General features: G+C 44.8%; 1 protein-coding gene across 2 annotated transcripts; it reads left to right on the top strand.

The window, feature by feature from the left end:
- Positions 1-84,435: 84,435 nt before the first annotated feature.
- LOC146859225 (uncharacterized) lies at positions 84,436-215,974 on the top strand. Of its 2 annotated transcripts, none has more exons than XM_085649915.1 (8): positions 84,436-84,549; positions 135,458-135,478; positions 161,364-161,402; positions 177,831-177,869; positions 181,024-181,062; positions 198,985-199,005; positions 205,770-205,808; positions 215,632-215,974. In XM_085649915.1, exons 1-8 carry the CDS (start codon positions 84,501-84,503, stop codon positions 215,781-215,783), a joined length of 399 nt encoding a protein of 132 aa, XP_085506041.1. In that variant the 5' UTR covers positions 84,436-84,500; the 3' UTR covers positions 215,784-215,974. The 2 variants fall into 2 exon arrangements, with proteins under 2 accessions (XP_085506041.1, XP_085506040.1); XM_085649914.1 differs by lacking the exon at positions 84,436-84,549 and adding an exon at positions 129,323-129,461.
- The last annotated feature ends 72,384 nt before the right edge of the window (positions 215,975-288,358 follow it).

Raw genomic sequence — 288,358 nt, 5'->3', positions numbered from 1 at the left:
GCTGTCAGTTGAACTGGGAGGTGACTGATTGTCAGGGCCAGTTGGAGGACTGGACCTGGGAGACAGAGGACCAGCTGAGGTAGAGGCATCAGTGGCTTTGGGAGCCTGAGGGCTGCTTGGACAGAGTGGCTTGGTGGCACGGGGAGGCGGAGACATGCTGCCACGAGACACAGTGTGTGAGGGTGAATGTTGAGGGCTGGTTCTCAACTTCTTGGGGATTCAATAGCCAACAATTGTCTTGGAAGGAGTGGGAAGTGGAGTGGGCACAGCAGTCTTACTCTCTACCAAAGGTGTATCAGGTGCAGGTGGCTCTCCCTGTGGGGATTTGCTGGATCTAGTGGTACACTTGGGGTGGCTTTGCCTTTTCACGTCCACCCCCTGTTGTCCAGGTAAACCCCCCACTTTGCTCTCCTGTCCCTGATTCACAGTGGTGTGGGTGGGAGTTGATGTTGTGGGTGAATCTGCCTTAGAGAGATGTTTGTGCTGAGTCTTTGCATGCACCAGGTTTACAGCAGACAGGGCAACTGTTTGTTTGTCTTTGGGAGCAGGTGTGGGCATGGGAGTGCCCTTGGATGGGGATGATTTGGATGAATGTGAGGTTGAGGCCTGCTTCTTGGCCTGAAGCCCTTGAGTGTCAAATGAAGGGCTTTAGCCTTTGCACTCCTGTTTGCCTGTTTTGTGTTTTGGGGATGGTGCCTGTGCTCTGGGCCACTTGGAGTGCTGTTGTTGTGTGCTGCGTGTGGAGGACTTGGCGCCCGAGGGCTGTGGCGTGTGGCACTCTCGTCAGGTGGTGCCACTGGCAGCGTGGTTGCTGAAGAGACTAGAGTTAGACTGGGAGACTGTGACAGCTGAATGGCTGCCATCACTGTGGAGGACAAAGACTGGGCAGTTCTGTGTAGCCCACCCATGTCAGAATAAATGCCCTCCATGAAGACAACTACCTGTGCCAACTTCTTGTCATTCAGGAGAGCAGCCTGACCCACACACAGCTGGCGTAAGAGGTCCACTGCCTCCACACTAAAGGCAACAGGGGAAGCGGGGCAGTGGCAGCAGTGCCTGGGGGAAGGACACTCTACCCTTCCTAGGGCTGTGGGCACGGACAGCACTAGTGGTAGCAGCCGGGAGGGTGGGCACTGGACAATGTGTGGTGGAAGATGAGGCAGATTTTGAAATCCCTGTGCCAGCCAACATCAAGGAGTCACCGCTTGAGTCAGATGAAGTTGAGGTTGATGTTTCCATGCGTGATTCATCCAGGCCACTCCTGTCCCCCTCTGAGGCGTTGGTCACATCAGTGTCAGTGAGCTCATGTGCAGCAGTCGTGCCAGAAGCTTCACCACTGGTGTCTGTCCTCTGTCCTCCCGTGCCCTCGGTAGATGCTGCAATAGACATAGGTTCAGTATAGTGCCATCCTCACAAACAACATATGCAAGCCAATCACAAAACTAGACAATGATACCCCCATGTTGCCCACCACCATGTGCAGTTTGCATGTGCAACCTTTATGAAATCCTCAGAAGATGCATGGAAACACGCATAGTTTACATGAATGACCCATGTGAAGTTGAGACAGCCAAATAGCTGGCCCATGCCTCCTTGTAACCTAACATACTAATCTCTGTAATCATACCTACGTGCCTGTGGGTGAGATAGATATCAATTTCAACATGTTGTCTCTGTCACATATGGAGTCACTTTAACCCCTTGGGTGCACATGACAAGCTGCACTCGTCATGGCACACAGTGGGCGTGTGCTCATGACGAATTCGTCATGACACCCAGCACCGGAAATCCCTCTGGTGTGATTCCCTTTTCTCCCCTAAAGCCTCAGGAGCTGGGGAAGAGCTTCCCCAGTACCCGAGGCCCCCCCCTCCCCCCCCTGGTTTGCCTGAAATGACGATCGGCGCGGACGTCGCGCTGATGTAATTTCAGTGAAACCGAAACTGAAATGAGCCAAGAGGCTCATTTCAGTTTCAGTTTCTACGTGCTCAGGGGGCTATCTCAGCCCCCTGAGCACGTAGAAACTCAGGAGAGGTATTGTTGAAAAGGGGAGAATCTCCCCTTTCTAATGGTACCCCTCCCTAGTGGATTCCTGCTTAGGGATCACCCAAGGAGGGCGATCCCCAAGTAGGGATCCTCCCACTAGGCACCAAGGAGGGGGGGAGGCCCTTGGGCAAGGGCCTTTGCTCCCCCATCAAAATGTTGGCATGATTAGTCTTTCTGCCCCCCCCGGGGGGTTGATGGGGGCAGTAGCCCCCAATCTTGTCCCCTGGGGGGTAAAAAGCCCACTAGACACCAAGGATTTTTTATGGGCTATTTATTAGAGGTGGGGCTGCCCAAAGCGGGCATGCCGAGGCCCCCACCCCCGGCCACAAAATGACAGTCTTTCTGTCCCCCTCTGGGGGGCAGATGGGGCAGTAGCCCAGATGGGACAGTAGCCCCAATCTGCCCCCCGGGGGGGCAGAAAAGCCACTAAATGCCAGGGATTTATTTTACACCATGTTTTTTAGGGTGGGGGCTGCCCGAAATGGGCATGCCAATGCCCCACCCCTATGCCAGCATTACAGCCTTTCTGCCCCCCTGGGGGCAGATGGGGCAGTAGCCCCCAATCTGCCCCCTGGGGGGATAGAAAGCCCACTAGACACCAGGGATGTTTTATGGGGTCTGTCCAAACTGGCATGTTGCTGCCCCCACCCCAGCCACAAAATTACTGTCTTTCTGCCCCCCCCAAGGGGCAGCTGGGGCAGTAGCTCCCAATCTGCCCCACCGAGGGGGCAGAAAGCCCACTAAACACCAGGGATTTTTTTTGCCCATTTTTTTTAGGGTGGGGCTGCCCGAAACAGGCACTCCAATGCCCCCACCATCCACCACCATTACAGCCTTTGTGCCCCCCCTGGGGGGCAGATGGGGGCAGTAGCCCCCAATCTGCCCCCGGGGGGGCAAAAAGCCCACTAGATGCCAGGAATATTTTGGGGCAAATCTGAATTAGGGTGGGAGCTGCCCAAAATGGGCATGCACATGCCCCCACCCCGCAAAAATTACAGCCTTCCTGCCCCCCTGGGGGGCAGATAGGGCAGTAGCTCCCAATCTGCCCCTCGGGGGGGGGCAAAAAGCCCACTAGACGCCAGGGAATTTTTTGGGGCTAATTTTTATTAGAGTGGGGCATTGGCATGCCTGTTTTTGGCAACCCACACCCTAATTAAAATTTGCTCAAAAAAATCCCTGCCATCTAGTAGGCTTTCTGCCCCCCGGGGGGGGGGGGCAGATGGTGGCATTAGCCTCCAATCTGCATCCCCAGGGGGGCAAAAACCCCACTAGTCGCCAGGGATATTTTTCAGGCAAATTTGAATTAGGGTGGGGGCTGCCCAAAACAGGCATGCCCATGCCCTCCCCCGCAAAAATTACAGCCTTCCTGCCCCCTCGGGGGGGCAAAAAGCCCAGTAAACGCCAGGGATTTTTTGGGCAAATTTTAATTAGGGTTGGGCATTGGCATGCCCGTTTTTGGCAACCCCCACCCTAATGAAAATTTGCCCCAAAAAAATCCCTGGTGTCTAGTAGGCTTTCTGCCTCCCCCCCAGGGTGCAGATGGGGGCATTAGCCCCAATCTGCACCCCCAGGGGGGCAAAAAGCCCACCAGTCACCAAGGATTTTTTGGGGGCAAATTTCAATTAAGGTGGGGCTGCCAAAAACAGGCATGCCCATACTCCCACCCCCTCCCCCGCAAAAATTGCAGCCTTCCTGCTCCCCCTGGGGAGCAGATGGGGCAGTAGCCCCCAATCTGCCCCCCGGGGGGGGGGGGCAAAAAGCCCACTAGACGCCAGGGATTTTTTGGGGAAAATGTTATTAGGGTGGGGGCATTGGCATGCCTGTTTTGGGAAGCTCTCACCCTAATTAAAATTTGCCCAAAAAACTCCCTGGCATCTAGTGGACTTTCATCCCCCCTGGGGGGCAGATGGGGCATTAGCCCCCAATCTGCCCCGACGGGGGGGCAAAAAGTCCTCTAGACAGCAGGGTTTTTTTGGGGCAAATTTGAATTAGAGTGGGGCAGTCCAAAACAGGCTTGCCCATGCCCCCCGCATTAATTACAGCCTTCCTGCCCCCCAGGGGGCAGATGGGGCAGTAGCCCCCAATCTGCCCCCTGGGGGGCAAAAGGCCCACTAGACGCCAGAGATTTTTTTGGGCAAATTTGTATTAAGGTGGGGGCATGGGCATGCCCGTTTTTGGCAACACCACCCTAATTAAAATGTGCTCCAAAAAATCCCTGGTGTCTAGTAGGCTTTCTGCCCCCCTGGGGGGCATTAGTACCCATCTGCACTCCCGGGGGGGGCAAAAAGCCCACTAGTCTCCAGGGATTTTTTTTAGGCAAATTTGAATTAGGGTGGGGGCTGCCCAAAACGGGCATGCCAATGCCCCTGAGGGAGCAGGTAGTGCAAAATGTTGTATAACTCCTCTATTCTTGCATGAAAATGCTAATTATATAATCTATTAACTATAATAATATTAAACGAGTATTGCATGTATACTAGTCAACATTATTAAAACTTAAACTACACATGGGATTTGCTATTTGCATGGCCAAATAACTCTTCTAACTAAAATCTGTACGCATATTAATGAATAGTATATGTGGTAATAGAATATTGTATTATATATGTTGTTTTTGTGATGTTGCATCATCGAGGAGGATCGAAATAGGTGAATATAATTGCTTTAAATGTTGCTATAGGCTAGATAAATGCAAGCACATAAAGGGATTAGCAAGGGGTTAACATTAGAATCACCATTTCTATGTATTAATTATTCTTTTGTCTTTGTTTCGCTTAAGTTAACATCTTGGCCTAATCCAAAATGGCCGCTGACACCGCGTGCCACTGTCTCGTGAGGCGCGGAATCAACTGCACATGTGCAAACAAGTATCCTGGACCTCATGGCGACCTTTGCTCATCGTGTCCCTGGTCAAGGATGGCAAATTGGATATTCGCCAAGAAAGGGGAACAATCAACCTTACAGTAAACCGGAGCAAGCAGACACTTTGGCTAACAAATGACATCACCCCTCGAACTGTACTGAAAATCTGGGAATAAGAATCGGACGATCCCAACCAGCCAATCACCACCGTTCTTTGCCTAATATTTGTATCATGTTAAACTGGCTTTTATTATAAAAATGAGGGGTGGGTTAGAAGAAATAGTGAGCTATGCACAGAAGCTACGGAAGTGCGAAGGAGAGGTGTGGGTGAAGTTCGTGACAATTTCCTTGATGGTCCAGATGCTGACCGATCGTTTGATGACTGCAAACTTTTTCCAAATCTACGGGCTATGATAGATGCTTGCATGATTTCTGGTCCTTTGAAATCTGGGACTGTAGCGTGCTGAGCAGAGAACTTTGGACTTTGAGTCTTGGCCTGCTTATTCGGACAATTTACGACAAAATTCGGCTATGCAGAGATAGCTAAATTAGTTAAATATGATGTTCTATGACTTATCCAAATTGATCTAAAATTCTAAAACTTTGACGAGACAAATGCATATTTAAATCATTATGAAAATATAGATAAACAAAATTGATTACCAAGAAATATGAATGTTGTGGTTTTTCATTTAAAGAGTAAGGATTCTGATTCTTTAATGTGTTTTATCTGGTTCTAAATCACCATCAACCAATCCAGCTAAATTGGTCCGTTGACCAAGTGGGTGAAGTGCATTGAATGTTTAGGATTAGGGATCTATAGGCGAAGGATGTTAATGTATATTTTGTAAAATAACTTTTCTCTATCTACAGGTTATAAGGTGTTCCCCCCACATGTCCAGCACTTGAATTACTCATGCTTCCTATGTATGCAGACTCGTGAGAGAGACGTATGAGTGTTGGTGTTATGGGCCCCACCAATGACTGCCTGTGTGAATGAGCTAGTGTGACGTCGGGTCTGCGACGCAGGGAGGGTATCGGTAAATGTTGTTCTCCATTTCTCAGTCTTGCGCTGGATCACCCCCACCCCCACCCACAACAATTACAGCCTTTCTGCCCCCCTGGGGGGAAGATGGGGGCAATAGACCCCAACCTGCCCCCCCAGGGGGCAAAAAGCCCACTAGATGCCAACGATTACGCTGGTTTTTTTATGTGTAGGGGTGGGGGCTGCCCAGAATGAGAATACCAATGCCCCCACTCACCAAACAAATAGCCACAGTGTTTCTGCCCCCCTTGGGGGAATATCTGGGCAACCCCACCCCCCGGATATCCTCCCCAGGGCGGCAGAAAGCACACTAGGCATGGATTTGTTTTTAGTAATATGCCTACCTGCCAATTTTGGGCCCTAGCGCAGCCGGCACATAGGGAAACCTAGCAAACCTGTACATTGTTAAAAATTAGATACCCAGGGGAATCCAGGACGGGGTAAATTGACTGGCTCTCACCAGGTTCTCTTACCCAAAATCCCTTGCAAACCTAAAAATGTGTCAAAAAAACACATTTTCCACATATTTCTGAGGTAGAAAGTTCTGGAATCTGTGTGGATCTACAAAATTCCACCCACCCTGCATTCTCCAAAGTTTTCCAAGAAAAATGGTACCTCAATTGCATGGGTAGGCCTAGTGCCCGCCACAGGAAATGGCCCAAAACGCAACGTGGACACACCACATTTTCACAGTGAAAACTGACCCTTTTTTTGAAAAGGGCCTAGCTGTAGCAAACCTATACATTTTTTAAAACTAGACACCCAGGGGAATCTAGGATGGGGTGACTTGACTGGCTCTAACCAGGATCTGTTACCCATAATCCCTTGCAAACCTAAACTTTTGTAAAAAAAAAACAAATTTTCCTCACATTTCTGTTGTGGAAATTTCTGGAATCTGCGTGTATCCACAAAATTCCACCCACCCCACATTCCCCAAAGCTTTCTCATAATAACGGTGCCTCACTCATGTGGGAGGCCCAAGTACACGCGACAGGCAGGGGTCCAAAACGTATTGAGGCGACATCAAAATTGCCTATCACCAAACAACCTGGTTTTGCAAGTGGGATCACCTGGGTTTTTGTCCCCGTGCTCGGCGGCCATCTAGGGAAACCTACCTAAACAACACATTTCTGAAAACTAGACACCCGGGGAATTCCAGGGAGGTATGGCTTGCATGGATCTCCCAACATTTCCTTAACCAGAATCCCCTGCAAACCTCAATTTTAGCTGAAACAATCACCTTTTTCACAGGTTTTTGTGAGGGAAAGTTGTGGCATCACTGGACTGACATAAATTTCCTACCACCCAGCATTCCCCCGGGTCTCTCGATAAAAATGGTGCCTCACTCATGTGGGAGGCCCAAGTACCCGTGACAGGCAGGGGCCCAAAACGTATTGAGGCAACATTAAAATTGCCTATCAACAAACATCCTGGTTTTGCAAGGGGAGTCAGCCGGGTATTTTGGCCTTGTGCTCAGCAGCCATCCAGGGAAACCTACTACACCCACACATTCCTGAAAACTAGACACCTGGGGGATTCCAGGGAGGTATGGCTTGCATGGATCCCCCAACGTTTCTTTACCCAGAATCCCCTGCAAACCTCAATTTTAGCTGCAAAAAACACTTTTTTCAAACATTTCTGTGGGGGAAAGTTGTGGAATCCCTGGGCTGATACAAATTTCCTACCACCCAGCGTTCACCAGGGTCTCCCAATACAAATGGTGCCTCACTCGTGTGGGAAACCCAAGTGCCTGCGACAGGCAAGGGCCCAAAACATTTTGTGATATGCAATTTTGATGTTGTCTCAATACGTTTTGGGTCCTTGCCTGTCGCGGGGACTTGGGCCTCCCACACGAGTGAGGCAACATTTTTTGGGAGAGACCCGGGGGAATGCTGGGTGGTAGGAACTTTACCAAAAAAGGGTCATTTTTCACTGCGAAATTGAGGTGTGTCCACGTTGTGTATTCCGCCGTTTCCTGTTGCGGGCACTAAGCCGACCCACACAAGTGAGGTACCATTTTTCTTGGAAGACTTTGGGGAACGCAGGGTGGGTGGAAATTTGTGGATCCACGCGTATTCCAGAATTTTCCACCACAGAATTGTGGGCATAATGTGTTTTTATTGACAATTATTTAGGTTTGCAAGGGATTCTGGGTAACAGAATCTGGTGGGAGGCAGTCAAGTCACCCCATCCTGGATTCCCCTGGATGTGCAGTTTTAAAAAATGTAAATGAGAAATTGAGGTGTGTCCACGCTGAGTTTTGCGCCATTTCCTGTCGCGGGCACTAAACCGATCCACACAAGTGGGGTACCATTTTTCTCGGAAGACTTTGGGGAAAGCGGGGTGGGTGGAAATTTGTGGATTCAAGTGGATTCTAGAACTTTCCACAACAGAAATGTGGGCAAAATGTGATTTTTTGGACGATTTTTTAGGTTTGCAAGGGATTCTGGGTAACAGAACCTGGTGGGAGGCAGTCAAGTCACTCCATCCTAGATTCCCCTGGGTGTCTAGTTTCCAAAAATGTATAGGCTTGCTAGGCTTCCCAAGGTGCCGGCAGAGCTATGGTTAAAAAACTACACCTATTCACTTTGCCAAAAAAGGGTCATTTTTCACTGCGAAATTGAGGTGTGTCCACGTTGCTTTTTGTGCCGTTTCCTGTCGCGGCCACTAGGCCGACCCACACAAGTGAGGTACCATTTTTCTTGGAAGACTTTGGGGAACGCGGAGTGGTTGGAAATTTGTGGATCTGCGCAGATTCCAGAACTATCCACCACAGAATTGTGGGGAATATGTGGGGTTTTTTGTCAATTGTTTAGGTTTGCAAGGGATTCTGGGTAACAGAACCTGGTGGGAGGCAGTCAAGTCACCCCATCCTGGATTTCCCTGGGTGTGTAGTTTTAAAAAATGTCTAGGTTTGCTAGGTTTTCCTAGGTGCCGGCAGAGCTATGGTTCAAAAACTACACCTAGCAGTTTGCCAAAAAAAGGGTCATTTTTCACTGCGAAATTGAGGTGTGTCCATGTTGCTTTTTGCGCTGTTTCCTGTCGCGGGCACTAGGCCGACCCACACAAGTGAGGTACCATTTTTCTTGGAAGACTTTGGGGAACGTGGGCTTGGTGGAAATTTGTGGATGCACGTGGATTCCAGAACTTTCCAACACAGAAATGTGGGCAAAATGTGTCTTTTTTTGACAATTTTTTAGGTTTGCAGGAGCTTCTGGGTAACAGAACCTGGTGGGAGGCAGTCAAGTCACCCCATCCTAGAATCTCCTGGGTGTCTAGTTTTCAAAAATGTATAGGTTTGCTAGGTTTTACCAGGTGCCTGCAGAGCTATGGTTAAAAAACTACACCTAAGCACTTTGCCAAAAAAAGGGTTATTTTTCACTGCGAAATTGAGGTGTGTCCACGTTGCCTTTTGCGCCGTTTCCTGTAGCGGGCACTAGGCCGATCCACACAAGTGAGGTACCATTTTTCTTGGAAGACTTTGGGGAACGCTGAGTGGTTGGAAATTTATGGATCCATGCAGATTCCAGACCTATCCACCACAGAAATGTGGGGAAAATGTGGGGTTTTTTGTCAGTTTTTTAGGTTTGCAAGGGATTCTGGGTAACAGAACCTGGTGGGAGGCAGTCAGGTCACCCCATCTTGGATTTCCCTGGGTGTCTAGTTTTAAAAAATGTATAGGTTTTCTATGTTTTCCTAGGTGCTGGCAGAGCTATGGTTCAAAAACTACACGTAGGCACTTTGCCAAAAAAAGGGTCATTTTTCACTGCGAAATTGAGGTTGTCTCCACGTTGCCTTTTGCACTGTTTCCTGTCACGGGCACTAGGCCAACCCACACAAGTGAGGTACCATTTTTCTTGGAAGACTTAGGGGAACGCGGGGTGGGTGGAAATTTGTGAATCCACGTGTATTCCAGAACTATCCACCACAGAATTGTGGGTAAAATGTGTTTTTTTTGTCAATTGTTTAGGTTTGCAAGGGATTCTGGGTAACAGAACCTGGTGGGAGGCAGTCAAGTCACCCCATCCTGGATTCCCATGGATGTATAGTTTTCAAAAATGTATAGATTTGCTAGGTTTCCCTAGGTGCCGTCAGAGCTATGGTTCAAAAACTACAGCTAGGCATAGTGCCAAAAAAGGGTCGTTTTTCACTGCGAAATTGAGGTGTGTCCACGCTGAGTTTTGCGCCATTTCCTGTCGCGGGCACTAAACCGATCCACACAGGTGAGGTACCATTTTTCTCGGAAGACTTTGGGGAAAGTGGGGTGGGTGGAAATTTGTGGATTCACGTTGATTCCAGAACTTTCCACAACAGAAATGTGGGCAAAATGTGATTTTTTGGACAATTTTTTAGGTTTGCAAGTGATTCTGGGTAACAGAACCTGGTGGGAGGCAGTCAAGTCACCCCATCCTAGATTCCCCTGGGTGTCTAGTTTTAAAAAATGTATAGGTTTGCTAGGCTTCCCAAGGTGCCGGTACAGCTATGGTTAAAAAACTATACCTATGCACTTTGCCAAAAAAGGGTCATTTTCACTGCGAAATTGAGGTGTGTCCACGTTGCCTTTTGTGCCGTTTCCTGTCACGGGCACTTGGCCGACCCACACAAGTGAGGTACCATTTTTCTTGGAAGACTTTGGGGAACACGGAGTAGTTGGAAATTTGTGGATCCACGCAGATTCCAGAACTATCCACCACAGAATTGTGGGGAAAATTTGGGTTTTTTTGTCAATTGTTTAGGTTTGCAAGGGATTCTGGGTAACAGAACCTGGTGGGAGGCAGTCAAGTCACCCCATCCTAGATTTCCCTGGGTGTTTAGTTTTAAAAAATGTATAGGTTTGCTAGGTTTTCCTAGGTGCTGGCAGAGCTATGGTTCAAAAACTACACCTAGCAGTTTGCCAAAAAAAGGGTCATTTTTCACTGCGAAATTGAGGTGTGTCCATGTTGCATTTTGCGCTGTTTCCTGTCGCGGGCACTAGGACGACCCACACAAGTGAGGTACCATTTTTCTTGGAAGACTTTGGGGAACGTGGGGTGGGTGGAAATTTGTGGATCCACGTTGATTCCAGAACTTTCCACCACAGAAATGTGGGCAAAATGTGTCTTTTTTTGACAATTTTTTAGGTTTGCAGGGGATTCTGGGTAACAGAACCTGGTGGGAGGCAGTCAAGTCACCCCATCCTAGAATCTCCTGGGTGTCTAGTTTTCAAAAATGTATAGGTGGCTAGGTTTTCTTAGGTGCCTGCAGAGCTATGGTTAAAAAACTACACCTAAGCACTTTGCCAAAAAAAGGGTTATTTTTCACTGCGAAATTGAGGTGTGTCCACGTTGCCATTGCGCCGTTTCCTGTAGCGGGCACTAGGCCGATCCACACAAGTGAGGTACCATTTTTCTTGGAAGACTTTGGGGAACGGGGAGTGGTTGGAAATTTATGGATCCAAGCAGATTCCAGAACTATCCACCACAGAATTGTGGGGAAAATTTGGGGATTTTTGTCAATTGTTTAGGTTTGCAAGGGATTCTGGGTAACAGAACCTGGTGGGAGGCAGTCAAGTCACCCCATCCTAGATTTCCCTGGGTGTCTAGTTTTAAAAAATGTATAGGTTTGCTAGGTTTTCCTAGGTGCCGGCAGAGCTATGGTTCAAAAACTACACCTAGCAGTTTGCCAAAAAAAGGGTCATTTTTCACTGCGAAATTGAGGTGTGTCCATGTTGCCTTTTGCGCTGTTTCCTGTTGCGGGCACTAGGACGACCCACACAAGTGAGGTACCATTTTTCTTGGAAGACTTTGGGGAACGTGGGGTGGGTGGAAATTTGTGGATCCACGTTGATTCCAGAACTTTCCACCACAGAAATGTGGGCAAAATGTGTCTTTTTTTGACAATTTTTTAGGTTTGCAGGGGATTCTGGGTAACAGAACCTGGTGGGAGGCAGTCAAGTCACCCCATCCTAGAATCTCCTGGGTGTCTAGTTTTCAAAAATGTATAGGTGGCTAGGTTTTCCTAGGTACCTGCAGAGCTATGGTTAAAAAACTACACCTAAGCACTTTGCCAAAAAAAGGGTTATTTTTCACTGCGAAATTGAGGTGTGTCCACGTTGCCTTTTGCGCAGTTTCCTGGAGCGGGCACTAGGCCGATCCACACAAGTGAGGTACCATTTTTCTTGGAAGACTTTGGGGAACGCGGAGTGGTTGGAAATTAATGGATCCACGCAGATTCCAGAACTATCCACCACAGAAATGTGGGGAAAATGTGGGTTTTTTTGTCAATTTTTTAGGTTTGCAAGGTATTCTGGGTAACAGAACCTGGTGGGAGGCAGTCAAGTCACCCCATCCTAGATTTCCCTGGGTGTCTAGTTTTAAAAAATGTATAGGATTGGTAGGCTTTCCAAGGTGCCGGTAGAGCTATGGTTCAAAACTACACCTATGCACTTTGCCAAAAATGGGTCATTTTTCACTGCGAAATTGAGGTGTGTCCACGTTGCCTTTTGTGCCATTTCTTGTCGCGGGCACTAGGCCGACCCACACAAGTGCGGTACCATTTTTCTTGGAAGACTTAGGGGAACGCGGAGTGGTTGGAAATTTGTGGATCCACACAGATTCCAGAACTATCCACCACAGAATTGTGGGTAAAATGTGTTTTTTTTGTCAATTGTTTAGGTTTGCAAGGGATTCTGGGTAACAGAACCTGGTGGGAGGCAGTCAAGTCACCCCATCCTGGATTCCCCTGGATGTGTAGTTTTCAAAAATGTATAGGTTTGGTAGGTTTCCCTAGGTGCCGGCAGAGCTATGGTTCAAAAACTACAGCTAGGCATAGTGCCAAAAAAGGGTTGTTTTTCACTGCGAAATTGAGGTGTGTCCACGCTGAGTTTTGCTCCATTTCCTGTCACGGGCACTAAACCGATCCACACAAGTGAGGTACCATTTTTCTCGGAAGACTTTGGGGAAAGCGGGGTGGGTGGAAATTTGTGGATTCACGTGAATTCCAGAACTTTCCACAACAGACAATTTTTTAGGTTTGCAAGGGATTCTGGGTAACAGAACCTGGTGGGAGGCAGTCAAGTCACCCCATCCTAGATTCCCCTGGGTGTCTAGTTTTCAAAAATGTATAGGTTTGCTAGGCTTCCCAAGGTGCCGGCAGAGCTATGGTTCAAAAACTACACCTATGCACTTTGCCAAAAAAGGGTCATTTTTAACTGCAAAATTGAGGTGTGTCCATGTTGCCTTTAGTGCTGTTTCCTGTTGCGGGCACTAGGCCGACCCACACAAGTGAGGTACCATTTTTCTTGGAAGACTTTGGGGAACGTGGGGTGGGTGGAAATTTGTGGATCCACATGGGTTCCAGAACTTTCTACCACAGAAATGTGGGCAAAATGTGTCTTTTTTTGACAATTTTTTAGGTTTCCAGGGGATTCTGGGTAACAGAATCTGGTGGGAGGCAGTCAAGTCACCCCATCCTAGAATCTCCTGGGTGTTTAGTTTTCAAAAGTTTATAGGTTTGCTAGGTTTTCCTAGGTGCCTGCAGAGCTATGGTTAAAAAACGACACCTAAGCACTTTCCCAAAAAAAGGGTTTTTTTTCACTGCGAAATTGAGGTGTGTCCATGTTGCCTTTTGCGCCGTTTCCTGTAGCGGGAACCAGGCCGATCCACACAAGTGAAGTACCATTTTTCTTGGAAGACTTTGGGGAACACGGAATGGTTGGAAATTTATGGATCCACGCAGATTCCAGAACTATCCACCACAGAAATGTGGGGATAACGAGTTTTGTCAATTTTTTAGGTTTGCAAGGGATTATGGGTAACAGAACCTGGTGGAAGGCAGTCAACTCACCCCATCCTGTATTCCCCTGGGTGTCTAGTTTAAAAAAATGTATAGGTTTGCTAGGTTTACCTAGGTGCTGGCAGAGCTATGGTTCAAAAACGACACCTAGGCACTTTGCCAAAAAAGTGTTAATTTTTCACAGCGAAATTGAGGTGTGTCCACGTTGCCTTTTGTGCTGTTTCCTGTCGCGGGCACTAGGCCGACCCACACAAGTGAGGTACCATTTTTCTTGCAAGACTTTGGGGAAAGTGGGGTGGGTGAAAATTTTAGGATCCACGCAGATTCCAGAACTTTCCACCACAGAAATGTAGGGACATTTTTTTTTTGTGACAATTTTTTAGGATTGCAAGGGATTCTGGGTAAAAGAACCTGGTGGGAGGTAGTTAAGTCACCCCATACTAGATTCCCCTGGGTGTCTAGTTTTAAAAAATGTATAGGTTTTCTAGGCTTCCATAGATACCGGCAGCGCTATGGTTCAAAAACTACAGCTGGGCATTATGCGAAAAAGGGTAATTTTTCACTGTGAAATTGAGGTGTGTCCACGTTGCCTTTTGCGCCGTTTCCTGTCGCGGGCACTAGGCCGACTCACACAAGTGAGGTACCATTTTTCTCACAAGACTTTGGGGAACGCGTAGTGCGTGGAAATTTGTGGATCCATGTGCATTCTAAAACTTTCCACCACAGAAATGTGGGAAAAATGTCTTTTTTTTTACAATTTTTTAGGTTTGCAAGGGATTCTGGGTAACAGAACCTGGTGGGAGGCAGTCAAGTCACCCCATCCTAAATTCCCCTGGGTGTCTAGTTCTCAAAAATGTATAGGTTTGCTAGGTTTTCATAGGTGCTGGCAGAGCTATGGATAAAAAACTATACCTAGACACTTTGCCAAAAAAAGGGTCATTTTTCACTGCGAAATTGAGGTGAGTCCACGTTGCCTTTTGTGCCGTTTCCTGTCGTGGGCACTAGGCCGACTAACACAAGTGAGGTACCATTTTTCTTGGAAGACTTTGGGGAACGTGGGGTGAGTGGAAGTTTGTGGATCCACGCAGATTCCAGTACTTTCCACCACAGAAATGTATGCAAAATGTGTCTTTTTTTGACAATTTTTTAGGTTTGCAAGGGATTCTGGGTAACAGAACCTGGTGGGAGGCAGTCAAGTCACCCCATCCTGGATTTCCATGGAATCCAGGATGGAAAAATGTATTAGTTTGCTAGGTTTTCATAGGTGCCTGCAGTGCTATGGTTCAAAAACTACACCTAAGCACTTTGCCAAAAAAAGGGATGTTTTTCACTGCGAAATTGAGGTGTGTCCACGTTGCTTTTTGCACCGTTTCCTGTCACGGGCACTAAGCCGACCCACACAAATGAGGTACCAATTTTCTTGGAAGACTTTGGGAAACGCAGGGTGGGTGGAAATTTGTGGATCCACGCAGATTCCAGAACTTTCCACCACAGAAATGTGGGCAAATGTGTTTTTTTGGACAATTTGTTTAGGTTTGCAAGGGATTCTGTGTAACAGAGCCTGGTGTGAGGCAGTCAAGTCACCCCATCCTAGATTCCCCTGGGTGTCTAGTTTTAAAAAATGTATAGGTTTGCTAGGCTTCCCAAGGTACCGACTGAGCTATGGTTCAAAAACTACACCTAGGCATTTTGCCAAAAAAGGGTAATTTTTCACTGCGAAATTGAGGTGTGTCCACGTTGCCTTTTGCACCGTTTCGTGTCACGGGCACTAGGTCGACCCACCAGTGAGGTACCTTTTTTCTTGGAAGATTTTGGGGAACACTGAGTGGTTGGAAATTTGTGGATGCATGCAGATTCCAGAACTTTCCACCACAGAAATATGGTGAAAATGTGTTTTTTTGGACAATTTTTTAGGTTTGCAAGGGATTCTGGGTAACAGAACCTTGTGGGAGGCAATCAAGTCACCCCATCCTGGATTTCCCAGGGTGTCTAGTTTTCAAAAATGTATAGTTGTGCTAGGTTTTCCTAGGTGCCGGCAGAGCTATGGTTCAAAAACTACACCTAGGCACTTTGCCAAAAAAAGGGTCATTTTTCACTGCGAAATTGAGGTGTGTCCACGTAGCCTTTTGTGCCTTTCCTGTCGCGGGCACTAGGCCGACCCACACAAGTGAAGTACCATTTTTTAGGTCTCGCCTGAGCTAGCGCTTGTGCTGCTCTGTGCGAGACATTTTGTAAGTGGGATTTTCAAAGTGCTACCCACACTCTTTTGGCTGGCCTAAAGCTTGAGTGCACGATCACATGCACGTGCATAGCTGGCATCTAATGTCTCCTCGGCTCCCACTCCCCCCTCCCTTCTCACCCTCCCTTCTCTCCCTGCTCTTTTCGCACTCCCCCTCCCTTCTAATAAGTTTCCTTTCTCCTCGGATTGCACTTCCCCCTCCCTTCTCTCCCATCGCAGAGACGGAGGCTAATCAGTTTCCTTGCTCCTCGGATTGCACTTCCCACTCCCTTCTCTCCCCGCCTCATCGCAGAGACGGAGGAAGCCGACGGAAAAGGAAGAAAGAGCCATCCTGCATGGTTAATGCTTTTGCAGGCTATGTAGGACCCACCTCACCAGTGCTTAATTTCTCTTGGCAAACTTAATTAAAGTAATTGTTTGGAAAATATACACAGGCATACATGAGTGCTCACACACACACACACGCACACAAACACATTCACACAGACACACACACGCATTATTTTCTTGGCAAACTTAATTAAAGTAATTGTTTGGAAAATATACACAGGCATACATGAGTGCTCGCACACACACACACACGCACACAAACACATTCACACAGACACACACACGCATTATTTTCAATGTGCAAGATTTTAATGAACCCCTCATTCAAGGTTTAAAACCCTTATTTTGCAAAGTTTCCTTGCTCCTCGGATTGCACTTCCCCCTTCCTTCTCTCCCCGCCTCATCGCGGCGACAGAGGAAGCCGACCGAAAAGGAAGAAAGAGCCATCCTGCATGGTTAATGCTTTTGCAGGCTATGTAGGACCCACCTCTCCAGTGCCTAATTACTCTTGGTAAACTTAATTAAAGTAATTGTTAGGAAAATATACACAGGCATACATGAGTGCTCACACACACACACACAAGCACGCACACACACACATTCACACAGACACACACACGCATTATTTTCTTGGCAAACTTAATTAAAGTAATTGTTTGGGAAATATACACGGGCATACATGAGTGCTCGCACACACACGTATGCACACAAACACATTCACACAGACACACACACGCATTATTTTCGATGTGCAAGGTTTCAATGAACCCCTCATTCAAGGTTTAAAACCATTATTTTGCAAAGTAAAAAAAAGGTTGCGTCACTACAGGTTGGACAGGAGTTTAATAACCGTCATTTAGGACCCCTCCAAATGCCACGCAGTGCTTCTAATATAAGGCTACATCAATAGTGACCATCGGGTTGCAAGCAACGCTCGTGCAGACGGACCCTCCCAAACGAACTCAGGGCAATATTACATCAAGTCAGCACGTTCGTAAACCTCGTCTCACGCACCTCAAGGGAGATACTACTGCCACTGTGTACCGGGTGGGCAAACGTAAGGGGGTAATTTACAAGGCGGCTGCGCCGCCTGTCTGTCACTTTACCTCAATTAAAAAGAGACGTACAGGCGGAGGAAAGGGCTTGTGAATCAGACCCGTAGCACAGCTTTCCCAACTGCATTAGCAAAAAACACTCAAACACGGTCGCTGCTGCACCCTGGAGATGCCAGCAATAGAAGGGGTGACAAACCAACAAAGCACCATTCACAAGCGATTGGTCTTTAAAAGACCTGTGAAGTACTCGGGGGCACTGTGTGTGTGCCCGGAAAACTGTATCAGGACAGGCTGCCACACATGGGGGGGTTGGTGTTTACACTGCCAGCTGGTTTTTGGGCCACCCTCTCTCTGCCTGCCATTGCGCTCCATGAAGAAACAAACGTGCATTTGCGTTTCAAATGTCCGATCCGGCAGCAGCACACTTTCATAGCCCATACATGACAGTAAGCCGATTCAAGGCACCATTCTACGGGGGGGCAGCCACGCACATTGAAGGGAAAATGGGATTGGCTATCCCGGTTCAAGGTTCTCTACTCACGCAACCCCCCAAAAAAATAAATCGGGGAAAAGGCTTCACTTCCTCCCAAAAATACAGGTAGACTTACCTTACATTGAACTCACAACACTCGAACCTCTCCTTCGCAACTGCTCAAAATTACATAATCACACACACACAACCACAAACACACACATCCACACTAACACACATATAAGTATTTAGTTATGCAGCTGCTGCATGGCTAACCACTTATAAGGTCCCGAAAGCGAGACCTATTGGCTATGCCAATGCTTGTCTTGGAAGACTTTGGGGAACGTGGGTGGGTGGAAATTTCTGGATCCACGCAGATTCCAGAACTTTCCACCACAGAAATGTAGGGACAATGGGGCACATGCATCAACAATGCCATTTGCGATTCCTTATTAGCGAAAAATAAGGAATCGCTAATAAGGAATAGCAAAAGGCTATGCATGTAGGAATCGCTATTCAAATAGCGATTCCATAACTTTCCTTGATTGCGAGTAGCAAATTGCGAGTAGCAATTAAGGAATGCCGTCCCAATCATTCCTATGGGCCTCCAGGCCCATAGGAATGAACTGGAGATTGCATGAGCAATTTGCAAGTACCAGTAGGTTCTCGCAAATTGCTCATGCAATTTCAAGGGTGCAAGGGTGTCAAAATGACACCCTATTGCACCCCTGAAATTGATATGTGCACATATGTTGCACACACACATGCTCTAAGGGCATGTGTGTGCGCAACATGAAACTTTGAAAAATGCACAAAAGTGCATTTTTCAAACTTTTAGCAAATTACCATGCCGTTCATCTTCATGGTAATTTGCTCCCCCTATTAGCGAATTCGCTAATTTTTTAACTTTCATGCATTGCATTTAAGGAATCTCAATTTGGGATTCCTTAAATGCAATCGCAATTTAAGGAATCGCTATTTAAGGATTCCTTAAATAGCGATTTTTGTATTTGGGTTGATGCATTGGGATTAGGTTTTATTTACTCGCTAACGGGTGTTATTAGCGATTCGGTATTTTACCGACTGGATTTTGGCTTGATGCATGAGGCTGAATGTGTTTTTTTGACAATTTTTTAGGTTTGCAAGGGATTTTGGGTAACAGAACCTGGTGGGAGGCAGTCAAGTCACCCCATCCTAGATTCCCCTAGGTGCCTAGTTTTAAAAAATGGATAGGTTTGCTAGGCTTCCCTAGGTGCCGGCAGAGCTATGGTTCAAAAACTACAGCTAGAAGCTAGGCACTTTGCCAAAAAAGGGTCATTTTTCACTGTGAAATTGAGGTGTGTCCACATTGCCTTTTGCACCGTTTCCTGTTGCGGGCACTAGGCTGACCCACAGAAGTGAGGCACCATTGTTCTTTGAAGACTTTAGGGAACGCGGAGTGGGTGTAAATTTATGGATCCACACAGATTCCAGAACTTTCCACCACAGAAATGTGAGGAAAATTTGTTTTTTTGGACAATTTTTTAGGTTTGCAAGGGATTCTGGGTAACAGAACATGGTGGGAGACAGTCAAGTCACCCCATCCTAGATTCCCCTGGGTGTCTAGTTTTAAAAAATGTATAGGTTTGCTAGGTTTCCCTAGGTACCGGCAGAGCAAGGGTTAAAAAACTACAGCTAGGCACTTTGTCAAAAAAGGGTAATTATTCATTGTGAAAATGTGGTGTGTTCACCTTGGGTTTTGAGCCATTTACTGTCGTGGGCACTATGCCTACCCACACAAGTGAGGTACCATTTCTATCGGGAGGCTTAGGGTAATTCAGATTTGTAAAGCAACCGTTATTACCTATTGACTTTCGATGCATTTCTGCCTTCCAAATGAAAGACATTGTGTAAAAAAGAAGTCATTTTGAAAAATGACCGATAATTCTCAAGCTAGTATGAGTATTCCCAATTTCGAAAATGTGCAAATATCTACTGTTTCTAAACTCTATAATTAAAGACACCTATGTATTTCTATAATTTGTTCCCATTTCAGAAATACATAGGTGTCTTTCATACCGATTTCTCCATGTATACATTTTCTCACACTAATTGCTATATACCCCGTACATAATAAAAAGCCATTGCAAACTGCTGCTCAGTTTTTGACTCTGTGTTTGGCGGGTTCTTGGTGAACCTACAAGTCCTATATATCCCCACAACCAGAAAGGTCCAGTGGATGTAACAGTATATTACTTTCAAAGAGCTGTCATAATTAGAAGAAGTTACAGGTGAAAACGTTGACACAAAAGGCTGTTTTGTTCAACTAATATTCAATTTTTCCTATATTTATCTGTTAGTTTCTATAAAGAAACCTTGAAGGATCTACACAAATGACCCCTTGCTGAATTCAGAATTTTGTCTACTTTTCTAAAATGTATAGCTTTTCAGGATCCATTATTGCTTTCATACTCATTTCTACCATTAACTGGAAAGAGGTTGAAAGTACAAAAAGTAGCAGAAATAGGCTATGTCCCAGAAAAATGCCAAAACTGTGCAAAAAATGTTGGTTTTCTGACAAAAGACTGTCATTCCCTAAAAGCTGGGAAAATTGTGATTTCAGACCCACAAACCCTTTTTAATACCATTTGGAGGGAAAAACTCAGGCGCTTTCATTTGCAGCCCTTTTTTCCAATTATTCCCCCCCCAAAAAAATGTAGCTGTATTTTGCCTAATTTCTGGCACCCCTCCAGGGGAATCCACAAACCCTGCTACCTTTAGAATCCCCGTGATGTTGGAGGAAAAGGACGGAAATTTGGCGTGGATACCTTATGTGGTGAAAAAGTTACAGGGGCCTAAGCGCACTACCCCAAATAGCCAAAAAAAGGCTTAGCACGGGGGTAGGGGGGGAGGCCTAGCAGTGAAGGGGTTAAGGGAACAACAAAGATACTGATTCCCAAATGTCCTTTTGCCATGGCCATAAGCTACTGATGTCCACCATGTTGTGCTTTGAAGCACAACGACAGTTGCACATTGGTGTCAGATGTGTAGTGCTCACAATTTCTAAGTTGTGCACATCTACAAAAGCACACTAAGATGATGCACACTGCTGTTCACTGCCAGGTATCTCTATGACACCCATAATGCAGCAGATGTCAGAAGGCCATATCTCATCTTGCAATGTCAAGGGTCATTGTATTAAACACATGAGAAACTAGATGTAGCGAACATGCATGCTAGCCACACTCAACACAGAGGCCACTTACAAGCCATTGCATCACACTAGAACCATCACAGAGCTCCTTACTGGCTCAGGGCTGGGATACATGCAGTCACTCACACCCAAAGTCACCCTTCGCAGAATACTCACCCCAACTTGCTGCTGATGGGTCCTCAAATGTCCATCCAGCTCTGGCTGTGTCACTGCCACGATGCTGGCCATCAGTGGTATCATGCTCCTGCGCACCAACCTGCCAGTCCGAGAGAGTACCCCCAGCGTCATCTCTGCCACGTTTTTGCTCAGCCGTCAGATGTCATCCTACCTCTTGTGACAGTATGTGTGATGTCTCTTGGAGACACCCAGAGCCCGCACCTTGTGTGCAATGGCCCTCCATATGGTCTTACGCTGGTGGATTTTAAGCTGCAGGCATGGGAGACAGGAAGAGGAAGTTTCAGTGACACTGTTTCATGTACCACTGTGTGTCAGTACAGGAGCATGAAAAAACAGGGTACACCAAGCCATAAATGTTAAGGAGAGGCCATACAGCATGACACGTAGTATACTTGCATCAAATACTATCATAGAAATTTATACATGTATGAGGATGAACACAGTACATGGGCATCTCATACACATGTGGAGTGCAAGCACAGACACCAATGTGAAGAAGACCCTCATCTGTGCTACAGTGTGTGAGTGAGCAAGTCATACAATACATTTGTAATGACGTTTAAGGGCCAACTCACTGTGTCCAACAATACACACCCCTCCATGTCCTTGGCCAGTGAATGGCTACCTGTGTCATGGAGGTCACATTTAGGGCTATGATCCTACATTCTGACTCTCTTCTCACAAGGTGTAGTCCTGTCTTGTGCAATTCTCAGGCATAAGATAGCTCATTGAGAAATAGGGTGCCAGACAACACATATTTTTCACTCTGTCCATTTACTGATGGTTCCTCGTCAAATTGGGCAATTTCTGTGCAGGACAGGGGGACTCACACTGAGGTTAAGTGTGGGCCATCAGAACATTCATATGCATGTACAATATGAGAGGGCAAACAGTGCCTACACATGTGAATCAGTACACATAATGAAAACAATGGAAGGCTGATTTATGATGGTTTGTGTACCTTGATAAATAGTGTTGTGTACTAGCTGTGATGCCATCACCTGACAAGTAAATGTCATTCTCTTGTGTCTTTCTAGGTCCCTTCATGCTCTCAATGCCTCATCACAATCAGAGCTTCTGGTACATTGAAATCTGAGTTGACATGGTAAATACTGTGATAAACATGGAGCTGACACAACAACATAGGTGTGAAAAGAGTGTTTGTTTACAATGATTTTTTGTGGCAGAAAAGTGATGTTTTACAAAATGGTGCTAAGTGAATTAATGAGTTATCATTGATGGCAAAGGAGACAATGGAGTAGTCACCACATTGATGTAGTTACAGTCCAACAGACACCTGCCATCAACATGGCACTGTGGGTAAGGATAGTCAACAAAGTCAGAGGTGCCATCATGGCTGGCTCAGCGACTGGCATTTGGATGGTGCTTTGCCACATGATCCTCCCTTGGTGTTTCTCAGACGGCCTCTTTTGCGTTTTCCAGGGGGGGCCACTGCTGCGGGCTCAGTGGTATCTGAGGAGTCATCCTATTCCAGCTCACCCCTCTCTGTGGCCACAGCTGAGGTGGTGGGACTATCATCCTGCGGGCCGCTGGAGGGAGGTTGGAGGGGCGTTGAGCTGTCCTTTGGGCCGCATGACTGTCCCTCAGAACACCCACGAACTGGCCCATGAGGTCCACAATTTGGCCCATATGCGTGTCCATGGACCTCAGCAGCAGGCGGAGCTCACACACTTCTTCCATAACCTGGCCCATGTGTCCCTGGGTTCGCTCGCATGCCCCAAGGATTCATGCGATGTGAGCCAGGGCTTTGGTCCCAGTGTCCTCTCGAATTTGTCCCCCAGTTGCCCTCCCACCTGCCCTGCTGTCCTGGACCTGTGTCGTTGGCACTCGACGCACCCGCAGACTTTCCCTACCCTCATCTGATTGTGTGGTGGTGTTTGTAACCACTGAGGATTGGAAAGTGTTGCAGGTGGTGGTGGTGGTTGATGCCGCACAGGTAGTTGCAGCAGGGGTCAGCGCTGTTGTTGTTGCTGAGGTGGTGGTGGTGGGGACAATGGGTGCCTGGGACGTAGTGCGCCGTGGCAGTCCGGATGGGCCAGGTTCTTGCTCCTTATCCGAGAAACGTAAGGAGTCTGCATTCGAGAGTCCATGTTCCGAGGGGGGAGACTGGCTCTGCAGGTCGGTGTTGTCTTCTGCAGCAGTTGCTTATGGCTCTCCTGTTGATCAGAGATGAAGTGGTCATTGAAGTGCACTCCACAAGCTTGGTGTTAGATGTTTGGATGTAACATGTGATACACCACACAGTTTACATTGATATCACTTTGTATGGCTGCAAGGCACTGAGCATCATGACATTATGTGGAGGTACATACATTACTTGTCCATGATGTGACAAGTAAATAGATACCATGTTCCACATACAGATTGTGTGATTACAAGGACATGTCATCATCTAAAGATTTGCAACACATCAACTTTATGTAATGCGTCATTTTGGTTTGCTCTTCATGGAAGAAGTTTCATCTGAGTAAGAACTAGCCATTGTAATCATATGCATACATTTTTCATTTCATGTACTTTACTTTCTTTTACCAACTGACACTGCATGTTTTGTGTTCATATGGGCCTTCATGCTCTGACACCATGGCACTTACACATAGCATTCAGTGCTCTGCATGATTGGGCCCTGAATTTCTTCAACATGTGACCTGGTGAGTCAAAGTTTGTTTTCAGTGACGGTTATGTATGCTTAGCTGTCTGCACACTGTATGTGGCTTTTGGATCTATGCAAAGTTGGGTGACATGTGAGGGCTGGTGTGGTCATATGGCTCCTTGCTTTTTGAGAGGAATGGCAGGGTGCCTGCACTGTCTACCTACCTGTTTTGTGACACAGTTGAGGGAAATTGCTGCCACATGATTCTGTGTGGGGGTGTTCCATAATGCTGAGCTGTGGGGCAAGGGTGCCTGTTGGGAGTTGTAGTGCTGGCTTCCCACCCACAAACACCCCTCCCTGTTAGTATGGCTGCCTCCCTGTGAAGTGGAGCAGAGGAAGGGAATAGGTTACACATGGCTCTTGGATGGGGGAGTGTTCCTTCCTGCTCAGGGGTAGGACAAAAGAGCATTAGATGGCTATCTACCTGTAAGTTTGATGAGAGCAATGCAATGTCTGCCAAATGGTTCTGGGAGTGCTCCATCCTGCTGCGCTGTGGTGCAAGGGTGCCTGTTGGGAGTTGTAGTGCTGGCTTCCTACCCACAAACACCCCTCCCTGTTAGTATGGCTGCCTCCCTGTGAAGTGGAGCAGAGGAAGGGAATAGGTTACACATGGCTCTTGGATGGGGGAGTGTTCCATCCTGCTCAGGGGTAGGACAAAAGAGCATAAGATGGCTACCTACCTGTAAGTTTGAAGAGAGCAATGCAATGTCTGCCACATGGTTCTGGGTTGTGGAAGTGCTCCATCCTGCTGAGCTGTGGGACAAGGGTGCCTGGTGGGAGTTGTAGTGCTGGCTTCCCACCCACAAACACCCCTCCCTGTTGAGATGGCTACCTACCATAAGTTTGAAGACAGCAATGCAATTCTGCCACATGGTTCTGAGTGGGGGGGAGTGCTCCATCCTGCTTAGCTGTGGGACAAGGGGGCCTGGTGGGAGCTGTAGTGCTGCCTTCCCAACCACAAACACCTCTCTCTGTTAAGGTGGCTATCTACCTGTAAGTTTGAAGAGAGCAATGCAATGTCTGCCACATGGTTCTGGGTCGGGGGTGTGCTCCATCCTGCTCAGCTGTGGGACAAGGGTGCCTGGTGGAAGTTGTAGTGCTGGCTTCCCACCGACAAACACCCCTCCCTGTTGAGATGGCTACCTACCTGTAGGTTTGAAGAGAGCAATGCAATGTCTGTCACATGGTTCTGGGTGGGGGGAGTGCTCCATCCTGCTTAGCTGTTGGACAAGGGGGCCTGGTGGGAGTTGTAGTGCTGCCTTCCCAACCACAAACCCCTCTCTCTGTTAAGATGGCTACCTACCTGTAAGTTTGAAGAGAGCAATGCAATGTCTGAAACATGGTTCTGGGTGGGGGAGTGTTCCAATCTGCTCTGCTGTGGGACAAGAGGGCCTATTGGTAGTTGTAGTACTGGCTGCCTGTACACGTGCCCCCCTGGAAATTTTTCTAGCTACCTTTGGGTTGATTCAGAGGGAGAAAATGTTAGAGCTGTGAGATATGTGTTGGGAAGAGTGTGTTGCACGAGTGCATTTGGGTGTAGGAAGTGTAGCTTTGTAGTTGTGCAAGACAGTACATAGCACTGCAATGGGAGACATTTGTTGGTGCTTACCAGCCTCCACTCCCCTGGGTAATCCTGTGAGACTCTCTAGATGCAGTATGGCAAGCACCTTCTCCTCCCATTAGGTGAATGTTCGTGCTGGAATGGGAGGGCCACCACCACTCCTCTGAGCCAGCTCATGGTTCTTGTTGGCACGCTCTTTCACCCTGGTCTTGAGGTCGTTCCACCTCTTCCTGATCTCCTTCTGGGTCTGTGGAGTGGTGCCTATTGCATTGACTTTGTTGACTATCCTTGCCCACATTTGATTTTTTGTGGCTAGAGGTATCTGTTGGACCATGCTTCCAAACAAATGTGGTTCTACTCTGATGACCTCATCTACCATCACTGACAACTCATTGTCAGTGAATTTGGGCATCTTCTTCTGTGACATGGGGCATGATGTGCAAATGTGTGATAAGAGCAGTTGTGAAGGTGGTGGTAGTGATGTATGTGGTGTGTGTGTGGTTGTGAGGGTGTGATGTGTGCAGATTTGCCTGTGCTTTGTGCTCTGGGGCTGGGCCCTTCAGTTGTGGAGTTGTGAAAAGGATTCTGGTCAGGGAAGGTGCTGGTTTTCTCCTCTGCTATGTGGGTGGGTCAAAATGGAGTATTCATGTCAAGTGTGTTGTGTGGGTTGACCTGGGAGTTGTATTTTTTACTTGACATGGGGATGTGTAATTAGGGTGTATTAGGTGTTTTTTGAGGCTGAGCCAGATTAATGGCCACACTTGGTAGCCTTGTTGTGTGGTTGCTTTCGACTGCCATTACTGTTCCGGAGCAACCGCGGTGGTCGGAATACAACAGCCCCTCGGTCATTCATTCATCAATTGTTGCAATCCCGGCTGTCGGAAACAACTGATCGTTCCGATGTCACCGCAATCGTATCCTAATTTCATGCGCGGTCAATCCGCTGGTCATGCTTTACACAGCAAATTTTACCGCCGCAGACAGGTTTTCAGCTGTCCGGATGGTCCCGGTGGAGTTTCGTGGAATCTGTCCGCCGCGGTCAGATTTTTCTGGCTGTTTATCCTAATCTGACCGCCGGTTTTCCCGCAGTAAATGCGGGTGGTTATTTTCCGCTACCACGGCGGTCGGAATGGTTTTCCGACTGCCATCCTAATCGACCCCATAATTTACAATCAAAATAATTATTTAATAAATAAAATAAAAAATTTAAATTAACTAAAACTGAAAGAAGATTGACAATTGACATACATTTCTATAACAAGCATTACAAAAACATTATTTGAAATTGAAATGCATGTCAATTAGAAAAATAAGGTAAATGAGTAAACAATATCTAAAATATAACAAACAATTATTATTTGTGAAACAACAGAAATTAATTAAAAAAATAAACATTTTTAGAAACAAAATGATTTAATATCTTACAAAACTAGCTTACACTTTTTTTTAAAAAACAACTAACCATTAGCTAGTCTTAAGTAATAACAATAAACTTTAAAATGTACCTCCTACTCTATTCGGAAGGAAGAGGTGTGGCGCAGCGGCCAGGGCAACTGACGCTGGAACCCGGGGGCTCACAGTTTGATCCCCGGTGCCAGCGCCAGATTAGCTCAGCACCATTTGACTCTGGGCAATAGCTCGCTTAATCTTCCCGAGGGCCCCCAGCGCCTTGACACCTTCAGGTAATTTTTCGCGCTTTACAAATACTGGGCATCAGGGCATTTCCACTATAAAATGCACATCCAGCTGATAAAATTGTATTAGAAAAAAATAACGTGCATTTTGAAAACTTTCAAATATATTTAAACAATAAAAAAATACAATTACAAAATGACATATTAATACAATATCAACACAATGTTTTTTTACAATATTGAAAAATAGTAATGAGACAATACACTTACCTTCCTTATTCACTCACATAATATTCTTACCATCATAATATTTCAAGCACAATATTTGCATCTCAAATATTTTAAATAATTTCATGTTAGAACACCGTACCATGGATGGTAAAGTAGCTGACCCCGGGACAGAGAAAGCTAGCAATGTAAAGTATGACAGCAATGTCCTTGTGTGCATATTGTGTAAAGTAATTCTATGGTGCAGTCTATAACATTTGGACTCCCAACCCACGGGTGCAGGAACACTGGACCTAGTGCACTAACAATTAGTAGTGGCACCAGGTTATTGAAGCCTCATACAACCCAATGAAAATACTTGCCCATGTGGGTCCGTGCTTTCTCCTTTATACAGAGTTTTATATAGTGCAAACTTGACCCGAGGTATCAGATATCAGAGCGCTTTACATGAACACCAGTTGTGTTACATGAGGACACATTCATTTTTTAATTTTTTTTGCTAGGCACAGGGAGATTAATTGATTTGCCCAGAATCACAGGATGTTGGCGTCCTTGCCGAGACTCGAACCCGGTTCCCCAGATTAGAGGTCGACCGCCCTAGCTATTAGGCCACATCCTCTCCTTTTTTTAACAGAGAAAAGTGGTAATCCAAAACATTGTTCATTAATGAGATACACGCTCAAGGATCACAATAAATCGCACATGCATTTCAACATATTTATGTAAAACTAGTTATTTTAAAACTCCTGAGCTGGTGCTGACAATATTGTTTGGTAAAATCACTGAATATAAGAAATAAAAGAAGCTAAGCTTTTTCTTCAACAGTGAAAAGAAAGAGAGAAAATGTGTAATATCACAATTTGCTGCCCCTAACTCCATCACTATGGTATATCTAGGCGATATGGTAGTTGTAGCAGGTGAATAAATAATCATCCTATTTCTTGAGTTTCAGAGTTGGTGCACATGCTTGGAGCAACAGGATTTATTGTCTGTTTAGAAAAGCTTGCCAACAGTTTTAAGCACAAGGCCAGGGCATGGACGTTGTGTCTGTCTGGAAACACAACCCTGGCACCAGTCAGAGAATGCAAATACTTTGCAGGGCGTCAGAGAGTCTAGCTGGTGACATCTTCAGTTAAGATGGAATCTGGTGCTGTTCCCATGTGGATCAGCCTACATATCTTCGAACTGGTGGAAGTTTCCACTCAATTCCAGACGTAACCGGTATGAACCAGCATGAGAAAAGCAAGTCAATTCTGTAAAGAGCCCTAATCATTTGTGTCATCTTTAGCTAATATTTATTTTAAGCATTCACTGTCTGTCTTTGAGATGTAGATGCCAGAGATACGTGTCTCAGACTTATGTCGCCTTAGTTTTTTATACAAGTCATTTTCTGGATGGCTTGACACTTTCACATATTCTCTGAAAGATCAGAACAGAAGACATTCAATTAAAAGGTAGACATGCCAATGACGGAGTAGAAAATTGAGTCTTGGCCTGCACAAAATGTAGTCTGGCCTTTAAGTGTTAGATAACCTAAAGCTCAAATAAAGAAGTAGAAAAGTGAGTGCTTAAAAATGAATTAAATAATAGAATTATGAAGTGGAACAGTTAGAATGTTGATGACATGCTTGCAAAACATTTCCGGACCACTCTCTAAACAATCGCTGACTGTTTTTGCATGGTCTTGCTTATCATAACTTCATGATACATTTAGAGAACAGAAGCTCATGCCAGATTCATGCATTTTGATGGGATTACAGTTAATCGCGTGTTGAAAGTTTAAAAAATACGTTTACAAACTGAATTAAAAGGGGTTTCTACACTAAAATTGATGATCCTTGCAAAATGCAGAGTGCAAAAACAGCAATAAAATCCATAGAGAAAAGGGGGCGACGGTGCAAAAAAGCTGCATTTGCGTGCAGAAGCTTTTACTGGGTACAAGACGAGGAGCCTCAGCCATTCCCTTGGCAGTTTTTCTTGCTTTTCAGGGTAGCGGATGTGGAAAAGACTTCTACCTTAACAAGGAAATTCTAGCCTCATATACTCCTGCCAAGTCCACTCCCAGTGGGGAGTTGGGCCACCTCAACTTTGTTAGGCCTACCCTCAAGTGCTGCCTTTGACAATAGTACTACTCTGGCAAGCTCAGCCGCAGCCACTCTACTGGACCATGGGGCACTCTATGTGTCTGCAGACCCTACCTGGAATAGAGCTGAACCTAGCCTTCTCACAGAGTATTACTGCAGAGTATGTAAGGGCACCAAGATGTTTGTACTGTAGTGGTCTCTAAACATATCTGCAAGAGTTAGCTGTTAAAAACTACTGCAGATTACATTTTATCTGCAGTGATTTTTTAACATAGAGGGACTGCTTCCTTTTCCAGCCTCCTTTAGAGACACATATATTGCAGATTTGTTCTGTAAACGGAGCAGCAGAATTAATAAGTAATACCGTGTCACAAGAGTAACACGGAGTTAACAAATTCCACCAATTCTGTTGGTGGAATAAATAATTCTGCCCTTGCCTAGTCCCCTGTCTGATGTTGCTGTGATAGTGCAGGCAGTGCCTCTAGGTGAGCAGGGGCCTCACCAGTGCTAGTCTTGGACTCCTCTCCTATCAGAGCAGGTATACAGCATTTGGACAACTGACACTCTCTGGTTCTTCCATTATTTTTGGCCTCCTCCTCTTATCCTCTTGTCTTCTTGGTGGCCTCTAGACACTTCACTTCAGGACAATACTCCCAGAAAATCTGGGATTTTGGGGTACCCTGGGCAGCCGCCCCAACTAGATGTTTTGTCACTATGCAGTCTAGAGTAGGTAAGGGTTGACAACTACTCTTCTGTGGGCAAGTAACCCCTTCCATTCTAGAGATACCAAAAGCCAAAGGCTGACAGATCCCTGTTGATGGGAATGCCTTACCCTGCCAACCTCTTCAGGCTGACATTATTCTGGGGAAACCAGCCTTTCTAATGGATGGCACCAGTGTTCCTCAGAGCAGGGACAGGGACCCCATTTAGTGTGATCCTGGGAAAGTGATTCCTACCACTTCCAGTGATCATCTGCTTACCTTCTGGCTCTACTTACTAACTGAAGGCTATTAACGCATCCTCTAGGAAATCCTCCCCCAAGGCTATAATAGTCATTCCTCCCTAGGACAAGCAACTGTGTTCTCATCACCTCGGAACACAGAGCCCATTGACCAATTGCACACTCTCTCATTCTGAACTCTCACAGTAGACTTCATTACTTCAGCTATACTATTGGGTTCAGACCAAACAGTACATCCTTTCACAATGAATACTGGGTTCTTTATCCTCACCCACTAGACCACAGTCTCCACTGAGATAAAAGCTTGACTATTCCTGCATGTGCATTTGATGTTTCATCCTCTCCTGGTATTTCTTCACTTTTGTCAACCATTTCTTCATGCTTGACAAGATTGTGTCTTCTTTCCTGACAACAAATCAACCATAAGGGTATAAACCTAGTCTTTGAATTGTTGAGGGTCCATAAAAGTAACAGTGACCAGTTGGTCACCATGTTTCCGGTCACACTTAACAACAACAATGGTGCATGTAAAGTTTTCCTCCCACATAATCCTGATTTTACAGCAACTGCAATTGACACCATATGTAATTCGAATTTTAAGTTACTATTCTAAAAACACTATTTTCAGAAAGTTTGGTATTTCCCTGCCTAAACTAAATATGCCTTTCAGCCACTGTCCAGAATGACATTGCTGCAATGGCTCACCTGTGGTGTGATGTGTATTTCTTCCTGGTACTAAAATATTCCGCTCCTGACCAGAATTCCTGGGGGGATGTACTCAGCCTTCAAAGGAAGTCTGAGGTCTGTGCCTACATCCTTCCTGACATCTGTAACTGCCTGCCCTGTCACTGGCAAATGAATATGACATCTGGTCCTGCCTGCCTTTGTAACCATAGACAGTTTGGACCCAGTGGAAGGGGCAGTACTAACCAGAACCAGTTTGGAGATACTCTCCCACACATAGGCTGGCACAAGGTATAAAAGTGGCTCCATCTTAAACTTTCAATAGAACACTCCTAGACCTGTAGAAGATTCAGAAGGACTGGCCTGGTCTGGAGAAGAAATACTCAGAAGTGACACCAAGGGACAATTAGCTGACCTGCAGACACAACAACCTTCCATCAACTGCAAAGACTAAGCTACAGATGAAAATACAGAGGTTTTGGGCTTTCTGCGACCACAAGCAGACACTTTGCTTCGCCAGCAACTGTTGCGTCTCAGACCAATGCAAAGGTCCAACAGTGACCTACTCTTCACATCAACAAACAAAGCCCACATCTCCCGCCAATGCAAAGCTCCAGCGTTGACATGCTCTATGCACCAACAACGATGTCGTCTTGACTCACACTAATGCAAAGCTCCGGGTGAGGCTCTTCATTTGAAAATGGTCTGTGAGAAAGTAAACTCTTCACGGGGACAAACCAAGTTCCTGTATCTGACCTATGTTCTATAGGAGTCAGCCTGAACTTGTGACTTTGCCCCTGTCCAGAGCAACAAGATAACCACAAGGGCCACTTTATGATTTTTGGCAATGTTATCACCTAAACTACTGTTCTGCTTTTTGGATTTTTGTTGTTTTGGTGTCCTTTCATTTATTAGAATTTACTCTACTTTTCCAAACTGGTGTGGGATTATCTGTGTGTTGTGTTTTCACTTTTTGCTGCATAAATTCTTTACAGATTGCCTCAAGCTACCAGAGAGTTAAGGACAGGTTTATTTAGTAACTTTTGTGATTCATCTTGACTACTTGAGTGGGGTTCTCACCCACATCCAATTACTTTTACAATTTCTTACACTCATGCTTCACTAGAACTGCACATTCTTCATCAACCTGCACACCAGATTATCCCTTTCACTCAACAGAGTCCTGGATAATCCGTTGACTTAGAAATTCAATTTCCCAGCCACATATTCAATTGAATATTTATGTGCCTTTAGTTTTGACACCAGCCGTGTTAAATGTGGTCCCACCAACCTACCACCAGCAGGGGATAAGAGGTTCACCAGCGAAGTGTGAGCTGTCTTCAATAACAACTTAGTTACTCACTAATATGTTATCTTAAATAACAATTTAGTTCCCGACTAATATGACCACCAACTATTCTTATTAAAATACAAAATAAAATATTTTCACCAGTGGATAATGTCCGGCACCCATATAACACAAGCCACTTACTGACACCATCCTTCTGGACCAACACAGGCTCCACACCATACCCTCTTACATCTATCCCCACACTTCTTATACAAAATGAACAGCTATAAACATGGTGGTTTCACAATTGCAATTTTGATCATCCTAAAATACTCACTTTGTTCTTTCCCCAGCACATATTTAAAAAATATCAATAATCTGCACATTGGATCCACAGTACACAAATAATTATCTATGAAATATGCATAACATTTGGTGAGGCCAAAGAATGATAATAACTGCTCTTTATTTACCTATGTTGGCACTTCAACAATGGATTTCATATGATCAGCCTTGGGCATTGGTCCATACTTATTTTCTGCCCCAAATATTCCTCTTTATCAGGCCCAGAATAAATGTTTTCCAATTAATAATGATACTATATTCTTGTAATATGGATAACTCTTTCTATCATCAGCCTCCGAGACCTCTGGCCAAAAAACTAAATGCCATTTTTGATCCCTGTTTCACCCTTCACCCCTTCAATGTATTGGACATATGTCTTTGGAACAAGGCTGAGGCACTGGCCAGCCCAAATGGTGTCCTATTACTGCAATGCTGCTCGAGTTCCTTGAATGCAGTAAAGTGTCTTGATTCCTCAATGAATTCCACCTAATGATATGCACTTGTCTGTCAACATTGAAATTCTTTTGCTTATCTTCTCAACTCAACGTATCAACTAGCTGAAGGCACAAAAAGATTGGCTTGCATAATTAGCACCATCATGCAATTTAGCACCATATTAAATATTTTAATGGTGGGCAATTTCTTTTCTTTGACAAGCATGTACATTGTTTTCCTACAACAAAAAATCACTAGCAATAGAGCCCACTTTCATGATGTGGCCTAACAAATACAGCGGTCGACCTCGAAGCTGGGAAACCGAGTTCGAGTCTCAGCAGGGACGCTCGGCATCCTGTGATTCTGGTCAAACCACTCAATCTCCCAGTGCCTAACAAAATTAATGTTTCCATCTGTAATGCAACTGGTGGTCATGTAAAGTGCTCTGATACCTTTGGGTCACGTTTGCGCTATATAAAACAAAAACATCAAAAAATTATATATATATATATATATTACCTACTGGCAGTTGCCAGTAGGTAGTTATCGTTAGGACCTATTTTCCATAGGAAATCCGCAACATTCTATTTGGCATAACGTTGGTGCCGATTGACCAATCTTCGCGAAATTTTCCAAACTTTTGGCCAGTTCTGGTCCGCTCCTATCCTGAAAATTTCACAGTGATTCGTTAAGCGGGGGCTGAGAAAAAAGGGGGTCCCAAAACACATTTTCCCCATGCATTTTCCCATAGGACCTGTTGACGCAGCTACAGCCCGAACTGCTGAACGGAATTACACCAAATTTGGCAAAGATGTAGTCCTCAGTTCAGGCTTGTGCCTTTTGCTTAAACGGTGTAAATCCGTTCAGTAGTTCCTGAGAAAATTAGAGTTAAATAGATAGATATATCTGGGCGGAGCCTAACTACACATCTCATCGTGAGATCTGATTGGCTGTCAGTACTTCATACAAGAAGTGTTGGCAGCCATCTTGGGACCAATATACATGATAGCACCTCATTAAAAAGCATTGCAGTTAATAGAAGGTTTTAAGACTTTAGTTACATTATAAATCATTTGTTGATGGTACCATACTCATTTTAGGAATTGTGGTGTGTTCTAAGGTGATTTTACAATGTGAAAAAGCCTTCTGCTGTGATATCATGAATCATGTTTGAGAGAAAACTATTTTCTCATGCTTTTCCCACAGAGGTTTGGAAGGTGATCTATAAGCTAAACTGAGAGCATATTTTCTGTAAATTCACATTATCTTTCTCAGTCATGTGAGAATGAAGTCTGACATTCTCAGTAAAACATGTACATCCACCAAGGGCAGAGACTGTCAGTTGATTCCTTTGTGTTCTACTGCAGTTTCCCAGAGTGTTCTAAAGAACAACTAGAGCGCTAACAGTCCTACTTATGACAAACGTATTGCACACCTGAAGCCATCTTGATTGGAATAAAGTGGTAACTCTTAAAACATTTAATTTAAAAAGGAAAAAAATGAGGGGACTCATTTTGCCATAGAAAGTATGATTAGTGCTGATGAATGAAAAATTAGGGCACATTTTGAGTGACTTTTCAAATCCTCTTCTATTTCATTAAACAATTCTGACATGCAGACTGAAACATGTACTTTTAATACCAGCAACAGACTTTCGTGGTGAGCAGTAGCTTTACTACAGTGATCTAATGAGCAACTAGAGTGCTAACATTCAGAATTTATGGCAAATGTGTGACATATCTGAATACCTTCTTGATGGAATCAAAGTAAAAAACTGAAAGCATTTCCTACTGAGGAGACTGCAGTAAATGAGGAAATTAGGAAACTTCATTACAAATTAATCTCCCAAGATGGCCACCAGAGACAAAAGAGCCCAAATGCAGCACAAATATCACCCAGATGTAGCCCACATGTAGCCCAATGACAGAAGTGTGCAAAACACTTATTTATTGTGTATTTGCAGTTTTATATAGTGCAGACTTGTTAGGTATTGGAGTGCTTTACATGAGCATTGGTTACATCACACAAGATCAAATTCATTTTGGTTGTAGACATGGGGAGATTAAGTGATTTGACCAGAATCACAGAATGTTAAGCTGAAGCAGAAACTCCAACCTGGTTCTCCGGTTGCAAAGTCTGCAGCTCTGGAAGTAACACCACATCCTTTCCCCATAAGTGGCCTGAGGAGGGGGGCAATGCAGCCCCCTCCTAAAGAATTAAAAAAAAAAAAGGCCATGACCCGGGGATTAAGGCCTTGGGAGGGCCAAATTAATTTTTTTAAACAAAAAAAATTAGGGTGCAGGCCCTGGGGGATGGGGTCCCCAGGGCCAATAAATTAGAAAAAGAAGGGGTGCCACAAAGCCCTCCTTCTTAAAAAAATAAAATAAATAAAAGACCGGCATCGCGCCGAAGGCCACGCCCCCTCCTTGCAGCACTCTGCAAACGCGCCCCCTGGCCAGTTGTAAGTTGGGAAATTAGTTCCCCTTCAATACTGAGGGTCCCTGAGGGCCAACTAGCTCCCTGGCACTAGTATGTGCCAGGGAGCTGCATTGCAGACAGGTGTTCTGAGGCCATGCCCCTTTTTACACCTCTATGCAACGCAGCTCTGTGGCGCTTATTGGAGGTACCTGGTGGGCTAGTTTGACCCTAGGGACCCTTAGGATTCAAGGGGACTTAATCTCTCAACTTAGAACGGCCACAGGGCGCGTTTACACAGTGAGGAAGGGAGGGGACGGGGCCTGAGGTGACGTGTGCAAACATGCCCTGTGGCGCGTTTTAAGTTGGGGAAATAATTCCCTTTAAATCCTGAGGGACCCTGGGGGCCAACTAGCCCACCAGGTGCTTCCAGTAAGCGCCACTGAGCTGCGTTGCAGAGAGGTTGTCCAGGCCCTGCCACTTTTCACACCTTTCTGCAACGCAGCTCTGTGGCACTTACTGGAGGTACCTAGTATGCTAGATAGACCCTAGGGACCCTCAGGATTCAAATGAACTTAATCTCCCAACTAAAAACGGCCACAGGGCGTGTTTACACAGTGGTGAAGGGAGGGGACGGGGCCTGAGTTAACGTGTGCAAACACGCCCTGTGGTGCGTTTTAAGACGTAGTTTTAATCCCCTGCCCTATTATATACTAGGGGCTTACAGAGGAGGTCATGCAAATCACAGGGGGACCCCAACGCATAGTGTTCCCTAGTGTATGTAGGTGTTTTCACTGTATTCTGAATGTCTTTTAACATAGCACTGGCTCTAGGACTGGCTAGTCAGACTCAGTTACCACCAGTATCCGTCTGAGAAAGTTGAGGGTACAGGATGATTTTGCAACAAGGCTTCTTTCTGCTCTTCTGTTTGTTCTTTCTGCACGTTATCCTTCTTCCTGAACTTTTCTTCGTCTTTGAGGACTTCTGTTGCTTCATTTTTTTCTTTCTGTGCATTTTTTATTCTTTCTTCGCATGTCCTATCTCTGTAGGCATAGTTAGAAATTAGCATTTAAAAAACCTTTGAAATTCACTGAAAAAACCATAGGTTTCAGGCACGTTATAGTTAGGAATTAGCATTTAAAAAACCTTAGAAATTCACTGAAAAAAACATAGGTTTCAGGGGCGTTATAGTTACCTGGACTTTTCACTCGTACAAAACCATTGAAACTCCCCCGTTATAGTTAGTTCAGCTACCTATAACTCACGCGCCCGCAATGCACTGCTGATGACGCCACATATTACATCACTCATGACATGGTCAGTGACATCACTCATGACATTACTCATGACATCTCAAATGACATCACTCATGACATCACTGATGACATCATCCTTGTAATAGAGTGGCAGACCTCCTCTCCCCCTAATATAACCTTTGATACACACATTCAAAAATGGAAACTCAAATTTTCAAAACAATTGACATACCAATACCAGTTACAACAACCTATTTAGTAATTCTAACATCCACATACACATCCACTCATTCACTGACAGTCCTATACAGTCACTCATACATATACTCACTCATCATATGTACTCATACACCTATACATCCTGTTACACAATGCCACTCATCCATAGAGTTACTCACAAAAATAGTCACTCATGCTAATAAAGAATCAAACATCCATTTACTTGCATATACAGTTATACACACACCACCACACTTACTTCTACAGAAACTTACACATACTTAGTCTTTTAAACAATCACTTATAGAAACACATACTTATTCATACAGGAACTCTTAAAATCTCTCACTCTCACATATACTCACCAATAGTCACATATACTAGTTTAAAACATATATAGTTACTCATAAAGACACTATTGAGACAGTCATTCACTCACTAACACACCCATGCACACACTCATCCACCCATACAGTCCTGCACACATGCTGTCTTCAACACATACAAACAGTGAGTCACTCATTCATGCACCTATGCACTACATAATAACCCCCACTGAACCATACAGACACTCATACTGATACTCAAAAAACCAACTAATAACCTATATAGACACTCATGTAGCTACTCACCAACCCATGCAGCCACTTATACACAAAGTGAGAGACTGATACAGATATTTACATATTTAAACATTACTCACTAAGCCATGTATTCACTAAGATACACTTAATCAGTCAGTTATACAATCAATTTTTCAAAAACAAATCATCCATTTAGACACGTATACACCCATTTATTCTTCCATCGACCTTGAGATATACATATAGAAAACATATGTAATTTTCAGAAAAACACATATTCACTGTATGATATCATCAGTGATGTCATTCGAGATGTCATCAGTGATGTCATGAGTGATGTCACTGACTATGTCATGAGTGATGTAATATGGGACGTCATCAGCAGTGCATTGCGGGCGCGCGAGTTATAGTTAGCTGAACTAACTATAACGGGGGAATTTCAATGGTTTTGTATGAGTGAAAAGTCCAGCTAACTATAAAGCCCCTGAAACCTATGGTATTTTCAGTGAATGTCTAAGGTTTTTTAAAAGCCAACTCCTAACTATAATGTGCCTGAAACCTATGGTTTTTTCAGTGAATATATATATCATCAAAACAATTTGCTTTCAGGAATAGAGTGACACAGAAATTATGCAAAAAAGAAGCGGAGAACTCTGGGTAGTTCTCAAGTTTAGGTGGAAAGCAGCTCCTGTATAGAGCACCCTCAACACCAGCGACACTCTAGATCTGCTCACATCAAAGTCTGTGTATATATATATATATATATTATCTACTGGCGGTCGTTATAGTTAGGACCGTGTTTCCATAGGAAATCTGAAAATTCTATTTTGAATAACTTTGGCGCCGTTTGATAAATCCTCGCGAAATTTTCAAAACTAATGGGGCGCTCCGCCCAGCTCCTACCCTGAAAGTCTCGGGGTGATTCGTCAAGCGGGGGCCGAGAAAAAAGGGGGGTCCCAAAACACGTTTTCCCCATGTCATTTTCCATAGGACCTTTAGTCGAAGGTACAGCCCGAACGGCTGAACAGAATTACTTGAAATTTGGCAGAGAGGTAGTCCTCAGGTCAGGCATGTGCCTTTTGCATATATGGAGTCAATCTGTACAGTAGTTCTTGACAAAATTGCAGTTAAAAGTACATCAATATCTATACGCGCACCGTGCGTGCACCGTGCGCGCACGGTGCCGTGTGCGAGCGTAATTCTGATTGGTGGTTACATGTCAGTCAACTTCAAATCAGTCGAAATCAGGAAGTGTTGTCCGCCATTTTGTTTGTTTTGGGTGCGACACTGAAAAAGAGAGGTGGCGAACGTGAAAAGGGGGCAGGGTAGAGAGTTCCTGACCCCCTAGCCTTTGTCAGGGGTCCCTGAAAAAAACATTTTATATTTTTTTTAAATCGCGGGGTGCGCGCACGGTGCGCGCACGGTGAAAAACCTTAAAAAAAATATATAATAATACATACATAACTTAGCATTTAAAATGCCGTACAAATTCACTTAAAAAACCATAGGATTCACACACGTTATAGTTAGGAATTAGCATTTAAAAAACCTTGCAAATTCACTTTAAAAACCATAGGTTTCACACATGTTATAGTTAGGTGGACATTTCACTCATAAAAAACCAATGAAATTCCCCCGTTATAGTTAGTTCAGATAACTATAACTCGCGTGACCGCCACTCTATCACAAGGATGATGTCATCAGTGATGTCATGAGTGATGCCACTGACCATGTCATGAGTGATGTAATATGTGACGTCATGAGTAGTGGATTGCGGGCGCGCGAGTTATAGTTAACTGAACTAACTATATTTCATTGGTTTTTCACGAGTGAAATGTCCACCTAACTATAACATGTGTGAAACCTATGGTTTTTTAAGTGAATATATATATATATATATATATATATATATATATATATATATATATATATATATTTATATTCCACATGAATAGCCGTGGCTAATACACATTTGACATCACAAGATGGCGGCACTCAACAATGAATTTTTAACATAGTACTGGCAGTCCGTCAACTCTGTCCATGACCTCATGAAAAAGTATGTAATGCTTTAATGTTTTGACAAACGCTGTGTGAACAAGCCCGTTTTACGGGTGAAATGCGTCACGGCGGGTTTATGGAGTTAATAAACCCCCTCATGGTTACTTTACTCTGATAATCTTGGTGTGTTTTTGGTCTACGAGCGCGAATGGAACTCAGTTTTGTGGAATATTGGATTACCGGTTTTCTCCACCGGCTTCGCGCCACCCCTCAAAGGGCTTGAACTTCGGTAGGAGGCTGTTTGGAATTATATATATATATATATATACATATATATATAGTGTTAAACAGCAACTTTATGCAAAGGGGGGCATTACATATATCCAGCCCCTCAATATCCATGTTACATATTGTATATATAGTATATATTGGGTCATAATTATAAGAGAGTGACACTGTGGTGCAGCAATGGACGAGATGGATACGAAAAGCACCATATTTTCAAATAAATTAAGCAGTTCTGCTCTCTGCTAGTACTGGAGCACTTACAGCTGTCATGCGCCTTTGCTGGCACCCTTGAACCATAGTGCAATAGTAGCTGCATTGAAGTCAACATAGGCGTCACTTCCTGCACACATGCAAAGAGGAAAAGTGAGGAGAAGTGAAAAACTTTTGTCTCATTATGCCTGCCTCAGGAAGGTGCAAAAATTTCGTACAAGTCACTGTCTACAATTCTTTGTAGATGGGGATTTGCATCAAAACCTGTAGGCGTATGGAAACCTTCATTCACCATCAAGGGGAAGCCCCTTGATACATAGTGTGTCAAGGCAGTACATTGTACTGCATTGTGTTACTTACAAACGCAAACCTTGATTTGTGTTGGTTTGTAAATCTAAGCAGATGACATTGCGAACCCATTCAACAGCAGCCTTAGAGCAGCGTTTGGGCTCTCAGAGAGTGAGAAAGACTACTAAAATGGTTTGCTCAAGGTGAGGCCAACCTGCCACTTAAATTGACGTGTGTTAGTTGATTCCCATTTACCTTTCTGTGCTCTAATTTGTTTATGAGTGAGTACAGTTTAATAACCACCTGTTTGTACAAGACGGCCAGTGTGCTTCAAGGAAAGCATAAATATCTGGAAATCTGCCAGCATTGAAAGAGTGCATGCAGTTAACTCTCCTAAACCCTTTTTTTCCGCATCAGAGTAGGAGTAGCAGTGGCAGTTGGTGACCCACTTAAATTCTGAGTGGACATATGTCAAATTAAACATACAAATAAACATTTACATTTCAAAATGAAAAAAAAAAACCTTCACTTACCTTCTTTGCCTACAGCACGTCCTCTGTGTTTTCCGGCCAGCTCCAGACTCTTCCAGTGCGAGGTCTCACAGCTCCTTTACCAATCCAAACACTCATGCTGCTTGAGAGAAGTGTCTGGATTTGCTGGAGCAGGCTGCTTCAGCACTTGGACGAGCACTGAATACCTGTGCTGGTTCCAACTCGACTGTCTATGACAGCCGGGTTGGAGAGGTTGAACTGCGCATGTCTGTTTGGCCGTAGTAATGTAGCCCGCCATACCTACCTGCACAATTCACACTGAAAGGGTCACTCGCAATTGCTGTCAATCAGCAGAATTGATGCACTGGCCCCACCCTGCCCTCTCAATTTGGCAGAAAGACAGAAAAATAAAAGGGTAATAAAATCTTTTTATTACCATTTTATTTTTCCTGCTTTCTTCAGCTGTGTGGGTAGGGGGAAAGTGGCTCCTCCACTCCCATGAAGGAACTGCCGCTGATTTGAAGAGGTCGCTGTGGTGTTGTGCGCAGGCCACCAACGTGCATCAAAAGGAATGACACAGACTCACTCTTGCAGTGGTGGTCATGTGAACTGCCACGCCTGTGCTCTTTATTGCTCTTCCCTGGCATATGCCAGGCGTTTCCATTAATATTATGCACACGGGGTCTCCGGGCACTCTCCACTGTGCAGACCTTAACAATGGTGTTGCTCATGACCCGGCAACACTACATTCCTCCTTCACCAGCTGATACAAAACATACCAAACTGTTAGAACTAGAAAACATCAAGGGGCATATTATCAACGGCCAGCGATAATTATCGCTGGCTGTACATAGCGATAGAAATATTATCGCCGGCTATTGCTGAATATTATCGCCATGATACTGCTATATTCACAACGCATAGCGCTATGGCGATAATATTTCAGCGATAGCGGTGTTTTCAATGGAACATCGCTGGTTTTCCAGCGATGTTCCATTGAAAACAGCGATAACATTGCCGATAGGACCCTGTGGTCCTATCAGCATAATCCATCTCCCATTAAAAGTATGCCTTAGTCAAGAATTTAACAGACGTTAAATTCCTAAGTTAAGGCTGAGGTAGCGCGATTTGTTTTATCGCTGCACCTCCTTGTTAATATCGCGAAGCTGCCTTCACGATATTAACATGTGTTGTTTTCACAGCCACGCCGTCTTTGCATCTCATTAGCAATGCGAGGCGAGGTTGTGAAAAAACGGGCTCTACATCAAGGAAACACGCGCTAGCATGTCCTTGATGATATAGCGATATACTTATCGCCGCTTTTTGCCCAAAAAAACGATAATTATATCGCCAGCCCTTGCTAATATGCCCCCAAATGAACATAAGGTTTGGCTAGAGTCCAAACCCAGACATATCTCTCACAACATACCCTTGCTTTATTTCATGGCATAAAAACACCTGCTCACGAATGTCTGCACCTCGACCACCTCCCAGTCAGCTGGACACACAGTCTTTGTACTACTGAGAAGGCTTAGGGTGAGTCTCCAGCCAATAGCGTCCTTGGTCGCACCTTGTCAATGGTTCTGTTACGTAATCTCCCCGCTACTAGTTGTCTGTTGTGCTTGGACTCCTGCAGAGGGAAGCTGAAGGTGTTCTCTCTGTGCCATTGGGATGGCTGGACAGTGGCGTTACAAACAGTTCCTCTGAGAATGCACCTGGATCGTGCTCTTGTTCACCTTCACTGTTGGTTTCTTGAGAGCTGCTTGTCACAGCATCTTCTGGTGAACCAGCTACCAAGAACCCATCGGAGGTTTCTCTCTGGACTTTTTTTAATTGTGATACATTCCATGTCACGCACTCTTGGCCTCTTCCGGCTGTCACTCTTGTGCCTTTGATTTCGACAACTACCCACAGATCCAGCTCAAATGGGAGTCTTAATTTTCCTCCTGGATTGTGGTCTTGTGCAAGTACTTGGTCACCCACTTCGATGGGACTCTTTCTAGCTCGTTGTCTCTGGGAGGTGTCTTCATTGGTGCAAGCCCTCCAGGCATCTGACTGATTTGGAGGATTTGGCATTTCTTCCCATGCTGGGTGATGAGGGATGAGTCTATATTCCCTTAGGAACTGGTACAAGGCGTGCTCAGTGTTGCAGTTCTCTGCCACTGCAATTTGGATCACTTTGATGAGGGTTTTCATTAGGTGCTCCACCTCCCTCATTAGCTTGAGGTGCTCGGGGGGTTATACGGCGGTGTTCGATATTGTGGGAGGCCAGATAGTTTGTCTAGCCGTTGAATAGAGGCCCGTTGACTGTGCGGATCTCTCCAAACAGGCCACAGATGGCTATGAGCTTCTCCAACTTTGGGACGACTTCTGCTGCCAATGTTGTTGGCCATTATTTCTACTTCAGGGTCGTCTACAATGACCAGCATGTTTTGTCCTCCGGGGAGGCTGCCAAAATCCATGTTCACTCTCTGCCATGTGGCACTGGGGCCTGCTTCAGTGATGACCGGTGCCGGGTGGTCTGGCGGGCTCGTGGCAAGGCAGACTGGACAGCTCCACATGACAGCTTCTACTTTCTGATCCAAACCCAGGAACCAGACCTTACTCCTGAGCCGGTTCTTGAATTTCACGATGCCTTGGTGTGTTTCGTATGCTAAGAGTGCAGCCTTCTGTGTGAGACCTTCTGGTAGTCGAGTCCTGGGCCTCTGAGCAGAAAACCATCGCTGGTTATGGACAGTTCCTGGCAGACATGATATTGCGCCTTCAGGGTTGACTGGGCTGCTTCTGTGCAGAAGGATGTTGGGTTTTGCAGCGGCCATCAGTCTCCCATTGTGACAGCCTTGATGGCGATCTGCAGGCAGTCATTGTGCTGGGTGGCATCGACTACTGCCCCCAGGGACATCAGGAGAGGTGTGGATCCGTCCACAATCATTCTGACATACTCGCCATATTCCACCGCTTCCGGAAGCATGGCCAGTTGGACATGCCTGAATAGGAAGTTGGCAGGGTTCCTGGTGCCAGGTCGATATTAAATGGTGAATTGAAATTCTTGCAGTTGCAGGATCCACTTCTCAATTCTTGGGGAATTTCTTGATGAGTCCCCTTGAAAGAGCAGAATCAGTGGCTGGGGTCCATGACAACTGAAAAGGGGTGGACGTATAGGTAGATGTAGAAAATGTCTGCTACCCCATAGAATGGCAATCGCCTTGCACTCTATTTGTGAGTATCGCTGCTCTGTGGGTGTGAGGGTATGGCTAGCATAGGCTACTGGCCTCCATTTTCTGCATTCTTGTTATTGAGCCAGGACTGCCCCCAGGCCGGTGGGACTGACATCCACCACGAGCTGTGATTCTCTCTGGGGGATGAGGTACAGCAGAAAGGTGTCAGCGGAGAGAGTGGGTTTGGTCTTCCTGCTCCAAGCCCCACACACATGGGCTGGATGGCTTGGTAAGGACCCTGAGTGGGTTTGTGATGTCTTTAGGTTCTTTATGAAACATCCACAGCATGTTACCATGCAGAAGAAGAAGAGTATTCCAATCATGGACAACGGGGCTGGAGCCACTTGTATGTCCTTCTCTTTGTCTGAGTTAGGGCCGATGCCTTTGTCTGACAAGCCACATCTAAAAAAATTATGTCTTTCCTTAGAAAGTGACACTTTACTCAATGCAGTGTGAGTCCACGTTCCTTGAGTAAGAAAATACAGCTACGAGATGTGTTATATGCTCTTCCAGTATGGGGGCATGAACAAGGATGTCGTTGCTCACGTTGAGTACTCCAGGGAAACAGTGGAGGACATTCTTTATGATGTTCTGAAAGACTTCAGCAGCGCTGTAGATGTCAAAGTTGAGCCTTGTGTATCTCCAGAGTCCTACGTGGGTCAAGAAGGAGGTGATGGAATGGGAGTCTGGGTGTAGCAGTATCTGATGGTAGCCGTGTGGAAATGTGCTTTTAATGAGCACACCGGTGCAGGGGTCACCCTTCTCTGTCCACGGGTCCGTAGACCAAAAAAATAGAGATAGGCACTGAAGGTGGAGTTCAAAGAACAAGTTTATTAATCACTCATGAGTGGGACTATGTCCATACAGCACTCTCAAGAGCTGCCTGAGGTAGTACATGGAATTCACAGACCATGGTGCTTATATACAGAGTGTGTTGCAGAGTAAGCATGTAGTTACAAATAGAAGGTACAAGCATACACAGGAATAGTTACAGCCAGCCATGGGCAGATGGGTAATCACTTAGTCAGAAAAGTGGGAGGGGAAACAGAACTGCTTACAGTTGCAAAATCCAGTTGACAGTTATATCTTTAGCCAGGTGCATTCTAGCAGCAACAGCCCTTTTCTCAGCACATACATTGCTTTGGCTCAGTGTAGGATAGTAGGATCTGCTTCTTATAGTTACCCCCACTTTTTGCTGATGTTTCACTGTTTTTCGACTTTAGTCTTGCTGGGCCCCTGCTATCCAGGGCCCCAGCCTAGATGCTTCCTCTCTAAAATGATTGAATGTACTTTAGGTACACTCCAGATTGAATTCTGGGGTACACTTATAGGTCCCTAGTATAAGGTATACTATGTACCCAGGGCATAGGTACCCCAGAGGCCTACCAGGGCCTGCAGCATGTATTGTGCCACCCTTGGGAAGCCATTTTAAATTACACAACAGGTCTGCTACAGCAGCCTGTGTAAGGTGGAGTATGCACCTCTTACTGAGATCTAGGTTCCCTGTATCTCTCCATATCACTGCACATATAAACCAATCCTGAAGGCAGGGTGCTGGATTTTATGTAAGAGGGTGCTCATGCATAAGCAGAGCCCCTCTGCAGCCTTCAGAACCTTTATTCCTGGGTTGTTTGTGATGCAGCCAGACCATATACTCTTAAGTGCATTTTAACCTCACGGTAAATGCTAACTTTGAAATGACTGCACGGAAACATGTCGTGTTTGGTGTCAAACACCTTGGAATCATACCTCTACACCATTAACTGGTGTGAGAGGTATGATTCCACCCTACTAGAGGGAGAAATATGACAGCACCGGTATACCCGGTACCAGCTGTGCAGGCCCTTGCATCACAAAATGGATGCTGCCAGCCACAGACACGAGTTTGCCCTCCTGCTGCTGGATGAAACTCCGGCAGGGTAGGCCTGGACAATAGATTTCCTGTCACAGAGAGGTGTGACCACCTCCCAGACAGGCTTTAGTGTATTGGGGCTGGGTGGGTGCAGTCCAAAAATGCTTTGAAGTCTGCACTGGTGGCACATTTGGTGTCCCTGTGCATAGACCAGCTCAAACCAGTTGCAGGGGTTACCAGCCCCTACTCTGGTGCGAAACTGGACAAAGAATATGGGTGCAGCCACCCTTTGTCCAGACCCTCCCATAGGTGGGTACCCAGAGTTTGTCCCACCCCTTCCTTGGGTATAAATTAGGAACCCCAGACTACAGGACTCTAGATTTACCTGCACGAAACTCTGCTACAGAATCCCAGAACTTCTACTATCTACACGACGTTGGATGACCGAAGAATCTCCCTTGGAGTAAAGGAGTTACTCCCCTGCAAGGCAGGCACCAAAGACGCAACTGTTCGGTTCGCAACTATGCTGCTCCTGAAGGATTCCGAAGTTTTTGCAAGTTCAGCAACACTAAAGTTGAAAAGCAGTGAAACATCAGCAAAAAGTGGGGGTAACTATAAGAAGCAGATCCTACTCTCCTACACAACCCCCCCCCCCAAATGCAGGGAAATTAAACTAACCTTGACCAGTTACGTCTTTATGTTCTAAATGGAAATATCTGGAGAGTCCATCTGCATTTGCATGGTTACTCCCAGGTCTATGTTCCACTGTATAGTCCATCCCCTGTAGGGAAATGGACCACCTCAAAAGTTTGGGGTTTTCACTCTTGTTAAAAATGGGGGTCTCTTGTTTGCAAGGGCTTGCACCTTTGTCTAAGTAGGGACCCTACTTCCTAGTCAGGATAAGGGAGTTACACTCCTAAAATAACCCCTGCTCACCCCCTTGGTAGCTTGGCCCAAGCAGTCAGGCTTATCTTAGAGGCAGTGTGCATTTGCACATAACCAACGGTAATACAGTGGAAGCACTACAAACGGACACCAAACCAGTTTAGAAAAATATCCAATATTTTTATATACTTAAGACAAGACCAAAACGATAAAAATCCACAGTACCGTACATTAAGAATCTTCAGTTATCACAGTATCCTTGAAAAACAGTTCCTTGATGTCGATAGCTCCATCCAGGACTATCACGGTGTCGTGAACAATCAAATCCAAACAGTTCTGGCTTCGCGGGTCAGCTATGGTGTCGGGAAGACACGCAAACAGTACCTTCCAGAAATGCAGGTCATCGTTGAGCTCTCGTTGTCCCACGCATTGCAGGTTGATCTCCTCTCTGATGGAATCAGGAGCGCTGGCGTCATCAGGCTTCGGGTGCTGTGGTGCGAAGTGCAGCGGTGCAGCGTGTGGTGCCCTCAGGTCACAATGCGAGCAGCGGCTCAGTGGCGGCGTAAGATGGGGTCGTCGGTGAGACCAGGGTTGCAGTGTGAGATGAAGGTGGTGCTCATCACGGTGCTGGCAGGTCACGGTGCAGCAGCGGCGTTGTTGTTGCTGAAGTGCTGTCGTCAGCTGACGAACTGGTGTCAATGGCACCGGCGTCGGTAGGCCAAGGCTGTGGTGCAGGATGAGGGCGGTGCGTCATTAAACTTTATGAGTGGTGCCCTCAAACCACAGTGCAAGCAGCGGCATCGAGTCCGGCATGGAGCGTCGTCGTCAGGGATACCAAGGTGTCATCGTGAAGCGAGGCGGTATGGAGTGTGGTACCCACAGGTCGCAATGCGAGCAGCGGCTCGGTGGTGGCGTCAGCAGGTGTCATCTGTGAGACCAGGGTCGCGGTGCGGTGTTGCTCTCTGCGGTGCCAAAGCCTCGGCGTGAAGTGAGGCGGTGAGGAGTGTGGTGTCAACTGGTCACGTAGCAAGCAGCGGCTCGGTGGTGGCGTCAACAGGTGTCTTCGGTGAGACCAGGTTGCGGGGAGGCATTGCGGCGGTGCCGTCTGCGGTGCCTTCTGGACACGGAGTCGGCAGAGGCATCGTAGATGGCGTCGGGCTTGAAGTCTTTGCTGTTCCTGAGACTTCTTGAACAGGGGGCAAGCTCTACCTCAAGCCCTTGGAGAAAATCACAAAAGTAGATTGCAGAAAGTTCAGACCAATCCTTTCACTGCCCAAGACAGAAGCAGCCACTGCAGACCAGCACAGCAAAGCACACAGCAAATTGGTAGTTCCTCCTCACAGCTTCTCCAGCACTTCTTCTTGGCAGTCTTCTTGATCCCAAAAGAGTTCTAAAGTTCTGGGGTCTGGGTTCCCCTTTTTATCCTCAATGTATCTTTGTTCTCTGAAGGCAGAGAGGGCTTTGCCTAGTTCAAACCAGTTCTGGGTGCATTCTGACAGTGTGCACCTTCTTCCTTTGTCAGTGTGGGCCAGGGTCATCAGACGCACCACAGGAGGTGGAGCCAGCATTGTGGAAGGCAGGCACAGCCCTATTCAGACTTCTCCCACCCATCTACATGCAGATAGGTATATTGAGCCCTGTGCTGACTCACCCTGTCTCCTGGAGTCTCCCCAAGCCCCTGTCACTCACAAACCAGACAGACAATACATAAGCTAGCAGAGGCAGGCTGGAACGTTAGGTTAGAATATACCTACTTTCTAAAAGTGGTATTTTCAAACACAGAATGTTAAAACCAACTTCACTAAAATATGTATTTTATCATTCTGAGTTCAGGCATGCTAAACTCGAATTTCTACCATGTTCCCTGAGTCAGTTAGGATTATAAGATGTAATAATCACACTGCCCATTCTGGCCTATGGGGAGTAGGTAGACTTGCAAGAGTGAAACACGAAAATGACTATAATTCACTATTAGGACATGTCCTACCTTATACTTACAATGCACCCTGCCCTTGAGCCTACCAAAGGGGTGTCTGATATGAAGAAAAGGGAAGGTTTAGGGACCGGCAAGTGGGTGCACTTGCCCAGTCAGCATGTCAGTACCAGAATGCACACAGGCTCTGTAATGACAAGCCTTAGACATGCTTTAACACGATGATTCTGTGAGTGGCAGCCCTGGGAATCACTAATCCATACATCAATTTGCAATAGAGAGAGCATATGCACTTTAGCACTGATCAGCATTGGTAAAGTGCCCACAGTCATAAAACAGCCAACAACAGGTCAGAAAAAATAGAGGAGGAATACAAAAAGGTCAGGGATGACCCTGCAAAAAGGGCCAAGTCCAACAGGTACTCTAACTTTCAGTGGGCTTTCCTGGTTGCTCCAGATGTGCCCTGACTCTCCATCACTTGGGGAGTCCACAGGACCTTGCTGGTCCACACCAAAGCTATTTTCTCTCACCACGTGGGTTGTCGTTGCCAATGCTTGTTGGTCTCCAATCCGGACACCGACCACCCAGGACTCGACATCCTTTGTGGGACAGCTCGCCTGCAGACTGTGGTTTTCATCGATGCCTCCTGGTCCCCGTGGCAGTGGAGTAAAGCTTCACCTCTTTGCACCTGAAACACCCGACATCGGTGGGCATTCTTCTATCGTGCCCCTGGTCTCTGTCCCCTCTGCTTTCAGGTTCTTCACATCTTCGATCCAGGCTTGGATCACCTCGGACACTTCTCCTTTCCACGGCAGCAGCACTTTGCAGCAGATCGCCATTGAAAGCAACGACGATTCCTGACAACATTTGACACCTATGCACCCGGCTTCCCTGGGTGAGGTAACATGAGTACTCCGGTGCTCCCGTGAGTGCTGGCCCTAGAAACCTCTAAGTCTAAAAGGGTTTGCTCAAAGTCCTCTCCTAAGTGTCCTTATTCTTTGAAATTCCAACCGCGACTTTTCCATTGAATTGTACGGAGCCCGTGGCTTGTTCTCACACTGCACGTCCCCATGGGTCTCCTGCGTCACTGCCTTGGGTGGTTCCTTGGGGTCCCAGCGATTCTACGCGCTCTAGGCACTGTGCCAGGTCAAGTCGTGGTTCTTCTACCACTTTCTTAATATATAGTTTGGTCTCCCCCGGGGCCCATTGTATATTGTGCTATTTACTGTTGTTTAATAACTGTTTGATGGTGTGTCTTGCTCTCTAATCTCATAATGAGGTCAGTAGAGAGTGTTTAGAAATAAATACATATATTTTATATATATACCTTGTGTGGTTCTCCTTTCATTTAGTCATTCTGGAGGTTATAATCTGGTAAACCAAGCTGCTTTACACTCCTTCAAGACTTAGCGTGAAGGCTGCTCTCCATAGCTACCACTAGGATAGCTTTCAATAAAGGTTGTCTTAAACCTAATCATCAATAAGGGTTGTTTGGACTGGTGCAAGGTGCCCACCAGAACTAGTGGACAGCATATACCAGGCCAACTTCTCACACTGAAGGAGTTAACTAAATCTGATGACTCAAGCAGAATAGAAAGGCAAGCAACAGTGAAGATGAAAGAATTACATAGCTAACAAAATGGATGCCACAAACAAGATGGCTTCAGCTTATGCTAATGGAAATTATTTCCGATTTCCACAGCCGGACCGGAGGTCCATCTTGGAGAACGACTTTGAGCTGGATAGTTCACTGATGATGTTTTCTATAGACAGTGTGAGGTAACGTTCCCGCTTATTCACTGAATTCAGGACTCTCATATCAACACAGATGCGGATGGCATCAGGCTGCTTGGGCTTCTTCTCCACTACAATGGGGTATACCCATGGGCTGAGGCCACGTACTCGCTCAATGATTCCGGCTTCTACTTTGGCTCGGAAGTGGAAAGCAAACCTTCGATACCTGAGGGCCACAGTGGCTGCCAACTTTTCAATGTGCAGTTGAGTGGCTGGGCTCTTTAGACACTGATACCAACGAAGAGGTGTGTGAAGTCCTGCAACAGATGTTCTAGATCATGTGCATGCACATTGTTGCAGCGTGGAATCCAAAATCCTCCCTTTGTCACAGACCAAGTATCTCATTCACACATTCAATCAATACATTCACTGGTGGGGCCCATAACACCAACATTCACACTTCACTGGTCTGTCTCTCTCTCGAGATGATTGTTCCAAATGCTGACATGAAAGGAATATCTTATAACCTAAAGAAACACTAAATTTACATAACTATGATTCAACATTTCCTATACCTGATATTCTAAATATCCCTTCCATGTGACGCAAAAGATCTGTGTTAGTTGCAGGTTTAGGTGGTCTTCTAATTCCCTAATTTACCTTTCTATTTTAACATTCCTCATAAGTAATAAACAACACAACTCATTTGTAACAATTAATATCAAGCTTTATCTTAATTAAGGCAAATTAGATGAAATGTTATTCAAACCGCAAATTACCATATTTAGCTATTCTGGCTAATTGTCGTCCTCTAAGTCAATCAAGTTGTCCTGCAGCACGCTACGGTCCCATAAATTGGGTTGAGACCATAAGCGCGTACCAGTCAATCTATGCCCATTTAATTGGATAGTTCAGTTCATCAGGAAATTGGGCAGCGATTCAGTTTGTCAAAGATTCAGGGAAACAGCTGTCCTGAAGCGTCACCATCCTCTCCGTCAGCATAACGTCAGGAAAAGAAAAAACGCGAGCGACCCTCACTATTCGAACACCTTTTTATAATAAAATCACTGTAAAAAAGTAACAAGTATTGGTTTTCGGCCTTTCTGATTGGAGGATCTAGGGTCATCCGTTAAAGTTCTCATGAAGTTTTGTCCATTAAGTCATCACACTTTCTGGTTCCGGTTTTTAAAGAAAGTCTATTGTTCCCAGGGTCCTGGCAGCTTTCCCAGGATGTCCTTGATGGGTACAGTCTGGCTAGGGTCAGGAGGAGGCCACTGCTGTCTTTTCATGCGCAGTCACACTTCACCCAGAACCTCGTGGAGTGCAGTTCGTCACGTCAAGTATAAGAGGCGGCCATTTTGTGACAGGCCCAAATGGTCAACGTAAGCAAAACGAACACAAAACATAATTAATACATAGAAATTGCTAATAAATTGTTAAACCCCTATGTGTATGTAATTATCTAGCATGATAGCGACATTTAAAGCGTTTATACTTACTATTTAATGCGACTTACAATTACGTCACAAAAGCAACATATAACATGCAACATTCTAATTTCTCTGATATTAGTATGCGTACATATGTTAATTTACATATTAATTAAGCCATGCAAATGCAAATCCCACGTGTAATTCATACATTAGTAGGTTGGTTTAATAAATCACTTCAAACTCTTAATACGGTTATAATTAATGGATTATTCTAAATAGTATAGTCATGCAAATGGGGTGGGTATACAAAATGTTGCATTACCCGCTCCAGCAATCCCCCCTTTGGTGATTCTATCACCACACCACCAACATTTTGTGTTTTTCTTTACGGAAATGTTTTCTTATTCATAATTCGGTTTCCCCTATTTCTTCTCTTTTTGCTGATTTGTACATGTTCTCCTTGAACTCTTCCAATTCTATCTCATCAAGTTCCCTTTCTTGTTTCTTTTCTGATTTGTATTATTTTTACAACAAATACAACCTAATATTTTCACTAATATTATTGAGATTACACATGTTAGTGGAAATAATATTTTACCTATAAATGTACTACCTAATTTTACTAAGAAATTTTTAATAGCTGATATCTTTTTCCCAATCTTTTCCCAAACACCTTCAACCTCCAGTGGTGCAATTTCGTCATGCAATTCTGTGATATTTTTAATATAAATTTTAAGATCTTTGCTTTCATCAGGAATGTAAGTACAACAATGTTGAACTTTCAGCATTCTACAGACTCCACCCTCTTTTGCCAGTTATATATCAAGGGCATGTCGACTTTGCATTACCATAGCATGCATGGCAACAATTTCAGTGTTTACCAATAAGAATCCTCCAGCGGTGCTTGTTGACAAGCGATCCACTACTGTTGATAATTTTCTAATTTTGTTTGCATTCAGAGATATTCCCACTGCTGGTATCAGTGCTCCAAAAATGTCGCCCACAATTTCTGTCCAAGATTCTCTTTTACTACGTACTAAATGATTACCTAAACTATGTACACCATCTTCTCCTCTATCCATATGAAAGATCTTTGGAAAAACCAGGCCTACGTAACATGTGCCATACCATTGGTCTGGCAAACGATAATATGCCCTGTTCCCACAGATAAAATATAATCCAGGGAAAACCGGATCTCTTCCACCTTTAAATCCACATCCACCCATGATTCGGTATGTATCATGGCATTCACTATTACCTAAGAAGTAATTATCATATACAGTTTGATTCCTTCTAATGCATAATTTCCCTTTCTGAGGCCAATCTAAAGCCATAGTTGGACTAGCTTCACCTTTTAAATGTTTTTCCATTTCTACATCCCAGACTGTCTTTTCCAACTTTCCTTCAGATGCCTTTCTTTACATTTTCAGTCTCCTTTCTTCAACCATATCTAAGAATGTCTTTTCCTCTTTCTTCAAGCTGCAAGTCAAATAATTTTTAACTATGTTTTCTAATGTTAATTCTTTAGTCTCTAGGAAAAATTCACCTAATACCTTAGCAGGTTTTACCTTGTTTAGTTTATTAATTGCAGGTACTTGCGCAAAAATGTTATCAACATCTGAAAAATAATATTTGAATTTTCCTGTTTGACAAAACAAACTAGCTATTACACTACATGTTATTCCATATGTTACTGGAAGGTGATGATAAGTCACTCCTTCTGAAACAGAGGCAGGTAACTGCATGCAGACGTAGCAGTCCCTTACGTCCATTGTTTTTACGTATTCATACAACAATTTTGAAAACACATTGTTAGAAAAATCTGTTATAGACCTATCTTTATGTAAATAATTTGTATCTATTACAGTCGGTACTACCTTTGGAATTTTCCCTACATTAGTTTTATTCTCACTATGTCCTTCTAATGTATCTATAGTAACCTTAAAAGAGATAAAAAGGGCAAGTATGCTCCATAGAAGCATTAGTAGTCCTGTACAACAACAACACATTTTACTCCATCTTCTCATGAAGGTACATCTACCTTTGCTACTATCTATGTTACCCATCTTTGCTAAAATGGCCCGTGTCTTTTGACTTAGCCTCTTCTACTTCACAACTAGTTTTCTAACCCAAGGTTCTAAATCTTCTTGGTTCTACCAGTTTTATTTTTCTGTCTTATTCTATTGTTTCTTGATAAGCAACTTTCTTGATCTATTCAGTTTGCCATTTTATCATCTTTTGCTTTCTTTTCGTGATCCAGATACAGAATTTCCTGAATTTTCGTTTCTTCTTCCCCAATGTTGGACAAGAGAACTCTCAGGATTTCTGATTTTTCTTCTTCTTCAACCACTTTCAGTACAGTCTCCTCTGGATTTCCTTGACTATCTGCCTCTTCTCCTCCTTGAGGCAGAGCCACATACGTCCATTCCAGTGACTTATACTTCTGGTTAGGTTTCCTTATTCTTTTGCTTTCTTTATTCACAATGGTTTCTTCTTCTTTTGATTTCTCCTGACTCGTCACTTCATTCACCTGTTCAGCCCTTGGTGAATTTACTCGTGTCAGTCGATATCTCAATTTCATTATTTTATTTGGCCAAACGTCGTCTTTTGCAGCTCTTTTTAGCCTGCTTCCTTTGTTATTCTTTTCAGTCCTCCAAGCTCTTTTCCTTAGAACTCGACCTTCAGGTATTTCATCTTCATTTTCTTCAGACTCTGTCTCAACTTGCTTTTTCCTTTCAACAATTTCCTTTTCCACCACTTGTTTTGATTTCCCTACTTCTGTCCCTCCTCGAGTCTCCGACACGCAATCTTCCTGCTGAGTACTTGTCCCTTCACCTAACTAGATGTCGCAGTTCCCTACACCTCCTCGTGGGTCTTCCGCAGAAATCTGTCCCTCTCTCTCTGTACCATGTTCACTTAAATTTGTTACTTCAGGTGGAATTTCTCTCAATCTTTTATCTGGTACTTTCTTGTCACTAATCTCTTTTATTGTTTCTTCGCTGTCTTTTTCTCTGTTCTTTTCATGTTCTTTTCTGGAACATCGCGTTCCTTGTTTGTTTTCGGAATCTGAACTGGTATCAGAAATCTGCAATCTTCTTCTCAGAGAGCTAATTCTGGGGACTAATATTAGACTTGGTTCTGTTTCCCCCCTTTCGGAGTTTTCTCCTGTTTTTGACTATCCGTCATCTGACTCAGTACTTGATTCTGATTCACCAAAATATTCTTTTTCTGTGCTGTCCACTGGATTTGGAATTCTCAAGGTATGACTTGCATGGATCCAATGTTTCAGTCCAGCACACTTCACAGCTGTTGTCGTGGTCAGAATGACTTGTCTCGTTTTCCCCACCTTGGAACCAAACAGTTTCTTCTTCTGTGGACTTTTATCCTTACCCAGTCCCCTGGGCTCAGATCATGGGCTGGCCTCTTTTCAAGGGTGGTGGCATCCGCTCCAACCTGATGAAACACAGAATGAACTGCATCAGCCAGGCTTTTACAGTATTCCAACACCATGTCATCAGTTATAGTCATCAGCTTGTTGACTGGTATAAACACGTGTCTCATGGCGCGTCCCATGATGATTTCATGGGGGCTTAACCCTGTAGTTCTGTCTGGAATTGATCTAATAGTCATGAGTACCAGAGGCAAGACATCAGGCCATTTCATACCTGTGGCTAAACACATTTTCCCTATTCTATTTTTGATAGTACCATTCATTTGTTCAACCACACCAGAAGCCTCTGGTCGATAGGCACAATGCAGTTTCTGTTGTACATTCAATGCTTCACAAATCAATTTTATGATCTCATTATGGAAATGTCCTCCTCGGTCTGATTCAATTGTCACTGGAAACCCAAATCTAGGGATACATTCTCTCAAAAGTAGCTTTGCCACTGGCAACCCATCATTTCTCCTTGTTGGAAATGCTTCCACCCACCTGAAGAATAGGCAGACCATAACCAAAACATACCTCAATCTGTTACAGGGAGGCATCTCAATGAAATCCACTTGCATTCTGGTAAAGGGTCCTCCTTCTCGGCCTATTGTCCCTAGACTCACTACAGTCTTTCTCCCAGGATTGTATTGCTGACATATTAGGCATCTTTGACACAAACTTTCTGCTACAAGTCTGAACTTTGCATTGTACCAGGTCTGTTTAAATTACCTGATCATAGCGTCTCTCCCTATGTGTCCTTGGCCATGATAGACATCATGCTATCAGGCATAACTGGTCTTCCATCTCGATAAACCCACACATGGTCTTTCTCTCTTGGTGCACATCCTGCTTTTATCCACTGTTTCATTTCCTCATCTCCTGCTTCTTCCTGCCACTGTCTTACTTCTTCCCATGTTCCCACAATGTTAGTAAACATCAAGGAACAAGCAAACATTTCCTTTTCTTTAGCCCAATTGATAGAATTCTGATTGCGCGCACAATATTGTGCCATGTCATTTGCATACCTGTTTCCTGTGGTGATATAATCATCACCGTGACTATGAGCAGCACATTACACAACAGCCAATTGTCTAGGCAGCTGTATCGCCTCAAGCAACTTTCCAACCACTTCAGCATTCTTAATAGGAGTTCCACTCGAGGTTAGGAAACCTCTCTGTAGCCATAGTTGGCCAAAGTCTTGGACCACTCCAAAACCGTATTGACTGTCAGTTATCACAGTCACTCTCACACTTTTCCCAATCTTACATGCTCTAGTTAGGGCCACTAATTCTGTTACTTGGCCTGATTTCACTCCTTTCAGATATGATGCTTCCAATAATGCTGGACTGTGCATACTGCATATGCTGCACTCAGCACTCCTTCATCTGTTCTCAAACAAGACCCATCAACAAACATCACAAAATCACTCTCTGGTAAAGGTACATCCTTTATATCTGGTTGTGGTTTTGTGCAAAAATCAAGTACATCCAAACAATCATGATCTGCTTCATCTCTGACTTCCACATTCTCAGCATCAGGCAACAATGTTGCAGGATTCACATTTAAGCATCTCACGAGGCTTACATTAGTTGAACCTAATATGACCTTTTCATACTTAGTCAGCCGACTATGTGTCATATACTGAGTATGACTCCTTGTTAAAAGGATCGCTACATCATAGGGTACAAACACTTTCACTGGATATCCCATCACAATTCCTTCACTCTGCTCCGAACTTCAACATGTAGCAGCTACTGCTTTCAAACACCCAGGTAAAGCTACAGCTACTGGGTCAAGCATTGATGAAAAATATGCAATTGGTCTCCTCAGTTATCCATGTTTCTGTATCAACACAGAAAGTGCACATCCATTTCTCTCGCTGCAATACAACTCAAATTCCTTCTCATAATCAGGCATACCTAATGCAGGTGCTTCACACAATCCATCTCTCAATCGTTTAAATGCTGCCAATTCTTCCTTGTTCAAATCAATGGGATCTTTCACATCACTTCTCGTCAGTCGTACCAAAGGTTTTGCTAATCCACTGACGACATTATCCCACCATTCCCAGAAACATTCCCACCTCTCTTTGGGTCATGGGAGCTCTCATTCCTTTTATGATCCTGATTCTGTCTATCGTTATTTTTCTCAGTCCTTTCCCAATATTATGCCCTAAGTACTGTACTTCCTTCTTACAGAATTGCCATTTTGATGGTGACACCTTCAGCCCTCCATCTGCCAAATGATTCAATAGTGCTATAGTGTCGATCTCACAGGCTTCATGGGTTTTCGACGCCACAAGGAGGTCGTCGATGTATTGAACTAACACTGAATTTTCGGGCATTTCGAGACTCTCTAAAGACTTTTTCAATAGCTGATTAAATATTGAGGGGCTTTCTGTATACCCCTGTGGAATTCGGCACCAGGCCAAAATACGGCTGCCGAAACGAAATGCAAAGATTTGCTGACTGTCATGGTGCAATGGGATAGAAAATAAAGCATGGCATAAATCAACCACTGTGTACCATTCTGCATCATGAAGACTCTGATATAAAATCACTGGTGGATTTGGTACAATGGGACAACATGACACAACAATTTTGTTTACTTTTCTCAAATATTGTACTATCCTGAATTTCCCATTATGCTTTTTCAGTCCCATTATGGGTGAGTTACATGGACTACTCATTATTTCTCTCAAAATTCCTTGTCTGATCATTTTCTCTATCACAGGAGTTACTCCTTCAATTATTTCAGGTGTCAATTTATTTTGAGGGACATTTGGATAGCTTATTCCTTCTTTTACTGCTATTTTTACTGGATTTACATTTCTCATTAGTCCTACATCTTCTCCAGCGAAATCCCAAACTTCTGCTTTTACAGATTGTTTCAATTCTTTAGGTAATTCATCAGGGTTGAATACAGCATATGTTTCAACAGCTTCATTTTCTCTATTGGCTATTGTCATTTTATACAGTACATCATCATCTGGTGTTTCAAATGCTATTCCATCCGGAGTACAAAATATAGTGCAATTCATTTTGCACAGCAAGTCCCTACCTAATAGATTCACAGGACTGGTATCACACACGACAAAGCAGTGCATTTCCGAAAATTTCCCTATGCTAACTTTTACTGGTTCTGTAAGATATGTTTTAATCTGTCTGTTGGATACACCAACTACTTGGATTGTTTCATCAGAGAGAGGAAGATTCTTAACATCAGCTGATCTAACAGTTGATCAAGTACCACCAGTGTCAACTAGGAAAGCAATGTTTTCATCATTGACCTTCCCATCTACAAATGGTCCTGTCTGGTCTACTTCTAGAGTTGCGCCAAGTACGCACTCTTCTTCCTCCCTTCGGCACAGTCAATAGCTTTCTTCTGAATCACTCTCATCGCGTTGTAGCCAATACTGCGAGACAGCACTAGCGCGTGTCAGCTTATTTACCTGTTCTTCATCGCAGAATCCCATTTCACTACTATACTTCTGAGAGTTTCTGCTCTGTGGAAAAGGCGGTTTTGGCACCTGATTCTGTGGTGTAAAAACCTGCTGCTGTTGCTGCAGTTGACCACTCACCTCATTCTGCACCTGTGGATTCAATGATGGATTTCCATTATTAGTACTTGGGGGAAATTTACACTCAGATTTCCAATGCCCTATCCTACCGCAATTATGGCATGGGAACTTCTTTTTAGCTTCTTCTTTATTAAAGTTTCCTTTTCCTTTTCCTGTTCCGGAACCGAATTTCTGTCTTATTCCTGTAGTATTCGCCTGTTCTGCTAATTGAGCTTCCTGCCTCTCTGCTACCTTTACCTGTGCCCACATAGCCTTCTCTTTCAAGTTTCGCTGTTAAGTTGGCAGGGTATGCTCAGATGTGAGTCCCTTGCTCACTTTGCCACTGGATTCAAGCAAGCCTGGCTGAAGACGGCTGAAATGCCAGAAACCGGTCCTAGGAAGCTTGTTTCCGGTCCAGGGAAGACATGGCTTGGCAGTTCGGGCTGGACTGTTCCCATGAGGCACAGGGTCAGACTGATTTGCATATGGCCATGTCTGAACTGGGATGGCAGAGTGGGCTACAGAACGGTGATTGATTAAACCCAGATCAGTTGACTGGGGGTGAGTGCTTGCAATGTTCAACACTCCGTCCATCATTTCCTTTGGTTTTGTCTTGTAAGGAACTGTCAAACAATGTTTGCTATCTTTTTGTTTATCGAATATGGGCATTACTGGATCTATCGTTACTGGAACAGTTACAGCTTCCAAATTTGCAGTCAATTCTCTTATCTTCTCTGTTAATTCTAAGGTTGTTTTTGCTAATTCTGCTGAATTTTCACTATTTATTCTATTCTCTGACTTCTTTTCTACTTCTCTAATAGAGTTACTCTTCTCTAAAACTTGCGACATTGGTTCTGTCTTAATAATTCGTAAGGTTTCTCTCATTGTGGCACTTGGTGTTAACATTTCAGGTTCTGATTGATACGGTGGTGGATTTTTATAAAACATGTCATCAAGAACATCATCTTCTGATTCATTCACTCCATACCCTCTTGATTCTACATTATGTCTTTTCTCTGTACACTTTTGTCCTTCATTATCCTCTACAGTTCTTACTGGAAACAAACCTTCAGTCATACTAGCATTCTGCCACCTTCTCATCCGATCATCATGATTTTCATGTCCGTACTGTCTATCAAACATGTACCTATATCTTCTGCCACTTCTCTGTCTCTCTCGTTCATGCATCTCATCCTCCCACTCTGTCAATGCCTCAAATTGCGTCGGTCTAGGTCTTGGTTCTAAATTCATCATTTTCTCTCTCAAGTTTCTCAAAACTGCCAAATTAAATGAACCATGTTTCCGGAAACGCCAAAACTCCATCATTTTCAGTATACTTCACCCAATTGTCTAACCAAATACAGGTGTGATATCCATATTTCGCAACCATAAAGGATGCGGGGGTTTTTGGTGGAGGAAGTAACTGTCCTTCCCTTGTCACAATCGGTTTGTCCTTTTTGAACCACCTTTTGATTTTACCAAACCAAGACTTTTTCTCTTTTTCCGGTGGATCCTAATACATTTTCCTGTTTTCCGTGTATCGCTAGTCTTTCCTTACAACTGTACTGTTATTTTGTCCAATCGTAGTGCGACTCACACTAACACACCAATCCGGAGTGTCTACGTCACCTCTGTGGTTCTCCGATCTCAGCGCGATTCTCACTAACACACCAATCAGGAGCGTCTACGTCACCCTATATTTCTCCAATCCTAGCGCGACTCTCACTAACGCACCAATCAGGAGCGTCTACGCCTCCAGCCAACTTGCCAATCCCAGCGCGGTCTTTCTGACGTCAACAGCCGCTGCTCCTACTCCTGCTTCTACTGACCCCTCCTTTACAAAATTCTCGGTAGGTTTTTCAAACTTTTCAAATTTACAGTTCTGTTAGTAACTACATAAAAACATCACCATTGTCTGCTTCGCTAACCAAAGAATAGTAAAAGATCTTTTTCACAAGAATCCTGTCTTTCCCGAGAGCAGCGCTTACCTCTGCCCTTCTTGATAAAGTAGCACATCCCTCAAGCAAGCATTAGCTAACCGTTTCTCTAGAATTAAGAAACTTAGTTGGAGACCCAATGCTCCTGAGAAATAAAAGCAGAGTTTCGCAATTAACCGGAATGCCTTTTCATTCATGCACTTTCACACGGTAAAATTGTAGTAGTACATTCACATAGAATTCCGTCTTTCCCGAGAACACCGAACAGTCCGTCCTACTACAGAATTATAACACTCGTTAACAAAGTAGCACTTCCCTCTACTCTGTGCTTCTAACAAGCTCAGAGAACACCTGCTACCTTTTCAGTGATAAGCGTTATCAGAGTACCTTCTGGCCTCCTGGTACCTAAGACCAACATTTCACAGGTAACCTTTGCTATCATACACACTTCTTTCATACAGAAAATGTCTATAATGGCAACATGCGACGATGCTACCAAATCGAACCCAGACAATGCGTCGTGCAACTTCACTCGTTACACATTTCCCAGCGTACCTACGGGCAACAACAATTCCGTCTTTCCCGAGAGCAGCGCATACCTCTGCTCTACTACGGAACCGTTACAAACTTCCGACTTCCTACATCCCAGAAGCCGTGCAGACAACATAAAACTCGACGTAACCCAACATAGAGTTGTTAGTACATAAACCAATATCAATCAATAACCAATAATCAATAAGCAATGTATAGGCAATAATCACCAAACCCAAACAATAACAACCATAACTCTGCTACCAGAAAAACTGTTGCAGCGTGGAATCCAAAATCCTCCCTTTGTCACAGACCAAGTATCTCATTCACACATTCAATCAATACATTCACTGGTGGGGCCCATAACACCAACATTCACACTTCACTGGTCTGTCTTTCACGAGAGATTATTCCAAACGCTGACATGAAAGGAATATCTTATAACCTAAAGAAACACTAAATTTACATAACTATGCTTCAACATTTCCTATACCTGATATTCTAAATATCCCTTCCATGTGACGCAATAGATCTGTGTTAGTGGCGGGTTTAGGTGGTCTTCTAATTCCCTAATTTACCTTTCTATTTTAACATTCCTCATAAGTAATAAACAACACAACTCATTTGGAACAATTAATATCAAGCTTTATCTTAATTAAGGCAAATGAAATGAAATGTTATTCAAACCGCAAATTACCATATTTAGCTATTCTGGCTAATTGTCGTCCTCTAAGTCAATCAAGTTGTCCTGCAGCACGCTACGGTCCCATAAATTGGGTTGAGACCATAAGCGCGTACCAGTCAATCTATGCCCATTTAATTGGATAGTTCAGTTCATCAGGAAATTGGGCAGCGATTCAGTTTGTCAAAGATTCAGGGAAACAGCTGTCCTGAAGCGTCACCATCCTCTCCGTCAGCATAACGTCAGGAAAAGAAAAAACGCGAGTGACCCTCACTATTCTAACACCTTTTTATAATAAAATCACTGTAAAAAAGTAACAAGTATTGGTTTTCGGCCTTTCTGATTGGAGGATCTAGGGTCATCCGTTAAAGTTCTCATGAAGTTTTGTCCATTAAGTCATCACACTTTCTGGTTCCGGTTTTTAAAGAAAGTCTATTGTTCCCAGGGTCCTGGCAGCTTTCCCAGGATGTCCTTGATGGGTACAGTCTGGCTAGGGTCAGGAGGAGGCCACTGCTGTCTTTTCATGCGCAGTCACACTTCACCCAGAACCTCGTGGAGTGCAGTTCGTCACGTCAAGTATAAGAGGCGGCCATTTTGTGACAGGCGCAAATGGTCAACTTAAGCAAAACAAACACAAAACGTAATTAATACATAGAAATGGCTAACAAATTGTTAAACCCCTACTAATTCCCCTATGTGTATGTAATTATCTAGCATGATAGCGACATTCAAAGCGTTTATACTTACTATTTAATGCGATTTACAATTACATCACAAAAGCAACATATAACATACAACATTCTAATTTCTCTGATATTAGTATGCGTACATAAGTTAATTTACATATTAATTAAGCTATGCAAATGTAAATCCCACGTGTAATTCATACATTAGTAGGTTGGTTGAATAAATCACTTCAAACTCTTAATACCGTTATAATTAATGGATTATTCTAAATAGTATAGTCATGCAAATGGGGTGGGTATACAACATTTTGCATTATCCGCTCCAGCAATAGCAAAAGCTAATTGTATGAGGTCCAGGTTTTGAGATGTGTGGCAACTGAGTAGAAATCTGGAGCCTCCTTGTGATACGTAGACTTTTGCCCCCGGTGTGTGGAATTGTGGGATAGGTCCACCTGAAACATGCCTCAAAGCCGCAGCGGTGAGCGGTTTCCAAAAGCATATACTTACAAGCTGGTGTTTTGGAGTGCCAGTGGATCAGGGAGGATGTAGTAGATGTCCACAGCCATGAGATTGATCGGGCCTCCTGTGTCTATGAGAGCAGAGATGAGGTGGTTCTGTACTCTGATTCTGCACATGGGGCAGTCTGGTAGGTGGCTCTGAGTGTGTCTAGTGTCCGCACCATGTGGACAACTGCTGCATCATCTTCACCTATGTCAATGTCTGGCATGTTGTCTGATTGTGGTTCTACTGCGTGCACCATATTCTGTGGCCCTCTGGACAATCGTCCTTGTAAGGAGCGGAAGACTTTGGAGAAATAGTTTTGTTTGTCACATGCACTGCTTGTCTTGCCATTGGCGGGGTGTGTTCTGGTGTGGGGGTACAGTCCAGTGCACCATTTGCACATGCCATTCTGCGGTCCTTGCTTGGCGAGGTTTGAAGCTGGCTTTGTGGGCTTTGGCTTACTTCCAAGTGTTTCTTTTTGAATGGCGTTAACTGGTTCTTCCTTGATAGGAGTGTTGGAGTGTGGGTACATGTGGGCTGATCGGGCCTTGGAAAGTTCTTTAGATCGCCCTAATGTCAAGCTTTCACAATTTTGAGGAGGCACACCCTTGCTTGAACTGGGCCCTGACTTCATCTTTTTCATCTCAAAGAGTCCAGGTGCTGGCTAGTTCTCTCAACCGCCCGTGGAAGACATCAACCAATTCATCTGGCAGTTGTCAGGTATGGCGCAGAAGGATCCGTTTGTAATCTGGGTTGGCGTAAGGCTTAAAGTGCACAGTGATGGCGTACCTCGGAGTGGCGTAGTTCTGCGGTAGACCTGCTTCGACCATGGACTTCGATAGCTTTGTGAATGTTGGCTCTCCATAAGTGAAGCAGCATGGGGCGTCAGCATCCAGCCGGAACTTCAATGGCTTCAAAGTACGTCTCCAGGTGTTCAACTCATGCTTTGCATCGAGTGGCCTGGGAGGGGGGTGGCTGTGAAAGGCTCTAGTAGAGGGACTGATGCCATAAGGTTGAGGGGTGGTGCACAGTGGCGGTGGATAGAGTTTCTGCCAGGTCAAAGGACAGGGTTGAGGGTTTGCGGTGTAGGATGTTTTGGCGCAGTACCGGTGGTCGAGACTTGGAGGCGTTCCAGTGTGTGCAGCGTGCAGGGCAGTGGTTGCACCACCTTTGCGGCCTGGCAGTGTCCTGACTATGCTAAGTTGTTTCAGGCTTCACTTCTTCACCTTTCCCGCTTTAATTTGTGTGTGCTGTTGATGGTGGGGTACAACATAACAGAGGGCTATGCCGTAGCATGTAATGGAAGATGCCTTATCCTGGACCCTCGTGTTCGTCTTTCTGTGCTTGTGGCCATAAACGTGGTGATTTCCTTTTGCATTTTCATATCTTGCTGTGCCTGCTTTTTAGGTCTCGCCTACGCAGCGCACATGTGCTGCATAGGGGACCTCTTGTAATCAATTTGGTTTTTCGGGGAAAAACGTGCATGGGTTGCATTGCTTTTAATAGCAATGTGTGCACGTTTGGCGATTCCCTTGCGGGAGCGAGCTTTGGATGGTGCCCCTGCTCGCTCCCGCAAGGGAAACGCTCTGTGAGCACTCGGACGCACTCCCCCCCACCCCTCGACCCTCAGCGTCTACTCTCTCCCCTCCCCCTGTTGCCTCCTCCTCTCCTGCCAGGCGCGCGTGCTTGTTATGTAAAGGGAACTAGAGTAGGAAACATAAAGGCATTAGTGTCAAATAAATATTCATACAAAATCTATCCTACTTCGTAGCTATGATAAAATGACTCTTTAAGTACAGAACACCCACTTTAATGCTTGTGTGAATAATTAATGTGTAGGTGAATTGCTAAATGAAAAATTAGGAAATCAGTGCATACATACATAGGCCGAGCTGTGCCTGCATGGCCCTTTCTTCGGAATTCAACTGTTTTTTGATGCAGCGCACCTTTGCTGGGGGACGGACCTACCACTGCTTCCTGCCTACAAGCCCCAGGAGCCTGAGGGGCAGTGCCGGACAGGCGATCCCGCCCTTGCTCACTGAGGGCGTTATTAACAAGCAATCGCTCCCGCATCGCGGGACGCGCGCGGGGCGGCCGCCGGGCTAAGCCCGGGCAAAGGGCGGGCCGTCTGTGGCCGAGGGAGGCCGGGCTGGGCCACCCATCTAACATCGCCAAATGGGTAAGCGCAAGCAGGGTAATCCCGCGGAGGGGGGAAAAGACGCCAAAGTACCCAGGAAATCGGAGTCCATTAAATCATACCTGTCATCTGCTGTAGGGGTTCTGACGAAGGAAATAGCAAACGCAGAGTTGGAACTTGGCCTACAACCAACCCTCTCACCTTGTAATCCGCTAGAATCCCCGACCAACAAGGGGCCCAGCGTCCCCTTGGAGCCAGTGGTGCTTGTGGCAATGCCCCCTGTCACCGGTGATTTGCTTGCACCCTCGACAGCGAGTAACATCAGCCGGGAATCCACTGTCACGAACATACGGGGATCAGTAAAGGGTCCTAAGAAAAAATCTAAGAAGACTAAAGGTAAAGCACCGCTAACGCCCGGTACTGCCGTTCCTTTTGATATCTTGGGGGACGCAATAGAGTCACTGGTCATCTCACGACTGGAGCCTATCCTCACAGACTTGGCTAAAGACATTGTGGACACCCTGAACACTTGCATTGCTGGACTTTTAAAAAAATTTGCCCGAATCGATGATTTTATGAGAGAGTTTAGGGCACAGAACACATTGGGCGTGACTGTAGCTAACAAACCAGGGGCCATTGCTGAAGCACATAAGCCCAAACCCCAGTTAAGTTGTACCAGTACACATACTCTAGACCAAGGTATGGATGCTGCTTCTCACCACACAGCTAGATCCAACGTATAGGGGGGTTCCCAGGGTAAAGGGCAAAGTAGTTCGAGCAGTTTTTCAGCTCGTCAACCCCATGGCTTGGTTAATTTGGCCTCTGATTGCCCTGTTAGACTCGACCTACCCCCAGAGGCGGCGCCCCTGGTGGCAATTCTTGTAGGAGCCCCGCAACTGCGGGCTGGGGAGTCTGAATCAACTGGAGCATTGATGAGGAAGGTTAGCTCCTGGTCCGCGAACTATTGTAGCGGAGGGAAAGATATCGCCACAAGCATAATTATGGCCAGAAGGGTGGGGTGGTTAGGGCATCGGCCGAAGACAATTAAGGGGGATTGTATTGTTATTAATTTTAATAATCCCAATATGGCAGACAAAATGTTTTGGGATGGATCAAAACCTGCACAGGAGGGGATGCGTCCAGTCTCTCTGGAGTTTTTTTACCCCTCCTCATTACTCCTCCGCGGTACTTTTAGTCCCCCCATTAATAATCTTGCCCCTCATAAGGCCCTGCTATCTTGTGGTTCCCATCCAGTACAACAAAATGACCACGAGTCATGAGACTAAGGGGGTCCAAATCTTGGATGGCACAGGCAGCATAGCCCACCAACCATACATAAATGAGGCACAGGCACCACTTTTACCGCTAGGCAATTGGTTCAGTCCCCTATCAAATCTAGATTCCAATGATTGACGGACGGCCATAGTCAGCCCCCAAGAAATGTATTCCACCACAGGAGTTGGCTTGGCTGGCTGCAAAATTATTAGTTGGAACATCGCTGGCATCAGACAAAAGAGGTCTGATCCCATCTGGATTGACTTCATAAAAAATCATGACATTGTAGCGGTACAAGAAATATGGGACACATCATCATGTTTCCATCTAGATGGCTACACTAGTTTTATGGTCTCAGCCACGGCGGGTACAGTGGGTAGACCAAAGGGTGGGCTCCTTTTTCTTTTTTCTGTAAACCTTGTGGGCTCTTTTAGGCAGCTGGATTCTGGCTCCTGCAACTTGTTAATAGTAGAATGGGTTATACCCAATTTTAGAAATGTCCTTCTGATTAATTTTTATAATCTCAGGGAGAAGGAAAATCTAAATTCACATATAGCTGCCCTGGGATCTTTTATTTCTGAACACAGCATTAATCAAAGCACAGCCTATGAGCTTATCTTAATGGGTGATTTTAATATTCACCCTTGTGAGGAGGGTTGTTATGAGAGGGCGTTTGAAGGACCACCTGGAGCTGCGATACCACACTTTGAGCACACCAGGCAGGGGGAGGAACTTGAAGAACTCCTAGCCAATTGCAATGTCTTTGAATCTGACCATATAGAAGGGGTGGCCAGGATCCCCACCTTTAAGGGACCAAGTTCGGGAACTGTGATAGATTATATCTTCACTTCAATGGGCCTTTTGCATTTGGTCAGGACATACGGAGCTGTCCCCTCGATCTTTAGTGACCATAACCCAGTACTCCTTGAGCTGAACTTGGGGGCCATACCCACAACTGAGAGCCGCACACAGGGAGTGGGGGTTTGCTTAGCTACAAAAGATGAAGGTAGGAGAATAAAGTGGAAGCGGGTGCTGCCTGGCACTTTTTTGGAAACCCTAACTTCTAAGGTGGAAAGACAGCTGTCTATCTGTTTGGATAGTGAGCAAGCAGATAAAGAAACCATAAGTGCCTTTGAGGTTATTTGCTCCCAGATTGCAGTGGACCTCACTAACACGAAAAAATATAGTGGCAACTCCGACCCTAGGTGGTTTGACAGTAGCTGCTCCAAGGCACACCGGGCATTACTCCAAGCACTAAAGGAGAGCCCTAAAGATAGGGTGAGCATAGCTAATCTACGTAAGGCCTACAAATTAGCCACCCAGGGGCGTAAGGATTTCATTAAAAGGGAGGCCTGGGATAAGCTACTGTCATTAGATGTCCTGAGGAATAGTGGCAAGTTTTGGGCCACCATTAATGACCCCTGTTTTTCTGGCCTAGAGAACTCCAATACGGACTGTGTCATACAAGATGATGTTTGGCTCAATCATTTTGAGGAGATTTATGGAACTGGTGACATGAGCAACCAGGGTCTTTCGGTAGTAAATTACCCCATGTCCCCGATAAACTTTAATCTGGGGGAGGTTGAGAAAGCAATTAGAGAAACACTAAAGAACAAGGCGCCGGGCCCCGATGGGGTTCCGGCAGATTTATACCTAAATGCCCCCGCTTTCTGGGCTAAAATTTTAACTAATGTCTTTAACGCTTCAGCCTCCAATGCATTCCCAGCTTCCTGGTCCACCTCGGTCATCTTCAAGAAATGCCAGCGTAGGGATCCCGCTTGTTACAGGCCTATCTCCCTGTTAGACTCTGCCGCTAAAATCTTGGGCAGAGTCCTTTTATATAAACTCAGGGAAAACGTGGATAGACTAGGGGTGCTGTCCAACTTACAATATGGCTTCCGAGAAAAGAGAGGCACCATGGACCAATGCTTAAATTTACATCTATTAATAAGCAAATATACGGTGGCCAAGGATGGGTCCCTATTCATGGCGTTTATGGACCTATCCTCGGCCTTTGATTTGGTGAACCGGGCCAAGTTATGGAGGATCTTGGATGATATTGGCATCGATCCCCAATTAATTAACTTCTTAGCTGCTTTACATGAAAAGCTTTTCGCCTCCATCAGGGTAAACCAAGAGGGCAGGTGCACACGCCAATTCAGATCAGGAAGGGGGGTTAGGCAAGGCTGTGTTCGGGCCCCCCTCCTTTTTACTATCTACATTAATGCCCTGGAAAGCTTTTAGGGCACCACTAAGGCAGATGTTCCGCGTGTAGGAGATCTATTAATCCCGGTGCTCCTATACGCGGACGACGCAGTTCTACTGGCCCGTACAGGGGTGGGATTGCAAAGGTTGTTGGACTCCTTTGCCTCCCTTATGGATCAATTGGATCTGAAGGTGAACACAACTAAATCCCACGTCATGGTTATGGGCAAAAACAGCTACAGACATAAGGCTTAAACCTTCTACTGCAAGGGGGTGGAGGTGTCAAGGGTTCGCACTTTTCCATACCTAGGTGTCCTTTTTGAAAACAAAGGATCCAAATAAAGTTAAAAAGTATTACCATGGCAAGGTCCACTAATGCCCTCATGGGCTTTTCGAAAAGGCTGGGTGCGAAGCCAATGGATGCCCTGTTAAAGGTATATAATGCAAAATGCATGGCCATCGCCCTCTATGGTGCCCCGTTGTGGGGATACGTAGCCCAAGATCAGATGAAGAGTTGAAAATAGGTTTTTGCGATCCCTTCTGTCGGTCCCTCAATCCACTCCCACTTTTTCTATCCATACAGAGGTAGGGATTGATTATGTCACTGATAAGCTGAGGTTGGCCCCCCTGGTTTGTTGGGTGAAAACATGGCTAAACAAGGAAATTGGGCTGAATCATGCCATAATAACAGACATTGTTGCCATGGATAATGCCAAGAGGATCCCCTGGGTAGAATACGTGAGAAAGTCCTTTGTTGACCTAGGGCGCCCAGAGCTCTTCATATCCCCAGAGAACATCTGTAAGAAGGATGTCCCGTGGATTAGGTCTAATTTTTTGGAGGGGGCTAGGCTGACCAGGGAGGAGATGGAGCTTAAAAAACCATCAGTGAGAACGCATTACGCCCTGGTCACCTCGCCCTCCCTGGAACCATATTTACAACTTGTAACTAAACCCTTCCATAGATTTTTATTGATTGGGTTCAGATTTAACCTAATCCATTTCTCTTTGGGAAGTTATCCTGTGTGGGCAAAACCAGAACACAGCACACCCTGCAGGTGTGATAATTTCTCAACCCAGGACACCTTACATTTTATCATGTTTTGTAGTTTTTATTCTGACATAAGGAAAAAATATTTGCTACCCTTATTAAGAGAGAAAGGGTTTATCCAAGTCAGACCTGCCCTAACCTACCTACAGATGCTGAGTTGCACTCGCGATATTTTCTACATTGCTAGTTTCTTGGTGGCAGCTATGAGGCTAAAAAACAAAAGTTTGCCCTCCCTCGATGTCCTTGATTGAGGTTCCCTTTTTACCAGATTTTATTTAATGCTGATTTGCACATACGATTGTTGGTTCCTAGATTTGTTTCCAATGACCTTCATATGAATTTGTTTTTATATAGAGTGATTTCGTTTCGCTCCTGTTTTAAAGAATACGTTTAACTGAACTTTTTTATAAATTGTATAGTCAGGATTGTAAATTGATGGGACTTTTCTTCGTGTTTGTGTGTGTTTTCTGCTTTTATGATTTTAAGTAATCGAATAAAGTGCTTTGACTGACTGACTGACAACTGGTTTTTTTGCATTAATTTTACAGCATTTCATGCGAGGAGCACTGCGGGAGCCATTTCTAAAAAATAAACTGAAGCGGTCGCCTCAATGAAACAAGCTTAGGGGACAAAATACCTCCATATGCCGCTTTTCTGATCCTGATTCGCCAAGGTCCATAATCCAGATTTGCGGCCTGTGAACATTTTCTGCTCTCTGAATTAAAAGGTGGGGAGTCGAGGCGAGAGCAGAGCGCCCGGCGCTGAGGGTGCCTGGCCTGGCTGCTGGCCTGGATATACTTAGAAGAGAGGGTGGGACAACTTCACAGGCGAGCTCGGGGGGCCCCTCTCAGTGCACAAGTGGCCCCACCACCTCTGCAAACACAGCGCTGACATGGGGTATGCACCTGAGTACTTTGGGCTATTCGTCAAATAAACTGGAATACATATGTTAGAAACAGAACAAACTGGAAAAAATCTGTAAGAAAAACAAACGTTCCTTAACTTATTCATGAGAAACAATGTTATCTATGGATTCACGCCGAAGTATTTTTCCCCTGTTTTACAAAGTGTACATTTATGATTTTCAAATGACGCGATCCTCTCCAATTGTAGTCCAATTTTCCTGTCAGTGCATTAAACATCAGCAGCTTGAAAGATGAAGAGCGACCGATGGCAGGATGGCTTCTACGTAGCTCTGCTTTATTTCTACATTTAAAATTGTCTACTGAAAAGGAAAAGAGTGAGTTTGTATTGGACAAGGGGGATCGGGGTTAAAGCAACAAACTTTACCACTGTAGCAAAGAGGACATTGGAGCCGGAGGCATAGGTGGGTTCGGGAAGATTCCTCCGACTTTCAAATGCTACTGCAGAAACTTACTTTTGAGTCTGATGGTCGAGAATGAGAGGGTTTCGGGTATGTAATGATGCACCCCACATGAGGGGCACTAGGACCTGCCCGAGGGAGGACGAGGGCGGGTGGAAAGGAAGGAGCCGGGGGCCAGGAATGGCAGTTAGCCGATACCCGAGATATAGCGAGGTCGCAAATAAAGAACCTCCACAAGAACCACGAGTGTCCGTGTTCCTTTGTCCGCGCAGGACACTACATCTGGCGACGAAGGTGGGATACCCAACACGTGAGGGAAGGCTAACTCGGTGTGGCCCCGGGGAAGGGGAAGCACCTAGCTGCGTGGGGCCGGAAACCGCGTGGCAAGTGAGCAACGGCGCGAGCGTCCTCGCACGCTGGGAGCCCACCCCAGCCATCCGGGAGTGTGCCAAACTGCCCGGAGCTCGCCCCGCCACACCGCGTGTGCATGTGGCATGTATTGAGGGCTAGAGCCTGCCGCCTGCCTACTCGCCGGGAGCCCACCACGGCGGTGACTTCATTCGAAAAACAACAAAAAAAGGGAACCGAAGAAAGAGCTGCCTCACCTGGTGCCTGGCCGGAGAAAGTGCCAACTGAAACTGACAAGCGGTGAGTGAGAGAGAGCGTGAATAAATAATCTAGTCCCCGGTGAAGAAAAGGCCAAATCTTGTTGCACACGAGACTCTTGCGGCGGCCATTTTGAAGTCAGGCAGTTTTATCCAATCCCCTGTCAGGGATATTCGGCGGCCATTTTGAAGTCAGGCAGAGAACCTGAAAGAGCAAACAAGCACTGGCGAGTGCAACGAACATAGCAAACAAGCACTGGCGAGTGCAACGAACATAGCAAACAAGCACTGGCGAGTGCAATGAACATTATAAACAAGCACAGACAAGCGCAACACACATTGTAAACGAGCACTGGCGAGTGCAACGAACATAGCAAACAAGCACTGGCGAGTGCAACAAACATAGCAAATAAGCACTGGCGAGTGCAACGAACATTATAAACAAGCACAGACAAGCGCAACAAACCACGAGATGACGGAGTCCGCTCCGGCTCCCATGGGTGTGCTGGGAGTCTCGTTCCTATGCCCTCCAGAGCCCCTCACTCTTGAATCGGGCGGGGGCATGGGCCTGCGGTGGCAAGAATGGCTAGAAGATTTCACAGACTTCATGAAAGGGTCTCAGGTAACGGACCTGGAACAGAAACTGATTGCCCTCAAGAATCTGGCTGGCAAAGAAGTTGGACAGATCATAAAAGAGCTGCCTATTGAGTCCGCTGGCTCATATGATAAAGTCTGTGAGGCACTAAACCGCAAGTTCCTGCACAAAAAGAATGTTGACTATGAGCGATACACCTTCAACCTAGCTTCACAGGAAAGAGGTGAACAAATGGGTTTATTTGTCACACGTCTGAGACGCTTGGCAAGATACTGTGCGTTTGATAATTTCTCCACCGAAGATGCCCTCCGACTAAGGATCATAGAAGGCTGCCTATCAGAACCCCTGAGGCGCAAACTGCTAAAGAAAAGCTACCTGCTAGAAGAGATTGAAGAAATGACAAGAGGTGAGGATCAAGCCGATAAACACGCAAAGAAGATGGAAGCCGGGAGAAGTGAAAAACGTGAACTGGCATTCAGAATGCAGTCTCGACAAGCGCATGGACGGTCCTCACCTCAAGTGCGCTCCTCCAGATCCAAGAAACAATACCACTCGTCAAGCAATTCACGCTGAAGTGCGAGCCACACTCAGAAACGATCGGAAAGACAAATGAAATGCTACAGATGTGGCTACGACTTCCCGCATGCAGACGCATGCCCGGCACTAGGATAACAATGCCGGAAATGTGGCAGAAGCAACCCCTTTGAAAGCATGTGCGGTACATCACACAAGGATGACCAACGAAGACAGCCCCGGCAACACCATCCCTCGGGCAGTCGTCACCACGTCAGAGCAGTTCAGGATAGACGAGACTCAGCCACAGGGTCGTCACAATCCAGCTGTCACTCCTGCCGGACTTGTCAGTCTTGACGGTCGTCATCGAGAGAATCCAGCTCCCTCTCACCCATCCCACAAAGACCGAAACAAATATTTCCACTTCGTGGCTGATCCTGACCGGCTAAAAGAATACCCACGGCTAGACATTAGAGTTGGCTCTCATCACACCAAGTTTGTACTGGACAGTGGGGCGTCACTAAACTACCTACCTGTAGCGGAATATCAAAGAATGAGGCCGCCTCCCAAACTGGTCGACGCCCATGTGCAAGTGTACACGTGGATGTCAAAGAAACCACTGCCGTGTCTTGGGAAGTTCGCAACCGATCTATCATATCGCGATCGCACGATACAGGCCTACATTCACGTTATTGAAGGGCCTGAGGCAGACAGTTTGTTAAGCCTGCCCACTGCAGAAAGACTAAAACTGATAGACATACTATACAAAGTGGATGACAAACTAGATGTCATTCAAAAGTTCCCCAAACTTTTCCAAGGTCTCGGAAAAATAAAAAACTGCCAAGTCAGACTGCACATCAATGAGCAAATGACACCGGTGGCCCAACACCACCGAAAAATCCCATTTCACCTGCAAGAAGCAGTAGAGAAGGAGTTACAAGACCTACTAGAGACTGACATTATAGAGAGAACCGATGGGCCCACACCATGGGTCTCCCCGGTCGTAGTAGTCCCAAAGAAAGGAGAGACAAGCCAAGTCCGCATGTGTGTGGACATGAGAGCACCTAACACAGCGATAGAGAGAGAGAGACACCCCGGCCCCCACATCAGCGACATGAACACGTCACTAAACGGAGCAAAAATATTTTCAAAACTAGACCTCAACAAAGGATATCACCAATTAGAGCTGCATGAGCGGTCCAGATACATCAAGACGTTCTCAACGCACCTAGGGTTATTCCGGTACAAAAGACTCTGTTTTGGGGTGTCCTCAGCAGCAGAAATATTTCAAGAAGCAATTAGAAGAACAATTCCTCATGTGCCTCATGTACTAAATTATAGCGATGAAATCCTGGTATACGGAGCAACCACTCAAGAACATGACAGAGCGCTAGATCGGGTTTGTCATGCACTGACGAAGGCAAACCTCACACTCAAAAAGGACAAGTGTGAATTCCACAAGCCAACGCTGAAATTTTTTGGACACATATTCTCCGGAAATGGCATGAAGCCAGATCCTGAAAAGGTAACAGCGCTAAATGACACACCGAGCCCAGAGGACGTTGGCGACGTATGTTCGTTCCTAGGCATGGCCAGCTACTGCTCCAGATATATACCAGACTACGCCACAATAAGTCACCCCCTGAGAATGCTCACCAAACAAGGGCAGCCGTTCCTATGGTCCACTCATTGTGAAGGGGCGTTCAGAGAGATCAAGAAAGCGGTAGAGTCGGCTAACAACTTGGCCTACTTCAATCCAAAAAAAAAAAAAAGACAGAAATCACAGTGGACGCCAGCCCAGTGGGGCTAGGAGCCATCTTAGCGCAATATGACAGAGAGGAAGACCGACGGCACATTGTAGTATATGCCAGCAGGAGTCCAACAGACACAGAGAGAGCATACTCCCAGCCAGAAAAGGAAAGTTTGGCTGTCGTATGGGCGTGTGAACATTTCCATATATTCATCTTCAGAAAACACTTCACCCTGGTCACTGACCATCAGGCTCTGATCACAATCTTTGGAAACCCTCGAGCAAAAATGCCGCCACGGATAGAGAGATTGGGCCTCAGGCTACAAGAATACAAGTGCACCATCATACACAAGCCCAGAAAAGCTGAAAACCCTGCCGACTATATGTCCAGACATCCAACCAAGACCAGCCGATGCGAGCAATCAATTGCGGACGAATATATTCACTTCGTGGTAGATCAGGCTAGACCCCCTGCAGTTCCACTGGAAGCCATCTGCGAAGCGACACAATCTGACGTCACCCTACAAGAAGTAAAGAACAGGATACAAACGAACAGCTGGCGACAGGCGCAAACAAAGGGACAAAATGACCAATAGATGGCAGCATTCAAGCACGTCCACGAAGAACTGTCCATAGCGACCAATGGTCTCATCCTAAGGGACACGCGAATTGTGATCCCACGACAACTAAGACAAGGGGTCATAATCCTAGCACATGAAGGACACTGGGGCATAGAAGCAATGAAAAGAGCACTCCGCGAAAGAGTCTGGTTTCCAACACTGGACCAAATGGTGGAAACAACACTGAAGGACTGCCCACAATGTCAACTGGTGAGCTGTCCAGATCCCCCTGCACCGCTACAAATGTCTCCACTACCGGAGGGCATCTGGCAACACGTTGACATTGATTTCTTTGGGCCATTCAAGTTAGGCCAATATGTATTGGTCATCATGGACGAATATTCCAGATTCCCCATTGCACAACTATGCACATCCACGAAAGCATCCAGCGCCATATCCATACTAGAGGAAGTCTTTGCTGTGTGGGGCATTCCTCAAGTGGTGAAATCCGACAACGGGCCCCCATTCAACAGCCACGACTTTGCCGACTTTGCCCAACACCTCAACTTTAAACACCGGAAGATCACACCACTATGGCCTCAGGCGAACGGAATGATTGACCGTTTCATGTCCACGATCAAGAAAGCAATACAACAGGCGGAACTCACTCAAAATAGCATCCAGACAGCACTGAACGAGGTACTAAGAGCCTATCAAAACACACCCCACTCCACCACGGGCAAGTGTCCGGCCACCCTCATGCTAGGACGGCCCGCGCGCACTAGACTACCAATGATAGGTGTCCCTGCGAGTGAACAATACCCCGACTATGACCATGAGGAGATTGCAGCCACAGACAGGCTGAAGAAAGAGAAAATGAAGGACTACGCGGATGAACGGTGACATGCCTCTCCCGCTGAGATCCGAGAAGGAGATTGGGTGTTAGCGCGACAAGAGCAACACCGAAAGACTGACTGCAGATATCACGAAACTCCACTGAAAGTGGTGCAACAAAAAGGAACTATGATCACTGCGGAAACTGACGGAAGACGAGTTACCAGGAATGTGACATACTTCAAGAAGTGCAGCCCGAATGTCAAGGAACTACTGACTGAACTGCGAGTTTAGAAAAGAGAACCAGAGACACCGCCCCGCTGCAGTCAGGCACTTATGGAAATCACTGGTGAACATGAGTGGGGCAGTACTGATCATCAATCACGCCCCAAGCGGACCATTAAGAAACCATCTCGCCTGATTGAAGAACTGTAAAGTTGAAACTGTCGTTTCTTTTGTTGTTTCTATTTTGTTTGTTTACAGGGGGGGGAGATGTAATGATGCACCCCACATGAGGGGCCTAGGACCTGCCCGAGGGAGGATGAGGGCCGGCGGAAAGGGAGGAGCTGGGGGCCAGGAACGGCAGTTAGCCGATACCCGAGATATAGCGAGGTCGCAAATAAAGAACCTCCACAAGAACCACGAGTGTCCGTGTTCCTTTGTCCACGCAGGACACTACAGGGTACAAGCATTTTCTAAGTATTTTGCTGGGGTTGAGTAGTTATTGGAATAATGTGAGGGGCATCTGAGTGCAGGGGTTCCAGATTGGATATGTTTAAGCCCTGGTTTCACTACTGCTCCCTGTGTGTCAAGGAGCTTACTTACCCTGTGTGTCACATTAAATAATGTCTGGTTTGAAACCTTTTTTGAAATCATGAGATTCTCAACATCACTCATTCCAACTTCTTGATTTTCGAATTTATTTGTTGATTTTTTTCACTTGCACTTGACATTAGAAGATTGTCAGAAACCTCGGGTCACCAGGCATTATACCCGCCATCATCTAATATCCACCCAACACAAACCTAGCGATGTCTGAAAGATGTTTGAGATGTTCCCTTCAACTCCAAGGTGCACATGAGGTTCTCTCATCTTGTGGACGGTTAGGCATTTCTAAGTTTGAGCCAATGAATTTGGGCTTGTATCCCTTTTGACTGTGCACCTTGATGTGTGATGATAGGCATCAATTCGACCACTTATGGATTAGCAGGATCTGCTCTACGCCATGCATCTCAGGATGGGCAACAGTCTTCTACCAGGGCGTATTTTCTTTCTATTTCAATATCTAATCAGGTGTAATTTTAACTGAGGGCTGCAGTTGGGTCCCACGTGCGCTCTTTTTCGGGGACCAGGACTTCTTTTTAATCATCAGAGTTTGACCCTGAAAAGTAGAAGGAAATGCAGCCAGAGCTGAAAGGAGGAGGCAAAAGACTTTACAACCATGACAAAGGGAAAATGCAGGAATGAAAAAGAACCCAAAAACTCATAAAAAGATGGAGGGAGAGTCTGTCGGTGTAAGAAAGTGGCAGGAGGTGAAATTAAGACTATACAGTCTTGATATTTGGTAACCCTAAATGTCTGGCAGACTACTGAGAACAAGCATTGGCATAGCCAATAGGTCTCACATTGGCACCTTATAAGTGTTTAGCCATGCAACAGTTGGTGTTGTTGTACCAAGGATATTGTGCTGCAGAACAAAATACTTATAAGGTCCCAAAGGCGAGACCTATTGGCTGTGCCAATGCTTGTTTTCTTCCATTTGTTTGTTTTTACTTCACGTCCCCGGTTAAGCTCAGGTGACTTGGTGGCACAGTGTAGCAGGAAAATTGGCGCTAAGGGCTGCTCGCGAGGAGACAGGGAAGCCGGCACGCGGTGCCGGTGATGGAGCGGGTAGTACAACATTTTGTATACCTTCCCCATTCTGCATGAAAATACTAATTGAATAATCTATTAATTATAATATTATTAAATGAGTTTGCATGAATATTAAACCAACATTATTAATATACAAACTATACATGAGATTTGCATATTGCATGGCTAAATAACCTTTATGACTAAAATCCGTACGCATACTAACCGTAGGGTATGTAGTAAATAGAATACTGCATGATATATGTTCCTTTTGTAATGTCTCTGTAATGTTGCTCGAGAGGAGGACCGAAAGGATGAATATAATTGCTTTAAATGTCGCTATACGCTAGATAATACAAGCACATAGAGGGATTAGTAAGGGGTAAATATTAGAACTATTTTCTCTATGCATTAATTACTCTTTTGTGTTTGTTTCACTTAAGTTGGCGTTTGGGCCTAAATTCCAAAATGGCCGCAGACGCGACACGACGAAGTGGCCACTGTCCCACGAGGCATGGAGTGAAGTGCCCAGAAGCGACAATGTCTTCCAGACCTCGTTGTGAACCCTGATCTCCATGTACCCAAGCAAGGACACTGTGGGACGACGGCCAAAAACTGAAGATAATTGATTTTCAGTAAAACCGGAACGAACTAACTTTTCATTACTTGATGACCTCACCCCTTGAACTGTACCAAATCCCATACTCTAAGATCGGACGATCGCAACCAGCCAATCATAACCGAGTTGAAATTACAAAAATGTATCTTCTTGCTTTTATTATAAAAATACATGGTAGAATAGAGAGAGTCTCAATCGTTCTTTCCGATGACGACGCCGGTGACGTTACGCGAACTCTACTATTTAGGGTGACTGCCGCGTTTCCTGAATCCTAGATGGTCCGGATGCTGCCCAATTACTTGATGAATGCAAACTTTTCCTAATTCTATGGTTACTTACAGATGCTTGCACGTCTCTGGTCTTTACCGATCTTTGAGACTGTAGCGTGCTGAGCAAAGAACTTTGAACTTTAGACGAATTACGACAGATTTGAATATGCAGGCCTAATGACTTAGAGGACTCCAGATAGCCAGATTAGGTAAATATGATGTTCTGTGATTTATTAATATTAACTTTCCAAATGCAAACCTACTCTTTAAGAAATTTTAGATAAACAAATATTGATTAACAAGAAATTAGTTTGTGGTTTATTAAGAAGGGTAAGGTCTAATTCTTAAGATGTGTTTTAGCTGGTTCTATATCACCATGAAGCAATCCAACTATTTGGTCCAGCGACCACGTGGGAGGAGTGCCTTGATGGATAGGATTGAGATCTGTAGGTGGAAGGGATATTGATGTATATTTTGTAAATTAACTTTTCTTTCCTATAGGTTATAAGGTGTTCCCCTCACATGTTGAGCGCCTGAACTGCTCATCCCTCCAGCTGCGTGCAGACCAGAGAATGGTTAGAGTGAGTGTTGGTGTTATGGGCCCCACCAATGACTGCATGTGTGAATGAGTTAGTGTGACACTGGGTCTGTGACGCAGGGAGGATACCGGTATGGGTTTGCTTTTCCCCGTGACCAGGGTTTTTGCGCTCCATCACCGGCATCAGCGTGGCTGAAGAGTGAAGCTGGATGAGCCGGCAGGAGGACAGGGCCCCGCCCTTTGTGACCAGCGAGCTAGTGGGCAAGCCGGTGGCTCCACGGACAGAGAAGGGAACGTCCTGAGGGTACTGGAGGCTGCCGGCAGTGGAGGCAGTGCGGCGGGTCTCTGCAAGATACCGCGGGAGGTAGGGAGAGAGAGAGAGGCAGCACGTGTGGGCACCATGACCTCCTAGTCACCAATGTGGTGTTGTGCGCAGGCCATCAACATGCACCAAAAGGAATGACAGGGACTCACTCTTGCAGTGGTGGTCATGTGAACTGGCCACGCCCGGAGCCCCGGACTCTTGCTCTTCCCTGGCGGTGCATCACCATTAACCCATAAAAGGTCCTGTAGAGGCGAATTGTTGTTGTGCATGACCAAATGATCTCTAATCGAGTCATCGTGTAGGTCACCAAACTTGCAATCTATCGCCAATTTCTTCAAGTCATCCAACCAATCATCCACAGTTTCATTTTTAGCTTGCTTCATTTGAAAGAATCTGTGCCTAATTACTCCTATGCAAACCTTCGGGGCAAAATATTTGTCTATATCCTTTATCGCATTCTCAAAAGTATTTAAATTTGCATCTAACACTTTGGACATCCTTGAATAAGTTTTCAGCCACATAGGTCCTAAGGAATGTAAAAGTATTCTCTTTTTCTGTTCAGGTTTCATTTTTCCCGCTTCATCAACCGCTGAGATGTAATTTATAAAGTACTCCTTCCATTCTAATCATTTAATACTTGGCTCCGCTCCTGTCGCCCAAAAGGCGTGTGGGTTACTGATAGAATAATTTTGATGTGCTATCTCCACACTTGTGGGATCTCCTTCATTATCCTCATCACCCATATTTCGACTTTAATAATGTTAAGCAACTTCTGGCTTAAATTCCTTGCTTTAGGTATTCCCCCGGCAGTCTCACCTGTTCCCGCTACTATCCGCTGCTCAGAACCACCTGTGCTTCACTTCCTACGGCACTTCTCTTCAGCGCCCGTACCTTCGTGTTGCTAGGATACTGACGCTGAAGAATGAATAAAAAATGGCCGCCACGCAGGGTCACGCAGCGTGACCTTGCGCGATTACGTTGCAGTCACCACTGCGCATGCTCCTGACGTGTCCGGACGCACCTACTACGTCAGGAGCTCCACACACTTCCGGTTCTGGAATCTCCACTGCAATTCGTATCACGCTACCAGCGCGGACCTTTCAACTGTCCAAAATCCTTTTGGAAAGCACGTATGTACCAAAACACTTTCTTTTTCTTCTTCCACCTGGTCTTCTGTCGCCGTCAGATAATCCGATCCAAATAGGGTAATTTTTGAACGAGGATCCAAAAAGAAAAAAAAAACGCCTTCCTCAGTTCAGTTTTTTTTTTTTAAAGTCCTTTGCACGCTGCCTCTCCAAATCCCGATCGTCGCCAATTGTAGTGAAGCTAGGACTGCCTTGTAGTGGTTCACAAGCTCTTTATTTCAGTAAAGATATACAAGAACTGGTGAGCACCAGGATACACCTCCACTCCATTCCCAAGACTAACTGCTACTCCCAGAATCCGAATGTCACTCACCTAGCGACATTCCATGCACGCACACTCTCACCTTAAAGGTACATCCAAACAAAATGACACATCGACATTAAAGTAGGAGACAACAGCCAGGCGTTCCCATTATTATTACGCACACTGGCACTCCCCCTGCGCGGAACTTAACAGTGGTGTCACCCATGGCCCGGCCACACTACATTCGCCTTAGCACATCGAGCGTCTTGGCAAGATACCACACAGGCGCCTTCCCATATCTTGCCAGCATGTCCAGATTCTTTCAGAGGCTCTGTTAACGATGGGCTGCCGCACCACCACAGAGCTGCGGGGATGGGGAACATCATTGTCAACATCATGTCTGTCAGAGCAGGGGCTGAGGGCCGTCAGTACTAACAGCAGGTGGGGCTGCTTTCAAGAGTTTCCACGGAAACATTGTGGACGCTGCTGTGTTCTCTGCCACCTTCTTGGGTCTGGCTCAGAGAACTTGTCTGGCAGGACCCTGCAGTGCCCAGGGGCTGCTCCTCCTGCAGGTGTTCCGCTCACTGAATACACTCTAACACTACGTGGGATCTGAAGGCCAGTGTGCCCCAACACGCTTCTGATCCTCCCTGCTGAAATCTTTTCTGCGGTTATAACACGTGGTCATAGGTCTTTTTTTGGGGGGAACAGCAGCAGCCATGCCTGAGTTTGTGCTTGCTTACCAACCCTGTCCGAACCTGCAACAAAGATATACTTTATGCTCGGTGGTCTATGCACTTCTAAAACCGTGTCCACGCACAACATCTTGGCTTTTTGATAACAAGTATTTATTTACCTCGGCCGGGTGAGTGTAGTTTGTGACAAAGGAGTTAGGATTCTTACTTATGTGGTGTCAGTAAGAATCCTAACCCCCTTTGTCAGACACAGCACTGGCCTGGCCAAAGTAAATACTACCATTATCAAAATAAGAAAGATGTTACAAATGGGTATGGGAGGGTATTAGACCACAAAAAATAAAGTAAATCAGTCACAGTATAATGCGTGGGTGGCAAAAGGGAGCATGCACACAATTAACTACAAGCGCACAATGGTTAAAAGTACACCTTGAACAACCAGCAATGACACTGTGTTGTGTTTCACTTAGATGTGACACAGAACGCAATCTGCAGTCAATGGCAAATATTAAATGTGACTTTTTTTTCTTTATCTGCTATTATTTTTTCTTTTTTTTAGCTGGTGCCATGGTGTCTCAGAGTTAAGGGTCAAACCTACACTGATTCATAATTTCTTGTCGGACCTGGGGCCATATTATGCATTGGGGCGCACTTTTACTGTTTGCACCTGCCGCACCTTAAAACAGGTACATCGGCGCAAACAGAGAAAATGTGCCCTATTACATACAATGTGCTGCCCCAAGGGCACCTGCAATCTCAAGCTGCTCTCGGACCAACGCCTTCAAGTGAAATACGGAGCAGCTTTAAAGCAGCCACTCCATGTTTCACTGTGCTGACAGCGGCCCGCCTGCACTTTGAAATGGGTTTAGGGATCCCCTTGCAGGCAGGTGCAGTCACTGACTGCACCCTGCAGCAAGGGGATGTCTGAGGGTCCCCTAGGACCCCGTTAAACCCCTGCAGAGGGCTGCTCTCAGGGGGAGCACTGTCAGTGCGCCTCTGACCACTTCTTTGCCTCTGCACCTGTGTCTGTAGTAAGGCGTGGGTGGGATTGCCACCTGCAGATAGCGCTGGTGCTGTATGTGCGCCAATGCTGTCGGCATTACAGGAGGGACTGCACAAGCATCTGCGGCCCCTTCTGTAATATCAAAGTGCACACTGTTAGTGTGCCTCCTGACAGCTCCTTTGCCTCTGCATATGTGTCTGTAATACAGCACGGGTGCATAGGCAAAGGGATTCCATCATTTGCATGGGGCATGCCCCCATTCAAATGAAGGAATGCCCCCTGCAGATAGCGCTGGCGCGTTATGTGCGCCAGAGCTATCGGCATCACAGGAGGGGCTGCACAAGCATCTGCGGCCCCTTCTGTAATATCAAAGTGCAATGTGGGCCCGCAAAGCGGGCACAAACACTCTATAATACGGCCCCACGTGTGAAGGTTAACTGACAAACATGGAGTGTACAGGTGCTCTTCCCAAGTTCCTAAAACCTTCTAGTCAACCATTGTTGGAATGGAGTAAATGGAAGAAGGGGTTTGAGGCATACATGAGAGCCATCGAAGGAGACATATTTGTAGAAAAACGTGAATGAGTCCCGCTAAAGCACTGCCTGGGAGCCCAAAGGGAGAGACATATTAAAGCCTTTACACTCCCCACTATTATATGAGGAGGAGAATAGTCCGAATGAATATTGCATTTATACAAGGGAATTGGGGTCAGGTGGAGCCCAAGATTGTCGAACATAAGTAAATCAGGGGTTTTCAATCACCTAGCACTATCACTTGTTTTGTTCCTCCATTCAAGTAGCTGCTGTTTGTATGTTGGAAGTTGTGGCCAGCTCAGTGAGGAAAAGTTGATTTGCTCTCTGTACTTTTCTCTAAGCTTTGGCAAATTTTAGGTTAGAAGGCTCAGTAAGTTAATGCTCGTTGCAGACATCTGAAATGATTAGCAGGCCATAAGTTGAGATCTCAGCAAAACCAGCTCAGCCTTACCTCTTTGGGAGGCCAGAAAATGGAGTAGCATTATATCTGGTAACACCCCAAGTTACCAATAAAGAAAGAAATCTGTGAGGTATTCAGTACTGTTATCTCAGTCTGCTATGAAGTTCTTTGTTTATACTAAATAAGCAACCACCTATGTCATTATTAAATTAATCCTCTTAATTGATTTCATGACTTCACTTTCACAATCGCTTTATTAACCAATTTGCTTTCTCAAATTTTCTTAAAAATCACCATTTTACCACTGGTTTTTCAAAATGTTCTCGGGGGAGAACCGCAGGAGTCCCCTTATTTGCCACACTTGATCAACACCGTGTACTCATCCAGACCTGTAACGCCACACCACCTTCAAATGACACCAGCCGCCACTGTGTGCAATGAAGAGTTCTCTACTTCTGGCAAATAAAAGTTTAATTAAAGTGTCTGTGGATCTCACTATCTGGAAAGAGGAAAAACAAATATCTGAATGAAGAATTAGTGACGCACATCTAGGCCTTATTTGGCAGTAGTACCTGGCGTGGTGATGTGTATTATGTATTCTGGGAATCTTTATTTCATGTTCTTCAAACATTGGATACAAAACAAAGACTTAAGGACTAGCCCTACCCCTGGTTTGAATTTCAAAAACATCCTTTGCTTGTGCTGCTCCATTATCCATAGTACTCAGGGCTTTCACTTTAAGACAGTTGAAGGGTGCTAGAGAGACACACAGAGAATTCCTTCTGTTGGAACACTGCAGAGGCCACAATGAAGTGCTTCATCCTACTCCTTGCTTATGTGACTGTCACACATGGAGGTTAGAAAACAGGCATTAAACTGTGCTTTATTTATTTATATAACATTTTCATGTAACTCTCCTGCATTAAAATGGTTTAGGCTACTTTACAAAAAACATAAGAATAAATGCAACAGAATTCAGTAGACAAGCGGGAAGAGGTCAATATTTATGTGTTTCTTCAATGTGAGTACAGATGGGGTCTGAGTCCTTACCTTCAGAGAGTGTCTAAGGGTTTGTGAAAGTTTATTTTTGCCCTTTAACATTTCAGAATGCATTTGACCATATTTTTAGCTGTATTGCTCATTAAATTGTTGTTTATCCAAAAATATTGTATGATTAAATGGAAATAAATGAAGCGGTAACTCATCCGTACCACATTTATTCATAGTTTGGGCTATTGCCCGTGTTGCTACATTGGCTGCGTGCTCCTATTTGTTTCTGTTGTTTTACAAAAGGAACTCAACTGATTTCTATATTTATCTGAACGTAATCATTAAAATATTAAACTTGGAGCATCAATGCATCCTTAATGAGCATCCAAACCTTATGTGCCTGAGATCTATATCATGTAAAACAAGCATTTGCAATGCACTAGGTCTCGCATTAATTAAGTTTGAGCTATTGGCATTGCGAAATCTTGCAACACCAATTGCAACCAAAGTCTATAAATTGTAGGCCAAAAAAATGTGTATTTATTTTTGTAGCAATGGTGGCATGCTGCGCTTTAGTAGAATATGTTGAAAAGTAAATTGTGCCATACTAGGATTGCTACAATAGTTAATTGTGTACGCGCTAACAATTGATGTGTGCCTTGATGGCTGGTGGTGTGTGTGTCGGTAGAAATTGTGCACTGATGGCTGGTGGTGTGTGTGCCTGGTGGAAGTGTGCACTGCCGGCTGTTGGTGTGTGTGCCTGGTGGAAGCGTGCACTGCCGGCTGGTGGTGTGTGTGCCTTGTGAAAGCGTGCACTGGCGGCTAGTGGTATGTGCCTGGTGGAAGCGAGCACTGAGGGCCTCATGTAGGTAGCGTACCAGTTACCACTTCTTAAATACCGAGCCGTACCGACTCGGTATTTAAGAAGTGGTAACTCGTATGTAGGTAATGAGTCGGTAATTTTTACCGATTCGTTACTAGTCGGTAATTACCGAATCGGTATTTACCGATTCGGTAATGAGGCATACCTTCCCATTGATGGGAAGGTATGCCTCATTACCGAATCGGTAAATACCGATTCGGTAATGGGGGGAACACATACAAGGGTGGCAGGGTGTCACATTGACACCCTGTTGCACCCCTGATTCGGCCATGTGTGCACATGTGGCACACATACATGCCCTAAGGGCATGTATGTATGCCACATTGCACACTGCTACGCACGTAAAAATGCATTTACACATACATTCATTATTTACCACCAACTATAAGTTGGTGGTAAATACCGACTCATAAACACACACACACACTCCCCCTACATCTCGATATTGCTTTCGGAATTTACCGAATCGGTAAAATTACCGATTCGGAAAAGTTACCGATTCGGTAACATTACCGATTCGGTATTATTACCGAATCGGTAATTTTACCGATTCGGTAGATTCCGAAAGCAAAATATGTCCCCCTACATACCAATGGCCAAAATACCGGTCGGTAACGGTATAATTACCGAAAATCGGCCGTTACCGACCGGTATTTGGCTACCTACATGAGGCCCTGAGTGTGGTTGGGTGTGGTTGTGGGTGTGTGTGTGTGTGTGTGGTTGGTTGTGTGTGTGTGGTTGTGTGTGTTTGGTTGTGTGTGTGTGGTTGTGTGTGTTTGGTTGTGTGTGGTTGTGTGCTTGTGTGTTTGTGTGTGTGGTTGTGTGTGTGTTTGTGTTACGGGGCAGCAAAGGGGACAGAAGGAGAAAGGCACAGAATCACGGGGGCAGTGAAGGGGACAAAAGGAGAAAAAGGCACAGAATCACGGGGGCAGCGAAGGGGACAGAAGAAAAAAAGGCACAGAATCACGTGGATTGCAAATGCTTGTTCTCTTTTGCTTTCAATCCTTATCCATCCACTGTGGTTTCAACATAAATACTGACCTTGCCTTAGGAGGAAGGATTGCGATAAAATCAGATTGCACTGTCATCAGCTCATAGATGAAATATCTGACCTTCTAGCCAGCAAGGGGAAGCACAGCCAGAGTGAGGTGAGGCCAATGCCATGCCCTAGTAACACGACTTACTAGATCTGCACTTTAACCATAGCCACTTTATAACACTGCTTGTCCACTGATTAGCATAATGCCCCATCCACCCAGGAGGGTGCCCTAACAATAAAAGGGCAAGGACAATGGGTACCAGTCATCTGCCCTGAAAACGTGGCAAAATAGACCTGAACTCGACAATCCCAAGCCAGGATCCCCTTAGCTACCCTATTCATCATGGTTGCACAAATTCTATAAACTCTAAAAATTCCTTTCGGGGAGTGAGTAGGCAAAAACTAGAGGTGTGTTATCAGCGCCCAGCACCTTCAATGTATTCTACTTTTATATAATAATGTCTGAGCCTCTCTTGCGTTTTTGGAAGGGAGTTAGTGTGGAAGGGGCTCTTTCCTGCATCTTGAGTGGCACTCAACCGGATCTTCAGTGGTGGGCTGTGAAGAAGTACTGGACCCGTTGCCGAGCTAACAATGGTTTGGGAGAGGCACACGTTGCAGAATGGGGTACAGTATGGATGTAAAACCTGCCATATTTACCTACTAATGAGTAAAAGAAGAAGCTGTGAGAATAGACTCACCCCTCTTATACCTATCTGAGTAGTGTATGGTGTAGGAAGTGGCACTCCCCCTGCTGCCATACTCTGAGAGGGGATATGGTGGGAGTGGTATTCACGCTACACTCTCAACTAGTGAGTGGAGATTGGTTTGTCAATGGCACCTGCCCGTCAGATGAGTGGGAAATTATGAGGAGGCGGCAGTCAGTTGCTCTCCTGAATTTGTTGAGACCGGCACCACACTAATGTTAAGGTCACAAGAAATATCAGAATTCTGTCGGGGTGGGGGAGGTGGTAGGTGTTGTCCATTCTTTCTGAAGAACTACATTGAAAACACCACAAGCTTCTCCTGAAAAGGTACACTTTCATGTGCATCACACACAGCAATCGCACAATATACAAGGTGCCATATGCTCACAGACACATGCTATTGCTGTATATATTCCATGTACATGCATGTTGCGGTCCACAAGAAAACGGATTAAGAAGAAGAAATATCCAAGCCTTGCAAGTTTGAGTAGCCTTGGAAAAATCCACTACCCTTAGGCAGGTGCACTAATGCATATCAACCCAAGCATGTAGAAGTTTGACTGCAATTACCTTTTGCATTTTTCTACCAATCTGGTTCAAGAAATGTGATCTTTTAAGAAGTAGGTGAAGGAGTTCAGCCGCAACACACAGCAAAAAGCCCTAAGCTTTTCTAGGAATGCAATGATTAAAAACAAAACAAATGTGCCAACTAACCCTGCAAACTGCTGGGTTTGAACGCAAGGCCACAAAATCGAAAAAAGTAATATACACTAAAGAATCGCATACATGGCACTAACAAAATATCTTCAGAATCTCCTTTGAGGGAGGATTCATTTTAAAGCAAATAAATCAGTACTGAATATTTAGGGCAGTGTGGATGAACTATTGACAGTATCGTTTCTACAGTACTTTAAAGGGCGTTTCTCTGCTTTCCTAACTCAGCAAATCAACAGGCTTCAGTAGTCTCAAAAGTGCCCTCGAGTGAGGAAAACTGAGTAGGTTTGTTCTAATATACACGTGCTCTGCATGTTGCTCGTTGCAGTAAGATGTGTCTCAGTGGTGGCAAAGAGGGAGCTTCACAGACACTGCTGTGGCAGTGCAGTGCCTAGAAAACAGATCTGCCTTTGGGCCTACAAAGCACAAGAACAAAGCCTTGGTGTGCTCCGAGTGACAGCATTCAGATGCAGTGAGATCTGCTTGGATGAAAACGAGTACTGCACGTTTAAAGTTTCCTGTCGGGGGAGTCAGTCCCTAGAGTAAGGCGGTTGGTATGAGAGTCTGGAGTCGAGACATGCCGCCCAATGGGTAGAGAGGTAGGGTGGGTACACAAACACAACCCTACATTTTGGGAAGGAGCTGGGAGGGGGTGCTGAAGGGAACGAAGGTTGTGTTTGTCTCTTGTTCCGTTGCGGAATAAAAGAATGCTGGACAAATTAGAAGGCTTTGGAAATACAGGGAAATACAGGGTTTCGGCTGCTTCAATAATATCAGCTAGGTGAATCGTGAGCCAGGATTTTTTTTTTAATATGTATCTGTTGAGAAAGAAAAGAGAATGTCACCGAGGAGGAACTGACACGGAGTTAAGGGAATGGCCACTCCTGGCACCTAATGTATTGTGCTTACACAAGTATTCTGAAAAGAAATACTGTACATAAAAATTTGTGCAGGACATAAGGTTGTGTCATCATTATTCCTGGATGGAGGATACAACCCAAGTGGCCCTAAAAACCAAAAAGGTCGAGTGTGATGGGCTCGAATGCCTGATGGTATGCATTTTTCTCTGGCCGAACTTGCCGAAATCGTGTCTGTGATTGATGAACATCGTTGAGCTATATGAGTCTAGTTGGTGAAATAATGCTTAAACTATCTCTGGGTAAAATTGCCTTTTTAATCCAAGAAGCTTCTGAATGGGAAACGGTGGACACGCCTACAGGCTCAGCCTCAGTTCGGATGTAAATGGCTGAAACGGGATGGTTTCAAGACAAAACTATGGTGCTTGGAAATATAGAAACGAGAAGCATGCCATGATGGAGCACAAAACACGAGGGACTGCAATGAACACTGTGAGTATGAAAGCAAACGCGCTCTGCAACGTTTTGCATCCGTCTCTTATCCACTGTCCTGGCTGACGGCAACGGAAGTCAGACTAGTCAGTGGGCTGGCAAAGGAAACAAGCATTGGCGTGCGAGCGGCCGCGAGACGCGATCGTCGGGGGAAGGGGGGGGGGGGGAGGGTAGAAGTGGGGGTTCTGAAATGAAAGTTAAAGATGGACGTGATACAGATAAAGCGGAGGTGGTTAACGGATAAGGAAGCGGATGGTTGACGGACGGCGAGAGCACACTGCCTGTGGCCTAAAGCTTGAGTGCAAGTGAGTGGTGCGCGCGCAGCAATGATTGGCGGCTGCGCGCGTGCACGCTCACGTGCACTCAAGCTTTAGGCCACAGGCAGCACTTTAAAAATTCAACTACAAAATGTCTCTCCGAGCCAGCGCATGCGCTGGCCTCAGCGAGACCTAAAAACTGCGTACAATATACTTCAAATTGTTTATAATTTTACAGTACAATGTGGCATTGTGTTGATTTCTGGTTATTTTAATGATTTTCTTTAAATTTGTTTTCTCCTAATGTTTTAAGTTTCATTTTACCTTCTTTTTTATGTTTTCTGTTTTCTTCTTCCAGTGCATGCTCAATATATTAACTCACACTAAGGCACTGTACTAACCACTCTCAATATATTTCTTTTAAAATTACCAATTCAAGCTATGTACAGTTTCACACTTGGCTCTTTTTATCTACTGATTGCTATATTTCCAGTTTGTAAGCTTAAGCACGGCAAAGCAACCTGGCCCTTCAGTCGCTCAATATATCTTGCTTAGCATTTTACATCATAAAAACAGGACATAAAACACCGGCTACTGAAATATTGGTATCGCTAGGACCAACATGACATGCCTGCAATGGAATCACACCACAACACAAAGAGGTGGTAATTCATTCATTCATTTGATCTTTATTTCGACGTTATTTCAGCCATAAAAGATTTACAAGTTAAAACAGACATTGCAACACATAATATAAAATTGTCAATTCATAATATACAATAAAATTCCATAAAACAGAAATATACAGTCACCCCTGGCTACTATTCGCAATTATGAACCATCTCTTGGACCACATAGCTATCAGAAACTTCGATAGTGCAAAGACGATATGCCCTGAGGTGTCCGTCTTAAGAATTCTCATAGCAACCGAGCATTTGTCAAAGCCCAAGTTCTTACATAAAGGTACTAACCAATACTTCCTGGCTTTACTATAAGCAGGACAAAAAAAGAGTATGTGGAGTTCATCCTCTTGATCGGCACCGCATCCTGGGCAAGATTCATTCAAAGAGGAGGGCCATTTGCTTGTAAAGGCCCTTAATGGTAGTGTACCATACCTCCATTGAATATAGAGCTTCCTTGCTGCTACTGTATAGATAACATTCAGGAAGTCCTCAAACACATAGGCAGTCTTGTTATTTAAAAATAGTTTTGTCATGGTGCCGACTCGAGAATCATGCAGCCATATGTTGCTTTTATAAACCCTGAAGGACTTCGTAAGGGATTTACCTGAAACCGCCCTGCATGCCTGTTCTGGTTCATACCACAGGGCAGGTAGTCCCATATTCTCCAGTTCCTGTTTCACAAATACAAGCCAGGGAATGTTTGCTGCTTTACTATGGCTCAGTACGTCCTTCAATGCAAGCCTGTAATTTAAGAGTTCTGGCGTTATCCAGAGCCTCCGCCAGAACCTGAGAGGTTTTAGGGCTAGCTCATCCTGGATAGGACTAAGTCCTAGATCTAACCTTAATGGTAGGAGGGGTGTACTTTGGGGGAGGGCCAATAGCTGTCTCATAAATTTATTCTCCACGTTTAGGATTTTGAGCCTGCAGGTGTGCCCCCAGAGTTCCCCCCCATAAAGGGCCACTGCCCTTGCCTTGACTTTTTAAATCTCAAGCGCGGGACTCACTGGCTTGAATGACGATGCATTTGACATCTTAAGGATGCGCCCCGTTAGTTGAGCCAGTTTGAGTTGGGACTTAACCTGTTGAGGGCCCCACGAAAGATTTTCATTTATCGTGACCCCTAAGTATTGAAAGGTCTGTACCCTCTCCAGTCTAACCGAGCCCAGGACAGGTGTTGGGCGGGTGGATGCCGGGGGATTAAAAATCATACATTTCATTTTTTCTGCATTGATTTCTAGGCCACGGAATCGGCAAAAATCTTTAAACCCATTCAGTACGCGTTGTATCCCCATAGGGGACTTGGAAAGCAGGAGGGTGTCATCGTCAAACATTATCGCTGGCACCCTCCTGCCTGCCAATCTGGGTGCGTCATTATTGGGGACTGCGTCCAGGTTTGATATTACACCGTTCACATAGAGGCAGAACAGGGTTGGTGCCAAAACACACCCCTGCCTAACCCCCCTGCAAACTGGAAACCTGGAAGACAGTACCCCATTTCTCCCACATCTGACCTGTGCAAAGTTCTGTACATGCAACCTCATCAATACCCCCAATATTGCATGTGGGACTCCCATGTCCAAAAGCACCGCCCGCAATTTCCCCCTAGGAACCACATCAAACGCGGACCGGAGGTCCACAAACACCATGTAGAGGCTGCCACCCTCTACTGTGACCGTCCTCCAGTATAACAGAATTAAACGGAAGATCTGGTCCATGGTGGACGTGTTCCTCCTAAATCCGGCCCAAAATGGGCTAAGAATATCGTGCTCGTCCATCCACTCCTGTAAACGATCTAGGATTAGTCGAGAGAAGATTTTTTGGGGGACGTCGATGAGGCTAATGGGCCTGTAGTTAGCTGGGAGCAGAGGAGAGCCCTTCTTGAAAATCGGGATGATCTCTGCTCCCAGCCAAGTACCCGGCACCTCCATGCCTCCCAGGATTGCATTAAATAGGGTACAGAGGTAAGGAGCCCAAATCCTTGGCTGATCCCTAAAAAGGTCGCCAGGGAGTTTATCTAAACCGGGAGCTTTTCCCGTAGCCAATTTCCCTATGGCAATATACTATAGACCTCCTCTGATGTAAATTCCAGTTCATCAAACTCAGCAACTGGCAGTGTGTATGACTGTATGCTGTCTAGGCCAGTAGCTGCTGCATATAAGGTCTTAAAATGGAGTTCCCAAACCCCTGCCTCAATATTGGGTTCAATCGGAGATCTGGGTTCACCTGACCCCGTACTGACTATTGCCCAGAATCTGCGTGCATCTTTCATGTCTAGGGAGGAGGAGAGATTTAACCATCTTTCCATGTCCCACTCTTTCTTTGCATGATTCATTATTTCTTTATATAATAACCTTAAAGAGCGGATTTTTGGTTTATCTCTCCCATCTTTTTCAGCCTCCATGAGCTTCGTTTTTACCTTCCTGCAAGAAACATTGTACCAGGAAGATACAGGCACCCTACTCCTCCTGCTAAGGCTAAGCGGGTTAAAAAATTCGAAAAGACAGTCTACCAAATCCTGATGCATGGTCAACATGTTTCCAAGGGAATCTAGTGCCAAGGGCTGAGCCACTATATCACTGGCCTTCGTGAGGAATGGTAAAATTGTGCTATATAATTTAGGTAGTGCATCTTGGGTAGCCACCAATTTCCCCCACTTGACCCTACGTCTATTATTGGTGGTTATCAACCCATCTACCATATCTGGGGCAATTTCATTCTCATTCGTCCTTGGGCATGGGAAGTCCATCCTCAGACTCAATGCATTATGGTCGCTGTCTGGCCTTGATATTACCTCAAAGTCAACAACCTTCGACCATAGGCGTGTCTCCACCATAATATAATCCAATCATGATTCTTGATCTCTCTTGTTAAAGGTGCACTTTGAGGGGATATCAGAGGGCATCCGACCATTGCAAGCCCTGATTGAGTTGCTTAGTGTTAGGGTCGTAATCTCCATGGCCAGTGGAGACCAAGACTTTGCATAGGGAGACTGGCATGGCGGGATTCCCCAGTATTCATCCTCCCCCGTCAACGCTCCCTCATTCAGCCCTCGCAGCGGCTCAAAGTGACAGTTTAAGTCACCAGCCACCATATAGTGTATATCATTACGGAGGGAGTCAAGAAAAATTGACAGCTCCCCAATGGTACTAGACTCTTTGGCCACACTTATGGGGCGGGAGTAAACGTTCACGATTGCGAATTTATAAGAGGTTGGCCATGTCAGGAGGACACACAGGATGTCATCAGTGTTGGTCGGGATAGACTCACCCTTGCAGCCTAGATGTAACCCAACCCACGTTGTAAGGCCCCCAGATGGTCGCCCCTTACCTCCCCAGTGGGTAGTAATGTTAAAGGCCGCAAAGCCTACTCTGCATCGGTCCTCCCTAGCCCAAGTCTCCTGGAATAAGCATATATCATTACTATCCACAAAAGAGCCCCACTCCGGACAAGCTAGTTTATTTGGGAGACCCGCCACATTCCATGACAAAATAAGCATATGCTTCGTATTAGCAAGATTTTGACGTGCCATAACTACAGGAGTGTTGTCACACCCCATAGGGATATCAGCATCGGTGATTTCTAATGGTAGTGATGATTTCTGATCCCGTGGTGTCCTCCCTATATCAAGCATACCACTACTCATACTGCTCCCTTGTGGGGGATGATGGCCTCTTTGTAATACTGTCACTGAGTGGCTTCCCATTAGAACCTTAGTAGCCTCAGTATTCTCATCCCGACTTGAGGTTTTACCCAGAGATTCCAGCCTGGTTACGTTTAGTCAATCAACCTGTTCCAGGCCACTGTACCTATTGTGGCATGGGATATGGCTCTGGGCTAACAAATTGTGGCCGTACCTATCCTTCCTGCCCCTCCCCCCTCGCTGGTATGATACAAGAGACCAGCCATCATCCAGATTTCTCAAGTGTTCACTGGGGTAAAAAAACGAAAGGGGGCGAGCTACGATTTTTGTACCTGGGCTGTATACACTCCAGTTACAGATGTATGCTGCAGTCTGTGGGTCCCTAAATTTGACCAGTACACAATCGCCAGTTGAAGTTTTTGGAGTGTGACCCACCCATCCCACCCTTCGAACCATTGATATTTCACTAGTGATATGAGGGGGGAGTGTCCTATACATATTGAGCCAATGGATGGTTTTATTTTTTAAAGAACTATATGTCTCAGCGTTCAATGCACTTAATTCAGGGACCCCGGTTAGAACAGCCAAGTATTGACTCACCTCTGGTGGTAGGTCAATTCTAGGCCTAGTTCTAGGTTCCTCTGTCCTATTTCTAGGTTCCTCTGTCGTGCCCCCATCCGTCAGGACCCACCCATCATGTCTAACCGTATCAGTGTGAGCCACTCCTGTACTGTTGGGGACTAAATACTGATCTACCCTGGGTCCCACTCCCAAATTGATTTGCAATGGATTTGGGGCTGCGACATCACACTCCCGGGATATGCTATAATTGCCATCTATCGGGTAAGTCGACAAAATAACTGGTTTGACATGCGTCTCAACCCCTCTAGTTATATTAATTGAATTTCGATCACCCGGTCTGGTGTTTTATTAGCAATACTACTTAAGATACCCAATGTAACATGCTCAAACTTAGAGAGTTGACTCTCAATCCGGGCAAGTCTCTCTTCCAGTGGACGGAGTGAAACACACAGAAGTGCAGTGATTTTCATACATATAGAATCCTCCCCTTTTTTTTTTTTTCTTTTTTTTTTATTGAGTTATCTGGTGTCATACAAAAGTATATACAAAATACATTACATTATTTATCCAAAGAAAAAACAAACTGATTACATCATTCGTGATCAGACATTAAACTAAAAGAAAAAGAAAATTAAGAGCTAGGATATCTCCAGCTAGCTAGTGGGGCCCAAATGTTTCTCCCCATTTCCCTTACTTTATTGCTCTTTAATTCGTATAAACAGGACTCTATATTATGTACCCCAAGCAGCCTTGCCATCCACATCTGAAAGGTAGGGGGAGTAGGATCTTTCCAGCCAGCAGAGATAAGAATACGCAGCACTGCAATAGAAATAAAAACCAGAGCTTCCGCAATACTTCCCAATTTGATTTTCCTATCAACTCCCGTTAACACCAGTGTAGGAGAAATAGGGATTCTGCATTTTAATAACCCCTCCAAAAAACTTGATATTTCCCTCAAAATTGTAGACAGCTTTTCACACTGGTGAAACATGTGTTTTAGATCCACTGGGCCTTTAGAGCATCTAGGGCATTTATCGTTCAGCACCACACCCCAAGCAAACAGCTTTGCCGGAGTAAGGTACAGATTAAATAGCGTTTTATAGTGCTGGGCCCGTAGATTAGATGAGCGCAATAATTTCTTATTTAGACTCAGAGCAAAATCTAGGTCCACATCAGGATCACCTACTTTAGCTGCTAGTGTAGATTCAGCTTTCTCCATATCATCCTGAATTCCCTCCATTAAATGACTATAAATAATTTTTATTTTATTTCCACCATTCCCTAGATAGTCCACCAAAGGGAAGCATGCAGTTGCCAATATTCTTGGTCTAAAAGCCCTCATTGATTGGACTACTTGTCCATACAGAAACCAGTGGCTAGACGGGATCCCAAATTTACTCTGGAGTGTTTCAAAACCAACAGTCTCCCCCCCTCCAAAATATCCCCTATAGATCTAATTCCTTTTTCAATCCAAAGCAGACTGATTTTATTCATACCCAGAAATGGAAACAGGTTAGAATTCCAAAGGAGGAGATAGGAATGAAACTTAGGGATCTCCAATAACTTTTGGGTCGCTTTCCAAGTCCCCCACACCCCGCTCGCTATCTTAAACTTAGCCTTCTGTTAGTATCTCCTATCAACCTCCCTCAGGAGTAACCCTACGGCGTTCTTCCCAAATAGAAGCTCAAAGATAGTAGGGAGGTCCGACCAATCTCCCTGAGTCGGTACTGATCTAGGAACTCGTTGAAACAAAATTGACATATGCGCCAAGAGACAAGATAAGTGATATAGTCGAAGGTTTGGAATGGCCATACCACCTCTATCAAACGGGAGTGACATAAACTTCATAGAGCGTCTAATTTTCCCGTACTGCCAAATGAACCTATTAAATATTACTTCCACATTTTTTAGAATTTTCTCCTCTAGCAAAAGAGGGATAGCAATGAACAGATAAAGGATCTTTGGAAAAAATGTCATTTTAAGGACGTTTACCCTTCCCACCAGGGAAAGGTGTAAAACGTCTAGTCTTTTTAGCTCTGCTTCCATCGATACCATAAGAGGACAGTAGTTATCTGTAGTGATCTTGTCAACAGCAGCATTAATACTGACCCCCAAGTAAACTGCCGAATCTACATATCTATTATCTAACTTAATAATATTTTTGGTACAAATAATCTGGGTTTTCCCCTCATTAAGCAGATAGCCAGATCTACTACCGAAGTCCTTGGCTAACTCCACTAATGCAGAAATTGCCTGATGTGGATCGGTAGTAAGGATCGCCAGATCATCTGCATATGCTAGCAATTTTGTTATATGGCCGTTAGATATAACAGGGCTAATCCGAGGGCTACCTAAAATTCTTTGGATCAGGGGGTCGATATATAACGCAAAAAGTATTGGAGAACAGGGGCATCCCTGGCGCGTTCCTCTCTTGATCAATATCTTGTCCGAACTCTCTTCCATTACCGACACCCTGGCCACCGGATCTCTCTACATAGCTTGGAGAGCCATAACAACCTTGGGGCCAAAACCCCTTGCTACAAGAATGCCCCACAAATATCCCCAAACTACACGATCAAATGCTTTCTCCGCGTCGAGGAGGATCATGGCCATCTCCCTCCCCCTGGCTGCATGGGCATCAAATAGAGCTATAGCTTGACGAATGTGATCCGTAGTGCCCCGCCCGGGCACAAACCCATGCTGCCAGGGGGAAACAAGACCACCAATGATCCTCCCCAGCCTTTTAGCCCAAATTTTGGAATATAGTTTAGTATCTGCGTTAATAAGTGATATAGGCCGATAGGACCCAGGATTCTCCTTTGGCTTACCCTTTTTATGAAAAATAATTATGTTAGTCTCCTTCCAAGAGTCCGGGATAACACCTGTACAAAGAATACCATTAAAGAGATCTAACAAAATAGGGAGTAATTCCGGTTCCAAGATTTTATACACCTCTAAGGGGATTCCATCGGGGCCAGTCGCTTTCCCTGCAGCTAATTCACGAAGGGCGTCCTTAATCTCACTAGCCGTAAGATCCCTGTCCAACTCTTCTTTTGATAGTACATCGAGCCAGAGGCCCACATCACCATACTCCACCCTAAATTGATCCTGTGGTTGAGCTTGATGGCTCTCGTCATCATATAACTTTTGATAAAAGTTTTTGAATACTTTTAAAATATCCTTGGAGTCCGAATATACCTTACCATCCTCTTGTATATTCATGATGACATTTCTGGTTCTATCCTGTCTAATACGTAATGCCAGGACCCTACCTGCCTGTTCCCCAGTCTCATTTTGCTTAGTTCTTGAGGCCTGATAATCACCAACCGCCTTTTTTGTGACCAATTTTTGCAAATCGGCTTTAATAACCACCATGCTTCTTAGGCTCTCCGACCCATCCCTTCCACTACCAATCTCCCTAATATGCAGCTCCTCCGCTTTTGCTAAATCAGCCATAAGCCTACCGACCTCTGCCATATCCAGTTTCCTCAGTCTTGCTGAACAACTTATGGTTTCCCCCCTAAAGGCTGCCTTAAAAGCTTCCCAAATGCCATTCCTTGAGGTACTATATCGATTTGCATCAAAGAACTCCCCTGACCATTTTTTAATATGTTCCAAAAACCTTAGATCTGATAATAGCCTTCTTTCAAAGGTCCAATTAGTATGCTTTTTCTCTGTAACATTTATTCTGCATATTAGAATAAGAGGATTATGGTCCGAAATTGTTCTAGGAAGTTTCTTAATGTTAACCTTATTCAGTTCGGACTGTGAAATAAAGAAATAATCTAATTTAGAATATTTTTGATACGGGTTCGAAAAATATGTATAACCAGGATCCTGTGGCTCCTTTTCACCCCAAACATCGTTTAACCCATGAGATCTTATAAGAGATGACAAAGCTCGAAACACCCTCGGTTTCCTTCCTGTATATTTAGATATGCTATTCCAATCATTAGATATATTTAGGTCGCCGCAAACTATCAAAGGGGTCAGCCAGCCTGCTAACTCTTCCTCGAGATAGTCAAAAATATCCAGGTCGTCACAGTTTGACCCATAAATCGAGCAAATTGTGTATCCAAACCATAGTTCTGCAATGACCCAGCGACCAAATTTATCACATTTGACCCTCTTCGCCCCCCCTAAAAATGTTCTACCCAATATAGCCACTCCCCTGGTCGTAGAGGTCTGTGAAGAGCAAGCTATCAAATCAAAACCTCTTATGCTGAGCAAATTTCGTTTGGCCCAAGGCAGATGGGTCTCCTGCAAGCAGATTACATCTACCCTGTTATATTTAACAAAATGCTCCAGCCTTTGGCGCTTCTTCCAGTCATTCAATCCACTAACATTAACAGTGCAGATTTTAATGTTCATAATAATACAATTTTCTTAGCACCCTTGCCATATCGAACCCACCTAAAAAGATATCCAGGAACATAGCAGTAAATTAACAGGATAAGCAGAAAGAGCACCACTAGAACAGCAAATATCATTGCAATTATCTTCCTGCAACACCAAAACAACTCTTTTTGTTTTTTCCACCCCAACCCTGTACCACCCCCCACACACTCCCCAGACCCCCTACACCCTCCCCTACCCCCCCCCTAGACGAGGCGCTCAGACCTAGTCTGTGCATGTGATGTATGCAGTGGTCGCAAGTGAGGGATAGATAAAATACCATAACATCCTGAAAACCTACAAACCTATAAGCCAAAAAAAACGGGTGGGGAAAAGGAAAAATAAATAATTAGGAATAGGAAAGAACAAGGAAACTGGCAATATATAGCCACATATGAGATTCCTAACACCCAAAGGAGACCCAAACCGAACCACTTGGACACGCGAGTGCCTAATTTCCCAAAGAGTCAAGGAGCTCTTTCGCCTTTATCTCAGAGGTAAAGTACAAAGTCTTCCCTTCCACAATGACTTTTAGCTGAGCAGGGTTTATCAAAAACGCTTGTAGTTTCTTTTCCTGGAAGGGTTTGATAAGCTGACGCAGTCTCCATCTCCTTTCTACCGTAGCATGGCAGAAATCTGGGTGCACAAAGAAAGACACCCCTTCACAGGACCTCCTTGCATCAGGTGTCGCTTTCTCAGCAATTAACTGCAGCAATAAAAAATTTCCCAAAAATATCAGGATTGCCCTAGGCTTATCCCCTACTCTCGCATTTCCACGAATTTTAAAGGGGGTACGATGTACTCTCTGGATCTCACAGCGCCAGTTCCAGCTAGTAAGCTCCGGAAATGCTTGATCAAAAAGTTTAATGATAAACTCTCTAATATCCGACCCTTCGGCGCCCTCCGGGATCCCCAGGACCCTAAGGTTGTTCCGGCTGAGTCTGTTTTCCATATCCTCAAGTTTCCATTGGATATCAGATACCTGTGAACAATGGGCATCCACTTTATTTACTGCATCTGAGGCCTGGGCCTCCGTTGACACAATCCTCTCTTCCAAATTTGTGACTCTATCACCCAATGTCGAGCTGGCCTTTGACAGCCTCCTCACGGCCCCCTGCATTTTCCTCAGGGCAGCTTGTGACTTCCTGCTATCTTGGCGAGTCTCCTCTCGATGAGAAATAATTTCCTGGTGTATAGACTCCAGAAGTGCCACCTGAGAGACTTCCGCTGCGGCGTTCCCTTGCAGTGGCGTGGTCAGTGGATGATCCAAGCTGAGCTCGTAGTTGGTCTGGATCTTGGAGGTCGCCCCTGGCCTAACCACTGTAATAGGGGATTCTTGCTCTATATCACTGTCCGTGCCTTGCATGCTACCCTCCAAAGGAGAGCTGTGATCCTCATCCTCATCCGACCACTCCGCATTCTCAGACACTGAAAAAAAGCATTCACTAGGGACCTTTTCAACCAAGTCCAGCTGCGGGCCCCCTGGGACAGTCTCAACCACGACTGGAGGGCATCCGCCACTCCCCTGAACCTCACCATTCTCAAGCTGAGCACTCCCCTTATCAGCACTTCTGAACTGTTGGCTCATATTAGAATTGACTCCAGCCTTAATAACCGTAGCGTCGCCATCTTCAGAGATTATCCCTACCGGAGGTGCAGTAGCCACAACTGGAATAGCCGTTAGCCCACTCCTACTATCGGGTAGGGGGATTTCCAGAGCCTGCTCCCCTATATCTTCTGTACAGTCTGCTATAATAATAGGCCCCTGCACCCCCCCGCGAGATTCCAACGGACTGCTTTTTGCCCCCTTCTCCTTACCGCATTTCAAAAACATTTCAGCAATTGAGGCATTGGCAGCGGTGGCAGCAGTAACCTGATGAGTTTTCCCAGCAGGGTCCTTCTTCCTAGCAGAAAGAGGTTGAGTCTGCTCCGGTACATTTGATTCCTCCTGCGACGCCATTTCCACTCCAGTTTTCTTTTTCATTGCCGCCGTCTTCGAATTACTCTGTTTTGGGGGCATAACAGCTGAATTTGCCGGGCGGGCTCTTCTTCTTGTCATGAGGGGGCTCCCGATACCAGAGCGCCAGTCTTGATCGTAATTGCGGTCCCTCGCTCCGATTCGACTCAGCCGCTCCGGAACAAAGACTGCTCTGCTCTGATGCCTTCTCGGCGTCCACCCACCAATCGCCGGTGCACGCCAGCAGCAGAAGACGCGGACAGCCGTGGCAGCCAATACGCGGATGCAAGCTCCGTCTAACCCCCGGCAGGAAACCAAGAGAATCATCACTCCGTATTGGTATTTCAAAGCTTGTTCAAGGCTTATTCACGTTGCAGATACGGACATCCTTGCCTCCACACTGATTTTCAGGCTTCATTCTTCATTCTTCACCCTCCTTGTGACCGGCTGCTGCTGACCGCAACTATGCGGCCGCCATCTTGCCTCAGCTTCAGATTCATATAGAATCCTCCCCTGATGATGATAGTACGTTCGTAGATGCAACCGGACCTTGCGCAATGCCGCCCCCAGAACTTACTCGTTGGAGGGGTAAATCAGGCATGGCACACCCCCCGGATCCCTCATCATCCTTGGAGCTAATTAGCTGTGTGTTATTACTGCAGCATTTAGATGGTTTGGCTTTCCTGGCTCCTGCAGTGGGGTGCTTCTTTTTCGATATCGCACCCGTACCTTTCCCCCGGAGCTGGCGGGTAATAGGTCTCTCCATAGTCTTGGGCGGCGTGGAATCACCCGAAGTCACAGGGAAACCATGAGGTGAAGACTCTTCCAAACGCTGTACTGGAGATTGGTTATGTGTAGACAATTCAGAATTCTCAGGATTTTCAGTGTTCAAGCCCCTAATGGCTTTTGGTGTGCGGGCATTTGCATAATGGCCCATTGAAGACCTTTTGGCCATAGCAAGATCCTGAGAAACTCTGCATTCCATCAGGACAATGCCCTGGTCAATCACGGAATTAGCTCTCAGTATGAAGTTGTCCAGGGTACCCCTTAGATTACCATTAGGAGCTTTATTCCTACTCTCCTTCGCAGCCATAATTCGGAAAAAACAAACACAAAAAAAAAGAAAATTCTAAAAAGAGTTTCTAAGAGGAGAACTGGAAGGAGTTCTGGATCAGTTTAAACAAAGTACTTACGGGACATTTTTGAAGAGGGAGCAATTTCCAAAGATGGCAGTCCGGCCCCCTCCGGGCTCAAACGGGCTACAGGGGACCTTGGCCACACAGTAAACCTTCACAGTTAAATATGTACGGGCAGGGGGCAGGAAGAGGCACACAGCTGCACAAAGTTACGGGGCTGCTGGTTCTCGCAGTCCCGTCCCAACACTCCTCCCTTAGTACAAGGTACAAGGTCCAAGGTCCAGAGCCGTAAGTTCCTCTCATATATCCGGGGCTCCACTCACTCCACTCACTGTGTAAAGAATTCCTTTGGTCACTCACTCCAGCGCTTCGATGACAGCCGCCCTATCTGCGACCCACACGGTCCACACAAACCTAGGTCGCAGCATCAAACAGCCCCCACATCGATCGCCCTCGGCCGGCTGGCCCTCCACTCGCTCTTCACGCTACTCGGCGCTCGGCGCCAGCGCAGTGCGGGGAGCGTTTCCTGGGCGTTTCCGGGCATTTCCTGGCATCTCCTGCTTCCTGGGCGTTTCCTGACAACCAGATCACCAGAAGGAGCTACAGAGGGGTAGAACAGGGTGGAGCAAGAGCGAGGGCAAGCGAGGCACACCGCGGGGCACACAGAGCACACACACAGCCCTTTAACATTTCAGAATGCATTTGTCCGTATTTTTAGTTGTATTGCTCATTAAATTGTTGTTTATCCAAAAATATTGTATGACTAAATGGAAATAAATGAAGCTGTAACTCATCTGTTTCACATTTATTCATAGTTTGGGCTATTGCCCATGTTGCTACAATGGCTGCGTGCTCCCATTTGTTTCTGTTGTTTTACAAAAGGAACTCAACTGATTTCTATATTTATCTGAGCGTAATCATTAAAATATTAAACTTAGAGCATCACTGCATCTGTAATTAGCATCCAAACCTTATGTGCCTGAGATCTATATCATGTAAAAAAACTGCATACAATATACTTCAAATTGTTTATAATTTTACAGTACAATGTGACATTGTATTGATTTCTGGTTATTTTAATGATTTTCATTAAATTTGTTTTCTCCTAATGTTTTAAGTTTCATTTTAGCTTCTTTTTTATGTTTTATGTTTTCTTCTTCCAGTGCATGTTCAATATATTAACTCACACTAAGGCACTGTACTAACCACTCTCAATATATTTCTTTTAAAATTACCAATTCAAGCTATGTACAGTTTCACACTTGGCTCTTTTTATCTACTGATTGCTATATTTCCAGTTTCTAAGTTTAAGCACGGCAAAGCAACCTGGCCGTTCAGTCGCTCAGTATATCTTGCTTAGCATTTTACATCATAAAAACAGGACATAAAACACCGGCTACTGAAATATTGGTATCGCTAGGACCAACATGACATGCCTGCAATGGAATCACACCACAACACAAAGAGGTGGTAATCAGTGCATGCTCCATGTAGAAATTGCACAAGGTTCCTCATATCCAGGTCCCCAGTTCCAGAGCTCTTGCCTAAAACATTGCAATTGGGCAAACTTTAGCTACCACTCTGAGTCCCTAGTAGATGTATTAAAGGAGAGTACCCCAAGTCAGGGCTGTAGCAACGGCCGATACTAATTCTTGCCCACTCCCAAATGTAGGAGGCAGCTGCCACAGTGTTTGAAAACTGCATTCCCATAAATGCATGTGGTGTAACTGAAAAAAACAGTGAAGTTCAGAAGGTAAATTAGCAATAAAATGCATTCTTTCATCTTAATACATTTACTTCTTTTTTAATGACAGAGGTTAAATGTCAGGCTATGTCCTCTCACACATTAATGCTTACTCTTAATGTGGAAATATTTTCTTTCTTTCTCTGACTGCAAAGTGAGAGGATTTTGCAATGTGAACGATGTGACAATTTCACTAGGGTACAGGCAACTGGAATTGTGTGGCTGGCGAGGCCCAAATTATAATTTTATGGCAAGGTTGAATAAATTATGTGGCAAGCAAAAACACAAATTATGTGGCTTAATGCAGCACACTTTGTGATAGTAGCAATTCATTATTCGCCATTTTTACACATGTTACCTCTCTCTGGGCAAAGTTTCACCTCATTAGGACCAGTTCCACATCCAAATACAGCTTTAGCAACTGAAAGGGGACCAGTCAACCTTTGGGAAGGACATTCCACTGTGCAACAGAACATTATGTAGTGTTTTAGTAACTTTGAATCGGTTTGAGCTAGAAACTTTTTTTTTAAATCTGCAAATTATGCTGCAGTTGGTGGATCATGTGGCAAATGCAGAAAATTCATAATCATATGGAAAACTACATTGCTACAGAATTCTATAATTCCAGTGGCCCTGCATGCAAGACATATGAAAAGACAGACTGCAGGATGTCAATTTGTTTCTAATACACAAAAAATGTAAATACCTGTAAATGAGCGAATATGAAAGCGGAAATGAAGGACATTTTGTTTTTTATTCTGAAGTGCGATGTAAACAACGATTTCAGCAGGATTAAAACAAATCTTTGTGATGCATACGTGATAAATGTATTATATTTTATTGCAGCATTTAGATAGCACAAACAACCTCTATTTGTGGCAATGAAGTGCATACTTACATCGTCAGCAGCCTATGCCATGTAGATTGGTGTGTGGCTGTAAGGTTGTTGTCTTTGTTTTATGATTCTATGTGGGAAGTGAATCCATGTCATCAATGATGACAATGAAGTGCGCTTATTGTGTTATGCAACGTAGCCTGCAGCAGTGTGGTGGATGATGAGGTGGGAGAGATACATGCACAGTTTATGGTTTTTAAGTAAGTAAGCAGTTTGAACAGCTGTGCATGTCCCTTTACGGTATTACCTATGATTATAGTCTGCTTAGATAGTTTCAGCATTTGGTTGTCCAATCAGACATTTTGTGTGTAGATGTGGGCCGGATTGGCATGGTTGGAGGGAGAGAGAAGTGGAGAGATCTGCTGGGATGTGCATTGTTACTGTCATCCATTATCTGAGTGTCATTGTGAGATATAAAGAAGCAGCCATAGTGCATTTATATTTGGGACCTGCAGTGCTCGGCTGGATTTAATCCATCTGATTGATCCCCATAGTCTGATAGATCTTTTCAGTCACTCCATGCCTTTTCATGTTAGTGATAGCTGGGTTATGGACTGCACAGTACTGGTCATGGTCAATCTGCATAGTAGATAGGTCTTATGTGAATATAACATGTGTAAGTTACAGTTGGTGACTGACCAACCTCTGAGTGTGATGGTATTAGTATTACTGTGGGCTAGAAATGTTATGAAGTTACATAATATATAAACCCCAGCAAGAAATAGGTCAGCCCTCCTTAACTTACATGACTATCGAAAGTAGATTGCTGGTTGGGTTGCTTCCAATCTGTGGATAGTAAGCTGAAGATTGAATTCTTGCAGCAGCATTTTGGATGAGTTGTATTTTGCATATGATAAATGCAAATGCACCAAGGTAAAGGGTCCGATTACGATGCGGTACGGAAATCATTCTAACAGAATCGGTTTGGGAATGGTTTCTGACCAACTCGGATGGGTAGAGTCTGACCGACCGATTACGATGCATCTTGATGCTTCGAGATACGATTCGGTCAGACTCCCATTTACTTCAATGGGAGCCTATGTTCTGACAGAATGCATAGGCTCCCATTGAAGAAAGGGTTGGGTGGGGAAAATTGGTCACCTTGTGGCGGGCACACCATAGTGCCTGTCACACTGTGCTTGGCTGGTATGGGGGGACCCAGGGGTACTCCCACGGACCTAATTGGGAAGGCTCTGGGTGCTATGGGCCCCAAACGTTTGATTCTGACTGCAGATTCGAGTCGGACGGCATGATTTGGAAAGGCTGTCCAAAACCAGCATCGTATTCGGTCGTTTGGAAACGCGGCCTTAGGGAGTCATTCCGAATGCTGTTGAGTTGAGATTAGGATATTCCTAATGCCTAACTAACATAATTAGCTGTTGGTCGGAAACCTTTCCGATTCGGTCGTAAAGACACTTTCCCGATCCAATTTAGACAGAACAAATGCCGTTAGGAGGCCTTCCAAACCGCATCGTAATCGGCCCCAAAGATTGTTGGCATAGTCAAGCTTAGAGACTACGAGTGTGTGTATAGCTTGCAGTTCATGTAGGTATCCAAGTTATGGGAGGATGCAACATAGTAGAAGGCACTCTGTTTGATATTATTAACATGTGGTATCAAATATTGGTCTGAATCCATGGTTACCTCTGGGTTTCTGACTCCTTTTGATATTGTTGGAGGTGCCTCATGTTCCTTAGGATATATGACCGTAGACTGGAATTTTAACCATTGTCTGCAGCTCATAGTCTCTGTCCGTTGTATTTAGCTTTAGATGGTTATTCATCATCCGTGTTTTTATGACCAAGAGGCAGTCATCAAGTTTTTCCAGACAGTATATTTTTCAAATGATTTGGAACGGCTGAGGTTGAATGATTAAATCAGGTTCGGTAAACTGGTTAGGTAGAAATTGAAAAGAAGAAGGGGAAGATGGAGCCCTGAGAAATGTCACAATAGCTGATGTGAAAGCTGGTATCAGCATTAGCTCACAGTCACAGCTGAGAAACCAATAATGTAATGGCCATTAGCGGAACTCCCTTCTTGCCTTTCACACATGATATGTCAAACAATGATTTGCTGAGTGAAAATATTTCACAACTGTATGGGACATCGATGTTATCATGTTGTTCTTGAGGCAACACATTTCATGTTGTTTCCTATTCCTGATACTTAAGGGTGTCACTATCTAGTCAGATGAAATGTACAATCAGGAAACTCCAAATTCCAATATGCCATATTGCTTTGATTAGCCTATTGTGCTGGGACAGGGTCATCAAATGTCAGGTGCGACTTACATTTGACTGTCATTGCCCCACCCTACACCGGCCTGTTGTGAAATATAGGCTAGTGAAATCATTATTTTGTGTGCAGGAGCCAGATTTTGTAGGGTAATCCACCTATTGCAGAAGGCAGAAATATCCTAACTAGCTGGTGTGAATCTGTAATTGCACAATATAGCCTGTCATGTCGCAAAGGGCTTGTATAACAGACTATCTTTCAAAAGTGATTTAATATCTAGATATGTGGATCAACACACTGAGGATTATTCTCTTGAACCAAATATTGTGGAAACCATAATCATGACGTTTGAGGCAGAAAACATTTGCATTACAATTGACCTCTCTAGACATCTTGGAAGAACATCAACTAATATTTTCAGATTTTTGTATATTCTAATTTAAGATCTGTGTAGTATGAATGACCTTTTTGAAATTTATTGACACCTTTGAAATTCTGCTTTATCTTTATCTACTTTATGGCCATAGTAAATAAATTGCTCTTATGAGGCCCTATGTAATAATATACTAAACGCATAATACTTGGTAAACACTTGGGATAGCGTTTTTATTGTGAGAAGGGTGGGAACCCTTTCTTCCTAGCCAGAGCCTGTAGCTTGTTTTTACAGTGACCGATCCCCACTGAAATGCATTGTGCTCCAAATACTGATTTGCACCCTGTACCTGGCTGCCATTGTGCCGCTGTTGGTGTACTGTTTGTGCTGCCTTGGACCTTGCCCATTGCTCACTTTAACTCCTGGAGGTGGGTCTTGTAAATCAATGTAGTGTACCTGTTTGCAGAACTTGTTCTTCCTTCCATAGAATAATGTTGCACAGTGTCCACTTTTTAAAGTAAAAAGAAATAATCTCTCTAATTTTATATCTTTATTTGTCTAATGCAATGTTTTATTTTATTTTTTTTAGTAAAAAACCTACATCGTGGAGGTAAGGATTCCTTGCATGGATTATGTGAGAGCACACAGTGAGAACAAGTAAAGCTTACTCTAGATCATTAGTCAGTTTCTAAAGCTTTGACATGTGAAACCTATTGCAGCACTGACTGTAAATACTGCAGAAAATGCCTGATGCCACAGTTTTCCTCATAGGGGCGGTAACAGTTATAACTCTCCAGAGCAGATCTACTACCTTTTGTCTCAAAACAGTGCAGTAACAAAAGTTGCTGTGTTGTGTCAAAAAGAGCGATCATAATATCATACTATCTACAAAGATATAGTGCTGTTTTCTCTATTCCATGGTGGCACCCATTAGGTTTCCTTGTGCCAATGCGCACACTCTTGCACCATTGTTTCATTCTGTGTGTGTGTTATCAAGCATAGTCTTTTCTACAGGAAGGATAACCTTTCTGTACTAATTACTATGCTTAGACATAGTTTAACCATTTTTCTACTCCTTATGTGTGCTGAACCGTTGAGCACACATATACATTTGGAAAGGTTGTGAGAAATAAAGAATTCTCACAGACCTACTGCCTTTCTCTAAAAGGCATTTATTTTCAGGGTAGAGTGCAGTCCATCTTTTTTAGTAGATAGGCCTTGCTGTAAAATGCATGAGTGGTTCCGTGGGACCACCCATGTACCACTCATGGAATGGCCCCTTAACACAAAGTAGTGCAACGTAGCACGTAACAGTACTTTGTCATGCTGCACAATTACTTTCCAACACAAATCAATTGTATCTCAATGAAGCTGGATCCTTGTGGTTGGGGTGATTTTACACATTTGATTTTAAATGTCACTGAATAAGAAAAAAGTGCCTTTAGGTGTGCGGTCTGGGGACCGCGAGTGAGAGAACTGAGGAAGTGGTTCTTTTTTCTAGTCTTTGCTAAACCTTCAGATTTCTACACTCATAGGAGTGAATGAGTATATAGCTGAGTGTTTACCAGGTGTCTGTTGGCAGAAAAACTAAGAGCAGAAGCGGAAGCATGCAAGATTATGCTGCGATGCTGGCAGTGTTTCCATCCTCCGTCCGCTATAAACCAAGTGTTACTTGTGAGATGTCCTGGAAAATTGGTTGAGCAAATTAAGCAAAATGAAATCTTCAACAGGGACAGAAGGCACAGATTTAATGCATTCTCCTAATCAAAAAACCATAACAACTCCTCCTTTCACACTTCCAGTGCCTATTGCCAATCACAGTGGGAGTATTGGATCTGCTTAGAAAGTGACCTGCAAGCTTTCTCTTGACCATTCTTTTATTTTGTTCCCAATACCTGAATGAGAGATTTGGATCCACATTTATAAGATGTCAGGTCACTTATGCAAGTATAGCTTTGTACCACTGTAGATTTGTTTGAAAAGGTTTGTTTGGGACAATAGAAATGTGCCATCCTTGAGTCTAGTGCTCCTAGGTTTAATCCCTTTCTCACTTGAGAAAAATGTTGATCCTCGGCAGACTGTCCTACCTTCCTTGCCTCTGCAGCAATATCAGTCAGAATAGAAAAAAAGGCATGCAAAAGCTTAAGACACAAGCTGAATGCATATGTGGGTGCAGTTTCCATAACTGGACATGTCTAAGTTGACACTGTAATGGTAGAGGTCAGGGTGTTCCTCCAGAATCAGACTGGAAATCAGAAGATGGAGGAGCAGCAAGGTCACAGCAGACCACACAGCCTTGAATTCTGCTGTCACAACACACTGCAGCCTTATCAGAACAGCAGGGAAAGCAGACATCAAGGAACGTATCAACGCCAATGCAAACAATAGCAAAGAACTCTTCGCCATAGTCAAAGAATTCGCCAAACCCAGCATAGAGAAAGCAGACATCCCCCTCTCCCAAGACCCTTGTGACAACCTTGCCACCTTCATCCACCTCAAGATCAAGGAGATCTATGACAGCTTCACAATCCAAAACCACCCCACCCGCAGCCACCACACCCAAGGGATCCAGCCACCACCGGACCTTGCCCAACTAGACTACCCTTACCACTGACGACACCCTCAGGAATATGAAGATCATCCACTCTGGAGCCCCCTCATTATTCTGCCCTCACCACATCTTCGTTACCTAGAAGGGTAAACCCAAATGTCGTCAATGGGACCAGGGTATAGAGCAGTACATAAGGAGAATGGTCCCAGTATACAAATTAATGTGCATTAAAGAACCAATAAATTATATACAATTACACACAGAGTCATAGTATTCTTGATGAACAGTGTTGTTCAATCACACTAAACAATCTGTATTTTATAACATTTGTTAAACCAATTGTGAAAGCAGTGCCCCAGGAGGGAAGGGAGTGGGTATAGTGAATGAAGTGAGGATAAGGAAGTGGGTAGAACAGTGTACGATTCACAAAATCAGTTATTTTTTAGGAAGGGGCTCATGCAATCATTAAATCCAGACATTTAGATAGCCGTAGTTGCAGACAAAGACACAGTGATGTATCGCTGTTGATCACACTGGCTAGTGTGCTAGATGTCGACGTTTCGACCCATGAAGAGTAGTAGATAAGTATATCCCTTACATTGGGGGTCTTCCTCAGACGTGCTCGTGGCCAGTTAACTACCTTCAATCCAGTGTCTGTGTGCTCCTTATTTAAAGTATGTGGGCCTAGCGCCCGACCACTTTTACAATGGCGACGAGGGGGCTGTGCCCGTGCGTGCAGCAGCCCAGCAGATAAGGGAAAAGGGGGAGAGAGAGCTACTTGCGTGAAGGACACCAGCACCCCCTCCCCCCAGCAGCCGAGAAGTGCCTGATGGCCGGCAGGCATGTGAAGAGCCCCAGGCGTGAAGCGAGGTGACCGGGAGCCTACCCCGCACCTCGTGTGCCTGCTGTGAGCCACCCCCCTGCCTGGAAGTGCCGTGGGAGAGAAGTGCAAGCCGATCAGAGCCCACCCACATCGGCTGCGATGTCCCGCCAGGCAGGCGGCGAGCCCAGTGAGTGAGCAAGAGGCCATGGGGTTAATGAAGTGACCCCGAGTGAACCAAGGCCAGCGAGAGCCCACCCTGCTCCTTAAGCCCCCGCAACGAAGCGCTGTATTGCCCGAGCGCTATGAGGCCAGCGGGAGCACACCCCACCGCAACGGCCGAAAGCGAGCACTGACCAGTGTGAAGCCCTGCAGTTCACCAGCAGCGGCTCTACTTCCCTCCCCACGCAGCATAGGAACTGAATGCGGCTGCTGCAGGTGGGAGGGGAGCTGAAAGAGTTGATGGATCCTGATAGAGGACTGACTGCTCCCGGTGCCAGCCCATGCCCCTGCGAAGTGAAGGAGCGAGGAGACGGTGTCCGGTCAGCGGCCGACAGGGGCGACAAAGGTGAAAGTGGCCAGAGAAGTGGAAAGGGTGTACTGGCCCCAAGGCGCATGTAGCAGTGAGGGCCTAGCACCCAAGTGGCACACACAGCAAGGTGAGGCCCGAGGCGTGAAACTGCTCTGGCCGAGTGGAGCGGCACCAGCACCCCCCTGTGCGGCCCGTGAAGAAGAAAGGGTCTGCTGCGAGGGGCGGAGTCGGTGAAATGACGGAATGCGGCCATCGCCGCTGAAAATAGCGAGGAGACTGTTGCTTGGGGCCGAGAGCACCAAGGGACGGTGTGTGCCCATAGCCGCCTAACGCGCAAGCGAAAGAAGCATCCCGACGAGGCCCGCAGCGTGGGTGAAGCTGCTCTGGCCGACTGGAGCACTGCAGGCTGTATGAATAGTAGCAGCAGAGATGGGCCCTGGTCGCGTATGTGTGTCAGCAATTGACTAATGCAAGCTGACACAACCGGAGGGAAAAAAAAAATAGTGCCTACCTTGTGTGGAGTGCCAGCGCAGCTTAAGTGAGGGTACAAGCAACAGCCAGGGTTATGGTAGAGGCCTTCTGGTGAGGCCCTCAAAGAGCAGAGCAGTCAAACCGCCGAGAGAAACAGCATGAAGGCACAAAGCTGTCGGTGGTTTGAGATATGAGCTACCCTGCCATCTAGTGACCATTTTCCGGTACTGCAGCGAAGGAGAAATAAACTAGCCTGCGACAAGCCAAGGAAACACAGCAGCAGCAGCACAGGACCGGCTGATTGCAGCATAGGGGTGAAGGACAAAGTACACCTGGGATAGAAAAGAAGGACTGACAAATAGGCAAAAGTGAATGCACAGTAAAGCTGCCATGATAGAGTTGTGCCAAGCCACGACACTGCTGAGGAGAAAGCGATAAAGCGCTAGAAAGCACCAAGAGAACAAGACCACAGCACAGGGGCAACTGTGGCTATCCAAAGCAGTTAACGAGATACAGCAAGGAACCCCAAGAAGAAAAGAAGGGCGTAGCGAATAGCACACACAAGGAGTGACCAGGAGCAGGTCGACGGAGTGGTGGCGCAGACCACCAGAAGCACTGAACCGAGCTGAGACCGACAGAGAGTGTAGCGGTACCTGATGGCCTCAGGTTGTCGCTACAGCAGTAAGGAAGAGACAGGAGCACCACCAGACAAACAAACGGTGCTTCAGGAACTCCACACCAGGCAAGTGCGAAGTAGCGAAATAACAGCGGACACTGCTCCAGGAATGAATGAAGGAAAGGAATGTGCAGCAAGTGCACCCAGTGAGGTAAACGGAAGAGCGCCATCAGTAGTGCGCTACAACAACATGACTGCGGAGAGGAAGAAGAGGTGGTTGCGTGGACCACCAGAAGCATGAAGATCCGGGAAAGGGAGAAGAAGCTGACCAGCCGGATGGTCGAAAGGGAGAAGAAGCCGACCAGCCCGATGGTTGCAAGAGAGAGGAAGCCGACCAGCCAGATGGTCGAAAGGGAGAAGAAGCCGACCAGCCCGATGGTCGCAAAAGAGAAGAAGCCGACCAGTCAGATGGTCGTCAGGTGGAAGAAGCCAACCAGCCAGATGGTCGCCAGAGGGAAGAAGCTGACCAGCCAGATGGTCACAAAGACGACGCCGGCCTACAAGAGGTCAGGGAGTGAAGTGACCAACGAAGAGGTCACAGAGAGAGAGAAGAGACCTGAAAAGAGGTCCAACAAGAAGAATGGAGAAGAGGTCCATGAAGAGAACGACAGAGGGAATGTCCGTGAAGAGGACCTCAGGAGAGGTCTGCGAAGAGGACCAGAAAGAGATGGACGAGAAGTTCAACAACAGTAACTAGAAGTTAGAAGGAATCGAATGAAAGAAGGTGGCGATGACCGGTCCAGTCACAGAGCGAAGGGAAGACAGTGTCCTAGTGCTTGGACAAGACCAGAGGGAAATGTGTAGAGTGCACGCTACATGGAGAAGCCTGATTAGGGCAAACAAGAATGAGAGAAGACCAGACCGTGTCGCAAAGGAAGGAAAGAAAAGACAGAGCGTGAGTGGCAAGACGCCATGGAGAAAGAAGAGAAGCAGAGGAGAAGAGGATGACAGGATGTCAGCCTACAAAGGAGGAAGGTACAGTGGCACAGGTCAGACAACCACCACAGGCGTGCAGGGGAAGAAGAGGCGAAGTGACCGGGCAGAGTACTTGCATCGTCACAAGATGAGAACACCCCGAGACATCCGACCGCCGCCTACTGCCCAAGCGAAGAACAATGGTGAAGTCATCCACACCACCAAGGAGCAGCACAACACCTGAGTGAAACCACACAGTCTAGACAACCGGAATCCAAGAAGGCTAGCCAACCAGGAACCATCTGTGCACCCCTGTCAGCCTGCAGCATACGGAAGTAGGGCACAGCCGGCCATTAGAAAATCCACCCCCTTGGGATAAAGAAAGACTAGGCCGTGGCCCTGTTGGCAGTTCTGAAGTGACCCCTATGCGCAGCCTACACGAAGGCCCGCACAGCCCACGTGGTCAAGTGGAAATCCAGGGGCAAGGGGCCTCGGTGGAATTCCAGTGAAATGGGAGTCTGAATGGGAGAGATGTTCGGCAGCAGCCCCTCAACATGGGCAGGATGCACGGAGGCCACAGCCAGAGACAGGTTGCCCTGCGACCCTGAGAGGAAGACACGGAACCAGATTCCTGACGGCGAGAACACCGAGATGGAAACATCACCCTTGGCAGACACATGAGCGACACATGAGCGACTTGGCTGTGAGTCTCGTTGGCAGTTCGGAAGCGACACCTTAGCACAGCTCACGCGGAGCCCACGCGGTTCACACGGTCCCATGGCCGCCCAGCAGGGAAGCCCACCTGGAGGCTCCGGTGAGAGAGGTGCCCAAGTGAGAGAGGCAAGTCAGAAATAGCTTGGCCGTCAAGATACAGGAACAACATCAAGCACGTCGCCTCCAGGCAGAAACCTCACGACAAGACACATCACAGAGTGGATCTCATCACAGCTCCCAGTATCCTGATGCAGGACCTTATACATAAACTTTGTTACTGGTAGACCAGGTCGGTCTCAAGTATCTTGCCAAAGTGTACCCGAACATCACGAACAAAGTGGTCCAAGGAATCCAACACCGCCGGGCCCACGGCCTGAAGATAATGCCACTTGTGATATTTTGGGGTATTTGTTTTCTTTACAGGTTGGACTTCATATATTTCCTTTTATCCAAAGTTGGGAGGTGACCCTGACAATAAAAGTGTCTGAACGCATGTGCTCGTGGCCAGTTAACTACCCTCATTCCAGTGTCTGTTTGCTCCTTAGTTTAAGTATGTGGGCCTAGCGCCCGACCACTTTACAACCGTAAGTAAAGGAAACGTCTCAGTCTGTGTGGAGGAAGCTGAGAACTGAATCTTACTTTTACGGACTGTTTTGACATGTCGGCAATAACGCCACTTTTAGGATTTCACAATTTTTGATCACAAGTCAATATCAAACAATATTCCACAATCCACTCAATCGGCAGCTGGACTCTAATCGCGCCTCAACAATGTTGGGTTACACAATGTGCTCCTCTCGCCCTCATGCACATGTTTTTTCATATGAATGGTGCACAGCAGCCCCTCACTGGGCGCACCACGCTTCGAGTCTTTTTTCACTTGCTCTGACATGTCAAAACAGTCTGTGCACGTTGAAACATACGCACAGGTAATTGACTGGTCTTCACCGGCCTATTTAAAAGCAAGATTCAGTTGTCAGCTTCCTCCACACGGACTGAGACGTTTCCTTTACTTACGGTAAGCGCTTGACAAGCATCCTGCATTCTTTCATGCACTGGTATTTCACAGCCCCTTTTTAATACTTTCTCAACAAACAGTCGATATTTATTATGGACTTGTGTGGGTTTTATAGTCATGTCACTGCAGGCTGCATTTCGGAGCTTGTTATTTTTCAAACTAATTAGGCCTCTACGGCATACACTTTTTCCACATGTAGTCTTCATTTAGTAAGGAGCACTTTAAATTTTATTTTCTCTTTGTTTGGAGTCGGAGTACATGACTAAATTTACACTATCCCCCTTTAGAAACTATTAAATATGGAGCCATTTTGCCCGGAGGTGTGAATATATTAATGCTCTTCGCAGGCCCAGCAGATTAACCCTGACTGGACCCTTCCTTCTTAAATCAGCCATGTTTGAATTAAGTGGACCGGACAGGCCTTTCTAATTTCTAATGTTTTTCCTAACAAGGTGGACCTTCCACTGTATCCTGAACCTACTTATTACTTTTGCAGGTGATTTTCTCGCTCATACCAGTTTGGAGCCTACGTGCCCTGTTTCTCCTCAGGCCAATCGTTTGGGCTACTGATGGTAAATCTTTGAAACTTAGGTTTTGCTGTGTGTTTTTAACCCACTCCCTTTATGGGATTTTCCATTTTTAGGGTTTTCTTTTTAATTTATCTCCAGATAGCTCTCCCCCATCTCCCCTCCCCACACTCCTGTCCTGAGGAAGACCCCAATGTAAGGGATATACTTACCTACTACTCTTCAGGTGTAGAAACGTCGACATCTACCACACTAGCCAGTTTGATCAACAGCGATTCATCACTGTGTCTTTGTCTGCAACTACGGCTATCTAAATGTCTGGATTTAATGTGATTTACCTGGCTCTTGTATGAGCCCCTTCCTGAAAAATAACTGATTTTATGAACCGTACACTGTTCTACCCACTTTCTTATCCTCACTTCATTCACTATACCCTCTTCCTTCCCTCCTGGGGCACTGCTTCGACAATTGTGTTAACAAATGTCATAAAATACAGATTGTTCAGTGTGATTAAATAACATTGTTCATCAAGAATACTACGATTCTGTGTGTAATTGTATATAATTTATTGGTTCTTTAAAGCACATTAATTCAAATACTGGGACCATTCTCCTTATGTACTGCTCACCACATCTTCAACAGAGCCAGCACCTCCATCGCCCCTGAACTCTGCCGCACCATCAACGGCCCATCGAGTTCGTAAGTTTCCCGGGAGACTGGGAGCACGCAAAGATCAACACCCTGCTGAAAAAACCTTCTGCGGGCCCGACAAACCTCAAGAACTACAGACCATTCTCTCTGCTCCCCTTCCGAGCCAAAGTCATCAAGAATACCATCAACTCCGAATTCTATCAGTTCGCCAAAACAAAAAACATCCTGGCACCTCCCATTCGGGCTTCAGAAGCAACCACAGCTCTGAGACCTATCTCCTCTTTGCTACAGATAGCATACGTACCCTCCTAGACCAAAGGCCAGACTGCAGCCCTCTTCTTCCTAGACCTCGTGACTGCCCTCAACACCATCTAACATCACACCCACAGCGCAAGACTCCACGATGGCAGCATCCATGACAAAGCCCTCAAATGGATACGCTCCTTCCTCACTGGGTGCACACAGAGTCAGACTTCCACTGTTCAAATCAGAACCCACAGAGATCAGCTGTGGAGGGCCTTAAGGATGCTCCCTGAGCCCCACCCTGTTCAACATCTACATAGCCCCACTTGCAGCCATCGTCAGAAGCTACAGACTCAAGATCGTCTCCTAAGCCGGCAACACCCAGCTGATTTTCTCCCTTTCACGTGGCTGATAGGGACATTGTCGATATTGCTAAGTTAGCATGAGCTCTACTGCCATGATACAGCTTTGCGCACATTACTACATGGCTTTATTTTTGCAAGACTCTGTTTATGCCTTTCACATGAGAACCTTCTGCTGTGTTTGTTCTCTGCTTGTTACTGGAGTTTAGTCTGAGCATTGTGAGCAAGGTTGATAAACAATGCACCTTGGTATTCTGTTCTGGTCAGGCCCTAGCACCTAGACAAAACATACTAAAGCAGCTATGGCTCGAGACTCGTACTTCGATATTATAAGGATGCATGTTTAGGAGAAATACACTTGGACAGGGACCATTCCAGAGAGTAGAGCGAGACAGCACCTGTGATGTCAATCTACCATCTATAGGCTGAGGTATGGGGTCTTATGACAAAGCCCAGAAATCTTCTAATATTTAATAATACTGCTTCTTAGCAAGGGAAGGGAGGATAGGCTCCACTGTCTTTTATAATGGCATCTCCTTTTATGATTTATGGACTAGCTACAATGCTGACTGTATTCATATTATGCATTTTCCTTCTTGTTGTGGCACGTATACTGCTTGTTAGGGCACGTTAGTCAAAATAAACATTTTGATCTATTTTGTGACTGTCAGATCGTATTGTGGACGAGTACAAGAGTGTGAACAAAAAGTAGTGCCTTGTTTTCATGATTCCTGAGAGATCCGGGAGTGTTGTGTTCTGGGGTGTATAATCATTTGCTTCTTCGTGATTGTGTAGAGAGTGAGTGAGTCACTATAGCTAGTCAGTCCTGGGATCATGGGCACTAAGGTGGTAGGCAGGCACAGCCCCTATACACCCAGGTCCCATAATTGTGCGCATAGTGAGGTAATTCAGTTTTAACTCCATTCTGCATTCTGTCGCCATTTTGTTGCCCTCACTTAGACAGCTTAGTAAGCCGAGTGTTTTTGCCCTTTGTACTGCCACGTGTCAAATAACCCTCCCTTACTTGTTGTGAAGCCAATTCCAGGAACTAGCCAGACTGACTAAATCCCTGCCTATCCCAACTGTTTGTTGGCCTTCAGTATTCTTTCTCCACATTATCCTATTTTGCGAGTTGTCCTTTGAAGCACACAAACATGTCCTGCCGTTACTGATTGACCTATAGGTGCTGTCATTGATTGACTTATGGGGTTGGGCAAAAACACGACTCAAGGGGGACGTTCTGGTTACATGATGCCTTGTTTTGAATGTTTTCCTATTGGCTAATATTTGGCAGATCTTGTATGTCCATATTGGCATTTTGCATGCTTGCATGAGCCAGCACTGCCCCTTTCTTTTATGCTGAGTATGTAACCCTCACATATATAAGGCCCCAGTGTTCTGCGCTCTTTGGACTGCCTCATTCAGTTGCTGCGGCTTCTGGGTGACGTAGTCACACTCATTTTGAGTTTAATAAAGATGTTCTTTTATATTTCAGTTTCTGTGCCAACTTCTTTTTTTGTTAGTTTAACCCTGAGAAGGAGTTTTGAATTTCTTCAATAGTTCTGTGTAAGTGTAGAATCCCTGCAACTTCCCTCACTTACCGACCCACAGCCGCCAAGAGCAACTTTCACGGCAGGATGCAGGCAGTCACCAACTGGATGAAGGATAGCTGCCTCAAGCTTAACTCAGACAAGACCATAGTCCTCATACTGGGCTCCTCCCTCTCTGCCTGGGATGACTCTTGGTGGCCCGCAGTTCTCGGAAATCCTCCCCACACCCAAGGACCATGCACAAAACCTCATCATTATACTGTACTCCTCGCTCTCAATAAACCGCCAAATCAACACTGGCACGTCCTCCTACTTCCACAAGCTCCGTCTCCTTCAAAAGATCTTTAAGTGGATCCCCACCGAGTCCAGGAAAACAGTTAACCATGAACTCATTAGCAGCAGACTAGACTACGGCATTGCACTCTACACCGCCTACACCCAGCAACTACAAAAGAAACTGCAGACCATCCAGAACACCTCCGCCAGACTCATCCTGAACATCCAATGCTGTAACCACAATACCAGTCACATGAGAGACCTTCACCGACTACCTATCAAGAAAAGTATAATCTTTAAGCTTCTCACACATGCCTACAAAGCCTATAAAGCCCTCCACAACGCTCAACCTGAATATCTCAACCACCACCTCTCCTTCCACATCCCCCACCAGACATCTTCGCTGCCCCCTATTGGCCCTGACCACCGTCCCACAGATCTAAGACCACGGCTGGAGGAAGATCCTTCTACCTAACTGGGAAGACCTGGTACTCTTTGCCTCTGCACCTCAGGCAATCCCCATCACTGCTGTAATTCAGGATGCATCTCAAGACCTGGCTCTGTGACTAAACCACAGACACTGCCCCCCACCACCAGCCCCTTAAGACCCTCAAGGGTGAGTAGTTGCACTTTATTAGGCCCTGATTGATTCATTGATTGATTGAGTCCTAATGTGTAGAAGGCAATAATTAGAATATGGTCTATGCATGCAGCCCACCAGCCCATCAGAAAAGCAGAGTGGCATAATGGCTGATCCAGCATCGTCCCACCCCACAGCTTTATCACTGCTCCTGAATTGCCCCTTCCCTTATGGCTGGTTGGCCCACAAGATGAGGTGACACATCTAAATTGCGTCCATGTCAAATGGTAAAAGCATCACAATTCATGTTGCTGGTCGGTTGCTACCAGCTCCATCCTGGTAAGATAAGTGGCAATTATTGTTTCATGATTAATAGCACCATGAAGCTTGACTCTGGTGCAGCAGGTCTTTTTCAGCTCTGAGACACCCATCCTAGTTTGCACTGGCACGACGGGGTGGGGGACACTAACAGAGCTAAAACTATCCTTCGGGGTTTATTTTGGTGCCATTCTTACAATGCAGGTTTACAGAACCATGTGGAGTAAGTGCTGGGGGCATGTACATTCAAAATAAAAAATCACTTGTTCCTTTGTAGCATCTTCCTCTCCTCCCCACTGCGATTGGGGCTATTTATTACAGTGAAAATGGTTTATGGGACCCATGAAGGACACGCACTAGTATGTTAGTCTAGTGGCCTGTTGTGTCTCACAGTTAGGAAGTAAAATAAACACATTATTGTACTCAGATACACCATAAGTAGTCCAGTCTGCCCTCTGCTGTGTTTTATGCCAAACTAAAATACAATCCAGATATAAAACACATGCAAAGGACTACTATACTGCTTTTCTTCTCTATCTGCTTTTCTTCTCTATCTATCTATCTATCTATCTATCTATCTATCTATCTATCTATCTATCATGTAACTTGCTCGCAGTTTTTCTGTAACTACGAACAAAGATGTGAAGGCTGGTATCAACACTAGATCACAGTCACAGCTGAGAGACCAATAATTCAATAGACATCATCTGACCTCCTTTCTTGCCTTTCACACATGATATGTCAAACAATGATTTGCTGAGTGAAAAGATTCCACAACTGTATTGGACATTGATGTTATTATGTTGTTCTTGAGGCAACCATTTTTATGTTGTTGCCTATACCTGATATTTAAGGGTGTCACTATCTAAACATACTAGCCAGATGAAATGTACAATCAGGAAACTACAAATTCCAACCTGCCAAATTGCTTTGATTAGCCTATTGTGCTGTGACAGAATCATCAAAAGGCCGGTGCGACTTACATTTGACTGTCATTGCCCCACCCTACACCAGCCTGTTGTTAAATACAGGCTGGTGAAATTATGTATGTGCTCTAGAAACCATTATTTTTTATGCAGGAGCCAGATAGCTTTTGTAGGGTAATGCACCTATTGCAGAAAGCTTCAAATACCCTAACTAGCTATTTTGAATTTTTTTATTTAATTTGACGGAGTTTTATAAAGCGCATACTTGACCCAAAGGTATCGGGTATCAGAGCACTTTATATGAGCACCAGTTGCATTACATGAGGACACATTCATTTCTGTTAGGCACGGGAAGATTAACTGATTTGCCCAGAATCACAGGATGTTGCGCGTCCTTGCCAAGACTCAAACCCCGTTCACTAGATTTGAGGTTGACTGCCCTAGCCATTAGGCCAACTCCTCTCATATATGAATCTGCAATTGCCCAATATTGCCTGTCATTTCTCAAAGGGCTTGTATAACAGACTATCTTTCAAAAGTGATTTAATATCTAGATAACTGGATCAACACACTGGGGATTCATCTCTTGAACCAAATATTGTGGAAACCATAATCTTGGCATCTGAGGCATAAAACATTTGTATTACAATTGACCTGTCTAGACATCTCGGAAGAAGATCAAGTAATATTTTCAGATTTTTATACATTGTAATTAAAAATCTGTGTAGTATGAATCTCCTTTTTGAAATGTATTGACTCATTTATAATTCTGCTTTATCTTTATCTAATTTATGTCCATAGCAAATAAACTGTTCTTATGAGTTCCTATGCAATAATATAATAAATGCATAATAATTGGTAAACACTTGGGATAGCGTTTTTATTGGGAGAAGGGTGGGAACCCTTCCTTCCTAGCCAGAGCCTGCAGCTTCTATTTACAGTGAACGATCCCCATTAAAACGCATTGGGCTCCCAATACTGATTTGCACCCTGTACCCAGCTGCCCTTGTGCCACTGGTGGTGTACTGTTTGTGCTGCCTTGGACCTTACCCATTACTTACTTTAACTCCTGGAGGTTGGTCCTGTAAGTTGATGTAGTGTACCTGTTTGCAGAACATGTTCTTCCTTCCATAGGATAACATTGCAGAACTCAGAAATTGCAGTGTCCACTTTTTAAAGTAAAAAGAAATTATCTTTATAAACGTACTTACCGGAACGATTTTTCCCTGATGTTAAATTATGTATAAAGGTACTTGCTATTTTTATAAATTGGTGTGGATCTCCTTCTCGTGTAGTCAAATATTAATCATTGTATATATTTACAAATGTCCTGAACCTCTATGCATTAAGCCTACGACAACTGCTGCTCAACCACACTACCCCCTAATAGAGCACTTTGGGATTGCATAGCAGGCTCCTGTCCACACAGAAGGGAATCCCTGGACTCTTTACACGATATATCAAGGTATTGATATATCATACAGACAGCTTCCTACACTCCACCACAACACAAAGAGGTGGTAATCAGTACACGTTCCATCACAACACAAAGAAATGGTTATCAGTGCATGCTCAATCACAAAAAAAAGAGGTGATAGTGTGTGCTACATGAATGCCTATGAATCACTGGAAAGTGTATTAAAAGCACTCCAAGACAGGCAGCCACATTCAATGCCGGTACTACATTATGATGCATGAAGGATTTCTGGTAAATAGGGCAGATCAGTAAGGTACTTGCCAGCAGATTCCCACCAAGAGCTCCAAGGGTGGAGAGCACCAGGTTCTCACAACACAACAGGAATTGGGGATGTGGCAAGCAGTTACTTTCTGGGGTCACACCGCTCATTGTACAGGCCCTGCTGATGAGTACTCAGATTTTTCTAATGAAATGTTTTATTTGTTTTTTTCAGCACGAAATCTATTTTTGGAAGGTAAGGATTCCTCGCATTGATTATGTGAGAGCACACAGTGAGAATAAGAAAAGGTTACTCTAGATCATTAGTCTGTTCCTAAAACTTTGCATGTAAAACCTATTGTAGCACTGACTGTAAAGACTGTAGAAAATGCCTGATGCCTTAGCTTTCCTCATAGTTATTACTCTCCAGGGCAGATCTATTACCTTTTGTCTCAAAACAGTGCACTAACAAAAGTTGCTGTTTTGTGTCAAATAGAACAATCATAACAGCATAATATCTGCAAAGATATAGTGCTGTTTTCTCTATTCCATAGTGGCACACATTATGTTTCCTTGCGCCAATGCGCACACTCTTGCACCAGAGTGTAATGGTGTGTGTGTATTGTCAAGTATAGGCTTTTCTACAGGAAGTATAACCTTTCTGTACTAATTACTATGCTTAGACATAGTTTAACCATTTTTCTACTCTGTATGTGTGCTGAACAGTTCCGCACACATGTACATTTGGAAAGGTTTTGAGGAATAAAATCATTCCACGGACCTTATGCCTGTCTCTAAGAGGCATTTATTTTTGGTGTAGAGTGCTGTCTATCTTTTTTAATAAATAGGGCCTTGCGGTTAAATGCATGGGTCATTCCATGGGACCACCCATGGAATGGCCACTTGACACAAAGAAGTGCAACGCAGCACAAAACAGTACTTTGTGATGCTGTACGACTACTTTCCAACACAAACCAATTGTATCTCAATGATGCTGGATCCTTGTGGTTGTGGTGATTTTACACAAAAAGTGTTTGAAAGTCACTGAATTAGAAATAAGTGCCTTGTAGTTGTGCGGTCTGGGGACAATGAATGAGTTAACTAAGGAAGTGGTTATTTTTTCTAATCAGTGCTGAGCCTACATATTTCTACACTCTTAGGAGAGAATGAGTATTTATCTGAGTCTTATCCAGGTGTCTGTAGGAAACAAACAGAGAGTAGAAGAGGAAGCATGCCAGATTATAATGTGACCCTTGCACTGTTCCTCACCTTCCTCTATTTTAAACCAAGCGTTACTTGGAAAATTGGTTGAGCACATTAAGGAATTTGAAATCTGCAACGGGGACAGAAGACACAGATTTAATGCATTCTCCTAATCAAAAATCCATAACAACTCCTCCTTTCACCCCTCCAGTGCTATTACCAATCACAGTGCGACTCTTGGATCCACTTAGAAAGTGACCTGCAAGCTTTCTCTTGGGCATTCTTTTATATTGTTCCTAATAACTGAATGAGAGATTTTGATCCACACCTCCAAGATGTCAGGGCACATATGCAAGTGTAACTTTGTATTTGTTAGGGGCAATAGAAATGTGTCATCCTTGAGTCTTGTGCTCCTAGGTTTAATCCCTTTCTCGCTTGAGCAAAATGTTGATCCTGTCAAGACTGCCCTAACTTCCTTGCCTCTGCAGCAATATCAGTCAAAATAGAAAAAAAAGGCATGGGAAAGCTTAAGACACAAGCTGAATGCATATGTGGGTGCAGTTTCCATACCTGGACTTGTCTAAGGTGACACTATAATGGTAAAGGTCTGGGGGTTCCTCCAGAATCAGACTAGAAATCAGAAGATGAAGGAGCAGCAAGATCACAGCAGACAACATAGCCTATAAAACTATTTTCACCAAACACCGCAGCCTTATCAGAACAACAAAGAAAGCAGCCATCAAGGAACACATCAACGCCAATGCACAAAATAGGAACAAACACTTCAACATAGTCAAAGAATTCACCAAACCCAGCACAGATAAAGCAGACATCCCCTGTCCCAAGACCCTTGTGACAGCCTCGCCACTTTCTTCCACATCAAGATCAAGGAGATCTATGACATCCTCACAACCCAAGACTAACCCACCCCACCTGCAAACACCACACCCAAGGGATCCAGTCCCCTGCAGACCATGACCAACTGGACTACCCTCACCTCGGACGACACCCTCAAGAACATGAAGAGCATCCACTCCAGAGCCCCCACAGAAACCTGCCCTCACCACATCTTCAACAGAGCCAGCAGTTCCACTGCTCCCGAACTCTGCCACGCCATCAACTGCGCCATTGAGTTCATAACTTTCCCAGAAGACTGGAAGCATGCAGAGATTAACCCCCTGCTGAAGAAACATTCTGTGGACCCAACTGACCTCAAGAACTACAGACCTATCTCTCTGCCCCCCTTCCCAGCCAAAGTCATCAAGAAAGCCATCAACGCCCAATTCTCTGAGTTTACCAAAATTAAAAACATCCTGGACCTCTCCCAATCCTCTCTGCTACAGATGACATCCGCACCCTCTAAGACCGAGGCGAGACTGCAGCCCTCATCTTTCTAGACCTCTTGACCGCCTTCGACACCGTCTACCATCACACCATCTATGCAAGACTTCAAGACACCAGCATCCGCGACATAGGCCTTGAATTGATCAGCTGCTTCCTCACTGGCCAAACACAGAGAGTCAGACTTCTACTGTTCAATTCAGACCCCAGAGAGATCAGCTGCAGAGTGCCTCAGGGATACTCCCTGAGCCCCACCCTCTTCAACATCTACATTGCCCCGCTTGCAGCCATCGTCAGAAGCTGCAGACTCAACATCGTCTCCTTCGCTAATGACACCCAGCTGATTTTCTCCCTCACTGATGAACCCACAGCTGCCAAGCAACTTCCATGACGGGATGAAGGAAGTCGCCACCTGGATGAAGGACAGATGCCTAAAGCTTAACTCTGACAAGACCGAAGTCCTCATCCTGTGCTCCTCCCCCTCTGCCTAGGATGACTCTTGGTGGCCCCCAGCTCTTAGAATCCTCCCCACACCCACGGACCACGTATGAATTCATAGCATTATCCTGGACTCCTTACTCTCAATGAACTGCAAAATCAACACTAGCATGTCTTCCTGCTTCCACACACTCTGCCTCCTTCATTAGATCTTCAGGTGGATCCCCACTGAGTTCAGGAAAAGGTCAACCATGCACTTGTTAGCAGCAGACTAGATTACACCAATTCACTCTACACCGGCACCACCCAGAAACTATAAAAGAAACTGCAGACCATTCAGAACACCTCCGCCAGACTTATCCTGAACATCCCATGCCGCAACCACAAAACGAGCTACCTGAGAGACCTTAACTGACTACCTGTCAGCAAATGTATCATCTTCAAGCTTCTCATGCAAGCCTAAAAAGCCCTCCACAATGCTGGACCTGCATGCCTTACCCACCACCTCTCCTTCCACACCCCCACCAGACATCTTCGCTCCTCCCTATTGGCCCTGACCACCACCCCACGGATTTGCAAGACCACAGCTGGGGGAAGATCCTTCTACCTCGCTGTGAAGCCCTGGGACTCACTGCTTCTGCACCTCAGGCAATTGCCATCATTGCTGATATTAAGCAAGGACCACAAGGCCTGGCTCTTTGACTAAACTGCAGACACCGACCCCCACCGCCAGCGCCTTAAGACCCTTGATTGATTGATTGAATTGTTTGAGGATAAATCTTGGTAAAATGCTCAGCCCACCCCTACAGTGTTGAAGGCAATAATTAGATTATGGTCTATGCATGCAGCCCACCAGAAAAGCAGAGTGGCAAAATGCCTGATCCAGCATCACACCACTCCAGAGCTATTTCACTGCTCCTGAACTGCCCCATCCCTTCTGGCTGGTTGGCCCACAAGATTAGTTGATACATCTAAATTTATTGTATTTACAATTAAAATAGAAGTACCTATTTGCATCCATTTCAAATGGTAAAAGCATCACAATTCATGTTGCTGGTCGGTTGCTACCAGTTCCACCCTGGCAAGATAAGTGGTAATCATTGTTTTATTATTATCAGCACCATGAAGCTTGACTCCGGTGCAAGAGGTATTTTTCAGCTCTCAGACACCCATCCTTGTTTACTCTGGGACGATGGGGTGGGGACACTCACAGAGCTAAAAGCTATTCTGCAGGAGTATCAGAATGGCGTATTTTGGTGCCATTCTTACAGTGCAGGTTTACGGAACTATGGTGAGTAAGTGATGGGGGGCCTGTACATTCAAGATTAAAAAATCACTTCTTCCCTTGTAGCATCTTCCTCTCCTTCCCACTGTGACTGGGGCTATTGAATACAGTGAAAATGGATTATGGGACCCATGAAGGACACGCACTATTATGTTAGTCTTGTGGCCCTTGGTGTCTCACAGTTAGGAACTAAAATACATACTTTATTTCACTGCCATACTCATAGACGCCATAAGTAGTCCAGTCTGCCCTCTGCTGTATTTTATGGCAAACTAAAATACCGTCCAGGTATGAAATACATGCACATGACTGCTGTGCTGCTGTTCTTGTCTTTCTACTGTCTACTGTTCTAGTCTGTCTATCTATCTATCAATCAATCTATCTATCTATCTATCCATCTATCTCTCTTTCTATCTATCATGCAACTTGCTCACAGTTTTTCCATAACTTTGAGTGATTCATGCTGGGTCTGAGCCAGGGTCATGACTCGGACAACAGACTAGCGCTGCTGCAGTGTTTGTTGCCAGGGCTGGGCTCTGCTGTTAGACAGGCTTCATAGAGCTCACTCCAGCTTTCATTCTTGCTTACCACCCCTGTCAGAACATGCAACAAAAATATACTTTATGCTTGGTGGTCTATGCACTTCGAAAACCGTGTCCACGCACAACATCTTGGCTTTTTGATCACAGAAGTATCTACCTCGGCTGTGTGAGTGTAGTTTGTGACAAAGGGGTTAGGATTCTTACTTATATGTTGTCAGTAAGAATCCTGTATACGTTTGTCACAAACAGCATTGGCCCAGCCGAAGTAAATACTACCATTATCAAAATATAGATAATGTTACAATTGGGCACAGTTTTGGAGGGGCTTAGACCGCCAAGTTTAAAGTAAATCAGTCACAGTATAGTGGGTGTGCGGCAAATGTTAACGGAAAGCGCACAATGATGAAAAGTAAACCTTGAAATACCAGCAATGACATTGTGTTGTTTTTCACTTAGCAGTGACACACATCGCAATCTGCAGTCGAGGTCAAATAATTCATGTGCCTTTTTTTTCTTTATCTGCTATATTTCTTTTTCTGATGCCATGGTGGCTCAGCGTTAAATGTCAAACGTATACTGATTTATAATTATTTGTCATATTTGGGGCCATATTATGTATTGGGGTGCACTTTCCCTGTTTGCACCTGCAGCACCTTAAAATAGATGTGCCAGGCGCAAACAGAGAAAGTGCGCCATATTACATAGAATGTGCTGCCCCCAGGGCAGTCGCAAACTCGTGCGCCCCTGGTTGCAATGCCTTCAAGTGAAATACAAAGCGGCTTTAAATCAGCCGCTCCGTGTTTCACTCTGCAGGGTGCTACCCGCCTGCACTTAGAGATCCCCTTGTGGCGGGTGCAGTCACTGACTGCATCTGGCTGAAAGGGATGTCTGAGGAGTCCATAGGACCCCCCCCTTTAACTCTTGCAGAGGGCTGCTCTCAGGGAGCGACCTGACAGTGCGCACTGTTAGTGCGCCTCCTGACAGCTCCTTTGCCTGTGCACCTGTGTCTCTAATACAGCGCAGGCGCAGAGGCAAAGGGATACCCTCATTTGCATGGGGCACGCCCAAATTCAAATGAGGGAATGCCTCCTGCAGATGGCGCTGGCGCATTATGTGCACCAGTGCTATCGGCATCACAGGAGGGGCTGCACAAGCATCTGCGACCCCTTCTGTCAAACTAGAGTGAACCAGGGGCCGCAAAGCGACGCAAACACTCTATAATACGGCCCCTGGTGTGAAGTTTAACTGACAAACATGGAGTGTACAGGTGCTGTTCCCAAGTCCTCAAAAATGTCTAGTCAACCAATGCTGGAATGAAGTAAATGGAAGAAGGGGTTTGAAGCCATTGAAGGAGACAGGTGTAGAAAACGTGAATGAGTCCTGCTAAAGCACTGCCTGGGAGCCCAAAGGGGAAGAAATATTAAAGCACTTGCATCCTCCATCGTTATATGAGGAGGAGGAGGAGAATAATTTGAATGAATATTGCATTTATACTTCATACATGGGATTTGAGGTCAGGAGAGGTCCAAGACTGTCGAACATAAGTAAATCAGGAGTTCTCAATCACCTAGCGTTATCACTTGTTTTGTTCCTCCATTGAAGTAGCTGTTGTTTGTATGTTGAAAGTTGTTGTCAGCTCACTGAGCAACACCTGATTTCTTCTCTGTACCTTTCTCTGAGCTTTTGCGAGTTTGAGGCAAGAAGGCTCAGTAAGTTAATGCTTGTTGCAGACATCTGCAATGGTTTGCAGGTCATACGTTGGGTTCCCAGCAAAGCCAGCTTACTCTTACCTCCTTGGAGGCCAGGAAATTGAGTAGCATTATATTTGGTAATACTCCAAGTTACCAATAAAGAAAGAAATCTGTGAGGTATTCAGTATTGTTATCTCAGTCTGCTATGAAGTTCTTTGGTTATACTGAATAAGCAACTACCTACGTCATTATCAAATTAAACCCATAACTACACTTTCACAATTGCTTTATTAACCATCTTGCTTTCTCAAATTTTCTTGGAAACCACTATTTTACCACTCAATTTTCAAACATTTCTCAGGGGAGAACCCCAGGAGTCGCGTTATTCGCCACACTTGCTCAACTGCGGGTACTCATCCAGAACAGTAAGACCACCTCTTCAAATGACACCAGCCGCCACTGTGTGCAATGCAGAGTACTCTACTTCTGGCAAATAAACATTTAATTAAAGTGTCTGTGAATCTCACTATCCGGGAAGAGGCAAAACAAATATCTGGATGAAGAAGTAGTGACGCACATCTAGGCCTTATTTGGCAGAAGTACCTGGCGTGGTGATGTGAATTATGTATTCTGGAAATCTTTATTTCATGTTCTTCAAACATTGGATACAAAACAAAGACTTAAGGACTAGCCCTACCCCTGTTTTGAATTTTAAAAAAATCCTTTGCTTGTGCTGCTCCATTGGCCATAGTACTCAGGGCTTTCACTTTAAGACAGTTGAAGGGTGCTAGAGAGACACACAGAGAATTCCTTCTGTTGGAACACTGCAGAGGCCACAATGAAGTGCTTCATCCTACTCCTTGCTTATGTGACTGTGACACATGGAGGTTAGAAAACAGGCATTAAACTGTGCTTTATTTATTTATATAACATTTTCATGTAACTCTCCTGCATTAAAATGGATCAAGCTGCTTTACGAAAAACTAAGAATCAAATGCAATAGAATTCAGTAGATAAGCGGAAGAGGTAAGTATGTATATGTTTCTTCAAGGTGAGTAAAGATGTAGGCTGAGTCCTTAAGTTCAGAGAGTCTCCAAGGGTTTGTAAAAGTTTGTTTTTTGCCATTCAATATTTCAACATGCATTTATCAGTTTTTTTTGGTTTTATTGCTTATTAAATTGTTATTTATTCAAAATTATTGTTGATTTAGTGGAAATAAATGAAGTTGTAACTCATCCGTTCCACATGTATTCATAGTTTAGGCTATTGCCTGCGTTGCTGCATTGGCTGCATGCTCCCATTTGTTTCTTTTGTTTTACAAATGAACACAGAATGGAACTCAACTGATGTCTAGCTTTATGTGAATTTAATCACTAAAATCTAAAACTTGGAGAGTCACTGCATCTGTAATTAGCATCCAAACCTTATGTGCATGAAATCCATATCATGTAGAAAGAAGAATGTGTAAAATACACTTGAAAATATTTATATCGTGTTTTCAGTAAAAGGTGATATTATGTTGATTTCTGGTTATTTTAAAGATTTTTTTAAAATTTGTTTTCACTTGTTTGAAGTGTTTGAAGTTTCCTTTGTGCTTCTTTTTTATGTTTTCTGTTTTTTTTATTTGTACCAGTGCATGCTCAAAATACTAACTCATACTAAATAACTCTACTAAAGCACTCTCAAAATATTTCTTTTTAAACTACCAATTCAAGATATGTACAGTTTTACACATGGCTCTTTTCATCTACTGATTATTATATTTCCAGTTTGTAAGTTTAAGCACGGCAAAGCAACTTAGCCCTTCAGTCGCTCAGTATATCTTTCTTAGCATTTTATGTGATAAACACAGGACTTAAAACACTGGCTACTGAAATATTGTTATCGCTAAGAACAAAGTATACATGCCTGAAATGGAATCACCGCAAAAGACAAAGAGGTGGTAATAAGTGCATGGTTCGTGTCAGAAAATGCCCCTTTTTGACATGGTCACCCCCACTTTTTCCCTGGTAAGTTTTGTGATTTCGACTGAAAGTGCACAGGGTTCCTCCTATCCAGGTCCCCAGTTCCAGAGCTCTTTCCTAAAATTGTACAATTGCTTCCCCAATGGGGCAAACTTTAGCTACCACTGTAAGTCCCTCGTAGATGTAATAAAGAAGAGTACCCCTAGCCAGGGCCCTCACCATGGCCCATACTAATATTTGCCGCCCCCAAATGTAGGAGGCAGCTGCCACGGAATCGATGAAAAAATCAGTTTTTCTTAACGCACTGCATTCGCATGAAGGAATACAGTGTAACTGAAAAGAACGGTGGAGTTCAGAAGGTGAATTAGCAATAAAATGCATTCTTTTATCTTGATACATTGACTGCTCGTTCAAAGGCAGAGGTTAAATGTCAGGCTATGTCCTCTGACACATTGGGGCTTACTCTTAATGTGGAAATATTTTCTTTTCTTTCTCTGATGATTTTGCAATGTGAACTTTGTGACAATCTCACTAGGGTACAGGCAGGACAACTGGTATTATGTGGCTGCAGAGGCCCAAATCATAATTATTTGGCATGGTTGAATAAATTATGTCGAAATCAAAAACACAAATTATGCGACTTAATGCAGCACACCTGTGTGATAGTAGTAATTCATTATTTTGCCATTTTTACACGTTAGCGCTGTCTGGGAACAGTTGCACCTCATAAGCACCAGTATTACATCCAAATACAGTTATCAGCAACTGAAAGGGGACCATTCAACCTTTGGGAAGGACCTTCCACTGTGCAACATCACAAGATGTGTTTTGGTAACTTTTGATCTGATTGAGCTTGAAACTTTATTTTTTTAAATCTGCAAATTATGCCACAGATGGTGAATTATGTGGCAAGTGCAGCTAATTCATAATCATGTGGAAAACTACATGGCTGCAGAATGCCGTCATTCCAGTGGCCCTGCATGCAAAAAGTGTGAAAAGAAAGACTGCAGGATGTCAATTTGTTTCTAATACACAACAAATGTAAATACCTGTAAATAAGCAAATATGAAAGCAGAAATGAAGGACATTTTGTTTTTTATTCTCAAGTGCAATGGAAACAAGGATTTCAACAAGATTAAAACGAATCTTGGTGATGCATACGTGATAGATATTGTATTATATTTTATTGCAGCATTTACATAGCACTTACAACCCCTATGTGTGGAAATGAAGTGCATACTTACATGAGCAGCAGCCTATGACATGTAGATTGGTGGGTGGCTGGAACGTTGATGTCTATGTTTTAAGATTCTATGTAGGAAGGGCTTCCACTTCATGCTTGATCACAACAAAGTGCGCTTATCGTGCTATGCAACGTAGCCTGTAGCAATGTGGTAGATGATGAGGTGGGAGAGACACATACACAGTTTATGGTTTTTAAGTATGTTAGCAGTTTTGAACAGCTGTGCATGTTCCTTTATGGTATTACCTATGATTATAGTTTGCTTATATAGTTACAGCATTTGGTTGTCCAATCAGACATTTTGTGTGTGGGCAGGATTGGCATGGTTGGAGGGAGAGAGAAGTGGAGAGATCTGCTGGGATGTGCATTGTTACTATCATCCTATATCTGAGTGGCATTGTGAATTATAAAGAAGCAGCCATAGTGTATTTATATCTGGGACCTGTATTGCTGAGCTAGAATAAATCCCTCTGATTGCTCCACAGTGTGTGACGGATCTTTTCAATCATGACATGCTAGTGATAGCTTGTTTATTGGCTGCACAGTACTGGTGATGGGAAATCCTCATAGTGGATAGGTCTTATGTGAATATAAGATGTGTAAGTTATAGTTGGCGACTGACCAACCTCTGAGTCTGATGGTATTAGTATAAGTGTGAGCTACAAATTTTATATGAAGTTAAATAACTATATATTACCCCAGAGAACAATAGGTCAGCCCTCCTTAACTTACCTGACTATAGAAAGTAGATTGATGGTTGTGTTGCTTCCAATCTGTGGATAGTAAGCTGAAGATTGGATTTTAGGTTGTGACTGTCTTTCCTGGTTTAAATTGCTGGAATGTGTGGATGTAGTTTTCTTGAAAATAAGTTTGCCGTCAACAGTCTTCTGAAGTATATCTGCTCCTGAATGCTTGGAATGATGGCTGATTGTGATTTCCAGACCTTGGCAGTTTTCTCTGAAAAAGCAGTGCATCCTACAGATTTCTTATGCTAAGGTGGTATGGTGTTGAGCGGTGCAAACCTGGAGTCTTTGAAATTAGTGTATAGGTGTAGCCGTCCTTTTCCTTGCAGACTCTGTAAAAACTGCCTCGAACATTGCCATTTTTGCTATAGAGAGCTAGTGGAGTGATTGGAAGCATGGAGCCTTGTGCTCTCTTGGGTGAAGGCAGAGAATTCTTGCAGTAGCAATTTGAATGAGTTGTATTTTGCATATGATGAATGCAGGTACGCCAAGGTATTGACTGTTGGAATAGTCAAGCTTGGAGATTACGAGTGTGAGATTAGCTTGCAGTTTCTGTAGGTATCCATGTTATGGAAGGATGCAATATAGTAGAAGGCACTCTGTTTTATATTATGAACTGGTGGTATCAAATATGGATCTAAATCCATAGTTACCCCAGGGTTTCTGACTCATTTTGATATTGTTGGTGGTGACTCATGCTCCTTAGGCAATATGAGGGTAGATGGGAATTCTAACCATTGTCTGCAACTCATATTCTCGGTCGGCTGTATTTAGCTTTAGATGGTTATTTATCATCCGTGTTTTTATGACCTGGAGGCAGTCATCAAGTTTTAAATTATAGAAATCTTCCAGACAATCCATTTTTTAAATGATTTGGAACAGGTGAGGTTGCACGATTTAATCAGGTTTGGTAAGCGGGTTAGGTAGAAGTTGAATAATAGAGGGGAGATGATGGACCCCTATGAAATATCACAGCAATGTGTGTGAGTAGCTGATGTGAAAGCTGGTATCAACACTAGCTCACAGTCACAGCTGAGAGACCAATCATTTAATGGGCATTAGCTGAACTCGCTTCTCACCTTTCACACATGAAATGCCAAACAATGATTTGCTGAGTGAAAAGATAGACTGTTGTTTCCTATTCCTGATTCTTAAGGGGGTCACTTTCTAAACCTACTAGCTATTTAGATGAAATGTACAATCAGGGAATTCCAAATTCTAATATGCCATATTGCTTTGATTAGGCTATTATGCTGGGACAGAGTCATCGAAAGTCATCAAAAGTCAGGTGTGACTTACATTTGACTGTACTTTCCCCAGCCTACACATGCTTATTGTGAAATATAGCCTGGTGAAATAATGTATCTGCTCTAGAAATCATTATTTTGTGTGCAGGAGCCAGCTTTTGTAGGGTAATCCACCTATTGCAGAAGGCTGCAAATACACTAATTAGCTAGTGTGAATCTGCAATTGCCTAATATAGCCTGTCATGTTTTAAAGGGCTTGTATAACAGACTATCTTTCAAAAGTAATTTAATATCTAGATAATTGGTTCAACACACTGAGGATTCATTTCTTGAACCAAATATTTTGGAAACCATGATCATGACATCTGACGCTGAAAACATTTGTGTTACAATTGACCTGTTTAGACATCTCAGAAGAACATCAACTAATATTTTCAGATGTTTATATATTGTAATTTGAAATCTGTGTAGTATGAATCTCCTTTTTGAAATGTATTGAGAACCTTCAACATTCTGCTTTATCTTTATCTAATTTATGGCCATAGCAAATAAATTGCTCTCATGAGGTTCTATGTAATAATATACTAAATGCATAATTCTTGGTAAACACTTGGGATAGCGTTTTTATCGGGAGAAGGGTGGGAGCCCTTCCTTCCTAGCCATAGCCTGCAGCTTGTTTTTACAGTGACCGATCCCCACTGAAATGCATTGTGCTCCCAATACTGATTTTTACCCTGTACCTGGCTGCCATTGTGCCGCTGTTGGTGTACTGTTTGTGCTGCCTTGGACCTTACCCATTGCTCACTTTAACTCCTGGAGGTTGGCCCTGTAAATCAATGTAGTGTACCTGTTTGCAGAACTTGTTCTTCCTTCCATAGGATAACGTTGCACAGTGTCCACTTTTTAAAGTAAAAAGAAATAATCTTTATGAAAGTACTCATCTGAATGATTTTTATTTGATGTTAAATCATCTATAAAGGTACTCGCCATTTGTTTAAATTGGTGTGGATCTCCTTCTCGTGTTGTCATATATTAAACATTGTGTGTATTTACAAATGTCCTTAACTTCTCTGCGTTAAGCCTAGGGTTGCTCGACCACACTATACCCTAATAGTGCACTTTGGGATTGCATAGCAAGCTCCTGTTCACACATAAGGGAACCCCTGGACTGTTTAAATGGCATATCAGCGTATTGATATATCACATAAAGAGACAGCTTCCTACACTCCACCACAACACAAAAAGGTGGTAATCACTACATGATCCACCACAACACAACGCGTAGTCATCAGTGCATACTCCACCACAACACAAAGAGGTGGTAATCAGTGCGTGCTCAGTCACAACAAAAAGAGGTGGTAATCAGTGCATTCTCAATCACAACAAAAACAGGTGGTAATCCGTGCATGCTACATCTGCCTATGAATCACTGGAAAGTGTATTGAAAGCATTCAAAGACACACACCCACATCCAATGCAGGTACTACATTATGATGAAAGAAGAATTTCTGGTAAATAGGTCGGCCCACCAAGAGCTCCAAGGGTGGAGAGTGCCAGGTTGTCACAACAGAACAGGAAATGGGGATATGGCAAGCAGTTACTTTCTGGGGTCACAACACTCATTGTACTGGCCCTGCTGATGAGTTCACAGATTTTTCTAATGCAATGTTTTATTTTTATTTTCAGGAAAAGAACTAGATGTTGGAGGTAAGGACTCCTTGCATGGATTATGTGAGGGCACACAGTGAGAACAAGTAAAGCTTACTCTAGATCATTAGTCTGTTTCTAAAACTTTTACATGTGAAACCTATTGTAACACTGACTGTAAAGACTGTAGAAAATGCCTTATGCCTTATCTTTCCTTATAGGGGTGGTAACACTTATAACTCTCCAGGGTAGATCTACTACCTTTTGGAATATGGCGCATTACGTGCCATTACAATGCGGTTGTTACAATGAACTCGTTGTTAGTACGCGATGTATTATGTCGCAAGTCTTTACAACGACTTCCACTGGGGGAGGGGGGCGCTGGACTTAGAAATAGTATTATTTACTATTTCTATTAAAGTTTTCGCAACAGTAGAGAAGGTTATGGAAACGTATTTCCAGTACCTCAGCGCCATCTAATGGAATTAGTTGTAAAGAATTGCGAAGTCCTTACATCACTCTGTAAAGGTAACGCGGTGTAATGACCGCGTTGTAAAGGTTGCTTCCCAACTTTTGTCTCAAAACAGTGCTGCAACAAAAGTTGCTGTGTTTCGTCACAGAAAGTGATCATAACAGCATAATATCTACAAATATATAGAGCTGTTTTCTCTATTCCATAGTGGCACACATTAGGTTTCAGTGTGCCAATGCGCACACTCTTGCGCCATAGTGTAATGCTGTGTTTGTGATGTCATGCATAGGCTTTTCTACAGGAAGAATAAACTTTCCGTACTAATTACTATGCTTAGATATAGTTTAACCATTATCCTACTCCTTATGTATGCTGAACAGTTCAGAACACATGTACATTTGCAAAGGTTTTGAGAAATGAAAACCTTTCACAGACCTTATGCCTGTCTCTAAGAGGCATTCCCTTTTGGGGTAGAGCGCTGTCTATTCTTTTGAGTATGTAGGGCCTGGTGGTAAAATGCATGGGTGGTTCCATGGGATGACCCATGTACCACCCATGGAATGCCCCTTGACAAAATAGTGCAACGGAGCACAAAAATGTAATTTGTCATGCTGTATGACCACATTTCAACACAAATCAATTGTATCTCAATGATGCTTGATCATTGTGGTTGGGGTGATTTTACACAAAAAGTGTTTGAATGACACTGAATAAGAAAAAAGCATCTAGTAAGTGTGCGGTCTGGGGACCATGAATGAGATAACTGAGGAAGTGGTGCTTTTTTCCAGTCCGTGCTGAGCCTACAGGTTTCTACACTCTTAGGAAAGAATGAGTATATAGCTGCATGTTATCCAGGTGTCTGTAGGCATAGAACTGAGAGCTGATACTCTCGGAGCCCCATCCTCTTCAACATCTACATGGCTCCGCTTACAGCCATCATCAGAGCCACCCACTCAACATTGTCTCCTACGCCGATGACACCCAGCTGATTTTCTCCCTCACTGACGAACCCACAGCTGCCAAGTGCAACCTCAGCATTATCCTTGACTCCTCACTCTCAATGAACTTCCAAATCAACGCCGGCACATCCTCCTTTCTCCACATGCGCCGCTTCTTTTGTGAGAGCTTCAGTCAGCCATGCACTCGTCAGCAGCAGACTAGACTACTGCAATGCACTCTGCACCAGAAACACCCATAAACTACAAAAGGAACTGCAGACCATCCAGAACACCTCTGCCAGACTCATCCTGAACATCCCATGCCAGAACCACAACACCAGCCACCTGAGAGACCTTTACTGGCTACCTGTCAACAAAAGTATCATACTCAAGCTTCTCACACACGCCTACAAAGCCCCGCACATCACTGGACCTGCAAACCGCAAACACCACCTCTTCTTCCACACCCCGACAGACATCTTCGTTCCGCTCTATTGGCCCTGACCACTGTCCCACAGATCTGCAAAACCACGGCTGGAGGAAAATCCTTCTACCTCGCTGTGAAGACCTATGACTCCCTGCCTCTGCACCTCAGGCAATCGCCAACCCTACTGCAATTCCGGAAGGACTGCAAGACCTGGCTTTTCGATTGAACTACAGACACAGCCCCTACCCCCAGCACCTTGGGACCCTCAAGGGTGAGTAGTTGCACTTTATAAGTCACTGATTGATTGATAGAGAATGAACCTTGGTAAAATGTTTAGCCCAGCCTTACAGTGTTGAAGGCCATAATAAGAATATGATCTATGCTTGGAGCCCACCAGAAAAGGAGAGAGGCAAAATGGCCAATCCAGCATCGCACTCACAGAGTGGTGTTGCAGAATGGTGTATTTTTGTGCCATTCTTACAGTGTATTTTTATGGAACCATGGGGAGTAAGTGTTGGAGGGCATGTACCTTTAAGATAAAATATCACTTGTTCCCTTGTAACATCTTCCTCTCCTCCCCACTGTGATTGGGGCTATTTAATACAGTGAAAATAGTTTATGGGACCACTGGCGTGAGGAAAACTGAGGGGGCCTCCCTGCAAGGAAAGTGAAGGGGCCCCCTCCGAGCTCAATCAAGAGCTCTCCAGCAAGACTGTTCGTCTGAGGGGGCCCCTGGAGCTTGGACCCCCCCCCGCACCTCTGGGGCTGCGGGGGCCTGTGTTACACACCTGTATGGGACCCATGAAGGGCACACACTATTATGTTAGTCTTGTCGCCCTCACAGGAACTAAAATAGAGACACTATTTTACTCCCATACTCAGAGTCACCATAAGTAGTCCAGTCTGCCCTCTGCTGTGTTTTATGTCAAACTAAAATGCAGTCCAGGTATAAAACACATGCAAAGGACTGTTATACTGCTTTTCTTGTTTATCTGTTTTTCTTGTCTATCTATCTATCTATCTATCTATCTATCTATCTATCTATCTATCTATCTATCTATCTATCTATCTATCTGTCTGTCTGTCTGTCTGTCTGTCTGTCTGTCTGTCTGTCTGTCTGTCTGTCTGTCTGTCTGTCTGTCTGTCTGTCTGTCTATCTATCTATCTATCTATCCATCTATCTATCTATTTTTCTATCTATCTAGCTATCTATATAGCTAGCTATCTATAATGCAAATTGCTTATTTTTCCCTAACTTTGATCAATGCTTGTTGGGTTTGGGCCAGGCTCATGACTTGGCTAACAAACTCACGCTGCTACAGTGTTTGTTGCCAGGGCTGGGCTTTGCTGTTAGGCAGGCTTCATGGAGGGGAAACAACCTTAATAGCGAATTTCTAACAACGATGGGGCTTAACAAGGAATTCTGAACCACGACCTCCTTAACCACTACTTCATTTACAACGAATTTTCAGAGGTATGTGTATTTATAAGTACACAAATATGGTAAATGGTTTCAACAGATCATATTAGTATAATTGGTTTAACTAAAGAATTAAACTTGTAATCATGTTAACTAAAATATAAACATCTTTTTAAAAGCACCCACTACAATTAGTGATCCATCGGTATTTATTTAAAGTATGTGACAAGGGTAGGAGGCTAAAAAGCATGTACAGTTTCATGACCTTGAGTTTAAATCTCCTACCTACTGCAAAAACTAAAACTGGACTCATTACAGGCAGACGTTTGTTAGCAGCAAATGAACAGCACTGGCACAGTAATTTTGGCAATACTGACATCTAGTGGCTAGATGTAACTTGACACGGTACGTTTAAAATGCACACTCGCTTATTTGGACAGCACGCAATTAACAAATATCAATTAGTGACCAGCGGAAGTGATGACCCAATTTCCAAGATAAGGATTTTCGGAAAGAGGTAACACAATTAGTAATAGTCGCGGCAAAAGCATCACTGAGTTTTCTTTGTAAAGGGCTGATTTGTAGCAATACATTGCTTCAGCGTGAGTACCTGGAACAGTGGAGACACAAGATTCTTTATTAAACATTGTTTTTGTTAGAAGTGTTGTTTAATTTATTTACTTTTTTAAGGATAGTGTTTCAAACATGCGTTGTTTTGAACGTAGTGGTAGATTCGGAGTATATATCAACAGATTAATTTTCGAGGTTCACTAAGTCGTGTTTCAGTACATAGTTGTTTGGCTTTGATCGTTGAGTAGCCTTTGTGGCTTAGGCATTCGTTATTTAAGTGGTAGTTGTTTAATCATGCATTCTTCATGGAGCTCTCTCCAGCTGGCAGGGTCGAGCTGTCTGATGTGCCCCAGCACTTGAGAGGGCCACATCTTCATGGGGCTGATTATGTGAGGCGGAGGAGATCTTTGGTGCTGTCAAGATCTAGTATTGGATGGATGACCTGAGATGTTATACCTCACAGGTATGGTGCAGCACTGTGCAACTCTGACCCTGAGGTCTGGCACCGTCCCCGGCAAGACACCTGTCACATTGGACAGCTGTACTTGGAATGGAAGCTGCGAATGGCAGATTCCATTCAACTCTTTGCATCATCTGTATTAAAATGGCAAGCTATTTAAGGAGTATTCAAACCTGTGAGTTGCAGATTACTTATAGATCACTACAGCAATCACACGAATGCCCTTGTCATGTTTTGTCATGCTTGATGCGAGTGTCGTCCTAATGCATCTGATTAGGCATTTCCCCACACACCCCTTCAGAGGCACACATGGGAAGAAAAAGGTGGGACAAGGGATCCGTGATGTGAGTTCTGAAGAGGAAAGACATTCAGCAAATGCTGCAGATGATAAGACTGTCATCTGCTTAGAAGTGCCTCAATTCTTTTTTCTCCCTGCGGTGGCACAAATGTGGCTGCCATGCCCAAAAGATGAAGGCGCCCTTGCACCAAAGCACAAGGGCGTTTGCACTTTAGCCAGCATACTTTTTGTACAGCAAGCTGCAAAGAGGAAAAAAATCAGGGAGGCTTATGTGATGTGGAGGAGGTGCAGGATTATGGCATAGGTCCCTGTCCCTTGTGTCTATTGGTGGCTGCTTATCATCTCTACCTGCTCACTCAGCGATCTGCTTACCCCGGTGACATTATCAAAGCTAGATTCCGAGCATGAGGCGGGTACTTCGATCTGCTCATTCATGCATTTCTGATGTGGAAAGAGACAGGAATTGAGTTGGTTGCTCCTGTGGTATTTCACAGCTCTCCTTAGGGAGAAAGTCTGAAAACCTGTTCACGTGATCATCTGAGTAGGAGCAGATAACATTTCTCAGGATGCTGTCAGCAAGGCAAGTCAGCCTGAACAATTGTATATAGGGGCATCTGGAGTGGAGCTGGAAAACATCAATGGGAGTCTCATAAAGGAGGAATCATAAGCAATTATTTGTAAATCTCTTTTGTATTTGTATTTGTATTTTTGGATATTTGTAAAGCGCAAACTTTCGCTCCGAAGGGAGCATCATGGCGCTGAGTGTGCGTATAGGGATCAGATGATGAAAAATCTAGATTGCTGCCAGCACAGAGATATCAGATTGCTGGTAAACCCAGGTCTTCAGTTGTTTCCTAAAGAGGTGCTCGGTCTCGGTCAGTCTGAGGCTTAAGGGCAGTTTGTTCCAGGCCCTAGCTGCTAGGACTGTAAAGGTTCTTCCACCCCTGGTTTGGTATTTGTATCTCGGAATCCTGGTGAGGTTAGCGCCTGAAGATCGCAAGCATCGTGCGGGATTATAATGAATAAAACGTTTGACGAGGTATTTAGGACCTATATTTTTCAAAGATTTGAAAACTGTAAGTAAAAGTTTAAAAAGGATTCTCTTGTGCAGTGGCAGCCAATGAAGGGAATTTAATGCAGTTGAGGCTGAGGACCTCCTGGGCAGTTTTAGCACCAGTCTTGCCGCCGCGTGCTGTACACTTTGCAACTTCTTCAAGGTGGACTTTTTCACTCCTGCCATCAACCCATTAAAGAAATCGAGTCGGGAAAGTATCAGTGCTACCACGACAGTATTCCTGGAGGCAATGGGGAGGAAGTCAAAGAACTTCTTTAAGGATTTAATAAGACCGAAACAGCACCCGGCCGTAATCCTGACATGATCGTCAAAGGATAGAGTTACATCAAATTGCCCACCCAGATTGCGCGCAGCAGACACTGCACTAGGTGGGGCCTCTGAGTCTTTGGGCCACCAATCCTTCGGGCAAAAGAGTAGGTCCTGGCCCAATGGAAAAATGTCAGTTTTACCACTGTTGCACCTCCAGTGGTTTTTATTCAACCACTGAAATACCTCCGTGAGACAATTCTGAAACCGGGGCTCTGCACTCGAGTGGTTTTTGTCAATAGAGACGACACGTTGGGTGTCGTCGGCATATGATGTAACGAGGATCCCATGAGATTCTATCACAGTGAGAAGGGGTGCCATATATATGTTGAAAAGGAGTGGGCTTAATATGGACCCCTGCGGTACTCCCGTAATGGTTTTATCACTGGATAGGTGAGGGCCCAAAGATATAGATTGGGACCTATTGGACAAAAAGGATTTTATCCATGCTAAGGCTGTGTCTGTCACACCGATCTCTCGCATCCTGTCAATCAAGATGACATGAGAGATAGTATCGAATGCTGCTGTTAGGTCGAGCAGGATGAGGACGGCTTGCCTTCCTTCATCCTGCAGGAACTTGATGGAATCAGAGAGTTCTATCAAGGCCGTTTCGGTGGAGTGGCTAGGGCGAAACCCAGATTGCTGGGGGTGAAGAATGTTATGGTTTTCCACGAAAGCTTTTAATTCCCAGTGCACAATCTGTTCAGTGATCTTTCCTAGAACAGGCAGAAGTGAGATAGGGCGCATATTCGTAAGGTCCGTTGGAGATTTATTCTGCTTTTTCATCAATGGTTTCACGATGGCCTTTTTCCATTCATTAGGCACTATCCCTGATTCTAAGGATGCGTATATGATGGTGTTGATGGTAGGGTTGACCACCTCGATTAGGTGATGCAGGATGCGAGGAGGACAGGAGTCGGTTGGTGCTCCTGATTTGCAGGCCAAAATCGCCTTACGGGTCTGTTGGAGGGAGACAGGTTGGAAATTGCGAAGGGAATGGTGGTTGTCAACTGTTTGTTTTGGGGGACGCAGAATAGAGGAAATCAGAGGAGGTGGAAAGTCCTTTTGGATTTTTGCAATTTTTTCCTCAAAGAAATCTGCAATTTGGTTACACAAAGTTTCGGAAGGCGGGATTTTGGGCTGGAGAGCTTTGGGGTGAGTAAAGGATTGGACTATGGAGAAGACGGTTTTTTGCTTCTGATGGGCATCGTTAATAGCTTTTGTGTAGTACGCCTTTTTGGCATCCTTTATGCTAGAGAGGTATAATTTCCTCTGTTGAACATAAAGGGCTCTTGAGGCCACGTCGTATGTTTTCCTCCATTTCCTTTCTTTTATTCTACAAAGTAGATGGCTCTCAGTTAGGGCCTGGGTATACCAAGGGGCACTAGACTTCCTTTTAAGGCAGTTCATGCGATCGCCTTTAGGGTCAGAATTATCTGAGATGATCTGATCCATACAGACGTGGAAATTGCGAGAATCGACCGAAACATCTCCCGTCAGTTTAGGGGCCGTGGCCAGTGGTTGGGTATCGGGCCTAATGCGGTCAATCACCTTTCTCCAATTGAGCGAGGCGAAGGGTTGAGGGCGCTTGGTTATTAAGGAGACAAGAGCTTGTTTCTTAATGACAAAGGGAATGAAACTATGGTCAGTCCAGATTTGCGGAATGGGGGGGGACGTAGTCATAGAACTTAGGTTGGAACAGATGCTGTCGAGAGTGTGGCCAGCTAAGTGGGTGGATGAAGTTACTAGTTGGGTCAGTCCAAAGATGTTCAGGGTATGCTGGAAGCAAGTAGCATGAGGGTCGACACGCGATTCCAGATGCAAGTTCATGTCTCCTAGTAAAGTGAAATGGGGGTAGCGTAATATGAGTGACCCGAGAACTTCATCTAGGGAGTCCAGGAAGGGGGTGGCATTGCCTGGGGGGCGGTAGATTAGGGCTCCTGTAAAGGAGGTAGAGGCATCAAGTTTGATCGAGAAACCGATGCTCTCACCTCCCCTGAGAGGGCCCAGATCAAATGTATGACAGAAAAAGGATTTTTTAACAAGGAATGCAACCCCCCCTCCACGTCCGATTGGTCTGTCTTGCCTGAAGATAGTGAAATCCGGAGGAAGGGCAATGACCAGATCGGGATTAGAAGAGTCGTTGAGCCAAGTTTCTGTAATAAAAAGGGCATTGAGATCATGACCTATTATTAAATCGTGGATGTCTTGGCTATGACTACACAGGGAACGGGCATTGATGAGGCCTCCCTTGAAGCTATTACTGCCGTGAATAGAAGGAGCAGAACTTTTAGGCAATTCAGGGGATGACCCGGGAAGGGACCAATTGCAATGTAGGCATGAGAAGGGGCCCCAGAGAGAATCAGTGGGGGGACAACCCTTACACGGAACACCTGTCTTAAAACGCAATGCTAATAATTCCCTGTTAGTATACCTGATGGTAGATGGTTGTAATCTGGCGTGTCCTGCAACCGGCGCGATCCTGGCGCGGACGGGCGCAGACGGGCTTGGCTTAGGCGCGGCTTCGGCGCGCATCCGGCGCGCCCGCTGCGCCAGCCCGCTGCGCCGTCTGGCAGGTCTGCACATTATATATGAAGAAAGGAGGTTGGGAGGACGGCGCGACTAGAGCGCTCCCCCAGCGCTCACGAAAGTTGGCGCCCACAGCCGCCGAGAGTCAGCTAAAAAGCGGCTGTGCAAAGTGGAAGGGAATCACAGGAATCACAAGATGGTGAGAGTGTGTCAGTGTGCCTGATTTAAAATTCCCCTTAACGCTATTAAAAAGCCCCCAAGAATAAAAACACAACAAGTAAAAAGCGTTCCAAGATGGGTTCAAAATTGTTGCCAAAATAAAGATTATCACCATGTTCTGTTTTACACGCAGCTCGCAGCCCCAGTCCCCCTCACTAGGGAGAGCTCCGTTTAGGCACCGAGCTCACTGGAGGGCCCTATTAAATATTCCAGGAGGGCGGGAGGACGGCGCGACTAGAGCGCTCCCCCAGCCTCACGAAAGATGGCGCCCACAGCCGCCGAGAGTCAGCTAAAAAGCGGCTGTGCAAAGTGGAAGGGAATCACAGGAATCACAAGATGTTGAGAGTGTGTCAGTGTGCCACACTGGTAGAAGTCTTTGACAGGTTTTCATGTTTTTCTGCATTGAGAGAAGAGCCTCAAAACTTGTGTGTGGGTGCCTCTGGGTAAGAACAAGGGCACCACTCATACATTATCTTCTTGGGTGGTGGACCTCAAAAAATTGTTTGGATCCAATCTAAGTATGGGTAGATTTATACAACTTAGGTGGCTCTGGTTCTCAACAAGTTATTCCTCATTAGGCTTAAGCTATGCTTGTGATGATATCTGAGTCACCAACATCATCAGCAACAATCAATGCTGCATGATGTAACTACTCTCATGCTCTCCCTGGCACAGATGTGATGTGCCGTAGTCTTCCTGCATAGGGTGTGCATATATTTTTTATGTAAGACAGATATTAAAAGTGAGGCTTCTTCAATCGTTTATTCAATTGGTGGTGAAGCTATATTAAATTGTATATACAGATTAGAGGGTAGTTGTGGCTCTCAAACCAGAGGGGAGAGAGCATCCCTTGGGGATGCCTGCCAGACCCTGGTAGAGGAAACAGAACTTCTTGCTGACACATGCATAGATTGAGCGTGGAATATTAAGCTACCCAAAGAGACCACACTATTGCCAGTATCTACTTTCCCTCTCTATTCAGATATCACCTCTGCTTCCATTCACCACTGAAGAGCATTGTTGCAGAATGTCTGCTTGTTCAAAGTGCCACCTCAGCCACTCAAACCTTGGATCAGGATCTACATAAAATGCCAATGGGTATATATCGCTTATCTTCATGGCAAGTATGTGTGAATCAGTCAGTAAAATGCACAGTAGATCTCATAGTAGCACTCCTACTTCTAGACCTCCAGCTGACTAATGATTCCTTACATCATATATGGATTAAGTTGTGACACCTCGACAGGCATCAGAGCAGTATTATTCTATTCTTTTCAAAATAGTTGTTTTCTAAAGCGCTCTGCTACCCTCACAGGCATCCTGGCACTGACAGAAAGCATGTTCATAGTAGCAAATTAGTAGTCAAATAATGATATATTTAACTCTTTTTGTAAAGATAGTCTTCTGTCAACTGGAATGATGGAGGAAGTGAATTGAATATTTTTAGAGCAGCAAAAGATGAGGCCACCACATCTGATTTTAATCTTTTTTGGAAACTCTAAAAGTCATAAGGTGGCAGTTTAGAGATTGCACATTGGCATATGCTGGATAATAGTCCTTCTTAAAATTCAGGACATTTGACATACACCACCTTATGTAAAATGCACAAGGTTTTAAATGAAACTGTCTTCTCAACAGATAGATTTGTTTAGCAGTATAAAGTGATCACAGCAGATGATCTAGGAAGGACGAACAAAATTCTTGTGGCTAAATGTTTGACTAATTGTAACTGCTCTAACTTATACCTGGGCACGGCTAGATATGTCTCAATACAGTAACCAACCATGAAACATTTATGGAGTGCATTACTAGGAAGCTGTAGTCTACTGATAACCTTTGAAGAATCCTCCATAGGCATTTTAGATGTAAATAACAAGCCTTTGACAGATTAGCTACTGGGGCAGAACTCTCTAACCTCCTGTCAAAGATCACACCCCGACTGCACATATTTTTAGGTCTCGGCTAGCGAAGGCTGCGCTTGCGCAGTCTCGCTCACGAGATTTGATGTTTTCAGAAGTGGGGTTTTAACCCGCCCCTCTTCTTCCCTCTTCTCCATTGGCTTGCCTCTTAAATGCTGGTCAGCCATTGGAGGAGAGCTTTGTCTCTCCAAACAAGCCCCGTCTTTTTCCGATTCGGGGCGTGTTTTTTCACTTTTTTCGCTTTTTTGAAGCCCCGCCCCTTTCCGCCCCTTTTACACGTGGTGGGCGTGCTTTTTTTTTTTTTTAGCGTCGGAAGATTCGTCCATTTGTGCGCGGTCGGAGCGGGACGTGGGGCCGCCTCTCCCTTGCTGCTGGATCGGCGTTTCAAGTCCTGTGAGTAAAAGCGTTAAGGTAACAATGTTGTTCCTGCTTGCATTTCACATGGTTCACTGGCGGCAGAGAAGTAACAGGACTCTGTCTTTTCCTTCTTACTAGAAGAAAAATACAGTGTCCGCTTCTGCTCTGCCGCTTCAGCTGCCCCAGCAGTGTTTTGTACAGCGCCTTCGACGCACACAGGGCTGGCTTTAGTGCCTGTGGTGCTCTGTGCGACAATGCTGAAGTGAGAAGACCCCAGGCCTGCTGCTTCGACCGCACACTAACAAGATGGAGAGGGGACGGGGGTGGCCGCCTCGCTGCTCACTCGCCCCAACTGCCTACCTAGAAAGCTGCATCCTCTCTACACACCCAAGGCCTGCCTTCATTGCCCAAATTACGGGCCGGATCAGGCAGGAGAGGCCGCATTCATTTTGTTGATTTACTTCTGCGTTGCCTGGCACTGCGCCTTCAGACAGCAGCAGGAAAGCAGCAAAAGTAGGTATGGTTTTCTGTAGACTAAAAACGTGCTTCACACTGCTCCCCTCGCGTGTCTCGGGCAGTCTTGGTGTCAACTTAAAAGAAACTTCACATTCTGAAAGTTGCGCCTTCTGTTGGCTTCGAGTGAATGTACACATTTTTTAGGGAAAACCCTTAAACGCTTACAATTCGGGTTAAACATTTGGCTTGAACTGTTTAAGCCGAATACTCTGGAGAAAGAATTGAGACTTCGCTCAAGGCCGTGTGCATGAAGCGCTCTGTTTTGCACCTGGGTCCACGAGGCCCAGATTGTATCACAGGGTGTTTCCATGGAAACAGGTGTGCAGCGACAAACGGGACAGAAGGAGCACATGAATAGTTTGCAAAAATAATGCTAATTGTAATCGGAACGCTTCGTGGTCTCGTCAAGGCTCTGAAACACTATTTAGAGGTGCAGCCGTACGCGGAAAAGCCAGTCACTTCAGCTAAAACTAAAGATCACCACGATCTGCTATTAAATAGGCTTAATTGGTTCTGATTTTTAACTGCTAACCACTGATTTCGGCCAATGTATACCTGCCTTACTGCCTGCCTGACCCTAACATGCCTTGAGTGACTTTACAACTTGTACATTTGCAATTTTTTTCTGTTTGTATCTCTTATGTAACTCATGTAATCCAAAGTCCTTAGGTAACGCGACTGGTTCTTTTGTAAAGTGCTCTGACACCTTTGGGTAATGTTCGCGCTATATAAAATTGCATTAAATAAAAATAAATAAATGCTTCAGCTGCCCCCCCCACTCTTCCTTCTCTTTCTGTCTAGCAGTTCTTCTCTTACTGAACCTTGACTTCAAGATTAGGTTCTCACTCTCTTTCCTCTACTTTCTTTTATTTCCTCCACTGTGAAATGGATCCAAAAAGGAAAATCATTTTTGCTGGAAATGTCGGGGCCGATTCACAGAACTAACTTAAGACAAAATCCTAAACTTACTACTTTTGGTATTCACAGAAGTTAGGATTTTGTCTTAAGTTTGTCTTAAGACAAACTTAAGACAGACTTAAGACAGACTTAAGACAAACTTAAGACAAACTTAAGACAGACTTAAGACAGACTTAAGACAAACTTAAGACAACATCCTAACTTAAGTCTGTCTTAAGTCTGTCTTAAGTCTGGCTTAAGTCTGTCTTAAGTTTGTCTTAAGTCTGTCTTAAGTTTGTCTTAAGTCTGTCTTAAGTCTGTCTTAAGTTTGTCTTAAGACAAACTTAAGACAAAATCCTAACTTCTGTGAATACCAAAAGTAGTAAGTTTAGGATTTTGTCTTAAGTTAGTTCTGTGAATCGGCCCCGTCATATTTTAATTCTAAGGTGCAGCATCTGGAATAAAAGGTTAAAAATATAAAAAATAACCAAATAAAGTAAGACAGTGGTAGCAAACTGGCCAGATTGATTTTATTCACACCCAAACACATTAGCGCCACTTTTACAGAGTTTGCCAGTGAAGCGCTATTTTTCTTTTCTTGTCTTTCTTTTCCCGGGGCTTGCAACTAGTGTACCAATCCTGGAGGTACTGCAAAGTGTGGATTGGTGATCAAAATGTGTACTGCGGCTCTGTGTCCAGGGATGTGGTCTTTTTACTACACTGCTAACGTTTTGTAAGGATATCAGCAATGGACATTGAAATGGGACCATTCAAGGCCCCTTTCAGGCAAAAGCACTCACTGATTATTGAATAGTGAGTGTAAAAGCGTTAAGGTAACAATGTTGTTCCTGCTTGCATTTCACATGGTTTGCTAAATTTTGCATTCCATTATGAGTGTTTGCTTTTTCCAGGATGATGTTACTTTTTTTTGTAGGCCGCATATTGCTCTTGTCTATTGCCTCATCCAGGTAGCAATTGGGTTTTAGTTGAAGGCAGTGTGAGTTTTTCCCAGTGGGACAATATGGTGTTCAGTGGGGGAGACGATGTGGCAGAGCTGCTGAATTTGGAACTGGGGAACCAGGTTCAGCCTTAATTACCAGTCCACCAGACGACTCTCCTGAGAGAGCACAATCCCATGCTAGGCCTTAGAAGGCTTCGCAAGACCTTAAAAGCGCTGGTGTCTTAGCAACAGCAGGTGGACCCTAGCACTGGCAAGTCTGGGTTAACATTCAAGGTTTGTCCACCACAAGCCATACTGAAGTTCACCTCCAATCTTGCTAGCAGGCCTATGAAGCAGCAGAGCCAAGAACAACAGGGACTCTGTCACTGAGGTCACAGGACCCTTGAGAAGGGCCAGCTCTAGGGCAGTGCAACCGGTGTGACCGGGCGCTGACTTTGGGTGGAGACATTATGTTACCAAGTAAATTAAGGTTGTAAAAGCGCTTGCTGCCTCCTTCCTGGCCTCCAGCAATTTTCGGCAAAAATAAAAATGTCATGATGACTCTATTGTTTAATGTTCTTCCTAGAGAAAGATCGGAGTTTTGTCTAGTGGAAGTTTTGACTCCTGGAAAGGTAGCACATAGGGTTAATGTGCCTGCAGCAAAGAACATGTACCATGCAGATCACAAAGTGCACATAATGTAAATAGGTCAGTGGGCTACAGCGTGTGTGTGTGTGTAAGTGGCTCTGTGGGTGGCTCTATTTGTGTGTGGGTTGCTCTATGTGTGTGGCTCTGTATGTGGGTGCAATCTAGCCTAAGAACGATTTGAATATCATCACGTATGACAATGATTCTAAACTAATGATTTATCAAGCTTCATAGGTGGAGCCACATAAATGTTTAACAGGGTGGGGCTCAAAGATGAACCCTATGTGATGGCCTTCAAATGCAATGCAAAATATGGATTTGAAACCACCTGACTCAGATCTTGATTATAAGATATTAGCAACCATGGATTTTACTAGTGATACCTGCTTCATGGAGCTGTATGGATAACATGCTGAAAGAGACCCTATCAAAAGCAGGCAAGAGGTCTAACAGGGCACGGGCAGCCACACCACCCGCATCCTGAATCTATCTTAGCGGATTCAGAAGGAAAATTAACATTGTCCCCTGCCTTGGGTCGCCCTAAAGCCTGACTGTTCACACTGGAGTATATTATAAGGTTCAATGACATAAATTATAAATGTATTAACTATTTAATGCTATGCTCTGCTATGCTATGCTATGCTATGTTATGTTATGCTATGCTCTGTTATGTTCTGTTCTGTTCTGTTATGTTATGCTGACTATCACTTCTAATGAGCACTGTAACTCAAGGGTCCTTGGGCACAATGACTGGAGAGGAAGCTCAGTTGAAGTTGCTGACATTTCTGGTCTTGCGGTGTGATCACCAGAAATCAGAACTAAGGATGATGAACTTGGAATAGTCCTTATGTTCAATGGATTTGATTGCGGATCTTTGAACTGAAGCGGTCTTTAATGAAGCTTTCAGAGACATGTGAGGAGGTCATGAGTTTGAATGAATACCTTTTACTCTGTTGTCTTGTGACCATCGCCGTCCATCCTGCTCAGCAGAGTGAACTATAAAAAAAATTGGATTTATGTTGAAAAATTATTCTGTGATTGGAATATGCATCCATGCCTGAAGAAGCGGTGATTTTACTGTGAAACCTCAGTTGGATGTCCATTTTTATGACCTATGAACCTCTGAGTTATATTGTCTAATGTTTCGGATGGAGTTGGATATTTATTTTTATTTTGATGTTATTTGATCATTGTGATCATTTTGATCATAAATAGATGAATGAATGTAATTTCTACTATTTGTATGAAATGCAAACAAATCTCAGGGTGTGAAAGGCAATGTGGCGCTACCAACAATATTACACAGTATCAGACATGTAAGAACCAATATCACAGCGGTGCAAACAACAATGGGAACAACACCCAAGATCCCACAGAGCTCAATACAAGATTGATAGAAATGTAAAACAGGGTTGATGCACACGCTATAAGATAAATGAATATTTCAATAAATCAGATGCAGCGAAAAGCTTCAGTTCTTCTTAGTTTATTAACTAAATTCTTCCACTCCCCAACGTGTTTTGTCATTTGGAGGGGATTAACCCATACGACTTCCTCAGGGCTGGAAGTAACACAAATAACAAATGTATAGAACGATGGCGGCAAAAGACACACAGAAAACTCGGAGCAAAAAGATAAACGGTTCAACAACAGGCAAAAGTATGAGTCACAATGAATACATAATGTTGAAACATCAGTGTGAGACATAAATCCTAAACAAAATAATAATTATGAGGAACACAAATCAGCTGTGGTGTCAGCGAAAAAATACCTCTAAGGAAACTACTCACCAACCCGTGTGAGTCTCATGCTGCAAATAATTATAAAAGAATTATCTGTACCTTAATTATTCGAAGAACTGCAAACCTACAATAATGCAAATAACCCAATATTAGTCGTTGCGTCACACATGAGGCACGATCAATCATGGTACTCATGAGGTCAAGTAAATACCTGTTGAGACTGGATAATAATCACATGTTCCAATACCACAACCGAGATGCAGCCAAATCATAAGGTGGCCATCCAAGTAAAAGGCCAAAGTAAAGAGCACCTGAAACAATAATATATAGAATTTTGTAACACTAAGATAACGCAAACGCACCTAATCATAGGCTACAAAAAAGTTCTTTCAGACTTACCCTAATCAATATCCACAATATTAGTAACAAAATATCCGATTACCAGAAAATCCTTAATAAGAGTCGTCCACTCAACATAGTAAGTGACCTAAAGATAAAGAGTCTTAGATTAGCACCGTTGTAATCCATTGCTGTGCACACCTAAGAGAAAACGCTCGCGCCAAACGCCATCCCGCTTACCTAAAATGCGGCTTCTGCGATCCCGAGTACAGGAACCAGGCGCTGCTGCCGGCCACTTCCGTAGTCATATAACAAAAATTAGTGATAGAAAAGGTGACTAGCAACAAAATTGAAAAAGGCGCCATGTTTGAACATGTAGCGGTATCTGAGCAAATACTTAGGGCGCCATAGTTAAATGGTTGAAAAGTAAGTAAAGCTAGTGGTGTGACCGCAAAGAACAAAATAAAATTCACTAACGCGACAATAGTGCCTTATTAATCGGCTCGTCAAAAGAAATCCGGGCAGAGACTTTATGCGCTATAGTTAAATGGTCTCTAGACCATGCGATCGGCACTATAGCCACCCTATATTCGCATATGTGTAAATGTAGCTGTGTGCCTGTGGCTTCGATCACTAAAATATCTTGATCCCTCTATAAAAAATTTACATTTGTTATTGTGTTACTTCCAGCCCTGAGGAAGTCGTATGGGTTAATCCCCTCCAAATGACGAAACGCGTTGGGGAGTGGAAGAATTTCGGTAATAAACTAAGAAGAACTGAAGCTTTTCGCTGCATCTGATTTATTGAAATATTCATTTATCTTATAGCGTGTGCATCAACCCTGTTTTGTATTTGTATGAAATGGTTGATTGCGTATGACACAAGATGACTCCCCACACCTTAATATTAATGCGCACTATCACTCAAGGGTCTCTGAATGCAGAGGTGGCTCGGCTGAAGTAGCTAAGAAAAAGCTTGGGAAATAGCCAAGTTGTCATACTCTTCCTGATTTTTGACAATGATGAATTAATTTGGGTTAATTTGGGCTGAAATACGAGAAACGTCGCCTGCTAGACCTGGTCTAACAAATCCTGGGGACCGCAAAAAAGAGACCTTTTTCGCCAATTAGACCGTACATTTTAAAGCTGGGGTTGGTCATTCATTCTTTGAGAGGAATAATTGTAAATACCGAATCGGTAATAGGGGGAGCATATTCAAGGGTGGCAGGGTGTCACATTGACACCCTGTTGCACCCCTGAATCGTGCATGTGTGCACATGTTGCACACATACATGCCCTAAGGGCATGTATGTCTGCCACATGGCACTTTTAAAAAAGCACAAAATTGCTTTTTAAAAGGTATTCGGTATTTACCACCAAATTGTAGTTGGTGGTAAATAACGAATCCTTAAACCAAAAATGCACTCACTTGAGTGCTCCCTACATAGGATTTAAGGATTCGGTATTTTACCGATTCCTTAAAATACCGATTTGGTAAATTACTGAATCCTTAAATCCAGCCTCCTACATCGCAAAGGGCTAAAAACCCGTCGGTAATGGGAAATTTATAGGCCTGGGCGGTAAATTCCGTTCCGTTCGCGGAATTTGCTGAATTTGGGTAATTTCGCGTTCCGCGGAGAACGCGAAATTGGCCAAAAAGCTGCATTCCGCGACTTCGCGAAATTTTTTGCTTGTTCGCGTTCTCAATATGCGTGTTCGCGAGATATTTCACCAGCGATCGCGAACAGGAAAAAAGTATCACGAACAAGCAATTCCGCGTGTTCGCGGAATTTCTGCGTGTTCGCGGAGATTTTTTACCGTTTCGCGGAGATTTGCGTAACGCGATTGCGCGAATTCCGCCCACCCCTAGAAATTTACCGATTTTCGGCCGTTACCGACCAGTATTAGCCCACCTACATATGGCCCTAAGTGCATTATTTATGAAGGCCCGCATCACTTTTACGCCGCCAATGCTTCACTTTTTGTGACAAAGCTGCGGCGTAAATAATGCACCATGTTGCGCTACATTTACAAAGTGATGCATCTAAGCTGATGCGTCACTTTGTAAAGCCCTGCACTACATTATACCTGAGTCAAGTATAATGTATGCAGGGTGGGTGTTTCCCGCAAAAAAGCCACTTTTAGGATGCCACTTGCATCAAAACTTTATGCCTGCATGAAACAGGCGTAAGGGTGACGTAGGCCCTTTCACATGGGACTTTCCCCACATTGCTGGAGTTGTGATTGTTTTCAGATACACCCCAGCTATGCGCCACTTTTGGGTTAACAGATCGGTAACTCCTTGCGACATGGAGCACCGTAGAATAAATACGGCGCATCCATCTTGTCGCAAGGAGGGCTCAGTGATGTAACACCTTTCATAAATGAGGCCCTAAATTTTGCCTGCAATGTCTGACAAGTTTGGGGATGTTCATTGGCAATGTAGCCAAAATAGTTGGTCTTTGCCGAAGATTAATATCACCCAACCATGATCCCTGTATCTGGATTCACCAAGTGTGTGACCATTCCTCTTCCCTCAGTTGTGATGTTTAAATTATGCTGATATTGATTCGTTTTTTGATTATATTTGCCTCAGGTGAAGATGCTGTCTCCAAAGAGTAATCAAAAGGGCAAATTCTTTTGATAAGAGCATCCCTTAAACATAGTCTAGTGGACATGGGGTCTGTTGTGAGGTCATTGTTAGGAGAGTGAAGTACATGTCTATGATTACCAGTCATTGCATTCCAAGGGTGTAACTTGCAAACGACATAATAACCCTTAGGTGTGGAAAAGTGTTATTCAGGAGCCTGTAGATTGGTTCAGCATGTTTACCCAACAATCTTGGCAAGTTCAAGACAAATTAAGGGTTGAAGCAGAATAATTGATGGTAAAAGGTTTTCAAGGTTATTTTAGAAGTTTTTGATGTCAATTCCAGCTTTTTCTAAACTACAAATACTGTTGTAACTTTATAAATCTTGATAATGGCTGATAAAACTGTATAGACATAATATGCAATATTGCAAAAACAGCTTCATTGGAAACTCCAAAAATTAAAACATCTTTTACATTAACTGGCTTCTAACAAAACTATAACAAAAACATTTTTCTAAGCTTTTCCAAATGCATTCTCCACCTTCTCAGGCTTATTTTTGACTTGGATCTGGAAACATATTTTGTAAATGGGGTCCATAACAATGCAATGTTGTTGCAAGGATTCTGCACATATACAGAACTATGCACAGGAAACCACGACCTCGGTGTATAGAGGTGTACCAACTACCTACCTTAGTGCCCAAAATTACAATCTGACTAGCTATAGTGTCTCATCCGTTCTCCGTACTACAGCGAAGCTACCAATGATAAGACAACCGAGAACATGTAACTCTGACTCTCTCAGAAAGCGCGGGAGCAAGAACACTCTTTTGCTCACTCACTCATACTTGTCCACAACGTGAGTAATCAGATACATGGCATAGATTAAAATGTTTATTTTAACTAACGTCCTCTAAAATGCAGTACACGTGCTATTAGTAACAGCAGAATGCATAAACACAATATACTGAGCATTGTTATAATTCCATAGAATATGAACAGGGATATCATTTTATAAAGCTGGTGTAAAATGGCCTACTGTGCCTTGACACCCTCCCCGTGCCAGGAACTAGTTTATCATAAAAATAGAAGACCTCTGGGCTTTGTCAGAACGACCCCATACCTCCTTTAAAAAACGTGGGTCAGGTCTATCCTGTATGTAACCAGGGACTGTGTTATGGCAACGTAATTGGCAGGCATCTGAAGACATCTGCCACACTAACCAGCCCGCAGGATCTAAACTAGAATCATTAAATGAGTTATTTTGAACTGAAGCTTGCAGGTCCTCAATTGAATAATTTGTATGCAAGCTCCAATTATGATAGGCAGCCAATGCCGGAACTGCATGGGAATTCATTTGTTTTGCTGTTGCCAAACCAAAAAAAGTAGTTTGGTAAATTGTATCATTTAAAAATAGAATCTGTGTTGGAATGAGGCAGGCGCGAAGTAAAGCTTCAGTGCCTGAACCTACCATGATTTAGAGCCCCAAACAGATTTCAAATCAATGGTGGCCTTCCAGTGTTCGTAGCCACCACCTGTCAATTTGGTAATAAACCAATTGGAATACAATCATTTCGTCTGGGTCAACATTACCTTGTGGGCAGATGAAGGGGCAGATTTACAAGCCCCTTGCGCCACTTTTGCGTCACTTTTGCCATGTTAAGAGTGACGCAAAAGTGGCGCAAGGGTCTTGTAAATCTGGCCCGAAGTATTTAATTTAAAATAATAGAATTCTGGTTTGGACTTATCAAAATCTGTAAAATATGTAAATTTCTTTAACAGAGTCTTTGAGCTCCCTTCCAACGTTGCTGGACAATGTTCCCATTGTGTGTAATTAAAAACCTGTGTAAATGTATTAGCTTTATGCAGGTAATAGTGTCCATAATGTTGGTAACAATATAAATCGGCATAATTAGCAGTATTTAGATACAAATATTCAGCATCAAAGGCAGCATAATATTTTAAATCTCAGAACAAAGATTCTATTGCTTGCACATCCCAATCATCTGAACATATATTCTGTTTCACCACATCTCCCATGGAAACACGAAGTACATTTGGTACATTCATTATCTCCGTTGGACAATGAATTTGGAAATCCACAGCATCCCAGACGATGCCGTCAGCGACTGGAAAGGCGATAATGTTAACAAGAGTCAGGTCTCGTTTCATGATGTGAGAAGACGAGTGCGGAACCAAAGGTAACTGAACCAACTGAACAGCAGAGCGTTCTGACAAGTAGTGACCATTGATGAGTAAGAAAAAAACTGTCACAATCCCAATGGCCATGAACAAAAAAAACAGGATGAGCACCAACCAGATGTATGTCCAAGGAGGGACCAAATAAGTCTGCTTAAACCAGGAGACAAAAATACCGAACTTTGTAGGGTCAAATGACGAGGTGGAGGTCGAGTAGAAAGAAAAACATGACTGGTTGAGTGTAGTTGTTTGCAAACTAGGTAATGACTCTTTTGGGATGAGCATAATCAGTTTCTTCATTACTGGGGGAAGCTTGCGGTACTAGCAAGTGAGTAGTAAAAGAGTACATCTCGATGGCAGTATCATTTTGCTCGGTGTCAGATACGCCAATCACAGGATTCCTTGAAAATACTGGACATGATAAAGCAGGTGTCACACTATTCAGAATCGCCTAGATGTTGTAGCTTGACATTATCCACTGAGATGTATCTGTTGTCTTTCCGACCTGGAAGCGGTAGTAAAATGACTGTACGAGTACCATTCATGCCGAGCACTGGAACCGGTGCACGATAAGAGGGGCCAAATTCTTTTTTGTTCTCCACCTTCTCTCGGACCAGATCTCCAGTTTTGGGTAGCCAGCCGGCTACCGGAATCAGCAGTGCTGTATCAGTGGCAGAGGGTAGGTGTTCAGTTGCAAGACTGTCATGGGTCTCTTGTAAGTCCTAAAACATAGTAGAATAATTATCTACATCAAAGGCTGCGGCAGCAGCCACCATGTCCAGACCGTCAAGGTCTGGCAAAAACATTTTTATGCCAATGGGCATTTTGTATGGGGTCCGCCCCCCCAGAGATCTTCTAGGAAGATTATTAAGTGGACGTTGCACGCCATACAAATGGGACAGAAGGTTCCTGCCAGTACCAAAACTCTAGCTGTCAAGGATTGCTTTAAGTCACGGTTCATTCGCTCCACAATTGAGTTGCCCTCAGGCCTGTATGGAGACGAAAACTGCACCAGCATCCCCAAAGACTTTATTGCATCCTTGTACGCCTTATAGGCGAACGCTGGACCTGGGTCAGAATGGAAGGTGCCACAGGCAAAATTTCCCCCAAAGACACGCAAATCCCTGATGACATTTCGAGCTTCAGCACTGCTTTTTGGCCAAAAGCAAATTAAGCGTGTGCACGAATCAACTGCATCTAAAATGTATTTATAAGCAGTGTCGAATTAAAATGGACCGCAGTGATCAAGATTTACACTGCCAAAAGGCTTATTAGAAATGCATAGCTGTGTTTGTGGTGGACAAGTAGCCGTAGATGGCTTAATCTGCTGACAAATGTCACTAGACAATACATAATTACACGCCCCCAGTAACGTTGCTGCAACATAGAAAGTGACACAGACACGCCAGCATGGGCCGAAGATAAGCCTTCGTGTGTGGCTGTTATCAAAGAAAGTCTGCGGTCTGCGTTGGGAATCAGCCGATCTCCAACGTCATTAATTCTTACACATGGAACCTTGTCGGGACTTGAATGATAAGAGTACTTTGAAGGGAACCCTTGTGGGTAATTACCACCCTTCTCAGTAGCAGCATTAGCTGCCAAAATGTCATTATCCATCCTAGTCTTGGATCTTGTAACGACTGCAACAAAACACATGGCTACTGCTGCTTTGGCGGCTTCAATAGCCAAACTGTTACTGACAGCGTGCGCTCCCACAGGCTGGTGGACAAGAATATGTATTACATATGTGAGGGGCAGACGTTGTTTAAGATCTGCCACTCGAACCCATAGCATTTTATGCTTAATTGCGCTGCCTTTCGAATCACGATAGTCATTCTGAGACCAAAAGAATAAGTTGTCATTGAAAGACTGAACACAGTAATAAGAATCTCTCACAATGAGAGTAGTCACATTAGGATCAGCGAACTCAAGAGCAAGCACCAACGCACGCAGCTCAGCCAATTGGGCAGTACAGTCACCTAGCGCCTGAGTATGGACAACACTGGACCTGAACTCACTGTCACCATGGTACCTGCCACATTAGCACAGGCCGCCGAATAAGCATACTTAGAGCCGGTGGTCGGTGGCCGCTTGCGCAGAACTATTGGTGTAAATGATTCAATAGTACTCCTCAAGCGGGCGCATAGACAGAGGAGGCGGATGAACAAATTCATACTGCAAGAAATCCTGAGTCTAAAGAGAGGAGTCGAAAATAAACATGACATCCGGAGACGTCAAAGAAGTAGCCCATTGTATCCAATGGGAATGCACAGCCTTAGAGTTTGGTGCACTTGCCTTTGACACTGCCGCAAGTGCAGGGTATGTGTTACCATCATAATGCTTTTCCCCTGTGCCAGTGCACGTTCCTTCAGGATCGCCATCTGAACAGCTGTCAAGAATTTTTCAACAGTGGAGAACCGCAATTTGGCAGAAGTGTACGAATGTGATTTGTATGCAATAAGTACTGTGTCACCTTCATTGAACGTTAAGTAAGTAAAACCAAATGTGCCTGGCACAATACGTATTATCAGGTTTGTGTGGTTATCATGTGTTAACAAGTATTTTGATTCAAGCAGATCAGATTGTAAAGATACTAAAATAGCAGAATGTTCCGGTAACCAACTGGCTTTCGAAAATGTAAGTTGTATCAAAGCATAAAGCGGCTTGATAAGCTGGGCGTATTCGGGAATGTAAGAATGCACGAAAATTCAAAAATCCCAGCACAGACAGACATTTTTTCATGGTTGTCGGAGGCCGCAAATGTGCACAGTTCTCTAGGAAGTGAGGTGCTAAACCTCTACCTTCATTATTGATCTCATAGCCCAAAAACAACACTGTATACTCTGCGATGTGTGATTTGGCAAAGTTACATTTTTAACCGCAGTCCGCAAACAAAATAATGATGCTGTCGACTCAGCAAAGATGCGGCCACAACTCATCGTCCTTGAGATAAATATCATCAATGTACGCATCTGGGTCTATGCTGTCTAGTAAAGAGACAACACGGGCGGCGAATACCCCTGGGCTGTTTTTTTAGCCCATTGCTAAGTACCGGAATAGTTTTTGTTTTCCGCCGGCTGTAAATGCTGTGCATTGACTGGATGCAGGGGACAGATTGTGACTGAAGAAGCTGTTGGAAAGGTCTAGGGTTGTTTCATATCTTTTACGAACAAGACTGTCTATAAGAGCAGAACTATGGGTATTTTGTACCGCAAAAGTACGACAATGAGAGTTCAAATGCCGGTAATCCAAAACTATGCGGTACGACTCATTGGGTTTGGTTACTGTAAAAAGAGGGTTATTCATCGGTGATACACATGTCTCAATCACTCCTTGATACTCCAACTGACTTAGAATCTCAGATAGGGGACCCTTTGCATCCTGCCAGAGGGGATATTGGGGTTGAGGCGATGGTATAGACCGCAATGGTATCTTATGGGGTGGAGAATCTTGATTACAGCCCACAAGAATAAGGTACAGTGCCGGTGCAAGCACCACAACCCATTCTTCTGCAAAAGCCACTGCATACACCTGGGGGACGCTACGTGAAAAACTCAGAAGTATCACCTCCTCCCCTTTCAGAGCGTTCAACAAAAAAGGTGGGGCCAATATGGGTTCGCCAACAAAATGTAATAAGAAGATGATAGATTTACCCAAAAATCCCTTTAATAACATGTTGAATGTCACCTTCAATTAGAAGAACTATATCATATGGTCTGTCAGGGGGAGCTAATCAAGTGTCAGCTGTTTCAACTGTAATGAAAGTTTCAGTTGCTGTCGCCCCCAGAAATGGACGCAGTGCCTGCCTCACTATGGTAACTTCTGCTGCGCTGTCGAGCAGAGTCACAGCCCATGTTAAATTCAGGAGCTGGGTTCTCACTGTCTGTGGCATATCTGGCTGTTAAAGCCGCAACTTTATTTTTCTGAAACTGAGGGCGCTGACAAGGAAAGTCGTCTTGTTTTCCCTTTCCTTCAGTCTGACGAGGCTGCTCATGTACTTGTGGTACACCCCGACCTCTGCCACGATCCTGGCGTTCCCCTCCACCAGCTTGTGAGCCTGATGTTTCCTGCAAAGAACGAGAAGAACGCTGATCAGGAACCTGTGCTAACTTAGCAATGTCTGCAGGCACTCCACCAACCTCACTACAATGTGTGTACCGCTAAGACACAGAAGTGTACAGGCAAGCACCAGCATGCTGCTGAACAAGCACACAAGGCATGAGAACTGTGGCCTAAATTTACAAATATTTTGCATCGTGAATGCAACACTTTTTCATTGCAGCAATAGACAAAATGTTATTTGCGATTTACAAAGCCAAGCAAATCAGATTTGTGCAGTTTTGTGGGAGAATTTTCTCACAAAGTAATGCAAGGCAGTTCAGGGTGCTGCCTTTTGCTACTTTGTTTTAGGAAGTTGTTCAATGAGTGAAGCAGAGACGTTACCCTGCATCCACCCATGGCGTTTGATGCAATCCCAGATTTACTAGAGTAAGTAAACCTGGGATTGCACAAAAATGCTACGCCTCCTTGAACCAGGTGTAACAAGGAACATATCTTTATATCTCCTCACTATTTCCTCTTTCTATGTGTCATCAGTTTTGCAGCAGACATAAAAGAAGACTATGCCTTTAAAGAATGTTTTAATGCAGGAAGGTATAATTTCCTCCACAAAAATCAAACTGCCTGTAACGCAGGCAACCCTTTGTGTAAGGGTGCCTGCGTTGGCGCTTGGCAGCACACAGTGCACCAGAGCTAGGAGACAGCAGAAATGCTAGATATTGTAGTAGATATGGAACATTAATGCAGCAACTTTGCTTGCTGACATACATTGCGTGAAAAATTAGTAAATATCCCCCTGAATTACTGTCAATCAGAATTTATTTATAAAATATTGAATAGAGTAAGGTGCATATCTCTTTCAGAGTAGGGAACACCAAATGTGCGAATGGCAACTAGGCAACTAGTAAAGGTTTAAAATGTGATCTTGTTACCAGGGTTGGAGTAAATATAACTGTCTAAGGTTTACCATGATGAATAATTTTTTTTATGTATTTCTGATTCAGTGTTTTTTAAATCTTTTCAGAAATCCTGACAGACAGCATTCTTAAATTGTTAGCTGCAGGTAAGAATTCATTGCACGTAACATTGGTGTAAGGCAACGTAGAAAGCTGTAGGTGTGTGTGTTTAAATGAAGGAATGGTCAAACGTAAAGCCTCTTCCTCCATCTCCAGTGAAATTCCAAATGTTTTCACTTCCTGAATTCAGAGAGAGTGTCATGTGGTCATATTCGGATCAAGCGAGAATTGCACCATTTTGCAGGTTCACATTTAAACTAGACATTTTTACTTAAACACTGAACATTGACATTTGACACACAATTCATTGCGTTTCTGCACAGGATAATATTCTCTGAAATTGCGTTTGCTTACATTTCCAATTCATGAGCATAATATCATCTACCTTGAATATTCAGTACAAGGGCTAATTTCATTACGCAAAATGTTGTCACTTCTGCTCGGCGAGAGAGTTATCACAATAGAATAAACAATAGCAGCCTGACTGGGGCTTAGACATAGCAGCATTGGTGATGTTTAATATATAAACAGAATCACCTCCTTGTTTAGCGGGAGGAACATTTTGCTGATACGGTGAGGTCGCTACATGCTGGAATTCTAGCCCAGCCAGTGGTTAATTTGTAATAAAATAATTGGCAGGACCCTCGTCAGGAGGACACAGCAGCTTGCACCATCCATTGCCCCTGTCAGCGGTGCCAATTACAGTACCAACACAACCACTAGCCATCATAGTGTGATAATTCAGATTATTTCAGGCTATAAGCATGGCTTGGGTGACACAAATTGATGATTGTTAATGCATATCAAATTCATAAATAGCTGTTATTGTGCTCGTTCCCAAATTTGGCAGACAGCGCCACCATGTGGCAGACTGTCACAAGCACCGCTGCCAAGAATTAAGTGCCTGTGCAGAGCACTGGAAACCACTGGCTCAAATTGAGCACTGAGCCCAGCTGATTCCTGTCTACCTCTGGAGGAAGGATGCCCAGCTCTGCACATAGACCGGCACGCTGATAACACTTCCTTACAGACAATGGGGAATTAGATCATCCTACAAAGATTTGGTAGATTCACCCACCCTAGGCATACTTTGTTGAGTAGTGCTAGGTAGGAGTACAATAAATTACAGTACTTATATCCCATCATATGCTATAGCATAAAGGTTGAACTGTTCATTTTCTTCACTATTCGCAAAATGCTAATTACGCTATTCTGTTCCTTTCTATTGAATATTGCAGCACGTCTTTTTTACAAGAATCACAATGCTTCAATAAATATTGAAACTCCTTGCTTAGCATTGCTTGTGTATCTCTTTGGGTATGCATAAGTAACCAAACAAAAAGGTTTTAGATCTGTTATCAAGATTTCCTTGAGGAGTCAGGGTTGTCATAATCTGAGGTCGCTCAATCCATTTGTTACCTTGTCAGGTTAGGAATACAGAAGGTGCACTGTGAGCTACCAAGACTTAGGCCCACATAACCTGAGGGTGTGCTATAAATCGGTTTTTACCAAATCTTGATGTTTTTGTTGTCCAACAAACTCAGGTGGATATTCTCAACATTCAGCGAAAACTAACGCTAACCGCATTTAGCGTGCTTTTTTTTATTGCTGTGTAGCACGGGAAATTATCGATGTGTTAGCGACGTATTCACAACACGCCGCTAACAGGCTATAGTTTCAGGGAACGGTGGTGAAAACTGCCGCTATCATCAGCTCAAAGGCGATAGGAAATCCGGCGTTAGCGGGAAAAAACTGTCGCTAATGCAAGAAATAGGCTATCAGTCAACATCCAATAGAAACAAGAATTGGCATAGCCAATAGGTCTCGCTTTTGGGACCTTATAAGTATTTAGTTATGCAGCACAATATCCTTGGTGCAACAACATCAACTGTTGCATGGCTAAGCACTTATAAGGTCCCAAAGGCGAGACCTATTGGCTATACCAATGTTGGATGATTCCTTTCCTTTTCTCCTGAGTCCCCTTCCCTCTAGCACTCTGAAATGGCTGCTCGAGCATTTTGCAAAAACAAAAACATATGTATGCCATTGGCGGAGTACTGTGGAGCCATTAAGCACGTTGTCACTTTATAGTGCTAGATAGAATCTTGCTACTGGCATTATCCACTTGAATCATCAGTAGGACCCTGAACAATTAAAGCAAATATAATTTGGGTAAATTTATTTTAAATTTTTGAAAATGCATGTAGGATGCTTGGATTCAAAGCTTAAAATGAACTAGTAAAGTCAAGCCAATTTTTAAAAATGAGATGAAGAGCTATTTTCTTTTTAGGATGAGCCTATCAAAAGGCGTGTTGTCTGCTTACTAAGAACTTACAGTTGGCTTTGAGCCCACCCATTGTTACACAGTGACCTGCAGGAAGGGTCAGAATGTTTTCACATTGGCACCGGAAACGTACCATAGTCATTCAGAAGTAATCCATTGCAGCCTTTTTACTTTTATCACTCTGGAAGGGTTTCCAAATAGTAACGCACATACCTTCTGCAAATATAGTTATATAAGTAATTAAAAACTGATCTCACATGTCTTAGTAACAGGAATTAGGTAATTAACTGATTAGGGATGAAGTAACTTGCCCAGAATCCAAGGATGATGGAGCCCCCAACCAGATGCAAAGCCGCTTCCCCAGCTTCAGAGTCGGCCACCCTAGCCGTTAAGCCACACCCTACATGTAGAGATTGCCCACAAAATATGAGGAGTCAGACAATATTATAATGTTCCTCTTCTACATAGAATAGTCACATAAACGATGTGCCTATTCACGGCATGGCACATCATTTTTAAGAAATTGGCTAACCGCAGCTATATAATTGAGCAGTGAGTGCAGAGCGTAACTGCGGCTATGTCAACAGTAGCATTTTTTTTAAACAACAACAGGAGGTAATAGTGGGGGAGGGCACTGCACAGAGTAGGGCACTGCATGGAGTGCAGCTCGTAGCTGCATATATGTCGAGAAAACATTGACATGAGGTAATGCTGGGGGATGGCACCGAACGGAGTAGGGCACCGCACAGCATGAAGTTGCATCTATATCTATGTCCATAGAAGCATTTTATTTTTAAAGCAGCGACATGAGGTAATGGTGGGAGAGGGCACTGCATGGAGAGAAAAGGTAGCAAGGTGCGGGGGCACCAAAGACAGGAGTTGTACTTGTAGCAAGGCAAACGCCAGCAGTAGCAAAGGAGTTCGTTCAACCAATAGAGATGGCCTAAAAGCGTACGGTAACTGTGCTTGGCCGGTGCTCTGCAGCGTTCAAGGGAAGTGACATGTCGGCTGCAGGAACCAGTCAGGAGGCGGTAAAGAAGACGGACACTGGAATCAGCATATGGTAAGTAGCAGGTGGGAAGAAAGTCATTCTATTAATAACTGCAGGTCATGCAGACAGCGCATGCACGCTGATGCTCGACCTAATAATCATGGAGACCTACCAAAAAAAAACATAAAACCTTTGCAACACTAGAACCTGACATAAATAAATCAGATGGTCATAGCTGCTCCTCACCGTCTCGGCACTACACTAAAGTGCTGGTGAGGCTTTACATGTTTCCTTCTAAAAGATTCCCTCTTGGCGCCCTGTCCAGCCCTTGACAGATTGGTTACTAAAAACCGAAACACGTTGCATTTCTTCTAACAGAAAATTCTGTTATACTTGTCCTCCAGAAACTAAATCAACTTCCAACCTAGTCAAATTTAAAAAGAATTACTTGCTTCAAGACACATGCATCTGGCCACCCTAAAGTAACTGGAAACAATTGTGTTTGGAGGTCTAAAAAGACTACAAAGCAAAGACATTCTTCAGCTGAAAATTCGTTAATGTAAAACATTTTTAGCACTGAAGTAATGCTCCTTCCAGCTTGCATCCACGCTATGAACTTCCCCACCATCCAAACTCAGGATTCAAATCGGATCTCCTCTCCTTTGGGAAATAACAGAAAATGATTTTCTTCTAAACTCATGCATTCCTATTTCTTTTCACACAATACATGACCTCCATTTGAATATGCAATAAGTTATTCCATCTTTAAAATGTTACACGTCTTAAGGATAATTGAAATTATGTTATGGTAACTTGTATGACACATTACACCATACCAACTGTAGACGTGAAAACAAAACTATTATAGTGCCTACACAGTAATAATGTAGACGCAACCTTAATGATGGGCACCCCTGGTTTATTGTCAGCAGCTGTGGCATGATAGTGCCAAGGTATGAGTGTAAACATTAACATAAAAATTGGGTCAGAAAAGACGAGTCCAATAAAAGTGATTTTATATAAAATGCATAAAAAATAATCACCAAGACGGGAGGCACCACATCATAGTAATCCACAAGTAAATCAACAAATCAAAGAAGCAAGAGATAGCAAAGATGTCTGGGTTGCATTCTTTGTGTCTCGTCACAGTGATTTTGGGAGCCTGCAAGACTTTTTGGACATTTTAGCATTCACGGTATGCAGCAGTGATTAGGATTCAGTAATAACAGCGTAAAACAAGCTAATGAATGACAGCACGTGTCAACTGTCAAAGCTTTGATAAAGTTATTATCCACAAAACACCTGGCGGATGAAGTAAACTGGGATTCAAGAACTCAAACATTAGACTACATGCTGAAGGATAAACGATTTAAAGTCAAGAATAACAAGATGTGTAATTTTTTGTGGGTTTACATGTGGAAATTCTTGCGCAGTGCTGCCAAGTATTAAACATATTAGTAAAGTTGCACATCAGTGGGTAGCCTATGTCGGTGCCAGGGCCTTTGTTCTGTACTACACTATGTACAACATGTGTGTTAGTATAAACCAAACCTATCACTAAAATCTAGTAGAGATACGTACTTGCCAAACCTACTACATTTGTAAATACTTGTTTTTCATGCGAATGTTTTAGCATACACTGACTCGCCATACTAGCACTCACAAATTCAGCTGTCTACACAGGCATTGCTCAATTCATTTGACCATGCACACCCTGTTAATTGAGCTGTACACACCCTCGTTAATGAAGTGTTTACTCGTTGATCTATGCATCCATACAGACGCCCATCCATTGACTCACCCGTTCATCCATCCTTACAGTCATTCAACTAATCGTCATACTCTACACTAAGACACAAATGTACTCGCTCCCCCGTTGCTGCTTTCTCGCATCCATTCACCCAACAACTCGCCACTCACTGATGATGTACTTTCAAATAAAAATAACCCTTACCTATTGGACTTTTGTGCTCCGTGTTATGTTCTTATTGCCATGAGTTGCTTGCCAACTCAGATGAATTCTGTACTAGAATAGCCCGACTAACCGTGATTACAGAGACTACCTGTATACTTACGGACAGTCTGTGAGTCGCCCCTTAATTGAGCCGTACACACCCTCGTAAATGAAGTGTTTACTCGTTGATCTACGCATCCATCCAGACGCCCATCCATTAACTCACCCGTTCATCCATCATTACAGTCATTCAACTAATCGTCATACTCTACACTAAGACACAAATGTACTCGCTCCCCCGTTGCTGCTTTCTCGCATCCATTCACCCAACAACTCGCAACTCACTGACGATGTACTTTCAAATAAAAATAACCCTTACCTATTGGACTTTTGTGCTCCGTGTTATGTTCTTATTGCCATGAGTTGCTTGCCAACTCAGATTAATTCTGTACTAGAATAGCCCCACTAACCGTGATTACAGAGACTACCTGTATACTTACGGACAGTCTGTGAGTCCACCCTTAATTGAGCCGTACACACCCTCGTAAATGAAGAGTTTACTCGTTGATCTACACATCTATCCAGATGCCCATCCATTCACTCACCCGTTCATCCATCCTTACTGTCATTCAACTAATCGCCGTACTTTACACTAAGACACAAATGTACTCGCTCCCCCGTTGCTGCTTTCTCGCATCCATTCACCCAACAACTCGCTACTCACTGATGATGTACTTTCTAATAAAAATAACCCTAACCTATTGGATTTTTGTGCTCTGTGTTATGTTCTTATTGCCATGAGTTGCTTGGCAACTCTGATGAATTTTGTACTAGAATAGCCTCCCTAACCATGATTACGGAGACTACCTGTATACTTACGGACAGTCTGTGAGTTCACCCTCATAGCCGTTGTCCACTGTTACTCTTTTAACTCATATCATTTGGCAATCATTTTAGATCATCTGGGCAGCGTAACAACCAATCCCACGTCTGTACATATTCAGTGAATTGTCAGGGAATGCTGCTAATATGTAAGGTGTCCTAGGATTCGAGCATTGGAGGGACCCGAGCCAATCCTAGTGCGCCCGGTAGTCAGAGGTTTTGATTGGCTGTGGATTCTACAAGTGTCTCAGTCTGAACCCTAGGTGTATCATATGCTGGCCAGCTGCAAGTGTGCGGGGTTTAGGTGCGAAAGAACTAAATACTAGCTGGTTGGTGACAGCTTGTTTTGGGCTGTGTAGTCCATTCTAGAGGGACGAGCGAGGGAGTGCAGGGCGGAGTATGGCTTTACGTGGTGACTGAGCGATGGCTGGATGGTTGGACATTAACCATATGTGTAGAGGTCCAGTCCATGCAGGTGATGGGAGAGGAAAGAAGGAAAGATAAGGCATTAGAGGGAGGGGAATGGGGAGGTGAGTTTGTGGTTTAAAAGAGATGATAGAAAAAGAGGAAGGGAACACAACGGACATCGTGTGGTCGTTTTAACATCATTGTAGAGCATTGAAGCACAGTAGTTTAAGTGAGAAGACCAATGCAAGAGAAAAAGACAGTAGGAAAAGGAAACAAGGAAAACAAGCTGAAAGACGCGCTCTGTGGTGAGGGAGGGGGAGGGAGTTGAAGCGCGCTCTATGGTGAGGGAGGGGGAGGGAGTTGAAGCGCATGCAAAGCAGAGAGGCAAAGCGAAAGTGATCGCGATCAAGCGCGGCGAGCGATGCGCTTAATGAGCATGACGAGGAAAGCCATATGGCGCCTCTGCTCGTAAGCACGCGCCCACGCCCATGCACTCAAGCTCTAGGCCGGCCATGGTAGCCTTTTTTGAAGCCCTTACTAAAAGTCTCGCCAGACCATCGCATGCACTGGGTCAGGCAAGACCTAAAAGGTATAAAAAGCACAAAAATGCAGAATGGAGCAGCCTGGGCCAACTGCAGCACACATCAACAACCCTCTGGAAGCCAGTCAAAATCCAGGATGACCAGGATGAGAGCCATGATGCCTTGCTGGACCTGCGTCTGGAGCCTGGATGCCTTGCTGGACCTGAGCCTGGAGCCTCAATGCCTTGCTGGACCTGCCTCTGGAGCATGGATGCCTCTCTGGACCTGTGTCTGGAGCCTGTATGCCTCATTGGACATGCGCCTAGAGCCTGGATGCCTCGCTGGACCTGCGCTTGGAGCATGGATGCCTCACTGGACCTGCGCCTGGATGCCTCGCTGGACCTGCGCCTGGAGCCTGGATGCCTCGCTGGACCTGCGTCTGGAGCCTGGAGTGGGATGCAGAGGAGCTGTGGAGTCGATGAGCCATAGACATTGAGGCGGGACAATCGTCTGTACCTGGTGGTGAAGTCTGGAAGGTCGCATGGAGACACGTTGCTGACCTGTGTGAGAAGACCGCCTTGTGCACCTTGAAGCTGTCAATATTAGAGGCACTCCTGCGCACCAACATAGGAAGGTCTGCATTGCATACTATGATCCACCACTAAACCGGGGTGCACAGAGAGGAATACCAACGGTGGATGCCACCTCTCTGCATCACATGCCGGATGATGTTGGGCTGGCTGGACGCGGTGGAGGGTGAGGCCCCTGATCTGTGCTGAACTTGTGTGGTGGGAGCACTGCAACCTCACACCTAAGGGGGCCCTGCTGCATTAACTGCATCAGGAGGTTCACCAGCAGATTTGGCCGCAACTGCTGTACCCAGGCTTGTGAAATCCCTCCTGGCTGAGGTTCCTGCTTGCTGAGTCACAGATTTGAGAGAGTGCAGCGGATTGCGTCATGGTGTCAATGTCCAGGTAAGGAAAAGGTGGGACACATAGTGCAGGACGCCTGGGGGTCGAGTCCTCCAGGCCTAGCACACGTAGATGACGCACCCCCAGTGTTGGCTCATCCGCTGTTGTGGAAGAGCGCCGCCCCACTGCTTTGAAGCAGTGCAGCGGAGGAAAAAACATCACATGATGATAACTTACTGATGTAACCGTGCTATGTTTCCCTTGCGGGTGGGATGGTGGGTAGGACTGCTCCAAGCATGGGGCAAGGCATGGGCGGATTGGCATGCTCACTCAAGTGCACAATGACTGTTTGGTAAGCCCACTCAGGCTGCCCAAAGCAGTCATGCACACTTCGCAGTTAATAATGAAGCCTGCATTACAGCCTGCATGGAGAACATGACCACCCCTCCAGCCCCTGGCTGCATGCCTTGTCCCGTTGCCAATAAACAATCCCACCGCTACATAGCAGCACTGTGATTGGCTCAGGGGAGGGAGCCTGGCTGCCTCTTCCTGTTCCTAGAAGCAGATGCAGGAGAGCAGGAGCAACGAAGAAACGTGTTCCGGCTTCGAAGCAAATCTTCCCTAATTGCTTTTTTACAACACCCGCTCACACACACATCCCCTCGTCCATGCCCCATCCAGTGTTCTTTCCAGCGTTTGCCACCTCACGGCTGTCAATTCCCCCTAGTATTTCTCAATGGCGGCTGCTGTGCGCTCATGCACAGTGGGCATACCGCCTGTGTGCCAAAGGCACATACGTGGTTGCGACGCACACCATAACATCGCATTCCATTCCCATGCATACATTGCAACAGTAGAGTAGGTGTTGCATAGCGGAGACATCAATATCACTCTACCCACATTAGTGAGTGCAACCCAAAACCTACCTTTGCACCCCAAATCAAACCGTGAACGCTGGAATTCCATTTTGAGCCCCCATAACACACCAAAAATTCATATTTGACCCAACTGCACACTCCAATTTTCATATTTTACCCCAAAACACCCCCCAATTTTCATATTTTACCCCAAAACAAACCCCAATTTTTGTATTTTTCCCCCGAAACCCATGACCACCCGAAAAACTTTAAATTACCCCGTTACTGACCTCACAATGTGTTGTAATCAAATGCGATGTAAAGGCACCTGCGTTGTCGGAGTAGCATTGTTAACGATGTACTGCCTGCATTGTACTGGTCATCTCCCGTGCCAAAGTCAACCCACAGGCTCCGCCGTTTGCATCCGTCTGCCTCTGGACCATGCTCAGCACCAAGGAGCCTTCTTCTTGGACTCTCCACCACTACGGCACCAGCACCCTCCTCGCCATCAACCCTGAATGTCCCCTCGCCTGTCAGGACCAACTTCTGCTCACTGACAGCTGCAGTAACACCATCAAGGAGCGCCCGACCATCAAGGAGGAGGTATTGCCATGACCTACAGCAGCACATTCCGACTGACCATGCACTCTAATGACCCATGGGTGACCATGGACCACCCCAACTCCCAGATCCGGACCAAGCCCAAGCACATACTCTGCAGCACCCTCATGTGCAGGCTCCTCGGGCCATGGGCCCCCATTCTCCAATCCCATTGTAGACCTCATTGCACCCCATATTCTCCCACCCAAAAATGACATTCTACTTGGTGAACTCATGTTCCACCTGGACAACCCCTGTGACCAGGACACAACCCCCTCCTGGGGTAGGTCACCTACATCAGACGCAAGCAGCAGGTCACCTCAACAAGCCACATAGCAGAACACACGGTCGAGCAAGTCACCTCCACCAGCAGGAACTTCAACTACAGCTACAACTGTGGACTCCCCTAGACCGACAATCATTGGTAACATCACATCTTCACCTTGCCCACCGGATGCCACTGCCATCATTGCAACCCCTCGCAGCTGGTCAAGGCCCCGAAGGACGTCTTGTCAACTCCCTCGGCACCAACACTCCACCTTTGCTTTCAAGCGATGACACCGCAGCGCACAACCAGCACCGATGGATCTCCAACAGCGCCGACATTCGGGCAACCCTGATGGACGGCACTGCGTCAGTACCATCCGCCTGCCTGATGGCAGACGCGAGGGTGACACAGTGCCACAGGGATAGGCTTGCCCCATACGTTGCTGGAGTTGCATCATGGTTGTGACATGACTGCAGCAATGCGTGACTTTAGCACAGACAGATATGTCAAGATTCCTGATGTATCTGTCATTACTTGCGTCATGGAGCACTGCCCAGTGAATACAGTGCATCTATGCTGTCGTAACAAGGGCATAGTGAGAAGTGTTGCAACGCTGTCTTGTCGCAGCACTGCAACACTTTTCATTACTGGGGCCCAGGAATGCGCACTATCTCATTGATGATGCGCATTCCTGCACTGTAGTTTTGTCGCAGGGCAGCGCTGCAACATTGCTTGCAGCGCTGTCCTGCACCAAAAACCTGCTGAGATGTGGCCCCAAGTGTTATCCCCATTTTTAAGACCAGCTATTTTCTGGTCTTAAGCTACTGGCTCTAACTGCAGTCTGAGACAGTTTTCTTGGTCTTCAGAAGTTCAAGGATCCCCTTGTGAATATGGAGTAGTGTTGTTTGCATGCATTTTTGCACGGGAATGCCTCTCCTGCATATAATTATCAGTAACAGAAGTCTCGATCTATAAAACAGACGCTTTTGCCTAAACACTGTTGCTAACGGCTGTTAGCGACAGCTTGAGAATAAGGCGATAAAAATATTGCCGCTTTAAAAAAGTGCCGTTAACGCAGCGATATCGCCTTGAGAATATGCCCTTCGCTGTTTTACTTGGGAAAGTATAACCTGTACGACAAAAGAGTCCCAACCTTGTTTTACTTTTTTACTGAATTACTGTACTTATAAGAAAGTAAATGCCAGGACCCTTCTCAGAAGGCCAATGCTGCTAGTACCACCTATTTCTTGAGCCAGCACCGCCAATGAGGGTACCAACACAACAACTAACTATTACACTCTTACAGGTGATACAATTTAAATTATTTCAGGCCACACAAAGCTATACAAATAGAATGGACCGCTGGAATTATCAATTTTTTATTTATATTGAATTATTCAACACTGTTGATGTCCTCACTTCAAAATAAACAAACAGTGTCACCATGTGGTGAACTGTTATAAGTGTAGGTGTTGAGAATTAAGTGCCGGTGCTGTATACCAGCTCAAATTAAGCACTGCGTACAAAGACAACTACAGTTCAGGCAGCAGGGATGCCTTCTCCCTGTCACTCAGGGCTAGTCATAGCCCAAAAAGCCACACTAAAACACAATACCCTCCTCACATCATCCATCGCCCAAGGACTGTCAACAGTGGGGAATGAGAAGTATGTGGTTCAGGGAGAATGGGGGAATGTCCCTGCTGTCATGTAGGGCTCCTTTTTACCAAAAAATTGCGATTTGGGAATCTGTCAAACTGTTTTATTAAAACATGCCATGTTCCAACCTGTCACAGGCACTCTTGAAGTGACAGTTACTTTTTACAAGTAAAGAACATAGTGACTGTGTGCCTGCGGCTGTGGGGTACCCTCGCTCTCACCTCTACCAAAGGGGCACTAACACTTCATTAATCAGTTGACTGTAGCTGACCCATGAAAATGCCATCACTTCAGGCAAATGCACGGGGAAAATAAAGATAGCAATGGTTGTTACCACCTGATGGCTACTATTTCGAGGCACAACTGCAACAGCAAAATACACATCATTTACAAGCTCAAAAAAAGGTAGGAGGATGGCTCCTGGATAAACATAAACTGCTATAAAAGTTATTACATTATAAAGTTCTAAGAGTTATTTTGTATAACCTTACGGCAAGCAGTGCCACCGATTACTAAACTCTAGTGTTGTTTTATCTTTCAAAAAGCCGTATGGGTTCATGTGCGAACTCCCACCCAATCAAGATGCGCAGTGGCAGCATCAATATTTGCCGAGCAAGCACGTGACTCATAACATCAGGGCCGGACTGCGAACCCAGAGCAGCCTTGCCAATTTTGACGGTCCTGCCCACCAGCTGCTTTTGTTTCTGGTGGTTGATATAGCAGCACTGCTGCTAAAACCGGCCCCAGTAACAACAAGCATTGGCCATGCCAATCGGTCTTGCCATATTTATGTATTTTGTGATTTTTTTGTTTTATTAAAATTTATAGTAATAATACAGTATGTTAGACATTGTAACATGTTTCCATACCCCAAAAATAAAAAACAACGTAGAATAATTTTACTTAGCCACATACTATCCCTATGTAGCTGCTCTGTAACAATCATGCAGACGAAACCTAAATATATATAGCAAAGCCTTCCATCATTAGCCCTTAATTTGTAAACATTAAGGCTGGAGCTTAATTGACCCCCCTCACACCAAAAAGTTATGGCTGTAAAAGCTTGCCCACCTTTCAATCCTCCCTTGTAATACATCTTTTGCTAACTATTAGCACTTAAATACAAAATTACATTGGGCCATACCCAAAACAATCAAACGGGACTATATAAAATATTTCATTTCGCCACTTTGTATCCCTATGTAGCTGCTCTGCAACAATTATGCAACTGTAAGCTACATTGAGATAGGCCCCTTTTGTACCATGGAGCACTGCTTTTTACACCCTGCCCTTTATTTGTAATCCATTCAATGCCGGGGCTCACATAAAAACATATAAGAATAAAACACATACTAGCACTGTTTTGATGCTTTCAATAATGAGCCACCTAAAATTAACATAACGATATCAGTAAAAGACGTCACTTGTGTTGGCAAAAGCTACATGTACTACTAAACTTTCTGTAATACATGATCGATATGCACCTAAGTAAACGGAGATGGCAGCAAACTCAACAGTGTAAAGTGAAGCCAGACAGCAGACTAAAGAGAGGCCAGACAAAGTGTTTCAAATGAGTGCTCACTTTGCACCTAAGTAGACAGAGATGGCAGAAAGACAAATAGGTTGAAGTGAATGTATAGAACACAACAAAAAGAAGGCAGACAAGATTGTTATCAACATAGCGGCCACATGACTTACTAATTCACAGTGGGCTGTTAGATGTTAGCCATACAACCCATAGGGAAGGCTTGCAACCGAAATAAAACAGTATCCTTAAAGGAAGCAAGTTATTTTTAGCTTGGGCAAGGCAAACAACTGCTGTTTTCCCTCTTAATTTGTTGCTGAACAAAAACAATTTAAGCTTCAAAATTTCCTTTGCACTAAAATAACTGAAGGTTGCATTAATATAGTCCGCTAATTTGGGAACAACATGAAGTCTTGACCAGTTAAACCACAGGTCATTTCAAAATGGGTCCAATGATTATGTAATAGCAATACACCAGAAGTCTCGAGGACTGGAGTAGCCTGAATGGCTAGCTCTTCCCACCTTCCATAAAAGGGTAAAAGAGATACAGTGTCCTTGACAAAAAAAAAAAAACTCTCTATAATGGGGGTTGCGAAGGAGAGCTACCCAAATGTCAAGAGATCCCTGAGAATTCTCAATACCCGGTATTGCATAATGAGGACTAAAAAAAAAAAAAAATATGCAGCTCTAATCTACATTAAGATATCGGTAAACAACGACACTTGTGCTTGCAAAAGCTACATATAATATAAAACTGTTTGTAATACACGCTCGATGTGCATCCGAGTAAACCCAAAATAAAAGTGTGAAGTTAAGGCAGACAGCAGACTAAAGAGAGGCCATACACCCAAGAAGACGCAGATGGCAGCAAGACAAATAGTATGAAGTGACTGAAGCCAACACACTAAAGAGAGACCGCACAAGTTCCTTATCAATATTGCCTCCACATGATTTACTAATTCACAGTGGGCTGTCAATTACTAGCCATATAACCCAGTAATAAAAAAGACTTATAAAGAAACCCAAACAGAATTCCTAAAACCCGCAAGATGTTTATCGCTTGAGCAAGGCAACATCTGTTGTTTTCACTCTTAGTTGTTAAGGCAAGTTTTAAATCCTCCTTTGCACTAACTTATTTAAATGTATTTGCAGTAAAACCACACATTAATTCCTACTATACACACCAAAAACAAAGCGGCCTATTTGTAAGCATTTAACACATCCAATCCTTCTTTGTTATAACATCATTTCTTTCTATTCCCCCCTAACAAAAAGGCAACTATTTCTTAACATATATTTTTCCCCACAAACCCATATACTATCACTGGTTCTGCTCTGCAACAACTATGCAACTAAAAGCTACATTTAAATACTACGTAATTACACCATGGAGCAAGGCCTAGCACACAGAGACCTTAATATGTAAAACATTAAATACCAAGGCTCACAATAACTGTAAAAAAACACACATTACGAGCGCGAAAGGAAGCAATCATTTAAATCACCCTTTGGAAAATGTAATTTTGAATCTCTTTGCATCAAAACCAAACATTACTTCCTACAATGAGTCCCACACAAACTGCCCTATTTGTAAGCATAAAACACCCCACGTACTTTACTTGTTTAGCCGCTCTGTAACAATTAGTCAACTAAAAGCTGAATGAACGTATGCAGACATTGCAACAGAAAGCCTTGCCTTTCACAACAATGCCTTAATTTGTACATCTGATGCCGAAGCTCACTTGAAAAGTTTTAAAAAAAAGTCGCATTAGCACCATAAAAATAATCAAAACAGTAAATCCTCCTTTGTTAACATTACGTTTTTATATCTCCCCCCCCCCCCCCCGTAAAAAAGCAGACTATTTGTGGACGTTATACTTTTCTACGCACAAATGTACTATAAAAAAATCCCAAAATACGGCACAAAACCATCATACACATTGCGTGAACATGACTTAATAGCTAATTTTGTCTATAGCTCACAAAGCGTTTGCAAGGCGCGCTAAATTTGCAGTATATTACTACACTGTGATCCTAGCTAAACGTAAATATATGCACTCGATTTGCATTAATGCACACAAAGATCACAGATCAACATAAATCCCTTAGATAATGAAGCAAACAGAATCCACAGCAAAATGCAAAAGCAAAAAAAGTTCACCCAAAATAATAACAACCAAACGTAAATACCGTCGTGAATAAAATAAACGGAATCATTAAAAAAATGCATGCTCTATTTGCCTCAAAGTACACAGAAAACGCATCCAAAGTAAAATACCTTCGCTCAATTTGCTTTAAATTAACACGAAATCGCAACCAAGGGATAATGAGGCAAACAAAATTCATCACAAAAATGCGACTCAGTTTGCATTAAAGAAAACAAAGATCGCAGCCAAACGTTAATCCCTTAGCTGGAGTTGCTTTAAAGTAAACAGACATCCCAGCTAAACGTAAATCCCTTCGATGAAAAAACCCAAACTAAATCCCATTACAAAAATGCACGCTCGGTGTGCATTGAATTACACAAAAAAAGTACACAGAGATCGCAGCAGCAAAACTAAAACACCTTTGCTTGATTCGCATTAAATTAGACAGAGATCGCAGCCGCACATGAATATGTCCGATATTGAAGCAAACAAAATACATCACAAAAATGCGCACTCGGTTTGCATTAAAGTAAACAAAGATCAAAGCCAAACATAAATACCTTCACAGAACTTACATTAAAGTAAACAGAGATCACAGCTGAACTAATACTTAAGGAAAGTGGAAAGCAAACAACGTACCTACAAAAAAAACACAAAATGCATTGCCTTCGGAAACCAACCACGTCAAAGCCAGAAAAAAACGTCCAAGGACACCACCGTATCTTTTCAAACAACAAAGTAATACGAGTAAAGGGGCCAATAGCTCTAGGCGTGAACAAGTCTCCAAAAGGAGGGACCTATAACACATTTCACCAACCACAAGTCAAGACGGTTTAAGTGACACACGAACTAATGAATGGAAAGTCCAGGAAAAAAAGAGGCGGTTACAAACATGGTATAGCGTATACAGCATCTTTCGACGAGACAGCGCATGTGCTGCCTAGCCGAGACCTAAAAACTGACCCCTCGCTGCAAAATCGTCCCTCACCCTTCCAGTCTCCCAGGGAAAAACCTGATGCCTGCTACGACCAGTCGGGCCCTGCATAATATAATATAACGTGTATTTGCAAAGCACACGACTCATGAAATTCCTGTTACTGTCATACTTGGCTCTGTTATAGTATTGGCTAGAAGACTGCACAAGTGTGAAACAATGCACAATGTTGAAACAGAGAACCCTAAGGCATAAACTAAAGCCACTGCTTGCCAGCAGTGCACCCCTAAAACAAACATTAATGACTGCCCTCACCAATTGTCGAAGATGTGCGACAAAAATACCATAAGATACTCAGTCCTACAATGCGAGACACCTACAACGGGCACCAGGGGTATGGGATAGAGGATTTCCCCTCCAAGCAGCAAATAGTTGGGTCTGACAAAGTATTGTTGCCTAGGGTGGTACTCCTCATTGCATTGCCCGGCTGATGAGCCCTCTATTTGTCTTTCTGACTCACTGTTATTTTCATTTTAGCCGGAATAACAAAGAGGGACGTGGTGAAAGCTGCTCCAGGTAAGGATTCCTCACAAGAAGCACTTGGATGGGTACATGACATCTTGGTGAGTTTGACTAATTCATGAAAAGAGTGGCCACAAGTAAGACTTGACCTGCTCTGAAGCATTGAATCAAGAATGTCTACCCTCAGTAAACACAAGTATGGCACCCGGGAATGTAAGGCCAGAAGTTGGCTGGTAGAGGACTGAGCCGCGCTGTCAAAGGCTTTATGCAATCGAGCAAATTTAATTAAAATCCCTTCCCTGCCTCACTGCCAACCAGTGAAGATCTTTGTGCACATGTGAATTATTATCATTTTTCTGAAGATAATAAATAAGACTGACTTCTGTGCTCTCTAAATGTTAGTTATGGAAAATCCAGCAGGCCTATGTGCAGACCTCTTTAGTAGTACAGTCTAGATTTTTAGAGACATATTGACAGATGTATCAACCATTTTTTCTGTCTGAAACAATGATTAGAAGTTTTCGACAGCAAAATTGATGGGCCTTATTTACCATATTTTGACGGAGGGCAGTGCAGCAAGCCTTCTTGCTGCGCTGCCCTGTGTCTAAATAAAATGGCAGAAATGCGCTGTATCTACAAGATACAGTGCATTCCTGTCCTTATCCCCTGCGCTGGCGCACAAACAGCAGCTGTGCGCCAACAGAGACACCTTTACGCCATGGTGCACGGGTGCCTGCATTGCAGGGATGATTGTTGTTGTGCAAGAAGGGACACATTCCTGCACAAAAAAAATCATTAATGTGGAAGAGGTGTGGCGCAGCGGCCAGGGAGCCTGACTACAGACCACAGGGTTCATGGTTCAATCCCTGGCGCCAGGCTAGCCCAGCACCATGTGACTCTGGACAATAGCTTGCTAAATCTTCCCTACGGCCCCCAGCGCAGGGAAACCTCTCCAGAGGTAGCTGTGCGCTTTACAAATGCTAGCATTTACATTCGTTTTGCTCCTACTACATGTGCTTTAGAATGCTGCATGCAATGGAAATAGCAAAAAAAAACAGGAGAAATTAAAGTATGTCATCTCATTCTGCCACCCCTACACCGCCACTGGAGAGGCGTAGGACACATCACCTGTTTTACGACACTTTGTCAATTTGGGAATGGGTCAGGTTCCATTGATGTTGAGTGGAACACGCACAGCAACATCCATGGCGCACCCCTTTCATGCTGAATAATGCGTGTAAGGGGCCCACATTACAGGGCCATGAAAAGTTATGCCGGTATCTTTACGTAGCCTTGTAAATAAGGTCAGGCACGCTGTGCCACCGGTGCATCCAAAAAAAGTGGTGCACGGGCCGCGCGATGGACTTGTAAATGAGGCCCTAGGTTTTTAAATGTTTAATTGCTTTTTGGGAATAAGGACTCTTTTATTGACTTTTATATTGGGACTGCAAATCCATACCTCTTTGATGTTGGAAGAGGTGTGTTCTAGGCACCTCTTCAAAATGCCAATTCAGTATGAAATGTATAAATGTTTGGAAGCAAAATCCATTCTCATACATTAAAAAGGTAATGTCTCTTGAGTTGGAGTGGTAACCCATTTGCAAAAGGGAAGAAGTCCCACCAGAAGCCCTTTACTTTTGTGGATTCATAAAATTGTTAGGGAATAGACATTTGTCCAGTAAACTGAAAAGGTACACTTTGTTTTGGGAAATGCAGCATTAAGGAAAGCAGGATGGATTTTAAAAGAAAAAGAAAGGTTAATTGAATAGCAATCAAAGCCTGGTGATCTGCTGCCCCTAGCTTACCATAATTTACATGGTCGCCTTCATTCAGTGTATGCCTTTTCAGCCTACCTCATTAGTATTCATCACAGGTCAATTCATAGAAATTCTTTAAAGGTCTCAAAATTACTTTTTTTTCAAATTGAAACTAGTTCTTTGTCAGAGGTAAATAGTACATCTGGCCCATAAATACATGAATGAGAATCCAAAGCAGTTTAATTCCATAGTCCACGCTGATGCTAGTCCTAATGACCACCTATAAAATGCACTACATCCTGGTGACTTGCTCCTGTTATTTCAAACAGGCCCCAAGTCTAGTGCATCATAGGTGCTTTGTACCCATGCCACCAAGACACCCCGTTGAAAGTCCTCCTCACCTCAACAAGTGACCCTTATACTAAGGTAACTGAGACCACCTTGACACACTGAACCACTAGCTCAGGCCCAACATAGATTTGTCTAGCCAGCAGCACACTAATTCCCCACCTACCCCTCTCCAGTCCCTCCTTTCTTCTTCTCTCCCTTCGTGATGCATGTATATTACATTACTTAATGTTTCACCACAGGCCAGTGGATGTAGGTTGTGTTTGTTTTGTAACACTCTGTTTCATATAAAAAATAAAAACAGATCTATAACCTAAAAGTTATTACATTATAAAGTTATAAGAGTTATTTTTTATAACCTTTTGGCAACCAATACCAACTTTTACAATACCCCAGTGATATTCTAACTTTAAAAAAGCCTTTATAGGTTGTATTTATTGCATTTAAAAAAGAAATCCAATGCCAATAATATTAAGGGTTTCACAAAAATGGAGCGTGTTTTTTTAAAGTTGTAAGATCTTTTGTAGTTTGTTAACATTCATTCTCCACTTTTTCAAGAGCGTGTTGTAGTTACAACTGGAAAAAACATGTGTAGATCTGGCTAATAACAATATCATGTGCGCGCCGCCAACCAATCAAGATCCGCAGTGCAATATGTGCCGAGCAAGCATGCAACTCATAGCATAAAGAACATTTGTAAAACGCATGACTAATGAAATTCCTGTTATTGTTATTCTTGGCTTTGTTATGTAGTATTGGCTAGAAGACTGCACAAGATAGAAACAAGGCACAAAGTTGATACAGAGAGCCCTAGGGCATAAACTAGAGCCGCTACATGCCAGCACCCCAAGACAAACATTAATGACTGTACCCTAACCAGTTGTTCAGGATGTGCGAAATAGTGTGACAAAAATACCATAAGATACTCAGTCCTACACTGTGAGACCACGGGCACCAGGGGGAGGAGGCAGCGGATTTCCCCTCCAATCAGCAAGTGGTTGAGTCTGACAAAAAATTGTTTCCTAGGGTGGAACAACCCATTGCATTGCCCTGCTGATGAGCCCTCCATTTGTTTTTCTGACTCAATGTTATTTTCATTTTAGCTGGATTAACACCGCAGGACGTGGTGAAAGCTGCTCCAGGTAAGGATTCCTTACAAGAAGCACAGGGATGGGTACATGACATCTTCGTGAGGTTGAGTAATTCATGAAAAGAGTGGCCACAACTAAGACTTGACCTGCTCTGAAGCATTGAATCGAGAATGTCTACCCTCAGTAAACACCAGTATGGCACCCGGGAATGTAAGGCCAGATGTTGGATGATAGAGCCGGGCTGTCAAAGGCTTTATGCAATCGAGCAAACTCGCTTAAAATCCCTTCCCTGCCTCATTGACAACCAGTGAAGATCTTTGTGCACATGTGAATTATTATAATTTTTCTGAAGTTAATAAAAAAGACTGACTTGTGAATTCTGTGCTCTCTAATTGTTACCTAGGGAAAATCCAGCAGGCCTAAGCACAGACCTCTTTAGAAGTACAGGCTACATGCTCAGAGACATATTGACAGATGTATCAACCATTTCTCCAGTCAGAAACACTATGGTTAGAAGATTTCAATAGCAAAAATTATGGGCCTCATTTACCATATTTTGAAGGATGGCAGCGCAGCAAACCTTCCTGCTGCGCTGCCCTGTGTCTAAATAAAAGGGCAGGAATGAGACATTTGTAGAAAAACGTGAATGAGTCCTGCTAAAGCACTGCCTGGGAGCCCAAAGGGGAAGAAATATTAACGCATTTGCATCCTCCATCATTATATGAGGAGTAGGAGAATAATATGAATGAATATTGCATTTATACTTTATACACAGGATTTGAGGTCAGGAGGGGCCCAAGACTGTCGAACATAAGTAAATCAGGGGTTCTCAATCACCTAGCGTTATCACTTGTTTTGCTCCTCCATTGAAGTAGCTGTTGTTTGTATGTTGAAAGTTGTTGTCAGCTCACTGAGCAACACTTGATTTCTTCTCTGTACCTTTTTCTGAGTTTTTGCGAGTTTGAGGCAAGAAGGCTCAGTAAGTTAATGCTTGTTGCAGACATCTGCAATGGTTTGCAGGTCATACGTTGGGTTCCCAGCAAAGCCAGCTTACTCTTACCTCCTTGGAGGCCAGGGTATGGAGTAGCATTATATTTGGTAACACCCCAAGTTACCAATAATGAAAGAAATCTGTGAGGTATTCAGTATTGTTATCTCAGTCTTCTATAAAGTTCTTTGGTTATACTGAATAAGCAACTACCTACGTCATTATCAAATTAAACCGCTTGATGTCATAACTACACTTTCACAATTGCTTTATTAATCATCTTGCTTTCTCAAACTTTCTGGGAAACCACTATTTTATCACTCAATTTTCAAACATTTCTCAGGGGAGAACCACAGGAGTTGCGTTATTCGCCACACTTGCTCAACACCGGGTACTCATCCAGAACTGTAAGACCAGCTCTTTCAAATAACACCAGCCGCCACTGTGTGCAATGCAGAGTTCTCTACTTCTGGCAAATAAATGTTTAATTAAAGTGTCTGTGAATCTCACTATCCAGCAAGAGGCAAAACAAATATCTGGATGAAGAAGTAGTGACGCACATCTAGGCCTTATTTGGCAGTAGTACCTGGCGTGGTGATGTGAATTATGTATTCTGGAAATCTTTATTTCATGTACTTCAAACATTGGATACAAAACAAAGACTTAAGGACTAGCCCTACCCCTGGTTTGAATTTCAAAAACATCCTTTGCTTGTGCTGCTCCATTGGCCATAGTGCTCAGGGCTTTCACTTTAAGACAGTTGAAGGGTGCTAGAGAGACACACAGAGAATTCCTTCTGTTGGAACACTGCAGAGGCCACAATGAAGTGCTTCATCCTACTCCTTGCTTATGTGACTGTCACACATGGAGGTTAGAAAACAGGGATTAAACTGTGCTTTATTTATTTATGTAACTCTCCTGCATTAAAATGGATCAAGCTGCTTTATGAAAAACTAAGAATCCAATGCAATAGAATTCAGTAGATAAGCGGAAGAGGTAAGTATGTATATGTTTCTTCAAGGTGAGTAAAGATGTAGGCTGAGTCCTTAAGTTCAGAGTCTCCAAGGGTTTGAGAAAGTTTGTTTTTTGCCCTTCAATATTTCAACCTGCATTTATCAGTTTTTTGGTTTTATTGCTCATTTAATTGATATTTATTCAAAATTATTGTTGATTAAGTGGAAATAAATGAAGTTGTAACTCATCCGTTCCACATGTATTCATAGTTTAGGCTATTGCCTGCGTTGCTGCATTGGCTGCGTGCTCCCAGTTGTTTACAAATGAACACAGAATGGAACTCAACTAATTTTTAGATTCATCTAAAATCTAAAACTTGGAGAGTCACTGCAGGGGCGTAACAAACACCCCCGCAGCCCCCGCCGTGCGGGGGGGTCCCACTCTTCAGTAAGTGAAGGGGGGCCCCCCTCAGCTCTTCGGTAGAGAGCTGTGAGAGAGAGAGGCTTGCTCTAAATCAAGCCTCTCTCCCTCTAAAGCAGCAAAAGCAGTCTGCACGGAGCTCCTCGCGGGACCCAGGACTGAAGAGAAACAAAGCAACAAGTTACATAGTTTCTCTTCAGTCAGAGCCCACTAGAGCAAGAATGGGGGTGGGGGTCCCAGAGAGAGCAGGAGGCCGCACAGCATTCCCCACAGGGCATTGCCTCTGAGAAGGGAGAGTACAAGGATGGGTGTGGGGGCCCCAGAGACAGCACAGAGGAGAGCTGACAGGGGAAAGGATGGGGGTGGGGGCCCCAGAGACAACATTCACCACAGGGCACTGCTCCTCTGAGGCAGCACAGAGCTGACTTCAGCCAGAAAGTTTGCAGCTCCAGAAACAGGATCTGCTGGGACACATTAGTAGGTGAGAGTTAGAGCTATTGATGTTGTAATGGACAATGTATTTTACCTATGCGTTTTCTGTTTGGAGTGAAGGGAATGAGTGTGGTGTCAAGTGGACATATATGGTTTGGATTGGAATTGTTAGTTATGGAATTGTGCTGCGTGGATTGGATCTGTGTAGTCAAATAATGTGGCATGGTGTGCAGTGTAATTATGTGGTATTGAGTGGAGTGGGATTGTGTGTCTTGGAGTGGGATTATCTGGAATGGTATTCTGTGTTGTGGAGTGGCATGTAGTGGAGTTTCCTTATGTGGTGTGCTGTTAAATATTGTAGCATGATGTGGAATTTTGTGGTGTAGATTGGATGTGTGTGGTGTGTTGTGCATTTGTGGTGTTAGTCTGAATTATGTAGTTTGTTGTGAATGATGTGGCGTGGAATGGAAATGTGTTTTAGAGTTGAGTGTAAATATGTTGTGTGAAGTGTAATTATATAGGTTGAAGTGGAATTATGTGTAGTTGAGTTGTGTGGAGTGTAATTATGTGGTTGGGAGTGGTATTAAGTTGTGTGGAATGTTATTTTGTGAAGTGGAATTATGTGGTATGGAGTGAAGTGGAAATATGTGTACTTTTAGGATTGTAATTATGTGGTATGGAATGTTGTAGGGTTAAATTATTTATAGTTCAATTGTGTGGTGTGGAATTATAAGCAGGGGCGTAACACAGGCCCCAGGGGTGTAACACAGGCCCCCGCAGCTCCCGCGTTGCGGGGATGCCCCAGCGTTCCAGAGGCCCCCTAAGCGGTGCCAGCAAGCACTACACATCTGTGACCGTCTGGGATAGGTAAATAATTAATATAGGTAGGTTATGTAACTTACGCTCGCTCTAGACTTTTCTTTAAAAATTAAATGGTCAAATTTAAAAAATGGTAATGGTGCACACTGCGCAGATGTCTCCACCGCCGCATCTGCGTGGTCTTACTCTTCCCCCTTAGGGTGGGGCTGGTGACCAATTGTCATGCGCATTGCTGACTGTTGAAGCGAGGAGGCATCCCAGAGGCCAGAGTGGAGACAGTTGAGGGGTAACGTGCGAAGAAGACTACCTGCCATAATTTAATTATTTCTCTGGCTAGCCTCGTTTGCCCTGTCTTCCGTGGCCCGCGCAGGTGACTGTCTGTTCGCCCAGTCTATGCCACCCCCCGCAGACAAGTGCACCCCACCCAAAATTCATTGCGACGACCACTTGTGTGTGTAAGGTCTCCAGTTTAGAGTGAAGGCATTTAGTAAATGAAAGGCGCTTTTGGTACATGAAGGTTGTTTGGAAAAGGGGGGGTTATGTTACACATTAAAGATTAAAAGTGCGTGTCATCAGTTTCACCTGCGATTTATGTTGATTTGCGGATTTTACAGAAAATACAAAAATTGTCATTGAAGTTTGTGAGCGAAAGAAAATGTACCCTTCACCTATGAATTTACACCTTCGTCTGTGACTTTGGGAGAAGTTTCCCGGTTTAGCCCAACTTTGTCAAGGCAAAGTGGTACCCACTTCCCCCCCAAAACTGACCCGATTTCTTGTCGCTGATTTCTAGTTGTTGAGTGATGTCGGTTCTGAAGGGGTGGGTCCAGCTAAACTGGACATCAGGGTGTGAGTGGGTGGAGTGGGGGGGAGGGTTGGGCAGAGAGGGGGAGAATTGGGGCTGTGGTGCTACATAAATTGCAGCTTGCAGAAAAAATGGTTTCTAGCTGAAACAGATAAAAGTTACTAAAATACAGCAACATGCATTGCTGCACAGTCGGATGCCCTTCGCTAAAATTGACAGGCCACCTTTAAGTTACTCTTTGCTGTTTGGTTGTTAAACTGAGACTGAGGTGAAACATTTGCCAGAACAGTCTTAAAAGGTGCAAAAATTACAAAAATTAAAGTATAAGTATCACAAAATGTGCGGCATTGGACCGCATAATTTGCCTTTTCCTGCTGCATAATTGAGTACCTGCAGTATAATTCTCATGGCACTGCATACCATGTACTTCCCCTCTGTTTACTGCTGTCGCAAAGAGCCACCAATCCTACCCCATTGATATGAAAGGAAAAAAAATAACATTTAAAGCCTTTCTACATTACGAAGCAGTACAAAAAGGGGGTGGTGATGGACGGAGCATCAGAACCAATCAAACACTCACACCCAGTCAACAGATCTGGGTTTGATCCATCACCGTTCTTTAGCCCACTCTGCCACCCCAGTTCAGACATGGCCATATGCAAATCAGTCTGACCCTGTGCCTCATGGGAACAGTCCAGCCCGAACTGCCAAGCCATGCCTTCCCTAGACCGGAAACCAGCTTCCTACGACCGGTTTCTGGCATTTCAGCCGTCTTCAGCCAGGCTTGCTTGAATCCAGTGGCAAAGTGAGCAAGGGACTCACGTCTGAGCATACCCTGCCAACTTATGGCGAACAAAGCAGTACAAAAGGGGGTGGTGATGGACGGAGCATCAGAACCAATCAAACACTCACACCCAGTCAACAGATCTGGGTTTGATCCATCACCGTTCTTTAGCCCACTCTGCCACCCCAGTTCAGACATGGCCATATGCAAATCAGTCTGACCCTGTGCCTCATTGGAACAGTCCAGCCCGAACTGCCAAGCCATGCCTTCCCTGGACCGGAAACAAGCTTCCTAGGACCGGTTTCTGGCATTTCAGCCGTCTTCAGCCAGGCTTGCTTGAATCCAGTGCAAAGTGAGCAAGGGACTCACGTCTGAGCATACCCTGCCAACTTATGGCAAACAAAGCAGTACAAAAGGGGGTGGTGATGGACGGAGCATCAGAACCAATCAAACACTCACACCCAGTCAACAGATCTGGGTTTGATCCATCACCGTTCTTTAGCCCACTCTGCCACCCCAGTTCAAACATGGCCATATGCAAATCAGTCTGACCCTGTGCCTCATGGGAACAGTCCAGCCCGAACTGCCAAGCCATGCCTTCCCTGGACCAGAAACAAGCTTCCTAGGACCGGTTTCTGGCATTTCAGCCGTCTTCAGCCAGGCTTGCTTGAATCCAGTGGCAAAGTGAGCAAGGGACTCACGCCTGCGCATACCCTGCCAACTTATGGCGAACAAAGCAGTACAAAAGGGGGTGGTGATGGACGGAGCATCAGAACCAATCAAACACTCACACCCAGTCAACAGATCTGGGTTTGATCCATCACCGCATCAGAACCAATCAAACACTCACACCCAGTCAACAGATCTGGGTTTGATCCATCACCGTTCTTTAGCCCACTCTGCCACCCCAGTTCAAACATGGCCATATGCAAATCAGTCTGACCCTGTGCCTCATGGGAACAGTCCAGCCCGAACTGCCAAGCCATGCCTTCCCTGGACCGGAAACAAGCTTCCTAGGACCGGTTTCTGGCATTTCAGCCATCTTCAGCCAGGCTTGCTTGAATCCAGTGGCAAAGTGAGCAAGGGACTCACGTCTGAGCATACCCTGCTAACTTATGGCGAACAAAGCAGTACAAAAGGGGGTAGTGATGGACGGAGCATCAGAACCGATCAAACACTCACACCCAGTCAACAGATCTGGGTTTGATCCATCACCGTTCTTTAGCCCACTCTGCCACCCCAGTTCAGACATGGCCATATGCAAATCAGTCTGACCCTGTGCCTCATGGGAACAGTCCAGCCCGAACTGCCAAGCCATGCCTTCCCTGGACCGGAAACAAGCTTCCTAGGACCGGTTTCTGGCATTTCAGCCGTCTTCAGCCAGGCTTGCTTGAATCCAGTGGCAAAGTGAGCAAGGGACTCACGTCTGAGCATACCCTGCCAACTTATGGCGAACAAAGCAGTACAAAAGGAGGTGGTGATGGACGGAGCATCAGAACCAATCAAACATTTCTACATTACGAAGCATGTTCTACCAGAGGTTGCACGTGACTTCCGTGGAAAGAGGCACCAGCGTGTGTAACTCTCTTCTCTTTCTGGACTTTTTTTTTTTAAACTCCAACACAACCTACCTCACTTGCGACCTTTGAACTGTGGGGCGCTCCGCGCACTTTTCCGCCCTGAAGCCGTCGTACTCCACTAAGTAGCAGTAAAAGGATCAATGTTTCTGGTCCATAAATGGCTCCAAATCCCTGACTCTGTGGGTGTGACAAGATCACCCAGCATCCTGCCCCAGATACCGGCCAGCCCCACAGACCTCTCCAGGCAGAGAAACCTGCCATCCCCACAGACATCTCCGGGCACAGAAACCTGCCAGCCCCACAGACCTCTCCGGGCACAGAACCCTGCCGGCCTCACAGACCTCCCCAGGCAGAGAAACCAGCCAGTCCCACAGACCTCCCCAGGCACAGAACCCTGCCAGCCCCACAGACCTCCCCAAGCACAGAAACCTGCCTGTCCCACAGACCTAAACAGGCACAGAAACCTGAAATCCCCACAGACCTCCCCAGGTAGAGAAACCTGCCAGCCCCACAGACCTCCCCGGGCAGAGAAACCTGCCAGTCTCACAGACCTCTCCAGGCAGAGAAACCTGCCAGGCTTACAGAACTCCCCGGGCACAGAAACCTGCCAGACCCACAGACCTCCTCAGGCAGAGAAATCAGTCATTCCCTCTGACCTCCCCAGGCACAGAAAGCTGTTAGCCGAACAGACCTCCTAGGGCACAGAACCCTGCCAGACCCACAGACCTCCACGGGCACAGAAACCTGCCAGACCCACAGACCTCCACAGGCACAGAATCTGCCAACCCCACAGACCTCTCCAGGCAGAGAAACCTGCCAGCCCCACAGACCTCCCCAAGCACAGAATCCTCACAGCCCCACAGACGTCCACGGACAGAGAAACCTGCCAGTCCCACAGACCTCCCTAGGCAGAGAAACCTGCCCGCCCCACGGACCTCCCCAGGCAGAGAAACCTGCCAGTCGCACAGACCTCTCCAGGCAGAGAATCCTGCCAGTCCCACAGACCTCACCAGGCAGAGAAACCTGCCAGTCCAACAGACCTCCCCAGGCACAGAAACCAGCCAGTCCCACTGACCTCCCCAAGCACAGAATCCTGCCAGTCCCACAGACCTCACCAAGCAGAGAAACCTGCCAGCCCCACAGACCTCCCCAGGCACAGAAACCTGCCAGTCCCACAGACCTCCACAGGCACAGAATCAGCCAGCCCCACAGACCTCCCAAAGCACAGAAACCTGGCAGTCCCACAGACCTCCACAGGCACAGAATCTGCCAGCCCCACAGACCTCACCAAGTACAGAAACCTGCCAGCCCCACAGACCTCCTCGGGCATAGAAACCTGCCAGCCCCACACACCTCACCTAGCACAGAAACCTGCCAGCCCCACAGACCTCTCCAGGTAGAGAAACCTGTCAGCCCCACAGACCTCCCCAATCACAGACTCCTGCCAGCCCTACCGACCTCCCCAGGCAGAGAAACCTGCTAGTTCCACAGAGATCCCCAGGCAGAGAAACCTGCCAGCGCCATAGACCTCCCCAGGCACAAAAACCAGCCAGTCCCACAGACCTCCCCAGGCACAGAAACCTATTATCCCCACAGACCTCCCAGGGTACAGAAACCTGCCAGTCCCACAGACCTCCTCGGGCACAGAAACCTGCCAGTCCCACAGACCTCCCCCGCGCACAGAAACCTGCCAGCCCCACAGACCTCCCCAGGCAGAGAAACCTGCCAGTCCCACAGGCAGAGAAACCTGCCAGCCAAACAGACCTCCCCAGGCACAGAATCCTGCCAGTCCCACAGACATCCCCAAGCACAGAAACCTGCCAGCCCCACAGACCTCCCCAGGCACAGAATCCTGCCAGTCCCACAGACCTCCCCAAGCACAGAAACATGCCAGTTCCATTGACCTCCCCAGGCACAGAAACCTGCCAGCCCCACAGACCTCCCCAGGCAGAGAAGCCTGCCAGTCCCACAGGCAGAGAAACCTGCCAGCCAAACAGACCTCCCCAGGCACAGAATCCTGCCAGTCCCACAGACCTCCCCAAGCACAGAAACCTGCCAGTTCCATTGACCTCCCTGGGCACAGAAACCTGCCAGCCCCACAAACCTCCCAAGCACAGAAACCTGCCAGTCCCACAGACCTCCCCAGGCAGAGAAACCTCCAGTCCCACAGACCTCCCCAGGCAGAGAAACCTGCCAGCCCCACAGACCTCCCCAGGCAGAGAAACCTGCTAGACCCACAGACCTCCCCAGGCAGGGAAACCTGCCTGTCCCACAGACCTCCCCAGGCACAGAAACCTGCCAGTCCCACAGACCTCACTGCCAGGGCATATGAGAAAGTTTTTCTATTTTTGGGCTGTGGCCAAAATAGAATAAGCTTACTATGGGCTAATTACTGTTGCTATGTCAGTGCAAAATGACTTTGTTCTATTTTTTACCTGGTGTTAAAGTGGATGTCTTATGGCCCGAAGTTGTAGGTCTGTTTTTCTAATGAGATAGGTCCATAACTAAAATAAGAGGCATTTCCGGCATCTACACAGTGGTGTAAGAGAAGCCCCCGCAGACCCCTCTGTGCAGGGTGGGCCCTCAAGCTCCAGGGGGCCTCCTCTGCAAAAGTGGTAGGTGGTGGCCCGAGGAGGGGACCCCCTCCGTGTACTTTGCAGGGGGGCCCCCTCAACTTTTGTTATGCCACTGTCCCCAGGCACAGAATCCTGCCAATCCCACAGATGTCCCCAAGCACAGAAACCTGTCAGCCCCACAGACCTCCCCAGGCAGAGAAACCTGCCAGTCCCACAGGCAGAGAAACCTGCCATGCCAAACAGACCTCCCCAGGCACAGAATCCTGCCAGTCCCACAAACCTCCCCAAGCACAGAAACCTGCCAGTTCCATTGACCTCCCCAGGCACAGAAACCTGCCAGCCCCACAGACCTCCCCAGGCAGAGAAGCCTGCCAATCCCACAGGCAGAGAAACCTGCCAGCCAAACAGACCTCCCCAGGCACAGAATCCTGCCAGTCCCACAGACCTCCCCAAGCACAGAAACCTGCCAGTTCCATTGACCTCCCCGGGCACAGAAACCTGCCAACCCCACAGACCTCCCCGGGCACAGAAACCTGCCAGCCCAACAAACCTCCCCAAGCACAGAAACCTGCCAATCCCACAGACCTCCCCAGGCAGAGAAACCTCCAGACCCACAGACCTCCCCAGGCAGAGAAACCTGCCAGCCCCACAGAACTCCCCAGGCAGAGAAACCTGCTAGACTCACAGACCTCCCCAGGCAGGGAAACCTGCCAGTCCCACAGACCTCCCCGGGCACAGAAACCTGCCAGTCCCACAGACCTCACTGCCAGGGCATATGAGAAAGTTTTTCTGTTTTTGGGCTGTGGCCAAAATAGAATAAGCTTACTATGGGCTAATTACTGTTGCTATGTCAGTGCAAAATGATTTTGTTCTATTTTTTTCCTGGTGTTAAAGTGGATGTCTTATGGCCCGAAGTTGTAGGTCTGTTTTTCTAATGAGATAGGTCCATAACTGAAATAAGAGGCATTTCTGGCATCTTCACAGTGGTGTAAGATAAGCCCCCGCAGACCCCTCAGTGCAGGGTGGGCCCTCAAGCTCCAGGGGGCCTCCTCTGCAAAAGTGGTAGGTGGTGGCCCGGGGAGGGGGCCCCCTCCGTGTACTTTGCAGGGGGGCCCCCTCAACTTTCGTTACGCCACTGAGTCACTGAATCTGTAATTAGCATCCAAACCTTATGTACATGATATCCATATCATGTAAAAAGACAAATGCGTAAATACACTTGAAAATATTTATATCGTGTTTACAGTAAAAGGTGGTATTATGTAGATTTCTGGTTATTTTAATTTATGTTTTCAGTTTTTTTTTTTTTTGGTACCATTGCATGCTCAAAATACTAACTCCTACTAAATCACTCTACTATGCATTCTCAATATATTTGTTTTTAAACTACCAATTCGAGTTATGAACACTTTTACACTTGGCTCTTTTCATCTACAGCTTGCTATATTTTCGGTATGTAATTTCAAGCAATGCAAAGCAACTTGGCCCTTCAGTCGCTCAGTATATCTTGCTGAGCATTTTATGTCATAAACACAGGACTTACTGAAATATTGGTATCGCGAAGACCAATGTCACTTGTCTGAAATAGAATCACCGCAAAACACAAAGAGGCGGTAATAAGTGCATGCTCCTGTGTCAGAAAATGCCCCTTTTTTGACATGGTCACTCCCCCTTTTGGCTTGGTAAATTTTGTGATTTTGACTGAAAGTGCACAGGGTTCCTCCTATCCAGGTCTCCAGTTCCAGAGCTCTTTCCTAAAACTGTATAATTGCTTCCCCAATTGGGTTAACTTTAGCTACCACTGTAAGTCCCAAGTAGATGTAGTAAAGGAGAGAACCCTAAGCCAGGGCCGTCACCATGGCCCATACTAATCTTTGCACCCCGCAAATATAGGAGGCAGCTGCCATAGTATTTATGAAAAACTCTGTTTAAAATCAGTTTTTTTAATGAACTGCATTCAAATGAAGAAATACAGTGTAACTGAAAAAAAGCGGTGCAGTTCAGAATTTGAATTAGCAATAAAATGCATTATTTTATCTTGATACATTGACTGCTCCTTCAAAGACATAGGTTAAATGTCAGGCTACGTCCTCTGACACATTGGCGCTTACTCTTAATGTGGAAATATTTTCTTTTCTTTCTCTGACTGCAATGTGAACTATCTGATAATCACACTAGGGTACAGGCAGGGCAACTGGAATTATGTGGCAGGAGAGGCCTAAATTATAATTATTTGGCATGGTTGAATAAATGATGTCGCAATCAAAACCACAAATCATGCGGCTTAATGTGTGATAGTAGTAATTCATTAATTTGCCATTTTTTACACACTTTAGCCCTATCTGGGAAACAGTTGCACCTCATAAGGACCAGTTCCACAGTCTAATACAGCTATCAGCAACTGAAAGGGGACCATTCAACCTTTGGGAAGGTCCCTCCACTGTGCAACATCACATGATGTAGTGATTTGGTAACTTTTGATCTGATTGAGCTTGAAACATTTTTCTTTTTATTCTGAAAATTATGCGAAAGATGGTTCATTATGTGGCAAATGCAGCAAATTCATAATCATGTGGAAAACTACATAGCTGCAGAATGCCATAATTCCAGTGGCCCTGCATGCAAAAAGTGTGAAAAGAAAGACTGCAGGATGTCAATTTGCTTATAATACACCACAAATGTAAATACCTGTAAATAAGCAATTATGAAAGCAGAAATGAAGGACATTTTGTTTTTTATTCCCAAGTGCGATGGAACCAAAGATTTCAACAAGATTAAAACAAATCTTGGTGATGCATACGTGATAAATATTGTATTATATTTTATTGCAGCATTTACATAAAACTTACAACCCCTATGTGTGCCAATGAATTGCATACTTACATGGGCAGCAGCCTACGCCGTATAGATTGGTGTGTGGCTGGAACGTTGTTGTCTATGTTTTAAGATTCTATGTAGGAAGTGCTTGCACTTCATGCATGATCACAACAAAGTGCACTTATCGTGTTATGCAACGTAGCCTGTAGCAGTGTGGCAGATGACGAGGTGCGAGAGGCACATGCACAGTTAATGGTTTTTAAGCATGTTGGCAGCTTTGAACAGCTTTGTAGGTACCTTCATGGTATTACCTATGATTATAGTCTGAATAGAAAGTTACAGCATTTGGTTGTCCAATCAGACATTTTGTGTGTAGATGTGTGCCGGATTGGCATGGTTGGAGGGAGAGAGAAGTGGAGAGATCTGCTGGGATGTGCATTGTTACTATCATCCTATATCTGCGTGGCATTGTGAATTATAAAGAAGTATTTATATCTGGGACCTGCATTGCTGGGCTAGAATAAATCCCTCTGCTTGCACCACAGTGTGTGACAGATCTTTTGAGTCATGACATGCTTTTTTATTTAGTGATAGCTGGTTTATTGGCTGCACAGTACTGGTGACGGACAATCCTCATAGTAGATAGGTCTTATGTGAATATAAGAAGTGGAAGTTACAGTTGGCAACTGACCAACCTCGGAGTCTGATGGCATTAGTATTAGTGTGAGCTAGAAATGTTATATATGAAGTTACATAACTATATAAACCCCAGCGAGAAATAGGTCAGCCCTCCTTAACTTACCTGACTATGGAAAGTAGATTGATGGCTGTGTTGCTTCCAATCTGTGGCTAGTAAGCTGAAGCTTATATTTTAGGGTGTGACTGTCTTTCCCGGTTTCAATTGCTGGAATGTGTGGATGTAGTTGTCTTGAAAATAAGTTTGCTATAAACTATCTTCTGAAGTATATGTGCTCCTGAATGCTTCAAATGATGGCTGATTGTGATTTCTAGACCTTGGCGGCTTTCTCTGAAAAAGTAGTGCCTCCTACAGATTTCTTATGCTAAGGTGGTATGGTGATGAGCGGTTCAAACCTCGAGTCTTTGAAATTAGTGTATCGGTGTAGTCGTCCTTTTCCTTGGAGACTCTGTTGACAATGAAAAGTGCCTCGAACATTGCCATTCTTGCTATAGGTAGCTAGGGGAGTGATTGGAAGCATGGAGTCTTGCGCTCTCGTGGGTGAAGGCAGAGAAGAATTCTTGCAGCAGAAAATTGAATGAGTTGTACTTTGCATATGATGAATGCAGGTGCGCCAAGGTATAGACTGTTGGCATAGTCAAGCTTGGAGATTACGAGTGTGAGTATAGCTTGCAGTTTCTGTAGGTATCCATGCAATGGGAGGATACAATACAGTAGAAGGCGCTCTGTTTTATATTATGAACACGTGGTATCAAATATTGAACTGAATCCAAAGTTACCCCTGGGTTTCTGACTCATTTTGATATTGTTGGAGATACCTCATGTTCCTTAGGGCAGTGGTTCCCAAACTTTTGACTCCTGAGGACCCCCATTGAGTGACCACTGGAAGCCGGGGAGCCCCAAGCAATCTGAATGATTTAAATTTCATAACATTAAAACAGTAATTCGAAAAAAATAAACACAGGTGTGCGCATAAAACAAATAGTAGGATTACTAAGGATTTTAGTATTTTATATTGAAATAATCTGCCAAAAACTGTATTGGGAAGGTTGGTGCTGCATCTCCGTGACTAACTTTTAAATGATTGTTTTTATTTCGCAGTATGAGGCTCCTGCTCCTGCCAGGGCCAGACTGGAAACCCAAAGCAGCCCTGGCAAATGTTTTCAGACCAGTCCCCATACAGCGCACACCAAGTGCAGTGAGTGAGCCTAACCACTACAAAGGGGGCTTTGGGAGGCCCTCCCCCCAAGAAAATTTAGGAAACAATAGTGCATTCTACAACACATTTATCATTATATATTGAATTGTATTAGCTTTTAAAGAATAGTAAATGATGACCTTACTATGCACCTGGATACGACAATCTTTGTTGGGGTTCTTCAATGATTCCCTTATTATCACTCTCCAACAGTGCCTCTCATCTCTCCATAGTCCCTCTGTCACATGTATTTTGTTTGTTTTATAGCATCTCTCATACCATTGTAGGATGTCAGAGCACTTTACAACACACACATATAGGGGCAGATTTACAAGCCCCTTGCGCAACCGGTGCGTCACAAAAAGTGACAACCCGGTGGAGCATTTTAGTGCCCCATATTTACAAGGACAGGAAAAGCCACCCTGCATGACTTTTACTGTTCTTGTAAATATGGCCCCTTTGCACGCAGCACTTTGCATGAAAGGTGCCTTCCATGGGTTTTGCTGTGAGTGTTCCCATGCAACACCCATGAAACGAGACACATTTCCAGATTTACGAGAAATTGTAAATCTGGAAATGCGTCTGAATGCTACCCCTCCCCAGGGAAGGCGTAGGGAGGTGCAACAAGGAGAAATGTATTCATTTCTCCTCATTTTTTTCCTCTTTCTATGTATGCTGCATTCTGCAGCACGCATAGAAAGATGAAATCCCCTCTACTGATTGTTTATGTGCAGAACGTGAACCCTACCTGCACATAAACAATTTCCCCACAATGCAGGCATCCTTGCACCATGGTGCAAGGGTGCCAGTGCCGGCTAATGGCAGCAGTTTGTGCACCAGTGCAGGGAGAGCACTGAGATTCAACATATTGTTATAAATATGTTACATCCCTGTGCTTTGAAAGTGATTAAGTGTGGCGCAGCCACATGGCTTGCAGCACTCACTGAATTACTTCCCTTGTAAATCTGCCCCATAGAGACAATGAATCCTACATGTAAACCAGTGTATAGAAAATGTTACATAAGGCAAAGGCGACTTCAAGTTGTAGGATTCACATGTCATTCATACTGGTAGGCATTTTTAGAGAAAATCAGGATTCAGGACATAACACAGTGGTTAGCATTGACTTTAACAATACAACTTTATTTCCATTCAAATAAGCCTTTTTAGCAGCATCAGGATAATGAAAGACTGGGAAAAAACATGAGTTATTAACTTGTACCATGCAGTTTGCGAACATCTTTTTGATGCCTGTTTATAGGTCACTGCTAGTTCACGATTGTCACTTATAAACTGCACAGTAACTAAAGAATCTCTGTGGCAAAAGCAGTAACCCACTGACCTATGCAGATAAAATACAGTTTTTTAAAAAAATGCAGGTACACGTTCTTTGCAATAGGCATAGTAACCCTCTGTACCACATTAGATAAGTCAAAGCTGCCACTGGACAAAACTCTCATCTCTTTCCAGCAGGAACATTAATCACTGGTGTTACCTTGACACTTTTATTGTTGCTTCAAAACTTCTAATTATACAAGGAACTTTGCACTGCTTTTAAAACTGCTGCCTGAGGACCCCCTGCGAATGTGTCACGGACCCCTAGGGGTCCGCGGACCACAGTTTGGGAAACACTGCCTTAGGCCATTTGAGGGTAGGCTGGAATTTTAACCATTGTCGGCAGCTCATATTATATGTCGATTGTATTTAGCTTTAGATGGTTATTCGTCTCCATGTTTTTATGACCCGGAGGCAGTCATCAAGTTTCAAATTGTAGAAATCTTCAAGACAATCCATTTTTTAAATGATTTGGAACAGGTGAGGTTGAATGATTTAATCAGGTTTGGTAGGCGGGTTAGGTAGAAGTTGAATAATAGAGGGGAGAAGATGAACCCCTAAGAAATATCACAGCGATGTGTGTGACGAGCCATGTAAAGGCTGGTATCAACTCTAGCTCACAGTCATAGCTGAGAGAGCAATAATTCAATGGGCATTAGCTGAACTCCCTTCTTACCTTTCACACATGATATGTCAAACAATGATTTGCTGCATGAAAAGATTTCACAACTGTATGGGACATTGATGTTATCATGTTGTTCTTGAGGCAACACATTTCATGTTGTTTCCTATTCCTGATACTTAAGGGTGTCAATATCTAAACCTACTAGCCACTGAGGTGAAATGTGCAATCAGGAAACTCCAAATTCCAATATGCCATATTGCTTTGATCAGCCTATTGTGCTGGGACAGAGTCATCAAACGTCATCAAAAGTCAGGTGTGACTTACATTTGACTGTCCTTTCCCCACCCTACACCGGCCTGTTGTGAAATATAGCCTGGTAAAATAATGTATCTGCTCTAGAAATGATTATTTTGTGTGCAGGAGCCAGATTGTGTAGGGTAATTCACCTATTGCAGAAGGCTGCAAATACCCTAACTAGCTGGTGTGAATCTGCAATTCCCTAATATAGCCTGTCATGTCTCAAAGGGCTTGTATGACAGACTATCTTTCAAAAGTGATTTAATATCTAGATATCTGGATCAACACACTGAGGATTCATCTCTGGAACCAAATATTGTGGAAACCATGATCATGACATCTGAGGCTGAAAACATTTGTATTACAATTGACCTCTCTAGACATCTTGGAAGAACACCAACTAATATTTTCAGATTTTTATATATTGTAATTTGAAATCTGTGTAGTATGAATTTCCTTTTTGAAATGTATTGACACCTTTAAAATTCTGCTTTATCTTTATCTAATTTATGGCCATAGTAAAGAAATTGCTGTTATGAGGTCCTATGTAATAATATACTAAATGCATAATGCTTGATAAACATTTGGGATAGCGTTTTTATTGGGAGAAGGGTGGGAAGCCCTCTTTCCTAGCCAGAGCCTGTAGCTTCTTTTTAAACTGATCAATCTCCAGTGAAATACTTTGGGCTCCCAATAGTGATTTGCACCCTTTACCCGGCTGCCCTTCTGCCATTGGTGGTGTACAGTTTGTGCTGTCTTGGACCTTGCCCACCACTCACTTTAACTCCTGGAGGTTAGTCCTGTAAGTTGATGCAGAGTACCTGTTTGCAGACCTTTTTTTCTTTCCATAGGATAATGTTGCACAGTGTCCACTTTTTAAAGTAAAAGAAATAATCTTTATAAAAGTACTCATCTGAATGATTTTTCTCTGATGTTAAATCCTCTATGAAGGTGCTTGCCATTTTCTTAATTGGTGTGGGTCTCCTTCTCATGTTGTCATATATTAATCATTGTGCATATTTACAAATGTCCTGCACTTTTCTGCATTAAACCTAGCGCTGCGCGTTCACACTATACCCTAACAGAGCACTTTGGGATTGCATAGCAAGCTGCTGTTCACACATAAGCGAACCCCTGGACTCTTTACATGGTATATCAACGTATTGATATATCACATAAAGAGAAAGCTTCCTACACTCCACCACTACACAAAGAGGTGGTAATCAATAGATGATGCACCACAACACAAAGAGGTGGTAATCAGTGCATGCTCAATCAAACCAAAAGAGTTGGTAATCAGTGCATGCTCAATCACAACAAAAAGACGTGGTAATCAGTGCATGCTACATCTGCCCATTAATCACTGGAAAGTGTATTGAAAGCACTCCAAGACACACACACACATCCAATGCAGGTACTACATTATGATGCAAAAAGGATTTGAGGTACATAGGTCCCATCAGCAAGGCACATGCCTGCAAATGCCCACCAAGAGCTCCAAGGGAGGAGAGTGCCAGGATGTCACTACACAATAGGAAATGGGGATGTGGCAAGCAGTTACTTTCTGGGGTCACAATGCTCATTGTACTGGACCTGCTGATGAGTACACAGATTTTTCTAACGCAATGTTTTATCATTATTTTCAGAAAAACTACTAAATGGTGAAGGTAAGGACTCCTTATATGGATTATGTGAGAGCACACAGTGAGAACAAGTAAAGTTTACTCTAGATCATTAGTCTGTTTCTAAAACTTTGACATGTGAAACCTATTGTAACACTGACTGTAAAGACTGTAGAAAATGCCTGATGCCTTAGCTTTGCTTATAGGGGTGGTAACTCTCCAGGGCAGATCTACTACCTTTTGGAATATGGCATGTTACAACGCAAAGTAATACATCGCGTGCCATTACAATGCGGTTGTTACAATGACCGCATTGTTAGTACGCGATGTAATACATCGCAAGTCTTTACAACAACTTCCACTAGGGGGTGCGCTGGACTTAGGAATAGTATTATTTACTATTCCTACTAAAGTTTATGCAACAATGGGGAAGGTGTTGGAAATTAATTTCCAATACCACAATGCCCCCTAGTGGAATGTGTTTCAAAGAATTGCGATGTCCTTACATCGCGTAGTAACATCGCGGTTGTTGTAACAACCGTGTTGTAAAGGTATTGCGGTGTAATGACTGTGTTGTAGTGGTCATTTCCCACCTTTTGTCTGAAAACAGTGCTGCAACAAAAGTTGCTGTGTTGAGTCATAGAAAGCGATCCTAACAGCATAATATCTACAAATATATAGTGCTGTTTTCTCTATTCCATAGTGGCACACATTAGGTTTCCATGCACCAATGCACACACTCTTGCGCCATTGTGTAATGCTGTGTGTGTGATGTCATGCATAGGCTTTTCTACAGGAAGGATAACCTTTTTGTACTAATTACTATTCTTGTATATAGTTTTACCATTATCCTACTCAGTATGTGTGCTGAACGGTTCAGCGCACATATACATTTGGAAAGGTTTTGAGAAATGAAAACTTTTCACAGACCTTATGCCTGTCTTTAAGAGGCATTTATTTTTGGGGTAGAGCGCTGTCTATTCTTTTGAGTATATCGGGCCTTGTGGTAAAATGCATGGGTGGTTCCATGGGACCACCCATGTACCACACATGGAAAGGCTCCTTGACAGAAAGTAGTGCAAAGTATCACAAAAAAAGTAATTTGTCATGCTGTATGACTACTTTTCAACAAAAATCAATTGTATCTCAATGATGCTGGATCCTTGTGGTTGGGGTGATTTTACACAAAAAGTGTTTGAAAGACACTGAATAAGAAAAAAGTGCCTTGTAGGTGTGCAGTCTGGGGACCGCGAATGAGATAACTGAGGAAGTGGTACTTCTTTCCAGTCTGTGCTGAGCCTACAGATTTCTACACTCTTAGGAATTATCCAGGTGTCTGTAGGCAGAGAACTGAGAGCTGATACTCCCTGAGCCCCATCCTCTTCAACATCTACATGGCTCTGCTCACAGCCTTCATCAGAAGCCACGGACTCAACATTGTCTCCTACGCCTACAACACCCTGCTAATTTTCTCCCTCACTGACGAACCCATAGCCGCCAAGAGCAACTTCCACTACAGGATGTAGGCAGTCATCAGCTGGAGCACGGAGAGCTGCCTCAAGCTTAACTCAGACAAGTCTGAAGTCCTCATCGAGGACTCCACTCCCTCTGCCTGGGTCGACTCTTGGTGGCCCACAGCGATCGGAATCCTCCCCACAGCCATGGACCACACACGAAACCTCAGCATTATCCTGAACTCCTCACTCTCAATGAACTGTCAAATCAACACTGGCATTGTCCTCCTGTCTCCACACGCGCCACTTCTTTAGTAAGAGCTTCAGTCAGCCATACACTTGTCAGCAGCAGACTAGACTACTGCAATGCACCCTACACCAGCACCACCCAGAAACTACATAAGGAACTGTAGACTATCCAGAACACCACTGCCAGACGCATCCTGAACATTCCATGCCACAACCACAACACCAGCCACCTGAGAGACCTTTACTGGCTACCTGTCGACAAAAGTATCATATTCAAGCTTCTCACACACGCCTACAAAGCCTCCCACAACACTGGACCTGCATACCGCAAACACCCACTCTCCTTCCATACCACCAACAGACATCTTCGTTCCGCTCTATTGGCCCTGACCACCGTCAATCAATCAATCAATCAATCATAGGCATTTATATAGCACACTACTTACCCGGAGGGTCTCAAGGCGCTAGGGGGGGGGGGATGCTGCTACTGCTCGAATAGCCAGGTCTTGAGCTTCTTCCTGAAGGAGAGGTGGTCTTGGGTCAGGCGCAAGTCGGTCGGTAGGGAGTTCCAGGTCTTGGCGGCCAGGTAGGAGAAGGATCTTCCTCCCGTTGTCGTTCTTCGGATGCGGGGGACGGCGGCGAGGGCGTGACTGGCTGATCGGAGATGTCATTTGGGAGCGTAGAAGTTGATGCGGTTGTTGAGGTAGCTGGGGCCTTGATCGTGTAGGGCTTTGTGTGCGTGGGTGAGGAGGCGGAAGGTGATTCTTTTGTTGACGGGAAGCCATTGTAGGTCTCTCAGATGTCCGGAGATGTGCCTATGTCGTGGGATGTCGAGGATGAGTCTGGCTGAGGCGTTCTGGATCTGCTGGAGTCTCTTCTGGAGCTTGGCGGTGGTTCCGGCGTAGAGGGCGTTGCCGTAGTCCAGTCGGCTGGTGACGAGGGCCTGGGTGACCGTCTTCCTGGTCTCGGTGGGGATCCACCGGAAGATCTTCCGTAGCATGCGCAGGATGTTGAAGCATGACGAGGAGACGACGTTGACTTGTCTGGTCATGGTGAGGGAGGAGTCCAAGAAGAAGCCCAGGTTGCGTGCGTGGTCTGTCGGTTTGGGTGCGCAGCCCAGGGCGGGGGGCCACCAGGAGTCGTCCTAGGCGGAGGGTGAGGAGCCCAGGATGAGGACCTCCGTCTTGTCTGAGTTCAGTTTCAGGCGGCTGGTCGTCATCCACTCGGCTATGTCTTTCATTCCTTCATGAAGGTTGGCTCTGGCTGCGGTGGGGTCGTTGGTCAGGGAGAGGATCAGCTGGGTGTCGTCAGCGTAGGAGATGATGTTCAGGTTGTGTTGGCGTGCGATGGCCGCGAGGGGGCTCATGTAGACATTGAAGAGGGTGGGGCTCAGCGAGGATCCTTGAGGGACGCCGCAGATGACTTCGGTGGCCTCTGACTTGTACGGTGGTAGGCGGACTCTCTGTGTTCTTCCGTTGAGGAAGGAGCTGATCCAATCCAGTGCCTTCTCCTGGATTCCGACGTTGTTGAGGCGTTGCACAAGGGTGCGGTGGCAGACAGTGTCGAATGCCGCGGAGAGGTCTAGGAGGATGAGGGCCGCTGTTTCTCCGTTGTCCATCAGGGCTCGGATGTCATCGGTAGCAGCGATGAGTGCGGTCTCGGTGCTGTGGTTGGCTCGGAAGCCCGACTGTGAGGGGTCGAGGGATCCATTCATCTCGAGGAAGGCGGCCAGCTGCTTGTTGACGGTCTTCTCGATGACTTTGGCTGGGAACGGGAGGAGCGAGATGGGGCGGTAATTCTTGAGTTCGGTGGGGTCCGCTGTAGGTTTCTTGAGTAGAGCGCTGAGCTTGGCGTGCTTCCAGCTCTCCGGGAAGGTGGCGGTGTCGAAGGGGGTGTTGATGATGTTCCGCAGGTGGGGTGCGATGACAGCGTCGGCCTTGTTGAAGACGTGGTGAGGGCAGGGGTCGGTTGGAGATCCGGAGTGGATGGAGTTCATCATGCGGACGGTGTCTTCCGTGCTGATCGGAGTCCAGGCGCGCAGGGTGGTGGTGGGGGGGCGGTGGTTCGGTCGTGGCGGGCGTCGGTTGTGTGCTGAAGCTGTTGTGTATGTCCGCGATCTTGTTGTGGAAGTGGGAGGCGAGGGAGTTGCAGAGGTCTTGCGATGGGGTGATGTCGTTGTTTCCGGCGTTGGGGTTGGAGAGCTCTTTGACGATGTTGAAGAGTTCCTTGCAGTTGTGTGCGTTGTTGTCCAGCCGGTCCTTGAATGCAGTTTTCTTAGTGGCGTGGATCAGTTGGTGGTGCTTCCGGGTGGCAAGCTTGAGGGCGGTAATGTTGTCTGGTGTTGGTTCCCTTCTCCAGGCTTTCTCGAGGGCTCGGCAGTTCTTCTTGGAGCTCTTGAGTTCGTCGGTGAACCAAGGGGCCTTCTTGCTGCCGGGTCTGCTAGGCGGTGTCCTCAGAGGGGCGAGTTTGTCCGCGCAGTTGCTGATCCACTTCGTGAGGTTGTCAGCGGCCTGGCTGGGGTTTGCTGAGCTGGCGGGAGGGTGCTGGCTCAGGGAAGCGGCGAGTTGGTCAGCTGTGATCTTGTTCCAGCTTCTTCGGGCAACCGGTTGCTGGTGGTGGTGGATCGTCGTTCTTCTGAAGTTGAAGTGGATGCAGCTGTGGTCCGTCCAGTGGAGTCTAGTGGCGTGGCTGAAGGCGATGTCTTTGCTGCATGAGAAGACGGCGTCGAGTGTGTGTCCGGCGAGGTGGGTGGGGGTGGACACCAGCTGCTTGAGTCCGAGGTTGGCGAGGTTGTCGAGCAGGGTGATGGTGTTGCGGTCGTTGTTGTTCTCCAGGTGGAAGTTGAGGTCCCCCAGGAGGATGTAGTCAGCGGAGGGGAGGGCATGCGGGCTGACGAAGTCGGCGATGTCCTCGCTGAATTGTGTGCGTGGTCCCGGGGGTCGGTAGATCAGGGTGCAGATAAGAGCATGTGAGCAATGTTGTTGCTTCAGATTACATTCATATCCAGATTAGGATAGAAAATGGCAGTTTAAAGTGCAAGCAGTCACCTGTCTGGCTAGAGAAGATCCAAGGGCAGTTTCATACCCAAGCAGTCACTTATTACACTCTTAGAAGCACTCAGCACTGGACGTTATTAAATGAGGACAGTGTCTTGGCTTTGATGGTACCATTTCACCCATCTTGCAGGTGAAAAGACCTGCTCGCAGCTCCTACCATCCAGATATTTACAAGCGGTATTTGGAGGATCTGTTGTGACTGTCTTTGAAAGAAGTGTGCGCAGACATAATCCAGGTGGACTGTATGTACAGTTAGTTGAAAGGAAATTAGTCTGCACATTAGTGCTGTTGGTTACCATTTTTACAGCTCAGTAAGCGTTTGAAAGTTCGTGAGACTATCAGTTAACGCCTAGAACAAAATCTGGTATACTTTAATGGGCGGCCGTGTTTAGTTTTTACATATGTAGCTCCGTGCCCCCCAGCTGGTATATTTTTTGTTTCTACTCCAAATGAGGAACACTGACTTTTATATGGTGAATGCATTCACGAACATGAGGGCACAAACTACTGCAGTCAGACGGAAGTGTCAATTGTCGTCGACTACCAAAATCCGCTGATGAACCGGGCAGAGTGAACAGGGTTGTGGCTTAGATGTCGGATGAAGGCTCCTGTCATGCTGGAGTACATTTATGGACCTTGATGCGCACTGCTCTCGGTCACCCACGTGTCAGAAGGAAGTCTTGTTAGCCGAGCTACTGAAGATTTACAGCTGACCCGACCTGTCCTGTGGTCGCCGGAAACCAGGCTGCGCACACTGGGCTGCCTTCGAGCGCACATGGGGTAGGAGCGGCGAGTGACGCGCGTAGAGAGCAGCCTCCACACGGGGCTGCCGAGATAAGACCCCTGCAGACTGTAATCGCCATCGAGGTGTTGGCACCAAGGCCAAGGCATTCGATCCTGAGCACAGATGCTTCAGGCGGGCACTTGAATCCTCCCTGGGATGCACACACTGGGCTCCCTTCGAGCGCACATGGGGTGGGAGCGGCGAGGGACATGCGTAGAGAGCAGCCTCCACAGCAGAGATACCGTGATAAGACCCCTGCAGACTGTAATCGCCATCGAGGTGTTGGCATTCGATCCTGAGCACAGATGTTTCAGGCGGGCACTTGAATCCGCCCTCGGTTGTGCACACTGTGGTTGCTCAGCTGCGGCACATGTTGAACCACTTCATTAACAAGCGTTCACCATGACGTTTTCGTTTGGCTTTTTCTGCTGTCCCACTTGGACGGCCTCGCCTGCTAAAAGGTTTCTTATCTTTATGGGGCCATGTGTTTGGACCCATAAAGATAAGAAACCTTTCGCGACACACGGAAGGCAGACGAGCCCGTCCATATGGGACGGCTCAAAAAGCCGTCCGAAAACGTCACTACCAGCTCTTTTCCAATGGCTGGCCACCGTTTAGCATAAACGGTGACGCCGGCCAATGGAAAAGAGGGCCGGGGCTTAAACCCGTTACTGAAAATACCCCAAAACGTTAAATCTCACCAGCGAGACTGTGCATGTGCGCAGCCTACACCAGTGAGACCTAAAAACCGACCCCTCTGCTGCAAAATCGACCCCCACCCTTCCAGTCTCCCAGGGAAAAACCTGATGCCTGCTACGGCCAGTCAGCCCTGCATAATATAATATAACATGTATTTGTAAAGCACACGACTCATGAAATTCCTGTTACTGTCATACTTGGCTCTGTTATAGTATTGGCTAGAAGACTGCACAAGTGTGAAACAATGCACAATGTTGAAACAGAGAGCCCCAAGGCATGAACTGGAGCCACTGCATGCCAGCACCCCTAAGACATACATTAATGACTGCCCTCACCAATTGTCGAACATGTGCTAGTCAGTGTGACAAAAATACCATAAGATACTCAGTCCTACACTGTGAGACATCTACCACGGGCACCAGCGGTAGCGGATAGCGGATTCCAACTCAAAGCAGCAAATGGTTGGGTCTGACAAAGTATTGTTGCCTAGGGTGGTACTACCCATTGCATTGCCCTGTTGATGAGCTCTCTATTTGTCTTTCTGACTCAATGTTATTTTCATTTTAGCCAGAAAGATACTGATGGACGTGGTGAAAGCTGCTCCAGGTAAGGATTCCTTACAAGAAGCACTAGGATGGGTACATGGTGAGGTTGACTAATTCATGAAAACAGTGGCCACAAGTAAGACTTGACCTGCCCTGAATTATTGAATCAAGAATTTCTACCCTTAGTAAACACAAGTATGGCACCGGGGAATGTAAGGCCAGACGTTGGCTGGTAGAGGACTGAGCCGCGCTGTCAAAGGCTTGATGCAATCGAGCAAACTGGATTAAAATCCCTCCCCAGCCTCATTTCCAACCAGTGAAGATCTTTGTGCACATGTGAATTATCATTTTTCTGAAGATAATAAATAAGACTGACTTCTGTGCTCTCTAAATGTTAGTTATGGAAAATCCAGCAGACCAAAGCGCAGACCTCTTTAGTAGTGCAGTCTAGATTTTTAGAGACATATTGACAGATGTATCAACCATTTTTTCTGTCGGAAACAATGATTAGAAGTTTTCGACAACAAAAATGATGGGCCTTATTTACCATATTTTGACGGAGGGCAGTGCAGCAAGCCTTCTTGCTGCGCTGCCCTGTGTCTAAATAAAAGGGCAGGAATGTGCTGTATCTACAAGATACAGTGCATTCCTGTCCTTATCCCATGCGCTGGCACACAAACAGCAGCCGTGCGCCAACACAGACACCCTTACGCCATGGCGCACGGGTGCCTGCATTGCAGGGATGATTGTTGTTGTGCAGGAAGGAACACATTCGTGCACAAAAAAAATCATTAACTTGGAAGAGGTGTGGCGCAGCGGCCAGGGTGCCTGACTCTGGACCACAGGGTTCACGGTTCGATCCCCTGCGACAGGTTAGTCCAGCACCATGTGACTCTAGGCAATAGCTTGTTTAATCTTCCAGATGGCCCCAGCGCCGGGACACCTCTCCGGAGGTAGCTGTGCGCTTTACAAATGCTGGCATTTACATTTGTTTTGCTCCTCCTACGTGTGTTTTAAGAATGCTGCATACAATGGAAAGAGCAAAAACAACAGGAGAAATTAAAGTCTTTCACCTCATTCTGCCACACCTACGCCTCCACTGGAGAGGTGTAGGATTCTGACACCTGTTTTACGACACTTTGTAAATCTGGGAATGGGTCAGGTTCCATTAATGTTGAGTGGAACACGCACAGCAACATCCATGGCGCACCCCTTTCATGCTGAATAATGCGTGTAAGGGGCCCACATTACAAGGCTATAAATAGTTAGGCCGGTATCTTTACATAGCCTTGTAAATATGGGCAGGCACACTGCGCCACCGGTGCAGCCCAAATTGTGGTGCACGGGCTACGCGATGGACTTGTAAATGAGGCCCTAGGTTTTTAAATGTCTAATTGCTTTTTCGGAATCAGGACTCTTTTATTGACTTTTAAATTGGGACTGCAAATCCATACCGATTTGATGTTGGAAGAGGTGTGTTCTAGGCACCTCTTCCAAATGCCAATTCAGTATGAAATGTATAAATGTTTGTAAGTAAAATCCATTCTCAAACATTAAAAAGGTAACGTCTCTTGAGTTGGAGTGGTAACCCATTTGCAAAAGGGAAGAAGTCCCACAAGAAGCCCTTTAATTTTGTGGATTCATAAAATTGTTAGGGAATAGACGTGTCCAATAAACTGAAAAGGTACACTTTGTTTTGGGAAATGCAGCATTAAGAAAAACAGGATGGATTTAAAAAAAAAAAAAAGTTCTTTGATTAGCAATCACAGACATCGTGATCTGCTGCCCCTAGCATACCATACTTTATCTGGTGGCCTTTATTGAGTGCATGCCTTTGCAGCCTACCTCATTAGTATTCATCATAGGTCAGTTCATAGAAATTCTTTGAAGGTCTCAACACTACTTTTTTTCAAATTGAGACCAGTTCTTTGTGAAAGGTTAATAGTACATCTGGCCCATAATTAAATGAATGAGAATCCAAAGCAGTTTAATTTTTATAGTCTATGCAGATGCTAGTGCTAAGGACCACCTATGTAATGCTCTACTTCCTGGTGATTTGCTCCTGTTCTTTCAAGCAGGCCCCAAGTCTAGTGCATCATAGCTGCTTTATACCCATGCCACCCAGACACTCCGTTTAAAGTCTCCTCACCTCAACAAGTGACCCTTATACTAAGGTAACTGAGGCCACCTTGACACACTGAACCACTAGCTCAGGCCCAACATAGCTTTGTCTAGCCAGCCCCATACTTATTCCCCACCTAACCCTCTCCAGTCCCTCCTTTCTTCTTCTCTCCCTTCGTGATGCATGTATATTACATTACTTAATGTTTCACCACAGGCCAGTGGATGTAGGTGGTGTTTGTTTTGTAACACTCTCTTTCATATAAAAAATAAAAACAGATCTATAACCTAAAAGTTATTACATTATAAAGTTATAAGAGTTATTTTTTATAACCTTTTGGCAACCAATACCAACTTTTACAATACTCCAGTGATATTCTAACTTTAAAAAAGCCTTTATAGGTTGTATTTATTGCATTTAAAAAAGAAATCCAATGCCAATAATATTAAGGGTTTCACAAAAATGGAGCGTGTTTTTTTAAAGTTGTAAGATCTTTTGTAGTTTGTTAACATTCATTCTCCACTTTTTCAAGAGCGTGTTGTAGTTACAACTGGAAAAAACATGTGTAGATCTGGCTAATAACAATATCATGTGTGCGCCTCCAACCAATCAAGATCCGCAGTGCAATATATGCCGAGCAAGCATGCAACTCATAGCATAAAGTACATTTGTAAAACGCATGACTAATGAAATTCCTGTTATTGTTATTCTTGGCTTTGTTATGTAGTATTGGCTAGAAGACTGCACAAGATAGAAACAAGGCACAAAGTTGACACAGAGAGCCCTAGGGCATAAACTAGAGCCGCTACATGCCAGCACCCCAAGACAAACATTAATGACTGTGCCCTCACCAGTTGTTCAAGATGTGCTAGATAGTGTGACAAAAATATCATAAGATACTCAGTCCTACACTGTGAGACGTCTACCACGGGCACCAGGGGTATGAGATAGCAGATTTCCCCTCCAAGCAGCAAATGGTTGAGTCTGACAAAATATTGTTGCCTAGGTTGGGACAACCCATCGCATTGCCCTGCTGATGAGCCCTCCATTTGTCTTTCTGACTCAATGTTATTTTCATTTTAACCGGAATAAAACTGAGAGACTTGGTGAAAGCTGCTCCAGGAAAGGATTCCTTGCAACAAGCCCAGGGATGGGTACATGACATCTTGGTGAGGTTGACTAATTAATTAAAAGAATGGCCACAAGTAAGACTTGACCTGCCCTCAATTATTGAATCAAGAATGTCTACCCTTAGTAAACACAAGGATGGCACCCGGGAATGTAAGGCCAGAAGTTGGCTGGTAGAGGACTGAGCCGCGCTGTCAAAGGCTTTATGCAATCGAGCAAACTCGCTTAAGATCCCTTCCCTGCCTCATTGACAACCAAAGAAGATCTTTGTGCACATGTGAATAATTATAATGTTTCTGAAGATAATAAAAAAGACTGACTTCTGAGTTCTGTGCTCTCTAACTGTTACCTAGGGAAAATCCAGCAGGCCTAAGCGCAGACCTCTTTAGAAGTACAGTCTACATTTTTAGAGACATATTGAGAGATGTATCAACCATTTCTTCAGTCAGAAACACTCCGATTAGAAGATTTCAATAGCAAAAATGATGGGCCTCATTTACCATATTTTGAAGGATGGCAGCGCAGAAAACCTTCCTGCTGCGCTGCCCTGTGTCTAAATAAAAGGGCAGGACTGCGCTGTATATACAAGATACAGTGCATTCCTGTCCTTATCCCCTGTGCTGGCGCACAAACAGCAACCGTGCTCCAACACAGACACCCTTACGCCATGGTGCAAGGGTGCCTGCATTGCAGAGATGATTGTTGTTGTGCAGAAAGGGACACCTTCCTGTACACAAACAATCATTAATGTTTTTTTGCTCCTACTACGTGTGCTATAGAATGCAGCAAACAATGGAAAGAGCAAAAAAACAGGAGAAATTAAAGTATTTCACCTCATTATGCCACTCCTACGCCTCCCCTGAATGAAAATCCAAAGCAGTTTAACATTTATAGCCCAAGCTGATGCAAGTCCTTATGAGCACCTATGTAATGTGCTAATTCCTGGTGACATGCTCCTGTTCATTTAAGCTGGCCCTAAGTCTAGTGCATCATAGGTGCTTTGTGCCCATGCCACTCAGATACCCCCATTGAAAGTCCCTGCCCCTGCCTCCACTGTCTTGAAGGTCAAAGGTTGACTTATTCTTTCCTTAGCTACCCACCCCCACCATGCACAGTACTCCATACTCCACAGTTGGCTAAAGTGTTATCCTCCTGCCTTTGAGCCATCTCCACATCTTTGTTGCTGTCGACTTGCAATTATCCTAATAATTTGGCTACCCATTGTTTCGAGAATTTCTTGATTGGCCCTCACTTAAGCCTGTCTTTCAGTTTCTCTTGCAAAGTTTAGTTGACCCTTGTAATCCATGGGAATTTTGTATGTGGGTGCTAACAGTGCTTAGTGTTTTCTCTTGAGTAATCTGAAACAATTTCACTGGTAACCAGCATGCTTTTTCTAAGCGAATGCATTCCATACTTACCTTTTCTCCTGAGGATGTTAAACTTTGACTTAGTTAACTCACAAGTATTTTGTACACATGTACCTACTTTGCTTAGCTTTTCCTCTGCAGTGGCTCAGCACTTGAATGAGACAGGTATGAGGAATGGGACAGGTGTCTGACTTTGACTACAACATATTCAGCATAGTCCTGATTTTCAGGCACATGCCCAGCTTACAAAGGACTTCACAAGCTTCATGCTTTTATTTGTTAGACATAAATTAACAATGTGAAAAACATTCTCACATCTATAGCTATGATCCTACCTATTTCTAGTCTTGTGAGCTCTTGTTACTCCATATTTATAGTTCTATTTGGGTGCACTAACATAAAAACAATGATGATTTTTCATTTTTTCATTGCCCGCCAATTTTCCACCTTTGGTTTACTTTTCTATACTGTATTATCCATTCGTCTCTTTTCATTCTTCTCACTCTGTGTCCATCCACTGCATCTTACAGTTCTTCATTTTCACACAGTTTTTGTCTATTACTCCTTTTCATTCTTCTTTGACTTTTTTAATTAGGAGTTTTCACCTCTGAATGAGGACACTGGGACAAATTGTGGTTGCACACATTTAATTTGTGAAAACCAGCTCTTTTCGTTTCATAATTCCAAGCACAGATGTCTTTAGAAACCCCGCCAGAAGACATTGAATAATATGAATCCTTTCTAATCTCACCACCACCTGGGTCCTATTTAAAGGGCCAGATTCAAAGACATAAAATCTGCAGGCTAACCTCTTCGCATGGGTGAAGGTATCTATCTTTTACAGAATTCCCAAAATACTCATTGGAAAAAATCTCCAAGTATTCCTTGAGTAGGGATGGACAAGAAAAAAAGTTTGACAATCCACAAACAAGTATGCTTATGGGTTTGCTCAAACTTTCGGAAAATTCACACTGTGGAACCACATTCATTCTTCGATCTCCACACCCAAAGAGGTTTGCGTCAGAAATATTTTTCAAAATATAATACTATTTGTGTGAATTTCAAAATGGTATTACACTTCTAGAAATGCTATCTCAGTGTGTGAACTGACCCTATACACAAATACTATTGTAAATTGAGTTCCAAAAGGGACATTTTGTGGATTTTAGTCAACATCGTGCAACTCCGTTAGGCTGAGTGGGGCCACTGCCAATGTCCTAGAGTATGATTTTGCTCCAGTAAGTGTAATTTATACACAACAAATGATACTCTGTTTCTGCTAGTAATGGGGGTCTCTAGTTGGCAGGTTGTTGCGGGTTGTTACCCTGTCCAAGTCAGGACCCTTATTCCTATTCAGGGTAAGAGGACACACTTCTAAAATAACCCCTACTCACACCCTTGGTAGCTTGGCACGAGCAGTCAGGCTTATCTCACAGGCAGTGTGTAAAGCATTTGCACATAACATACAGTGAAGACACTACAAAAGGACATCACACGAGTTTTAGAAATATATCCAATATGTTATCTGTGCAAAACAAGACCAAAACTAAAAAAATCCAACATGCAGTTCTAAGAAATATCAATAAGAAAAAGTAGACTTAAAATACAGTTCCTTGAAGTCGATGGCTATCACGGTGTCGTTAACAACAAATCCAAACAGCTCCTTCGTGGGTCAGCTACAGTGTTGGGATGACTCGCAAACAGTACCTTTAGAATGCAGGGCATCGGGCCTTATGGTGAGGTCCAGTAGATTGGCGTTGGCAGGCATCAGTTCCAGAGGTCGGTGCAGGAGTCATTGTGGGTTAACTTACGTGTGATCCAAGGACAGGCAGCGATGAGTATCCTAAGCTGTCCAACCACCTGATGAGCCAAACAGCACAGTGGCCAATTCAACTGGTGCTACCATTTTATTTGGGGAGCTTCTCTTTTAAATACCATAAACCAGCTGTCCATGATTTTACTCATGCCTCTTTAGAGGTTGAAAGTTTCAAGGCAAGCCCCCGGTTGCTAAGGCTTACAACCGCCTGATGGACTAGCAGGGCGCCACCGTTTACATTCAGGGTCCTTCCGTGAAGACTCCTGGAGTTTGGCATAAATCGTTATGCTGTGCTCCTTGAGATGGTACCCCTATGTAGCTGGAAGAACACAAAGTCACCCATGATGACGGGCAACATGCACACGAAAGCTATTTGTCAATGGCTGAGAGGAACCCTCGTGAAGACGAAAGGGGAGTCCACCCGCATAGGACCTGCTGTATCCTTTGACAAACAGACATACATCCGGCTCCAGCCCCTGTACGCTGAAATATATAGTCCTGGATTTATCCACAAATTCGTCATGTCAAATACTTGCTACCGCATGCCCCAACGGAGCTACCCCATAGAGCCTAACTGACTTGAATCATGTCCATGTGGGCATCCGAATTATGAGCCACAAGGGGTCACTGATCTCCACTTAGGGATTTCACCACGAGAGCAGGCCCTTCAGTATCTCACTAATGCAGGAAACAGCAATAAAAAGAGGCCCCGGAGAGTTGATGGTCACAAAGTTGCAGAGCACAAATGCTTTGACACCGGACACGACCTGGAACAGAACAAGCACCTCGTCAGATCTCTGGAACACGGGCAACGTGCTGCTCACCTGTTTGCCACCCTCACCGAATGGCTACGAGCACGTTGGCACCTGGTCCCGTAAGGCCCACCTCCTCAGGGAAAGAGCCACAAACCACGCCTCTCCCATGTTCCCCGCTGTCCTGTTATTCCGGCCGGATGAGGAAAAATATAAAAATATATATCCTGATTTACCATACTTGGTATTGCTCTAATTCGAACCTTGATGGCAGTCAATGCCAATGCATGATCAGGCTGCCTGGACCACATGCCACACTCCAGTGCCTTTTAAACATCCCTCCCGTGTGGGTGGCAGCTGAATCTGTCTTGCAGCTGCAGTGCATTCGCAGGTATGGCCCATATGGGTTAAATCCCACAACCATGTTGGTACTAGCATACCCAAGAGGTAGAACTGTCCTGCCGTGCTCCCCTGAAAATGCGTTAATGGCTCCCATGCAGGCCCGAAATGGCAAACTACAGACATCTCCGCTCGGGCAGTTCATTCAATACCTCATGTTAAGACCCGCTGAGCACACTACACATTTGACGTAATGCCTGACAATGCTGAAGTCATCGACCCTGGTGCTCAAAAATTGTTATCCCGAATCAACGAGCCAGATGTCATCAACCAGGGACAGGAGCAATGACCCCTCAAGGGCCCCATACTCACCGGCTGAAACGGATGAAACACTCTGGATCAGATGTATATCGGACTTGCGCCCCTTTTACGCCGCCGTTGCGTCACTTTTATGACGCAGCGGCGGCGTAAACCCTGCACCATGTTGCGCCCTATTTACACCGTGACGCATCTATGGAGATGCGTCACGGTGTAAAGCCCTGCGCCACATGAAACCGGCGTCAGGTTTCATGTGGGCGTTTCAACGCAGGGGGGGTGTTCCGTCGCAGGAACGCCCCTGAAAAGTGACTCAGTGAAATCTATAAGATTTGACTGAGTCACTTTTCCAACGCTGATGCGTCAAAACCTTGCGCCTGCTTGAAGCAGGCGTAAGGCTTGATGCACCATGTTACAGATAGGGCAGGTTGGAACAGTGCTGGAGTTGCGTCGCACTTGCGACACAACTTCAGCACTGCGCCAACCTTACGCCGGCACATGCGTCACGCATCTGCTTGTCCTTGCGCCAGGATGCACCGCTTTGTAAATGCGGCACATCTGCGGTTGCACAAGGGCAAACTTGCGTGACGCATCTTCCCTGGCGCATCCATGCTGATTTGCAGGGATGCGCCAGGGAACATAAATATGCCCCCATCTATATAACCGACATGACGCAAACGAACATGAGTTCCAGGGGGGTCCAGTAGGGGAACAAGGTGGTCAATACCTGGTTGCGGCAGGTATAAGTACCTGGCCCCAGTACCCTTGGCATCGGAAAATACGCAGGGAGAGCTTTGGAAATGGGGGGACTCCTTTGGGTGGTCCCAGTGATTAAAGCGCTGTGACTGTGCCAGAATGCAGCACTGAGGGGGCCGCCCTCTTACCAGTGTGCACTGTGTGCGCCTCAGGCAGTCGCATAAGGCTGTACAATGCAGTAAATGAAGGTGGCTATTACAGGAAATCCTTTCACAGGAACCCAGCTGGGCACACTGGGAGAGGTGATGGCTTTGCTGTAAGTAGTGTGAGGGGAGCCTTGCACTGCAGCTTCCCTCATGGTGGTGGCCTCTCACTCTCATGTCTCAATTGCTACCAGACACCTGTGCAGCAGGTCTCCTATCACCTCCCACTTCTAATGGAAGATGGGGGTGGGAATGTCAGCATCACCATTCATAGGGAGCCACGTGGTCCTGCATAGATACCATGCATAGCTGGTTCTGCTGGCATTGTGAGTAAGGGTTTGCAAGACGGTGGCCCAGGCTTATGACCTTGTGCTCCAGACATGTGCCGCTCCCACCCTCATGCGGGCAGTTGTAGTTTTGCCCCGGCCTTTCCCATATTAGTACCAGGCATGGTAGACTAGCCATTCCAGCGTAAGGGCGTTGCCGGTGGCTCCCAGTACCATTGCGTCCTGGCTCTATCCACCTCTGGCTACTCCAACCCAAGCTTCAAGATCAGATGAAAGGAAAATGTACCTATCTGTAGGCGGAGTCCTATCACTCCTGCGCCTTTGCTATTCCTGCTTCTGGGGCAGTAAAAACAATATCTACGTTATCACTGCTACAACTCTCATGGACTGCAATGTGGGTGAATACAATATCTGCAGGACATTTACAGACCAGGGCTGCGGACTGACATCGCCCTTTTCTGTGCATGGATTGCAGAAGGTCAAATGGCAACAGGATAGTGGTGTCTTGCCAGACCTAAACATCAGCTGTGCTGTATCAACAGTATTTCTTTCACTTCCTGCTTTCAGTGCCCGCAGCACGTGCACCGAATAAGACGCCGATCTCACGAGTATTTTGCTGTAATTTGGCACCAACGTCCTAGTCGTTGCTGGCTACTTATGGAAGTGCCAACTGGTCACATTTTATTTACCACAGATATCTTCATATGTGAGAATTCCTTATATGTGCATCATCTTTGGGACTAGCCTGAAACCCGGACTGGAGTTCACTGTCTTGTGGATTGACAAACCATGAGTGGGATGAGTCATGGTTCATTTATCAGGAGGTTAATTTGCTTTTCTTTATATTTTTTGTTCGTAGGAACTACTAACAGTGGGAGTGGAGCGGCAGCAAACTGCTCAGCTGGAGAGAAAAGCTTCCTGTGCTGCACAGCGGAAGTATGCCTGGGTACCAAAGATATGTTCAGCGGCCTGCCGAGCTCCACGGACGCCGCCGCTGCGGGAGGTCCATGAAGGGAACTCGGCAGTGTTTCCTGCAATGTAAACAAAAGCGCATATTTTCAGCTGAAAGTTCCTTACGTCAATCTCTTTTGCATTATTAAGTACCACCTCGCAAGAATGAACGTACTTGGACTTCAAGAGTTAAATACCTACCGAGATTAGAAATGATTGCAGGAGTGCAATAAAAAGACCATTTAAAAGTGCCCCACATGAGTTGTCTGTTTGTAATTTTTGATTCTCATTGAATCACTGCTGAACAAAATGACTAATGATAAATGAACTAAAGAGAAATAGGTAATAAAATATTGTTTTTGATGTGCCTGTGCACACATGTGCTTGAGTAAAGACAAATAGTACTGTCAAGTTTAAATTCACATTAGAATGCTGTAATGTTCATTACAGTCCAACTTCCAACACATAATTATACATGTAGAACACTCCAGATGATTTGTGTTCATAAGTTTATTGTAGGTCACTATGCCCAGCCGACACGTGTTTCGTCAAGGTCAACATCCAAGACTTCTTCAGGGCTGGAAGAATACACACTAAATGATTTCAACATCAGACAATAAAATTCATGTGACAATTGGTATTGATTATACATCCAAGTGCATCACCCTTAGTGACAGCCCAAAGAAAAAATATTTGTTTATACATCATAGAAACCAAAAAATGTCTAACAAACGATTGACCTGACCCGAGCAAAGGAAGTTCCCAGTGCCAGGTAGAGTTTCAACGTGATAATTCACTATGAATACAAGAAAGTTACCATTAAGAGAGTCAAAAGAATACATAAATTCCCCTCAATGTGCGCATTCTAGACAAATATTTTGTTAAATTCTATAGTGTTGGGCAACAGTTAATTAGAAAACATATCGCTTCATCTCTCACCATAAGAGCAAAATCATTGTTCTCATTATCATTAAACAGAGACTACTCATTAAAGATGAATGAAATCTAAGTTACAGATTTTCAAAAATGTCTGGGAGAAAAGGAAGTGAAAATATAGACGTAAGAAAAGTGTAAAGAGAATGGAAACGTGCGAAGCCCAAAACTTAATGTGAGAAAATAGACTTAAGCAAGGTCAATTATTGATACAGATGGACTAAGGTCAAGAATAAAAGCCCTACCTTCATGGCATGAAATGCTAATTTCATGAAGGCTGTAAGGAATGCAAGTACGGGTGGTAAGTATCAATACCTGTCAAACCCATTGAAAAAGTTAGTATACCTGTGACGCACTGCAACAAAACTTACCAAAAATGCCGGTAATCCATCCAAATCTCTTCACTATTACAACTGGTCAATTCCAAATGCATATGTTAGTCTAGGAGTCCAATCAGCTGAAAATGCGTAACATAAAATGGCAAAAGTCAGGTTCACTGACACCAACCCCAAACAAGTCATAAAATTACACCAATGGTGTTTAGAGGGTATTTGCAATTTATACGGATTGGAGTCAAGGATCCGAGATACACAGAAAATATGGGTGTCCCATGTCTATAATTCACGAGGAGAAAAGATTCTCGAAATTCAAATGTATGAGCATATTGGCCCTCCAAATTACATGTGAGTCCCCCATAGCACCGTCGCTTAACTTCACAAGTCAAACCCGAATGAGGGGAAGCAGTAATATTTCAACACAGTGAACACTATACGAGATTAGCAACGCTACCATAACGTCATAAACGGGATTACCTCCAATAAGACGAAAGTTCCAGTAACGTCGTGCCCCACAGGAATGCTAAACCGAATATGGCCCACCAAAACGTACTAAAAAGACAGATATGACGAAAGTCAAAACCATGCTGGGTTGAAGTACACATCACTCGCACTGCATCCTATTTAAAAAAAAGAGTCTCACCTCTTGAAGAAAATATTGTATATTGTAGCGGTCCCGTGTGCAAATTCATTCCCCGACTCACAGTCAATAAACCGGAAGTCTCAGTGTGTTCCCCAACGGCATTATCTAGTAGGAGCCGCCATTGCGTAGCGTAATTAGAAATGACGCAATAGCATCAGTAATAAGTAAATACGAAGACCAGAACGTTAACACCATGATCGTATCCACAAATGGAAATAAACAAATAAACAAAATAAATTCTAAATTTTTAAATAAAGTCAGTCAAACCTCAAATATCATCGAAAAAAAAACAGTATAGACTAGCCATTCCAGCGTAAGGGCGTTGCCAGTGGCTCCCAGTACCATTGCCTCCTGGCTCTGTCCACCTTTGGCTACTCCAACCCAAGTTTCAAGTCCAGATGAAAGAAAAATGTACCTATCTCTAGACGGAGTCCTATCACTCCTACGCCTTTGCTATTCCTGCTTCTGGGGCAGTAAAAACAATATATACGTTATCACTGCTACAACTCTCATGGACTGCAATGTGGGTGAGTAGTAGGTAGGGATACCACTCATCAACCGCAAACTGCTGGTCGCAAAAATGACAGGTCTGGCCGCAAACTGCTGGTCGCAAGAATGACAGGTCTGGCCGCAAACTGCTGGTCGCAAAAATGACAGGCCTGGCCGCAAACTGCTGGCCGCAATAACGCGGGTTTTAAAATGGGTGACATGTAGGGCTAGTCCCAAAAGTGACAGGTCTGGCAGCAAAAAACAGAGGTATGTGTGTATGTATGTGTTTAAAAGTGCGTAGAAAAGTGGGTGTCTGTAGGAGGGAAATGTCTGGGCATGTTTAAAACTGGGGGGTTGCAGACAGCTGGTGGTTGAACAGCTGTCGAGCAGTCCTGAAGCCATGTGGCCGTGTTGTGTTGTAGAGGTATACGCCTCTTTTAGGGGTTGTGGTTTCTTAGAATACATATAACCCTGTGGCAAGAGTTGTGTACAGCAAGCAGACGTTCGAATACGAAAAGGGGTCCACAGTCAAAATGAAAAGATACAACCCGTTCGTGAAAAGACCAGTGTTGGATGACTTCCAGGCCACTATCAATAGATATTACCGCAGCTTAACACCCCTGGTAATGGACGAGAATGCTCAACAAGAAACACCTAAGGATATGGGCAGTGACGTTACTGGTTTTGGTAACATGTGTAGGCCTCTGGAAGAACTTAGTCTCAAGGATTACGTATGCTGGATGGCCCCGATTAAGTGTGACAGCAGCGAAAGTGAGGGCTCGTGTAGTGGCAGTGTGCTTGCTGTCCTCAGTTCAGTGGACATGGAGGAAGATGAAGAAGCTGTTGCACCTCCTAACACACCCGTCTATGAAGACATGGACCTTCAGGAGAATACAGCTGCTGAGAAGGTCGTTCTGCAACAGCCTGGGACAAGCGTCGAAGATGACGGGGCCTCGCAGGTCATTAGTGATTCGCAAGATTTCAGAGCCACCGCAGAGGGCGGTGAAAATGCAGAGGTTAGTAGGAAAATGTTATGAGCAGGTAGTTACAAAAATGATGTATTTTATTTCTTTAACTAACGTATTGTCATTCTTTCGTCTTTTGAACCTAGAGAGAAACCCCAAAAAGGCATGAGGCAGAGTGGCGGTCTGCAAAAGCAAGCAATGTAATTTTCAATTGTCTGTGGTGTTCAAAACAAGCTGAAAGTTCCACATGTCAAAACCGTCATGGCTGCGATAAGTGTGTATGCGGATCTGCTGAGTGTGAAAAGGAAGAGCAAGGATTGACCTACGACGACAGGCAGGCAGTTAAGGCTTTCGCCGCGTCAGTGGTACTAAACTGTGTCAAACGTGACTATTACAGCCTTTGTCACGGTCATCAAATCAGCGACCCTCAGCAGGCGGCGCACGAATGCTTGTGTGAATCATACAGAACAAGAACAATACGATATATTTGTACTTTGTTAGACCCGTGCAAGTTGTATAAACTGCTAAGGTTTGTGTACGGGTTGTACAATGAAAAGAAATATGTCCACCCTGATATGTTGAGGATCTTGACATTGGCACTCCATGAGATCCGATACGCCTTTGACCCGAGCCTAAAACTAACCGTTATGCAGGGGATGGACACTGCTTTCAATAGAAGGATGATAGAAAGACTCATAGCAAGGCGTATGTGTAATCTGTATAAAAAAAATAGACAAGCATGGTCTTTGGCCCCCCGAAGACTGTTTTAAACAAGGTCTTATGTAACGTTACATGATAGCGTGTATTTAGAACAAACTAGTAGAATGTTAAACCATAAAGGGTGGCTCTGTGTTAAGCCGTACTTACTATGCATAATGTGAAAAGATATGAAACCCTGTTTCTATGATTTTGCTAATATTCATTATTTTTTAATAAAATTTTCTTACACAAAACAAGCGTCATTCATTGCATGGTGTGTAACGGTTGATAACATGCAGGGGGTCCTGTTAATCAATCAATCAATCAATCACTGCATTTGTAAAGCGCGCTACATACCCGAGGGCGTCTCAAGGCGCTGGAGAGGGGGGTGCTACTGGTCGAAGAGCCAGGTCTTGAGGAGTCTTCTGAAGGCCAGCAGGTCCTGGGTCTGTCGTAGGATGGTGGGGAGAGTGTTCCAGGTCTTGGCGGCGAGGTAGGAGAAGGATCTGCCGCCGGCGGTGGTTTTTCGGAAGCAGGGGACTGTGGCGAGGTTGGCTGAGCGGAGGCTTCAGGTGGGGGTGTGGAAGCTGAGTCGGTTGTTGAGGTAGGTGGGTCCGGTGTTGTGCAGTGCTTTGTGTGCATGGATACGGAGCTTGAAGGTGATCCTTTTATTGATTGGAAGCCAGTGCAGGCCTCTCAGGTGGAGTGTGATGTGGCTGCGGCAGGGGACGTCGAGGATGAGTCGGGCTGAGGCGTTCTGGATGCGTTGGAGTCGTCTCAGGAGCTTGTTTGTAGTTCCTGAGTAGAGGGCATTCCCGTAGTCGAGTCTGTTGGTGATGAGGGCCTGGGTAACGGTTTTTCTCGTGTCGAGGGGGATCCATTTGAAGATCCTGCGGAGCATACGGAGGGTGTTGAAACAGGACGCGGAGACTTGCCTGGTCATGGAGAGAGTGGAGTCGAGGATGACCCCCAGGTTGCGTGCGTGGTCCGTCGGTTCCGAGGCGGTGCCAAGTGACGTGGGCCACCAAGAGTCATCCCAGGCTGATGGAGTGGGTCCGAGAATGAGGACCTCCGTCTTGTCTGAGTTCAGCTTCAGTCTGCTGTCCTTCATCTAGTCGGCTACGGCCTTCATTCCTCTGTGGAGGTTAGCTTTGGCGGTAGGGGGATCTTCGGTGAGGGATATGATCAGCTGGGTGTCGTCGGCGTAGGAGATGATGTTGAGGTTGTGTTGTCGTGCAACGTGGGCGAGGGGGGCCATGTAGATATTGAACAGCGTCGGGCTGAGGGAGGATCCGTGTGGGACGCCGCAGATGATCTCGATGGTTTTGGAGCGGAAGGGTGGGAGGCGGATGCTCTGGGTTCTGCCGGACAGGAAGGATGTGGTCCAGGCCAGGGCCTTCTTTTGGATACCGGCGTCATGGAGGCGTGCTGATAGGGTGCGGTGGCAGACCGTGTCAAAGGCTGCCGATAGGTCTAGGAGGATGAGGGCGGCTGTTTCTCCTTTGTCCATCAGGGTCCGGATGTCGTCAGTGGCGGCGATGAGTACGGGCTCGGTGCTGTGGTTGCTGCGAAAACCGGATTGGGAAGGGTCCAGGATGTTGTTAACTTCGAGGTAGCGGGTTAGCTGTTTGTTGACAATCTTCTCGGTCACTTTTGCTGGGAAAGGGAGCAGGGAGATGGGCCGGAAGTTCTTGAGGTCTTTGGGGTCCGCCTTGGGCTTCTTCAGAAGGGCGTTGATCTTGGCGTGCTTCCAGCTTTCTGGGAAGGATGCTGTCTCGAAGGAACAGTTGATTGTTTTCTGGAGGTGGGGCGCGATGGTTGCATTGGCTTTGTTGAAGATGTGGTGAGGGCAGGGGTCCGATGGGGATCCGGAGTGGATGGAGTTTATGGCTTTGATGGTGTCTTCGTCGCTGACGCTGGACCAGACGGTCAGGCGACTGGTGCGAGTGGTAGTCGCAGTGGTGGTGGACTCGGTGGTGGGTGCGGGGGGGTCGGAGTTGAAGCTGACGTGGATGTCGGTGATCTTGCGGTGGAAGAAGGTGGTCAGGGAGTCGCACAGGTCTTGAGATGGCGGGATGTCGTTGGTGTTGGAGCTGGGGTTGGAGAGTTCTTTCACGATGCTGAAGAGCTCTTTGGTGTTGTGTGCGTTGTTGTCTAGGCGGTCCTTGAAGGCGGTCTTCTTGGCGGTCCTGATGAGCTGGTGGTGTCTGCGGGTGGCGCTCTTGAGGGCTGTGTGGTTGTCTGGTGTTCGGTCGTGGAGCCATTTCTTCTCCAGCTTCCGACAGGTGTGCTTGGAGATCCGGAGGTCCTCGGTGAACCAGGCGGCTTTCTTGTTGGTGTGTTTGGTTGTAGAGGTCTTGAGAGGGGAGAGGGTGTTGGCGCAGTCGTTGATCCACTGTGTGAGGTTGGTCGCGGCGGTGTCTGGGTCGGTGGGTGGTCTCAGGGCGAGGGCGGTAGTCAGTTGGTCCTCGGTGACCTTGCCCCAGCAGCGGCGTGGTAGCTGTTGGGTGCGGTGGTGTGTGGTGGGATTTCTGAAGGTGAAGTGGACGCATCTGTGGTCGGTCCAGTGTGGTTCGGTGGTGTGGTTGAAGGAGATGTGGGGGCTTGCGGAGAAGATGGGGTCAAGGCCGCAGGGGCTCAGCGGCAGGGGAAAACCCGGGGGAAAAAACGGCGGGAAAAGACGGCGGGAGAGGGACAACAGAGCACAGGGGTACAGAAAACAAAACACAGGGGCACAGAAACAAAGTGGCACAGAGTGCCAAGTGCAGGGGTACAGAATAAAAAAGTGAGCGAGCAGTCAGGCGGCAAAAGCGGCAACGGAGGTTCAACCCACAGGGGGCTGCATGGCGGATGGGGGGAGCGACCTGCCTGGTGACAGGGTCAAAGGTCGCTCTCTACCACCGCTTTGTGGCCTCCATATGAGGGCAGAGGGAGGAAGGAGCAGCTGGGAGGTGGGAGCGGGGCGGCCAATGGGAGTGAAGGGGGCGGGGCCACAGGGGCTCAGCGGCGGGGGAAAACCTGGGGAAAACCCGGGGAAAAAAACGGCGGGAAAAGACGGCGGGAGAGGGACAACAGAGCACAGGGGTACAGAAAGCAAAATACAGGGGCACAGAATGAAAAAACAAAGTGGCACAGAGTGCCAAGCGCAGGGGTACAGAATAAAAAAGGGAGCGAGCAGTCAGGCGGCAAAAGCGGCAATGAAGGTTCAACCCACAGGGGGCTGCGTGTCGGATGGGGGGAGCGACCTGCCTGGTGACAGGGTTAAGAAAACTTTATTATGATACTAGGGGAGTTGGCAGCTTGGGGAGCGCCGAAGCTCTATATAGAAGGGCTGTGGATGAAAAGGAATTGGTAAGCAGAGAAGCTGTGAAGACGTGCTTATCAGGCGAGGAGGCGTATTCACTCCATAAACCGGCCAGAAGATGTTTTAAGAGACGCCCGACAATCGTTAATGCGCAAATAGATTATCAATGGCAAGCGGACATAATAAGTCTTCAAGATATAGCAAAACATAACAATTGCTCTTGTTATATATTAACCATCATAGATGTGTTGTCCAAGTCCGCCTACGCAGAGGCGCTGCGTAATAAAAGTGGGACTAGCGTCACAACGGCTTTTAAAACCATCTTTGATAAGGGGCGTATTCCTCAAAAACTACAAACAGACGCCGGAAAAGAATTCTTATACAAGGCATTTCAGAAATTATTAAAACAGCACAATGTTCAACATTTTGTAACACACACGGAGGTAAAAGCAGCTGTCGCAGAATGGTTTAACAGAACTTTAAAGTCTAAGATGTGGAGGTATTTTACGGCCCACAACACCTACAGATACGTGGATGTTCTACAGGCTTTTTTAGCTGTATATAATGCCAGTTATCATTGGACCATCAAAAGGGCACCCGAAGATGTGACACCTAGTGATTCTTTAACTGTTTGAAGAAATGTGTATGGCCGTAATTTCGGTACAAAGGTGAAGAAGCCTGTTTTTAAAAAAGATGATCACGTAAGGATTTCAAAATTGAAAGGAGTCTTCACGAAGGGGTACCAACAGACTTTTAGCGATTAAATATTTATAGTGGAAAGTGTGGAGCTTAAGGAAGGGCTGTATATTTACAGGTTAAAGGACTACGATGGGGAAACGGTGTCTGGGGCTTTTTACAAGGAAGAGTTACAAAAGGTGCCCGATGATCCGAACCATGTGTACAGGGTTGAAAAGGTTCTGAAAAGGAAAGGTAGCAGTGCTAAGAGACAGGCATATGTCTAATGGCGGGGATGGCCTGAGAAATTTAACAGTTGGGTGTTGGCCAGATCCCTGAAGGGCGTGTGAGCTTAAAGCAGCTGATACGATGGAGACAAAGCCCTTTTATATAACCTTACCATCCAACGCTTCTAAGGGCATGTTCCCCAGCAATCAGATTTCTAATTACACCGTCAAATTGGCTAAGCCTGTGGACTTGAAAGGGGACTGGGAGGTTGCCCTAACAAAAATCCAGTACCCTAGAACATGGAACACATTTACAGCGGCCGAAACCAAGTTTCACATCAAGCGTGAACAGGACACCAAGGGCATACATGTATCCTTCCCTTACGGCTACTACCCAAGCGTTGTCGAAGCCATCAACAAATCCATAGCTGCCCTAGAACCACATCCAAATTTTCATCTGGTGCTAGATAACGTTAGAAGGAAGGTGTTTCTTAAAGCCATAAATCGCAACACCCTGTTTAACTGCTCCGGTAAATTAAGAAGGGTTTTAGGTACAGTACAACATGTGAAAAGTCCGGTGGAACAAAATCACACGTGCCCCGATATTAATGGGGGGTTCTACACGCTCTATGTGTATGGTGATATTGTAGAGGCTCAGAGGATTGGGGATAGTTACTCACCGCTGTTAAGATGGGTTCATGTACAGGGTGATAATAATACGATGGTCAACATACAATTTAACAAACCTGACTACGTCGCAGTTTCTAAAAAACATTTTGACACTATTTCAATTATGATCTACGATGATCAGTCTGAGCCGGTGGCCTTTAAATACGGGAAAGTTATTGTTAAGCTTCATTTAAGGCATAGACATGACAGGGGATATTAAGCAGCCGGAATGGTGGTTATGAAAACATACGGTGACCCGTCCATGTACAGGGACTATTACAGAAGTCAAGCCGGTTATGGAGGACCACCGTACTTTCAAGGTTCACCTGTTATGTACTGGGCTGGATTAGGAGGATTCTTTAGGAGTCTGTTTAGAAGAGCTATGCCTTTCCTGAGAAGAGGCTATGAAACTGCAAAACCTCATGTTAAGGCAGCTGCTACGAGCATTGCCCAGGATGTGGTGGGGTCTGTTACATCGGCGGTTGCAGAGCGCATGAACAAACAACCGCAAGAAGGAGCTGGGCTGGTGTATAAGCCACGCGCGAGTGTCAAAAGGAAACGTCGGGTTTCCAGACGCAAGGGTCCTCTGGTCCCCTATAAAAAAAGGAGGAGCTCTTCAAAACGCACTCAGAAAAGAAGAGCTCCAAGAAGGAAGAGAGCTGCGAAGAAGCGAAACGGTGCTAAAGTAAATATTTTTTAAAACCTCGTAAACAGCACTATGGCCTTCGTACATTGTGGATCAGGAGAGTGCGCCAAATCAGAGTTAGACTTGTTTTCTCTAAAACCCACGCAGACCAGCATCGAAAACAGCTTCTTCATGGAGATATCACCTTTAGCAGCATTGACGCCGTTGGCCCCCCATAGAGTTTTTTGTGTCAGGGTCCACGGATATGTATTTGGATCTCAACAACACGCTGCTGCATCTTATGTGTAAAATCGTAAAAGCCGATGGGACCGACATTGAAGACGACGCTAAAGTGGCAACGATCGCTTACCCGCTAGCTACCCTGTTTAATCAAGTGGACATCACCTTGGGCGATCGACTCATCACCCAGAACGATAACATGTACGCCTACAGAGCCTACATCAAGAGCATTCTAAATTACAGTAGCGACGCCCTTGACACACAACTCTCAGCGGGTCTCTTTCACAGGGATACATACTGGCAGTTTGAAATCACAGCTCTGGATGGAGCCAATAAGGGTTTTATAAAAAGAGAGGGTCAGGCAGCAGCCAGTCGTACCTTTGACCTCCTGAGGTGCATACATTCAGACCTCTTCTTCCAAGATAAACTGCTCATCAACGGAATTGATCTTAAGCTCAAGCTCAATCGCAACAAGGACTCATTCTGCCTCATCAGTGGGGATGCGGAACAGTACAAGCTGAGCATCCTGTCCGCGAACCTGTTTGTAAAGCGAGTGAAAGTGTCCCCGAGCATCAGGTTAGCGCACGCCGAAGCTTTACAAATATCCAACGCCAAGTACGCTGTGGAAAGAGTATCTCTGAAGGTATTCAGTATACCGGCAGGTACAAGCTTAACACAGCAGCAGAATTTATTTCTGGGGCAGCTACCCAAACTCATCATCATCGGCTTTGTGGACAATACAGCTTTTAGCGGCACCTATGCCTCAAACCCCTTCAATTTTGGTCGACGAGGGCAATGTGATTCCTGCAAAACCCTACACACCCAGTTTTACAACCGCCAACTACATCAGGGAATATCAAGGGCTGGTTTCGATAACCGGGAAGCATCAAAGGGACTGTGGTGTGGCAGTGTCACGAGAAGGCTATGGGAGCGGATACACGCTGTTCGCATTCGACCTAACACCCGACATGGAAGATGGCGATCACTACAACCTGGTAAAAAACGGGAATCTAAAAGCTGAAATACGTTTCGCCGAGCAGCTGAGGACGAATGTGAACATGGTCGTATTCTCGGTATTCAGATCAACCACGCCAGACAGATTTTGTTCGACTATCTTTAAAACATTTGTGAAATGGACACTGTGCAGATACGTGACTTCTTAAACAGGCATAAATACGCTAGGAAATACTTTTTAGGTGTTTTCCCTAGCGATGGGTTACCAACCGAAATAGGGTCAGAAAGACCGAGCACCCTAGTCTTTAACACAGACCCTCATGACAAGTGTTTGACAGTACAGCAGAGTTCCCTGAACACAGTATCTTTACACAGCCAATATTCGAGTTTGTGAAAAAAGCTGCAGCTGTGGTGGACTATAACAAGCTGCGGGTGCAGGATTCCATGGCCATCACATGCGGGGAACACTGTATTTATTTTATCAGTAAAATGTCAGAGGGTGTTTCGTTTAGAAATTTCTTAAATCTATATTCAAGGGATCTTGTTAACAATGACAGTATAGTTGTGAAATATGTAAAAGAAAACACAAGGGCGTCGGTCAGACCTGTGAAAACCGAATATGCAGCTTGTCAAAACTGTAAGGGTTTATAACAGTTGTGTGCTTAATGTTGAATGTGTAAAATAAAGACATTATATTTTTTTTAAAAAAACATGTATTCAGACTCCGTATTTCAATATACATGCACCTTAAATGTTTTAAAAGACGACTGAGACGGATTGAAAAGTTATAACATGTGTTTATTACAAATAGGTTGGTAGGTGGGTCATTAGTTTGACAAACTTTATTGAAGAAACCAATGAAGAAAAAAACCCAGACGCGTTTATACACATAATACACACAATTATTCAAAAAGTCTGTAGAAACATCACGGCGTAATCCATGTGAGGGGTTTGGGCCCTGTGTTTTTGCGAGGTGGCACCGCAGGTGCAGGGGTCGACCATGTAGGGGATAGCCTTCGAACGTCAGAACTTATAGACGATGGTAGTAGGGGTCCTTCAAATTTTCTAGCAGTAGCCGATGTTCATTATTACCAACGAGTATGGAGGGTATATTGAGTTCAGCAGCGGCTTGCAGAAACTGATCCCACCCACGCGGCGCATTTTGAGGCGTTAGGATTTTGTGGTGCGTGAGACCTTTGACTAGATCGTACATGTTCGACCCTGCAACCGGTTGTCCCTTGTAGAGAAATTCGCCTCGCTCATTCCAAGAGGTTAGGTCTTTAGAAGCTGCGAGTTTACTCATTATCATCTGCGCAGCCCCTCTGTGCCTCTTGCTTATATTTTTTAAGAGATCAACAACAAAGGTATCTGAGGAGGGTGCAAGATCGGGAGGCGGCTGCAGGGGCTGTGGGGCGTTGGCTGGAGCTGTTGGTTGTTTAGAGTCTGGGGTATATAGAGTCAGCTTGTTTTTCTCTGTATTCCACTGGGTGTAGTTATGTTATGTTATGTTATGTTATGTTAAAAAGATTTATAATAGCGCACGACTACCCGGAGGTGTCTTGGCGCTAGGAAGTACAGCCACCGACTCGCACCTAGTACTGAAAGAGCCAGGTTTTTAATTGCTTTCTAAAGGCCATCAGAGAACTAGTATTCCTAAGATAAAAAGGAAGAGAATTCCACAGTTTTGATGCACTATAATAAAAGCTACGGCCTCCCCAATGACCCGTGTAAATTCTTGGTACCAACAGTAAACGTGCCCCCATTGACCGAAGGTGTCTGGTCGGTTGGTACCAAATGAAAAGATTCTGCAGAAATGAAGGGCCTACATGATGTAAAGCTTTAAAAACAATACATAATGTCTTAAATTCATTACGCTGAGGCACCGGGAGCCAGTGCAGGTTACGAATTTCATTAGAAACTGAACTTTGTCTGGGGATGTCGAACAAGAGGCGAGCTGCAGAGTTCTGAATCATCTGGAGTTTCTTCAGACACTGCTTCTGAGCGTTAAGATATAGACCATTACAGTAGTCTAATTTAGATTGAATAAGGGAGGAAACTACTGTTTTCCTGGTATTATCAGGGATGTATGGAAAATGTTTCCTTATCTTCTTTATGAGAAAATGAGAAGCGGACACCACGGCATTGGTTTGTTGGCTGAATGTCAATCTATTATCCATCAGCACACCCAGATTTTTTACTTTAGCAACTGGATTAGGTGGTAGACCCATCTCCGCTGGCCACCACAAATTGTTCCAGGGGGGCTGCAAACTGCCAAAAATCAAAACTTCCGTTTTATTGGAGTTAAGTTTAAGGCAGTGTGCTGTCATCCAACTATTGATGGCACTCATGCAGCATCTAAACTGCGGAGCAGGGGAATTTTGGAGTTTATGTGCCGCTACCACGATCTGGGTGTCGTCAGCATATGTAGTCAGGCTGAACCCAAATTCCCGGATAAGAGGGGCCAGTTCGGAGACGTAGATATTAAACAGTGAAGGGCTCAGCGAGCTGCCCTGAGGGATGCCGCAAGGTAAAGTATAGTGGTATGAATTGAAGCCGTCAATAGATACGTTGCATGTTCGATCAGTTAGAAAGGAGGACAAAAGTGCCCGCGCCACTTCCCCTACTCCCAACTTCTCCAGACAACCTTGCAAGAGAAAGTGATCAACCGTATCAAAAGCGGCAGATAGATCAAGAAGCACGAGAGCCTCCACGCCTCCTCCATCCATCACCGCTCTGATCTCCTCTGTTGCTTTGATGAGAGCGGTCTCCGTACCATGATCTTTGCGGAAACCGAACTGGGAATGATCCAGCAAACTTTTCTTGTTGATAAATTGCGACAATTGAGTGTTCATAATTTTGTCCATTATTTTCGCAGGCAGAGGCAATCTAGCGATGGGTCGGTAGTTGGTGGGATTAGTGGCATCTAATGTAGATTTTTTTAATAGCGGAAAATGGATGTCTCCTGCCAGCTGGTCGGAAAGACACCGGAAGTAAACATCAGATTAAAAATATCTGTGAGACCCGAACTCACAAAATCTACCAGACCTTTGAGGAATGCCGATGGACATGGGTCTAAAGGTGACCCTGACTTAGACTGATTTACGTGCTTTCTTACTTCTTCTATAGAGACCGGGGAGAACGCGAATAAGGTGTGATTAATGATGTCAGAGCCACATGAGTGCGGAAGGGGGTGAGGATCAGGGGCCTCCTTGAAGGCTTGAAAAATGTCTAAAACCTTTGATTTAAAAATGTCAGCAATGTCATTACAAAATTTCTGATTGATCTTCCTGCCTGTATTGTTGGGTGTAGCCAGTTTGTTAATCACCGCAAACAGTTCCTTGGGTGAATTAACAGCCGAATCAATCTGCTGTGAAAAACTTTTTTTCTAATCTGAGATAAGAAGTTTTTTATAATTCAGGAGAGCTCTTTTGTAGGCTAATTTACCCGGCTCATCATAGTTTAAACGCCAACGCCGTTCTAAACGGCGGCGCATCTGTTTTTCTATTCAAATAAGTTCAGAAAACCACGGGGCAGAAGGCGTAGTCCTATTGCCTGAAAGTCTTTTTGAGGGAACAGAGGCGTTAACTGAGACCAAAATCCACTTAGTGTAGTTGGTAACGGCTGAGTTCACCTGGTCCTGACAAGGAGGACGAAAGGTTTCCAAGTAGGTATAAAGGGTTGGCTTGTCCACTTTATTTCAAACTTTACAGGTGGAGGCAGCCCGTTTGGTGATGCAGCTCTCTCCTCTACTGAGGAAGGGAAGGCTGAACTTGATAAGTGAATGATCGGACCATGGTAACGGGAGAATTTCCTTTACCGTAAGGCCATAAGCTGAGGAGAACACACCATCCAACGTGTGTCCAGCTATGTGTGTCGGTGACTGCACCAATTGAGTGAGTCCCAGTGATCTTAGGGTATCTAATAACCCCAATGTGTCTTTATTTTCTAACTCTTCCAGATGGAAGTTAAAGTCTCCAAGAATCGTGAAATCTGAATTTAAAAAAACTGGCTCAAGCAGAGTATCCAGATTAGTTAAAAAGGTGTTACGATAGAGAAGAATTCCCTTAAATGTCACTTTGGCATTGAGTGTAAACGAGAAATGAAGAGCTTCATAAGAAGGGGTGGACACCGGATAATGTGTGGCCAAACAATGATCACTAAAAATAATAGCTACTCCACCTCCTCGTTTGGAAGACCTATCTACTCTAATCGCTCTGAACCCAGCGGGTGTAGCAGTGATAAAATCGGGGTCTGATGCGGCATCTGCCCAGGTTTCTGTTATGAATAGTATATCCAGACCCAGGCTTTCTATGCTGTGAGCGATTTCATATCTATGCTTACCCAGTGATTTGGCATTAATAAGGCCGCCAAAAAGCATAGTTTGTTCATGTGCGATGTCATTCTCTAAAGGATGGGATAATTGCAGAGCCGAGATAAGTTGTGGGTGGGGGAGAGCAAATCCACAAACACAGCTTGCCATGTCAACCCCAAGACTCATAACACAACAGTTTTCCCAGTTTACCCTACATTGCTTATCCAAGGCATGCAGATAGCCGCTAGTATATTTAATGGTTAGTGGGGGCCACGGTACAGAGTTGAGGGCCCTAGGCACGGACTTGGTGTGGACGGGCGCAGACGGGCTTGCCTTAGGCGCACCTTCGCCGCGCCATTGGCGCACCCGCTGTGCACATCCGCTGCGCGTCCGCACCATGAGCGTTTTAAATCCCTTCCGACGGACGTCTAGAGCGCGTCCTAACCGGAAGTGGATTGGCCAAAGTAATGTGAGCTGAAGGGTCCGCCCTCCGCTCAATCGGCCTGTCAGCCGTGGCGGAATGGGGCGGCCCTAAACAACCAGCAAAGACAGTGCAAAATAACACGAGGAGGAGCAGGGCAGACTTTTAAAATAGAAGTAAGTCAGTGCAAAGATATAACAAGTTCAAAAACCCCTTAGCATCAAACAGCCCTCCCCAACATAAAATGATAAGTGACAATTAAAACAAATAAACAGCTAAAAAATTATTCGGTCAGTTGTGCGAGGCGCGAGCAGGGCTAATTAAGTCCGCTGCGCGTCCGCACCATGAGCGCTTTAAATTCCTTCCGACGGACGTCTAGAGCGCATCCTAACCGGAAGTGGGTTGGCCAAAGTACTGTGAGCTAAAGGGTCCGCCCTCCGCTCAATCGGCACGTCAGCCATGGCGGAACGGGGCGGCCCTAGACAACCAGCAAAGACAGTGCAAAATAACACGAGGAGGAGCAGGGCGGACTTTTAAAATAGAAGTAAGTCAGTGCAAAAATATAACAAGTTAAAAAACCCCTTAGCATCAAACAGCCCTCCCCAACATAAAATGACAAGTGACAATTAAAACAAGTAAACAGCTAAAAAATGATTCGGACAGTTGTGCGAGGCGCGAGCAGGGCTAATTAAGTAAAATGTAAGAATTTTTTGAGAGTGGCGGTGTAAAGGTTAGCCTTGTCGTAGGGATTTAGATCGGTCCTGCTCAAAATTTCTTGAATTTCAGTATCCAGGCATAGAGTCTCATTTCTACGGATATCCCAGGTGTTGTCCGAGGAAGACCCCATATGCTTCATTTGCTGCCTAGGAACCAGATACATTTTTGTGGCATGCTCCATCACAGGCCAGTGAGGAGGCTTGTATTTATAGGTATAGCTATGCCCAGCAAGTTACCTATAAAACCCCCAGACTGTTTCACCAGTTTCTTCTTGGTGATGAGCGAGGTCCGTTTATTACTGAGCTTCCTGATAACGTGCATGGGAAAAGAAAAAAATGGGAGGAAGTTGTGCAGAGTGGGCGTGTAATGTGTCCACTGCACACATTTTATTCTTTTCCCATGCACCAGACAACAATAAAAATCATAGTCTAGGTTGCACAAGGAAATTTCTCCTTTTTAACTCACTTATTCACAATACACAAGCACTTTTTCCATTTTTATCTCTGACCACTACTGCAAATATCCAGTGGTTTCCTCCGGGTGGAGGTAGCATAAAACTAAACCCAATGATGATGCTGTCACGTTTTTTAGGTGGAGAATCAAGATATACCGCCGCACAAACCACCTAAAACGTGTATGAGGGTTTTTTAAAGAATAGCTGGAAAAACAATATAACCCTGGATAACAGGTACAAGTGGTCCATTCTATTTTGATTATGAACTCTTGACTGGAAGGTGAATGGATCACTTTTCCTTCTATCTCCCTCACAATTGATTAACTACGTATTCTAACATATACTCATCCTTATCTAGCTCGCTGGTCAGATTACCCAGATAATCCCCTAGAGGAGGATCTTCATCCCCCGGTTTGCTCAGAAAAATCACAGAGTCTGTATCATGATACAAGCAGCGATCCTGGAGCTTATCCATAACCCCGTTAAGCTCTAGACGAGCGTGGGCTGTCGTGAAGCAGGCTATGAAAATGTTTATGTTGTTACTCGTTGTGGGGTACTCTTGGGTGTATTTCCAACACAGCAGCGGTATCATCATCGATAAACTCACAGCTGGACACTTCGTAGCATGGGGCAAACAGGTACTTGAACAGTTCATCAGGATCTGTTATTAAGGTAGTATTTGACAGGTTTGTGCGCTGTGCAAATTTTCCCCATAAGGAGTTGAGACAGAGTTTGGCTAACTGACGGTGTGCAGGATTGACCTCTATCAGATGGGGGCGTAAACAGATACCCTCGTGAGTGTAGTAGTCAGCGATGTATTTCTGTTTTGCATCCTGACTAGTACACCATTCTGGATACCCTGAGGCCTCCTGTTTGTCTCTGAGAAACAAATTAATGTAGGGGGCAAAGAGTTGTGTTGTAGTGCTCTTAAAATGCCACACTTCGTGTACTCTACCAAGCCTGTACCCTTTCTCTAAGGCAGTTTTTACCTCGATGCTACACCAGGTCCCTATGAGCATCCTTTGTTCTTCGGTGTATCTGCAAACGTCAACCTCTTTAAACATCGCACATGTTCGACAGAGGGGGAACAGCAGCTTACCATCGACTCTGCATGATAACACCGGAAAGTAAAGCTGCTTAGGAGGATAGATTTTGCATTTGACCAGCCCAAAGTATTCGGTTAGGGGCTTAAAATCTCTATAGATGATGGTGGGGTGACCCAAGGGGTACAACTTCATTTTGTTCACAAAAGGGTACAGACTGGTGAAATCATAGTAGTGTATTTTCTCACCCTCACCAACGGCCTTGTACAGCTGTATGGCATTTGTACGACCCCCAAATAAGGCATCGCGTGGCTCCAGAGGTTTGGGTAAATCACGAATCTTAAGAAAAGAGTAGAGGCCAGTGTCGGTTTTTAACATGTCTAGCCACTCGTGCTCCCAAAGAACTCTCATAGCAAAGCCCCGCTTTTCAACATACGGGGCCTTTGTCAGAGTCCGTCTGTATAAGTGTTCAAATGTGGCACCCAGCATTTTGTTATACTTGTGGGGTTTGTAACACATGGGGCAGCCGTGGTAAAAACAGCTGTTGAATTCAAACGCCGTCGGCACGCCCTTAATTACAGAGTACCCGTCCAGGTGATAGGGGTCCAGGCGGTATTCACCGCCCTGTAAGGCATGCTGAATTTGTATGAATTCCTTCTCGGAGACGTGCATGAGCCATTGCATAGAGGGGATTGAATAACGTTTCTGTTTACCGGTTTAGAGGTCTGGCGGTACTAGAGCGATAGTTTCTGATCTCAAAAACATGTGCTTGTAGATGGACATACACATGGAGGCCAGAGTGACGTTTTGAAACGGGTCTATGTATTCGCCTGCTTCTAACATTTCGGGGTTTCGGATTTCACGGACAGACCCTTTTTAGCTAGGGTCTTGGATTTCAAGGCCTTGACTTTCTTAGTCAGTGTCTCAGGTTTCAAGACCTTGACTTTTTTAGTCATAGACACCACAACATCTCTGAAGAGGTTACAAGCTTGCCGCAGGATCATTACATCAGCCTGACAATAAGCTTTCAACTCTGTTTGAAACTGAAACTCCTTTTCACGGTTTTCAGAGTACCATTGTAGAAAGCTCTCTTTCTCATCAGGCATCATGTATTCAACCCCGTAGCTGTCAGGAGGCAGCATGGGCCCCACATAATTCTGGTTAGCCCAGGTGTTAAAAAAGTGTGGAAAATAACCTTTACACCCTGGGAACCCAAAGGCCTTTGGCAGCTTGCTCAATTTCATGGGTAGGAAATTCAGTGTGTCTATGAACCGTATTTGTAAAGGGCATACCGTCAACAGCATCAGTTTAGAACCCTGGGTTATGAGTTCAACTTGGATCACAAATCATGTTTTGCAGAATAAAGAAGGAGTTGTAGGTTTTCGAATTGAGGGCGAGCATGGTATACCCTTGGAATTTGGTTTGAATGAAAGTGCTGAGGAAATCACCAACGCATATTCACCCTTCAAACTCCCAGCTATCGTCGGAAGTTAGGTGGTGTGCTTAAATATAGTTAGGCTGGTGTACCCCCGTATCTTGTGTGCACTCTATATCAAACACTATATAGTCTTCGGTCTTGGTCTGGGGGAGCCCTTCAACCATATAACACTGATGGTTGGTGCCAGCCGTGAAAGACACATGGCAATGGGGGCATATCATGCCTTTGCACTTGTGACACATACCGACGACACTCGTGGCAATCCGTTTTAGGGATGCAGTTAAAAGATTTCTTGTGTATGCTGAAGCAGTTTTGCGAGCGACAAAACATCCTGCACGTGCCACACCTCACCTTCAGGGTAGTGTCTTCTATGCACCCGTCCCTCTGACACATCTTACAATGTATTTCACACTGGTGATATGTTCTATTGTTGTATAAATGGTCACAATGGGCGCACACATACTTGACCACGAAAAAACCTTTAAGGTTCAAGATTCCGTAAAAATGATTTTCATTGTGAAGGACATATACGGTCTTGTTTCTCACACGTTGCCCGGTTGTAAAGTACTGCCAGGAGCCGTTGTGATAAAGAACTTTCACCGTCACTGCGAAACAGTTCTCAAAAAGACCTATGTCACCAAAGCCGACCATGCGGTCAGGAGGTATTTCAAGAACCTCATGGGCTTCAGCCGCTCTAGACATGATGACAGCGTCAGGGGTCTTGCGATCGATCAACAGCTCCACGATGCTGGCCGCCAGACATGTATTGGCTACGTCGCTGTTAAAGTTGAGCAGCCACCGTTGTTTCTTACCAATTATCTGACTGTATAGTATGCTCTTTAAAGGTCTGGAAACACCCCCCTCATGCCCCTGTACAATGAGGGCTATGACTCTAAAAGTGCCATAGGCAACTAGTTCAGCCTTACTCTGTAAAAGCCTGGAGAGGTTTTCTAATAATTGCACAGTGTCAAACACATCTCGGGCCTTCCTCCTGGTGAACAACGGCCTGTCAAAACCCTGCCCCTGGAAGTGGAGTTGGGAAAAGTCATTAGGACCCACATCGCGTAACAACCTTTCTATGAGCTCCTGCACAGCCTGATGTATAGCTGGAACCCCATGATCAGATGATGTTTTTTGGTGTAGGTTAACAAATCTAAACTCCTCATAGTGTTCTAAGGCGTTAAACCTCTCTACATTGCGACTGTAACTTCTAACACTCTCTAAAAACATGGGCTTTGAACCCTCATCATCAGGAGTGTGACTTACGACGTTGTTCTCTGGTGTGTCATTTTGTGGGTTCAGGTCGTGACCTGTCTCGGGGGTCCTTGTAAACCTCTGGGTAGCGCATATTCTAGCCTTCTTCAGCTTGCGTATTAAAAGCCTACGGTGCTTTGCACTATTAACCCACTTTTGTTTTTTTTTTACGGTCCCAGGCTTTTCTAGGATCCAGGCCCCAGCCTATCTGAACAGGTTGGTTTGTGGCAGTGTACGTCTTGTTCAGGGAGGCCTCCGCTACAGATCCACCCCTAGGTCCTTCTGAATGTTCAGAGGGTTGGAGTTTTAACGCTCTACTCCCTAACCCCTTTAAATGGCCGCCCCTCGGTATGTTAGCTCCTGCCCCTATGTATTGGAGGGTGTGTGGTTCTGAGTTAAGTATTTCAGACTGTGTTTCAGGCGTTGGTCTTGAAACTATGGTACCTTGTTTGAAGGGTTCTAGGGAAACAGGGTTGTCTTGTTTGAGGGGATCTAGGGAAACAGGTGGCCGCTGCTTGAACAGTTGTAAGAAGCGTAAGGACTTTGTCAGTAACCTCTGCACCTTATGGCTATATTTTGATTTCGGGGGCACCACAGGCCATGGGACTCTTTAGGGGTTGGCGCTGCCATAGTCACGCCCTTATACCACATATGTCTGCCACAGCTGCCTGACACATCTGGATGATCACTTTTTTACACATATCAACCCTTTGCATGACCTTCTGTTGGGCCGCCCTCTTGAATATGTTACTGGTAACCCCCAGCCCCAATTTTCAGTTAGCGGCTTTCTAACCACCATCTGCATCTCTTTTACATGCGCCCCCAAGACCGCATGTGTGTTAATAGAATCGTCTTGCGTCTGATTAGTGGGGGCCACCTTGCGCGGCCTTATAAATGGCTGTAACTCCGCAGGACCCTATTTCCTGCTAACAACCTTAGCCCCTTTCTGTAAAGCCTGTACCTGTAGTGTTTTAGAAATAGGGACCCATTGCGAACGCCCTGGTGTGTCCATGAGCGGATAAGTACCCCAGGGTTGTGCAATAAGCGGCAATGCCCACTGGTCCAAGGCGGTATTGTTATCCCCACATATTGCTGTGGGCAATGTGGGGCTTACGCTGGACGTGGGGCTGGTAGGGTCGTATGCTCCAGGTGGGGTAATAGGGCACACAGGGTATGAGGATTGTGAGGGGCTGTCATCGTAGTAATTAGGGGCCCTAGCGGAAATGTCTGTGTTATGGTGTGGTGACTGGTTACCAGGGCTCTGTGACACCCCGTTGTTCGAAGCCTCCTTGTGCCCCGCTTCTGTGGTTCTACCTACGCTGTCTACCAGGCCCACCAACACATTGAGAACGTCGCTGCTCCCGATATAAGGACCTCCTAAGTGTTGAGTATTATCACATTTTGAGACCTTAGGCTGGTCCTGAACGCTTATAGTCTGCTTTGGGGTCTGAGCCGGGATGTGCACCTCTACATGAACCTTTAGTTTATTTGAAACTGTCTGGGGTTTCAGGACACAGACTGTATCCTGCGGTGTAATAGGGTTGTTCAGGGGCGGTGCTATCTGTAGCTTCAGGACCCCCGGCTTCATCTTAAGATATTTTCTTGAGAGGCGCGCTGTTTTAGGGGGCTGCGGTGGCGCCAGCTCTTCTACAACCTGCGGTACAACTACCACCTCCTTGGAGATCAGGGGTGTATAGACATCATTCATGGGTTTAGCACCCCTTTTTAAGGATAGGTCTAAGGGTTTAGATTGTGGCTCAAGACTCCTCGGTTTCTTCTCAGGGCTTAAGGGCCTTGCCTGGACCTCTGGGGGCACCTGCTCCTTCTTCTTGAGGTTTAAGGGGTCGGTTTGGGGCTCTGTGAATACATTGGTGGACTTCTCACGTTTCAAAGGGTAGGGGCGGTTCTCTGAGTCCCTATGTTTCTTCTTAAGGGGTGCCATGCTTGAGACACATTTCCCTTTTGATACCCTGAGAGGGCTCAGAACAGCTGTACCGTTTTTACACAGACCCTGCCCTGTGTTGTCTGGGTTTGTAAACATGCCTACAGTGCTGACCCCACCCCTGTGCAGAATAGATTTTTCTATAGGATTGTTCATCGTGTTGGAAGGGGTGTAGTACGTAGAGAGTTTCTCCTGGCGTACACGCCTACTCACGCCTTTTGCAGCGGATCTGTTGTTCTGGACGGTTGCTGTTATGTCCCTTTATGGCGGGGTAGACCTCTCTTCAGCATGTTTCTGAGACGCTTCTAGAATGTAAAGAGAAAAATATATATTAGAGAAAACATAAAACATCATGTACAATCACCACCATCCTAATTTTCTACACAGCCATCTTTTTATACAGGCGTTGTTACAAGCCGCTGGACCCCTCTGGCTGAGAGTCTGTAACACCGCTGGTACTTCTCACACCCTTTTGTAAAAAAACACACCTGCTAGAGGTCTTTTTGCAGCTCCTTTCTTTGACGCTTTACTCCCTTTAGAAGTACTTTTCCCAGCTCCTTTCTTTGGCGTAGGTCCCTCTTTACACATTAAAGCTTTCGTCTTCAAAGGTCTTTCTTTTGAACGTTGCGCAGCCTCTTGTACCTCGGCGCCGTCCGTGCATAACACAGGGGCCCCTGTAAAGAAAAAATAATACCCGGACTTAGACATCTTTCTGCGGAGGCCCCCTATACACTCCTGGTCAGGCCTTTGGCCTACCCCAGCTCCCAGCGTCTTAGACAGTTTAAATAATGGTGGCCTTTTTTATTTACATGTAGGAACAGTAGTGTTTTGCACATTGTCCATAGCTCCTTGAGCATCGAGGTACATCATAAGATCTTCAAGAACTTGTTTTAGGTCGGGATCATAAGCTGTAAAATCATAAATACATGAGAACCCCATTAGAAAAAACAGAACTTCTGAGAGATTTGTGTACAAAACTACGTAGAACTACACAACTCTAAATATATATACCTGTCTAATGGTCTGTCAATTCTCGGGCGTTGATAGTTATTTCAGGGGTGTCCAGCACCTGTGGTACATAGATAACGTCTATTTTTGCCGGGTCTTGCATCTGTATTAAATAAAAAACAACTGTTTTAAAACACGCCTTTCTTAAACAATGTATTACAATTTCAAACAATTCATGTAGGCATTTAAAAAGGCTGTTAGGAGGGTGCAACAACTCACATTAAAAAAAAAAAGCGCTGCATGTGGTGCTCTAAAACATATATTCAAAAAATGGCTGCTTGTGCAGCGCAGAAGCCTGTACTTTAATAGCTTGGTCATTGGGGCTAGCCTTAGCAAACAATGGCCACCACTGCCTCATGTAACGTAACGTTTGTTTTAGTGTTTTGAGTGTGCCATTTATTGCAATTATTTACCTCTATGTGTACTTTGTATGCTTTTGTAACCTGCACACGTCACTTTTTCCTTTTGTAACGTGGCGTTTGCTACCTCTTGTATTTTGTTTGCTCTTGATACTTGCACAATTGTCACTATTGCCGCATGTAACGTAACGTTTGTTTCAGTGTTTTGAGTGTGCCATTTATTGCAATTTTTTACCTCTACGTGTACTTTGTATGCTTTTGCAACCTGCACATGTCACTTTTTCCTTTTGTAACGTGTCGTTTGCTACCTTCTGTATTTTGTTTGCTCTTGATACTTGCACAATTGCCTCATGTAACGTAACGTTTGCTTTTGTAACATGCTCACTTGTAACTTTTCTCCTCATGTATCATTTCTGTTCCTATTGTGAAGCGCTCTGACACCTTCGGCACACACACACACACACACCCACACACGCACACATATATAGTTATTAATATTTAGATTGTTTTTTTAAATGTTTGTAGTTAATGCAAAATGATTTTGGTTATGTTGTAACCAGTTTAGTTATATATTTCACTGGGGTAAACTATGAATATTTTGGTTATGTTGCATCATTTTTTTATTTAAACTTGTAAGTACTGTGTAATGTTAGCTTTAAATATTGATTTAACCTAAAAAGTGGTATCTTGTATATTTATTAATGACAATGTAATTATTTTGGTGATAATATTTTAGTTGATAGTTTGTGAATCAATATTTTTTACCCAATAAATGTTTATTTAAAGGTGACAATATTTTTTTTCCGATATTTGTATTTTTCAATATAGTTATTATCTCTCCTCTCATCCATGCATCTTGTATTGAGGTGCCCGCTAAAATAACATTTATGTACAGAACTCATAAATCAAGCTAAGAGCAAAATAAAATCAGTTGGAATCTTATCCAAACCTGGCACCTTTCCCTGGTTTATGGGCTTTAATTGCTACCAGTTTCTCAGACAAGGGCAAAGTGCATTGGGGGCTATGGCCATTCAGTTTATCAATTAATCAAACAATCACTTTTTGTAGAGCGCTGCTAATCACCCGTGAGGGTATCAAGGTGCTAAGTTACTGGACTCAGTTTAAAAGCCAGGTCTTGAGTCTCTACCTGTAGTCCGTAAGTGAGGGTTATGTTTGGAGGTGGAAGGGAAGGCAGTGCCAGCACTTGGTGGTGAGGTAGGAAAAGGAACGGCCTTCACTGCAGCTTTAGCGGATGTGTTTTGTCCTTTCGAGGTGGAGGTAGGTGGAGCAAAGGTCAGGCGGTGGTTCATGTGCTGGTCATGGAGGGCTTTGTAGGTGTGCACCAATATCATGAATTGGCATCTTTTCTGGATGTGGAGCCTGTGGTGGTTCCATAGGTGTGGGGTGATGTGGGTCCATTTGGGCAGGTTGAGAAGGAGTCCGGACACTGAGGGCCAGATGTACGACCAAAAGACCACGAGGGGCTTATGATCCATTTAGATTTAGACTTTTCTTCCCCATGAAAGCTTCTGGAATTCATGTACAGCCCAGAATGCACCTAGAGCCTCCACCACCAAGTAATTAAGCTCCACACCCTATAAAGCTATAGAAATGAATAAATTATCTACCTACCCATTCACCTTTTGCGTAAGGACATCTCCTAGTCCCTTTAAGCTTGCATTGCGTCATAACGGGTGATTCATCTCTCAGGTCATAGCTTCCTAAATTAGGGGCTTTGCTAAAACATCACTTCCCATGTTTGCTAAAACATCACTTCCCATGTCCAAATTCACTGTTGCATTCCGGACTCCAAATGAATTCTGACCCTTTTTTTGCAAATCTCTCAAGCAGTGAGTTTTGGATGCAAACGTTTGTATGAAATTGTTATAAAATTTTGCCAAATCCAGGGAAATTCACCAGTCATCCTTATTTTTTGGTGAATGAAGACTACAAATAGTATCCACCAGAGCTGACTTTCATTTGATTCCAGACTTTGTTACCAAATGTCCCTAATATTCAATTTCCAGAACATCTAGCTCTCAATGTCAGGCCAGAATCACATGGCCCTGGCAAGAGTTATCTTAGCCTGCCATTATGTTCCTTCAGATCAACACGAAAAATCAGTGCGCCATCCTGATACACTTTAACACCTTCAATTTTCCTAAAAATACACTCCATCGCCCTCTGAAAAACAGAGGCAGCTGAAAGTAGCCCAAAAGGCATTCTTAGTACTTTTGGAGGAGCCAGAGGGTGTCACAAATGCTGTCAATTTTTGATACAAAGAGTGAAACCTTATTTGGGGGCAGGCTGATTTTAATTCCAAGGATGAGAAATGCCTAGCACCATCAAGAGAACTCAACATTTGACTTATATTGGGTAGTGGATAGTGATCCACCAACACAGCTTTGTTGAGGTCAGTTAAATCCACAAAGAGCCTGGCCTCACCATTGGCTTTCCAAGCGATGACAACCGGGTATGACCATTCAGTAGCCTCACCTCGTCTAGGATAATATTATCAATCAGTTTGTTTAACTCTCACTTCCCATCCTTGACACTAAATGTGATGTTCCAAGAAGCGGGCACACCAGGTCTTGGTCAAGATAATACAATTTTATTAAGAATATTTTCCACATTATCAACCACCTTACATTCTAAAGCTCTGGATCATAACATGGATACAGAGTATAGACTCAGAACTCCACACTAGGAGAATGGATTTACAAAACAATATTTTAGAGGAGATGGCTACCACTGCTGTAGTCAGGTTGCTGTCTTGGAAATCTTTAGTTGAGTGGTATACCCCTATATATAGGTAGCAAAGTGCTGTGCCAAAAGATGTTTTCCCATTGAAACTCCGAAGCAGAAGTAATGCGATCGTGCATTCTCCAACAGCTGGCACACAGTACCCAACAGGACTTTCTGCCATAAAGCAAACAGAATTGATCCCGCTGGTGTCAGCAACCCCCAAAGTCCAGATGTTGAGCGCTCCTGCGCCTATAATGAACCGTCGACTCTCTGCCACCATAGAATTGTAAAAAAGGTGTGATATATTATCAAGACAGCAGTGCATTATTTGTTTGTCCTGAAGATGATGCCCTATATTTAATGTGGCATCGAAACGTCGTCGACACCCAAACACCCTATGCACTAGACTCAAGCTATAACACATTGTGCAACGGTGTTAAATGATTAATTTGTGTCTGTCTATACTGAGAACAACTGTACAGACCCATTTTGGCTTGCCTTTTGGCCAATTCTGTGTTCATTGTTCTGTCTTGTGTTCTGTTGGTCACGGCTGTGCCCACTTGTCATTTGAATGTTTTATTTGATACTACTTTTGAAAAATACTATGAAAATAAATTCTTGTCCGGCTGGACAAAAGACATACATTCTATTCTAAGTGTATGGTTATCTATCACACTGTATTCCTCCTGAATAGGGACCATTGTTCTCTATTACAACAAAAGATGTTTTAAGGCATGGGAAAAGTGGTCTCAGGCTGTGTTCTGCAGAGAGGCTTGCCCTGATGATGCTTGAAAAATCTTAAATAGATTGGTTTAAATATTTGTTTTCTTTCATTTATTTTTAATGTGGGTGATATATAAGACTATTACAAATATTTTGCAGGGAAATATGTGTTTATGTTCCATGCAACATCCATAAGCAGAGCTTATTTTAGCTCAAATCAAGACAACATATGAGAAATGAAAGAGTGTCACAAAGATTATTTGAAAAAATATTATTGAACTGCTGATGTGATAAAATATTGAAAACATACATCACTATCCTGGAATATTAGATGTAAACACATTTAGAAATTGGACGACCTGGCCAAAGAGGGCATGAAAGAGGTGACATTGGATAATAAATTAAAAGCTGTTCAAGCAGGGGCCCCAAAATATGTGTGGCCCAGGGTCCCACCAAAAATATGTGTCGCCCAGGGCCCCCCCAAAGTATGTGTTACCCAGGGCCCCCAAAATCCTTACAATGTCCCTGGGTGTGCCCTTCCAGTGTTAATGGCTGCCTCCAAAGTCTAGTCTGGCCCACGTGACATTGGAAACCAGTTTAAAGACACAAGACTTTGACTAGTTAGTCTGTAAGTAGATACACTATTCTGGCGGTGGAGCCCTAAAAGTTTTTGAAGTACAGGAGTATATTGGCTGCATGGAGAGAGACTGCATGAACATCACTAGGAAGAGGCATTCCCTATGACACACCTTCTGCAATGCTCTGTTGTGTAATAAAGTAAAGGGAGGGATAAGGACCAGCTCTGTAGGTTCCCCCAATTGACTCCCAAGGAAGGAGAAACAGATTTACCCACTGGACTCAATAAGGCATGAGTAAAGTCTCTGAATAAACCAGGTGAAGCAGTGACCAAATCTGAAACAGCAGAGGACCTGAAACAGGTATTCCCAGGGAATGGTGTTTTGTAATATGAATTTAAGATAGATATGGGACTTATGAAGGGTGTGTCATTTGAGAGATGCTACAATATAAGCAAGGAACTGAGAGGCTGTCTGGCAAAAGTCTAAAAGGAGGCCATTTGTCCTAGGTATTTTGCCAGTCAGAAGATCTCGCATTATTGCTTTATTTGTCTGTGAGGATATTGGTTTCTTTAGCTGTTCTCAGTCCTGGGGGAAACATGGGAACATGGATATTCTGGGAGAGAGGCTGTTGTATGTGGGGAAAGGTCTTCAGTTGCCCCACTGTAAAGGCAATCATAGTAATTGCAGAAGCTAAGAAGGATTTTTTTATTTTATTAACCTCTTTTCAATTCAATTTTTATTGCATAATTAATACAAATTATTGCAATTCAAATTTAGTATAAAAACAATTATAAAACTTGCATTCATAAATTACTTGATTTATCTCTGTTATTTTTTTTTTCTTTTTTTTTTAAGACCATATCGCAATGACCCCGAAAGATTATATTTTTGGGTTCTGAGTCTAACGCGTTTTGAGCTGTAGTCACATGGTGGAACTTCCGGCCTTGATTGATGTGATCCTTTTTAATTGTAATGTAGAGCTGCTCATTTGCCCGGGAATAGTTTTTTTGCTTCTTTCATAAATTTGAGTCCCCGGCATGCAAGAATTGGAGAAGAGCCACTCAACCAAGTTATTATCGCTTGCCGGCATGTTTTTACGTTCAAATTAAGAAAAATAGCTCGTAAGTATTTCCTTCTCAGTGTCATTAACGCTGGGCACACGCAAAAAAGGTGAATTAGAGTTTCGGTGTGATATCCGCATAGTCTACATTGGAGACTATCGTTCTGATGGTTCCAAGACGGTCTTAAGTCTTTTGAGTAATGCTGGCCCAGTCGATAGTCATTGAAAGTTAAGTATTGACTAAAGTGTGTTGCTAAGTAGATCTGCGGTTTCTGATAAGAGTAGGAAGAAATTACGGTCCAAGCGTGGCGTCGAGTAGCCAGTATTTATCCTTTAGTAAAGATTTGCTTTTGGCCACTCTGTTGGCTATTTTACAGAAAGAGACGTGGTCTATTTCTTTGTTCCAGGTGTCTAGGAGTTCTAGTTCGTGCAAGCTGAAATTCAAGTAGGTTGCCCAAGAGTTTCCGGTAGGCTCACTATCTTGGGAGCTTATCTCTTGCCAACAAATGTGATCCATAGACTTAGGTGGAGCTAGCCGAAGTTTATGACACCATTTTACAAACCTTGACGTTGAGCGTAGATGTTGGTTTTGTAAACCAAATTCGAGACGGATTTGAGCCGCAGATGCTGATTTAGGCAGTTTGAACACAGATTTGTACATTTTGTTCTGTAATTCGTTTAAAATTTTGGCCTCGCCTCCGAGCCAAGTTACCAGTCTATATGATAATGTAAGTTGAATTTGGGCAGACATTACCTTAAGGAGGTGGGTGAGATTGGGACCCCCCATTTTTTGTTGGAGCTGCCTATAAGCATAAATCAATGTTTGGGATTTCGCTTTTATAGTCAGAGTGTGTTCTTTTTTTGAGTTGCCTTTCCCAATCGTCACGCCTAGGTACCAGTAATGGTTCTGTTCTTCCAGTACTGACTTGTCAATCATCTATGTGAATTTGATCTTCTTGTGTTCAACTAGCTGCAGTATTTTTGTTTTTTCCCTATTTAGTTCCAATTTTTCTTGTTCTAAATAAGATTGAAGGTTGGTAATTAGGCGTTGTAAGCCTATTGAGGTTTACTTAGTAAAACAATATTGCCAACAAACTGTAGAATTGGAATGTGGTCGTTCCCATGTTTAGGCTCGTGGCTGTTTATTTGTCCTAGGTTGCTACCTAAATCAGCTAAGAACAGGTTGAATAGGCACGGGGCCAGGACTCAACCCTGTTTTAGGCCGTCCTGAGTTTTGATTTTTGATGTTAGGCTCAGACCCCGGCCTAATTTAACCCTTGCCCATGTATCGGTGTATAGGCAGATTATTGCATTTAGTGGCGTCCTGGGCATCCCCCAGTCTTTGAGCTTCTCCCATAGTCTTGACCGGCTCACTCGATCGAAGGCTGCTCTTATGTCTATAAAACACCAAACAGTTGTTGATTCTTTTTCCCAGCTCTCTCCATTAGCAGGGCCAATGTCGTCAGGTTAGTTGTTGTCCCCATCCCCTGTCTAAAGCCGATTTGAAAATTGGGAAGTAAGTTGTTATTTTCTACCCATTCTTGAACCTGCTCTAAGAGACATGAGGCGTACAGTTTTCCTTCTAAGTCTATAAGTGAGATCAGCCTATAGTTACCTGGGTTTCTTCTGTTGCCCTTTTTGTAGATGGGGTGGATGATGTTTCCATCCCACGATGTTGGCATACAGCCAGAGATAAAGATTTGGTTAAACAAGGCTGTTAAGTGGTTGGACCAGAAGTCCTCGTTTGGTTTGAAAACGGCTGTCGGTAGTCCGTTTGGACCAGGTGCGCCCTCGGGTTTTAATTTCTGTATAAGTTTTATTACACTTTTGCAGGATGTTAGCGCAGGCTGGTCGCAGACCTGCTTTTTCTTGTCCACGTCATTAGGCTTGTCTAAACTTTCCTGGGAGCCCACTTGGTTACCTGAATCCGTTGCTTTTGTTGACCATAACATTGTGTCAGGATTTCTAGTTGGGAATACACTAGGGATCTCGTTTGAACTCTGAGTTTAGTAATAGGGGCCTGGGATGCATCCCGCGTGGTGAGTCTGATCAAGATCCTTCCTGCTTTGCTCCTCTCAGTATGTGGGCAGGAGATATACAATAATTCATCAATCCCTCAATGTTTCACCTATAAAGAGGCTTTGTGGGCTTGGGCTGAGTCAAGAATTGGATAGAGAGTTACCTGATGTTTGAGGGTTTCACTCACTTCGTTAGCTTTTGCATGGTCCTTTTACATCCGCCTGTGGGTGATTGAGGCCTCAAGAATACTGTATGCCCCTTATGACCACTTTAAGTGTAGCCCACTTGTTTCAGTGGGATGAGATGGAGCCTCTGTTCATTTCAAAGTAGTTACTAAGGCTGAAAGCCAAGGAGTCTCTAAAGGGATGATCCTCTGAGACTATCCCCTTCAGGCTCAAGGTGGAAGGAAGGGTGATTGCCTGCCCCCCAATGAAGGTAAGTTGTTATTTGATTGTGGTCTGATATATATCTACCCAGAAAGTCAGATTGGGAATACGATTAACAAAGTTGTGCTGAACATGTTAGGCCTGATTAATAAAGATAAACTCAGACAAAGGTCTAAGATTATGACTTTCGGTATTCACAAAGTTAAACGAAGAACAAAAGTGTAAGTTTACATCTTTCAGTATTCACAGGTAAGTTATGAGTAATATATTTAGGTCCACACTCAGGGCAGAATTTCTGCACTAGGGGTTGAATATCTGCCTGAGTACGATGATTACACTCTGTACCTGGAGTGTACTCTCCGAGTGAAGATTATACACCATGTGCAGAGTTCTCTGCACTTGGAGCGGAGATTCCTCGACGAGTGCGGATGTACAGATACTACTCGTAACTTACCTTTGTGAATACAGAAAGTGGTAAACTAGACTTTGGTCTAAGTTTACCTTTGTAAATCGGGTTTTAGATAAACATAAAGCTCATGAGGGCACTGTAGTAGGAGTTTAATCGGAGCCCTAGGTTATGCTGTTTCCAAATATTGGCCAATGTCCAATGTTGCAGCCAGTCTATAAGGGCACACGTATTACCCCTCATGGGAGCTTGTGGTAGAGAAGGGTGTGATCTAGTCAAACAAGAGTCTAGAACCCTTTTAAAGTCACCTCCTAGCACTCAGGGGAGGTGGGACCAAGGCTCTATGAAATGTGGTAACCCTGTGAGAAATGCGGGTTGCACTGAATTTGGGCTGCATACACTGCTAAACACCATGGTGAACGATATAGTTTTCCCTCCACCAGACAAACCTATTCTCAAGATCCATGACTGTTGAATGAGTGGAAAATGGGACTCCGTCCTGTATCCCAATTATGGTGCTGCAAGCAAATGCTTAGCAACCACAGAGTAAACCTACCCCACAAATGTTTCGGTAGCGGAGATCCCTCTTTTGGGGACATATGGGTCTCCTGTAGAAAGAAGAAATACCCCCCGCAAAGAAGAAATTGCTTTATTGTGTAACATCAGCTTACAGTGTGCAGTCCCCTGCTATTCTAGGAGATTAAATTCTAGACTGTGAATTGAGACACACATTTTCGATGTAGAGAAACAAATTGGGGAGCTGCAAATGCATGGCTGAGAGTTGAGTGCGGAAAAGCTGCACACTTCTGCATAGATCTGTAGTTTCAGGGAAGGGTCTAGGTGTACATAGGATAGAGCAGGGGATAACTAAGTGTCAGGAAGGGAAAGGAATCAACCTGGGCAGCTAGAAAACAGCTAGCTGCCTAACTGGTGTGTCAGCATTGTGAGAATTTGGGGAGCAAGTTGATGAACCAAGGGGACATAGTTCAGTCTGCATACTCAGCAGTTGATGATGGTTGTGAGGTTCATGTTATACACATTTGTGGAGAACAATTGGTAACAGTAGAGGGATGCCAAGATGCAGCTTGTTGCTCCCAGAGAACATTTAAGCAGGACAGTGGGACCCTTTCTCACCTCTACATAAATTGAGAGACTATGTAGCTACTTTTAGTGAGGACAACTGCTGAAGAGACAGGTTGGTTTATGCCGAGATCTTGGGCTAGGGGCAGAAGCCAGCGAGGGCTTACTATTGGGGGGGGAGTTCAGGTCACCAGGCAGATCAAGGTAGGGGAAAGCACCATCATCACTGGGGAAGGATGATTCTGTGGTTAAGAGTGCCAAGCCATACAACATGGTTGTCACAACCAGAGCTGCCTATCTACTGTCACGGTCCTACTCAGGGAGAGAATGGAAGGGGATGATGAAGGTTTAGGCACCCTGGACCCTAGCACAGACAGCATTGCTCAGGCCCTCAGCTTGGCTTCTGGCAAAGTTTTATTTGTTGGAAAGATGGTAATCTGCCCTCAACTCAATCCTCCCCTTTGCACCCTCTGGCAGGCTGGCCACACATAGATTGTTGCATGTGGAGCAGCCCTCTATACCCTCAGCTCAACCCTCAAGGTAATACACTCAGTCATATTCTGAAGTTGATGATGGTGATACAGGGCTGTCAGGATTAATTCAGCTGTAGCACCCTCTGCCTGTTTGACTCATTTAGCCAGTTTCTTTTGGTCCACTTGAAGGAAGCCAACACCTATGGCTATGAGGTCTACTGTTATGTTCTACTGTTATGTTCCCCTAGGCCTAATTAGCAAAGCAGCCTTTTACCTTCATTTGTCCTACCTTGCTCCAGTTCTAGCGCTAACCTTTTACCCAGTTATGTGCTGAATACATTTCGAATTGGTTTCCTTGAAACAAGCCTAATTTATTATGCATGATGGTTCTTAGTAAAATCCAAAATCCTCTGCACATTACGTACGTAACAGGATTAACAAAGTTATGCCCATCTTCATCCTAGGGCCACAAAACTAATTTGCAAAGTTGCAATTATTGATTTAGGCTCATTGACATAATCATACTCACAACATATCGATTGTTGTAGGACCCCTGAGGCTATCTTTATGGTATAAAGGAACTGCACCTTCACTAGGTAACCAGACGAGATGCTTCCATGCTGACACAAGACACTGAGGTCCCTGCATGCTAAAGTTTTGACACGCAGCGGTCTGACATGCCTTGAGGGGTGTCTAATTCTAGACTAAGACGTGGTCCTTCATTTTCTCCCATCATGTAATGGGTTTGGCTCTTGCCTAGGGGATTCTTGCCTTTACACCCACATATATGCTAAGTACATTTAGGTAGTCTGCATCGTAGGAGTACACTTGACTGCTGTCATATTTATATGCCTGCTTATATTTACTGTTTTAGCACCATGGTAGAATTCTACCTTATATTTACTTTGTCGGTGCATGTAATCTTTTACATTTGCTTCTGTATATTGATTGTTGCAGCAAACATGTTTTATAGTAGAATGACTCTGGTTCAATAAATGCTTATTGAAAACATCCCCAATGTTTATTCTGTGTATCTCTCACTAAGTGAGCACGATTGACTGAGCAAAAAGTACTGTACTGTTTCCACGATCCCTGAAGGGTCATGGGTTGTCATGTTCAATGGTTGCCAGAAACTGTTCGCTCCTTAGTAAGGTTAGGGGGCTTATGGTGGCACTGTGAGCTAGCTCGTCTGGAGGCATATTTGTATTTTTAGGAACTGTACAGCACTACCTTAGCTGAAAGTCTCTAAAATTATATCACAATGGACCATGACAGTTGATGTAGAGGTGGCCCCAGGCCCCTAACATAGCCTGCTGCCTGCTAGTGGGGCCTCAAAGTGGCTACATTGGTCCTTCCCATTAGACCTATGTTCCCAAACTGTGTTACAGTAGGGGGGAGGAATATGTTGAAGGCTGAGGTGGGGGACATACTCCGTAGTGTTGGTAGTTGACTCATTCAGATCTACTTTAAAAGCTTTAGGCCTCTGGAGGATGGGGGTTCTGTGGCTGCATCACCAGCAGTTCGGGACCAGGATCTGGCTCACCAGGAAGTGCCAGATGCCCAAGACTCAGACTTAGTAGTGACTCAGTAGGTGTCCGAACTGCAGCTACTGAGTTGTGTGTTACTCCTAGTATGGTGCTGCCCTGTGGGTAAGGAAGTCTTCTAGGGCTGGGGTTTTCCCGAGTCAAACAGGGGCTCCAAGACCCGATTGTAAAGTGTAATGGGAGGTAGTGCCAGTAGTGGCATCACTTCAAAGTCTGAGAGGGAGTGTTCTAATCACTCATGTCGGTGTTGCAACACACTGGAGTCTTGGTTCAGAGTCCCACTCAGCTTGTGGACACAGCAGGGGGGATATTGGTTGTTGAGCGTTTGTTAAATCTTGAATAAGGCATGAAGGGCGGCCTCAGTCAATGTATCACCAGCGTCAGCACCCCACAGTACCCCTTGAGTAAACTAGTAAATATTATGGGATCTTGACTGAAGGTTTAGCTGATAGAGGCTCTGCTGCTGCAAAAGCATCCTGTTTCACTCTCTGTTAGGTTTTAAAATGACATGGGAGACCCGAGGCTGCCCAGTCGCAAGCTCTTCCGCAGCCGCTGAGGGCAGGGCCTAAAAAGTGCTTTGTATAATGTACCCACTCTTGCTGAACCCGGGAAGATATGTGAGGGGCACAGGAGCAACTTAGAGAGCAGTGGCCAGCAGTCATATTCCACCACTTAGGTGTATGCAGGTGAGATCAAGCCTACTACGGGGAATACCACTTTCCAGGCTGATCTGTATGGCCATGAACAGGAGGTGAGTGGGGCCCCCAGGCACTCACCAGTAGTGCCTTCTGCTGCTTTTTTCCTCAACAGGGGACAGTAGTCACCAATCGTTTGTGGACCAAAATGGGGAAGCGGTGTCCAGCTGGTTCAGTAGAATTCAGGTACGTTTGTATTGGATGGGAGCCTAGCACTGGTAGTTATCACAATAGGATCCTCTGTCTCATGATTCAACTTGCAGGAGGAGACCCGACAACATCATTATCCAAAACTGCTAGACCCTAATTGGCAGGTGGTGGACTCAAGGCAAGCAGACACCTACCAGGGTAAGCCCCAGGTAATCAGAGCACATTCAATTTTGCCTTTCTTGCTGGGATTTTGCTGATCAAGCCAAGCAGGGGTGGTTCTCAGCTGGAAATGGTCACCCCTATGCAGATGGGGCCAGATGAAGTCAGCAGAAACATCAGATTTCTTGGCTATGTACAGGTGCGGTGCTAAGACACAACAACCATCTTGGTCTTCTTGTAAGACACCATGGAAACACTTCTGATAGCAAACTTGACAATTCATACATCAGCCTAAGCATACCTGGCACATGGTGGAACTGAATCAGGGAAGTATAATTCTCTATAAGTCTCTATTTTTATGCAGGTCAAGGATCACCAGTGGGAAAAGCCTGCAGGTTGGTATTCCATGAGGTCGGAATCCACTCCTGAGAGGAGCTGCAGATCAGGCCATAGTGGGAGCTAATACAAAGTCAGACATACCAGCAGTGCACCTTGGGCAGATCAGGTAGGTCCCCGTCTTCTGTCGGTTCTAAGAGGACGTTTGGGTTGAAAGTCCCAAGTTTGGCTTTTTGGCTGTTACACATGGTTAGTACCACTTGCTAGGGTCAAAGAGTGGGTGGGCACTGAAGCATCTTCAGATATTATATAAGTGGGATGGGTTGGTTACTGCCCAAAATCAGAAGAGGGTGATTGGGTAGTCATTAATTTTGATGAGACAGATGTAGCGGGCTGGCTCTTTCAGGAGAACCATAACTGTGGCCCGGGTGGAATTACAGCATTGGTATTTTTCTTTTTCTATCCCCCAGAAATGGTTGAGCAGGCTAAAGACCCGAATGCTCTACTAAGACAACCCCGAGGGGAAGGAAGATATGACTTAGGTGCCAGAACTAAGAACAGTGGTGGCTATCCCCCTTTGATGAAGACGAGTAAGCATCCCATTGTCAGTAAAATTGCTCTCCCACCCTCGCACCTCCACCATTAATGAGGCCTCTCCTGAGCCCCTACACTCCCGTAGTGTTGGTGTTCGAGGCCCACTTCCACCCGCATGTTATACCTGTGCCTCATCCCTGGTGGTTCAGTGGACCTCTGACTCCTTTCTCTAGCCCCGCTTTCTGCCCCCTTCATCCTCTCCATTCTGCTCCATTTTCACGCGTTAACTTTTTCACCCTTTCACTCTTTACAGAATTTTTTTTCTGCTCTCTGCTCCTATTCACCCTTTATTCTTTTCCCCCTTTTACACTTTATATATTTTTCTTTTCTTTTTTCACCCTTTCACTCTTTACATTATTCCTCTTCTTTTGCTTGCTTCCCCTGTTTTTCCCACTGCTGTTGCCCCCGCGGCCCCTCATCTTAGCGCTACCAGCCTGAGCAAGTTCCCCTCCCCACTCCCGACCCCTACTTAATTGCGGCTGCTGCGGGGACAGGTGAGCAAGACCACTGACTCATTGTCAGTGAAATTGCTCTCCCACCCTCGCAGTTCCACCATTAAGTGAGGCCTCTACTGAGCCCCTGCACTCCCATAGTGTTGGAGTTTGAGGCCCTCTTCCATCTGCAGGTTATACCTGCGCCTCATCCCTGGTTGTCCAGTGGACCTCTGACTCCTTTCACTCGCTCTGTTTTTTGCCCCCTTCATCCTCTCCTTTCTACTCCGTTTTCACCCGTTAGCTTTTTTTTTTAGCTTTTTCACCCTTTCACTCTTTATAGTATATACTTCATGGCAGCCGCTGTGCACCGAAGGTGCCCCAAAGGCAACCCCGTCTGTGCCCATCCGCGACCCAACCGCGACCAGCGCCAGGAACGCTGGACCTCCGCACGGCCAATGCTACAGCCCAGCGGCACTCCACGCACTCAACCCAGGCCGCAACAACAACTGCAAGCTGGCATCACCAGCCGACACCCATGGACCCTATAACTGTCACCACTGCCGGCACACCTGCAATACCGCCAGGAACACGGGCCCAGCACAACACACCCTCAAGAACACAACTGAACCAAAGACCCTGCAATGCATCCTCCTCAACGTCCGATCACCAGACGTAGTAGTCTTCACCGAAACCTGGACCAACACCACCACAGGACCGGATATCGCCATCGCAATTGCCCAAGGATACAAGGTCTCCCAGAAGGACCACCCCACCTGCCTTGGAGGAGGAATCACCATCCTCCACAAATCCACCCTCCAGCTGAGCCCACAGACCTGATGGAACACCTATACTCCAAGATACAGGCCAGCCCTACCACCACCCTTCAAGGAACCCTCCTCTACCAACCCCCCGGGCCCCGTGGACCTTTCACCAACTCCATCATGGACTTCATCTCCCCTCAAGCCATTGCATCCACCAACTTCACCCTGCTGGGAGACCTCAACTTCCACCTCGACAACCAACTAGACCCCAAAACCACATCCCTTCTGGACAAAGTCCACAACATTGGAATCCGCCAGATCATGACCAAACCCACACACTCGGCAGGACACACCCTCGACCCCCTTTTCACAACAGTAAACTCCATCACTTTTTAGCCACACAACCGATCTCCCATGGACAGACCATCGATGCATCCAATTCACCTTCAGAACACCCACCATCCACAGACACCAGCACCTGCTCCCACGAAGAAACTGGACCAAAATCACCTACGACCAGCTCACCTCCTCAGTCGGCAACTCCACCCCAACAACGCAGAAGATGTCGGCCCCAACATCGCAGCCCGAACTCTGCACAGATGGATCTCTGACAGTGCCAACACCAAGAAGAACAATAAGACACACGCCAAGAAAGCAAGATGGTCTACTACTGAACATCAAAAGTTCAGACTCACATGCCACCACCTCAAAAAGGCCTGGAGGAACTCCAAATCCACAAAAGCCCACAACAACTTCAGAGCCACCACCAACACCCACCACCAACTCTTCAGAAATACCAGAAAAACAGCGATCAAAGACAGAACCACCACGCGCGCACAACAGAAAAGAACTCTTCAGCATCATCAAGGAGTTCGCCCAACCCACCAGTGAGTCTACTGACATTCGTCCCTCAAAAGACCTTTGCAACAAACTCAGCACCTTCTTCTACCACAAAATCAAGAACATTTACGACGACTTCGACAAAGACAACCAACACACTGAACCCTCACCAGCCACCCCGACACCCTAAGGCCAATGAATGACAGCTGGACAGCCCACACCACCGAAGACACACTGAAGACGATGAAGTTAATCCAGTCCAGGGCCCCCACGGACGCCTGCCCCCACTACATATTCAACAGAGCCGTCAACACAATTGCACCCATACTTCACCACACCATCAACTGCTCCCTGGTGAACGCCTCCTTCCCCGATGACTGGAAACACGCTGAGATCCACCCACTCCTGAAGAAACCCTCGGCGGACCCCACCGACCTCGAAAACTACAGACCCATCTCCCTGCTCCCGATCCCAGTGAAAGTCATCGAGAAAGCCATCAACAGCCAAATTGCCACCTTCATCGAAGAGCACAACATCCTTAACTCCTCCCAATCCGGCTTCAGAACAAACCACAGCATAGAAACTGCCCTCCTCGCCACAACAGATGACATGCGCTCTCTCCTGGATGGAGGAGAAACAGTAGCTCTCATCCTCCTTGACCTCTCAGCAGTCTTCCGCACAGTCTTCCACTGCACCCTAATATGCAGACTTCACAACGCTGGGATCTGGGACAAGGCCCTCGACTGGATCCACTTTATCCTCTCCGGCAAAACGCAGCGGGTCAGACTCCCTCCTTTCCTCTCGGACCCTACACCAACCACCTGCGGAGATCCCCAGGGGTCCTCCCTTAGCCCCACGCTCTTCAACGTCTAAATGGCTCCATTCACCCCCATCGTCAGAACCCATAAACTCAACATTGTTTCATACACAGATGACACCCAACTCATCCTCTCCCTTTCCAACGAAACCAACACAGCAAAACAGAACTTTCAGAAAGGTATGGAAGCTGTCACCAAATAGATGAAAATCAGCTGCCTACAACTCAACACTGACAAAACAGAAGTACTCATCATGGGCTCACACCCCGATGCCTGGAACAACACCTGGTGGCCTCCTGCCCTCCGAAGCCCACCTACCCCCATGGATCATGCACGCAACCTTGGAATCATCTTGGACTCCAAGCTCCAAATGGACTGCCAGTTCAACTCCGTTGCATCCTCCTGTTTCTACAACCACCACCTCTTATGTAAGACCTTCAAATGGATCACACTTGAGCACAGAAAGACCGTCACTCACACCCTCATCACTAGCAGATTGACTACGGCAACGCACTCTATGCTGGAATAAACAAAATCCTCACCCGCAAGCTACAAAACATCCAGAACACCGCCGAAAGACTGGTCCTCAACCTGCCAAGACACTTCCACATCTCCCAGCACCTGTGCACACTCCACTGGCTCCCCATCAAGGCTAGAATTACCTTCAAGATTCTCACCCACGCACACAAAGCTCTCCACAACACCGGAACAGCATACCTGAACAGCCGATTCAAATTCCACGTAACCCAAAGGACCCTATGATCAGCCCAGCTCTCCTACATCATGATCCCCCGTGCCAGAAAGACCAGATCGGGAGGCCGCTCCTTCTCCTTCCTTGCGGCCAGAACCTGAATCACCCTACCGCTCCACCTCAGACAGACAACACCACTCCCCATCTTCAAGAGAAACCTCATAACTTGGCTCTTCAACAGACACCCTCCTTGATGGACTGGAACCTGCACCTTCCCTCCTCCCCAGCGCCTTGAGACCCTGATGAGTGAGTACTCACACTCAACAAACAGATGATTGATTGATTGATTGTCCACTCACCTTTGGTGGATGTTACAAGAGAAAGGGCTACTGATATCAGGCTGGAATTAGTAAACAGAGGTACTCCGTTGAGCCAGCTGGATAGTAATGGCTGACTTACCAATTGTTCTCGCATACATAGGCAGGTAACTGGTAGTTGTAAGGATCACACAATCAACCCGAATTGGGTAGAAGAGTCAAGTATGATAGGGCAAGTCAAATACTCATCTGGAATATAGCAGGGCTAAAAAACAAAATAAATGATGTTATGTGAAATGGTCTGTTAAGGGAGTATGATGTGATTGGGCTTCAAGAAACATGGGAAACTAAAAATATTCTATGTTTGGATGGTTACACAACTTATTTTGAACCTGCAAGGCCATCTGTAGCTGGTAGGCCAAAGGGCGGTTTAATAACCCTATTTTCTCTAAAAGTCACAGGTAACCATTGTAAACTTGATTCTGAGTCAGTAAATTGTTTAGAAGTTGAAATCACGCCTATCAACACACCCAAAGTACTAATTGTTAATTTCTATAATTCGTTTGACAGAACTTCTGCCAATCAACATTTGTGTAGTCTTAATCGTCTTCTGGAGTCCTATAAGTAAAAACAAGTCACTCCTTATTCGGTTATTATTTTAGGAAATTTTAACATACATATATGCCTAAAGACATGCTATGTTACCTATAGTTTAGGGCCTGGCAAATATTCAGAGACACATTTCGAACACTCACAACAAGGGGAGTTCTTAAAGGCTACAATAGCGGAATTTGGTCAATTGTATCCCAGTATTTGTATGGTAATGGTGATATTCCATCTTTTAAGGGAAGGGGAACGAATGCTACCATTGATTATATTTGTATTAATAATGCTGTGGAACCCCATGTTGTAGCATACATGGCTATGTGGTCACAGTTTAGTGATCATAACCCCATATATCTTATAATGGCAGGGGGTATCTAGATCAAACCTAAGACTAACAGATGTGTTTAAACTTTAGCTTTCGAAGCAAAAGACCCACGGTCGTAGACTTATGTGGTGTAAGGTAATTCCGGAAGAGTTTTGTGATGATCTGGTCAATACTGTGGGAATGGAGATAGATCTCTGTTTAGACGACGTGATTAGGGACAACAAGATCCTTACAGCTTATGTAAGGATATGTAATCAGGTGGCTAGAGCCCATACATACACGTATAAGGAAGGAACTTCCAAACAGAGGAGAGAGGTGGTTTGACCACAATTGTACAGTTGCCCATCAAAAGCTGTTGGTCGCCTTAAAACATGAACCCCAAGATAAACCTCTCATAGCTACCCTTAGGAAAATGTATAAGTTGGCGATACACACATTCAAATCAGAAATCAAACACCAGGCGTGGAACGATCTACTGTCCATTGATGTAATCAGGAACAGTGCCAAGTTCTGGGACATTGCTAATAAACCATTTTCTCAGATACTAATGGTAAACCACTGGAAGGTAACATTCCAGAAGAGGAGTGGTTTAACCATTTCAGACATGTCTATGGTGATCAGGGGGACCAAGGACCCTCAGGTACATCGTTTATAGTTGAAGGTTATACTTTGGTCTTCACGGATAAAGAAGTAGCTGTGGCAATTGCCCAAATGACGCCGGGACCGGATGGTGTCCGGCCTGCGCTTTTTAAATCCAATATGACACTATGGTCCAAACTATTATCTAATGTTTTTAACATTGCCTGTAAATTTGGCCTGCATAGAGCATGCTCCCAGTCAGTTATAGTCCCGGTCTTCAAAAAGTGGAACAGAGGAGACCCACAATGCTGCAGGCCAATCTCACTGATCGATTTAGCAGTGAAAGTATTAGGAAGAGTGGTCCTCAGTAAACTCACTGATTGGCTAAATGGGACCAACATACTCTCAGATTTACAATATGGGTTTAGGAAATGGAGGGGCACAATGGACCAGTGCATAAATTTGCCTTTGCTGGCAGGGAAGTACACCATTGCGAAGAAAGGGACGCTTTATTTGGCGTTCATGGATCTTTCCTCTGCCTTTGACCGAGTAAATAGATCCAAGCTATGAGTATATATTGTAAAGTTCCTGGTTGACCTGCATCTGGACCTAACAGCTGCAGTGAGATTTGATCAAAGGCGCAACCTTACGCAAGGCATCCGCATCATAAAATAAGTAAGACGGAGCGCGTGGCGGCAGCCTAAGATGGCCGCTACCTGAAATGCTCCGTGACACCGAGCTCCGGTTGGCGCTGAAGGGCTCCTTCATTGATTGCAGTTCTGCATTTGAAGCATGGTTCCCTGTTTAGGAAGATACCAGGCGCATTGAGGCAAGTTTTTAGTCCTGCAAATGGTCTTTTTTGGTGCTTTTTCTTCTGAGCCAGCCTCACCTCATTGACCCTGTAATCTGTGGCCACCATTTTGTGAGTATTGCTGTTGCCAATTTTTTCTTTTACAGCAATGTTTCAATGCACATATTTCTGGGCTTTACAGACCAATGCCTGCTTTTTAAAGTAACCTGGATTACTCACTGTCACCAGAAGACATCAACAATTGCTGTATATTTTTTGGACTGAGTGATTTTCCCCTTTTTCTACCGTCATTTGCTGCATATTACTCGATGGCAATTCATCATACTGGTGTGTGTGCTCATTGGCACTTCTTTTAATTGCGGCCCCACTTTCGATACCTGTCTTCCTACGCTGTTGGCCACAGAGCATACTGAGGCAAGTTTATAAACCTGCTGTTGATCTTTCTCAAATGCTTCTCCTTCATAATTACTTCTCCTCAGGAACCCTGTTATGAGCGGCCGTCATTTTGTGTGATTGCTATCAGAGTTTTCTTTTCGCAACATGCATAAAGGCGAAACATTTTTGCTCTTTGAAACAATGTCAGCAAATAATTAACTTTATTTGCTATCGGCTCATCAAAAGTGTCAAGCTATTGCCACACACCTGTTGGATGTTCCAACCCTCTCCTATTCGTCGGTCTGCTGTGAGGTGCTTTATTCTTTCTCCCTGCTTATTGAATCATTGAAGCTATTCTGCAAGTTTCAGTTAAGCTCTACACCCCAAGAGACTCTATCTATTGCTGCATTGTACATTACATCCAGCCATGGATTCTCCACACTCAAACAAGCCCCATGGAGCTACTGGGTCTGGTTCTGGAGGTCATGAGGAGTTTGTTGTTAGCACTAACAAGCGTGACAAAAAAGACCCGTCCTCTCCATCGAAATCACCTCTTCCTCTGACGTTAGAGGATATTATGGACGAACTATGCCACATTAGACCTTTCATGATGGACACCACTGCTACACTTCAGAGAATTGAAGAGAAATGGTCCGGACTTGAGTCAAGACTTTTCGATGTGGAACAAAAAATAAGTGATGCTCAGGACGTTACTGCCAGAGTTGATATCCTCACTAAAGAAGTTACTCAACTTAAGAAGACTACAGAGGACTTAGAAAATCATAATATGCGCAACAACCTACACATTTACGGAATTCCAGAGGGCTCTGAGGGCTCAGATATGATCTCCTTTTTGAAGTCTCAAGTCTTGCAGATCGTTGCTCTCCCGAAACCTATGGACTTTAATATCCGAAGGGTGCATAGGTTGGATCCTCATAATGCCTCTTCCTCAACCAAACCTAGAGGTATCATCACCTACTTCCTCCTGTACTCCGACCTCATGGCAATCCTTAACGCTGCCAAACAACACAAACAGATGCTTTGTTCTGGTCACAAAGTCTTTTTCAGTCAAGATATCTCCAAGCCAACTGCCAACCGGCGTAAGAAATTTCTCTACCTCAGACCACCTTTGAGATCCATGAATGCCCGTTATGGCCTTATCCACCCGTGCTTCTTCAAAGTGACTAATAAGACAGAACTTTTACATTTGATGGCTCAGCTGATCTTCGGAAGTTCATTCATGTTCACAAGTTAGAAGCTATGGAACTGAGCAAATCTTAATTGTTTTCACGTTTGTTTTCTTCCCTGTTTTTTAGGTCTTATGCAGTTCCTGATGATAATGTTCCTACCCACGTTCTCCTTATGTTTTCTCATTTATGACTTACTCCATTGCATTGTCTCCCCATTGTCTGATAAGTTCCCTTCCATTTTGTTTCGCATGTTTATCACGTTGTCCTTATTTCTTATTTCTTCCTTTTTGTTCTAATAGTAAACTTTTCCCTCCTCGGTGTCCTCCCCCATTTTTGGTGGAGTGGCCGCCTTGTTTCTTGCCCCCCCTCCCTCATTAATGTTCTTCTTGTCTTTGATCACTATGACTAAAGCCTTCTGGCATTTTGTCATCCCTTCTTTGCTATCTCTATTTGGGCAACTATGCTCCCCTCTTCATTTCCTCCTCTTTCCCCCTTTTCTTTCCTACCTCCCTCTCCCCTTTCCTTGCTTTTTCGCTCTGTTTTTCACTATTCCCCTTTTTTTTTCATTTTCCATTTATGGTACTTCACTGTTCTCTCACTCCTTTGTTCTTATGGATACATCAATTTATAAATTCTATTTTTCTTCCTCTTTGTTATCTCCAATTTTTCGCTTCTCCTCAGTTTTTTTTACTTATTTCTATCTCTTTCCGACACTGGCATATCTCTCTTTTGATTGGTCTCTCCTTTTTTTCTTCTCATTCTTTAAGGTTCATCTACTTTCATGTTTAATTCTGCTTAAGTTTTATCGATGAATGGCCTTTGTGTAATCTCATGGAATGTTAAAGGTAATCGCAATCCTGTTAAAAAAAAGTGAGTTCTGTCTCACCTTGCTAAATTGAAATGTCATCTTGCATTATTACAAGAAACGCACATAAAGTTACATGATTTGTCTTCACTGAACAAACAATGGGTAGGAGAAGTTTTCTGCTCCCCTGCAGTGAATAATAAGAATGGTGATTTTATTTTGTTTCATAAGTCTCTAAATGTTCAATTGCAAAATGAATTTCATGATGCTAATGGTAGATGGCTTTTTTTGAATACCAAAATCAACAACACTCAACTTTCTTTTTGTAATGTTTACGGCCCTAATGGCATTGACTTATCTTTTTGGAATGAATTTTCTACTCTTCTTTCCTCTCATGCTGCTGATACTTTGATTGTGGGTGGTAATTGCAATCATCTTATGGATCCCTTCTTAGACCAGAAATCTCAAACTAAATATATCCCTAACAAGATGCAGAAGACTTTTCATAAGGCCATCACCTGCAGAGGTCTGGTAGATACATGGAGAACCTCTCACCCTGATTTTCCTTTTTCTCCACTGTTCACAGATCTCATTTCCTCATAGATTACATCTTTCTCACACAACCAGCCCTCCAATTCATGACTAATGCAGAGTTTGGCTCCATTCTTATTTCAGATCGTGTATCTGTCATTTTAGATATGGACTATACTTCCCGTGCCTCTACATCCCGTCGATGGCGTTTCAACAATTCCCTTCTCCTGGACTCTCAATTTGTGGAACAATTCACACTTTTTATACAGGACGTTTTTAGCAATAATCTCTCCTCTGATTCTCAATATCATTTTATTTGGGATGCTTTCAAAGCTACTGCCAGGGGCTTCATAATTGACTATGTGTCCTAGAAAAAAAAAGAAAGCACTTATGGACTCAACTTCCATTCTAAAGCAAATTCAAACTTTAGAACATAAGTACTTCACCACCAAATGTCCCAACACATTGTCAAATCTTAACAAAGCAAAAATGTCATATAACAATCGCTTTTGGGATTCTGCTTGGAACAATCTCCTCAATCTCAATGCTAAGATGTATGTTGGCCAGAATAAGGCAGGTAGATCTCTAGCTAACTATCTTAAAAGCAAAAAGCTAAAATCTGAAATTGTGGCCATCATTGATAACTCCGGAGTTCAGCATACTACAGATGCTAAGATCCTTGATTGCTTCACTGATTATTATGCTTCCCTCTACATTCAGACTATCCCCAAATCTCCTGAAAATCATATTGATCTCACATCTTTGGATGTTCCTATCTTGAAACAAGAAATCATCAATGCCATTAATCTCTTGGCCAAGGACAAAACACCTGGCCCAGACTTTATTCTCATTGATAAGTGTTTTTCTTACCATCGGCGAGTCACGTGGTTCTTTTACCCAAGCGATGTTATTTTTGATCCCTGAATAAGATAAAGACCCCTCTCTTTGTAAAAAATTACAGGACCATTTCCCTCATTAATGCAGATTGTAAAATCCTTGCCAAAATTCTTGCCCTTCGTATCAATGAGATAATCCCAGACCTCATCAATATATATCAGTCAGAGTTTGTCAGGGGACGATCTATCACAGATAATTCGAGAACCTTCCTTAACATTATGCATCTTGCTTCTAAAATGTATTCATCAGTTGTTATACTTTGCCCCCTCTACCTCAATTTGGGTGAATGGCTGTCAATCTAAATATTTCCCACTCATTAGAGGGACTAGGCAGGGCTGTCCTCTTTACTCACTCCTATTTATTCTTGCTTTGGAACCCATCTTAGAAAAACCTAGAAGTTCATCACAATGTACAGGTCTCCAATTTAAAAATATTGTCATAAAATTTACTGCACATGCAGATGACATTTTGTTATATATCTCCAATCCATTCACTTCTTTGCCGGCCTTTTTCTCCTTATTACAAGATTATTCCATTGTCTCAGGTTATAGGTTGAATATTGATAAATCTGAAGTCATGCCTTTAAATAAGTATTGCTTCTCTAATATGTTTCATGACACAGGGTTAGAATGGAACTCCAAAAGAATCAAATGCTTAGGTATTCTATGTGCCATTAGCATTAGGGAAACTATTAAAGTCAACCTTGCAGACATATTTAAAAATCTCTCTGTTCTCACTGAAAGCTGGTCTCCACTTTTCTTATCCTGGTGGGGTAGATTAGCTACAATTAAAATGATGCTTCTTCCAATTATCAATTTTTATCTTTCTATGCTCCCGGTCTCCCTCCCACTTTCCTTCTTTAGTACCATTAATCGCTCCTTGACCAAATTTTTGTGAACAATTGCAAGGCCAGGATCTCACTTTCTCGTCTCCAGCAACCCAAAGAGTTAGGTGGAGTCAATTTCCCTAATCCCAGACGTTATCACTCTGCATTCACCTTGAAACAAATATGGGCTTTTTTAACCGAATCCGCATTGACACCCATAACGGCCTGGAGCTCACCTAGAACAAGCTCAATGTTCACCTTTTTCTTTTATCACAGATACTCGTCTCTCTCAACCCCCGAAATGTTCTCCTCACCTACCTTTACTCACTCCAAAGCACTTGCAATCTCTCTGCTCAGAACTCATCTCTCTTCTGCGAATCAACTTTCACACACTCCCATTTGGTATAATGAAGCATTTTAAAATTAAAAACAGAGCTTTATTCTGGAAGGAATGTATTGACAAAGGCATTATTACATTTGACCACTTGTTGAAGGATGGGTCCTTTATGGATAGATATACGAGAGTCCTACGGTATCTCTACCACACATGCCCTTCTGATACACCTGACCAGGCCTTCTCCTCCCCACTTGACTTTTCTACTCAATTTAAAGCAGCTGTCATCTACAAGATACTATCCCGTCCTGTTGATGCGAGAATCAAATCCACCTTACAATTTTTATGGGAAAAGGACTTGGTCCAAGACTTTTCATTTCTCACATGGGACTCCATTTGGTCAAAAATACATACTTCCTCACGCTCAGCTAGCACCACGCAGACTTTGTATTAACTTTTATAATAGACTTTTTTTCACCCTTCTGACCTATACAAATTCAAATTGTTAAACTCCAAAAAATTTTGGTTATGCTCCCACGAGAACAGTGACTTTTTTCATATGTTCTTCCATTGTCCTTTGGTCAAATCATTCTGGTCTCGTATATGGTCAAAACTGAATGAAATCCTATCTACCAATGTTTCTTTTGATATTTTGCATGTGTTTTTGGGTAGTTCATCTCCTATTTGGGTTGCTCAGATCAATGTGAGTAAATTGATTGACTTGTTTTAAGCTATTTCCTTTCAGTTTATCAACACTAACTGGAAGGACACCTCTAAAATTTCATATCAAGCCTGGTGGAATTTGCTTTGTCATCATCATAGACTTGATCATGCCCACGCCACTTCACTTCCTCTGTTGATCAAAAAAGACTTGTTATGGTCCCCACTAACACCTTTTTTCTTTCCAGGTTGGCTATTTGACCACTCTTGTATTCACGGTGCCATTTTATCCTTTTATTTGTTTATTTTATTTTTTATTATTAATCTTTAATGTTTGTTTCTCATTATTCTGCATAACTGTTTTAACTTCTGATGCATTCCTCGCCCCTCTTTCCCACCATCTCCTCTTTTCTTTCTCTTCTTTCCTCTCTTTTACAATTCCAAAATGTTAAAGGCATTTACTCTGCGTACAGGTTTTCCCTTTTGAGGGCTTCACTACATTGTAATCATATTTATTTTTTACTTCTACTTCATGCTACTTGTTCATGTACTGACGTTTTGCTTTGCTTATTATCTCAATAAAGCATTCTAAACTTAAAAAATATATAAGGGGTAAGACATAGATGCATTTTGGCCCCCCTATTATTCACTTTATATTTATCAATTTTGACTCAGTTTCAGGGGGAGCGAGCAAGGACATCCCACATGTGGGGGAGCGGTTAATTCTAGCTCTCCTATATGCGGATGATGCTGTCCTACTAGCTAGAACAGTGATTGGCCTACAGCGCCTTTTAACTGCCTTTGCCGATTTTATGAGATCGTTGGACCTAGATCTGAATTTTTCTATCTGTCTTAAGTCTGTCCTAAGATTGTCCTAAGTTTGTCTTAAGGCAGACACCAGCACCTGCTCCCACGAAGAAACTGGACCAAAATCACCTACGACCAGCTCACCTCCTCAGTCGGCAACTCCACCCCAACAACGCAGAAGATGTCGACCCCAACATCGCAGCCCGAACTCTGCACAGATGGATCTCTGACAGTGCCAACACCAAGAAGAACAATAAGACACACGCCAAGAAAGCAAGATGGTCTACTACTGAACATCAAAAGTTCAGACTCACATGCCACCACCTCAAAAAGGCCTGGAGGAACTCCAAATCCACAAAAGCCCACAACAACTTCAGAGCCACCACCAACACCCACCACCAACTCTTCAGAAATACCAGAAAAACAGCGATCAAAGACAGAACCACCACGCGCGCACAACAGAAAAGAACTCTTCAGCATCATCAAGGAGTTCGCCCAACCCACCAGTGAGTCTACTGACATTCGTCCCTCAAAAGACCTTTGCAACAAACTCAGCACCTTCTTCTACCACAAAATCAAGAACATTTACGACGACTTCGACAAAGACAACCAACACACTGAACCCTCACCAGCCACCCCGACACCCTAAGGCCAATGAATGACAGCTGGACAGCCCACACCACCGAAGACACACTGAAGACGATGAAGTTAATCCAGTCCAGGGCCCCCACGGACGCCTGCCCCCACTACATATTCAACAGAGCCGTCAACACAATTGCACCCATACTTCACCACACCATCAACTGCTCCCTGGTGAACGCCTCCTTCCCCGATGACTGGAAACACGCTGAGATCCACCCACTCCTGAAGAAACCCTCGGCGGACCCCACCGACCTCGAAAACTACAGACCCATCTCCCTGTTCCCGATCCCAATGAAAGTCATCGAGAAAGCCATCAACAGCCAAATTGCCACCTTCATCGAAGAGCACAACATCCTTAACTCCTCCCAATCCGGCTTCAGAACAAACCACAGCATAGAAACTGCCCTCCTCGCCACAACAGATGACATGCGCTCTCTCCTGGATGGAGGAGAAACAGTAGCTCTCATCCTCCTTGACCTCTCAGCAGTCTTCCGCACAGTCTTCCACTGCACCCTAATATGCAGACTTCACAACGCTGGGATCTGGGACAAGGCCCTCGACTGGATCCACTTTATCCTCTCCGGCAAAACGCAGCGGGTCAGACTCCCTCCTTTCCTCTCGGACCCTACACCAACCACCTGCGGAGATCCCCAGGGGTCCTCCCTTAGCCCCACGCTCTTCAACGTCTAAATGGCTCCATTCACCCCCATCGTCAGAACCCACAAACTCAACATTGTTTCATACACAGATGACACCCAACTCATCCTCTCCCTTTCCAACGAAACCAACACAGCAAAACAGAACTTTCAGAAAGGTATGGAAGCTGTCACCAAATAGATGAAAATCAGCTGCCTACAACTCAACACTGACAAAACAGAAGTACTCATCATGGGCTCACACCCCGATGCCTGGAACAACACCTGGTGGCCTCCTGCCCTCCGAAGCCCACCTACCCCCATGGATCATGCACGCAACATTGGAATCATCTTGGACTCCAAGCTCCAAATGGACTGCCAGTTCAACTCCGTTGCATCCTCCTGTTTCTACAACCACCACCTCTTATGTAAGACCTTCAAATGGATCACACTTGAGCACAGAAAGACCGTCACTCACACCCTCATCACTAGCAGATTGACTACGGCAACGCACTCTATGCTGGAATAAACAAAATCCTCACCCGCAAGCTACAAAACATCCAGAACACCGCCGAAAGACTGGTCCTCAACCTGCCAAGACACTGCCATATCTCCCAGCACCTGTGCACACTCCACTGGCTCCCCATCAAGGCTAGAATTACCTTCAAGATTCTCACCCACGCACACAAAGCTCTCCACAACACCGGAACAGCATACCTGAACAGCCGATTCAAATTCCACGTAACCCAAAGGACCCTATGATCAGCCCAGCTCTCCTACATCATGATCCCCCGTGCCAGAAAGACCAGATCGGGAGGCCGCTCCTTCTCCTTCCTTGCGGCCAGAACCTGAATCACCCTACCGCTCCACCTCAGACAGACAACACCACTCCCCATCTTCAAGAGAAACCTCATAACTTGGCTCTTCAACAGACACCCTCCTTGATGGACTGGAACCTGCACCTTCCCTCCTCCCCAGCGCCTTGAGACCCTGATGAGTGAGTACTCACGCTCAACAAACAGATGATTGATTGATTGATTGTCCACTCACCTTTGGTGGATGTTACAAGAGAAAGGGCTACTGATATCAGGCTGGAATTAGTAAACAGAGGTACTCCGTTGAGCCAGCTGGATAGTAATGGCTGACTTACCAATTGTTCTCGCATACATAGGCAGGTAACTGGTAGTTGTAAGGATCACACAATCAACCCGAATTGGGTAGAAGAGTCAAGTATGATAGGGCAAGTCAAATACTCATCTGGAATATAGCAGGGCTAAAAAACAAAATAAATGATGTTATGTGAAATGGTCTGTTAAGGGAGTATGATGTGATTGGGCTTCAAGAAACATGGGAAACTGAAAATATTCTATGTTTGGATGGTTACACAACTTATTTTGAACCTGCAAGGCCATCTGTAGCTGGTAGGCCAAAGGGCGGTTTAATAACCCTATTTTCTCTAAAAGTCACAGGTAACCATTGTAAACTTGATTCTGAGTCAGTAAATTGTTTAGAAGTTGAAATCACGCCTATCAACACACCCAAAGTACTAATTGTTAATTTCTATAATTCGTTTGACAGAACTTCTGCCAATCAACATTTGTGTAGTCTTAATCGTCTTCTGGAGTCCTATAAGTAAAAACAAGTCACTCCTTATTCGGTTATTATTTTAGGAAATTTTAACATACATATATGCCTAAAGACATGCTATGTTACCTATAGTTTAGGGCCTGGCAAATATTCAGAGACACATTTCGAACACTCACAACAAGGGGAGTTCTTAAAGGCTACAATAGCGGAATTTGGTCAATTGTATCCCAGTATTTGTATGGTAATGGTGATATTCCATCTTTTAAGGGAAGGGGAACGAATGCTACCATTGATTATATTTGTATTAATAATGCTGTGGAACCCCATGTTGTAGCATACATGGCTATGTGGTCACAGTTTAGTGATCATAACCCCATATATCTTATAATGGCAGGGGGTATCTAGATCAAACCTAAGACTAACAGATGTGTTTAAACTTTAGCTTTCGAAGCAAAAGACCCACGGTCGTAGACTTATGTGGTGTAAGGTAATTCCGGAAGAGTTTTGTGATGATCTGGTCAATACTGTGGGAATGGAGATAGATCTCTGTTTAGACGACGTGATTAGGGACAACAAGATCCTTACAGCTTATGTAAGGATATGTAATCAGGTGGCTAGAGCCCATACATACACGTATAAGGAAGGAACTTCCAAACAGAGGAGAGAGGTGGTTTGACCACAATTGTACAGTTGCCCATCAAAAGCTGTTGGTCGCCTTAAAACATGAACCCCAAGATAAACCTCTCATAGCTACCCTTAGGAAAATGTATAAGTTGGCGATACACACATTCAAATCAGAAATCAAACACCAGGCGTGGAACGATCTACTGTCCATTGATGTAATCAGGAACAGTGCCAAGTTCTGGGACATTGCTAATAAACCATTTTCTCAGATACTAATGGTAAACCACTGGAAGGTAACATTCCAGAAGAGGAGTGGTTTAACCATTTCAGACATGTCTATGGTGATCAGGGGGACCAAGGACCCTCAGGTACATCGTTTATAGTTGAAGGTTATACTTTGGTCTTCACGGATAAAGAAGTAGCTGTGGCAATTGCCCAAATGACGCCGGGACCGGATGGTGTCCGGCCTGCGCTTTTTAAATCCAATATGACACTATGGTCCAAACTATTATCTAATGTTTTTAACATTGCCTGTAAATTTGGCCTGCATAGATCATGCTCCCAGTCAGTTATAGTCCCGGTCTTCAAAAAGTGGAACAGAGGAGACCCACAATGCTGCAGGCCAATCTCACTGATCGATTTAGCAGTGAAAGTATTAGGAAGAGTGGTCCTCAGTAAACTCACTGATTGGCTAAATGGGACCAACAGACTCTCAGATTTACAATATGGGTTTAGGAAATGGAGGGGCACAATGGACCAGTGCATAAATTTGCCTTTGCTGGCAGGGAAGTACACCATTGCGAAGAAAGGGACGCTTTATTTGGCGTTCATGGATCTTTCCTCTGCCTTTGACCGAGTAAATAGATCCAAGCTATGAGTATAAATTGTAAAGTTCCTGGTTGACCTGCATCTGGACCTAACAGCTGCAGTGAGATTTGATCAAAGGCGCAACCTTACGCAAGGCATCCGCATCATAAAATAAGTAAGACGGAGCGCGTGGCGGCAGCCTAAGATGGCCGCTACCTGAAATGCTCCGTGACACCGAGCTCCGGTTGGCGCTGAAGGGCTCCTTCATTGATTGCAGTTCTGCATTTGAAGCATGGTTCCCTGTTTAGGAAGATACCAGGCGCATTGAGGCAAGTTTTTAGTCCTGCAAATGGTCTTTTTTGGTGCTTTTTCTTCTGAGCCAGCCTCACCTCATTGACCCTGTAATCTGTGGCCACCATTTTGTGAGTATTGCTGTTGCCAATTTTTTCTTTTACAGCAATGTTTCAATGCACATATTTCTGGGCTTTACAGACCAATGCCTGCTTTTTAAAGTAACCTGGATTACTCACTGTCACCAGAAGACATCAACAATTGCTGTATATTTTTTGGACTGAGTGATTTTCCCCTTTTTCTACCGTCATTTGCTGCATATTACTCGATGGCAATTCATCATACTGGTGTGTGTGCTCATTGGCACTTCTTTTAATTGCGGCCCCACTTTCGATACCTGTCTTCCTACGCTGTTGGCCACAGAGCATACTGAGGCAAGTTTATAAACCTGCTGTTGATCTTTCTCAAATGCTTCTCCTTCATAATTACTTCTCCTCAGGAACCCTGTTATGAGCGGCCGTCATTTTGTGTGATTGCTATCAGAGTTTTCTTTTCGCAACATGCATAAAGGCGAAACATTTTTGCTCTTTGAAACAATGTCAGCAAATAATTAACTTTATTTGCTATCGGCTCATCAAAAGTGTCAAGCTATTGCCACACACCTGTTGGATGTTCCAACCCTCTCCTATTCGTCGGTCTGCTGTGAGGTGCTTTATTCTTTCTCCCTGCTTATTGAATCATTGAAGCTATTCTGCAAGTTTCAGTTAAGCTCTACACCCCAAGAGACTCTATCTATTGCTGCATTGTACATTACATCCAGCCATGGATTCTCCACACTCAAACAAGCCCCATGGAGCTACTGGGTCTGGTTCTGGAGGTCATGAGGAGTTTGTTGTTAGCACTAACAAGCGTGCCAAAAAAGACCCGTCCTCTCCATCGAAATCACCTCTTCCTCTGACGTTAGAGGATATTATGGACGAACTATGCCACATTAGACCTTTCATGATGGACACCACTGCTACACTTCAGAGAATTGAAGAGAAATGGTCCGGACTTGAGTCAAGACTTTTCGATGTGGAACAAAAAATAAGTGATGCTCAGGACGTTACTGCCAGAGTTGATATCCTCACTAAAGAAGTTACTCAACTTAAGAAGACTACAGAGGACTTAGAAAATCATAATATGCGCAACAACCTACGCATTTACGGAATTCCAGAGGGCTCTGAGGGCTCAGATATGATCTCCTTTTTGAAGTCTCAAGTCTTGCAGATCGTTGCTCTCCCGAAACCTATGGACTTTAATATCCGAAGGGTGCATAGGTTGGATCCTCATAATGCCTCTTCCTCAACCAAACCTAGAGGTATCATCACCTACTTCCTCCTGTACTCCGACCTCATGGCAATCCTTAACGCTGCCAAACAACACAAACAGATGCTTTGTTCTGGTCACAAAGTCTTTTTCAGTCAAGATATCTCCTAGCCAACTGCCAACCGGCGTAAGAAATTTCTCTACCTCAGACCACCTTTGAGATCCATGAATGCCCGTTATGGCCTTATCCACCCGTGCTTCTTCAAAGTGACTAATAAGAAAGAACTTTTACATTTGATGGCTCAGCTGATCTTCGGAAGTTCATTCATGTTCACAAGTTAGAAGCTATGGAACTGAGCAAATCTTAATTGTTTTCACGTTTGTTTTCTTCCCTGTTTTTTAGGTCTTATGCAGTTCCTGATGATAATGTTCCTACCCACGTTCTCCTTATGTTTTCTCATTTATGACTTACTCCATTGCATTGTCTCCCCATTGTCTGATAAGTTCCCTTCCATTTTGTTTCGCATGTTTATCACGTTGTCCTTATTTCTTATTTCTTCCTTTTTGTTCTAATAGTAAACTTTTCCCTCCTCGGTGTCCTCCCCCATTTTTGGTGGAGTGGCCGCCTTGTTTCTTGCCCCCCCTCCCTCATTAATGTTCTTCTTGTCTTTGATCACTATGACTACAGCCTTCTGGCATTTTGTCATCCCTTCTTTGCTATCTCTATTTGGGCAACTATGCTCCCCTCTTCATTTCCTCCTCTTTCCCCCTTTTCTTTCCTACCTCCCTCTCCCCTTTCCTTGCTTTTTCGCTCTGTTTTTCACTATTCCCCTTTTTTTTTCATTTTCCATTTATGGTACTTCACTGTTCTCTCACTCCTTTGTTCTTATGGATACATCAATTTATAAATTCTATTTTTCTTCCTCTTTGTTATCTCCAATTTTTCGCTTCTCCTCAGTTTTTTTACTTATTTCTATCTCTTTCCGACACTGGCATATCTCTCTTTTGATTGGTCTCTCCTTTTTTTCTTCTCATTCTTTAAGGTTCATCTACTTTCATGTTTAATTCTGCTTAAGTTTTATCGATGAATGGCCTTTGTGTAATCTCATGGAATGTTAAAGGTAATCGCAATCCTGTTAAAAAAAGTGAGTTCTGTCTCACCTTGCTAAATTGAAATGTCATCTTGCATTATTACAAGAAACGCACATAAAGTTACATGATTTGTCTTCACTGCACAAACAATGGGTAGGAGAAGTTTTCTGCTCCCCTGCAGTGAATAATAAGAATGGTGTTTCTATTTTGTTTCATAAGTCTCTAAATGTTCAATTGCAAAATGAATTTCATGATGCTAATGGTAGATGGCTTTTTTTGAATACCAAAATCAACAACACTCAACTTTCTTTTTGTAATGTTTACGGCCCTAATGGCATTGACTTATCTTTTTGGAATGAATTTTCTACTCTTCTTTCCTCTCATGCTGCTGATACTTTGATTGTGGATGGTAATTGCAATCATCTTATGGATCCCTTCTTAGACCAGAAATCTCAAACTAAATATATCCCTAACAAGATGCAGAAGACTTTTCATAAGGCCATCACCTGCAGAGGTCTGGTAGATACATGGAGAACCTCTCACCCTGATTGTCCTTTTTCTCCACTGTTCACAGATCTCATTTCCTCATAGATTACATCTTTCTCACACAACCAGCCCTCCAATTCATGACTAATGCAGAGTTTGGCTCCATTCTTATTTCAGATCGTGTATCTGTCATTTTAGATATGGACTATACTTCCCGTGCCTCTACATCCCGTCGATGGCGTTTCAACAATTCCCTTCTCCTGGACTCTCAATTTGTGGAACAATTCACACTTTTTATACAGGACGTTTTTAGCAATAATCTCTCCTCTGATTCTCAATATCATTTTATTTGGGATGCTTTCAAAGCTACTGCCAGGGGCTTCATAATTGACTATGTGTCCTAGAAAAAAAAAGAAAGCACTTATGGACTCAACTTCCATTCTAAAGCAAATTCAAACTTTAGAACATAAGTACTTCACCACCAAATGTCCCAACACATTGTCAAATCTTAACAAAGCAAAAATGTCATATAACAATCGCTTTTGGGATTCTGCTTGGAACAATCTCCTCAATCTCAATGCTAAGATGTATGTTGGCCAGAATAAGGCAGGTAGATCTCTAGCTAACTATCTTAAAAGCAAAAAGCTAAAATCTGAAATTGTGGCCATCATTGATAACTCCGGAGTTCAGCATACTACAGATGCTAAGATCCTTGATTGCTTCACTGATTATTATGCTTCCCTCTACATTCAGACTATCCCCAAATCTCCTGAAAATCATATTGATCTCACATCTTTGGATGTTCCTATCTTGAAACAAGAAATCATCAATGCCATTAATCTCTTGGCCAAGGACAAAACACCTGCCCAGACTTTATTCTCATTGATAAGTGTTTTTCTTACCATCGGCGAGTCACGTGGTTCTTTTACCCAAGCGATGTTATTTTTGATCCCTGAATAAGATAAAGACCCCTCTCTTTGTAAAAAATTACAGGACCATTTCCCTCATTAATGCAGATTGTAAAATCCTTGCCAAAATTCTTGCCCTTCGTATCAATGAGATAATCCCAGACCTCATCAATATATATCAGTCAGAGTTTGTCAGGGGACGATCTATCACAGATAATTCGAGAACCTTCCTTAACATTATGCATCTTGCTTCTAAAATGTATTCATCAGTTGTTATACTTTGCCCCCTCTACCTCAATTTGGGTGAATGGCTGTCAATCTAAATATTTCCCACTCATTAGAGGGACTAGGCAGGGCTGTCCTCTTTACTCACTCTTATTTATTCTTGCTTTGGAACCCGTCTTAGAAAAACCTAGACGTTCATCACAATGTACAGGTCTCCAATTTAAAAATATTGTCATAAAATTTACTGCACATGCAGATGACATTTTGTTATATATCTCCAATCCATTCACTTCTTTGCCGGCCTTTTTCTCCTTATTACAAGATTATTCCATTGTCTCAGGTTATAGGTTGAATATTGATAAATCTGAAGTCATGCCTTTAAATAAGTATTGCTTCTCTAATATGTTTCATGACACAGGGTTAGAATGGAACTCCAAAAGAATCAAATGCTTAGGTATTCTATGTGCCATTAGCATTAGGGAAACTATTAAAGTCAACCTTGCAGACATATTTAAAAATCTCTCTGTTCTCACTGAAAGCTGGTCTCCACTTTTCTTATCCTGGTGGGGTAGATTAGCTACAATTAAAATGATGCTTCTTCCAATTATCAATTTTTATCTTTCTATGCTCCCGGTCTCCCTCCCACTTTCCTTCTTTAGTACCATTAATCGCTCCTTGACCAAATTTTTGTGAACAATTGCAAGGCCAGGATCTCACTTTCTCGTCTCCAGCAACCCAAAGAGTTAGGTGGAGTCAATTTCCCTAATCCCAGACGTTATCACTCTGCATTCACCTTGAAACAAATATGGGCTTTTTTAACCGAATCCGCATTGACACCCATAACGGCCTGGAGCTCACCTAGAACAAGCTCAATGTTCACCTTTTTCTTTTATCACAGATACTCGTCTCTCTCAACCCCCGAAATGTTCTCCTCACCTACCTTTACTCACTCCAAAGCACTTGCAATCTCTCTGCTCAGAACTCATCTCTCTTCTGCGAATCAACTTTCACACACTCCCATTTGGTATAATGAAGCATTTTAAAATTAAAAACAGAGCTTTATTCTGGAAGGAATGTATTGACAAAGGCATTATTACATTTGACCACTTGTTGAAGGATGGGTCCTTTATGGATAGATATACGAGAGTCCTACGGTATCTCTACCACACATGCCCTTCTGATACACCTGACCAGGCCTTCTCCTCCCCACTTGACTTTTCTACTCAATTTAAAGCAGCTGTCATCTACAAGATACTATCCCGTCCTGTTGATGCGAGAATCAAATCCACCTTACAATTTTTATGGGAAAAGGACTTGGTCCAAGACTTTTCATTTCTCACATGGGACTCCATTTGGTCAAAAATACATACTTCCTCACGCTCAGCTAACACCACGCAGACTTTGTATTAACTTTTATAATAGACTTTTTTTCACCCTTCTGACCTATACAAATTCAAATTGTTAAACTCCAAAAAATTTTGGTTATGCTCCCACGAGAACAGTGACTTTTTTCATATGTTCTTCCATTGTCCTTTGGTCAAATCATTCTGGTCTCGTATATGGTCAAAACTGAATGAAATCCTATCTACCAATGTTTCTTTTGATATTTTGCATGTGTTTTTGGGTAGTTCATCTCCTATTTGGGTTGCTCAGATCAATGTGAGTAAATTGATTGACTTGTTTTAAGCTATTTCCTTTCAGTTTATCAACACTAACTGGAAGGACACCTCTAAAATTTCATATCAAGCCTGGTGGAATTTGCTTTGTCATCATCATAGACTTGATCATGCCCACGCCACTTCACTACCTCTGTTGATCAAAAAAGACTTGTTATGGTCCCCACTAACACCTTTTTTCTTTCCAGGTTGGCTATTTGACCACTCTTGTATTCACGGTGCCATTTTATCCTTTTATTTGTTTATTTTATTTTTTATTATTAATCTTTAATGTTTGTTTCTCATTATTCTGCATAACTGTTTTAACTTCTGATGCATTCCTCGCCCCTCTTTCCCACCATCTCCTCTTTTCTTTCTCTTCTTTCCTCTCTTTTACAATTCCAAAATGTTAAATGCATTTACTCTGCGTACAGGTTTTCCCTTTTGAGGGCTTCACTACATTGTAATCATATTTATTTTTTACTTCTACTTCATGCTACTTGTTCATGTACTGACGTTTTGCTTTGCTTATTATCTCAATAAAGCATTCTAAACTTAAAAAATATATAAGGGGTAAGACATAGATGCATTTTGGCCCCCCTATTATTCACTTTATATTTATCAATTTTGACTCAGTTTCAGGGGGAGCGAGCAAGGACATCCCACATGTGGGGGAGCGGTTAATTCTAGCTCTCCTATATGCGGATGATGCTGTCCTACTAGCTGGAACAGTGATTGGCCTACAGCGCCTTTTAACTGCCTTTGCCGATTTTATGAGATCGTTGGACCTAGATCTGAATTTTTCTATCTGTCTTAAGTCTGTCCTAAGATTGTCCTAAGTTTGTCTTAAGGCTGTATTAAGTCTGTATTAAATCCTAAATTTACTACTACTAAATGCCTTCTGTGAATACCAAAAGTAGTAGGACAGACTTAAGACAGACTTAAGACAGACTTAAGATAAACTTAAGACAGACTTAAGACAAACTTAGGATAGACTTAAGACAGACTTAAGACAGACTTAAGATAGACTTAAGACAAACTTAAGAAAGACTTAAGACAAACTTGAGACAAACTTAGGACAGACTTAAGACAGACTTCAAGACAGACTTAAGACAAAATCCTAACTTTACTAGTACTAAATGCCTTCTGTGAATACCAAAAGTAGTAAGTTTAGGATTTTGTCTTAAGTTAGATCTGTGAATCGGGCCCAATATATGCATTTGGCACTGAATAAGAGAGTGCATGTGAAATGTGTTAACACCGTTCTTGTAACACTTGTCGCTTTACAGGGAAGACGCTAACAAGCAGAACTCTTGAATAGGCTACACACCTTCTAGCTGGTTATATGCCTTCTAACCACCAACTAATTTTGGTATGCATGGTTGACTCACCTCAATATGCACTTTTTTGATCCTGAAGAAAGCCATGGCACCTCTATGGGGGGCATAGTGGCTGAAACATGTAGTCCACGTAGAGTCCATGACAGGTTAAATTCTCTTGCCATAGCCCACACTTTTTTAATCCTGACCCCTGTATGTCTCATTAAAAGCTTGTCCTGGTATACCAAAGAGTTAGTTTTAACCTCACTTTCACTTTTTCCTCACATTCCCTCCACACCCGACTCATCTGAACATTTTATAATACCTCTTGACCATACCATAAAACATCCCTAAGCTCCTCCCTCTCAGAGAGGGGGTTTTGGCCCACACTGCGACTAGGTTCGCAGTGCAAGGAGGTTACCCAACTATGGAGCATGCCACCCACAGGTGGGTGAAGGAAACTGTCCTTTAAAAGGGATCTCCCCGTACTCCTTTTTCACTCTTGACCCAGGGGTGCTTGTTTGTGTTGCCATATTACATTAGCGGGGAGTCGCCCCTTGTTGGTCGTTAAACCTCCTCAGGCCTCTTTTGTGCGTACTGTAGTGAAAGTTCTAAAACATTTGTTTCTTGATGATAAAAGTCTTAAGTGTTCTGTACTAGTTGCCCAGAGACCAGCCAGTTGCCATTTGGAAGATCTAGCTACCTTTCCATTTGATTTGTGTTCCAGATGAAAAAAGGCCACCTCCAAATGGTCCTGGGAAATATTCAAAGAAGCAACAGAAGATTTCTTTGTCCACAAGAAAAACTGTTCATTTGAATCGAATCACAGAGGCAAGTAGAAGACACGTTTAGTTAAAACTAGTCTGGAGGTATTTTTAAAAACAATCACACCTTCCTCTAGCCATCATACCTTTGGACATCAGGAAGAGCCTATCTCCACTAACCGTTGGAAAGCTTGCTTGTCCCAAAGTTTGACACAAGCTTCTCCTCAGTCCTATGTCAGGCAAGCAGATATTCTCCAATGCATCAGGTATGCTGCAGCAAATTCAGACTACATCTTTGGACTTCACAGGCATCACCCAACCTTCTGCATTTAGTTCACACCTACCAATACTGTTCCTTATATTACACGCATTTCCCTTGAAGAAAATCATCTTTTATCAGTTTTGCATGAGAGGGTTTTGACTGTAGCCCCTAACGTCCTGGAAAAGGAATTGGAAGGGAAAACAACTAGGAAGTAGTCGCTGGGAAAAGGTGTGGCATCTTGCCCTTGTCCGTGTCCTCCAGACTGATGACACTTTTGCTACCTCACTAAGGTGACAGATGTGGATAGACAGAATTTAGGTGGGAACTAGATAAAAAGATACAGTCAGGCTTGCTTCTATTTCAACCTGTGCTGCCTGTGATCCGCTGACTATAAATAAAATATTAACTCCACGATAAAACATTTTTTTTGTGCAAATGAACTTACGTGTAAAAGTTAGGTTTGCAGAAATGTTGACGTGCTACATTTTTGTTCGCATACATTTTTATACAAATGGGTACTCCAGGGAAGCTCTAACAGTTCGAGCTCCCCAGTATTGATCCAGATATTATTTTATAAATCTCAAAAAGTTGAGTAAATCATGAGGGCAAGTATACAATTCTAAACATCCGAGTCTACTTTTGAATGTTTTGTGTATGTGGCCCGTTGTAATTTAGGTCTGGTATATCGTGTTCTCTAGTTATAGTGGGCACCCTGTACCAACCCCTTATTGGTTATAGGTTAAAGACAACCTTTACTGAAAGCTATCCTAGTGGTAGCTATGGAGAGCAGCCTTCAGGCTAAGTCTTGAAGGAATGTAAAGTAGCTTGTTTTACCAGTCTATAATCTTTTGAGTGCCTAAATGAAAGACAACCACGCCAGGTATATATATAAAATATATGTATTTATTACTAAACACACCCTTCTAGTCTCTTTATGAGACTTCAGGTCAAAACACATAAGTTACACTTCAAATATCACAGTAAAATAGCACAAATACATGTCAGGCCCTAGGGGCGAGCCAAACTATATACTAAATAGTGGTATAAGAACCACAACTTAACTAGACACAAGGCCTAGAGCCTGTAGAATCACTGGGACCCCAAGGAACCACCCAAGGTAGTGACACAGGGGACCCACGGGGGCCTTTGTGCAGTGTGTGAACACAGCCGCTAGCTCCCGTTAGCTTCTGTAGGGAAAGTCACGGTTAGGTTTTTAAAGATTAGGGACACTTAGAAACGAGCCAGGACCAAACCCTTTGGGACTTAGGAAGTTCTAGGGCCACCACCCACGGGAGCACCAGAGTACTCGTGTTACCTCACACAGGGAAGCCGGGTGCATAGGTGTCAAATGGTGTTGGGTCGCGTCGTCGATTTCAATGGGAGCTGGCAAAGAAGTGCTGCCGGGAAGATGCGAAGTGTCCAAAGAGATACAAGCCTGGATTGAAGTCAAGAAGAACGTGAAAGCAGAGGGGACAGAGTCTGGGTCACTGGCCAGTGACCAGGAGGACGATAGGTAAATGCCCACCGATGTCGGGTGATTTCAGGTGAAGGAGATGAAGCTTGACTCTTCAGCCACGAGGACCAGGAGGTGTCGAGGACAACCAGGAGCTGGATTCAAACTGTCCCAAAAAGGATGCCGAGTGCTGCAGCATCGGTGCCTGTATTGGACACAACAAGCCTTGGCAACAGCAACCCACGCAGAAAGGAGAAAGATGCTTCGGTGCAGACCAGCAAGGTCTGAGCAACTCACCACGTGGTAGGGAGTCAGGGCACGTCTGGAGCAATCAGAGATGCCCAAGGAAATTTAAAGTTACCTCCTCAGGGACCCACCAGTCGACAGACCAGGGATTGCGAAGGGACCTAAAGACAAAACACAACATGGCAGCCCATGGGTCACTCGGGGTGACTAGGCCGAAAATCTTCAGAGGATTCTTTGTTCGATGTGGGGGCTACAAGTAAGCCCAAGCATGACTTCAAGAGACGTCGAGAAGTCAATGCACTTGCAAAAGTGCGTGGTAACCAGGAGTTCCGGTTCCACGCTACTCACGAGGGCTGCGGGTCTCAGCTTTGCTGGGGACTCAGGTTGGCCTCTGAGATGTCTGGAAATCTTCTTCCTGGGCTGCAAATACTTCAGAGTCTGGCAGGAGCTTCAGAAATGCAGACCGGTAAAATGCTTTGTTTGTGCCTGCCAAGCAGTGGAGTCACTCCTCGACCCCAAGGGAGATTTCTTCAGTCCTCTAGTCGTTAGTAGAGCATCAAAGTTCCAGGATTCAGCTTCAGAGTTTCATCCAGGGATATCTAAAGTTCTGGTTACAGAGGTTCCTTACTTATACCTTAGGAATGGGTTGGACTAGCTCTACAGACCCACCTATGGGAGGGTTTGGAAAGAGGGGTGGCTACACTCATTTCCTTTGTCCTGCTTCATGCCAGAGCAGGGGCTGGAAGCCCCTGGACCGGTTTGAGCTGGACAATGCACAGGGACACCAAATGTGCCCCCAGTGCAGGACTTCAAAGCACTCGGAGAGTGCTCCCACCCAGCCCCAATGCACATAGGCCTGTCTGGGAGGTAGTTACACCTCCCTGTGACAGGAAATCTATAGTCCAAGCCTCAGCTGCCGGAGTTTTGGTCAGCAGCAGGAGGCCAGACTCGTGTCTGTGGCTGCAGCATCCATTTTGTGATGCCAGGGCTCTAGTAGATTTCTACCGGGTATACCAATACTGTCATGTCTCTCCCTCTAGAATGGTGGGATCATATCCTCGCATCAAGAACTGATGTGGGGGTATGATTCCAAGGTGTTTGACACCAAACACGACATGTTTCCGTGCAGTCAGTCCAAAGTTAGCATTAACTGTTTAAGATATAATGCACTTAAGAGTATATGGTCAGGCTGCACCACTGACAACCCTGGAGAAGAGATTCCAAAGGCTGCAGAGGGGCACAGCTCATGCCTGGGCACCCTCTCACATATAACCAAGCATCCTGCCTTCAGGATTGATAAGGCCTGCCATTGGTGTGACTGATAGGTTACCATGTGCAGTGATAGGTGAGGTATAGTGAACCTATACCTCAGTAAGGAGCGCATGCACCACCTTACTCAGGCTGCAGTAGCAGACCTGTGGTGTTATTTTGCATGGCTTTCCAGGGCTGGCATAATACATGCTTCAGCCCCTGGTAGGCCTCTGATGTACCTATGCCCTGAGTACATAGTATACTATATACTAGGGACTCACACGGGTACCCCAGAATCCAATCTGGAGTGTACCTAAACTACATGCAATTAATTTAGAGAGGAAGCAGCTAGGCTGGGGCCCTGATTAGCAGGGCCCCAGCCAGATTAAAGTCGAAAAACAGTGAAACACCAGCAAAAAGTGGGGTAAACATGTGAAGGAGATCCTACTCTCCTACACAACCCCCCCAACGCAGGGACATTAAACTAACCTTGACCAGTTGAGTCTTCATGTTCTAAGTGGAAATATCTGGATAGTCCATCTGCATTGGCATGGTTACTCCCAGGTCCATGTTCCACTGTATAGTGCATCCCCTCAAGGGAAATGGACCACCTGAGAATTTTGGGGTTTTCATGCTTCACGTGTTTTAGCCATAAGAGGGGCTTACGGTCTGTCTGAACAATGAAGTGAGTACCAAACAAGTATGGCCTCAACTTCTTCAGAGCCCAAACCACAGCAAAGGCCTCCATCTCAAATGCTGACCAACGTTTCTCTCTGGGGGTCAACCTTCTGCTTATGAAAGCTACTGGTTGATCCTGACGTTCATCATTCAGCTGTGACAGTACAGCCCCTACCTCCAACTCAGATGCATCTGTTTGGACGATGAACCTTTTGGAGTAGTCAGGACTTTGCAGAATGGGAGTAGTGCACATGGCCTGCTTCAGGTAATCAAATGCCTTTTGACAGCTAACCGTCTACTGAACCTTTTTGGGCATCTTTTTAGAAGTTAAGTCATTCAGGGGTGTCACTATTGATCCATACCCCTTGACAAATATCCTATAGTACCCAGTCAGGCTTAAGAAGGCTCTCACCTGAGTCTAAGCAGTTAGAGCAACCCAGTCCATTATGGTCTGGATTTCTGGATTTTGCTCTGCAATGGTTGAACCTGGCCTCCACCTACAAGGTGGCCCAGGTACACAACTTGACTCTGCCCTATCTGGCACTTAGTAGCCTTGATAGTTAGGCCTGCTTTTTGGAGGGCCTTCAAAACATTCCTTAGGTGTACCAGGTGATCCTCACAGGTGGAGCTAAAGACCGCAATAACCTCTCCCTCCGCCTGGGATGACTCCTGGTGGCCCCCCGCCCTGGGCTCCGCCCCAAAGCCTACGGACCATGCACGCAACCTGGGCTTCATCCTGGACTCTTCGCTCACAATGACCAAGCAAGTCAACGCCATCTCATCATCCTGCTACAACACCCTGCGCACCCTCCGAAAGATCTTCCGGTGGATCCCCACAAACACCAGGAAGACGGTCACCCAGGCCCTCGTCTCCAGCCATCTGGACTACGGCAACACACTCTACGCTGGCACCACAGCCAAACTACAGAAGCGACTCCAGCGCATACAGAACGCCTCTGCACGACTTATCCTGGCCAGCTCCCGCTTCAGCCATATCTCCCCCCAGCTGAGAGACCTGCACTGGCTCCCCATCAGCAAGAGGATCACGTTCAGGCTCCTCACCCACGCACACAAAGCTCTCCACGACATGGGCCCCGCATACCTCAACAACCGACTCACATTCTACACGCCCACCCGCCAGCTCCGCTCCGCCAGCCTCGCCCTCGCCACTGTCCCACACATCCACAAGACCACCGCCGGAGGAAGATCCTTCACCTACCTGGCGGCTAAGACTTGGAACTCCCTCCCCACCCACCTGCGTCTGACCCAGAACCATCTCTCCTTCAGGAAACAGCTCAAGACCTGGCTCTTCGAGCAGTAGCGCCACCCCCCCAGCGCCTTGAGAACCTTCGGGTGAGCAGCACGCTTTATAAATCTATTGATTGATTAATTGATTGATAGATATTCTGAACTATAGTCTTCCAGGCCTCTAAGGACTTGATTCACCAACCTTTGGAAAGTGGCAGGTGCATTCTTCAAACCAAAGCGCATTACCACAAATTGATAATGCCCACTAGGGGTAGAAAATATTGTCTTTGGCTTTGTATCATCAGCTAGTCTGATCTGCCAGTAGCCAGCTGTCAAGTCAAATGTGCTTAGAAACTTGGCTGAGACCAAAGAATCTATTAGCTCATCTGCCCTGGGGATGGGCATCAGTCTTAATGACTGAATTGAGACCCCTGCAGTCCGCACAAAACCTCACCTCTCTCTTGCCATCTTTGGTGTGAGGTTTAGGTACCAGGAATACTGGACTAGCCCAAGGGCTATCTGAGGGTTCAATGACTCCCAAATCCAACATCTTTTGGACTTCTGTCCTTATACAGTCCCTGGCATGATCAGGTTGCCTGTAGATCGTATTCTTCAAAGGCAGACTGTCCCCAATGTCCACTTCATGAGTGCACCAGGTAGTCTGACTTGCAATCAGAGAAAACATATGTCTGTACTGGCTGAGAAGTTTTCTGCAGTCAGTTTGCTGCTGGACAGTGAGGCTGCCTGCAAAGGCTACACCATCAACTGACCCATCATCAGGGTTCTGAGAAAGCAGGTCAGGGAGTTGGTCACTCTCTTCTTCCTGTCCTACATCAGTAGCCATGAGCAAGCCCATGTCTGCCCTGTCAACATATGGTTTAAGTCTGTTGACATGAAGTATCCTGCGGGGACTCCTAGGGGTGCCATGGTCTACCAAGTAGGTGACCTCCCCTTTCTGTTCTACAATGGTATGGGGGCCACTCAATTTGTCCTGGAGGGCTGCTGGGGCCACAGGCTCCAACACCCACACTTTCTGCACTGGCTGGTATACAGCACAACCTTTTGGTCATGCCAGGCCTTTTGCAATTCCTGGCTAGCCTCAAGGTGTTTGGTTGCCTTTTTCATATGCTCAGGCATCCTGGAGTGGAAACCAAGTGCATAGTCCATTATGTCCTGTTTAGGGGGTTTGAGAGGTAAATCCCATCCCTCCTTCACCAGACACAAAGGACCCCTAACAGGATGGCCAAACGAAAGTTCAAAAGGGCTGTAACCAACCCCCTTTTGTGACACCTCCCTGTAGGTAAACAAAATGAAGGGCAAAAGGATGTCCCATCTTCGCCTAAGCTTTTCTGGGAGACCTTTGATCATGCCCTTTAAGGTTTTGTTGAATATTTCAACTAAACCATTGCATTGTGGGTGATAGGTTGTGGTGAATTTGTAATTCACTCCACACTCCTTCCACATAGCAGTTAATTATCTTGACATAAAGTTTGTATTTCTGTCAGATACTACCTCCTTAGGACAGCCTACTCTTGAGAATACACCCAAGAGAGCTCTTGCCACCACAGGTGCTGTAGTGGTCCTAAGTGGGATTGCCTCTGGGTACCTAGTGGCATGGTCCACCACCACCAGGATAAATCTGTGCCCAGATGCAGTTTGAGGATCCATGGGACAATCAATGTCAATCCCACCCCTCTCAAAGGGAACCCCCACCACAGGTAGTGGTATCAGGGGGGCCATTGTGGTTCCATCTGCCTTGCCACTGGCTTGGACGGTCACACAGGAGCGACAAAACTCCTTAGTATCGTCAGACATGTGAAAGTGAGGGACAATTCTGTCCCAAGTCTTGTTCTGGCCAAGACGTCCTGCTAGGAAAATATCTTGGGCTAGTGTCAATAGGAAGCCCCTAAACATCAGAGGTATAACCGACCTCCTGGATGCACCAGGATTGGGGTCTCTACTCCCTGAGTAAAGGAGTCAATCATCCCAATACATTTTATGGGTGTCTACACCCATTTCCTTTTTCCAGTTTCACACCAGAGCAGGGGCTGGAAGCCCCTGGACCGGTTTGAGCTGGACTATGCACAGGGACACCAAATGTGCCCGCAGTGCAGGACTTCAAAGCACTCAGAGAGTGTTCCCACCCAGCCCCAATACAGATAAGCCTGTCTTGGAGGTGGTTACACCTCCCTGTGACAGAAAACCTATTGTCTAGGCCTCCCCTGCCTGAGTTTCGGTCAGCACCAGGAGGCCAGACCCGTGTCCGTGGCTGCAGCATCCATTTTGTGATGCCAGGGCACTATTAGATTTCTAACGGGTATACCAGTACTGTCATGTCTCTCCCTCTAGAAGGGAGGGATCATATCCTCACACCAAGAACTGATGTGGGGGTATGATTCCAAGGTGTTTGACACCAAACACGACATGTTTCTGTGCAGTCAGTCCAAAGTTAGCATTAACCGTTTAAGATATAATGCACTTAAGAGTATATGGTCAGGCTGCACCACTGACAACCCCGGAAAAGAGATTCCGAAGGCTGCAGAGGGGCTCAGCTAATGCCTGGGCACCCTCTCACATATAACCAAACACCCTGCCTTCAGGATTGATAAGGCCTGTCATAGAGGTGACTGATAGGTTACTATGTGCAGTGATAGGTGAGGTATAGTGAACCTATACCTCAGTAATCGGTGCATGCACTGCACCCCCTTACCCAGGCTGCAGTAGCAGACCTGTGGTGTCATATTGCATGGCTTTCCAGGGGTGACATAATACATGCTTCAGCCGCTGGTAGGCCTCTGGGGTACGTATGCCCTGTGTACATAGTATACCGTATACTAGGGACTCACAAGGGTACCCCAGAATCCAATCTGGAGCGTACCTAAAGTACATGCAATAAATTTAGAGAGGAAGCAGCTCGGCTGGCGCCCTGAATAGCAGGGTCCCTGCCAGACTAAAGTCGAAAAACAGTGAAACACCAGCAAAAAGTGGGGGCAAACATGTGAAGCAGATCCTACTCACCTACAATGAACAAGGCAGCACACATGGAAAAATCAAAAACGAGGAGAAATAAAGCATTTCTCCTCATTTTGCCTGTTTAAGACCAGAATTTTCCTGGTCTTAATTTTTGCGCTGCCTCCTATTTATGCTGCCCTTGTGAATAGGGGGCAGCGTCAAAAGCAATGAGTGTTGTGGTGGAACACCCACTGCAACACCTATTACCCTCTCCTTTCACGCTAAATACAGCCTGGAAGGGTACCTTATTCACAAGGCAGCGTTAAGCCACGTTAAGTGGCTTCACACTGCTATGTGAATAAGGTGAGGCCCCTATCGCCATCACAACATCACTGAAAGTGGAGATGTGGTGGAGATAGGCGATTGTGAATATGCCCCAGAGAATTGTGACTATATTTTAATGGCTTCGGTCAGGCCACTGCGGAAAAAGTGCGAATGATGTTCAGATCAGTTGTACTCTAGCAGGCAGGTAATGTGCAGGCTAGAGGAGAGCAGACTCATAGACCCAAATTAAACCAATATTCTACCACTAAAACATAAGTATAAAAAGTGGATATTAAAAATAAACAATCCATAGCTATCTAGACATTCGCAGTCAGCTTCTTAGTTGCAAGCTTCATACATTTTAAAAATCTGGCTGATAGCTAGACGATTCCCCCTTCAGACATCTATCAACATGCTTCGCAAGATCTAATATTCAGGTGTCTAAAAATAGGTAGGAGTCAAAAATGCCTAAAGCATGATAAAGAGGGGCACAGGCAAAGAATGTGTGAGCGAGACTCCGCCTGATCCGGCAGCCCCTGCAGAGCTTGTCTTGTTTGCAAGACATACATCCATCCTTGTAGACTTTTTAGAGGGATCAGACAAGCCGGAGACAGAATAGTTGCACTTTGACACTGAGTTTAGATGGACGTGAAAAATGTGAAGGTACTATTAATGTTTGAAAAAGAGCCAGTATTGAATGTGCGTGAGCTTTTGTTGGAGGAACTTGCATCCTGAGTTGGCAGCAACCTAAAAGTATTAAGATGATTTTGGCCAGCTTCCTTGGTGGCAGAGTGACTTGCATTACCTCATTGGCTGCAAGCCAGTAAATCCAAACTTGTGAAAATTGCACAGCTCAGATTCCTTGACTTGGATGATACCCCACAAAAGCTGCTTCATTGACCCTGGCTCAGCGAAAGCTACTTTGGCATGAAAGCTAGAAAGCGAGCATAAAGGACTGTGGGGCATATCAACAACGAGGCGATAGAAAATTATCACCGCTTTTGTGGCCGTTTTCGTCCAAAAAGCGGCGATAATTTTATCGCCTAATTAGCAAGGTCACGCTAACGCGTAAAACCTTGCTTTAGCGTACAAAATCTGATCGCCCAGCTTTGCATCTCTAATGAGATGCAAAGTGGGCGTTCCTGACCTCACATGACAGGAGAAATGTCGCTAAGTGACATTTCTCCTATCATCAAGCCCCACGCTATAAAGCATAGCGGCAGGAAAAGTAGCGATAACCCCTGTTATCGTTACTTTCCTTACGCCTGCTTCAGGACTGACTTAGCCATGATATCCTATGGAAAGAGGATATCATGGCTAAGTTTGTGAGTCCCTATCAACAAACTAAAGCCACATTTCGTGAGATTATCGCTGGGTTTCCAGCGATAATCTCACGTTAGGAAGTTAGCGTTAGGATTTTTATCGCTTTTGAGATAAGTGTTGCTAATAGCACGCTATCTCAGCGATAAAAATCCGCGCTAGCTGGCGATAATTATCTTAGCGCTAAGTGCGCTTAGCAATAATTATCGGCGGTTGTTGTTGATATGCCCCATAATCTAGGCGAACCAAATTGAAATCAAGCCGAATTTGTGCCTGGACCGTACTGGATGGTAAATGCAATGAACACATATAGAGCATTGGCATTGCTCGAAATCCAGCCAAGATGATAAATGATTTTTTAAACAAAAGCACGATATGTAAGGATGGGCATCAGTTTGGAATTGATAACTTTGCGGATAGCATAAAGAAAGCGGCCCAAGAAGTTTTTGAGAAGGTGCTTAAAAGCAAAAATAGAGATTTTTTTTCTTTTTTGATAGTGCCTCCTTTTTCACAGAGGACTGACTCCAGTTGTTTAACCAGACTACCAAATATTTTGTTTTGGAATTCTTTTCTCTTCCTGGCCTTTGATGAGCCAAAACCCATCTTTATTTTATTAGTCTTTTTCCAAAAACTAGAATGTTGGTTTTTCATGACTTAATGCCACGCTTATTAACTTTGCAGTCGTCTGATAGGCTGCTGAAGGATATTTCTAACCCTGTTGTTTGGTCCATTAGGATCGTGTCATCAGCATACTGCAATGAGTGCAAACGGCTGCATGCTATTTTGGGGGAGAGGCTTTCACTGTGCTCAAATGGCCATTTATGTCGCTAAATACAGATTACAAAGCTAAGGGGCCGGAATGTAGCTCTGTTTCAATTCCCTGTTTATATAGATCTTCCCTGAAATGGACCCTCCCTTTCACGCGTGAACTCTGATGAGGGCCGAAAGCAGGCATGAAGGGATGCCCCAGGCTGACAGTTTGGCCCTCAGTTGTCCTCCATCTACCTTATCAAATGCTGTGGCAAAGTCAATGAAGCTGCCACACGGCGGACCTGCACTCTTTTTAGGTCTCGCATAGGCATTAAGTAATCGTTATTACTAGTCAAACTCCACCCATGGAGTTTTTCTTTGTTTTGTTGCTTGCTATTGGTAAAATCTGCCATTGCTGCTGTTATCTTGCTTATTATTGGTTGGATGGCCGATGCGTCACTTCCGTTTTCCTCCGTTTCCATGTTTGTCTCTATTCCCTGCCCTTTTGAAAGCCTATTTACGTTGCGGGGATGAGCTTCATATTGCT

This window comes from Triturus cristatus, chromosome 3_2, assembly GCF_964204655.1.
Source record: "Triturus cristatus chromosome 3_2, aTriCri1.1, whole genome shotgun sequence".
Classification (NCBI taxonomy): domain Eukaryota; kingdom Metazoa; phylum Chordata; class Amphibia; order Caudata; family Salamandridae; genus Triturus; species Triturus cristatus.
Note: the sequence above shows the minus strand (reverse complement) of the source record. Positions and strands in the feature narration are given on the sequence as shown.

Bases quoted from the DNA above. Each gene is read 5' to 3' on its own strand.
- LOC146859225 (XM_085649915.1), top strand. From the start codon at position 84,501: ATGAAGTGCTTCATCCTACTCCTTGCTTATGTGACTGTCACACATGGA. The intron at 181,063-198,984 runs GTAAGGATTCCT...CATTATTTTCAG, and splicing joins CGTGGTGAAAGCTGCTCCAG to AAAAACTACTAAATGGTGAA. The intron at 199,006-205,769 runs GTAAGGACTCCT...TTTTCATTTTAG, and splicing joins AAAACTACTAAATGGTGAAG to CCAGAAAGATACTGATGGAC.